A 288358-nucleotide genomic window follows, 5' to 3' on the forward strand; every position below is an offset into this window, starting at 1 on the left:
GGATGTCATTACAGCAACACAGCCCTGGATGTCATTACAGCAACACAGCGCTGGATGTCATTACAGCAACACAGCCCTGGATGTCCATTACAGTAACACAGCCCTGGATGTTCATTACTGTAACACAGCCCTGGATGTCCATTACATTAAAACAGCCCTTACCTCATGATAAGCTGTAGACCACACTATCTACCAAGAGAGTTTACATTTACATTTTTTATAGCAGTATATTTACCACTAGAAACCGATGTTGGCACTGAGACCGCACTCACCGAGCTGTATAAGTCCATAGGCAGACAAGAAAATGCTCATCTAGAAGCGGCACTCCTTGTGGCCGGGGACTTTAACGGAGGCAAAATTAAATACGTTTTACCTCATTTCTACCAGCATGTCTTTTGTGCAACCAGAGGGGAAAAAAACTCTAGACAACCTTTACTCCAAACACCGAGACGCATACAAAGCTCTCCCCCGCCCTCCATTTGCCAAATCTGACTAAAATTCTATCCTCCTGATTCCTGCTTACAAGCAAAAACTAAAGCAGGAAGCACTAGTGACTCACTATATACGGAAGTGGTCAGATGACACGGATGCTATTTTGGACTACAGACTGGAATATGTTTCGGGATTCATATTGGCATTGAGGAGTATATCGCCACAGTCACCGGCTTCAATAAGTGCATCGGCGATGTCCCCACAGTGACCAGTACCAGTCAAAAGTTTGGACACACCTAGTTTTTCAAGGTTTTTTCTTAATTTTTTACTATTTTCGAAATTGTAGAACAATAGCGAAGACATCAAAACAATTACATAACACTTATGGGATCATGTAGTAACCAAAAAAGTGTTAAACAAATCAAAATATATTTTATATTTAACATTCTTCAAAGTGGCTACCATTTGCTTTGATGACAGCATTGCACACTCTTGGCATTCTCTCAACCAGCTTCATGAGGCAGTCACCTGGAATGGAGGCATGTCTTGTTAAAAGTTCATTTGTGGCATTTTTTTCCTTCTTAATTCATTTCAGCCAATCAGTTGTGTTGTGACAAGGCATGGGTGGAATACAGAAGATAACCCTATTCGGTAAAAGTCCATATTATGGCAAAAAAGCTCAAATAAACAAAGAGAAACTATAGTCCATCATTACTTTAAGACATGAAGGTTAGGCAAACAGGAACATTTCAAGAACTTTGTGCAGTCGCAAAAACCATCAAGCGCTATTATGAAACTGGCTCTCATAAGGACCGCCACAGGAAAGGACGACCCAGAGTTACCTCTGCTGCAGAGGAAAAGTTCATTAGAGGTACCAGCCTCAGAAATTGCAGCTCAAATAAATGACCGGTGGAAATCTGTCCTTTGGTCTGATGAGTGTTAATGTGAGATTTTTGGTCCCGTAACCGCTGTGTCTTTGTGACGCAGAGTCGGTGAACGGATGATCTCTGCATGTGTTGTTCTCACTGTGAAGCATGGAGGAGAAGGTGTGATGTGTGGGGGTATCTTTGCTGGTGACACTATCAGAGATTTATTTAGAATTCAGGTCACACTTAACCAGCATGGCTCCACAGCATTGTGCAGTGATACGCCATCCCATCTGGTTTGCGCTTAGTGGGACTATCATTTGTTTTTCCACAGGACAATGACCCGAAACACACCTCCAGGCTGTGTAAGGGCTATTTGACCAAGGAGAGTGATGGAGTGCTGCATCAGATGACCTGGCCTCCACAATCACCCAACCTCAACCCAACTGAGACGGTTTGGGATAAGTTGGACCGCAGAGTGAAGGAAAATCAGCCAACAAATGCTCAGCATTTGCGGGAACTCTTTCTCAATTGTTGGAAAAGCATTCCAGGTGAAGCTGGTTAGAGAATGCCAAGTGTGCCAAGCTGTCATCAAGGCAAAGGTTACTTTAATGAATCTAAAATATATTTGGACTTGTTAAACAATTTATTTGGTTACTACATTATTCTATATGTGTTATTTCATAGTTTTGATGACTTCACAATTATTCTACAATGTAGAAAATAGTAAAGATAAAGAAAAACCCTTGAATGAGTCGATGCGTCTGGTATTGTACATATCCCAACCAGAAGCCATGGATTACAGGCAACATCCACACCGAGCTAAAGGATAGAGCTGCCGCTTTAAAGGAGCGGGACACTAATCCAGACGCTTATAAGAAATCCTGCTATGCCCTCAGACTAACCATCAAACAGGCAAACCATCAATACAGGACTGACATTGAATCCTACTACACCGGCTCTGATGCACATTGGATGTAGCAGGGTTTGCAAACTATTACGGATTACAAAGGGAAACCCAGCCGCGAGCTGCCCAGTGAAGTGAGCCTACCAGTCGAGCTAAATGCCTTTTATGCTCGCTTTGAGGCAAGCAACACTGAAGCATGCATGAGAGCACCAGCTGTTCTAGAGGAGTGTATGATCACGCACTCTGATGTGAGCAAGACTTTTAAACAGGTCAACATTACCAGGACGTGTACTCAGAGCATGCGCGGAAACAACCGGCAAGTGTCTTCACTGACATCTTCAACCACTCCCTGACGGAGTCTGTAATACCTACATGTTTCAAGCAGACTACCAGTCCCTGTTCACTTTCTTTGGAAGGTAACTTGCCTAAATGATTACCGCCCTGTTGCACTCACATCGGTAGTCATGAAGTGCTTTGAATGTTGGTCATGGTTCACATCAACATCATCATCCCGGAAACCCTAGACCCACTCCAATTCACATACTGCCCCAACAGATCACGCAATCTCAATCGCACTCCACTCTGCCCTTTCCCACCTGGACAAAAGGAACACCTATATGAGAATGCTGTTCATTGACTACAGCTCAGTGTTCAACACCATAGTGCCCACAAAGCTCATCAATAAGCTAAGGACCCTGGGACTAAACAACACCCTCTGCAACTGGATCCTGGACTTCCTGACAGGCCACACCCAGGTGGTAAGGTTAGGCAACAACACATATGCCACACTGATCCTCAACACAGGGCCTCTCAGGGGTGTGTGCTTAGTCTCCTCCTTGTTCACCCACGACTGCGTGGCCAAACATGACTCCAATACCATCATTAAGTTTGCTGACGACGCAACAGTGGTAGGCTTGATCACCGACAACGATGAGACAGCCTATAGGGAGGAAGTCAGAGACCTGGCAGTGTGGTGCTAAGACAACAACCTTTCCCTCAATGTGAGCAAGACAAATGAGCTGATCATGTACTATAGGAATAGGAGGGCCGAACATGGCCCCATTCACATCGACAGGAGCTGTAGTGGAGCGGGTCGAGGGTTTCAAGTTCCTTGGTGTTGTCACCACCATCATGGTCCAAATACACCAAGTCAGTCATGAAGAGGGCACGACAACACCTTTTCCCCATCAGGAGACTGAAAAGATTTGGCTTGCGTCCCCATACTCTCAAAAGGTTATACAGATGCACCATCGAGAGCACTGGTTGGATCACTGCCTGGTATGGCAACTGCTCAGTATCTGACCGTTAGATGCTACAAAGGGTAGTGCGTATGGCCCAGTACATCACTGGGGCCCAGCTTCCTGCCATCTACTAATACTAGGCGGTTTCAGAGGAAGGCACAAAAAATTCAAAGACCCCTGTCACTCCTGCTACTCAATGTTTATTATCTATGCATAGTCACTTTACCTCTACCTTCATGTACAAATTACCTCGACTAACCTGTCCCCCTCACACTGACTCGGTGGCGGTACCCCTGTATATAGCCTAGTTATTATTTTATTGTGTTACTTTTTATGTTATTTTTTTACTTTAGTTTATTTAGTTTTAAAAATTCTTAACTCTATTTGTTGAACTGCATTGTTGGTTAAGGGCTTGTAAGTAAGCATTTCACAGTAAGCTCTATATCTGTTGTTTTCAGAACATGTGACAAAAACAATTTGATTTGAGTTGGCCAAGAATAGGCGGGCCTTATTTGCATTAGGCTCCACTCAGAATCACTGATGAGGAACATGGGTGGTGCTAGATAAGGAAAGAGAAGGATTGAGTGAAGGAGCAAGGGAGGGAGAAGATACAGAGACAGATAGAGAGAAAGAGACATTGGGGAAGAGTGGTGACGAGCCATGAACAGAAGGAGAAAAGTTGTCAGGGAAACATATGTGGAAGGAAGCTAACTTGCATTAACTAGTTGGAAGGAGAAGACTTAAATGAGGTTTCAGAGAGTGTGAGTGACAGATATTATAAATGGGAAGATAGATGGGAAGATTCAAAAACAGAGAGAGAAGGAACAAACGAGATGGTTAAGAAGATGTATCTTCCATCTGAATTTTATGGCATGGGAAAACATCACATCTATCTCGTGTAGGCTAATGAAGTTTCGGAGAACGTATGATAAAAATGTCAAAATAAATGTTCAGACTGTGTCCTTTTCCCCACTTGCTCCCTGAGGGTTTGAGATGGAAATGCAAGTTCCACGTCACGTCCCCACAGTGAGGTCACGGGGCGGCAGGAAGAGACCAAAACAAAACAAACATCCTCATCTGTAAGGTGAAAGGCTTATTGAGAGCTCCATGAACATGGTTAGATCTTACATTTTTTGAGGTGCAAAACTCATCAAGGCAAAGGGTGGCAACTTTGAAGTGTCTGAAATATAAAATATATTTTGATTTGTTTAACACTTTTTTGGTTACTACATGATTCCATATATGTTATTTCATAGTTTTGATGTATTCACTATTATTCTACAATGTAGAAAATGGAAAAAAATTAAGAAAAACCCTGGATGAGTAGGTGTGTCCAAACTTTTGACTGATACTGTATGTACTCTTAAAATCGAGAGCTTGGGACTATAAGGATTAGGCAGCATTTTTGTCAAAAATGAGTTATTGACACATCCTTGTTCTGTTCAATGTTATCTAGCTATATATTATTTGATATCAGGGTTTCAAAAACTCCTGCACGTTTAGATTTTTGCCATAGCACTACACAGCTGATTCAAATAACCAACTCATCATTTTTATTTCACCTTTATTTAACCAGGTTGGCCAGTTGAGAACAAGTTCTCTCTTACAACTGCGACCTGGCCAAGATAAAGCAAAGTAGTGCGACATAAACAACAACACAGAGTTACACATGGAATTAACAAACGTACAGTCAATAACACAATAGAAAAGTCTATATACAGGTGCAATGAGCTGATGCTTAAAGTTAGTGAGGGAGATATGACTCTCCAGCTTCAGTGATTTTTGAAATTCATTCCAGTCATTGGCAGCAGAGAACTGGAAGGAAATGCGGCCAAAGGAGGAATTGGCTGAAATATACCTGCTGGAGCGCGTGATATGGGTGGGTGCTGCTATGGTGACCGGTGAGCCGAGATAAGGTGGGGCTTTACTTAGCAAAGACTTATGGATGACCTGGAGTCAGTGGGTTTGGCGACGAATATGAACTGAGGGCCAGCCAACGAGAGCATGCAGGTCGCAGTGGTGGGTAGTATATGGGGTTTTGGTGACAAAATGGATGGCACTGTGATAGACTGCTTCCAGTTTGCTGAGTAGAGTGTTGGAGGCTATTTTGTAAAATCATCAAGCTTTGATTATTGAATCAACTGTGTAGTGCTTGGACAAAACCCAAAAGGTACACAGAGTTCCAGAAACAACGCTCTAAATATCCCAACCCATTATTACATTCCAATGGATACAATATAAAAAAACATGACACCATTCAAACCAATGAGGGTTCGGAACGTTAAAGCCAATTATCTCAAAATCCTCTTCTTGCAGAGAACCTTACAGGCCCAAGCTCACCAAATGTATTTTCTAATAACTTTTTCTGGAGGTAAACATCTCATTAACAATGCTCTCCATGTTGTGGTAGTGGGGGCTCTGCCCTGAGGCTGCTCTTTAATACCAGACCAGAGAGAGAGACAAGTCCACACCATGCAAGCAAGGGTGACTTTAAGGTCCTTATGACAACTGGGATTTGCCAATTCTGAACACAAAACTTTCCCACTTCACACATTCCCTTGTATGCTCTTAGTCTGAACCCACAGTTGGTAAAGATGTGTACCCATAGGCCTACAGAGAGTACTGCTAGCTGCCTCGAAGGTCCAGTCTCCATCTGTGCTCTCCTGTCCTGTGCTACTTGCTGGCCCAGACACTGTCCCTCTGAGGCCCTGAGCAGCAAATGCCACTTTTCTCCCAATGTATGTGTCTATCAACATGCCTTTGTACCTCACTTTATTCAAAACACAAAGGATGAATAGGGGGACAAAGATGGAATCCATCTCTCTCTCTCTCTGCCCTCTCTAGCCCCAACCTAGTCAATTAAATGCAGGCTTGTCAGATCAAACAGACTTCGTCTCCCTGCCACACATGCATAACAACCCCCTCTAGAATGAAGGGGAAGGGCTATGGCTTAAATTCATGGTGAGGAGCGGATCCAGAGAAGAAAGCTGACATTTGAGGACAGGCGAGTGTTCTGCCCATAGATCCAATGACACACACACACACACACACACACACACACACACACACACACACACACACACACACACACACACACACACACACACACACACACACACACACACACACACACACACACACACACAGACACACACAACCCAGTGCGTCCCACACTGCTGCCCAGCAGTCAATTAGGAGCGTACTCTGTGAAAGCGTTTGATCTGCTTTTAGAAGCCCTGGACAGGGCACTCACACTATGCAAGTGTACACATACACACTCCTGCACGTGTAAACATGTCAACATGAGCACATGAACACACTATATTGTCCCCAGGGAGCTGAAGGTTTTTCTGCCTGTTTTATGATAGACAGCACAGCGCGTTTCAATAAGTGCACAGTATCTCTTGGAATGAGTCCATGTGCTTCACACATTTTACTGTAGACCTAGAGCTATCCCTTAAAAGCTATAAAGAATCATAAAAACTAGAGGAATTTGACAGCAATATACACAATGCCAAATGCATACACATTTCATCCTGGGTTACTAAAAGGCTACATTTTTTAAAGTGAATACCCACTGTAACCATCTATTGCAACAAACAGAGTCAAGTATAGGTTGTGTGGAATGCATTATTAAACTAACTGCATATTAAAGCCAATAGAAATGGGTGTGACCTTAGAGTCCAATCTATTCTTGGACCATCTGAAGAACAAGAGGGCACACTGATTTCACATAGCAACTGTCCAAAAATGATTTTATGTGAACCATGCAATTAGAAGATTCCAGATGCAGTGGAGTGATTAGTGTCATGATATCCAAGGTTCGTTCTATGGTTTCCTGGGGATTACGGATGCTCAATGCAGCTCTATCTGTGGAAACCCAGACCTTTTCTCCCAGTTAATCAAGTTAAATCTGTGCAATCCAATGATGTTTATAATGTCCTTACCAAAAGTAGGCTGAAACAAAAAGAAGAATGGGGGCTGTGATGCTTTCTCCTACATCTGAAGTACAAGGCAAACTGCTGACAAAGCCTTTTCCTATGTGTTGCCGATGTCTCTTAAGTCATAGCTTAACGGAATAATTAGAGTTTGAATGTAGTCGTCTCTTTACATGCCTGATTAGAAAGTAGTTGGAAGTGAACAGGCATATTAGATATCACCCCATAGAGATCCTATAATAGATCATTTTTCTGTTACTGCCTCAAAGTGTTGAACCTAGAAAAGGTTGCACTCGGTGTAAGCCTATTCTCTATGACAAGGTTGACTGATTTTCATGACTATTTTCAAAAAAACATTCAACAGTTTTTTTGAGTGTCCGAAGGTATACCTCAAAACTGGACAAAGCCACAGATTATCCAATTTATTGACCAGATACTCATGTGGCTGCTCTAACAATGAAAGAAATGTCTTCAAAGATGGAAGGCCGGGAAGCAAGATCAGGTGGGACCATTCTAGCCATTGAGATGGCTGATATGCATGTGAACAGGCACAACTCCGATATAAAGTGTTTTTTTCTCAAAGTTGTCAAGATGTCACGCATCCTAATTATATCAGTACACTAGTAACAACCAAATCATTATGAAACTTCTATTCAATCAAATAAGTCACACCTAGAAATTAAGCCATTACAAGTTATAACCACATAATTGGCAGCCAAAACAACGGTTGCTCATCTGAATGGAAAGCTTCTCCTAAAAGTTTATCCTCATACACCCATTTATGATAGCAGGGTGGTTGCTTGCACAATGAGTAGCACCTGTGTCGCTTTTTAGCTCAGCCAATCAGAACCTTGGAAATATTCCCAGGAACTCCACAGTGGCTGCAGAGCTGTCAGATTGGAGTTAAGTGCCACAGATTGTAGTAGGTGGTGAAATATGAAGAAATGAAACCATGTACTTTAAAAACAATTAACTGAAATGTCCTTGTTGAATATGTTGAAGAGGATAGCCTAACTCATGATATTTTTATTTTGATGAAAAGCAAAAGAATAGGCTATACCTGTGATTAATTGATAGCAGGTAATTGCATAAACCCAATGAGTATAGCTGGGCAATATGGACAAAAATCCATATTGCGATAAATTGCCTGAGGCATTAACGATAAATAGAACGATAAGTTTAACATTAATGTGCACCAATTTGTTTTTAAATTATCCTTTAAACTACTACTACTAGTTTGATGGTTGTAGCCATCAATTGTCCCATTAACAATCACCCATATTAGCAAACTTATTTCATTTCAAACTTCACATTTCTCTAGTATAGGCTCCTTATCATAATAAACAATATCAGCAAAATGCCTGCGATAAGTGATTGGTATGGTCCGTGTTGATACTATTCGGTTTATCGTCCCAGCTCTACCCATGAGTCATACATGTTGTTTACAAGGAGGATACATTTTTCAATGAGACATTTCCACAGCATTCAAGAACATGTTAAGTGCAAATCTTTAACCCTCTTTTACAAGAGTCCATACTCCCTGTTTGTTGTAGGTGAGGCGTATGTGTATACAAACCATTGCAATGGAAAATCTCTTCTCTCTATGGGTCTTTAACTGTTAAGATCAACACAAAACACCACAAGCTGAATGCATATATGCATCATTGCTACATCAACCAGGGTAGCAAGGCTAACACACATGGGCTAAAATGAGTAGAGTCCCTGTGTGTCTGGGTTTATCTCTATTCCTCATCTCCCTCATCCCGCTCCACCCTCCCCAACACAGGACATGGGGTCCTTGACATAATGACGCATGGGGAGGACATAGGGAGATACCCGGCTTTAAAGACATAATCACCCCACTGCTGTCATAGATCAGGTCACACACACCCCCCACCTCTACTTTTCCCTCCACACGCCTGCCGGTCCACTTAGCATTTTGTCGGTGTGTCAGCCACACACACATTCTACATGACAGAGGGTCGACACTTACACTGCACCCCAGTGACTGCGCTCATCCGCTACCTTCGCCCCAGAGGTGGGAGGTCCTCGTTCTGCCATTCACCACAACCCAAAATATGCTGTGACTGTCTTTCTGCCCCTCCAGCAGATAAGAGCTCCAGGGGTCGAGAGGAAGATGGTGGTGCTTCGACACAGGAGGCCAGGCCTAATCAGAGATAGCTACGAGTGACTGAACCTAAATCAAATCAAAGCAAATGTTATTTGTCACATACACATGGTTAGCAGATGTTAATGCGAGTGTAGCTAAATGCTTGTGCTTCTAGTTCCGACAATGCAGTAATAACCAACAAGTAATCTAACCTAACAATTCCAAAACTACTGTCTTATACACACAAGTGTAAAGGGATAAAGAATATGTACATAAAGAAATATGAATGAGTGATGGTACAGAACGGCATAGGCAAGATGCAGTAGATGGTATCGAGTACAGTATATACATATGAGATGAGTATGTAAACAAAGTGGCATAGTTTAAAGTGGCTAGTGATACATTACATAAAGATGCAGTAGATGATATAGAGTACAGTATATACATATACATATGAGATGAGTAATGTAGGGTATGTAAACATTATATTAAGTAGCATTGTTGAAAATGGCTAGTGATATATTTTCCATCAATTTCCATCAATTCCCATTATTAAAGTGGCTGGAGTTGAGTCAGTGTGTTGGCAGCAGCCACTCAATGTTAGTGGTGGCTGTTTAACAGTCTGATGGCCTTGAGATAGAAGCTGTTTTTCAGTCTCTCTGTCCCTGCTTTGATGCACCTGTACTGACCTCGCCTTCTGGATAATAGCGGGGTGAACAGGTAGTGGCTCGGGTGGTTGTTGTCCTTGATGATCTTTATGGCCTTCCTGTGACATCGGGGGGTGTAGGTGTCCTGGAGGGCAGGTAGTTTGCCCCCGGTGATGAATTGTGCAGACCTCACTACCCTCTGGAGAGCCTTACGGTTGTGGGCGGAGCAGTTGCCGTACCAGGCGGTGATACAGCCCGACAGGATGCTCTCGATTGTGCATCTGTAGAAGTTTGTGAGTGCTTTGGTGACAAGCCGAATTTCTTCAGCCTCCTGAGATTGAAGAGGCGCTGCTGCGCCTTCTTCACGATGCTGTCTGTGTGAGTGGACCAATTCAGTCGGCGTACACATCTGTGATGTGTATGCCGAGGAACTTAAAACTTACTACCCTCTCCACTACTGTCCCATCGATGTGGATAGGGGGGTGCTCCCTCTGCTGTTTCCTGAAGTCCACAATCATCTCCTTAGTTTTGTTGACGTTGAGTGTGAGGTTATTTTCCTGACACCACACTCCGAGGTCCCTCACCTCCTCCCTTGAACTGACAGAGCACAGCTCGAAACAAAATGGAGGAGCACAAAGAAGGGGTTACATGAGCCCATATCATTATTCATCACTTTGACTGTAAAGATGGCAGACTCCAGCCTCAGAACAGACAGATATGAGTGGGTCAAGGGGATTGTTCAGTCATTTCTATATTACCATATGTCTGTCAGTAGGGGTTCTGCAGATAGCCAGTGAAGCATTCTCCAAAGTTCCTACAGAGTATCAGAGAGACAACTCTCTCTGGACCTCCTGGGCTTTTCAAAGAGGGAGATCAACACAATGAGCGCGTTCCACTGACTCCAGTACACTCCTCCTTCTCTACCCTTTATTTCATGGACCCCTGACTCCACCAGCACTAGGATTAACATCCTCTGCCCTGCGTTCAGCTTGGGGGAAATGACTTACTCAAAACCCCTCCATGTTTCTGCTTTCTTCAAGTCGACAGTGGAAAATGAGTAAAAAATCTTTTGTCGTTTACAAAAGGCTGAAGTAATGTAAGGTTGCAGTGATTCATCTTCAATCTTTAAAGAAAATGATGAGAACTCATATTACTATTTAACTATTTAAACAACAGTAGACTTGATCAGAGGCAGAAAAAGGGAGCTGAATAGAGCCAGTGGGCCTTCAGCAGTAGTTCTGCATGGCTAGGCTCTGCTTCAGGCTATTGACTTCCATGAGAGGAATGTAGTGGGGAGGACATAGGGCATTAGACTAATGAGCAAAGTGGCCAATGTCCCAGAGCACTTCTCCATTCCCCAGGGGGAGACAGTCAACATACAGTTCATACCCACTGACCCTCAGCTTCTCTCCCCCTCTCATCTCTAAAAAACAGATGCTTATTCAACACAGATAAACATACACAGTACACATAGGCACTCACACACATAGAAAATAGCAGAGCCACTTAAAAGCAAATCAGCCAATCAATATTAACGATAAAAAGCTATGTGCTATGACAGGCCTTTTCTAATCCAGCCAGTAAAGGCCTGGTTAATGAGAGGGCATTTAGAGCACAGACACACATACACACGGCTGGGCATATCCAAACAACCGGCGACTGCCAATAAACAATGCCAGGACCAAAGCAGAATTTTGATCAGCCTGGCATGGTCACACAGTCTCCATACAACAACCCTCTAATCAAAGGACCAAAGCCCAGGGGTGAGAAAAGGTCCGGGGGCCCTGACGCTGGCACTGGAGCTCCATTCCCATTTAAGAGGACATCAGTGGGTCAGTAAGGTTCAAAACATCCAATCAGGAAGGCAATTACAGTGTTATTACAATGTATTAGTTCCGTTGACACTGTTAGTGGTATGGGCTGTCCTGAATGAAAGCAAACAGGTTCAGAATGATAGGATGGTACTGTGTGTTTCATAGACTTGATGCAGACTCCCTGACAGCGTTGTTGGCTTTGTGTCAACACAGTGTTCGAAAAGGCTTTTCTATCTCTGTCTTGTTCTTATCTGCAGTGAGCCATCACTGTCTATTTGTTTACCCTGCCCTCGTCTTTCAACCTTTCACATCTCTCCGACTCTCCGACTCGGTTCATCCAAAATTGACTCCACCCACCCACTCTCTCTCTCCTTCTCCTCCCCCACTTATAACCTAACAACCCATACTTCATCCTCATCACTCTATTTCTCCTTAGCCCATAATCCATTGAAAAGCCATCTTAAGACATAATCAATTACAGCCAGATCAATAATTGTTGTCAGAGGAGAGGATCTGGTGACAGGGGTCTCATTGAATTGTCAGTTAGACTGGCTGTTCGGTCCTCTCAGGCCACGCACTCAGACAGGGAAAGATCTCTGTAGTACAGCCATCAACAATAACAAGCAAACACTACACACACGTATTTATTTACAGTGTTTTTCTGCAATGAATGTATTTCAGCAGATGACACATTTCAACTCAATTATCATAATTCATCTTCTAAATGTTGACTTGTAGGCTTACCACCACTAAAGCTGTTTTGAATAATTCTCACTTTACAGCTCCACTACACATAAAGAAGGTTTATTTCTAAAGGTTCATTTCTTACAACAGCCACAACAATTATTTAGGATTGTAATTAAATCATATTTACACTTGTTGTCAGAGAGAAGTGTTACCATGGTGAATAGGAATATATATATTTTTTAAAGAACATAGCGCTCGTTAGACAGCATGGCCTTTTGGTGTTTTGAGCAATCATATTCCATTGTAGTTCATTTTTCAGCAGTGTGTTTGTTGCAATGTCCCACGCCTGCCTGGCAGACAAAGGGGAAGTAAACATAGTTGAAATTCTACTTTTATTTTCTATACCTACAGGTAATCGTTTATCATACAGTGGAAGTTTGCATACACTTAGATTGGAATAATTAAAATGTGCTTTTCAACCACTCCACAAATGTCTCGTTAACAAACTATAGTTTTGGCAAGTCGGTTAGGACATCTACTTTGTGCATGAGTAAGTCATTTTTCCAACAATTGTTTACAGACAGATTATTTCACTTATAATTCACTGTATCACAATTCCAACGGGTCAGAAGTTTACATACACTAAGTTGACTGTGCCTTTAAACAGCTTGGACAATTCCAGAAAATGATATCATGGCTTTAGAAGCTTCTGATAGGCTAATCAACATAATTTGAGTCAATTGGAGGTGTACCTGTGGATGTATTTCAAGGCCTACCTTCAAACTCAGTGCCTCTTTGCTTGACATCACGGGAAAATCTAAAGAAATCAGCCAAGACCACAGAAATAAAATTGTAGACCTCCACAAGTCTGGTTCATCCTTGGGAGCAATTTCCAAACGCCTGAAGGTACCATGTTCATCTGTAAAAACAATAGTACGCAAGTATAACACCATGGGGCCATGCAGCCGTCATACCGCTCAGGAAGGAAACGCGTTCTGTCTCCTAGAGATGAACCTACTTTGGTGCGAAACGTGCAAATCAATCCCAGAATAAAAGCAAAGGACCTTGTGAAGATGCTGGAGGAAACAGGTACAAAAGTATCTATATCCGCAGTAAAACAAGTCCTATATCGACATAACCTGAAAGGCCGCTCAGCAAGGATGAAGCCACTGCTCCAAAACCGCCATAAAAAAGCCAGACTACGGTTTGCAACTGCACATGGGGACAAAGATCATACTTTTTGGAGAAATGTCCTCTGGTCTGATGAAACAAAAATGTAACTGTTTGGACTGGTGCACTTCACAAAATAGATGGCATCATGAGGTAGGAAAATTATATGGATATATTGAAGCAACATCTCAAGACATCAGTCAGGAAGTTAAAGCTTGGTCGCAAATGGGTCTTCCAAATGGTCAATGACCCCAAGCATACTTCCAAAGTTGTGGCAAAATGGCTTAAGGACAACAAAGTCAAGGTATTGGAGTGGCCATCACAAACTTCTGACCCACTGGGAATGTGATGAAAGAAATAAAAGCTTAAATAAATCATTCTCTCTACTATTATTCTGAAATTTCACATTCTTAAAATAAAGTGGTGATCCTAACTGACCTAAGACAAGTAATTTTTACGAGGATTAAATATCAGGAATTGTGAAAAACTGAGTTTAAATGTATTTATCACCGCAGCATTCCATGAAATGACAAATGATGTGGTTTTGGGGAAGCGTGGTTTAAGTAGGAACTTTGGCTAGAGGCTGGGAGCTAGCGAGGTGTCTGCTCCAGATAATTGCCTGATGTCTTTCAGGAGAACCAGGATGGCATCTAACGTCCTGCAGCTTGACAACCTGTCAACTCCCATTCACAGGGAACCAACATATCTCCAGGTTGTCGTTCCTAATAGAAAAGGAGAAGTACAACAAAAAGCTCTGTTCTCCTACAGACCTGCAGCCCACCTGGTTAAGTGGCATTACTCAGTGGCTAGTTGTCCCAGACTCCTTCAGAGGAATGCACAATGTGGATTGTTTGGAGATGGAATGGAATCCCAGCAGAGCTGAGGGACAGTATTAAAGATTCAACATGCTGTCAACTGTGCCAATGTTTGTGTAAGGCTCAGTCTCTAAGAAGTCATGGGGGCTTTTATCCAAATAGACATTGACAACCCCTATTGACTATTCTGAGTATATCTGTCCAGCTCTGAAAAGGGCTGATTATTGATTTATACAGAATCCAGAGACTGTAGCTTCACATGACGGTCATGCTACATTATACCTCTCATCCTGATTCTAGGAAGATATCAAAGGAGGGGAGTTGAAAGCCCCTGAATAGAGTTAGAAGTTTGATATAATGTATGGCATGCCATCAAAAGACACTCGATGATGATTGGCACCTTTGAAGGCCTGCACGTGTTACAGGCTACAAACCCTACATCTCTATCTGAAGGCTTAATGAGGTTCAACATAATCGCTATGTATTTTTAAATCTCCAGTGGCAAAGTGCTCAGTTTACCTCAGGCCTTTAAAATTGTACCGGAAGCTCAGAAATATATATATTTGTATTCCTCTCAGAAACACACGGTCTCTCTCTTCCACTGTTCTATTTCTTCACTGCAGTAGAAAAACAGGCATATCTAATCCTGGGAGGTTGAAGTATTGCCCTCAGTGTCACACATCCTTGGCTGCTCTTCTGTCTTGTCTCTATCTGTCAGGGTACGGTGCTCGGCTGGGGACACAGTCACCCCTCCACATCCATCGGAGCGTCCGGTGGGAGGGGGGCTGTCCAAGGCACCAGCGCTGAGAGGCATGAAAGGGGGATTTAGATGTCGCCCCACCCGCCGTTTCAGTGGGCTTTAAAAGCCCCTGAGTCAGACCTGGCGTTACATTGCCCTTCCGGCCAGCTCACCAAGGTAAAGTCCCCAGCACGCCTCCGCTTAAAAGACATCCTCACGATCAAAGGTGACATATCTGCCTCTCGCTCGTGTTGCATTCCAGGGTCTCAGAGTCTTAGTGATGTGGGGCTTGTGGCTATACACCACGCTTCAGTAATCTACAGACATCCCCCACGCAAGCATGAATGCATGCGGGCACACATACACGTACCCTCACACACACACCCACACACTTACCCCCCCGCATGCAGGCAAAAACCCACACACTCCCCCCACACAAACACACACCCTACAGGCGCTTCATTAGCACACATCAAAGACCTGCCTGGAAACACTGGGGTCACTAATGGCCCAAACAGGGACTTCTATTAAGCAATTCCAATGGGGGGCTAGCTAGCCTGGCGTAGACCAGTGGAGGCTTCAGGGGACAGAGTCCTCCCATGCTGCTTTGCAGTGTTATCTGTGTCTCTACAGACCTGCATGCAGCGCCTAAAGCCCCTCTGAAGGATAGTTCTGACATCGCATAGCATCCTCTCTTTGTAATTATAGCACTTCAGAGTTTATGATACTACATATTAGCTACATTTTTCCTCCTTAATGTTTGTCACAAAAGCATTCCTCCCTTTGCTTCTCTCCCTTCCTTATTATATGCCCTGAGTTTGTTGTTTTTACTAGGGAAATGTGAGGCACAATGGTTGGTAATTAATGATCTAGAATCATGGCTGTAGGGTAAATATCATCTGCCTTGCGAGAGCAATTGACTTGGCTGAGTTAAAGAGGCATCTGGGTGGTGGGTTTGCTCTACTGCACCAGTTACTGTAGTCTCTGTAGGTTTTCTTCTCTCTCCTCTCTTTGAGTAGCAATAAAATGGTAGTCATTTAGAACGCTGGGGAGGAATAATTATTTCATGACTCCATATAAGCCTATGGCATCTCGGTAATAACTTGAGATGAGGTTATATCAGTGTGGGGAAGTACCGTTTCAAAATGGCAGAACATTAATAGAGGGAGTGGAACCTCCTAGCTTCTGTGTAAATACTTTTAGGAGGATTTGTTTAATTGAAAATCTCCATCCTTCAGTCTCCACCTGCCTGCCTGTCTTGCCTCCCCCCTCACACACACATGAAGGACTACAGGACTTCCTCACATTCAGCCCTGTCTTCAAGGGTCTGTAGAAAGATGACAACATAAAATCTGCAGCAGGGCTTGTGTAAAGCTAGATGTGCAGGCACTCTGTCAGCCAGCAAGACAGTACAGCCCTGAACACCCAGACTCCCATTTTCTTCATTTCATTGCAGAAAAGGTTGCACTGACAGTGAGTAAATAAGCTAAATTTGTGTGTGTATTGTAGAAGGCAGCAGGATAAATTACCCACAGGAGCACCAGGAAGCCAAGATCACTAAAGACAGGGCAGGAGCACCAGGAAGCCCAGATCACTAAAGACAGGGCAAGGAGCACCAGGAAGCCCAGATCACTAAAGACAGGGCAAGGAGCACCAGGAAGCCCAGATCACTAAAGACAGGGCAAGGAGCACCAGGAAGCCCAGATCACTAAAGACAGGGCAGGAGCACCAGGAAGCCCAGATCACTAAAGACAGGGAAAGGAGCACCAGGAAGCCCAGATCACTAAAGACAGGGCAAGGAGCACCAGGAAGCCAAGATCACTAAAGCCAGGGCAAGGAGCAGCAGGAAGCCAAGATCACTATGGACAGGGCAAGGAGCACCAGGAAGCCAAGATCACTAAAGCCAGGGCAAGGAGCACCAGGAAGCCCAGATCACTAAAGACAGGGCAAGGAGCACCAGGAAGCCAAGATCACTAAAGCCAGGGCAAGGAGCAGCAGGAAGCCAAGATCACTATGGACAGGGCAAGGAGCACCAGGAAGCCAAGATCACTAAAGCCAGGGCAAGGAGCACCAGGAAGCCAATATCACTATGGACAGGGCAAGGAGCACCAGGAAGCCAAGATCACTAAAGCCAGGGCAAGGAGCACCAGGAAGCCCAGATCACTAAAGACAAGGCAAGGAGCACCAGGAAGCCCAGATCACTAAAGACAGGGCAAGGAGCACCAGGAAGCCCAGATCACTAAAGACAAGGCAAGGAGCACCAGGAAGCCCAGATCACTAAAGACAGGGCAAGGAGCACCAGGGAGTCCAGATCACTAAAGACAGGGCAAGGAGCACCAGGGAGTCCAGATCACTAAAGACAGGGCAAGGAGCACCAGGAAGTCCAGATCACTAAAGACAGTGAAAGGGGCACCAGGGAGTCCAGATCACTAAAGACAGGGCAAGGAGCACCAGGGAGTCCAGATCACTAAAGACAGGGCAAGGAGCACCAGGGAGTCCAGATCACTAAAGACAGGGCAAGGAGCACCAGGGAGTCCAGATCACTAAAGACAGGGCCAGGACTGTGGCGCCCAGATTACTGCATCTCTAATGGAACCCTATTTCATATATAATGGCCTTGCCCTATGGGCCTTGGTCAAAATAAGTGCAATATATAGGGAATTCGGTGCAATTTCGGATGCACCCAGAGACAGGGTAAGGCCTCTAGCTCTCCCCAGGGCCGGCAGAGTTTCAGGGATTGAACCTAGCCTGCTTGACATGGAAATAAGAACAGACCAGCATCCTGGAGACATACAGACAAATGCGCTCCTTTTCTGAGTCTCAGTCCCAAATGGCACCCTATTCCCTTCTACACTGTGCAGTACTTTTGACCAGAGCACTATGGGTCCTGGTAAAAGTAGTGCACTAGGAATAGGGTGCCATTTGGGATGCACATCAAGACTTTATTGGTACATATTCAAACAAATCGGTATGACTAGATGAGCTTCGGATCAGTTCCCATAATACTGTGTAGACTAGAGAGACTGTGTAGGGACAGACTCAAGCCATTGAATCTGTGCAAATAGAAAAAGGTTGGCGAAGCTAGCAAATGTTCTGCAAATGTACTATTCTGTCTCTGAAGCCTACATGAATAAACCCAGCCATAGTCTCTCCCTGTCTCCCAGGACCAGCAGGCTAACCCTCATAACTAGAATAACATTGCAGGGAAAAACCCTTCGAAAAAACAAAACTACAATGTGTGAGAGAGACAGAGGGCAGGGGTGGAGAGGGTTGTGAGAGAAAGGGGGATCTGTATTGATGTGGAACAGCTTTCTCTCCAGTTGTGGTGTCCTCCCTACGCGCCCACACCCATGTCCCAAAGGCTCACACACTCTTTGGGCGGGAGGGGAACCCACTAGCACCACCAAACAATTAAAGGCCCTTAAACAATGAGAGGGAAAGAGAGGAAGAAGAGGAGAGAAAGAAGGGCAGCCAGCTAGCCAGCCACAGAGGCAGCATGAGAGCAGGGCCTTGTTATATAACCAAACAGCCTGTCCTAACCTCCACCAGAGGGACCTAAAAATACCTGTTTTTAGACAGAGGGAGGGGTGTGTCATGTCTTTACTGTCATTAACAGTAAGACTGTTTTTATCAAAGATTCTCTGTAATTAGTTATTACGCGATTAGACTGATTAATCATGTAACCGTAATTACTAGGAAGTTGGGGCACCAAGGAAAAATATTCAGATTAAAGTTAGAATTTCCTAAAATAACTTTTCAAATATTTTATCTGATCAATTAGTCTTCGAATTAATTAATTATTTACTTTACCTCACGTTACTCTCATTCCAAACGTCGTAAATTGTTGGTTATCTGCACGAACCCAGTCTTCAATATGAGTCATCCATACATCAATTGTCTTAAATCATTTATTTATTACTAACTAAGTAATTCACAGAAATGCATAAACAAACAAACAAACAAGGTAAATGTGGTTACATGAAATTAGAATGTGCCCGAGTGGGCTAAACCGGCATGGCCGCTTGTTAGACAAAAGGGGAAGTGGGGGTCGACTAAGAAGTCACTACAAAGTGATAATTATAACAATTGAAATACTAATCCTTTGCACATGAACGCTCACTCATTCGGGAACAATTGCAATCAATATATATATTTACACTCAGTGTCGTCTTGATCGCTGGTGAAAAGTTAATTTATTTTGTAGAATTGTCCGTCTCTCTCCCTCTCTGTCGTGGTTATAGTGGATAGTTCCGAGTGATCTTCATTTGTTTCGTTATAGAATGGATGTTTCGGCGGTTGTCGTTCTTCGCATTCAATGATACCGTATTCCTAGGTGCAGATTAGTAATTAAGATCAAAGACTTGTTCTTATTCTGTCGGTATCGATAGTCTAAGAGTTCAACCGCGTGGTATGGTTAAAAGATTCAGCAATGGTCTGCAACCTTTGTCTCCCCTAATGGAGAAAAACATGGTCTGCAACCTTCAGCCATCTCGTAATTGAGGTAAGCTCGGTCTGCTGATCGAAAACCCGAGTGGGGGTTTTATTCGGAAGGGCCGAAGAGGGCTGTCCCAGGACGCCTGACCCTAACTGGGCTCACCGGCAGTCCTCCGATTTAGTTCAAATCAAAAGGGAATTGTATTTTTCTTAATTAAACAGTCCAAAATCATATTACACAATTATACAAACAGTATCATACTCACTTATTCATCTTATACAACAATTAGATGTAAACCTCATATCTGAGGCTATTATATAAACAGCGTTATGGTAATGTAGTCACACCGTCTCCTATGAGCTTCCCCAAGTTGTAACAAATGGACCAGTTCGTAGCTGGATTCTTCACCGATCTTTTATACTTTCTCCGGAACATGAAATTTGTTCATACCTCAAGTTCAGTGAGGTGGAAGGAATTCCTTTGTTCTCTCTGAAAATTTACGCTCTCTATAGTATGTGTCCATGAGGAGATTCTCAGGAATTTACGACGTCTCTCTGACCACAGAAACCTAGTTGAAGGAGGCAAGGGGGAGGCAGTGAGAGGGGGATGGGCTTGCTATACCCAAAGAGGCCAACGTCATGACAGGTGTGAAGAGGAGAATGGTGCAAACTCTGAAGCAGACAGGCAGGTTGGGAGGGATGGAGAGAGACAAGCAGGGAGGTAGACAAGCAGAAAGTAAGACAAGCAGGGAGGGAGAGAGGGATGGAGGGAGAGAAGGTGGTGTAGTTGGTGTGAGTGTCTAATAATAGTAGTCATCGGTGGGGTACTGGTGCACTTCCAAGTCATTTAACGTTAACGGCAGTAAGATGATTCTTCCGGCGCCGACAGAGATGGCCGCCTCGCTTCCCGTTCCTAGGAAACTATGCAGTTTTTTGTTTTTTACGTGTTATTTCTTACATTAGTACCCCAGGTCATCTTAGGTTTCATTACATACAGTCGAGAAGAACTACTGAATATAAGATCAGCGTCAACTCACCATCAGTACGACCAAGAATATGTTTTCCGCGACGCGGATCCTGTGTTCTGCCTTACAAACAGGACAACGGAATGGATCGCATGCAGCGACCCAAGAAAACGACTCCGAAAAAGAGGGAAACGTAGCAGTCTTCTGGTCAGGCTCCGAACAAGGGCACAACGCGCACCACTCCCCAGCATTCTTCTTGCCAATGTCCAGTCTCTTGACAACAAGGTTGACGAAATCCGAGCAAGGGTAGCATTCCAGAGGGACATCAGAGACTGCAACGTTCTCTGCTTCACGGAAACATGGCTTACTGGGAAGACGCTATCCGATGCGGTGCAGCCAACAGGTTTCTCCACGCATCGCGCAGACAGAAACAAACATCTTTCTGGTAAGAAGAGTGGCGGGGGCGTATGCCTCATGACTAACAAGACATGGTGTGATGAAGGAAACATACAGGAACTCAAATCCTTCTGTTCACCTGATTTAGAATTCCTCACAATGAAATGTAGACCGCATTATCTTCCAAGAGAATTCTCTTCGATTATAATCACAGCCGTATATATCCCCCCCACACATCGATGGCTCTGAACGAACTTTATTTAACTCTTTGCAAACTGGAAACCATTTATCCGGAGGCTGCATTCATTGTAGCTAGGGATTTTAACAAAGCTAATCTGAAAACAAGACTCCCTAAATTTTATCAGCATATCGATTGCGCAACCAGGGGTGGTAAAACCTTGGATCATTGTTACTCTAATTTCCGCGACGCATATAAGGCCCTGCCCCGCCCCCCTTTCGGAAAAGCTGACCACGACTCCATTTTGTTGATCCCTGCCTACAGGCAGAAACTTAAACAAGAGGCTCCCACGCTGAGGTCTGTCCAACGCTGGTCAGACCAAGCTGACTCCACACTCCAAGACTGCTTCCATCACGTGGACTGGGACATGTTTCGTATTGCGTCAGATAAAAATATTGACGAATACGCTGATTCGGTGTGCGAGTTCATTAGAACGTGCGTCGAAGATGTCGTTCCCATAGCAACGATAAAAACATTCCCTAACCAGAAACCGTGGATTGATGGCAACATTCGCGTGAAACTGAAAGCGCGAACCACTGCTTTTAATCAGGGCAAGGTGTCTGGCAACATGACCGAATACAAATAGTGCAGCTATTCCCTCCGCAAGGCTATTAAACAAGCTAAGCGTCAGTACAGAGACAAAGTGGAATCTCAATTCAACGGCTCAGACACAAGCCGCGCCCTCAGAGCATGCGCAGACCAGCTGGCCGATGTGTTTATGGACATATTCAATCAATCCCTATACCAGTCTGCTGTTCCCACATGCTTCAAGAGGGCCACCATTGTTCCTGTTCGCAAGAAAGCTAAGGTAAATGAGCTAAACGACTACCGCCCCGTAGCACTCACTTCCGTCATCATGAAGTGCTTTGAGAGACTAGTCAAGGACCATATCACCTCCACCCTACCTGACACCCTAGACCCACTCCAATTTGCTTACCGCCCAAATAGGTCCACAGACGATGCAATCTCAACCACACTGCCCTAACCCACCTGGATAAGAGGAATACCTATGAGAGAATGCTGTTCATCGACTACAGCTCGGCATTCAACACCATAGTACCCTCCAAGCTCGTCATCAAGCTCGAGACCCTGGGTCTCGACCCCCCCCTGTGCAACTGGGTACTGGATTTCCTGACGGGCCGCCCCCAGGTGGTGAGGGTAGGCAACAACATCTCCTCCCCGCTGATCCTCAACACGGGGCCCCACAAGGGTGCGTTCTGAGCCCTCTCCTGTACTCCCTGTTCACCCACGACTGCGTGGCTACGCACGCCTCCAACTCAATCATCAAGTTTGCGGACGACACAACAGTGGTAGGCTTGATTACCAACAACGACGAGACGGCCTACAGGGAGGAGGTGAGGGCCCTCGGAGTGTGGTGTCAGGAAAATAACCTCACACTCAACGTCAACAAAACTAAGGAGATGATTGTGGACTTCAGGAAACAGCAGAGGGAACACCCCCTATCCACATCGATGGAACAGTAGTGGAGAGGGTAGCAAGTTTTAAGTTCCTCGGCATACACATCACAGACAAACTGAATTGGTCCACTCACACTGACAGCGTCGTGAAGAAGCGCAGCAGCGCCTCTTCAACCTCAGGAGGCTGAAGAAATTTGGCTTGTCACCAAAAGCACTCACAAACTTCTACAGATGCACAATCGAGAGCATCCTGGCGGGCTGTATCACCGCCTGGTACGGCAACTGCTCCGCCCTCAACCGTAAGGCTCTCCAGAGGGTAGTGAGGTCTGCACAACGCATCACCGGGGCAAACTACCTGCCCTCCAGGACACCTACACCACCCGATGTTACAGGAAGGCCATAAAGATCATCAAGGACATCAACCACCCGAACCACTGCCTGTTCACCCCGCTATCATCCAGAAGGCGAGGTCAGTACAGGTGCATCAAAGCTGGGACTGAGAGACTGAAAAACAGCTTCTATCTCAAGGCCATCAGACTGTTAAACAGCCACCACTAACATTGAGTGGCTGCTGCCAACACACTGTCATTGACACTGACCCAACTCCAGCCACTTTAATAATGGGAATTGATGGGAAATGATGCAAAATATATCACTAGCCACTTTAAACAATGCTACCTTATATAATGTTACTTACCCTACATTATTCATCTCATATGCATACGTATATACTGTACTCTACATCATCGACTGCATCCTTATGTAATACATGTATCACTAGCTACTGTAACTATGCCACTTTGTTTACTTTGTCTACATACTCATCTCATATGTATATACTGTACTCGATACCATCTACTGTATGCTGCTCTGTACCTGTCACTCATTCATATATCCTTATGTACATATGCTTTATCCCCTTACACTGTGTATAAGACAGTAGTTTTGGAATTGTTAGTTAGATTACTTGTTGGTTATCACTGCATTGTCGGAACTAGAAGCACAAGCATTTCGCTACACTCGCATTAACATCTGCTAACCATGTGTATGTGACAAATAAAATTTGATTTGATTTGAGGGAAGGTGATAATAGATACACATCAGGTGGTACGACTCGCTGTTCTTCATCCTCCCTGTTACATCAGGGAAAAGATAGACATTTCAGAGGAAAGCAGGAGAGTGGGTGTATGTCTAATACTCCTCTACTTGTCAATGAACTCTGACAGACCAAAGCAGTATTCACACCATGACCTTTCTGCTGTCTAATCACCTGTTATCTTGACACTTCAATGAGCTCCGACAGACCAAAGCAGTATTCACACCCTGACCTTTCTGCTGTCTGATCAACTGTCATCTTGACACTTCAATGAGCTCCGACAGACCAAAGCAGTATTCACACCCTGACCTTTCTGCTGTCTAATCACCTGTCATCTTGACACTTCAATGAGCTCCGACAGACCAAAGCAGTATTCACACCATGACCTTTCTGCTGTCTAATCACCTGTTATCTTGACACTTCAATGAGCTCCGACAGACCAAAGCAGTATTCACACCCTGACCTTTCTGCTGTCTGATCAACTGTCATCTTGACACTTCAATGAGCTCCGACAGACCAAAGCAGTATTCACACCCTGACCTTTCTGCTGTCTAATCACCTGTTATCTTGACACTTCAATGAGCTCCGACAGACCAAAGCAGTATTCACACCCTGACCTTTCTGCTGTCTAATCACCTGTTATCTTGACACTTCAATGAGCTCCGACAGACCAAAGCAGTATTCACACCCTGACCTTTCTGCTGTCTAATCACCTGTTATCTTGACACTTCAATGAGCTCCGACAGACCAAAGCAGTATTCACACCATGACCTTCCTGCTGTCTAATCACCTGTTATCTTGACACTTCAATGAACTCTGACAGACCAAAGCAGTATTCACACCATGACCTTTCTGCTGTCTAATCACCTGTTATCTTGACACTTCAATGAACTCTGACAGACCAAAGCAGTATTCACACCATGACCTTTCTGCTGTCTAATCACCTGTTATCTTGACACTTCAATGAACTCTGACAGACCAAAGCAGTATTATGACCTTTCTGCTGTCTAATCACCTGTTATCTTGACACTTCAATGAGCTGACAGACCAAAGCAGTATTCACACCATGACCTTTCTGCTGTCTAATCAACTGTTATCTTGACACTTCAATGAGCTCCGACAGACCAAAGCAGTATTCACACCATGACCTTTCTGCTGTCTAATCACCTGTTATCTTGACACTTCAATGAGCTCCGACAGACCAAAGCATATTTTCATGACCTTTCTGCTGTCTAATCACCTGTTATCTTGACACTTCAATGAACTCTGACAGACCAAAGCAGTATTCACACCATGACCTTTCTGCTGTCTAATCACCTGTTATCTTGTCTTCAATGAGCTCCGACAGACCAAAGCAGTATTCACACCATGACCTTTCTGCTGTCTAATCACCTGTTATCTTGACACTTCAATGAGTGACAGACCAAAGCAGTATTCACACCATGACCTTTCTGCTGTCTTAATCACCTGTTATCTTGACACTTCAATGAGCTCCGACAGACCAAAGCAGTATTCACACCATGACCTTTCTGCTGTCTAATCACCTGTTATCTTGACACTTCAAATGAGCTAAACAGACCAAAGCAGTATTCACACCATGACCTTTCTGCTGTCTAATCACCTGTTATCTTGACACTTCAATGAGCTCCGACAGACCAAAGCAGTATTCACACCATGACCTTTCTGCTGTCTAATCACCTGTTATCTTGACACTTCAATGAGCTGACAGACCAAAGCAGTATTCACACCATGACCTTTCTGCTGTCTAATCACCTGTTATCTTGACACTTCAATGAGCTGACAGACCAAAGCAGTATTCACACCATGACCTTTCTGCTGTCTAATCACCTGTTATCTTGACACTTCAATGAGCTCCGACAGACCAAAGCAGTATTCACACCATGACCTTTCTGCTGTCTAATCACCTGTTATCTTGACACTTCAATGAGCTCTGACAGACCAAAGCAGACATGACCAAAGCAGTATTCACACCATGACCTTTCTGCTGTCTAATCACCTGTTATCTTGACACTTCAATGAGCTCTGACAGACCAAAGCAGTATTCACACCATGACCTTTCTGCTGTCTAATCACCTGTTATCTTGACACTTCAATGAACTCTGACAGACCAAAGCAGTATTCACACCATGACCTTTCTGCTGTCTAATCACCTGTTATCTTGACACTTCAATGAACTCTGACAGACCAAAGCAGTATTCACACCATGACCTTTCTGCTGTCTAATCACCTGTTATCTTGACATATGAGCTCTAATCACCTGTTATCTTGACACTTCAATGAGCTGACAGACCAAAGCAGTATTCAACCATGACCTTTCTGCTGTAATAATGGCCTGTTATCTTGACACTTCAATGAGCTGACAGACCAAAGCAGTATTCACACCATGACCTTTCTGCTGTCTAATCACCTGTTATCTTGACACTTCAATGAGCTCCGACAGACCAAAGCAGTATTCACACCATGACCTTTCTGCTGTCTAATCACCTGTTATCTTGACACTTCAATGAGCACAGACCAAAGCAGTATTCACACCATGACCTTTCTGCTGTCTAATCACCTGTTATCTTGACACTTCAATGAGCTCTGACAGACCAAACAGTATTCACACCTGACCTTTCTCTGTCTAATCAACTGTCATCTTGACACTTCAATGAGCTCCGACAGACCAAAGCAGTATTCAAGTTCTGTGAGATGGACAGAAATTCCTTTATTCTATATGAAAATTCCTCTGTCTAATCACTGTTAGCTTCAATGAACTTAAATGACAGACTAAACAAAGCAGTAATCTCCTCACCATTGAATGCTGTAAACCTCAAGTGGGGGTTTTATCTGTTACAGCAGCCTCAAAAGGGAATTGGAGTTTCCTTCATTAAACAGTCCAAAATCACATTACCAATTTTGGTAATCTTATACCTTATCTGAGGTTGCTAAACAGCGTTATGGTAATGTGGCCTTATTGCCTCCCAGTACCAAAGACCAGTGCAAATCTTTTATACCTTCTCATAAATGTTGTTCGGACCTCAAGTTCACCTGTTATCTTGACACTTCAATGAACTCTGAGATGATATCACAGCAGCCTCCTCATAATCACCTGTTATCTTGACACTTCAATGAACTCTGAGATGATATCACTCCTCAGTATTCATTGATGAGCAGCTCCTTATTCAATGCAATGAGTCATCCAATTAAAAGAAGCCCAGACAAGGTCAGCTACACCTGTACACCCAGAAATACACCACATTGGTTTTCAAAGGGCCTTGTGTCAGATTCAACAAAAGAGCAACATGAAACTTCAGTTATTTTGAAATGTGAAGCCTTATCAGGCATAGCAGTTTCACTGATGTGCCAGACCTTTGATGTCCTCCCATTTGTTCTACAATTTTTTCTTTGTGATGTATGATTTATTGTGCACCTCAAAAATCTGCCTGCGCCATCCAAAAGCACTCTCTGACCATGTTCCTGTAACAGCCAACAGGTGTTGACAGGATCAGGATCCAAACACTGCATCTGTTAAACACAAGCATGCACACACACACAACAGCTTGTGATGTTTTAATCTATAAAACAGGGATGACCAAATATGATGATCTCGACCAGACTGGAGCTGAACGATAGACAGCCATGTGTTCTCCCTCTTAACTCTGGGTAAACATTTACCTCCAGTACCTCGCAACCCGGTAAGTGCATTCTGTTCAGCACAGCACACACACACACCCATTAACACACACCACCCATTTAGAAAAAGGAGACTCATGCTTTTGACTTCTTTTCCAGACGTTTGTTTATTATTCTAACCCACTTTAAAACATGTTAAGACAAATATTTTTGATGACTAATAGAATCAAACATGCCACCTACTCAACCTGATATGTGGATAGTATACTTAGCCTGTCTGTGTCTGTTCATCGCCTGGAAATTGCTATGAGTCATATCAGTGGCTGCTACTGTGTGGAGACAAGCCAGCCAATTGTATTTTAGGTGATGTTGATGAATATCTCATCTTAAGTCTTTGTGACTTTACCTTCAGTATATATAGACCCTCTACTGGAAGCAAAGGAGACAATCAAGAGAGGGAGTGAGGAAGAGTCATTGTGATTGAATCCAAAGAAAAGTTATTTTTTAAGAATACTAGCACTGGGGAAAAATGACAGGCAGGGAAACAGGCAGCAGAGAAAAATTACAACAGCAACTCTCTCCATCGCTATCAGCATGTTTTATTCATTGGCATGGCCTTATAATCTAGTGCTTAAGAAAAGCAGACAAAAAGACCCTATCTATAACCAAATCCAATTAAAGTGGAAACAGGATAGGAGCCAGAGACACATTTCTATTTACAGATTCAATCTACAGCGCTTTTGACAAGCTACAATGGATTATTACTTTATTTGACCACAACAATAATTGCGAATATCGGCTTTCCACCTGCCAGACATTTGATTGTCAGAGAAATGTTCTGCACTCACTTGAGGAAGCAGGCAGGCAAGTAGGTAGAGATTCTGCCAACTATCTTTCCTCTCTCTAAACACAGGCCTTGGCTGGGCAGCTGTTCTAGTGTTGAGCTGAAGCCAGTGCAGCAGGAATAGATCCCAGTGCAGAAACATAAAACACTGCTCTTTGACTGTAACACCAGTGTTAAACTGGTGTATACACCCTTATGTAATAGTAGAGAAATTTACATACTTGGTATTCATATCCCTAAAGATATAAATTCACTTCCAAGACTAATTTCAATAGTAAGTTATCCAAAATAGACAAGATCTTGCAACCATGGAGAGGTAAATACCTGTCTATTTATGGAATAATCACACTGATTAACTCTTTAATCATATCACAGTTTGCCTATTTACTCATGGCGCTGCCTACTCCAGAGAACTTGTCTTTCAAATTAGATGACAAAATATACTTACATTTATTTGGAATGGTAAACCAGACAAAATTAAATGTGCATGTTTATATAATGAACATGAGTTTGGGAGGCTGAAATTATTAAATATAAAAGCATTGAACGTCTCACTAAAATCTTCACTCGTACAAAAGTTATACTTAAACCCAAAATGGTTCTCCAGTAGATTATTAAGAATAGTTTATCCTCTGTTTAAAAATAGCCTTTTCGGTTATAATTTCAAGTTCAACTCAAATATACACTACCGTTCAAAAGATTTGGGGCACTTAGAAATGTCCTCGTCCTTTAAAGAAAAGCAAACATTTCTGTCCATTAAAAGAACATCAAATTGATCAGAAATACAGTGTAGACATTGTTAATATTGTAAATAACTATTGCAGCTGGAAACGGCAGATTTTTAATGGAATATCTACATAGGCGAACAGAGGCCCATTATCAGCAACAATGTGTTCCAATGGCACGTTGTGTTAGTTAATCCAAGTTTATAACTTTAAAAGGCTAATTGATCATTAGAAAACCCTTTTGCAATTATGTTAGCACAGATGAAAACTGTTGTTCTAATTAAAGAAGCATTAAAACTGGCCTTCTTTAGACTAGTTGAGTATCTGGAGCATCAGCATTTGTGGGTTCGATTACAGGCTCAAAATGGCCAGAAACAAAGATCTTTCTTCTGAAACTCGTCAGTCTATTCTTGTTCTGAGAAATGAAGACTATTCCATGCGAGAAATTACCAGGAAACTGAAGATCTCACACAAAGCTGTGTACTACTCCCTTCACAGAACAGCACAAACTGGCGCTAACCAGAATAGAAAGAGGAGTGGGAGGCCACGGTGCACAACTCAGCAAGAGGACAAGTACAATAAATAGTGTGTCTAGTTTGAGAAACAGACGCCTCACAAGTCCTCAACTGGCAGCTTCATTAAATAGTACCCGCAAAACACCAGTCTCAACGTCAACAGTGAAGAGGCGACTCCGGGATGCTGGCCTTCTAGGCAGAGTTCCTCTGTCCAGTGTCTGTGTTCTTTTGTCCATCTTAATCTTTTCTTTTTATTAGCCAGTCTGAGATATGGTTTTTTCTTTGCAACTCTGCCTAGAAGGCCAGCATCCCAGAGTCGCCTCTTCACTGTTGACGTTGAGACTGGTGTTTTGCGGGTACTGTGTGTAATTTCATAGTTTTAATGTCTTCACTACTTTCCCAAAATGTAGAAAATAGTCAAATAAAGAAATGCGCCATCGGTAGGAACCACAGGGATGTGTGCACACACACACCCAGGTACTAGTGACTGGGCACCAGTCAGGGTCATGAATCTTGAGAGATAAACACAGCGTTCCATCCATTACAATTACAGCAGCACCCCAAAGGGCCTCCAGCCCAACGGTCTCCATGGTGTCAGGGCCATACTGGGGCCTGTGGGCCTTAACGCTTGGTTTCCTCAGCTCAGCACAGCTCAGCACAGCATGCATTACCAACCCACAGGGGCTCACCATGCACACGTTTAGCCAGAGGAGAGGACACATGGAGCATCACAACAAACAAGGACTGGGGCTGTGTCCCCCAAATGGTAAACAGAGAGCTTCACAATGTGCAATTACTGCCAAAACAATGGTAGCCATCAGCTGACTCATACTCACTCATACATACACTGCACTAAAAGTTACATTGTTCGTCTATTATCATTAGATTACTTTATTTCGCCATTTCAGGGTCTCAATTAGAGACCCATTTTAAGATGAGACCGATAGATGATCAGATTAGATTTATTGGGGTCTTGGACTCAGTGATCAGATTTCCCATCCAGTTCAGTGCAGAGTGGACAGTCAGTCATGGAGCAGATTGTATTTCTCTAATAGCCCCCATTACAACAGTTTCTATGAATATATTTAATTGACTCCACGGAGAGTTAACAGTTTCTTACCCAGCATGAATGCCGAAGTGCTTGTCCTAGAAACAGACCATTCTTTCCCCTGAGTCAAATACAAACGTCTACACTTGAATGCACACACACATCAGCACACACATCAACACACACACATCAGCACACAATTTTCTTCTTCTTCACGTTCTCCACACACTTGGTCCAGTGTGACACTCTGCATGTGTAAAACTGTTTCAGCAGTCAACCTTTAGCTACGTGAACACATGGACCCCCCTCAGTGACTGGTACGGTTTACATAAATGGCAATACTGTTCCCCTCATCCAACATGTTGGTAAAATGTCACCATTACTTAACACCAGCTTAAAGAAGGCAAAAAACAACCGTAAACCTACAAGCAATATATTTGTAAATGCTCCAGGGGTAACCAGGTTCATACGGTTCACAGTGCTCCATCTATTGCATGGAAAATCAGCAGATCAACTGATTTCTCCAGTTTAAGTGTCCTCTACAGGTGCAGAACACAAATCTGAATATTTACAATTCATCTCACAAATCAAAATCCTCAATAAGAACCGAGACTCATCAAATTCCATCGGAGTGAAACAGATGAGCAGCACCAGCGTTGGCAGTCAAAGGTTCTCACCAAGCAGCTGTTGATAACAGTGTGCAGCACTGCTCTACAACTCTATCGTATCCACCCATCACAGTATGCTTAGCCAGGCTGGGAGCACTGCACACACTATCTATAAAAGTCAGCCTTGTCACAGTTAGGAGGGCAGAACGGTACATGCCTTCAAGATAATCGGAGCAGTTTGCCATAGCAAAGGCTGTTTGAGGTCTTAACCAGGTTAAGATAGATGTCCTCTCTAATCTGAACCCTGTGAATGGAGGGTAGGGGAGGCCATGTCCCAGGCAGCCAGACAGACAGACAGAATCAGCCATTTTGGTGCTATACAGGTCCCACTCCACCATTCTGTCTATTCTGTTCCACGGAGACTTGACGTCTTAGCAGAGATATACAGTGCCTTCAGAAAGCTTTCAGACCGCTTGACTTTTTCCACATTTTGTTACGTTACAGCCTTTTTCTAAAATGGATTAAATAAAAACATTTCCTCAGCAATCTACACTAAATACCCCATAATGAAAAAGTGAAAACAGTTTTTTTTTTACATAGGTAAGTATTCAGACACTTTGCTACGAGACATGAAATTGAGCTCAGGTGCATCCTGTTTCCATCGATCATCCTTGAGATGTTTCTACAACTTGTTTGGGGTCCACCTGTGGTAAATTCAATTGATTGGACAGGATTTGGAGCCAGAGCAAAACCAAGCCATGAGGTCGAAGGAATTGTCCATAGAGCTCCGAGACAGGATTGTGTCGAGGTACAGATGTGGGGAACGGTACCAAAACATTTCTGAAGCATTGAAGTCTTGGTGGTTCCATACTTCTTCCATTTAAGAATGATGAAGGCCACTGTGTTCTTGGGTCCCCAAGAACACAGCAGCCTTCATCATTCTTAAAAGGAAGAAGTTTGGAACCACCAAGACTCTTCCTGTCTGATGAAACCAAGATTGAACTCTTTGGCCTAAATGCCAAGCGTCACGTCTGCAGGAAACCTGGAACCATCCCTACGGTGAAGCATGGTGGGGCAGTATCATGCTGTGGGGATTTTATTCAGCGGGGGGTGAATACTTAGCTATTGAAAGGTATATTAGTATTATATTTTTCATGAATCGTATAAAAGTTTTTACTTCTTCCGCTTTGAGAGTATTTTGTGTAGATCACTGACCAAATGTTGAATTAAATCCCACTTTGTAACACAACATGTGAAGAAATCCAAGGAGGGGGGGTGAATACTTATTATAATATCCACTGCAGCTCACCTGCCAACCCCCAGGTCCCCATCTGTAACGCCCATCTGTTGTCAAGGTAATTGTTCAGTGGGAACTACTTCTGAATATTACACACAAATGTCATTCAGTTTAATTGAATGGCAGTCGGCCAATGTGTGTCATGCTAACAAGTGTAAAATCTATTCTAAAAGTGCATTAATATCTAATTTTCTATCTAATTGGAAGTCTGCATGGCATAATGGAAATTGGAATGAAATAATCTAGCTAGGTGTAAACGGTTGGCATCTTGTGACGACTCCTCAGGGTAAGCTTGAATGAAGTGAATTATTCGTTCACCATGTTTTAAATGAGTAGTCTACATGCAGGATGTAAGAGCTATTTATAATGTGATAGATTTGACTCCCCAAAGTCATCAAAATGTGCTTTGGTTTAATAGTCGGAGTGCCTCCCTCTCAGCTGAGTGTGAGTGCGTCACGAAATGAAGTGTTTGCGCTCAACGACAATCACGGGCTCACCACTCACAGAGCCCAGAGGCTGTATCCATGGTTACATGTGTGACTGACAGGCCGGGAGTCGGGGGGGATTCACAAAGAGATCCGCTCTGCTTTAACACTAGTTCACTTCGGAACCAAAAGACAACAGCCATCCCAGCCAACCAATGACAACGGTGTTACATGGTGGAAACCTCTAGGAATTCCTCCTAGGGGAAAACCACCACATAAAGAAGTAGAGGGTGTCACTTGAGGTGGGGGGAGGAAGGGGGGAACGAAGACAAGATCGAGCGATATGAGGCACAGCTAAAAATAAACATTTTAACAGTGGGAAGACTGCTTTAATCCATCTACACACAAGGGGCCGAAGACTCTGCGTTCAGCGGAAACGCGATGGTTATCAGAAGAAAAACGGGGAAGAAGAGCTTTATTGATGTTCTGCTTTAATACAACATGGAAGTCAAGACTGCAGGAGGGAATCTGAGGCACATCTGAGCTCCACCTCTGGAGATCGATGTAAGTCCCAAATGGCACCCTATTCCCTACATAGTACATTACTTTGGACCAGAGCCTTATGGGCCCAGGTCAAAAGTAGCACAGGGTAAAGGGAATAGGGTGCCATTTGGGATATACCCAGAGAGCCAGATACTGAATAAATCTTTTAAAATGCAGCAACAAAGAAGCAGGCTCCAGACACGCCCCACGGCCTCCACCCCACGCCCTTCTCTTTAAATGGGCTGAGACCTGGTTAACCCGCCTGCTGTACATGGTTACATTCAGACATAGTGCATTCTAACACATCACATTAACCTGGACCCTTTATTCATATCTGTCAAAAGAAAAAGCTGAAAATATTCATTTAAAAACACACCTGACGATTGCATCGCATTTGATCACAAACAGGTTTATTTTTATGCAATCAACTGACCCAATAGATGTAAAGAAAAATGTCCAAAATATTTTAACTTAAGAGATAATGAAGTTAATGTCAAAAGGTCAACCATGCATCTACATAAATACAGTGAAGAGCATCTCCAGAAGTCTGCCTGCTCTGTGACTGAGAGTGAATGGGCAGGTCCAGGCCAGGCATAGTGATGGTGGGAGCTAGCTACAGCACAGACCCCCTCTACTTATACAATACACACGTCCGACTTACGACAGACCACACAACAATGATTTCTGTGGTTAAGACCGTCCCATCTGCGTCTCCAGCCCCCCTCCTCCAAAATCCCTCTGTGGTTCCATTTTATCCACCACCCAAAACGTCAGCCGTTTCAGAAGACACCCCCCACTCAACACCATAACACAGAAGGACATAATACTGCCCCAGCAGCACTCACTCTAGATTATTGGTTGGTCCAAGAAAACAAACTACCAGTACACTAAGCATAAAAAAACATATTCAAAGTTCGGTACATGGACACAGCTCAACAAAAAAAATTAAAAGTATAGAAGAGTGACATTTTAGGTTGCGTCTGAAATGGCACGCAATTCCCCGTGTAGTGCACTACTACATACGGGATAGGGTGCCATTTGGGATGGAACGTAAGACTGGTTCACAGTCAGCCTGGCAGGTTGGGAAGAGCTGCAGCTGCAGATCAGAGGAAAGAGCGTGTATGTAGCCGAAGGGGCAAAGCGATCGTTCTTATTGGGTGGCAGCCATCTTCCTGATGTTCATGATGAGTCTCTTGCTGTACTCCTTGTGGTCCACAGGTTTCACTTCCATCGCCGTGGCCTTGATCCGGGACTCATCCTAAAGAGACAGGGGAACACATAGAATAGATGTAACATAGTGTCACCCTCCGTGGCCTTTCTTACACTAGCTACCTCTCAATTATCTCTCCTTCCTCCCAAAGTGTTAAATCAGTGAAGGGAAGTGAGTAAGTTAAAACTAAATGACTGGTCCAAGAAATGTGGTGGAAATTCCCTATAGCCCATATGCCTACACCAATCCAATGCTTTTAGATACGTTGGAAGTAGTATATTATTGGGAAGCACCCACTGTGTTCGAGATAAGACGGACCAACACAAACCATGGCCATGTGGAATAGATAACCTGCTGGGTATAGGCGAACAGTGGCCATTCAACTATTAGAATCATTGGGAAATTAACAGAAAAACATGGCTGATGTTCTGTGGTGAGAGGAGATAGCAGCCTGGTACCAGAGAGATTAGCCTACTTCTTTAACACATTAGAAGAGTTGATATTTTAATAGCCTGTATTTAAAATCATCAACTAAAATCTGCTGTCTGGCATTTAGATGGATGATGCAACCTCCCTGCACTGCGACGGATTCTAAATGTTTTCACCCCCTCCGCATCTGTCTAGACTAGAGAAGGTCATCCACCTGGTCCATCACTCTTTAAACAGGCGGCTACAGGCGGCTACAGTCACCTGCTCGTCGCAAATGGCACCCTCTTCCCCTACATAGTGCACCACTTTTGATCAGAGCCATATCGCTCCTGGTCTAAAGTAGTGCACTATGTAGGGAAAAGGGTGCCATTTGGGACGCAGTCAGTCACTTTGTCTCCATTAATCGCTCTGGAACCACTAGAGGTGATCTGGAAGACATGTTCCTGTCAATTGACTCTCACTCCTATTAGAGCCTAACAAGAAATCCCATCCTTCTAGCAGCCCTTACATAACACAGGGTCATATTCATAAGCGCACACTGTAGTAAAACGTTTTCCAACGGAAAGCTAATATGTGCGTAATGACTGCGACCCAGTAGATGAAAGTTTGATTCGACAGTCATCACCATTCTACAGTCTCTCTCTCTCTCTGCAGAACTCCACAGAACAATCCTCAGACATGGGTATTTCTATTTAACTAGGCAAGTCAGTTAAGAACAAATTCTTATTTACAATGACGGCCTACCCTGCCCAAACCCGGATAACGCAGGGCCAATTGTGCACTGTGCTATGGAACTCCCAATCACGGCCGGTTGTGATACAGCCTGGAATCATAGCTATGCTGCTGCTAAAATGCTAATTGTACACAGCGGACACAAAAGATCAAAATGCTGCAATCAATTGCCAATATAGAATTCTCAGAGAAGAAATGCCCATTTCCTATGCGGAGTGAGCATTGTTCTAGACTGCTAATGTATGTGCAGGTGGCAGGGCGCAAAGCGGGGCGAGGGAGTGTCATGGGGTGCGTGACAGAAGGAAATGAGGGATGTTGAGACTGCGGGCAGTGAGTCAGGCCCACACAGCCATCCAGACACGAACGAATAAGACAAAAACACACCACAGGCTTAGTAGCCTGGACTGCCTGGCCCTAAATCACTAACAGTTCTGCTAGAGTACAGCAGCTACAACAGTCAGCCTCAACAGACCCACAGCACTGTGATTAACATCTGGCTAAAACTTTAGAGGGCTTCTGCTGCTTGGGGCTTGGCAGTATGAGGAAGAAGAGAGGTGTTGTAGCACCTCTCTCTCACATGGGCTTGGAAAAACGTATGAAAAAAAGGACTCTCTGTGCTGTTATCTGCCCTGTGGTTACGTCTCACTCCATTGGGTTCATCTAAAAAGCTAGTGATGCAGTCTGGATGTCAGTGTATTCATACTGGCCTGTCTGCCTTCTCTAACCAGGGCCAGATAGAACGCTTGAGAAAGTATACAGTAACCTTATGGTTTAGTGGATGACCTCGGGCATGTGGGGGTTGACTTCTGCAGACATATGCAGCCTGTGGTCCACTGAACACCTCACATTTACAATAGCAGATATTACTGTAATATTATTTTTTACAGCAAAACATTTTATGAACAATGGTTTGAATTGTCCACTGTTCATTAAATAATTTGAGTACTAGCTGCAGTGGATATCTTCTCATTTCTACAGCAAGAATGACGTAACCATGGTTGCACTGTGTCTGTTAACTTCTTGGTGACAGAGGGCAGTATTTTCACGTCCGGAGAAATGCATTAGTACACACACACACACACACACACACACACACACACACACACAGTTGAAGTCGCTTAGGTTGGAGTCATTAAAACTCGTTTTTCAACCACACCACAAATGTCGTTAGCAAACTACAGTTTTGGCAAGTCAGTTAGGACATCTACTTTGTGCATGACAAGACATTTTTCAAACAATTGTTTACTGACAGATTATTTCACTGTATCACAATTCCAGTGGGTCAGAAGTTTACATACACCAAGTTGACTGTGCCTTTAAACAGGTTTAAAAATGCCCCAAAATGACATCATGGCTTTAAAAACCTCTGATAGGCTAATTGACATAATTTGAGTCAATTGGAATTGTACCTGTGGATGTATTTCAAGGCCTACCTCTAAACTCAGTGTCTCTTTGCTTGACATCATGGGAAAATCAAAAGAAATCAGCCAAGACCTCAGAAAAAAAAATAGTAGACCGTCACAAGTCTGGAAATTGCTCCCACGGATTAACCAAACGGCTGAAGGCATCATGTTCATCTGTACAAACAATAGTACACAAGTATAAACACCATGGGACCACACAGCCGTCATACCGCTCAGGAAGGAGATGCCTTCTGTCTCCTTGAGAAAAACGTACTTTGGTGAAAAGACCTATATCGACATAACCTGAAAGGCCGCTCAGCAAGGAAGAAGCCACTGCTCCAAAACCGCCATAAAAGAAGCCAGACTACAGTTTGCAACTGCACATGGGGACAAAGATTGTACTTTTTGGAGAAATGTCCTCTGGTCTGATGAAACAAAAAATAGAACTGTTTGGCCATAATGACCATTGTTATGTTTGGAGGAAAAAGGGGGAGGCTTGCAAGCTGAAGAACATCGTCCCAACCGTGAAGCACAGGGGTGGCAGCATCATGTTGTGGGGGTGCTATGCTGCAGGAGGGACTGGTGCACTTCACAGAATAGATGGCATCATGAGGGAGGAAAATTACGTGGATATATTGAAGCAACATCTCAAGACATCAGTCAGGAAGTTAAAGCTTGGTCACAAATGGGTCTTTTAAATGGACAATGACCCCAAGCATACTTCCAAAGTTGTGGCAAAATGGCTTAAGGACAACAAAGTCAAGGTATTAGAGTGGCCATCACAAAGCCCTGACCTCAGTCCCACAGAACATTTGTGGGCAGAACTGAAAAAGTGTGTGCGAGCAAGGAGGCCTACAAACCTGACTCAATTACACCAGCTGTCAGAAGGAATGGGCCAAAATTCACAAACTTATTGTGGGAAGCTTGTGGAAGGCTACCCAAAACATATGACCCAAGTTAAACAATTTAAAGGCAATTCTACCAAATACTAATTGAGTGTATGTAAATGTCTGACACACTGGGAATGTGATGAAAGAAATAAAAAGCTTAAATAAATCCCTCTACTACTATTCTGACATTTCACATTCTTAAATTAAAAGTGGTGATCCTAACTGACCTAAGACAGGGAATTTTTACTAGGATTAAATGTCAGAAATTGTGAAAAACTGAGTTTAAATCTATTTGGCTAAGTATGTAATATATATATAGCTATTTTTGTGTTGCCCTTTTTCTCCCCAATTTCGTGATATCCAATTGGTAGTTACAGTCTTGTCTCATTGTTGCAACTCCCGTACGGACACGGGAGAGGAGAAGATCAGAGAGCCGTGCATCCTCGAAAACACGACCCCGCCAGGCCGCATTGCTTCTTGACACAATGCCCGCTTAACGCGGAAGCCAGCCGCATCAATGTGTCGGAGGACACACCGTACACCTGGGGGCCGTGTCCGCATGCATTGCACACGGCTCGCCACATGTGTCGCTAGAGCGTAATGGGACAAGGACAACCCGGCTGGCCAAACCATCCCCTAACGACGCTGGGCCAATTATGCGCCGCCTCATGGGTATCCCAGTTACGGCCGTCTGCGACACAGCCTGAGATCGAACCAGGATCTGTAGTGACACAGTGCCTTAGACCGCTGTGCCCCTCGGGAGGCCCCCTTTCTGTAATAGTCCTAAATGTGCCAGTGTTGCTATCTATGGTAGATAGTTGGAGCAGAAACCTGACTAACCAAATCACAGGCAGGGTAGCCTAGTGGTTAGAGCGTTGGACTAGTAACCGAAAGGTTGGAAGTTCGAATCCCCGAGCTGACAAGGTACAAATCTGTTGTTCTGCCCCTGAACAGGCAGTTAACCCACTAGGCCGTCATTGAAAATAAGAATTTGTTCTTATTAGTAAAATAAAGGTTAAAAAAAACATGAAAAGGGCATCAGTCTCTCAGACGCAGCAGAGATGGTGGGGGTGGTCTAGAAATGGTCTCTCCTCATTCTCTACAGTCTAATGAGTGACTCCCTCAGGACTCTGCTCTAGATCCCCAACTAACTCAGCCTCACCTCTTCCTCCCCCTAGCACACACGCACGGCTCTCTCAGGCTCACACACACACCGCAAGGGAGTGTGACAGTGTTTGTCAAGCGATTAGTGTTGGTCACATCTTGCCAGAAAGGCAGAATTTGTGGGCAAAGCGAGGCGAATCAGGCTGCCGCTTGCTATGCAAATCCACAGCACTTCTCTGCTTCTCCTTGCGTAGTAGTACTGCACCATGGGTGGGATTTGGATGGAAGGCAGACTTCTATGAGAGCTTGACATGGTTTTATGTCCGATGTGCCCTCTTTACTAGTCACCCAGACAGACAACCAGCGGACACCCAGACAGACAACCAGTTACAAGGACTAGGCTGTCTGGGCCAAGAGAGGAAGGTGAGAGGTAGGGGAGGAATAAGAGCACTGTACGACGTTATAGCTGGGTTACGATCACATATAGGCCAATCGTACTTACTTATTAACTATTATAACTTGAAACAAAATTCTGACTATGTTTCTCTCGCCTGATTCCTCAAACAATGATCAAATATATTGTCAGCAGACATGGCTGAGCTGTATCTCTTCTATCAACACAAAATCACGTCTCTACTAGTCTGTCTGTGGTCAGTACAGCAGGTAGGTAGCCTCTGGAAGCGCTGAAAGGGACTTCGTATAATGAATCCAGTACCTTCGGAAAGTAAGTATTCAGACCCCTTGACCTTTTCCATATTTTGTTACGTTCCAGCCTTATTCTAAAACGGCAATCTACACACAATGTAATGTTTGCAAAAAAATACCTTATTTTCAGAAGTATTCAGACCCTTTGCTATGAGACACGCAATTGAGCACAGGTGCATCCTGTGTCCATTGATCATCCTTGAGATGTTTTTACAGCTTGATCAGAGTCCACCTGTGAAATTCAATTGATTGGACATGATTTGAAAAAGCACACACCAGTCTACATAAGGTCCCACCATTGACAGTGCATGTAAGACCAAAAACCAAGCCATGAGGTCGAAGGAATTGTCCATAGTGCACAGAGACATGATTGTGTCGACGCACAGATCTAGGGAAGGGTACCAAAACATTTCTGCAGCATTCTTAAATTGAAGAAGTTTGGAACCACCAAGACTCTTCCTAGAGCTGGCCCGCCGGGATAACTGAGCAATCGGGGGAAAAGGGCCTTGGTCATGGAGGTGACCAAGAATCCGATGGCCCCTGTGACAGAGCTCTAGAGTTCCTCTGTGGAGATGGGAGAACCTTCCAGAAGGACAACCATCTCTGCAGCACTCCACCAATCAGGCCTTTATGGTAGACTGGCCAGACAGAAGCCAGTCCTCAGTAAAAGTCACGAGAGCCCGCTTGAAGTTTGCCAAAAGGCACCTAAAGACTCAGACTATGAGAAACAAGAGACTCTCTGGTCTGATGAAACCAAGAACGAATTCCTTGGCCTGAATGCCATGCGTCACGTCTGGAGGAAACCTGGTACCATCCCTACGGGGGAAGCATGGTGGTGGCAGCAGCAGCATGCTGTGTGGATCTTTTCAGACTGGGAGACTAGTCAGGATCGAGGGAAAAATGAACGGAGCAAAGTACAGAGAGATCCGTGATGAAAACCTGCTCCCGAGCGCTCAGGACCTCAGACTGGGGCAAAGGTTCACTTTCCAACAGGACAACGACCCCAAGCACACAGCCAAGACAACGCAGGAGTGGCTTCAAGACAAGTCTCTGCATGTCCTTGAGTGGCCCAGCCAGAGCCCGGACTTGAACCCCATCAAACGTCTCTGGACCTGAAAATAGCTGGGCAGCAACACTCCCCATCCAACCTGACAGAGCTTGAGAGGATCTGCAGAGAAGAATGGGAGAAATTCCCCAAATCCATGTGTGCCAAGCTTGTGGCATCATAACCAAGAAGACCCAAGGCTGTAATTGTTGCCAAAGGTGCTTCAACAAAGTACTGAGTAAAGGGTCTGTATACTTATGCAAATGTGAACTTTTTTTATTTTTTTATAAATCTGCAAATATATTGAAAAACCTGTTTTTGCTTTGTCATTATGGGTATTATGTGTAAATTGATGGGGGAAAAACAATTAAATACATCTTAGAAAAAGGCCGTAACCTAACAAAATGTGGAAAAAGTCAAGTGGTCTGAATACTTTCCGGAGGCACTGTCATTAGATGAGAAAACTATCTCAAATGACTGATGCAAACTGCTGCTTGAGAAAAAAGAAAAAGAAAAAAAAGCTGCCGGTAATTTCCCCTATCCAACACCGCTGCTCTCATGATGCTAAAGTACTGACGCTGTAGTAGTGCTGGTAGGAGTCATTAACCATGGCAACCAAGAAACAAAAACATGGGCTTTTTGTCAATTAGTGATGGGGGGTGGGTGTAATCGATAGTTACCTATTTGAAGATATATATTATAGTTTTGACAATATTGCAATATAATTTTTGCACCGGCTGTACTTGTTCCAAAACTCCTTCATAGCTTGTTCTCCATCTTTTTAAATAGGGGAACAATTTGTTTTCAGCACTTTTATTCCCATGACTGAGTCTGGGTCTCTTGTCCCTCTACAGCAGACCTATGGTGAGCAATATGTTTGGAACATTGAGTTGCAATAAAATCACAGAACCGAAATGCATTTAGAATCGTGAGTACAACAATACATATGGTTTCGGCACCAAAGTATCATGATGCTATCGTATTGTGAGGGCCCTGGCAATTCCCAGCCCTAATGTCAATACGAGACCCTTACATTGATCATCCTACATTTATTTTTTATTTAACCTTTATTTAACTAGGAAAGTCAGTTAAGAACAAATTCTTATTTACTATGACGGCCTACCAAAAGGCAAAAGGCCTGCAGGGACGGGGGGCTGGGATACATAATATATATATATTTTTTAAAAGGACAACACACACATCACGACAAGAAAGACAACACAACATAAAGAGACCTAAGACGACAACATAGCAAGGCAGGAACACATGACAACAGTGTCATGACGCTGGCCTGGGGGTTGGTTTATGACAGTCATAAATACCCCCCCCCCCCCTTTTCCTCTCTCTACCCTACTGATGTGACTATTGAAAATCCCTTGGTTAACATAGAGATTCTGGGAAAATCAGAAGGTGGGGGAGGGGAAATTAACCATGTTTTGATTAATCCGACCAGTTGAACACATGCGTTGGTACTTAATGAATATGTCAGTTCGGTTGTCATCTGAGACATTCTCATCAATGAAAGGATGACATAAACGGTACAGTGGAAAGTCTACACATTATAGTTATCAGATTCACATGGAATTGTTGTGCAATTTAAATGTTCGAATATGAAAATATTTATGAGGAGATTAAATGTGATTTTAGCTTCCAAAATGTGAGAATTGGGTTTTCATGAGTGAATTAGGCTTGTCTCAGTGGCCCTCCCACGTGAAGAGACATGGGTTATAAAACTATGAAAACACACCATTCTCCCTCAACTTTATAAGCCCTTGATGAAAATATAACTTCCTGTTCCGAGGACAACGGCCCATGCGTTAAAAAGGACTAACATGTGCAACTACAGAACTAAGCCAACCTCAGCGTGAGCTTTGGTTGTGAATGGTATGAACTGTGAACTCTTATTCACTAAAGTTGTGAGACATCCTAGCCGTTGAGTTAGCAACAGCAGCTGTCAACATGGGCTAGGAAAGGACAGACAGACTATCCCTTCTACCACACAACGACGACACTGCATCGTATCCCGTTCACAACCAGAGACACTCTTCAAAGGACAAAGGACTCTGTTGGGCAACACAGCCTTCCATCTACCACCAACCTATTGAAGCGCAGCTCACAGCAAATATTTATTGCATTTTCCTTTTCCAAATGGGTGGTAATTTAGAATGCATAGGATATTGTATTTACGATAGCACAGCTTCTCCCTTTGTTCCTCAGTCTTCCCGCTCTTTCACTCAAACCCAATCCACTTTCCTTTGTGTTGTCATATCTGCTCCGTCCGCTAGGGACGTTTTCCTTCATGACATAATTTCTAATCAAGGTATGATTCATTCTGTGTGATTAGTTAGGTATTTAGTAAATACATAATTAAACCCAATTTTGTATTGCTGATTGAACTTGTTAGCCAGGGTTCGTGAAGATAACCAATCATTTACAACTTTCAGATGAGATTGAAATAAGGTGACGATTAATATTGACTGCTATTGATGTAAAATATTACTAGGTCTTTAAGAGTTTATTCGAAAGTTAACAGCTCTATAAATATTATTTTGTGGTGCCGACTTTCTAGTTAATTACATTTACATGATTAGCTCAATCAGGTAATATTAATTACAGAGAAAGGATTTTATAGAATAGCATGTCGTATTACTTAATCCGGCATAGCCAAAGACACGACAACAGCATGGTAGCAACACAACATGACAACAACATGGTAGCAACACAACATGGAAGCAGCACAAAACAAAGTACACACATTATTGGGCACAGACAACAGCAGAAAGGGCAAGAAGGTAGAGTCAACAATATATCACGCAAAGCAGCCACAAGTGTCCATGATTGAGTCTTTAAGTGGAGAGATTGAGATAAAACTGTCCAATTTGAGTGTTAGTTGTGGCTCGTTCCAGTCGCTAGCTGCAGCGAACTGAAAAGACGAGCGACCCAGGGATTGTGTGTGCTTTTGGGTACTTAAACAGAATGTGACTGGCAAAACAGGTGTTGTATGTGGAGGATGAGGGCTGCAGTAGGTATCTCAGATAGGGGGACATGAGGCCTAAGAGGGTTTTATAAATAAGCATCAACCAGTGGGTCTTGCGAAGGGTATCCAGAGATTACCAGTTTACAGAGGAGCATAGAGTGCAGTGATGTGTCCTATAAGGAGCATTGGTGGCAAATCTGATGGCCGAATGGTAAAGAACATCTAGCCGCTCGAGAGCACCCTTACCTGCTGATCTATAAATTACATCTTCGTAATCTAGCACGGGTAGGACGGTCATCTGAATCAGGGTTAGTTTGGCAGTTGGGGTGTAAGAGGAGCGATTACGATAGAGGAAACCAAGCCTAGATTTAACATTAGCCTGCGGCTTTGATCTGTTCTGAGAGAAGGACAGTGTATTGTCGAGCTATACCAAGTACTTGTATGAGGTGACAACCTCAAGCTCTAAATCCTCAGAGGTAGTAATCACACAGGTGGGGAGAGGGGTATTCTTCTTACCAAACCCCATTACCTTTGTTTTGGAGGTGTTCATAACAAGGTTAAGGGTAGAGAAAGCTTGTTGGACACTACGAAAGCTTTGTTGTAGAGCATTTAACACAAAATCTGGGCAGGGGCCAGCTAAGTATAAGACTGTATCATCTGCATATAAATGGATGAGAGCTTCCTACTGCCTGAGCTATGTTGTTGATGTAAATTGAGAAGAGTGTGGGGCCTAGGATTGAGCCTTGGGGTACTCCCTTGGTGACAGGCAGTAGCTGAGATTTTCTGACTTTATACACTGCACTCTTTGAGGTAGTTAGCAAACCAGGCCAAAGACCACTCAGAGATGCCAATATTCCTTAGCCGACCCACAAGAATGGAATGGTCTACCGTATCAAAAGCTTTGGCCAAGTCAATAAAAATAGCAGCACAACATTGCTTAGAATCACGGGCAATGGTGATATCATTGAGGACCTCTTGAAACTAGGGGGCACTATTTTTATGTTTGGAAAAATAACGTTCCCAAAGTAAATGGCCTATTTCTCAGGACCAGATGCTAGAATATGCATATAATTGACAGCTTAGGATAGAAAACACTAAAGTTTCCAAAACTGTAAAAATATTGTCTGTTGAGTATAACAGAACTGATATTGCAGGCGAAAGCCTGAGACAAATCCAATCAGGAAGTGACTCTTATTTTGAAACCTATGTGTTCCTATGCATCCCTATTGACCATTGAAATGGATATCAACCAGATTCCCTTTTCTATGGCTTCCCTAAGGTGTCTACAGCCTTTAGACATAGTTTCAGGCCTTTATTTTGAAGAATGAGCGTGAACGGCCACATTACGTATGTGGTCAGGTGGGGGCTCTCAGAGTGATTTTTGCGCAAAAGAGAGGCGGCCATTGTGAAAAAGCGGCCGTAGTGAAAAGCCAACTGTCCCGGTTGATATATTATCAAATAGATATTTGAAAAACACCTTGAGGATTGATTATAAAAAACGTTTGCCATGTTTCTGTTCGATATTATGGATATAATTTGGAATTTTTGTCTGCGTTGTCGTGACCACTATTTCCGGTGGATTCCTGGGCATAACGCACCAAACTAACAGAGGTATTTGGATATAAAAAATATCTTTATGGAACAAAAGGAACATTTGCTGTCTAACTGGGAGTCTCGTGAGTGAAAACATCTGAAGATCAAAGGTAAACGGTTAATTTGATTGCTTTTCTGATTTTCGTGACCAAGCTTCCTGATGCTAAGTGTACATAATGCTATGCTAGGCTATCGATAAACTTACACAAAAGCTTGTATTGCTTTCGCTGTAAAGCATCATTTCAAAATCTGAGACGACAGGGTGATTAACAAAAGGCTAAGCTGTGTTTCGCTATATTTCCCTTGTGATTTCATGAATATGAATATTTTCTAGTAATATTTTTTGACTGTTGCGCTATGCTATTCAGCGGTTGCTGATGACAAATATACCGGATCCGGGATGGGTAGTTCTAAGAGGTAAAAGGTTGCAGTGACACATCCATAACCTGAGCGGAAACCAGATTGCATACCATAGAAAATACTATAGACATCAAGAAAGCCAGTCAGTTGCTTATTGACAAGATTTTCCAACACTTTTGATCAACAGGGCAAAATAGATCAGCTTGGTCTCCCACTTTAAATAAAGGACGATCCGTGGCTGCCTTCCAAGCAATGGGAACCTCCCCAGAAAGGAGAGTCAGGTTAAAAAGGTTGGAGATAGACTTGGCGATGATCGGGGCAGCAACCTTAAAGAAGAAAGGGTCTAAACCATCTGACCCAGGGGGGTTCAAGTTTCAGGAGCTCCTCTAGCACCTCGGACTCAGTGACTGCCTGCAGGGAGAAACTTTGTAGCGGGGCAGGGGGAAAAGAGGGAGAAGCATCGGGGTTAGTTGCATTAGAAGGGGTGGGAGATTAGGAAATGTTGGACGGCAAGGAGGCATGTCTGAGTCAAATAGGAATCCTGACTTAATGAAGTGGTGATTAAAGAGCTCAGCCATGTGCTTCTTGTCAGTAACAACCACATCATCAACTTTAAGGGACATGGGCAGCTGTGAGGAGGAGGGTTTATTCTCCAGGTCTTTTAACCGTTTCCAGAACTTCTTGGGGTTAGACCCACAGAGAGAGAACTGCTCCTTAAAGTAACTAACTTTGGCCTGATTATTTGTGAGGATAACATCAAGAAGAGTAGCCTTTTCTGGGTGTTTGGGAGTCATACCTTGTGGGATTGGTAATAACCTGAGAAAGATTTAGGGAGTCCCATTGTTTTAGGACTTGGTCAGGTGGTTTAAGCATGTCCCAGTTTAGGTCACCTAGCAGGACAAATTCAAACTTGGTGTAAGGGGCCAGGAGAGAGCTTAGGGCAGGTATGGTACAGGCCGGTGCTGGTGGAGGACAATTAGCACCCAGCAACAGTCAACAAAGAGACATCGGAAAGTTTAATTCTTAAGACCAGAAAATCTAATTGACTGGGGACAGACTTGGAGACAACCGAGCTACATCAGAAAACATTCTCTACAACCTAGCTACACAACTCAACGTAAAAACAAACCTTGGGGAGGGAAAATAAAAAAAATAAAAATAAAAAAAACACTTCCTTTTCTTTTTCTTAGGAAGAAAAATCCGCAGATGTGTTTTAAAACTTCTTGTCGCACTCATCCCATTAGCGGGATCATTTTCGTCAACATCCGCTGAATCACAAAAAATATTTAATTTCCATGAAATCACAAGTGCAATATAGCAAAACACAGTTTAGCTTGTTGTTAATCAGATTTCAAAAAAGCTTTACAACTAAAGCAAACTAAGAGTTTATGTAAGGACATCTCTCTCAGCAGACAAAACATTACAAACAGCAAAGTAGATTGGTCACGAAAGTCAGCAAAGCAATAAAATGAATCTCTTACCTGTGATGATCTTCGGATGTTTGCACTCACGAGACTCCCAGTTACACAATAAATGTTCCTTTTGTTCGTTATTTTTTTACGTCCAAAAAACCTCCATTTGGTTGGCACGTTTTGTTCAGAAATCCACAGGCTCGAGCGGTCACGATGGGGCAGACGGAAATTCCAAATAGTATCCGTAAAGTTCGTAGAAACATGTCAAAAGTTTTTATAAATTTTTTAGAATCAATCCTCAGGTTGTTTTTACAATAGATTGTCGATAATATTTCAACCGGACCGTAGCTTTTTCTATAGGAGAGAGAGAGAAAATGTCTGCTCTAAGCTGTTGCACATGCAAAACTCTGCTGGCACCCAGCCATTCACTGACCCGATGTGATCGTTCTCGCTCATTTTCAAAATAAAAGGCTGAAACTATGTCTAAAGACTGTTCACACCATGTGGAAGCCGTAGGAAAAGGAATCTGGTTGATATCCCTTTAAATGGAGGGAAGGCATGCAATGGAACAGGGAGCTTTCAAAATAAGAGGCACTTCCTATTTGGATTTTCCTCAGGTTTTCGCCTGCAATATCAGTTCTGTTATACTCACAGACAACATTGACAGTTTTGTAAACTTTAGAGTGTTTTCTATACTAATCTGACAAATATATGCATATTATAGCTTCCATGCCTGAGAAATAGGCAGTTTCATTTGGGTACGTTTTTCATCCAAACATCAAAATACTGCCCCCTATAGTCAACAGGTTAAGGAGACATTGGGTTGAGGCAATGGTCAGGACATCCTTGAAACAGCAGAATCCTGTAAGCTGCCGAGGCTGAGCTGGCTGTGTCGTGTTCGCTCTCTCTCCCCAGCACAGCAATGGTGTGACAGATTGTGGTCTCGACTCTTCTGTTGTTAATGGGCCTCCCTGGCAAAGCTCCAACTCTCCCTGCTCACAGTCCCAACCCAATCAATTATTTTATGCTGTGCCCTCAAAACAAGGCTCCATCTGTGTAGTTTCCAGAAGAGGGTGACCACAAGTAATCTGTGTGCACCTTTCACATAGCCCCTGAAAACGAGCCGTCTAAAGAAAACACACGGTCTGTTCTGTGGGCTCTTTCTACAGACGAACGGATGGAAGGAGAGGGCAATAAGAGGTAAAGGGGAAGAGGCGGTAAAACAAACAATGTAAGGAGAAATGTCACAGCCAACTGCTAATATTTGTCAGGCCAACTGGAATATCAATGTCAAACAGGTGAACATACTGTACAATACCAGTTAAAAGTTTGGATACACCTACTCATGCAAGGGTTTTTCTTTATTTTTGATTATTTTCTTACATTGTAGAATAATGGTGAAGACATCAACACTATGAAATAACAAATATGGAATCATGTAGTTACAAAACAAAGTGTAAAACAACAAAATATATTTTATATTTGAGATTCTTCAAAGTAGCCACCCTTTGCCTTGACAGCTTTACACTCTCTTGGCATTCTCTCAACCAGATCCATAAAGTAGTCACCTGGAACACATTCAATTAACAGGTGTGCCTTGTTAAAAGTTAATTTGTGGAATTTATTTCCTTCTTAATGCGCTTGAGCCAATCAGTTGTGTTGTGACAAGGTAGGAGTGGTATACAGAATGCAGGCCTATCTGGTAAAAGACCAAGTCCATATTATGGCAAGAACAGCTCAAATAAGCAACGAAAAACGACAGTCCATGATTATTTTAAGACATTAAGGTCAGTCAATAAATGTTCACTTTTTTTCCCAGTGCAGTTGCAAAAACCATCAAGCGCTATGATGAAACTGTCTCACGAGGACCACCACAGGAAGAGTGTTGGGGCATTTACCGAAAGGTTGCAAGATCGACTCCCCGAGCTGACAAGGTAAAAAGCAGTTCTGCCCCTGAAAAAGGCAGTTAACCTACTCTTCCTAGGCCGTCATTGTAAATAAGAAATTGTTTTTAACTGATTTGCCTAGTTAAATAAAATAAAAATACAGTTACCAGCCTCAGAAATTACAGCCCAAATAAATGCTTCATGGAGTTCAAGTAAGAGGCACATCTCAACTAGAGGTCGACCGATTATGATTTTTCAACGCCGATACCGATTATTGGAGGACCAAAAAAGCCGATAACGAATAATCGGGCATTTTAAAAAAAGAAGGTATTTCTAATAATGACAATTACAACCATACTGAATGAACAGTTATTTTAACTTCATATAATACATCAATAAAATCAATTTAGCCTCAAATAAATAATGAAACATGTTCAATTTGGTTTAAATAATTCAAAAACAAAGTGTTGGAGAAGAAAGTAAAAGTGCAATATGTGCCATGTAAGAAAGCTAACGTTTAAGTTCCTTACTCAGAACATATGAAAGCTGGTGGTTCCTTTCAACAACAGTCTTCAATATTCCCAGGTCAGAAGTTTTAGGTTGTAGTTATTATAGGAATTATAGAACTATTTCCCTCTATACCATTTGTATTTCATTAACCTTTGACTATTGGATGTTCTTATAGGCACTTCAGTATTGCCAGTGTAACAGTATAGCTTCCGTCCCTCTCCTCCCTCCTCCCTGGGCTCGAACCAGAAACACAACAACAGCCACCCTCGAAGCAGCGTTACCCATGCAGAGCAAGGGAAACAACCACAGGCTCAGAGCGAGTGACGTTTGAAATGCTATTAGCGCGCGCTAACTAGCCAGCCATTTCACTTCGGTTACACCAGCCTCATCTCGGGAGTTGACAGGCTTGAAGTCATAAACAGCGCAATGCTTGACGCACAACGAAGAGCTGCTGGCAAAACGCACAAAAGTGCTGTTTGAATGAATGTTTACGCGTGTGCTTCTGCCAAACACAGCTCAGTCAGATACTTATATACTTGTATGCTCAGTCAGATTATACGCAACGTAGGACACGCTAGATAATATCTAGTAATATCATTGTTAGGTTCTGTTAATTACTGATGTCCCCTTTAAGGATGAAGCGCCCTTGGTCATGCGCAGCATTGTTCTATGTTATTCTGGTACTAACCTGTTTGAGTAAATGTGAAGCTCCAGTTCAATTGCTTGTATTCAGAGTCTTTCTTATTACATAAATAAGTACTAAGTGTTAAGACACTACAATGGCGACGAGGATGATTACCTGCAGTGTGCATCACGAATACAGATGGAGTTCGTAGGAAGAGAGGAAGATTTTGACCCTTTAGCACAACAGCTAGCAAGCAGTGAGGACGAGGGGAGAGCTGAAGAGAACGAGTCGGCAGATCAAAGACCCGTGGAGCCGGAGGTAAAGAGAATGGCTAGCATCGGGAAAATAGATGTGTTTGATGACACGCAAGAAAACTGGGCAACTTACATTGAACGACTGGAACAGTACTTCATTGCAAACGACATTGCTGATAACAAGAGAGTGCCAGCGTTGTTGAGTTTAATTGGCCCAAAAACATACAGTTTGCTAAGAGATCTGACTGCCCCTCTGAAGCCCTCAAATAAAACATTCACAGAGATTGTGGAGATATTGCAAAATCACCTATCACCTAAGCCACTCATCGCGGAACGTTTTCATTTCCACAAGAGAGATCAGAATGAGGGGGAGGGTGTTAGTACATATGTAGCAGTGTTGAAGAAACTGTCTGAACATTGCCAGTTGGGAGAGAACCTAAATGACACATTAAGGGATAGATTTGTTTGTGGACTGAAACATGAACACATTCAAAAAATGTTTGCTCACAGAATCAGAGCTCACGTTTGCAAAGGCTGTTGAAATTGCTGTGGCTATGGAAATCGCGACTAAAGATACTTTTGAGTTGCAAAGTAAAAGAAGTACCGACCTGTCACAAATTTCCCTGCACAAGTTCACGCAGTCGACAACGCCCCCGTGTGGCCGAAAAATGCAACAGGTGTGACAGAGATGGTCACAGAGCAGAGGACTGCCGTTTCAAAGACGAAATTTGTCACAAATGCAGTAGAAGGGGGCACATTCAAAGAGCATGCAAAGCCAAAGGGTCTGTGAATGCACTAGCAGAGAACAGTGGCAGTGATTCAGATGAATGATTTAATTGGTACAATGGAGTTAAACACAGTGACTTCTCCCAGCAGTAGCATAATATGGGTGACACCAGATATCGAAGGCAAACCCCTCAAAATGGAGCTGGACACAGGATCTGCAGTGTCTATAATTTCCACTACCGTCTACAATGAGCACTTTAAGGCTATCAAGCTGAAGAACACAAATGTGTTGCTGAAGACATACTCAGGAGAGAGATTGAGCCCAATGGGGGCGTTGCAGGTCAGAGTGCATTATGGGGGGCAAACACAGCAGTTACAGGTGTATGTGGTGCCTGGAACTGGCCCCCTATTATTTGGCAGGGAATGGCTTTCAAAAATAAAGCTTAATTGGTGTGACTTGAAAATGCTCCACACGTTCCAGTCCAAAGAGAAAGGCACAGACCAAACACTGGAACACTTGCGGAATAAATACAACACAGTTTTCAGTGATCAGATGGGAACAGTAAAAGGCTTCACAGCAAAACTTGTACTAAGAGATGATGCAACCCCAAAATTCTGCAAAACCAGATCTGTTCCATACTCCCCGAGACCAAAGGTGGAAGCGGAAATCGATCGCTCGCAGGATACAGGGATCCTGACGAAAGTGGACAGAAGCGAATGGGCCACACCCATAGTTCCTATTGTGAAGAAAGACGGGTCTGTTAGAATGTGTGGGGACTTCAAGGTAACTGTGAATCCAATGTTGCATGTGGACCAATACCCCCTACCACGCCTGGATGACATCTTTGCTGCACTAGCTGGTGGGAAACACTTCAGTAAAATCGATCTGAAACAGGCTTACCTGCAGCTACCGGTTGAAGAGAGTTCCAAACAGTACCTGACAATAAACACACACAAAGGTCTATACAGGTATAACCGCCTGGTGTTTGGCATTGCATCAGCCCCAGCCATTTGGCAACGAACTATTGACCAGATTTTGCAAGGAATCCCAGGAACCCAGTGTATCCTGGATGACATGATCATAACAGGACGCACCGACAAAGAGCACCTGCCTGGCTAACCTGGAAGAGGTCCTGAAAAGACTGAAAGAGTATGGTCTACAGGCAAACTTAAAGAAGTGTGAGTTCTTCAAAGACAAGATTGTCTTCTGTGGACATGAGATTGACTGCAATGGATTGCACAAAACACAGGACAAAATTGAGGCAGTGGTACAGGCACCACGACCACAAAATATCACAGAAGTGAGATCTTTCACGGGACTGATCAATTACTACAGAAGATTCCTCCCAAACCTTTCAGCAGTACTCCAGCCTCTAAATAAGCTCCTGGAAAAGAATAGGACATGGCGGTGGACAGAGCAGTGTGAAAATGCATTTCTGGAGGCAAAACGACCCTGAAATGCCAGTGAAGTTGGCTTGTGATGCGTCCCCTTATGGATTAGGGGCAGTCCTTTCACACACACTGAAAGATGGGTCAGAGAGGCCAGTTGCATTTGCGTCACGAACATTGAATGATGCAGAGAAAAACTACTCACAAATCGACAAAGAAGCACTGGCACTAGTGTGGGGCGTCAAGAAATTCCACGCATACCTATATGGCAAGCGTTTCACACTGGTTACAGATCACCAGCCGTTGCTTTCCATTTTCAGTCCAAAGAAAGGCATTCCGGCAATGACAGCAGCCAGGTTACAGCAATATGCCATGTTCCTTGCCAGTCATATGTATGACATTGAGTTTAAGCCGTCATCCCTCCACACAAATGCAGATGGATTATCCAGACTGCAGTGTACAAGAGAAAGACAAAGGAGTGTGGATGCAGTGGACATGTTCCATACCGCTCAGCTTGAGGCACTACCGGTCACAGGCACAGTTATCAAACATGAGACAAGGAAAGATGTGACCTTGTCAAAAGTGTACACCTACACCATGTCAGGATGGCCAGCTACTGGCAGAAAGGAGCTGACTCCGTATTTCCAGCGGAGAAACAAAATTACAACGTACCAAGGATGTTTGATGTGGGGAATGAGAGTCATGATACCCCAGAAATTCCAACATCTAGTCTTGCAGCAACTACATGAAGGTCATGTTGGAATTGTCAAAATGAAGCTGCTCGCAAGGAGCCACTTCTGGTGGCCAGGTCTGGACCAACAGATAGAAAATATGGCAAAGAACTGTAGTGGATGTTTGGAAACCCTTCACATGCCTACTCCTGTCCCAGTCCACCCATGGGAATGGCCCGCAGAGCCATGGCAGAGAATTCATGTGGACTACGCTGGTCCCTTTGAAAAGCACATGTTTCTGGTTATAGTTGATGCCCATTCCAAATGGCCAGAGGTGTTTTGCACTGACTCCTCCACCACAGCTCATACGATAGAGTGTCTCAGAACAACGTTTGCCCGCTTCGGTTTGCCACTGCAGCTGGTAAGTGACAACGCGCAAGCTTTTGTAAGTGACGAGTTTACAAGATTCATGTCAGTAAATGGAATCAAACACTCAACTTCAGCTCCGTACCACCCTGCCACCAATGGGCTGGCAGAACGCTTTGTGCAAACCCTAAAGCAAGGACTCCGTGCAGCAAAACGAGACGAAGGGACTTTGCAAACAAAACTGGCCAAGTTCCTGGCCTCCTACCGAAACACCCCACATGCCACAACAAATGAAAGCCCAGCTGCACTGATGTTCGGGAGGCCTCTCCGCGCACAGCTGGACATCATGAAGCCAAACAGGCATAATGAAGTGCTGAACAAACAAGCCAAGATGCTCTCCGGTGGCCGGGAGCGCCATCTCCAAACAGGACAGGAAGTGATGGTGTGAGACTACAGAAGAGGAGGGAAATGGACAAGAGGGACCGTACACACACAAACGGGACCCAGAACTTACCAGGTTCAAGTGAGCCCAGACATAATGTGGCGGCGTCACATTAACCAAATGCATTCCACGGAAAACAGCACAACAATCGAGAGATAACAATCACAGAGAGCTCCCGAGAGTGACACACAAGGAACTGTAGAGGACGGTGGTGCAGTAGAGAGACCCCAGGCTGAAAGAAGGGAACGTGTCGATGAAGGTGCTGCTATAGCAGACGCTATAATGGAACAAGCACACACTGAGGATGTTCAGGAGCCTCCAGACAATCTGAGGCGCTACCCAGAACGAAGGCACCGTCCACCAGACAGACTAGACTTATAAACAAACAAACAAAAACTAACTGTTCAAGTTCAAATTAAAATATGCAAAATAACTACAACAAGTTCTGGGAAATGTTTCAGTTGTGGTTTGGTAAAAGTAACTCTGATTGTATAAGAGAAGGAATGTTATGTTCTGTTAATTACTGATGTCCCCTTTAAGGATGGAGCACCCTTGGTCATGCGCAGCATTGTTCTATGTTATTCTGGTACTAACCTGTTTGAGTAAATGTGAAGCTCCAGTTCAATTGCTTGTATTCAGAGTCTTTCTTATTACATAAATAAGTACTAAGTGTTAAGACACTACAATCATCAACCAGGTGTAGTTAACTAGTGATTATGATTGATTGTTTTTCATAAGATAAGTTTAATGCTAGCTAGCAACTTACCTTGGCTTACTGCATTCGCGTAACAGGCTCCTTGTGGAGTGCAACAAGAGGCAGGATGTTATTGCGTTGGACTAGTTAACTGTAAGGTTGCAAGATTGGATCCCCCGAGCTGACAAGGTGAAAATCTATCGTTTTGCCCCTGAAAGAAGCAGTTAACCCACCATTCCTAGGCCGCCATTGAAAATAAGAATGTGTTCTTAACGGACTTGCCTAGTTAAATAAAGATTAAATAAAGGTGTCCAAAAATACCGATTTCCGATTGTTAAGAAAACTTGAAATCGGCCCTAATTAAAATCGGCCATTCCGATTAATGGGTCAACCTCTAATCTCAACATCAATTGTTCAGAGGAGACTGCGTGAATCAGGTCTTCATCGTTAAATTGCTGCAAAGAAACCACTACTCAAGGACACCAATAAGAAGAGACTTGCTTGGGCCAAGAAACACCAGCAATGGACATTAGACCAAGATTGTTGGTTCCAACCACCGTGTCTTTGAGAGACGCAGAGTAGGTGAACAGATGATTTCCGCATGTGTGGTTCCCACCGTGAAGAATGGAGGTGTGATGGTCCTTTGCTGGTGACACTGTCAGTGATTTATTTAGAATTCAAGGCACACTTAACCAGCATGGCTACCATGCTTGCGCTTAGTGGGACTAATAATTTGTTTTTCAACAGGACAATGACCCAACAACTCCAGGCTGTGTAAGGGCTATTTGACCAAGGAGAGTGACGGAGTGCTGCATCAGATGGCCTGGCCTCCACAATCACCCGACCCCAACCCAGATGGTTTGGGATGAGTTGGACCGCAGATTGATGGGAAAGCAGCCAATAAGTGCTCAGCGTATGTGGGAACTCCTTCAAAACGGTTGGAAAAGCATTCCAAGTGAAGCTGGTGGAGAGAATGCCAAGAGTGTGCAAAGCTGTCATCAAGGCAAAGGGTGCCTAGTTCAAAGGGTGCCTAGTTTTAACACTATTTTTGGTTACTACATGATTCCATGTGTGTTATTTCATAGTTTTGATGTCTTCACGATTATTCTACAATGTAGAAAATTGTAAAAAGAAACTCTTGAATGAGTAGGTGTGTCCAAACTTGACTGGTACTGTATAAAGAAGCGGCTTGCATGCAAATTTCAATAAATTGGCATTTTGTAAAACCTCTGAACAAGATGTGTGTGTCTGTTATTTTTCCTCCCATCTAGACGACTGGAATCGAACCAGACAACCTGGTATGAAGTAAAAAATGTCTGTTGGGCTTGGGAGGTATACTGGGGCCGTTGGAAAAAGCCACAGGCTGGTATTTCAATACCGTCAATAGCGTTGAGACTTTTCTTTTACGTTTTTTAATACTAGTTGACTGAAGTAAATACCTTCAGTCAATTTGTGCAATACGTTAGGAGATATAGAACATTGCGTTCTTCATTTCACCTGTCACATTATGAAGCATACGGTAGTCCCTAGTCACATGGTGTTTATATACAGCATGTTACAGGTGATCTAATTACAGTATGGAATTCACAACAGTTGTGCATTTGGTTTGCTAATTTAGTATCTGGTTAGCTATCTAGCTAAGTGGTTAGCTTCTTCTAAAATCAAGCATTCGCTTGGTAACAGCAGAGAAACCCTTCCTGAATCAACAGCCTTGCTGGCTAATATTTGTTTTGTGCATACAGCAAACAGTGTAGCATTTTTTTGTTACTTGAATAGTTTAGGTCAGAAAATGTACAAAATGTTCGCAATGTGCTCATTAGCATTTGGTTAGCATTCTCTATGGAATTGGATTACAGAGTATTAGTTGGGTTTGAAAACAGCACCTTGTGTGTTCAGTGTCGGTATTACTGAATATTCCGGTATGGGTATGACAATCTGGATACTGCCAAAGTCTAATGTCTATTGGTTGACAAATATAAAAAAATATATAAAAAAAATTGGGTGATACTGATCATAGCGATCTTTACAGCACCGTTATCGATAAATAAAAAATATTTATTTAACCTGTTGTGACTAGGGGGCTGTATTTTCACTTTTGGAAAAATAACGTTCCCAATGTAAACAGAATGCTAGAATATGAATATAATTGACAGCTTAGGATAAAGTTTCCAAAACTGTACAAATATTGTCTGTGAGTATAACAGAACTGATATTGCAGGCGAAAGCCTGAGAAAAATCCAATCTGGAAGTGACTCATGTTTTGAATGCTCTGCGTTCCGATGCATCCCTATTGAGCGGTGAATGGGCTATCAACCAGATTCCTTTTTCTACGTAATCCCCAAGGTGTCTACAGCATTGTGACGTAGTTTCACGCCTTTATGTTGAAGAATACACGTAAGCGGCTACATTGCGCAAGTGGTCACCTGATGGCTCTCAGAGTGATTCTTGCGTAAAATACAGAGGTAGCCATTTGTCCTCTCGATCCTACTGAAAAACCAATTGTCCCGGTGGATATATTATCAAATAGATATTTGAAAAACACCTTGAGGATTGATTATAAACAACGTTTGCCATGTTTCTGTCGATATTATGGAGCTAATTTTGAATATTTTTCGGTGTTGTCGTGACCGCAATTTCCGGGTCGATTTCTCAGCCAAACGGGAAGAACAAACGGAGCTATTTCGTCTACAAAAATGATATTTTTTGAAAAATTGAACATTTGCTATGTAACTGGGAGTCTCGTGAGTGAAAACATCCGAAGCTCATCAAAGATTTTTTATTTTTTTATTTCACCTTTATTTAACCAGGTAGGCTAGTTGAGAACAAGTTCTCATTTGCAACTGCGACCTGGCCAAGATAAAGCATAGCAGTGTGAACAGACAACACAGAGTTACACATGGAGTAAACAATTAGCAAGTCAATAACACAGTAGACAAAAATGGACAGTCTATATACAATGTGTGCAAAAGGCATGAGGAGGTAGGCGAATAATACAATTTTGCAGATTAACACTGGAGTGATAAATGATCAGATGGGCATGTACAGGTAGAGATATTGGTGTGCAAAAGAGCAGAAAAGTAAATAAATAAAAACAGTATAAAAACAGTATGGGAATGAGGTAGGTGAAAAAGGGTGAGCTATTTACCTATAGACTATGTACAGCTGCAGCGATCGGTTAGCTGCTCTGATAGCTGATGTTTGAAGTTGGTGAGGAGATAAAAGTCTCCAACTTCAGCGATTTTGCAATTCGTTCCAGTCACAGGCAGCAGAGTACTGGAACGAAAGGCGGCCAAATGAGGTGTTGGCTTTAGGGATGATCAGTGAGATACACCTGCTGGAGCGCGTGCTACGGATGGGTGTTGCCATCGTGACCAGTGAACTGAGATAAGGCGGAGCTTTACCTAGCATGGACTTGTAGATGACCTGGAGCCAGTGGGTCTGGCGACGAATATGTAGTGAGGGCCAGCCGACTAGAGCATACAAGTCGCAGTGGTGGGTGGTATAAGGTGCTTTAGTGACAAAACGGATGGCACTGTGATAGACTGCATCCAGTTTGCTGAGTAGAGTGTTGGAAGCCATTTTGTAGATGACATCGCCGAAGTCGAGGATCGGTAGGATAGTCAGTTTTACTAGGGTAAGCTTGGCAGCGTGAGTGAAGGAGGCTTTGTTGCGGAATAGAAAGCCGACTCTGGATTTGATTTTTGATTGGAGATGTTTGATGTGAGTCTGGAAGGAGAGTTCTAGCCAGACACCTAGGTACTTATAGATGTCCACATATTCAAGGTCGGAACCATCCAGGGTGGTGATGCTAGTCGGGCATGCGGGTGCAGGCAGCGATCGGTTGAAAAGCATGCATTTGGTTTTACTCGCGTTTAAGAGCAGCTCGTTTGGAGGTTTGATAGCACAGTGTCCAATGACGGGCCGAAAGTATATAGAATGGTGTCGTCTGCGTAGAGGTGGATCAGGGAATCGCCCGCAGCAAGAGCAACATCATTGATATATACAGAGAAAAGAGTCGGCCCGAGAATTGAACCCTGTGGCACCCCCATAGAGACTGCCAGAGGACCGGACAGCATGCCCTCTGATTTGACACACTGAACTCTGTCTGCAAAGTAATTGGTGAACCAGGCAAGGCAGTCATCCGAAAAACCGAGGCTGTTGAGTCTGCCGATAAGAATTTGGTGATTGACAGAGTCGAAAGCCTTGGCGAGGTCGATGAAGACGGCTGCACAGTACTAGTAGTCAGTAGTAGTCTTTTATCGATGGCGGTTATGATATCATTTAGTACCTTGAGTGTGGCTGAGGTGCACCCGTGACCGGCTCGGAAACCAGATTGCACAGCGGAGAAGGTACGGTGGGATTCGAGATGGTCAGTGACCTGTTTGTTGACTTGGCTTTCGAAGACCTTAGATAGGCAGGGCAGGATGGATATAGGTCTATAGCAGTTTGGGTCCAGGGTGTCTCCCCCTTTGAAGAGGGGGATGACTGCGGCAGCTTTCCAATCCTTGGGGATCTCAGACGATATGAAAGAGAGGTTGAACAGGCTGGTAATAGGGGTTGCGACAATGGCGGCAGATAGTTTCAGAAATAGCGGGTCCAGATTGTCAAGCCCAGCTGATTTGTACGGGTCCAGGTTTTGCAGCTCTTTCAGAACATCTGCTATCTGGATTTGGGTAAAGGAGAACCTGGAGAGGCTTGGGTGAGGAACTACGGGGCGGAGCTGTTGGCCGAGGTTGGAGTAGCCAGGCGGAAGGCATGGCCAGCCGTTGAGAAGTGCTTATTGAAGTTTTCGATAATCATGGATTTATCGGTGGAGACCATGTTTCCTAGCCTCAGTGCAGTGGGCAGCTGGGAGGAGGTGCTCTTGTTCTCCATGGACTTCACAGTGTCCCAGAACTTTTTGGAGTTGGAGCTACAGGATGCAAACTTCTGCCTGAAGAAGCTGGCCTTAGCTTTCCTGACTGACTGCGTGTATTGGTTCCTGACTTCCCTGAACAGTTGCATATCACGGGGGCTATTCGATGCTATTGCAGTCCGCCACAGGATGTTTTTGTGCTGGTCGAGGGCAGTCAGGTCTGGAGTGAACCAAGGGCTGTATCTGTTCTTGGTTCTGCATTTTTTGAACGGAGCATGCTTATCTAAAATGGTGAGGAAGTTACTTTTAAAGAATGACCAGGCATCCTCAACTGACGGGATGAGGTCAATGTCCTTCCAGGATACACAGGCCAGGTCGATTAGAAAGGCCTGCTCACAGAAGTGTTTTAGGGAGCGTTTGACAGTGATGAGGGGTGGTCGTTTGACTGCGGCTCCGTGGCGGATACAGGCGATGAGGCAGTGATCGCTGAGATCCTGGTTGAAGACAGCGGAGGTATATTTGGAGGGCCAGTTGGTCAGGATGACGTCTATGAGGGTGCCCTTGTTTACAGAGTTAGGGTTGTACCTGGTGGGTTCCTTGATGATTTGAGTGAGATTGAGGGCATCTAGCGTAGATTGTAGGACTGCCGGGGTGTTAAGCATATCCCAGTTTAGGTCACCTAACAGAACAAACTCTGAAGCTAGATGGGGGGCGATCAATTCACAAATGGTGTCCAGGGCACAGCTGGGAGCTGACGGGGGTCGGTAGCAGGCGGCAACAGTGAGAGACTTGTTTCTGGAGAGAGTAATTTTCAAAATTAGTAGTTCAAACTGTTTGGGTATGGACCTGGAAAGTATGACATTACTTTGCAGGCTATCTCTGCAGTAGACTGCGACTCCGCCCCCTTTGGCAGTTCTATCTTGACGGAAGATGTTATAGTTGGGTATGGAAATCTCTGAATTTTTGGTGGCCTTCCTGAGCCAGGATTCAGACACGGCAAGGACATCAGGGTTAGCAGAGTGTGCTAAAGCAGTGAGTAAAACAAACTTAGGGAGGAGGCTTCTGATGTTGACATGCATAAAACCAAGAATTTTTCGATCACAGAAGTCAACAAATGAGGGTACCTGGGGACATGCAGGGCCTGGGTTTACCTCCACATCACCCGCGGAACAGAGCAGGAGTAGTATGAGGGTGCGGCTAAAGGCTATCAAAACTGGTCGCCTAGAGCGTTGGGGGCAGAGGATAAGAGGAGCAGGTTTCTGGGCATGGTAGAATATATTCAGGGCATAATGCGCAGACAGGGGTATGGTGGGGTGCGGGTACAGCGGAGGTAAGCACAGGCACTGGGTGATGATGAGAGAGGTTGTATCTCTGGACATGCTGGTTGTAATGGGTGAGGTCACCGCATGTGTGGGGGTAAACTATTTAATTTGATTGCTTTTCTGATTTTCGTGACCAAGTTACCTGCTGCTAGCTGGACATAATGCTATGCTAGGCTATCGATAAACTTACCCAAATGCTTGTCTTTCTTTGGCTGTAAAGCATATTTTGAAAATCTGAGATGACAGGGTGATTAACAAAAGGCTATGTGTTTCAATATATTTCACTTGTGATTTTCATGAATAGGAATATTTATATCTGTTGCGTTATGCTAATTAGTGTCAGATGATGACAATGATCCCGTTCACGGGATGGGAGTTACAACAAGTTAAATTATTTTCATTTTTCAAATGTATGCAATTACATTTTAACCTGTTACTCCTACCCCCTACCTTTTCGAACATTCTGTTAAAAACCGCGCAACATTTCAGCGCCCTGCTGCTCATGCCAGGAATATAGTATATGCATATGATTAGTATGTGTGGATAGAAAACACTCAGACGTTTATAAAACTGGTTAAAAATCACGGCTGTGACTATAACAGAACGTGCGTTTCATCGAAAAGTGCAGGAAAATCTGATCACTGAAAATGGAAAAATATATCCATGCGCGACTTGAACCCATTGATAAAGGTGAACCACATTTAATGGGGCTGAGGTTGCAATACCTACAGCTTCCAAACGCTGTCTAGAGTCTTGTCATTTGCCTACTATTTGTTTCTTGGTCAAACAGACGCAAGGCAGCGCATTTCTTCCGGTCTCCGACCGGATATTTTGGTTGAGATTTACCCGGACATTATTTCCAGACGGACAGCTAAAGAATATACTTCGCCTCGTGATCAATTTGATCGCTTATTAACGTTTACTAATACCTAAAGTTGCATTACAAAAGTATTTCGAAGTGTTTTGTGAAAGTTTATCGTCGACTTTTTTAATTTAAAAAAATTACGTTACAAGACGCTATTTTTTTCCGTTTATCACACAGTCTTCATAGATCGATATCTAGGCTATATATGGACCGATTTAATAAAAAAAAAGACCCAATAGTGATTATGGGACATCTAGGAGTGCCAACAAAGAAGATGGTCAAAGGTAATGAATGTTTTATACTTTATTTGTGCGGTTTGTGTAGCGACGACTATGCTAATTATTTTGTTTACGTCCCCTGCGGGTCTTTTGGGGTGTTACATGCTATCAGATAATAGCTTCTCATGCTTTCGCCGAAAAGCATTTTAAAAATCTGACTTGTTGACTGGATTCACAACGAGTGTAGCTTTAATTCAATACCCTGCATGTGTATTTTAATGAACGTTTGAGTTTTAACTAGTACTATTAGCATTTAGCGTAGCACATTTCCAGATGGGACGCCTGCGTGTCAGGTAGGAGCAAGAGGTTAAAGTGTCTTTGAAGAGACGTTTTCACTTGGAGCAAAATTTGTGATATTTTATTGTGTGAAAAAAATAATACTTTTTAATTTTTACATCTCATATCTGAAAAACAATGCGTCGGCCAATAAATTGCAACCAGTGTAGCCTCCCAAATAGAAGTATTGTATCAGACCCAAAAATCCCATATATGTCAAGCGATACTTACATTGTAGGTCTCCAGCTTGACTCTGTTGCGGAAGATGAACGTGTGGAAGTTGGCCTGCTGAAAGATCTCCTCGAAGGCAGCTTCATTCTGCAAGAAAGTTAACAAAATGTGATCAATTTAACATTAATGACATTTAAAAAACTTGGCTTGTTTCCATTAAAAAGACATTGTTTTAATCAAGATGGCAGGTTCTAAATCAAAGCCTCTTCCCATCTTTTTTTAAATGTATTTTTTCATGTAGGCTATATGAGAGCCTACAGAGACCACAGGGCACAGCAGCCTGCTCATGCAGAGCAGAGGTAGCTGGAGCTGGTCGCTCGACAGTGCCTGGGGTTCAGCACCTCCCCAGGCCCTTTCCTCAGACCAGGCAGACAGGGAGGCAGACGGGTGGGAGAGTAAGGCTCACCGAGTCTTTGAGTTGCCCTAGGTAAGCAACGTTCTGTCCCAGGATGGCTTCAGCACTCTCCTGGAAGCAGGTCACCCACTGGTTGTCCCCGTAGTCTGCTATGTTGGCCTGCAGGACGAGAGGAGGAACATAGAGACAGACACATGGTAGGAGTGAGTACTGGGGAAAGTCAAAGGGAGAGGGAAAGGTCATCTGGGCTTTATTGATCACAGGTTGCAACACACATGGCACCTATTTCCCTTTATAGTGCACCTACTTTTGACCAGAGTGCAATGGGCCCTGGTCAAAAGAAGTGCGCCGCATAGGGTGCCATTTGGACGCAGGCAGAGTCTATTTAAAAGGTAGGCTTCTCAGGGATTTGGTACTTTGGTTTATTGTTGTGTATGATGTCACGTTGCTACTGAATAATCAATGTATTGTCAATTGCACAAGTTTATATTGCTGGGAAAATCATTATTATAGAACTCTTCTGTTCTATACATTTGACAGGCAGGGACTTCAAACACCAGAAGATCCAAGGTGTACGTGTGATGCGAGCTGCGCGCATTGGTAGCATATTCACAGCTTATGATCCAGCTCTGTGGAGAAAAGCAATATGCTGACTGGCGAGAGGTGCAAAACAAAAGGTACTTATTTTAGATGTCTGGCTGCAAGAGCTTGTTTGCTGACTAAATTAGGTAGTATTTGAATGCTGCTATTTTAAACAAGCAGAGACAAAATGCCTCAGCATCGAGCAACAGCATTGAGGGGAAAATAGAGCAATTAACGCAACATAATCCTGACTTACACCGAACAAAACAAATCAAAATGAATCCTAAATAGCCAGCCACTATTTGACGGAATGGATTAAATAATAATCTTCTTCAAACATGACTGTAAAGAGATCTGATGGAGAGTTAGTTAAGCATCGTGAGAGAAGAAGTACCATAAGGGAGACTGGCTGGAGGCCTATGAAAAAGAGAAGAGCAAAAGAAAGGAGAAAGAGCGAAAGGGAAAGAGCACACGAAAGAGAGCAAGAAAGAACGAGCGAAAGAAAGGAGGGGTGAAAGAGAAAGAGAGTGAAAGGAAGAACAAAGACAGAAAGCAAACGTGTGCGTGCCAGAGAGAAAGAGAGAAAGAGCGAAAGGGAAAGAGCACACGAAAGAGAGCAAGAAAGAACGAGCGAAAGAAAGGAGGGGTGAAAGAGAAAGAGTCATGAGACGCAGTAGATGAGTCCCCCAGAGAAAACCCTCAGCCACAGCCAAACCCATAACCACAGCAGCCACAGCCCCCACCCTCAGGGACCTGTGAGGATAGGAGAGAATGAAAAGAGGCCTAGGGGACGGGGTCAGGAGAGGGCAGGTACCCTGTAACAGTGAGGGTGAATGGGGTGGCAGAGTGGGACTCTGCGTGTGTGTGCATGCGCACGTGTGTGTCCTCTTTGTGACTGTGAGGCCTAAGAGTTTAGACAGAGGTAAGTCACTCACAGAGAGGATGAGTCGGTACTTGAAGTTGGGGAACTCTTTGTCACACTTCTCACAGCGGAACATGCCGTTCTGCTGGTCCACCACCTTCTTATTGCAGTCCTGACTAGGGCACGCCTGGTACAGACAGTTCTCCTTACGGATGTACACTATGGTGGCGATGCAGCTGAAGTAGTCTGCCTGGAGGGACAAACACACAACATTCCTGAACATACTTCTTAGTTGTTTTAAAAATGTGTACACCAGATGTTTTGTGGAAGACCATATTGCAATACATGAAGCTGAAGTAGTCTTCCTGGACACAAACACAAAACATAACAGAATTCTTCTGTCAATCGTTCTGAAGCGTAGATATTTTGTGGAAGGCAATATTGTAATGGACAATATGTGCAGGCTTGCTCCATGATTTCTATGTAAAGGTTGATGCCATTACATTACACGGTGCAGAACTAACAACTGAGAAGCATAAAGAGCAGATCTGAGAGAACATCAACAAAAATATTCAAACTGTATTAAAGAGAAACATTACTGCAGTGGGATGAAAAAATTACAAATCAACTGCAATCTGCATAGCATAGCTCCAAACACAAATGCAAAACAGCAAAGGCAGGCTGCCTACTTTCAACCAGGGCCTATAGGCAATACCACATGGTAATACCTCATTATGTAAACACACGAGAACCTCTGAAGCCAAGCGCCTTCATCAGTCAGTCATTATAATTCATCCAGAGGACAAAACAGGGTGTGCTCTTTAAAAAAAAATCATAACACTTCCTTACACCCCAGGAAGAGTTGCTGCTGTCTTGGCAGCTAATGGGGATCCATAATAATACAAAATAAAGACCTACAGTAGGATTACAATGAAGAATTTTAATAACCTGGACATCCTGACTCATATTCATGGAGGGGAACATTGCCTGGCGTACCGAAAGGAAAGTAGGGGACAGGAAACAGGACATTTCTGCATTGTTCACAATCTAGATGGAGGCCCCAGGCAAAATCTTAACCTCCAGTTTTTGAAGGAAATAAATAGAAAAACAAAAGGGAATGTTTCTGACGTAATTGATCCCCCCCCTCTCTCTCTAGCTAACTGCTGGCCTCTTTAAAACTAGCACATTTTCCCCCAACATCAGACAACCCCTAACTTCAGACACTAGTGGTTGGAGAATTAAATCACTTCGAACTCAACATTTAAATGTCCTGGAAAATAGCGGTACATTTTGCGACTAAAGACAACCTTCTAGCTAGCTGACCACCAATTTTAATTTATGTAAGTTAGGTTCAGAGTTTTCCAAAAAGAGATATATATGATAACTATACACACACGTCTTTTCAGTTCACTGCAGCTAGCAACTGGAACGAGCTGCAACAAACACTCAAACTGGACAGTTTTGTCTCAATCTCTTCAAAGACTCAATCATGGACACTCTTACTGACAGTTACGCTACTTTGCATGATGTATTGTTGTGTATTGTTATTGTGTCTCTACCTTCTTTCCCTTTGTATGTATATATATATATATATATATATATATATATATATATATATATATATATATATATATATATATATGTATATGTATATATATATATATATATATATATATATATATATATATATATATATATATATATATATATATATATATATATATATATATATATATATATATATATATATATATATATATATATATATATATATATATATATCTAGATAGATAGATAGATAGATAGATAGATAGATAGATAGATAGATATATTATCCCAGCCCCCGTCCCCGCAGGAGGTTTTTTGCCTTTTGGTAGGCAATCATTGTAAATAAGAATTTGTTCTTAACTGACTTGCCTAGTAGAATAAAGGTTAAATGAATAAAAATATATACAAATTTTGTGGGACAAGCTGTATATTATAATAGACCACACATCATTTAATATCCAACTTTTACCTAAATTATTCATACTCATGTCAATGTTAGTATTACATTTATCTACTTTCTCAAAACACAAGATTAATCTGTAAAACAAATTAATCAAGTGAATACCTCTGAAATTAAAGAGTCACTCACCACAGAGAGAGAGAGGGAGAGATGAGACCGATGAAAGAGAAACCCACCTCCAGTCTTTGTCACAAGGCTTTACATACGCAGGCAGTGTCAAGGAATCGGGAGGGAGCGGGCTGTGGACGGGGTTAGCCATTTGCTGTCGAGAGGGCAAGCCGGTGTTGTGGAAATTTGAGATTGTGACAGAGACTTTGTGACAGGGACAATTAATTGCTGCTGACTTGCGGAGGGCCTTCAGAGGGTCGACCTTGTGACCCTGTGTCTCCACGGGCTGAGCAGGAGCGGTACCAGGAGAGGACAGACTGTGCTTGAGTCAGCTCCTCATTTCAGACACTACAGGCGGAACTAGAGCCGTGGGTCACACCTCTACCTTCCTCTCTCCTAGTGCCAAGAGAAATTGCCTTAACCCAACAGGATAGTCTGGAGGACTCTAATGAAGGTCAAGGGAACTAGTGAATCAGCAATGCTAATACTGGTTAGCATATAGTGCCAACAGCCTACTCTACAATGAGATGGTGAGTACGTTTCCAAGCACACTAATAATTCTACATTAAACCGATCATGGCAGTAGGCAGAGTATTAAAACAGTACTGTAAACACCTTACTCTGCTTATCTTAAATCGACAGAAGGCCAAAATCGAAGTAAGCATACGGCGATTAAAACACTTGGATTTCTGAACAATTTTGCAAATGATTAAGACATGTAAATTGCTTAATTAGCGTTCCAGTGGTGTATTTGATCTGTGCCTGTGCCAGCACCGGTAGCACAAGCCACCCTCTTATGTGCGAGTGAAGTGAGTTCAGAAAAAAAACTGAAAGCAGTCTTAGAAATAGTTCTCACATACAAACGTTACATGTTTGAACTCCAAAAAGAACACCAAAAAGATGTTGCAAAAATAACATTGTCTCTGTGGTAGAATATTTATTTCATTGGCGATTTCCTGAATTTATCAAAAGTCCCATCAGGAAGCCTGATGTCAGAAGGGTCCATGTAAACAGGATTATTAGGGAAATTGTTATTCTTGCAAGTAAACGTTTTAAACTATTATATTAACCTGACTAACCACAATAATGGCATTACTGCAGTGCATGTAACCTACAGAATCTACATTACAATGTGAGGGGAGTGTCAAGTAACTGGTTAGCCTATATAGGTGTCCATACACTCTACAATGTGAGGGGAGTGTCAAGTAACTGGTTAGCCTATATAGGTGTCCATACACTCTACAATGTGAGGGGAGTGTCAAGTAACTGGTTAGCCTATATAGGTGTCCATACACTCTACAATGTGAGGGGAGTGTCAAGTAACTGGTTAGCCTATATAGGTGTCCATACACTCTACAATGTGAGGGGAGTGTCAAGTAACTGGTTAGCCTATATAGGTGTCCATACACTTTACAATGTGAGCGGAGTGTCAAGTAACTGGTTAGCCTATATAGGTGTCCATACACTCTACAATGTGAGGGGAGTGTCAAGTAACTGGTTAGCCTATATAGGTGTCCATACACTCTACAATGTGAGGGGAGTGTCAAGTAACTGGTTAGCCTATATAGGTGTCCATACACTCTACAATGTGAGGGGAGTGTCAAGTAACTCGTTAGCCTATATAGGTGTCCATACACTCTACAATGTGAGGGGAGTGTCAAGTAACTGGTTAGCCTATATAGGTGTCCATACACTCTACAATGTGTGAGGGGAGTGTCAATGTGAGGGGACGGGTTAGCCTATATAGGTGTCCATACACTCTACAATGTGAGGGGAGTGTCAAGTAACTGGTTAGCCTATATAGGTGTCCATACACACTACAATGTGAGGGGAGTGTCAAGTAACTGGTTAGCCTATATAGGTGTCCATACACTCTACAATGTGAGGGAGTGTCCATACAATGTGAGGGGAGTGTCCACACTCTCAAGTAACGGGTTAGCCTATATAGGTGTCCATACACTCTACAATGTGAGGGGAGTGTCAAGTAACTGGTTAGCCTATATAGGTGTCCATACACTCTACAATGTGAGGGGAGTGTCAAGTAACTGGTTAGCCTATATAGGTGTCCATACACTCTACAATGTGAGGGGAGTGTCAAGTAACTATATAGGGGTTAGCCTATATAGGTGTCCATACACTCTACAATGTGAGGGGAGTGTCAAGTAACTGGTTAGCCTATATAGGTGTCCATACACTCTACAATGTGAGGGGAGTGTCAAGTAACTGGTTAGCCTATATAGGTGTCCATACACTCTACAATGTGAGGGGAGTGTCAAGGTGTCCATACACTTTACAATGTAACTAAGGGGTTAGCCTATATAGGTGTCCATACACTCTACAATGTGAGGGGAGTGTCAAGTAACGGGTTAGCCTATATAGGTGTCCATACACTCTACAATGTGAGGGGAGTGTCAAGTAACTGGTTAGCCTATATAGGTGTCCATACACTCTACAATGTGAGGGAGTGTCAAGTAACTGGTTAGCCTATATAGGTGTCCATACACTCTACAATGTGAGGGGAGTGTCAAGTAACTGGTTAGCCTATATAGGTGTCCATACACTCTACAATGTGAGGGGAGTGTCAAGTAACTGGTTAGCCTATATAGGTGTCCATACACTCTACAATGTGAGGGGAGTGTCAAGTAACGGGTTAGCCTATATAGGTGTCCATACACTCTACAATGTGAGGGGAGTGTCAAGTAACTGGTTAGCCTATATAGGTGTCCATACACTCTACAATGTGAGGGGAGTGTCAAGTAACTGGTTAGCCTATATAGGTGTCCATACACTCTACAATGTGAGGGGAGTGTCAAGTAACTGGTTAGCCTATATAGGTGTCCATACACTCTACAATGTGAGGGGAGTGTCAAGTAACTGGTTAGCCTATATAGGTGTCCATACACTCTACAATGTGAGGGGAGTGTCAAGTAACTGGTTAGCCTATATAGGTGTCCATACACTTTACAATGTGAGGGGAGTGTCAAGTAACGGGTTAGCCTATATAGGTGTCCATACACTCTACAATGTGAGGGGAGTGTCAAGTAACGGGTTAGCCTATATAGGTGTCCATACACTCTACAATGTGAGGGGAGTGTCAAGTAACTGGTTAGCCTATATAGGTGTCCATACACTCTACAATGTGAGGGGAGTGTCAAGTAACTGGTTAGCCTATATAGGTGTCCATACACTTTACAATGTGAGGGGAGGAGTGTCAAGTAATGGGTTAGCCTATATAGGTGTCCATACACTCTACAATGTGAGGGGAGTGTCAAGTAACTCGTTAGCCTATATAGGTGTCCATACACTTTACAATGTGAGGGGAGTGTCAAGTAACGGGTTAGCCTATATAGGTGTCCATAATGTGAGGGGAGTGTCAAGTAACTGGTTAGCCTATATAGGTGTCCATAATGTGAGGGGAGTGTCAAGTAACGGGTTAGCCTATATAGGTGTCCATAATGTGAGGGGAGTGTCAAGTAACTGGTTAGCCTATATAGGTGTCCATACACTCTACAATGTGAGGGGAGTGTCAAGTAAGGGGTTAGCCTATATAGGTGTCCATACACTCTACAATGTGAGGGGAGTGTCAAGTAACGGGTTAGCCTATATAGGTGTCCATACACTCTAAAATGTGAGGGGAGTGTCAAGTAACTGGTTAGCTTATATAGGTGTCCATACACTCTACAATGTGAGGGGAGTGTCAAGTAACGGGTTAGTCTATGGACACATACACTTCACAATGTGAGGGGAGTGTCAAGTAACTGGTTAGCCTATATAGGTGTCCATAGACTTTACAATGTGAGGGGAGTGTCAAGTAACTGGTTAGCCTATATAGGTGTCCATACACTCTACAATGTGAGGGGAGTGTCAAGTAACTGGTTAGCTTATATAGGTGTCCATACACTCTACAATGTGAGGGGAGTGTCAAGTAACGGGTTAGTCTATATAGGTGTCCATACACTCTACAATGTGAGGGGAGTGTCAAGTAACGGGTTAGTCTATGGACACATACACTTCACAATGTGAGGGGAGTGTCAAGTAACGGGTTAGCCTATATAGGTGTCCATACACTTTACAATGTGAGGGGAGTGTCAAGTAACGGGTTAGCCTATATAGGTGTCCATACACTCTACAATGTGAGGGGAGTGTCAAGTAACTGGTTAGCCTATATAGGTGTCCATACACTCTACAATGTGAGGGGAGTGTCAAGTAACGGGTTAGTCTATGGACACATACACTTCACAATGTGAGGGGAGTGTCAAGTAACTGGTTAGCCTATAAAGGTGTCCATAGACTTTACAATGTGAGGGGAGTGTCAAGTAACTGGTTAGCCTAAATTAAATCAAATCAAATTTGACTTAACCAATAATGCAGTTCAAGAAATAGAGTTGAGAAAATATTGACTAAAACTAAAGTAAAAAAGAATATAAAAAGTAACAGAAAATACCAATAACGAGGCTAGATACAGGGGCTACCGGGACACCGAGTCAGTGTGCGGGGGTAGAATCATAAAACACGGGACGAGATGTTAAAAACTGTCCATTGTGCCAATAGATGGAATGCACTCACATGAGATTTGCCGTGATGTTGACAGAGTGGCATGGGAGGTTTATTTGTTAGACTGGGGTAAGATGTCAATTTTGGGACACATCCTCAGTAGTGTGCCTTCGAATCAGTGGGTGTTTCGGCCTTTAATCACTAAACACCCTCATCAAAGGTGGCCAGCTAAAGGGTAATCAAGCCTTAGCTTGTGTCCCATGCCCAATTAAGATGTCCCACGGGACTATGCAAGGCAGGGGCGTCCTCTTCCCTGAGCCAGCCATACAGCTGACCGCATACCTCATATGCCCTCCTCAAGTTGGAGGGATCTGAATTGGGTTCTCAGGTGGGGGTGGGGGTCATGAAGTTATAGCCCAGCAAGGGTCCTTCCGTTTGATCCAGATCCACTGGCTGCCTCTTTCAGCTGCTTGAGAAACTGCTCTGACGGTCTGCCGCAGAGCCTGTCCATAGATTCCAAGTTCTTTCAGCAACCTGATGATGGAAGAAGCCACGAAACCTCTGCATCCCACTTCAACTGGCCAGACCTTTGCATTCCAGCCACGCTGAGTTGCATCTGCTGCCAACTCTGTGTAACGCAGTTTCTTACGCTCGTAGGCCTCTTCAACAGAGTTTTCCCACCGGACTGTGAGCTCTATGATGTACACAGCCTTTCGTGAAGGGGACCAGAGTACCATGTCTGGCCTAAGGTTGGTAGAAGCAATCTCAGGTGGAAAAATGAGTTGCTGGCCAATATCGACAAGCATCTTCCAGTCCCGGGCCATGGCTAGGTGTCCAGTTTCTTGCTTTGTAGGAGGATACTTGGGCCTTTTCTGTCCCTCCCGGATGAATGTTGTTGTTTTGACGGGATTGCTTGTTTTTGGAGGTAATGAATTGGTTGCACTCCTCTTGGTCTCAAGTGCTGCAGCCAGGCTCTTGAGGACCTGATTGTGCCTCCAGGTGTAGCGGCCTTGTGAGAGGCTGGTCTTGCAACCTGTCATTATATGCCTGAGAGTCGCTGGAGCTGGGCAGAGGGGGCAGGTCGAGTCCTCGCCATACCATTGATGTAGATTTTTGGTGATGGAAGCACATCATAAACAGCTCTTATGATGAAGCTGATGTTGCTTGCCTCCATTTGCCAAAGCTCACTCCAGTTGATCTTTCTCCTCTCCAGGCCTTCCCACCGCGTCCATTGCCCTTGTTTAGAAAGAGAGACAGCCTTTGCACTTCTTGCAGTCTCCTCCTGTCTGCACACCTCCTCGACCACCAGCTTCCTGCGTTCAGATGTTGTTGCCTTATGGAACGTTGGTTTGCTTGCTGCCAGGCCAAAGCCTCCTCTTCCATGCTGGATATTCCCCACAATGTCTTGGTGTCTCAGGGCTGATGTTGCTTGCTGCACAGCCTTGGATGATGTCCATTTCCGTCCAGTTTAGGTTATTTGTACAGGTTATTTGAGGTCATTTGTATATGCATAGATAATAAACAGTGACTATCAGCAGCATAAAAACAAAGGAGGGGGGTCAACCAAATGCGTGCTCTTCAACTGTTTGTTGCCCGCACCTGCCCGCCCGACTAGCATCACTATTCTGGACGGTTCTGACTTAGAATATGTGGACAACTACAAATACCTAGATGTCTGGATAGACCGTAAACTCTCCTTCCAAACTCATATTAAACATCTCCAATCCAAAATTAAATCTAGAACCGGCTTCCTATTTCACAACAAAGCATCCTTCACTCACGCCGCCAAACATACCCTCGTAAAACAGACTATTCTACCGATCCTCGACGATGTAATTTACAAAATGCCTTCCAATACTCTACTCAGCAAACTGGATGCAGTCGCTCACTGCCATCCGTTTTGTCAACAAAGCCCCTTACACCACCCACCACCGCGACCTGTATGCTCGAGTCGGCTGGCCCTTGCTACATATTTGTCGCCAGACCCACTGGCTCCAGGTCATCTATAAGTCTATGCTAGGTAAAGCTCTGCCTTACCTCAACTCACTGGTCACGATAACAACACCCACCCGTAGCACGTGCTCCAGCAGGTATATCGCACTGGTCGTCCCCAAAGCCAACACTCCTTTGGCCGCCAATTCCTTCCAGTTATCTGCTGCCAATGACTGGAACGAATTGCAAAAATCGCTGAAGCTGGAGACTTATATTTCCCTCACTAACTTTAAACATCAGCTATCTGAGCAGCTAACCGATCACTGCAGTTGTACATAGTCCATCTGTACACAGCCCACCCAATCTACCTACCTCATACCCATATTGTTTTTATTTACTTTTCTGCTCCTTTGCACACCAGTATTTCTACTTGCACATCATCATCTGCTCATCTATCAGTCCAGTCTTAATTTGCTAAACTGTAATTACTTTGCTACTATGGCCTATTTATTGCCTTACCTCCTCACGTCACTTGCACACATGTATATTTTCATTTTTTTCTTCTATTGTGTTATTGACTGTACGCTTGTTTATTCCATGTGTAACTCTGTGTTGTTGTTTGTGTCGCACTGCTTTGCTTTATCTTGGCCAGGCAGCAGTTGTAAATGAGAACTTGTTCTCAACTAGCTTACCTGGTTAAATGAAGGTGAAATAAAAATTATTTCGACAGGGTAGGAACCAAAGTGATGTTCCGTGTTTCCTAGGTGGACCCTATATTCTTTGGCTACATTAAATCTTTATTCATATAGAAAACATATTCATGCTTCGCCTATTTCTCTTTGATTTAGAAGACTGTTAGCTAGCCAGCGATTAGCATTAGTGGCTAACACGATTTAGGTTAACTTGCTAAGAAAATACAAACTAGCTGTTTGCAGATCTAAGAAACACAAACTAACATTGTAATTATAGAACGCTTGTGGATTTATATTAAAATCAAAGTGGAAACAACATCGTTGTCATCAACATTGTTGCATGTGCTGCATTGACCATGCAGACTGAATGAAAGTGTCTCGTGGTCAAGCAAAAGCGCTCCTTGAATGACAGGGGGTGGGACTAGCTCTGTGTGAAAGCGGCGTGGAGAGAGAGCGGAGAGGGATGACTCAAGTAGCTGAGTCAACTATACAAATGTACATCACACACAGCGTATCACATTTAACAAACCAAACATTCAAATATCGTTATAGAAGGTAAAGTAAAAACCCAAACCGGTCCGTGCATCAACACCGGGATATAGTAAAATACGGTATAGCTTCCTATCCCCATCCTACCTCTGTCCTGGGCTTGCGCACTATCCTCTCTCCATCCTCACCTCCCTCCCAGTGCTGTTCTAACCCAAGGACTCTCCTCAGACAACGTCAGACAAATAAACCTAATTCAAATCCTCTCGTCCCTCTTACTTACTCCAATACGGAGGTTAAAAATCAAGGCCCAGGATAAATTACTATAGCTTTATATTCCAAATATCAAAGGAAAAATCAGTTTCCATAACCATAGATTAATTATCCACCTTTTCACCCTTCCTCCATTTCCATAAAATGTAAATAAGAAGCTGAAATTACAAGCACATTTATTACTTGACTTATTTGAGTGCAACCACTTCATTACCAAGCTGAATGAATGGAGCCCTTCTTCTCTTCACAATCAATATGGGAGACAAATGTGACTTCACATGAAGCATATACCTAGGTAGGGAGAGGGATGCCGAGGACACCTAATGTTGGTGATTAATGATGGAGAACATCAGAACACCATAGGGTTGCATCCCAAATGGCACCCTACTCCTTATTCAGCACTCTACTTTTGACCACGTCCCATATGGCAGAGTGCCATTGGGCCCTGGACTAAAGTAGAGCACTATATAGGGAACATGGTCACATTTTGGACACAAACAAGCCAGCATTCTGCTTTAAAAACAAGCTCGGGAACCAGCAACGCAGTCATTTAATGAGTCGCTCTGATTACAAATATTTAACATAATGACTGTCAGCCAAGACAAGAGAATCCTGCTCCATAGTGACTGAGATGCTGTATGGTATGCTGCCTGCTGTCTGTTGGATCCACAATGCAGGTTGGTCAATATTGTCTTTCAGGTTGTCTTAGAATATTCTTGCTTCGAATCAAGTCAACAAAGAAAAGCATGTAGGACCTTATTATATTTGACAATATTTGGATGTACATGTGTTTAACTACATAAAAGTACGTGTGCGTGCGTGCTGTATGTGTGCGTGCGTATCAAACCTTGTCTCCATGTCCGAGGTGCTCCGTCTTGATGTCAGTCAGGGTCTTCCAGTTGGTGTTCCCTCCTCCTCCACCTGTCCTCGCCTCCGTCAGAGACTGGCCATCCATAGAGTGGCCCTCCTTGTCATACCTGGACGAACACACACACACACACACCCCCCACCTTGGTCAACATCAAGTCTAATTTATTTATAAAGCCACCCCCCCCTTTTTTTTTTTTTTACATCAGCAGATGTCAAAGTGCTATACAGAAACCCAGCCTAAAACCACAAACATGTCACTGCAGAAAACAACCCCATCAATCACAATAGAAGAGACAAAGTGTAATACATAGAGGTGCCCCGCAGACCACTGCCTTGTAGCCGCGGGCCCTGCGGACCACTGCCTTGTAGCCGCGGGCCCTGCGGACCACTGCCTTGTAGCCGCGGGCCCTGCGGACCACTGCCTTGTAGCCGCGGGCCCTGCGGACCACTGCCTTGTAGCCGCGGGCCCTGCGGACCACTGCCTTGTAGCCGCGGGCCCTGCGGACCACTGCCTTGTAGCCTCGGGCCCTGCGGACCACTGCCTTGTAGCCTCGGGCCCTGCGGACCACTGCCTTGTAGCCTCGGGCCCTGCGGACCACTGCCTTGTAGCCGCGGGCCCTGCGGACCACTGCCTTGTAGCCGCGGGCCCTGCGGACCACTGCCTTGTAGCCGCGGGCCCTGCGGACCACTGCCTTGTAGCCGCGGGCCCTGCGGACCACTGCCTGGTAGCCGCGGGCCCTGCGGACCACTGCCTGGTAGCCGCGGGCCCTGCGGACCACTGCCTGGTAGCCGCGGGCCCTGCGGACCACTGCCTGGTAGCCGCGGGCCCTGCGGACCACTGCCTTGTAGCCGCGGGCCACTGCCTTGTAGCCTCGTGCCCTGCGGGCCACTGCCTTGTAGCCGCGGGCCCTGCGGGCCACTGCCTTGTAGCCTCGTGCCCTGCGGACCACTGCCTTGTAGCCTCGTGCCCTGCGGACCACTGCCTTGTAGCCTCGTGCCCTGCAGACCACTGACCACTGCCTTGTCAGTTGTCTAGTAGGGGTTTAATAAAATCCATCCTGGCCAACATAGCCTTCCCTGTTTGACAAAGCTGAGATGGATGCAACCTAAAAGGGAACTCTATTCCCTATATAGTGCAATAAATAAGGAATATGGTGCCATTTGGGATACAGATATAGTCTGTGCAGAGAGCAAAGCAGGCTGAGTGGCAGTGAAATGAATCTACAGCAGTGATGGCGGAATCAGAAACCAATTTTCACTCAGCGTTACCTCCAGGTGATTCACACAAGACAAGTGGGAAGGAGAGAGGGATGGTGAGTAGGGGGAGGGGACAGGGGTAAAAAGGGAAAAACTATAGAACACTCAGGTTGGAATGGTGCAAGAGATCAATAGCGCTTATTAATCTATTGCTAGCAGGTATTGTGTAGTGCTTGGGGGGGGGCAGTAAATACAGGGAGCCGGGCCTTGCTCTTAGAAGCATGACTAATTGAAAATATCCCCATTAATGGCCTGTGAGCATGTGGCCCGGCCACTATGGCCTCTGCCAATTTCCCCTCCACTGAAAAATGTGATTAATTCTTTCCTGTGGCACCTATTCCCTCATCTCTGCACTAGCATCCCTGCTTTGTTATAATTGTACCGGTGTTCGTGCAGATAGGGGGTAACAACAAAAACACCTGGCTGATGATGCATTAAAAACAACATCAACCTCGTTCTGAAATCCACCTGAAAATACTTATTTGTTTCTGATGAACAATAACTCCTTTCATGAAGCTGCTGGTGTTTCGCCAAGAGAAATAGGCTGGAATAGAATGAAAGGAATTAAACATTTGTGGCGTTTTCAGATCCAGACAGGGCCGACTCCTGGTAGGTAGGCAGATTATCATTAATGTACAGTATACCTTATTTCTCAAGACGTTCTTTTTGAGTTACAAAATGCTAAACAAGATACCCTGGAGACTATGTAACGCAGACTATAAAGGCAGACAAACATAAGATTTTTCTGTAGGAAACCGCTACAACAGGCAGAGTACAGTAAGTCAGTGGGCTTGATGGAGGAGACAAAAGGAGGACAAATTGGAGCTGGCAGAAGATGTGCAACAGTGGTCTGACAGACAGGCAGGGAGATGCTCCGAGCGTGGATGAAGTGAGACTAACCGACTGGAAGAGAGACGACAACGACAAGAAGAAGGGAAGGGAAAAGAACAGATTCATGTGATGGTGCCATGCTATGCACAACGAGCCATACAGCCAAGTAGAGGACAGGACTGGCAGGACAGCAGGGCGACATGACAGTGAGCATGTGACAGAGCAGCTGAGCATGACAGAAACCCTTCTGTAAGCACTGTTTTGTTCCTTCCCTGCCTCCAGCTATGGCTCTCATGGTGCGTCTCTGACTGGTGGACAACATACAACAGATATGACTAGTCATCCCATGAGGTCTGCTCAAGAAACCAGTCCCTGTAGTTGTGGAGTTGAACAACACAGTACATGAGGTCATTTTCAATAGGAACGTGGTTGTAAATATGACTACGTATTCTATTCCAACATAACGTTTCCAAATTGTCAATCTCAAAACAGTTTTTGATTTCACAAAAGGACATGCGCCAGGCGGGAATTAAGGTGGGACAAACTACTGACAACAACAAGAGGGAATAAGAGGAGAGAGATCAAGTAGAATAACCACATAGTTAAGCTACTTGTTTAACTAAAAAATATTAAGTGTTATTTTGGAACACTGAGACTCAGTCGGAATGAATGAGAGAAATAAAGTAGTGGACAGCAGCACAATCAAGGCACAACTACTGGACTGGAGAGCAGTGCAGCAACTACTGGACTGGAGAACATCAGCACAACTAGTGGAGAGCAGCGCAGCAACTACTGGACTGGAGAACATCAGCACAACTAGTGGAGAGCAGCGCAGCAACTACTGGACTGGAGAACATCAGCACAACTAGTGGAGAGCAGCGCAGCAACTACTGGACTGGAGAACATCAGCACAACTAGTGGAGAGCAGCGCAGCAACTACTGGACTGGAGAACATCAGCACAACTAGTGGAGAGCAGCGCAGCAACTACTGGACTGGAGAGCAGCGCAGCAACTACTGGACTGGAGAACAGCAGCACAACTAGTGGAGAGCAGCAGCACAACTACTGGACTGGAGAGCAGCAGCACAACTAGTGGAGAGCAGCAGCACAACTAGTGGAGAGCAGCGCAGCAACTACTGGACTGGAGAACATCAGCACAACTAGTGGAGAGCAGCGCAGCAACTACTGGACTGGAGAACATCAGCACAACTAGTGGAGAGCAGCGCAGCAACTACTGGACTGGAGAGCAGCACAGCAACTACTGGACTGGAGAGCAGCACAGCAACTAGTGGAGAGCAGCGCAGCAACTACTGGACTGGAGAGCAGCGCAGCAACTACTGGACTGGAGAACAGCAGCACAACTAGTGGAGAGCAGCAGCACAACTACTGGACTGGAGAGCAGCAGCACAACTAGTGGAGAGCAGCAGCACAACTAGTGGAGAGCAGCGCAGCAACTACTGGACAGGAGAACATCAGCACAACTAGTGGAGAGCAGCAGCACAACTACTGGACTGGAGAGCAGCAGCACAACTAGTGGAGAGCAGCAGCACAACTAGTGGAGAGCAGCGCAGCAACTACTGGACTGGAGAGCAGCGCAGCAACTACTGGACTGGAGAACAGCAGCACAACTAGTGGAGAGCAGCAGCACAACTAGTGGAGAGCAGCAGCACAACTAGTGGACTGGAGAACAGCAGCACAACTAGTGGAGAGCAGCGCAGCAACTACTGGACTGGAGAGCAGCACAACTACTGGACTGGAGAGCAGCGCAGCAACTATTGGACTGAGAGCAGCACAGCAACTACTGGACTGAAGAACAGTAGCACAACTAGTGGAGAGCAGCGCAGCAACTACTGGACTGGAGAACAGCAGCACAACTAGTGGAGAGCAGCGCAGCAACTACTGGACTGAAGAACAGCTGCACAACTAGTGGAGAGCAGCAGCACAACTACTGGATTGGAGAGCAGCGCAGCATCTACTGGACTGAAGAACAGCAGCACAACTAGTGGAGAGCAGTGCAGCAACTACTGGACTGGAGAACAGCAGCACAACTAGTGGAGAGCAGCAGCACAACTAGTGGAGAGCAGCAGCACAACTAGTGGACTGGAGAACAGCAGCACAACTAGTGGAGAACAGCAGCACAACTAGTGGAGAGCAGCAGCACAACTACTGGACTGGAGAGCAGCAGCACAACTAGTGGAGAGCAGCGCAGCAACTACTGGACTGGAGAGCAGCGCAGCAACTACTGGACTGGAGAGCAGCAGCACAACTAGTGGAGAGCAGCAGCACAACTAGTGGAGAGCAGCAGCACAACTAGTGGACTGGAGAACAGCAGCACAACTAGTGGAGAGCAGCGCAGCAACTACTGGACTGGAGAGCAGCACAACTACTGGACTGGAGAGCAGCGCAGCAACTATTGGACTGGAGAGCAGCACAGCAACTACTGGACTGAAGAACAGTAGCACAACTAGTGGAGAGCAGCGCAGCAACTACTGGACTGGAGAACAGCAGCACAACTAGTGGAGAGCAGCGCAGCAACTACTGGACTGAAGAACAGCTGCACAACTAGTGGAGAGCAGCAGCACAACTACTGGATTGGAGAGCAGCGCAGCATCTACTGGACTGAAGAACAGCAGCACAACTAGTGGAGAGCAGTGCAGCAACTACTGGACTGGAGAACAGCAGCACAACTAGTGGAGAGCAGCAGCACAACTAGTGGAGAGCAGCAGCACAACTAGTGGACTGGAGAACAGCAGCACAACTAGTGGAGAGCAGCGCAGCAACTACTGGACTGGAGAGCAGCACAACTACTGGACTGGAGAGCAGCGCAGCAACTATTGGACTGGAGAGCAGCACAGCAACTACTGGACTGAAGAACAGCAGCACAACTAGTGGAGAGCAGCGCAGCAACTACTGGACTGGAGAACAGCAGCACAACTAGTGGAGAGCAGCGCAGCAACTACTGGACTGAAGAACAGCTGCACAAATAGTGGAGAGCAGCAGCACAACTACTGGATTGGAGAGCAGCGCAGCATCTACTGGACTGAAGAACAGCAGCACAACTAGTGGAGAGCAGTGCAGCAACTACTGGACTGGAGAGCAGCGCAGCAACTACTGGACTGGAGAACATCAGCACAACTAGTGGAGAGCAGCGCAGCAACTACTGGACTGGAGAACAGCAGCACAACTAGTGGAGAGCAGCAGCACAACTACTGGACTGGAGAGCAGCAGCACAACTAGTGGAGAGCAGCGCAGCAACTACTGGACTGGAGAGCAGCGCAGCAACTACTGGACTGGAGAACAGCAGCACAACTAGTGGAGAGCAGCAGCACAACTAGTGGAGTGGAGAGCAGCAGCACAACTAGTGGAGAGCAGCAGCACAACTAGAGGAGAGCAGCGCAGCAACTACTGGACTGGAGAACATCAGCACAACTAGTGGAGAGCAGCGCAGCAACTACTGGACTGGAGAGCAGCGCAGCAACTACTGGACTGGAGAGCAGCGCACAACTACTGGACTGGAGAGCAGCAGCACAACTAGTGGACTGGAGAGCAGCAGCACAACTAGTGGACTGGAGAGCAGCAGCAGCAACTACTGGACTGGAGAACAGCAGCACAACTAGTGGAGAACAGCAGCACAACTAGTGGAGAGCAGCAGCACAACTAGTGGAGAGCAGCAGCACGACTAGTGGACTGGAGAACAGCAGCACAACTAGTGGAGAGCAACGCAGCAACTACTGGACTGGAGAGCAGCACAACTACTGGACTGGAGAGCAGCGCAGCAACTACTGGACTGGAGAACAGCAGCACAACTAGTGGAGAGCAGCGCAGCAACTACTGGACTGGAGAACAGCAGCACAACTAGTGGAGAGCAGCGCAGCAACTACTGGACTGGAGAGCAGCACAACTACTGGACTGGAGAACAGCAGCACAACTAGTGGAGAGCAGTGCAGCAACTACTGGACTGGAGAGCAGCGCAGCAACTACTGGACTGGAGAACAGCAGCACAACTAGTGGAGAGCAGCGCAGCAACTACTGGACTGGAGAACAGCAGCACAACTAGTGGAGAGCAGCGCAGCAACTACTGGACTGGAGAACAGCTGCACAACTAGTGGAGAGCAGCGCAGCAACTACTGGACTGGAGAACAGCTGCACAACTAGTGGAGAGCAGCGCAGCAACTACTGGACTGGAGAGCAGCGCAGCAACTACTGGACAGGAGAACATCAGCACAACTAGTGGAGAGCAGCAGCACAACTAGTGGAGAGCAGCAGCACAACTACTGGACTGGAGAGCAGCAGCACAACTAATGGAGAGCAGCAGCACAACTAGTGGAGAGCAGCGCAGCATCTACTGGACAGGAGAACATCAGCACAACTAGTGGAGAGCAGCGCAGCAACTACTGGACTGGAGAACAGCAGCACAACTAGTGGAGAGCAGCAGCACAACTACTGGACTGGAGAGCAGCAGCACAACTAGTGGAGAGCAGCGCAGCAACTACTGGACTGGAGAGCAGCACAACTACTGGACTGGAGAGCAGCGCAGCAACTATTGGACTGGAGAGCAGCACAGCAACTACTGGACTGAAGAACAGCAGCACAACTAGTGGAGAGCAGCGCAGCAACTACTGGACTGGAGAGCAGCAGCACAACTAGTGGAGAGCAGCGCAGCATCTACTGGACAGGAGAACATCAGCACAACTAGTGGAGAGCAGCGCAGCAACTACTGGATTGGAGAGCAGCGCAGCATCTACTGGACTGAAGAACAGCAGCACAACTAGTGGAGAGCAGTGCAGCAACTACTGGACTGGAGAGCAGCGCAGCAACTACTGGACTGGAGAACATCAGCACAACTAGTGGAGAGCAGCGCAGCAACTACTGGACTGAGAACAGCAGCACAACTAGTGGAGAGCAGCAGCACAACTACTGGACTGGAGAGCAGCAGCACAACTAGTGGAGAGCAGCGCAGCAACTACTGGACTGGAGAGCAGCGCAGCAACTACTGGACTGGAGAACAGCAGCACAACTAGTGGAGAGCAGCAGCACAACTAGTGGAGTGGAGAGCAGCAGCACAACTAGTGGAGAGCAGCAGCACAACTAGAGGAGAGCAGCGCAGCAACTACTGGACTGGAGAACATCAGCACAACTAATGGAGAGCAGCGCAGCAACTACTGGACTGGAGAGCAGCGCAGCAACTACTGGACTGAGAACAGCAGCACAACTAGTGGAGAGCAGCAGCACAACTAGTGGACTGGAGAGCAGCGCAGCAACTACTGGACTGGAGAACAGCAGCACAACTAGTGGAGAACAGCAGCACAACTAGTGGAGAGCAGCAGCACAACAAGTGGAGAGCAGCAGCACAACTAGTGGAGAGCAGCAGCACGACTAGTGGACTGGAGAACAGCAGCACAACTAGTGGAGAGCAACGCAGCAACTACTGGACTGGAGAGCAGCACAACTACTGGACTGGAGAGCAGCGCAGCAACTACTGGACTGGAGAACAGCAGCACAACTAGTGGAGAGCAGCGCAGCAACTACTGGACTGGAGAACAGCAGCACAACTAGTGGAGAGCAGCGCAGCAACTACTGGACTGGAGAGCAGCACAACTACTGGACTGGAGAACAGCAGCACAACTAGTGGAGAGCAGTGCAGCAACTACTGGACTGGAGAGCAGCAGCAACTATTGGACTGGAGAGCAACACAGCAACTACTGGACTGAAGAACAGCAGCACAACTAGTGGAGAGCAGCGCAGCAACTACTGGACTGGAGAACAGCAGCACAACTAGTGGAGAGCAGCGCAGCAACTACTGGACTGGAGAACAGCTGCACAACTAGTGGAGAGCAGCGCAGCAACTACTGGACTGGAGAACAGCTGCACAACTAGTGGAGAGCAGCGCAGCAACTACTGGACAGGAGAACATCAGCACAACTAGTGGAGAGCAGCAGCACAACTAGTGGAGAGCAGCGCAGCAACTACTGGACAGGAGAACATCAGCACAACTAGTGGAGAGCAGCAGCACAACTACTGGACTGGAGAGCAGCAGCACAACTAGTGGAGAGCAGCAGCACAACTAGTGGAGAGCAGCGCAGCATCTACTGGACTGGAGAACATCAGCACAACTAGTGGAGAGCAGCGCAGCAACTACTGGACTGGAGAACAGCAGCACAACTAGTGGAGAGCAGCAGCACAACTAGTGGAGAGCAGCAGCACAACTAGTGGAGAGCAGCGCAGCAACTACTGGACTGAGAGCAGCACAACTACTGGACTGGAGAGCAGCGCAGCAACTATTGGACTGGAGAGCAGCACAGCAACTACTGGACTGAAGAACAGCAGCACAACTAGTGGAGAGCAGCGCAGCAACTACTGGACTGGAGAACAGCAGCACAACTAGTGGAGAGCAGCGCAGCAACTACTGGACTGAAGAACAGCTGCACAACTAGTGGAGAGCAGCAGCACAACTACTGGATTGGAGAGCAGCGCAGCATCTACTGGACTGAAGAACAGCAGCACAACTAGTGGAGAGCAGTGCAGCAACTACTGGACTGAGAGAACAGCAGCACAACTAGTGGAGAGCAGCAGCACAACTAGTGGAGAGCAGCGCAGCATATACTGGACAGGAGAACATCAGCACAACTAGTGGAGAGCAGCGCAGCAACTACTGGACTGGAGAACAGCAGCACAACTAGTGAGAGCAGCAGCACAACTAGTGGAGAGCAGCAGCACAACTAGTGGAGAGCAGCGCAGCAACTACTGGACTGGAGAGCAGCACAACTACTGGACTGGAGAGCAGCGCAGCAACTATTGGACTGGAGAGCAGCACAGCAACTACTGGACTGAAGAACAGCAGCACAACTAGTGGAGAGCAGCAGCACAACTACTGGACTGGAGAGCAGCAGCACAACTAGTGGAGAGCAGCGCAGCAACTACTGGACTGGAGAGCAGCGCAGCAACTACTGGACTGGAGAGCAGCAGCACAACTAGTGGAGAGCAGTAGCACAACTAGTGGAGTGGAGAGCAGCAGCACAACTAGTGGAGAGCAGCAGCACAACTAGTGGAGAGCAGCAGCACAACTACTGGACTGGAGAACAGCAGCACAACTAGTGGAGAACAGCAGCACAACTAGTGGAGAGCAGCAGCACAACTACTGGACTGGAGAGCAGCAGCACAACTAGTGGAGAGCAGCAGCACAACTAGTGGAGAGCAGCAGCACAACTAGTGGACTGGAGAACAGCAGCACAACTAGTGGAGAGCAGCGCAGCAACTACTGGACTGGAGAGCAGCACAACTACTGGACTGGAGAGCAGCGCAGCAACTATTGGACTGAAGAACAGCAGCACAACTAGTGGAGAGCAGCGCAGCAACTACTGGACTGGAGAACAGCAGCACAACTAGTGGAGAGCAGCGGAGCAACTACTGGACTGAAGAACAGCTGCACAAATAGTGGAGAGCAGCAGCACAACTACTGGATTGGAGAGCAGCGCAGCATCTACTGGACTGAAGAACAGCAGCACAACTAGTGGAGAGCAGCGCAGCAACTACTGGACTGGAGAGCAGCGCAGCAACTACTGGACTGGAGAACAGCAGCACAACTAGTGGAGAGCAGCAGCAGCAACTAGTGGACTGGAGAGCAGCAGAACAGTGGCAGCAGCAGCACAACTAGTGGAGAGCAGCGCAGCAACTACTGGACTGGAGAACATCAGCACAACTAGTGGAGAGCAGCGCAGCAACTACTGGACTGGAGAGCAGCGCAGCAACTACTGGACTGGAGAGCAGCGCAGCACTACTGGACTGGAGAACAGCAGCACAACTAGTGGAGAGCAGCAGCACAACTAGTGGACTGGAGAGCAGCGCAGCAACTACTGGACTGGAGAACAGCAGCACAACTAGTGGAGAACAGCAGCACAACTAGTGGAGAGCAGCAGCACAACTAGTGGAGAGCAGCAGCAGACTAGTGGACTGGAGAACAGCACAACTACTGGACTGGAGAGCAGCGCAGCAACTACTGGACTGGAGAACAGCAGCACAACTAGTGGAGAGCAGCGCAGCAACTACTGGACTGGAGAACAGCAGCACAACTAGTGGAGAGCAGCGCAGCAACTACTGGACTGGAGAGCAGCACAACTACTGGACTGGAGAACAGCAGCACAACTAGTGGAGAGCAGTGCAGCAACTACTGGACTGGAGAGCAGCGCAGCAACTATTGGACTGGAGAGCAACACAGCAACTACTGGACTGAAGAACAGCAGCACAACTAGTGGAGAGCAGCGCAGCAACTACTGGACTGGAGAACAGCAGCACAACTAGTGGAGAGCAGCGCAGCAACTACTGGACTGGAGAACAGCTGCACAACTAGTGGAGAGCAGCGCAGCAAACTGGACTGGAGAACAGCTGCACAACTAGTGGAGAGCAGCGCAGCAACTACTGGACTGGAGAGCAGCGCAGCAACTAGTGGAGGAGAACATCAGGACAACTAGTGGCACAACTAGTGGAGAGCAGCGCAGCAACTACTGGACAGGAGAACATCAGCACAACTAGTGGAGAGCAGCAGCACACAACTACTGGACTGGAGAGCAGCAGCACAACTAATGGAGAGCAGCAGCACAACTAGTGGAGAGCAGCGCAGCATCTACTGGACAGGAGAACATCAGCACAACTAGTGGAGAGCAGCGCAGCAACTACTGGACTGGAGAACAGCAGCACAACTAGCAGCAGACTGGAGAACAGCAGCACAACTAGTGGAGAGCAGCGCAGCAACTACTGGACTGGAGAGCAGCACAACTACTGGACTGGAGAGCAGCGCAGCAACTATTGGACTGGAGAGCAGCACAGCAACTACTGGACTGAAGAACAGCAGCACAACTAGTGGAGAGCAGCGCAGCAACTACTGGACTGGAGAACAGCAGCACAACTAGTGGAGAGCAGCGCAGCAACTACTGGACTGAAGAACAGCTGCACAACTAGTGGAGAGCAGCAGCACAACTACTGGATTGGAGAGCAGCGCAGCATCTACTGGACTGAAGAACAGCAGCACAACTAGTGGAGAGCAGTGCAGCAACTACTGGACTGGAGAGCAGCGCAGCAACTACTGGACTGGAGAACATCAGCACAACTAGTGGAGAGCAGCGCAGCAACTACTGGACTGGAGAACAGCAGCACAACTAGTGGAGAGCAGCAGCACAACTACTGGACTGGAGAGCAGCAGCACAACTAGTGGAGAGCAGCGCAGCAACTACTGGACTGGAGAGCAGCGCAGCAACTACTGGACTGGAGAACAGCAGCACAACTAGTGGAGAGCAGCAGCACAACTAGTGGAGTGGAGAGCAGCAGCACAACTAGTGGAGAGCAGCAGCACAACTAGAGGAGAGCAGCGCAGCAACTACTGGACTGGAGAACATCAGCACAACTAATGGAGAGCAGCGCAGCAACTACTGGACTGGAGAGCAGCGCAGCAACTACTGGACTGGAGAACAGCAGCACAACTAGTGGAGAGCAGCAGCACAACTAGTGGACTGGAGAGCAGCGCAGCAACTACTGGACTGGAGAACAGCAGCACAACTAGTGGAGAACAGCAGCACAACTAGTGGAGAGCAGCAGCACAACAAGTGGAGAGCAGCAGCACAACTAGTGGAGAGCAGCAGCACGACTAGTGGACTGGAGAACAGCAGCACAACTAGTGGAGAGCAACGCAGCAACTACTGGACTGGAGAGCAGCACAACTACTGGACTGGAGAGCAGCGCAGCAACTACTGGACTGGAGAACAGCAGCACAACTAGTGGAGAGCAGCGCAGCAACTACTGGACTGGAGAACAGCAGCACAACTAGTGGAGAGCAGCGCAGCAACTACTGGACTGGAGAGCAGCACAACTACTGGACTGGAGAACAGCAGCACAACTAGTGGAGAGCAGTGCAGCAACTACTGGACTGGAGAGCAGCGCAGCAACTATTGGACTGGAGAGCAGCACAGCAACTACTGGACTGAAGAACAGCAGCACAACTAGTGGAGAGCAGCGCAGCAACTACTGGACTGGAGAACAGCAGCACAACTAGTGGAGAGCAGCGCAGCAACTACTGGACTGAAGAACAGCAGCACAACTAGTGGAGAGCAGCGCAGCAACTACTGGACTGGAGAACAGCAGCACAACTAGTGGAGAGCAGCGCAGCAACTACTGGACAGGAGAACATCAGCACAACTAGTGGAGAGCAGCAGCACAACTAGTGGAGAGCAGCGCAGCAACTACTGGACAGGAGAACATCAGCACAACTAGTGGAGAGCAGCAGCACAACTACTGGACTGGAGAGCAGCAGCACAACTAATGGAGAGCAGCAGCACAACTAGTGGAGAGCAGCGCAGCATCTACTGGACAGGAGAACATCAGCACAACTAGTGGAGAGCAGCGCAGCAACTACTGGACTGGAGAACAGCAGCACAACTAGTGGAGAGCAGCAGCACAACTAGTGGAGAGCAGCAGCACAACTAGTGGAGAGCAGCGCAGCAACTACTGGACTGGAGAGCAGCACAACTACTGGACTGGAGAGCAGCGCAGCAACTATTGGACTGGAGAGCAGCACAGCAACTACTGGACTGAAGAACAGCAGCACAACTAGTGGAGAGCAGCGCAGCAACTACTGGACTGGAGAACAGCAGCACAACTAGTGGAGAGCAGCGCAGCAACTACTGGACTGAAGAACAGCTGCACAACTAGTGGAGAGCAGCGCACAACTATTGGACTGGAGAGCAGCACAGCAACTACTGGACTGAAGAACAGCAGCACAACTAGTGGAGAGCAGCGCAGCAACTACTGGACTGGAGAGCAGCAGCACAACTAGTGGAGAGCAGCGCAGCATCTACTGGACAGGAGAACATCAGCACAACTAGTGGAGAGCAGCGCAGCAACTACTGGACTGGAGAACAGCAGCACAACTAGTGGAGAGCAGCAGCACAACTAGTGGAGAGCAGCAGCACAACTAGTGGAGAGCAGCGCAGCAACTACTGGACTGGAGAGCAGCACAACTACTGGACTGGAGAGCAGCGCAGCAACTATTGGACTGGAGAGCAGCACAGCAACTACTGGACTGAAGAACAGCAGCACAACTAGTGGAGAGCAGCAGCACAACTACTGGACTGGAGAGCAGCAGCACAACTAGTGGAGAGCAGCGCAGCAACTACTGGACTGGAGAGCAGCGCAGCAACTACTGGACTGGAGAGCAGCAGCACAACTAGTGGAGAGCAGTAGCACAACTAGTGGAGTGGAGAGCAGCAGCACAACTAGTGGAGAGCAGCAGCACAACTAGTGGAGAGCAGCAGCACAACTACTGGACTGGAGAACAGCAGCACAACTAGTGGAGAACAGCAGCACAACTAGTGGAGAGCAGCAGCACAACTACTGGACTGGAGAGCAGCAGCACAACTAGTGGAGAGCAGCAGCACAACTAGTGGAGAGCAGCAGCACAACTAGTGGACTGGAGAACAGCAGCACAACTAGTGGAGAGCAGCGCAGCAACTACTGGACTGGAGAGCAGCACAACTACTGGACTGGAGAGCAGCGCAGCAACTATTGGACTGAAGAACAGCAGCACAACTAGTGGAGAGCAGCGCAGCAACTACTGGACTGGAGAACAGCAGCACAACTAGTGGAGAGCAGCGCAGCAACTACTGGACTGAAGAACAGCTGCACAAATAGTGGAGAGCAGCAGCACAACTACTGGATTGGAGAGCAGCGCAGCATCTACTGGACTGAAGAACAGCAGCACAACTAGTGGAGAGCAGTGCAGCAACTACTGGACTGGAGAGCAGCGCAGCAACTACTGGACTGGAGAACATCAGCACAACTAGTGGAGAGCAGCGCAGCAACTACTGGACTGGAGAACAGCAGCACAACTAGTGGAGAGCAGCAGCACAACTACTGGACTGGAGAGCAGCAGCACAACTAGTGGAGAGCAGCGCAGCAACTACTGGACTGGAGAGCAGCGCAGCAACTACTGGACTGGAGAGCAGCAGCACAACTAGTGGAGAGCAGTAGCACAACTAGTGGAGTGGAGAGCAGCAGCACAACTAGTGGAGAGCAGCAGCACAACTAGTGGAGAGCAGCAGCACAACTACTGGACTGGAGAACAGCAGCACAACTAGTGGAGAACAGCAGCACAACTAGTGGAGAGCAGCAGCACAACTACTGGACTGGAGAGCAGCAGCACAACTAGTGGAGAGCAGCAGCACAACTAGTGGAGAGCAGCAGCACAACTAGTGGACTGGAGAACAGCAGCACAACTAGTGGAGAGCAACGCAGCAACTACTGGACTGGAGAGCAGCACAACTACTGGACTGGAGAGCAGCGCAGCAACTACTGGACTGGAGAACAGCAGCACAACTAGTGGAGAGCAGCACAGCAACTACTGGACTGGAGAACAGCAGCACAACTATTGGAGAGCAGCGCAGCAACTACTGGACTGGAGAACAGCTGCACAACTAGTGGAGAGCAGCAGCACAACTACTGGATTGGAGAGCAGCGCAGCATCTACTGGACTGAAGAACAGCAGCACAACTAGTGGAGAGCAGTGCAGCAACTACTGGACTGGAGAGCAGCGCAGCAACTACTGGACTGGAGAACATCAGCACAACTAGTGGAGAGCAGCGCAGCAACTACTGGACTGGAGAGCAGCAGCACAACTAGTGGAGAGCAGCGCAGCAACTACTGGACTGGAGAGCAGCGCAGCAACTACTGGACTGGAGAACAGCAGCACAACTAGTGGAGAGCAGCAGCACAACTAGTGGAGTGGAGAGCAGCAGCACAACTAGTGGAGAGCAGCAGCACAACTAGTGGAGAGCAGCAGCACAACTAGTGGAGAACAGCAGCACAACTAGTGGAGAGCAGCAGCACAACTACTGGACTGGAGAGCAGCAGCACAACTAGTGGAGAGCAGCAGCACAACTAGTGGACTGGAGAACAGCAGCACAACTAGTGGAGAGCAGCACAGCAACTACTGGACTGGAGAGCAGCACAACTACTGGACTGGAGAACAGCAGCACAACTAGTGGAGAGCAGCGCAGCAACTACTGGACTGGAGAACATCAGCACAACTAGTGGAGAGCAGCGCAGCAACTACTGGACTGGAGAACAGCAGCACAACTAGTGGAGAGCAGCAGCACAACTACTGGACTGGAGAGCAGCAGCACAACTAGTGGAGAGCAGCGCAGCAACTACTGGACTGGAGAGCAGCGCAGCAACTACTGGACTGGAGAACAGCAGCACAACTAGTGGAGAGCAGCAGCACAACTAGTGGAGTGGAGAGCAGCAGCACAACTAGTGGAGAGCAGCAGCACAACTAGTGGAGAGCAGCAGCACAACTACTGGACTGGAGAACAGCAGCACAACTAGTGGAGAACAGCAGCACAACTAGTGGAGAGCAGCAGCACAACTACTGGACTGGAGAGCAGCAGCACAACTAGTGGAGAGCAGCAGCACAACTAGTGGACTGGAGAACAGCAGCACAACTAGTGGAGAGCAACGCAGCAACTACTGGACTGGAGAACAGCAGCACAACTATTGGAGAGGAGCGCAGCAACTACTGGACTGGAGAACAGCTGCACAACTAGTGGAGAGCAGCAGCACAACTACTGGATTGGAGAGCAGCGCAGCATCTACTGGACTGAAGAACAGCAGCACAACTAGTGGAGAGCAGTGCAGCAACTACTGGACTGGAGAGCAGCGCAGCAACTACTGGACTGGAGAACAGCAGCACAACTAGTGGAGAGCAGCAGCACAACTACTGGACTGGAGAGCAGCAGCACAACTAGTGGAGAGCAGCAGCAGCAACTACTGGACTGGAGAGCAGCGCAGCAACTACTGGAATGGAGAACAGCAGCACAACTAGTGGAGAGCAGCAGCACAACTAGTGGAGTGGAGAGCAGCAGCACAACTAGTGGAGAACAGCAGCACAACTAGTGGAGAGCAGCAGCACAACTACTGGACTGGAGAACAGCAGCACAACTAGTGGAGAACAGCAGCACAACTAGTGGAGAGCAGCAGCACAACTACTGGACTGGAGAGCAGCAGCACAACTAGTGGAGAGCAGCAGCACAACTAGTGGACTGGAGAACAGCAGCACAACTAGTGGAGAGCAACGCAGCAACTACTGGACTGGAGAGCAGCGCAGCAACTACTGGACTGGAGAACAGCAGCACAACTAGTGGAGAGCAGCGCAGCAACTACTGGACTGGAGAACATCAGCACAACTAGTGGAGAGCAGCGCAGCAACTACTGGACTGGAGAACAGCAGCACAACTAGTGGAGAGCAGCAGCACAACTACTGGACTGGAGAGCAGCAGCACAACTAGTGGAGAGCAGCGCAGCAACTACTGGACTGGAGAGCAGCGCAGCAACTACTGGACTGGAGAACAGCAGCACAACTAGTGGAGAGCAGCAGCACAACTAGTGGAGTGGAGAGCAGCAGCACAACTAGTGGAGAGCAGCAGCACAACTAGTGGAGAGCAGCAGCACAACTACTGGACTGGAGAACAGCAGCACAACTAGTGGAGAACAGCAGCACAACTAGTGGAGAGCAGCAGCACAACTACTGGACTGGAGAGCAGCAGCACAACTAGTGGAGAGCAGCAGCACAACTAGTGGACTGGAGAACAGCAGCACAACTAGTGGAGAGCAACGCAGCAACTACTGGACTGGAGAGCAGCACAACTACTGGACTGGAGAGCAGCGCAGCAACTACTGGACTGGAGAACAGCAGCACAACTAGTGGAGAGCAGCGCAGCAACTACTGGACTGGAGAACATCAGCACAACTAGTGGAGAGCAGCGCAGCAACTACTGGACTGGAGAGCAGCACAACTACTGGACTGGAGAACAGCAGCACAACTAGTGGAGAGCAGTGCAGCAACTACTGGACTGGAGAGCAGCGCAGCAACTATTGGACTGGAGAGCAACACAGCAACTACTGGACTGAAGAACAGCAGCACAACTAGTGGAGAGCAGCGCAGCAACTACTGGACTGGAGAACAGCAGCACAACTAGTGGAGAGCAGTGCAGCAACTACTGGACTGGAGAGCAGCAGCAACTGGACTGAAGAACAGCTAGTGGAGAGCAGTGCAGCAACTACTGGACTGGAGAGCAGCGCAGCAACTACTGGACTGAAGAACAGCAGCACAACTAGTGGAGAGCAGTGCAGCAACTACTGGACTGGAGAGCAGCGCAGCAACTACTGGACTGAAGAACAGCAGCACAACTAGTGGAGAGCAGCGCAGCAAATACTGGACTGGAGAACAGCAGCACAACTAGTGGAGAGCAGCGCAGCAACTACTGGACTGGAGAACAGCAGCACAACTAGTGGAGAACAGCAGCACAACTAGTGGAGAGCAGCAGCACAACTAGTGGAGTGGAGAGCAGCAGCACAACTAGTGGAGAGCAGCAGCACAACTAGTGGAGAGCAGCAGCACAACTACTGGACTGGAGAACAGCAGCACAACTAGTGGAGAACAGCAGCACAACTAGTGGAGAGCAGCAGCACAACTACTGGACTGGAGAACAGCAGCACAACTAGTGGAGAGCAGCGCAGCAACTACTGGACTGGAGAACAGCAGCACAACTAGTGGAGAGCAGCAGCACAACTACTGGACTGCAGCAGAACTAGTGGAGAGCAGCGCAGCAACTACTGGACTGGAGAGCAGCGCAGCAACTACTGGACTGGAGAACAGCAGCACAACTAGTGGAGAGCAGCAGCACAACTAGTGGAGTGGAGAGCAGCAGCACAACTAGTGGAGAGCAGCAGCACAACTAGTGGAGAGCAGCAGCACAACTACTGGACTGGAGAACAGCAGCACAACTAGTGGAGAACAGCAGCACAACTAGTGGAGAGCAGCAGCACAACTACTGGACTGGAGAGCAGCAGCACAACTAGTGGAGAGCAGCAGCACAACTAGTGGACTGGAGAACAGCAGCACAACTAGTGGAGAGCAACGCAGCAACTACTGGACTGGAGAGCAGCACAACTACTGGACTGGAGAGCAGCGCAGCAACTACTGGACTGGAGAACAGCAGCACAACTAGTGGAGAGCAGCGCAGCAACTACTGGACTGGAGAACAGCAGCACAACTAGTGGAGAGCAGCACAGCAACTACTGGACTGGAGAGCAGCACAACTACTGGACTGGAGAACAGCAGCACAACTAGTGGAGAGCAGTGCAGCAACTACTGGACTGAGAGCAGCGCAGCAACTATTGGACTGGAGAGCAACACAGCAACTACTGGACTGAAGAACAGCAGCACAACTAGTGGAGAGCAGCGCAGCAACTACTGGACTGGAGAACAGCAGCACAACTAGTGGAGAGCAGCGCAGCAACTACTGGACTGGAGAACAGCTGCACAACTAGTGGAGAGCAGCAGCACAACTACTGGACTGGAGAGCAGCGCAGCATCTACTGGACTGAAGAACAGCAGCACAACTAGTGGAGAGCAGTGCAGCAACTACTGGACTGGAGAGCAGCGCAGCAACTACTGGACTGAAGAACAGCAGCACAACTAGTGGAGAGCAGTGCAGCAACTACTGGACTGGAGAGCAGCGCAGCAACTACTGGACTGAAGAACAGCAGCACAACTAGTGGAGAGCAGCGCAGCAAATACTGGACTGGAGAACAGCAGCACAACTAGTGGAGAGCAGCGCAGCAACTACTGGACTGGAGAACAGCAGCACAACTAGTGGAGAACAGCAGCACAACTAGTGGAGAGCAGCAGCACAACTAGTGGAGTGGAGAGCAGCAGCACAACTAGTGGAGAGCAGCAGCACAACTAGTGGAGAGCAGCAGCACAACTACTGGACTGGAGAACAGCAGCACAACTAGTGGAGAACAGCAGCACAACTAGTGGAGAGCAGCAGCACAACTACTGGACTGGAGAGCAGCAGCACAACTAGTGGAGAGCAGCAGCACAACTAGTGGACTGGAGAACAGCAGCACAACTAGTGGAGAGCAACGCAGCAACTACTGGACTGGAGAGCAGCACAACTACTGGACTGGAGAGCAGCGCAGCAACTACTGGACTGGAGAGCAGCAGCACAACTAGTGGAGAGCAGCAGCACAACTAGTGGACTGGAGAACAGCAGCACAACTAGTGGAGAGCAGCACAGCAACTACTGGACTGGAGAGCAGCACAACTACTGGACTGGAGAACAGCAGCACAACTAGTGGAGAGCAGTGCAGCAACTACTGGACTGGAGAGCAGCGCAGCAACTATTGGACTGGAGAGCAACACAGCAACTACTGGACTGAAGAACAGCAGCACAACTAGTGGAGAGCAGCGCAGCAACTACTGGACTGGAGAACAGCAGCACAACTAGTGGAGAGCAGCGCAGCAACTACTGGACTGGAGAACAGCTGCACAACTAGTGGAGAGCAGCAGCACAACTACTGGACTGGAGAGCAGCGCAGCATCTACTGGACTGAAGAACAGCAGCACAACTAGTGGAGAGCAGTGCAGCAACTACTGGACTGGAGAGCAGCGCAGCAACTACTGGACTGAAGAACAGCAGCACAACTAGTGGAGAGCAGTGCAGCAACTACTGGACTGGAGAGCAGCGCAGCAACTACTGGACTGAAGAACAGCAGCACAACTAGTGGAGAGCAGCGCAGCAAATACTGGACTGGAGAACAGCAGCACAACTAGTGGAGAGCAGCGCAGCAACTACTGGACTGGAGAACAGCAGCACAACTAGTGGAGAGCAGCGCAGCAACTACTGGACTGGAGAGCAGCGCAGCAACTACTGGACTGGAGAGCAGCAGCACAACTAGTGGAGAGCAGCGCAGCAACTACTGGACTGGAGAGCAGCAGCACAACTACTGGACTGGAGCAGCAGCACAACTAGTGAAGAGCAGCAGCACAACTACTGGACTGGAGAGCAGCAGCACAACTAGTGGAGAGCAGCAGCACAACTAGTGGACTGGAGAACAGCAGCACAACTAGTGGAGAGCAACGCAGCAACTACTGGACTGGAGAGCAGCACAACTACTGGACTGGAGAGCAGCGCAGCAACTACTGGACTGGAGAACAGCAGCACAACTAGTGGAGAGCAGCGCAGCAACTACTGGACTGGAGAACAGCAGCACAACTAGTGGAGAGCAGCGCAGCAACTACTGGACTGGAGAGCAGCACAACTACTGGACTGGAGAACAGCAGCACAACTAGTGGAGAGCAGTGCAGCAACTACTGGACTGGAGAGCAGCGCAGCAACTATTGGACTGGAGAGCAACACAGCAACTACTGGACTGAAGAACAGCAGCACAACTAGTGGAGAGCAGCGCAGCAACTACTGGACTGGAGAACAGCAGCACAACTAGTGGAGAGCAGCGCAGCAACTACTGGACTGGAGAACAGCTGCACAACTAGTGGAGAGCAGTGCAGCAACTACTGGACTGGAGAGCAGCGCAGCAACTACTGGACTGAAGAACAGCAGCACAACTAGTGGAGAGCAGTGCAGCAACTACTGGACTGGAGAGCAGCGCAGCAACTACTGGACTGAAGAACAGCAGCACAACTAGTGGAGAGCAGTGCAGCAACTACTGGACTGGAGAGCAGCGCAGCAACTACTGGACTGAAGAACAGCAGCACAACTAGTGGAGAGCAGCGCAGCAACTACTGGACTGGAGAACAGCAGCACAACTAGTGGAGAGCAGCGCAGCAACTACTGGACTGGAGAGCAGCAGCACAACTACTAGACTGGAGAGCAGCAGCACAACTAGTGAAGAGCAGCAGCACATCTACTGGACTGGAGAGCAGCAGCACAACTAGTGGAGAGCAGCAGCACAACTAGTGGAGAGCAGCAGCACAACTACTGGACTGGAGAGCAGCAGCACAACTACTGGACTGGAGAGCAGCAGCACAACTAGTGGAGAGCAGCAGCACAACTAGTGAAGAGCAGCAGCACAACTACTGGACTGGAGAGCAGCAGCACAACTAGTGGAGAGCAGCAGCACAACTACTGGACTGGAGAGCAGCGCAGCAACTACTGGACTGGAGAACAGCAGCACAACTAGTGGAGAGCAGCGCAGCAACTACTGGACTGGAGAACATCAGCACAACTAGTGGAGAGCAGCGCAGCAACTACTGGACTGGAGAACAGCAGCACAACTAGTGGAGAGCAGCAGCACAACTACTGGACTGGAGAGCAGCAGCACAACTAGTGGAGAGCAGCGCAGCAACTACTGGACTGGAGAGCAGCGCAGCAACTACTGGACTGGAGAACAGCAGCACAACTAGTGGAGAGCAGCAGCACAACTAGTGGAGTGGAGAGCAGCAGCACAACTAGTGGAGAGCAGCAGCACAACTAGTGGAGAGCAGCAGCACAACTACTGGACTGGAGAACAGCAGCACAACTAGTGGAGAACAGCAGCACAACTAGTGGAGAGCAGCAGCACAACTACTGGACTGGAGAGCAGCAGCACAACTAGTGGAGAGCAGCAGCACAACTAGTGGACTGGAGAACAGCAGCACAACTAGTGGAGAGCAACGCAGCAACTACTGGACTGGAGAGCAGCACAACTACTGGACTGGAGAGCAGCGCAGCAACTACTGGACTGGAGAACAGCAGCACAACTAGTGGAGAGCAGCGCAGCAACTACTGGACTGGAGAACAGCAGCACAACTAGTGGAGAGCAGCGCAGCAACTACTGGACTGGAGAGCAGCACAACTACTGGACTGGAGAACAGCAGCACAACTAGTGGAGAGCAGTGCAGCAACTACTGGACTGGAGAGCAGCGCAGCAACTATTGGACTGGAGAGCAACACAGCAACTACTGGACTGAAGAACAGCAGCACAACTAGTGGAGAGCAGCGCAGCAACTACTGGACTGGAGAGCAGCGCAGCATCTACTGGACTGAAGAACAGCAGCACAACTAGTGGAGAGCAGTGCAGCAACTACTGGACTGGAGAGCAGCGCAGCAACTACTGGACTGAAGAACAGCAGCACAACTAGTGGAGAGCAGTGCAGCAACTACTGGACTGGAGAGCAGCGCAGCAACTACTGGACTGAAGAACAGCAGCACAACTAGTGGAGAGCAGCGCAGCAAATACTGGACTGGAGAACAGCAGCACAACTAGTGGAGAGCAGCGCAGCAACTACTGGACTGGAGAACAGCAGCACAACTAGTGGAGAGCAGCGCAGCAACTACTGGACTGGAGAGCAGCAGCACAACTAGTGGAGAGCAGCGCAGCAACTACTGGACTGGAGAGCAGCAGCACAACTACTGGACTGGAGAGCAGCAGCACAACTAGTGAAGAGCAGCAGCACAACTACTGGACTGGAGAGCAGCAGCACAACTAGTGGAGAGCAGCAGCACAACTAGTGGAGAGCAGCAGCACAACTACTGGACTGGAGAACAGCAGCACAACTAGTGGACTGGAGAACAGCAGCACAACTAGTGGACTGGAGAGCAGCAGCACAACTAGTGGAGAACATCAGCACAACTAGTGGAGAGCAGCGCAGCAACTACTGGACTGGAGAGCAGCGCAGCAACTACTGGACTGGAGAACAGCAGCACAACTAGTGGACTGGAGAGCAGCGCAGCAACTACTGGACTGGAGAACAGCAGCACAACTAGTGGAGAACAGCAGCACAACTAGTGGAGAGCAGCAGCACAACTACTGGACTGGAGAGCAGCAGCACAACTACTGGACTGGAGAGCAGCAGCACAACTAGTGGAGAGCAGCAGCACAACTAGTGGACTGGAGAACAGCAGCACAACTAGTGGAGAGCAACGCAGCAACTACTGGACTGGAGAGCAGCACAACTACTGGACTGGAGAGCAGCGCAGCAACTACTGGACTGGAGAACAGCAGCACAACTAGTGGAGAGCAGCGCAGCAACTACTGGACTGGAGAACAGCAGCACAACTAGTGGAGAGCAGCGCAGCAACTACTGGACTGGAGAGCAGCACAACTACTGGACTGGAGAACAGCAGCACAACTAGTGGAGAGCAGTGCAGCAACTACTGGACTGGACAGCAGCGCAGCAACTATTGGACTGGAGAGCAACACAGCAACTACTGGACTGAAGAACAGCAGCACAACTAGTGGAGAGCAGCGCAGCAACTACTGGACTGGAGAACAGCAGCACAACTAGTGGAGAGCAGCGCAGCAACTACTGGACTGGAGAACAGCTGCACAACTAGTGGAGAGCAGTGCAGCAACTACTGGACTGGAGAGCAGCGCAGCAACTACTGGACTGAAGAACAGCAGCACAACTAGTGGAGAGCAGTGCAGCAACTACTGGACTGGAGAGCAGCGCAGCAACTACTGGACTGAAGAACAGCAGCACAACTAGTGGAGAGCAGTGCAGCAACTACTGGACTGGAGAGCAGCGCAGCAACTACTGGACTGAAGAACAGCAGCACAACTAGTGGAGAGCAGCGCAGCAACTACTGGACTGGAGAACAGCAGCACAACTAGTGGAGAGCAGCGCAGCAACTACTGGACTGGAGAACAGCAGCACAACTAGTGGAGAGCAGCGCAGCAACTACTGGACTGGAGAGCAGCAGCACAACTAGTGGAGAGCAGCGCAGCAACTACTGGACTGGAGAGCAGCAGCACAACTACTGGACTGGAGAGCAGCAGCACAACTAGTGAAGAGCAGCAGCACAACTACTGGACTGGAGAGCAGCAGCACAACTAGTGGAGAGCAGCAGCACAACTAGTGGAGAGCAGCAGCACAACTACTGGACTGGAGAGCAGCAGCACAACTAGTGGAGAGCAGCAGCACAACTAGTGAAGAGCAGCAGCACAACTACTGGACTGGAGAGCAGCAGCACAACTAGTGGAGAGCAGCAGCACAACTAGTGGAATGCAGCAGCACAACTACTGGACTGGAGAGCAGCAGCACAACTACTGGACTGGAGAGCAGCAGCACAACTAGTGGAGAGCAGCAGCACAACTAGTGAAGAGCAGCAGCACAACTACTGGACTGGAGAGCAGCAGCACAACTAGTGGAGAGCAGCAGCACAACTACTGGAATGGAGAGCAGCAGCACAACTAGTGGAGAGCAGCAGCACAACTACTGGACTGGAGAACAGCAGCACAACTAGTGGACTGGAGAACAGCAGCACAACTAGTGGAGAGCAGCAGCACAACTAGTGGAGAGCAGCAGCACAACTACTGGACTGGAGAGCAGCAGCACAACTACTGGACAGCAACAGCACAACTACTGGACTGGAGAACAGCAGCACAACTACTGGACTGGAGAACAGCAGCACAACTAGTGGAGAGCAGCAGCACAACTACTGGACAGCAACAGCACAATTCCAGCATGTGAGCGGAGGAGGGCAATAAAAAGGTTATTGAAATCACTAACTGGCGTGCTGATTCATTAGTAGAGGGTCCGCACGCAAAAGGTTTATGCTATTTTATTCATTGGGGTAAAAAGTGAAAAGGACAAATATATTTTTGCTGTGAGCAGAGCAGCCCCACTAGTGGGTAACAGTGTGTCCACTTACCAAATGGCACCCTATTCCCTATATAGTGCACTACTTTTGACAAGGGACCATACCACTCTGGTCAAAAGTAGTGTACTATAAAGGGAATAGGGTGCCATTTGGGACACATTCCAGTTTGTATGTAGTGTGTAAGGGAGATCAGATGACTCAGTGAGGAGGACTGCAGAGGAAAACAGAAAGAGTGAGAGTGGCCAAGTGTCACTAAGTGAGAGACGGCAATAGGACTGAGGACAACAAGAGGAAAGGAACAAGAGGTTGTGTCAGGAAGGGGAGGAATGACAAGAAGATGGAGAGACAGACACAGTTGTCCAGTCAGCTAGGAGAGCGAGGACAAGAGCCACTCCAGATGTGTCTGATGATGCCATCTAATGGACAAAGGCTGCTACTGTATGGCCCAGGTGGATCAAAATGAAACATTTTACGTTCAGGTTTGCTTATGAAACAAATTAGCACAAAATGAGATCAACATATTAGATTTTATTTTATGTGGATTTGATCTAAATCGTCCCGAATAGCAACTGAGCAGGCAGGCATTTTCAGGGTACATTACTAAACTCAGCAAAAAAGAAACAACCCTTTATCAGGACCCTGTCTTTCAAAAATAATTCGTAAAAATCAAAATAACTTCACAGATCTTCATTATAAACGGTTTAAACACCGTTTGCCATGCTTGTTCAATTAACCATAAACAATTCATGAACATGCACCTGTGGAACGGTCGTTAAGATACTACCAGCTTACAGACGGAAGGCAATTAAGGTCACAGTTATGAAAACTTAGGACACTAAAGAGGCCTTTCTACTGACTCTGAAAAACACCAAAAGAAAATAGCCCAGGGTCCCTGCTCATCTGCGTTAACGTGCCTTAGGCATGCTGCAAGGAGGCATGAGGACTGCAGATGTGGCCAGGGCAATACATTGCAATGTCCGTTTCTGTGAGACGACTAAGACAGAGCTACAGGGAGACAGGATGGACAGCTGATCATCCTCGCAGTGGTAGACCACGTGTAACAACACCTGCACAGGATCGGTACATCCGAACATCACACCTGCGGGACAGGTACATGATGGCAACAACTGCCTGGGTTACACCAGGAATGCACAATCCCTCCATCAGTGCTCAGACTGTCCGCAATAGGGAGAGAGAGGCTGGACTGAGGGCTTGTTGACTTGTTGCCAGGCAGGTCCTCACCAGACAACACCAGCGACAACGTCGCCTATGGGCACAAACCCACCGTCGCTGGACCAGACAGGACTGGCAAGAAGTGCTCTTCACTGACAAGTCACGGTTTTGTCTCACCACGGGTGATGTTCGTATTTACGTTCATTGTCAAAGGATTGAGCGTTACAATGAGGCCTGTACTCTGGAGCCGGATCGATTTGGAGGTGGAGGGTCCGTCATGGTCTGGGGCAGTGTGTCACAGCATCATCGGACTGAGCTTGGTGGTCCTTCTGTAGCTCAGTTGGTAGAGCATGGCGCTTGTAACGCCAGGGTAGTGGGTTCGATCCCCGGGACCACCCATACGTAGAATGTATGCACACATGACTGTAAGTCGCTTTGGATAAAAGCGTCTGCTAAATGGCATATATATTATATATTATTATATTTAGTCATTGCAGGCAATCTCAACGCTGTGCGTTACAGGGAAGACATCCTCCTGCCTCATGTGGTACTCTTCCTGCAGGCTCATCCTGACATAACCCTCCAGCATGACAATGCCACCAGCCATACTGCTCATTCTGTGCGTGATTTCCTGCAAGACAGAAATGTCAGTGTTCTGCCATGGCCAGCAAAGAGCCCGGATCGCAATCCCATTGAGCACGTGTGGGACCTGTTGGATCGGAGGGTGAGGGCTAGGGTCATTCTGCTCAGAAATGTCTGGGAACATGCAGGTGCCTTGGTGGAAAAGTGGGGTAAAATCTCACAGCAAGAACAGGCAAATCTGGTACAGTCCATGAGGAAGAGATGCACTGCAGTACTTAATGCAGCTCGTGGCCACACCAGATAGTGACTGTTACTTTTGACCCCCCTTTGTTCAGGGACACATTATTACATTTCTGTAGGCACATGTCTGTGGAACTTGTTCAGTTTATGTCTCGGTTGTTGAATCTTGTTATGTTCATACAAATATTTACACATGTTAAGTTTGTTGAAAATAAACGCAGTTGACAGTGAGAGGACGTTTATTTTTTTGCTGAGTTTACATACTGGGGAAAAGCAGGGTAATTTACTAGATTAAGCTATAATTAAGTAGATGTGCTTTATGATAAGGTAAATAAATTATGGTTAAGCATCTTTTAAATGCCTAAATAATCAGGGCACCAAACGAGCATGTACCAAAGTTGCAGAAAGCAAAGGTAAAAGCAGCGCCAGTTGAGTAAGGAACCCTTAATTAAATCGAGCTAAATTAATCTTTAAGCATTTAAATTATGCAAGGGGCTAAGACAGTGCTCTAAATTACTGCAGCACCACAGAAATCGCATTTGATGCTCTCCATAAAGACAAATCCATGTTTCTTTCATGCACAGTAGTTCATATTCCCAATTCTCCCCAAAAAAGAACACAGATTTCATGGCAATCTGTAGAAGTCTATTTCAAAGACAAAAAGGGAATCATATAATATATATTATGGAGCTCAGAACCAAATCAGGGCTCAAGATAATTGCTGCGTAGTGAGGAAATTAAACACTTTCTCTCCAGAAGATTAATTAGATTGACATTAAAGGGATAGAAATGTTTTTTTCAGTCCAACACACACAGGGATAGGCTGAGCGGAACCCCTGATCCACTGCATGGCTTTCAGTCAACAGCTTACCCAGGGTAGGATAGATACTTACGGAAATCCAAAGAGTCTGCAGCAAAAATCATCAAATTAAGATACCTGCACTTTGCAAAATGATGCTTTTCAAGAGCTTCGCTCTGACAGAAGGCTCTCAGAGCTCGACTTCATTTTCAGTTGTAAATAAGCTCTGGGTTTTCTATGCTTACAAGATGAAACGATCACATAAAAGACCTCATTTGTGGACAGATCGGTTACATCCCAAATGGAATCCTATTCCCTTTAGAGTGCACTTCTCTTGAGCAGAGCCCCATGGACCACTATATTTGGAATAGGGTGAAATATGCAATGCAGACTCAGACTGCTAAAAGCATGGCTCACTGATGATCAACATCCTTCTCTCCCAGAGAACTGAATGTACTCAACAAGCACTGATGTGCTAGGCCTAAAATCACTAAATCATTCACTACTAACCTAGTTTTAAATCAACATACTGCTCCGTACTACTTGAAAAGAAAATATACATTTGTTCTCCGAACAACCTTTTACTTCCTTACAATACGTGAGAGTCTTCCATATTTAGACAGTAGACCGTCATGTACAGTAGGGCTGGGAATTACCAGGGACCTCACGATACGATATTATCACGATACTTAGGTGCCGATACGGTATGTATTGTGATTCTCTATGTATTGCGATTCAATACAGGGTGGCAGGTAGCCTAGCTTTTAGAGCTTTGGGCTAGTAACCAAAAGTTTGCTGGATCGAATCACCGAGCTGACATTGCAAAAATCTGCTGTGCTGCCCCTGAACAAGGCCGTTAACCCACTGTTCCCCGGTAGGCCGTCATTGTAAATAAGAATTTGTTCTTGACTGATCAACCTAGCTATATAAAAGTTAAATAAAAAATAAACTGCAATTTGAAGTCTCAAACATATTGCTCACTATATGTCTGCTGCAGAGACAAGAGAGCATGACAAAATTAGTTTTGATCTGTCAGGAAAATAAAAGTGCTGAAAACATGTTGGCTCATTATATAAAAAGAAGACTGATTACAAGCTATGAAGGAAAAATACTGAAGTTTTGGTGTAGGTACAGCAGACTAGTGGTAGCTAACACTACCTATATTAGCAAAAAAAAGCTATACTTTGAGTCAATCAATACATACACTGAACAAAAATATACACATTAAAGATTTGACTGAGTTACAGTTTATACAAGGAAATCAGTCACTTGAAATATATTAATTAGGCACTAATCTATGGATTTCACATGACTGGGCAGGGATGAGCAGCCATGAGAAGTACCCGGCACAAGGTGCACCTGTGTAATGATCATGCTGTTTAACCAGCATCTTGATATTCCACACCTGTCAGGTGGATGGATTATCTTGGTAAAGGAGAAATGCTCACCAACAGGGATGTAAACAACGTTGTGCACAAAATCTTGAAAGAAATACGCTTTTTGTGCGTATGGAAAAGTTTCCAGGTCTTTTATTTCAGCTCATGAAAAAGGGGACTAATAATTTCCATGTTGCGTTTATATTTTTGTTCAGTATAATATTATAATGTGCTGTTTGGGTCACTGCCACACGCAAAACAGAAGTGGTATATAGGACTTAGTGCACCACCGTCTGAGACGAATGGCTGAGGTCAGGACTCATATCAGCAACCTCTGAACTGTTTGCTTAATTGATGGATGCCTGCGAACCTGCAGGAGCCCACTGGTCCTTGAGGACCTGCATAATCCCATGGCAGCCAGCCTCTGCACTGGAAAACATATCAACACTTAGCCTCATTATCTCTGGTTGTCCATGTGAGAAGTGACTGAGTGTCTGCATCCCAAATGGCACCCTATTCCCTATGTAGTAGACTACTTTCGACCAGGGGCCATAAGGTTCTGGTCAAAAGTAGTGCACTATATAGGGAATAGGGAGTCATTGAGACACATGCGAGAAAGTGAAGGAAGCTCCCACAGCTCAGAGGGTGTGGGAGTGGAACACCTGCGTTGTTGAAGTGAGCAGGTGGAAGATTCACGTAAAGTCTCTCCACTACATCCACATCATTATCCAAAGCCATATTGGTAAACAAGCTATACGATTTAATGCAAAATGCTTGAGACAGGCTACCACTCAGACAATGGTCGAGAAGCATTTAACACTCCTACCACATTATGTTTGGAGAATGACCTCTTTGTAATGGCCAAATATCATTAAAAATACCCAACTGGTCCTAATTCTGTAAAGAAATCACCCCAGCCAAGACACCCAGTGAAGTGGCAGAAATTAGGATATTGTGTGGACTTGCCACCCCTCTCTCCCTCCTGCTATGTAGTCACATTTCACTTCTCTCATTATGCAGACCAAGGCTTCTGATCAGCTCAAAAATAATTACAGCGGCCCAACTTTTTTTCAAGGCACAGGAAAGTGGAATTTGAGCACATGTCAAGACACACAGGACGTGCCAGAATATAAATTGGAATTGTTACTGGGTCCTTTTCCCTTTCATTCCTCAGCCTCCTTTCATCGTATTTCCTTGTGGAGTGTGGGGCCGGTGTTGCTGTTGGAAGGTAAATAAAATAAAGCACCTTGGGTGAGAATCGATTGGATCTCCACTTTTGAGACATTTTGCCTTAAATTTCTGACTGGGAGGCCTGGTCTGTTGTCAGAGTGGAGCAGAAGAGGAGAGGATGTAGAAGATGGAGGGACAGATCAACCAAGGTGCCAGAAATCTGAGGTAAAGGTTAAATAGGAGCAATGACTGTCCCTTCAGTCCCTATGATCACCCCACCTCCTCCATCAATCCCTTTGAATTACAAGATTCAATTTTATGCTTCTACCCAGCCATTAACAAGACATGGCTTTGATATAAACTTAAACAAAACTGCTGCCTAGTTTCCAAACTAGATATGGGATTGGAAAAGCAGAGTATTTATTTTGGGATATGGTACAGAGTGAATAACATTATTTAGGTAATGAATAACGGGAATTGGCAAGACAACGCAAAGAAAAGATGAAAGCATGAGTCATAGTAACTGTTTTCCCATTGCTTTGCTGGAGCAGCCAATAGGGTATCTTCAAGGGATAACAGCCTGTTCCTCTGTGTATGCCATCTTAAACCACTGCATGTGGATGTGCTACTAACTACCTCTTTACCCAAACAACTACTCTCACATACTAAATCTGGGCCTACATTCACTATATTTGTTCCAATAAAATATAGGCTTTAGGTTTACTTACAAATATTTTCTCAATGTAGTTGTTATTGTCATTAATATAAAAAAAAAGGTATGTTCTGCCCATCAACGTGCTAAAAACACAAATGCTCCCAACACCACAATCAAACTCTGTGGTCTGGAGAGCTGCACCCGTTATTTGTTGCTTCTTTGAAGGGCAGATTAGAAGGAGAAAAAGGGCATTTTCTGCAGGTAAAGAATGATTAGCATTCATATGTAATGCTTAATTGAAGTAACCTCCTCCCACATCTTCACTAATGGGAGATAGGCTAATCTTGACGAACCAAGCTGGAGCACGCACCCTCACAGAGTTTGGGGATCTGATATTTAACATTCAAATTCCTTTAAGTCCTTTAGAATTCTATCAACAGTGGAGCAGAGGATGTGAGAGATTCACTCCAGGTCTTGGAACCCAAAATATGACCTAATAGCAGCACCATACATATACAAGAACGGCCTGGGTAACACAGTTACGGAGGCCTTTAGCACCTAAAGCTATGTGGCTCCAGACAAGAGAGAGACACTTACCAGCCCCGCAGCTTGTATGCCTCAGGGATGTCTGGGTTGACCATGACGGTGCTGCTGAACGAAGCAGACAGAGATCTTCCCCCATAGTCCGACAGCTTGGCCCCTTTGATGGCCAAGATGGGCTGCCCAGATCCATCAAAGTTCTCTGCCTGCAAATAGAACAGATAGGTTGACTGAGGATACCAACAAGATACACTTTATATGCAAAACTACATGGCCAAATGTATGTGGACACCCATTCAAATTTGTGGATTTTTCAGCCACACCTGTATTTCAGTCACACCCGTTGCTGACAGGTGTATAAAATCATGCACACAGCCATGCAATCTCCATAGACAAACATTGTCAGTAGAATGGCCTTACTGAAGAGCTCAGTGACTTTCAGTGTGGCACCGTCATTAGATGCTACCTTTACAACAAGTCAGTTCCTCAAATTTCAGCCCTGCTAGAGCTGCCCCGGTCAACTTTAAGTGCAGTTACTGTGAAGTGGAAATGTCTAGGAGCAACAATGGCTGAGCGACAAAGTGGTAGGCCACACAAGCTCACAAAACGGACCGCCGAGTGCTGAAGCGCGTAAAAAATGCACACACAAAAAAGCGCCTGTCCTTGCAACACTCACAAGCCAGTTCAAAACTGCCTCGAGGCAACGTCAGCACAAAAAACGGTCCGTCGGGAGACTCATGAAATGGGTTACCATGGCCGAGCAGCAGCACACAAGCTTAAGATCGCCATGGCAAGCGTTGGCTGAAGTGGTGACGCGTTCTCTGGCATGTTGAATCACGCTTCACCATCTGGCAGCCCAACTGACAAATCTTGATTTGGCGGATTCCAGAACAACCTGCACCAATACATAGTGCCAACTGTAAAGTTTGGTGGAGGATGAATAATGTTTTGGGGCTATTTTTCATGGTTTGAACTAGCCCCCTTATCCCTTCAGTGGAACCGCCCCCTTACCCCTTCAGTGGAACCGCCCCTTACCCCTTCAGTGGAACCGCCCCCTTACCCCTTCAGTGGAACCGCCCCCTTACCCCTTCACTGGAACCGCCCCCTTACCCCTTCACTGGAACCGCCCCCTTATCCCTTCACTGGAACCGCCCCCTTATCCCTTCACTGGAACCGCCCCCTTATCCCTTCACTGGAACCGCCCCCTTATCCCTTCACTGGAACCGCCCCCTTATCCCTTCACTGGAACCGCCCCCTTATCCCTTCACTGGAACCGCCCCCTTATCCCTTCACTGGAACCGCCCCCTTATCCCTTCACTGGAACTGCCCCCTTATCCCTTCACTGGAACTGCCCCCTTATCCCTTCACTGGAACTATCTTAATGCTACAGCAAAAAATGACATTCTAGACTATTCTGTGCGTCTAACTTTGTGGCAACAGTTTGGGGAAGGCCTTTTCCTGTTTCTGCACGACAATGCCCCCGTGCACAAAGCGAGGTCCATAGAGAAATGGTTTGTCAAGACCGGTGTAGAATAACTTGTCCTCACTAATGCTCGTGGCTGAACGGAGTCCCTGCAGCAATTTTCCAACATCTAGTAGAAAGCCTTCCCAGAAGATTGGAGGCTGTTATAACAGCAAACCAACTGCATATTAATGACCATGATTTTGGAATGAGATGTTCGATGAGCAGCTGTCCACATACACTACATGGCCAAAAGTATGAGCAGTGGGGAAGAAAAACTAAGTGAAAAATATTAAATGCAATTCTGCATTTACTAAAGCTTATTGTTCTTTATGAACTATACATGTTGTGTACCTCTGCAAGTCCCCCTGGATAGGGGATATCTGCAGAACAAATAAAGAGGGAACATTGTGTTGTAGTTGTCAGAATGAAAGAAATGGTGGCAAACTAAGCATAGCCACGGCCACGTATAAAACCAAATGCTGGAGCTAGGTTCTTTCATCACAATGTGACATGGTATTTACTCAGTGACTTCAACCACATCAGCTTCTATTAAACCCACAGAGAGAGCCCACTGCGCAAATCTCCTCTGCCTATTCAAATTGCTTAACAGACATTTCCAAACACAGGGAGGCATACGGCTCATAACACCTTTTCAATTAGGAGAGGTGTACTGTACCCCTTCCTGGGACGCTGGCTGACAGGACAAAGGGACACAAATCATGAAGGTGCTACAGCATGTCACCCAGCATGAGAGAAAGTGACTTTCATCCTCTCTTTATCAAGCAGGACTGTCCCCTTGTGTCCAGACGCATATAGAGCATCTATATGGCTGTGCTGGTCTTTCCCCCAGTCCTCACCTCCTCTCCCCACAGGGTGACCTCCACCAGTTTACCAGACTGGTCCATCAGGTTGAGCGTCCTCTTGGAGACCTCACGGTTGTTCTTGGTGGTGAGGCGGGTCACGTCAGCCACGCTCTTACACACTCCAATCACATCTGGAAAACACACACGGTCAACTTATTAGCGCAGTAGACTATGAGCAGCATTACTATGGAGAACCTTGAATGACCCAGGAGAAAAAACAGACTTATATTATAAGTATTGATCACGTATGTGGAATGTCCATAGATAGGTGAATACATTTTCAACACAGGTGACATCATGAGTACAGTACACATTTTTCACTCCATTGAAGTCAGACACACTGACTGATCTAAGTCACTATACATCCTAAATAATTATCCTCACGGGGCAGCAGGGAGCCTAGAGGTTAAGAGCGTTGGGCGTTTAATTCCCCGAGCCGACTATGTGAAAAATCTGCCGATGTGCCCTTGAGCAAGGCACTTCACCCTAATTGCGCCTGTAAGTAACTCTGGATGGAAGCTCAAATATAAATAATTTATAGATCAGTCAGTGTGATGCTCCCTAACACAGCCTCTCATCACTCTCCCAGCCTGACGGATGTAGCCTATTCATTGTTAATATTATCACTGTCTCAAGATTTTTTACATAAACTAAAAGCAGTCAATTCTCCTTTATGTACTCGAAACAGAACTCGGTGTATTTTTGTAGAACCCTTATAAGGGAAGTGTAAAGACAAAATGACAAAGTGCTAAATAATATCACATTGAAGTAACGGAACAACTTGCGTTACGGGTGTGAAGGAAAAGGACAGTATTTTGGGAGAACAGACATATAGGAAAAAGTCAGAATATCAAAGTCTTACAGTAAAATATAAACAGACACTTTGAAAGGAAGGCTTGGCTACACACAAAAACAACGATGAAAATATTAACATTATCATATATACAGTACCAGTCAAACATTTGGACACCTACATCCAGAGTTTCTTTATTTTTACTATTTTCTACATTGTAGAATAATAGTGAAGACAACAAAACTATGAAACACATATGGAATCATGTAGGAATGAACAATAGTGTCAAATCAAAATATTTGAGATTCTTCAAAGCAGCCACACTTTATCTTGACAGCTTTGCACACTCTTGGCATTCCCTCAACCAGAAACACCTGGAATACTTATCCAACAGTCTTGAAGGAGTTCCCATATGCTGAGCACTTGTTGGCTGCTTTTCCTTCACTCCAACACATCCCAAACCATCTCAATTGGGTTGAGGTTATCTGATGCAGCACTACATCACTCTCCTTCTTGGTCAAATAGCCCTTACACAGCATGGAGGAGTTTGGGTCATTGTCCTGTTGAAAAACAAATGATAGTCCCACTAAGTGCAAACCAGATGGTATGGCGTATTGCTGCAGAGTACTGTGGACACCTTGCTGATTAAGTGTGCCTTGAATTCTAAATAAATCACTGACAGTGTCACCAGCAAAGCACGCCCACACCATCACACCTCCTCCTCCATGCTTCACGGTGGGAACCACATACGCGGAGATCATCCGTTCACTTACTCCACGTCTCACAAAGACATGGTGGTTGGAACCAAAAATCTCTAATTTGGACTCTTCACACCAAATGACCAAATGGTTTCTTTGTAGCACGTCAACCATGAAGGCCTGATTTCAAGCAGTCTCCTCTAAACAGTTGATGTTGACGTCTCTGTTACTTGGACTCCGTGAAACATTTATTTGGGCTGCAATTTCTGAGGCTGCTAATTCAAATGAACTTATCCTCTGCAGCAGACGTTGGGTCTTCCTTGCCTGTGTCGGTCCTCATGAGAACCAGTTTCATCATAGTACTCGATAGTTTTTGCGACTTTTTTTATTTAACCCCCCCACCCCACCACCTTTATTTAACCAGGTAGGCCAATTGAGAACAAGTTCTTATTTACAACTGCGACCTGGCCAAGATAAAGCAGAGCAGTGCGACAAAAACAACAACATACAGTCAATAACACAATAGACAAATCTATATACAGTATGCAAATGTAGTATGATTAGCGAAGTAAGGCAATAAAAATTGGCCATAACGGTGATAGATGTGATAGATGTGCTGCAGGTAAAGAATGATTAGTGATAGATGTGATAGATGTGCAAGTAGAGATAATGGGGTACAAAATAGCATAACAATAACATGGGGATGGGGTAGTTGGGTGGGCTATTTACAGATGGGCTGTGTACAGGTGCAGTGAGGTGATCTAAGTCTCCAGCTTCAGTGACTTGCGCAATTCGTTCATCGTTGGCAGCAGAGAACTGGAAGCAAAGGCGGCTAAAGGTGATGTTGGCTTTGACCAGTGAAATATACCTGCTGGAGCGTTCTATGGGTGGGTGTTGCTATGGTGACCAGTGAGCTGAGATAAGGCAGGGCTTTACCTAGCAAAGACTTAGATGACTTGGAGCCAGTGGGTTTGGCGACAGATATGTAGCGAGTGCCAGCCAATGAGAGCACACAGGTCGCAGTGGTGGGTAGTTTATGGGGCTTTGGTGACAAAACAGATGGCACTGTGATAGACTACATCCAATTTGTTGAGAAGAGTGTTGGAGTCTATTTTGTAAATGTCATTGCTGAAATCAAGAATCGGTAGTATAGTCGGTTTTACGAGGGTATGTTTGGCAGCACGAGTGAAGGAGGCTTTGTTGCGAAATATGAAGTCAATACTAGATTTCATTTTGGATTGTAAATGCTTAATGTGAGTCTGGAAGGAGAGTTTACAGTCTAACCAGACAGCTCGGTATTTGTAGTTGTCCACATATTCTAAGTCAGAACCATCCAGAGCAGTGATGCTAGTCGGGCGGGCGTGGGCAGCGGCCGTTTGAAGAGCATGCATTTAGTTATACTTTCATTTAAAAGCAGTTGGAGGCGACGTAAGGAGTGTTGTATGGCATTGAAGCTCTTTGGAGGTTTGTTAACTTCTTAAGGTATAGGGGGCAGCATTTTCACTTTTGGATAAATAGCGTGCCCAATTTCAACTTCCTGCTAATCATGCCAAGAATATAAGATATGCATATTATTATTAGTGGATTTGGATAGAAAACACTCTGAAGTTTCTAAAACTGTTTGAATCATGTCTGTGAGTATAACATAACTTATGTAGCAGGCAAAACCCTGAGGACTAACCGTTCAGAATTTCTTTTTTTGAGGTCTCTGTCTGTTCAGTGAAATTCTAATTGGGAAACGATATTTCTTAGGCACTTGTTTTCAGTTCCTACCACTTCCACTGGATGTCACCAGTCTTTGGAATTTGGTTGAGGTTATTCATTTGTGCAATGAAGAAGTAGGGCCATCCTGGAAAAGGGTAAAGCTGTTGAGAGTTGCGTAAGACTTGAAAAGTAGCGTTAGTTTCCTCTCGTCCTCTATTGAAAACAGATAGACCAGTCTTCAATTTGATCGATTTATTAACATTTAAAAATACCTAAAGTTGTATTACAAAAGTAGTTTGAAATATTTTGGCAAAGTTTATAGGCAACTTTTGAAATATTTTGGAAGCTCTTTTTTTCTGGATCAAATGCAACAAATAAATTCCCCATTTCGGATATATATGGACGGAATTAATGGAACAAAAGGACCAATTGTGATGTTTATGGGATATATTGGAGTGCCAACAAAAGAAGTTCGTCAAAAGTAAGGCATGTTTTATATTTTATTTCTGCATGTTTTATATTTTATTTCTGCGTTTTGTGTAGCGCCTGCAGGGTTGAAATATGCTACCCTCTTTGTTTACTGTTGTGCTATCATCAGATAATAGCTTCTTATGCTTTTGCCGAAAAGCCTTTTTTTAAATCTGACATGTTGGCTGGATTCACAACGAATGTAGCTTTAATTGAGTATCGTACATATGTGTAATTTAATGAAAGATTTTTATATCGATTTATTTGAATTTGCCGCGCTGCATTTTCCCTGGTTTTTGGCCAAGTGGGACGCAAGCGTCCCCTATACCATAAGAAGTTAAGAGTGTCCAAAAGAAGGGCCTGCTGTATACAGAATGCTGTCGTCTGCGTAGAGGTGGATCAGAGAATCACCAACAGCAAGAGCGACATCATTGATGTATACAGAGAAAAGAGTCGGCCCGAGATTTGAACCCTGTGGCACCCCCATAGAGACTGCCAGAGGTCCGGACAACAGGCCATCAAACTTGACACACTGAACTCTGAGTAGTTGGTGAACCAGGCGAGGCAGTCATTTGAGAAACCAAGGCGATTGAGTCTGCCGATATGAATACGGTGATTGACAGAGTCGAAAGCCTTGGCCAGGTCGATAAAGACTGCTGCACAGTACTGTCTTTTGTCGATGGCGGTTATGATATCGTTTAGGACCTTGAGCGTGGCTGAGGTGCACCCATGACCAGCTCTGAAACCAGATTGCATAGTGGAGAAGGTACAGTTGGATTCAAAATGGTCAGTGATCTGTTAACTTGGCTTTTGAAGACTTTAGAAAGGCAGGGCAGGATGGATACAGGTCTGTAAGAGTTTGGTTCTAGCCCAGCTGATGTGTAGGGGTCCAGATTTTGCAGCACTTTCAGAACATCAGCTATCTGGACTTGGTGGGTGAAGGAGAAGCAGGGGAGGCTTGGGAAAGTTGCTGCGGGGGGGTGCAGAGCTGTTGGCCAGGGTAGGGTTAGCCAGGTGGAAAGCATGGCCGGCCGTAGAAAAATGCTTATTGAAATTCTCGACCACCGTAGATTTATCGACTGCACTTGAACAAACTTTCTAAGTTCTTGTAATTTTCCAGAATGACTGACCCTCATATCTTAAAGTAATTTCTCTTTGCTTATTTGAGTTGTTCTTGACATAATATGGACACACTCTTCTACCTAATAGGGCCATCTTCTGTATACCACCCCTACCTTGTCACAACACAACTGATTGGCTCAAATACATGAAGGAAAGAAATTCCACAAATTAACTTTAAACAAGGCACACCTGTTAATTGAATTGCATTCCAGGGCACTACCTCGAAGCTGGTTGGGAGAATAATAAGAGAGTGTAAAGCTGTCATCAAGGCAAAAGGGTGGCTATTTGAAGACTCAAATATAAAATATATTTTGATTTGTTTAACTCTTTTTTTGGTTACTACATGTGTGTAATTTCATAGTTTTGATGTCTTACATACAATCATACTCGAAACCATCTACAATAACTTTTCTTCAAAAACATTACGATGTGACACTTCCTGTCCAAAACAGCGTTCTATCTTAGCACTCAATGGACTAAAAATGTGTTTGATATTGAAACACAGCCATTGCCAAGAGATATGAAATCTGATTGACTAAAAACCTTTTTATTTTTACTTTGTATCCTACATTATAGTAACAATAACACTACATTAGGAAAACAAAGGCCAACTGTAGTCTGTACTTCAAAAATACACACATTCAAGGTAAATACAAAAGTAGTTGAATTAGGAAATAAGCTATTAAGTGTTTTCATGCTCAGGTTGACCTTACTTTGTAATTGCCCACCACTAGTCCTTGAAAAGACCCTGACCAACTATCTATGGAATAAGTCAGAAAGACAAACACCCATTCCCATTCTAAATAAATCACATTTCCACATATAAATATTGATCGTGTGTGAGTCTCCTGGGTCACTCAAGGTCCTACAGCTCTCCACAACACATTCATTCAGGGAAATGGGGCAATTTATCCTGTTCAGATTAAGTGTGAGGTCACTGCCTATCCAGCATCTCCTGGTCACTTGGCACATGCATTACTAATGTTTATCATGATGCATATATTGGAATGGGAAACAAAAATAAAACAAAATCGACATTGCTGCTAATTTATCCTGAGTATAGATTCATGTTAACCTGCTATCAGGGTGAGCTGATGCATAGCCATGGATCCCTGCCAGGGGACCAAAGCCAATGAGATGTTATCGGTGACATTACTATTTTATGGCTGCGTCCCAAATGGTTCCTGGATTCTTCCGATGGCATTGAGTACACATTAGTCATTAGCTTCATCAATAAGTGCACGTTTACAGGCAACATCCGCACTGAGCTAAAACGTAGAGCTGCCGCTCTCAAGGAGCAGGAATCTAACCCGGACGCTTATAACCCTCCGACCAACCATCAAACAGGGAAAGCGTCAATACAAGACGAGGGATGAAACAGTTACACGATAAAATTCCCTACGATTAGTATTACCGTTTCAAATTTGAATTCTCATTAAAACCGTGTTTGATTACCACGGTTTGAAAAACCCCCAGTAACTGTCCAGCATCAACCAAAATTAGCAACAGTCTGACGCAGGCGCAGCATGGAACTTAGGTTTTGTTGTGTGTGAAAACATGGTGGAAGGCAGTGACAACACTCGGGAGATTTTTCAGCCTTCTAAGAGGACCAAATTAGAAGGGTGGTCGTATTTTGGGTTTTACAAGAGTGCGGAGGGAAACTTAATCGAAGATGGTCACCCCGTCTGCAGAACACACAAAAACATAAATAATAATCGCTGCGAAAGGGGGCAACACTTCCCACTATTTTATAGCGAATGCAAGGCAAGTTAACTTTCAGCTCAATGCATGATGTGGGGACTTCGGAATGGGGGAAAATGTCATGGTTTGTCTGTCTAACTTGCTAATAGCTTGTCAATAACATAAACTGAAGATTTCAGTGTTAATGACTCTTGTAAAAACTACAAGTTGTTATGCTGCTGTATGCAGACTATTCGCCCATTGCACACGATAACACGTTATGTAGTTTAGTCACCCAAACAACATATTTTGTTCATTTAAAATCCGACAGACTTGGTTATAAGTGCTCCAACGAGAGAAACACTATAGACTCCTACACAAGTCAAATTGTTGTGCTCATTGCAATTACTATCACGGTCTTCTTGAGACTAATTTGCATTTATGTAAATTGTGCATGGGGTCATTGCATATACTCAAATGCAACACAGAAGATAGACTGTGTGAATAATAATAAAACATTTGCTATTCCCTTGTTTACAGTGTGGGCATGCAGCAGGCAAACCCAGTGATGCTACCGGTCCCTCCTCGTTTACAGTTGTGACAGACACTGAGCAAGCATTTAAAAAGGCAGGCTGCTTATGCACCCACATCAAAAAATGTCAAGACCTCACTGCAGCCCTTTCATATATCATTGGACAAAGGACATGATGTCATTTCAAATTGTTGAGAGGCCTGGCTTTCTGAGGCGGATGGATGGTTGCCGTGCCTCACTACAAAGTGAGTGCTGCTAATTGTATTTGTTGTTTGTTTATTTGATTTGCTTACTCAAGGTTATGTTAACTTAAACCTGCAAGAGGGAAACGATTACCTCTCATGGCCACATGGTGCCATCTTTAATGTTAATGCTATTATTTTAATGATTAGGCACACAAAAAGTGCATAGTGCTGCTAATTGTATTTGTTGGTTTTCAATATAAAACTTGGTGACATGATTTCAGTGTGTGTATTAGTACATTTTAAACACCTCCAGCACGTTTTAACAACAGGGCGATAATACTGATAACCGTGATCATGTCACTATAATCCTGATATGAAATGTTCATACTGTTTCATCTCCATACAGGACAAAGATTGAATCCTACTACACTGGCTCCGTTGCTCGTCGGATGTGGCAGGGCTTGCAAACTATTATGGACTACAAAAGGGAAGCACAGCCGCGAGCTGCACAGTGACACGAGCCTACCAGTCGAGCTAAATGACTTCTTGGCACACTTTGAGGCAAGCAACACTGAAGCATGCGTGAGGTTACAAGCTGTTCCATACGACTGTGATCACACTCTCCGTAGCCAATGTGAGTAATACCTTCAAAAACATGTTAACATTCACAAGGCCAGAGGATTACCAGGACGTGTACTCCGATAATGCACTAATCAACTAGCAAGTGTCTTCCCTGACATTTTCAACCTCTCCCTGAACTAGTCTGTAATACCAACATGTTTCAAGCAGACCACCATAGTCCCTGTGCCCAAGAACACCAAGGTAACCTGCCTAAATGACTACTGGCCCATACCACTCATGTCTGTAGTCATGAAGTGCTTTGAAAGGCTGGTCATGGCTCACATCAACACCATTATAGCAGAAACCCTAGACCCACTACTATTTGCATACCGCCCCAACCGCTACTGCCCTCCAGACTGCCCTATCCCACCTGGACAAAAGGAACATCTATGTGCTCATTGACTACAGCTCAGCATTCAACACCATAGTGCCGTCAAAGCTCATCACTAAGCTTAGGACCCTGGGATTAAACACCTCCCTCTGCAACTGGATCCTGGACTTCCAAATGGGTCACCCCTCCCAGGTGCTAAGGGTAAGTAACAACACATCTGCCACACTGACCCTCAATATGGAGGCCCCTCAGGGGTACGTGCTCAGTCCCCTCCTGTACTCCCTGTTCACACATGACTGCATGGCCAAGCACGACTCCAACACCATCATTACGTTTGCTGACAACACAACAGTGCCTGATCACTGACAACGATGTGACAGCCTACAGGAAGAAGATCAGAGAACTGGCAGTGTGGTGCCAGGATAACAACCTCTCCCTCAACGTGATCAAGGGGGGGATGATCGTCAACCACAGGAAAAGGTAGGGCGAACATGCCCCCATTCTCATCGACGGGGCTGTAGTGTAGCTGGTTGAGAGCTTCAAGTTCCTTGGTGCCCACATCACCAACGAACTGTCATGCTCCAAACACAACAAGACAGTTGTGAAGAGGGCACGACAACAACTATTCCCTCAGGAGACTGAAAAGATTTGGCATGGGTCCTCAGTTCCTCAAAAAGTTCTACAGCTACACCATCCTGACTGGTTGCATCACTGTCTGGTATGGCAACTGCTCAGCCTCCGACCGCAAGGCACACCAGAGGGTAGTGCGTACGGCCCAGTACATCACCGGGGCCAAGCTTCCTGCCATCTAGGACCTCTATACCAGATAGTGTCAGGGGAAGGTCCTAAAAATTGCCAAAGACTCCAGTCACAGACTGTTCTCTCTGCTACTGCATGGCAAGCGGTACCGGAGTGCCAAGTCTAGGTCCAAGAGGGTTCCCCTAAGCCATAAGACTCCTGAACAGCAAACCAAATGACTACCCGGACTATTTGCATTGACCCCCCCCATTGTACGCTGCTGCTACTCTGTTTATTATCACTTTACCTCTACCTACATGTACATATTACATCGACTAACCTGTGCCCCTGCACCCTATATAGTAGTGCACTATATAGGGAATAGGGTGTCATTTGGGAGCTGCCTATTCTTTCTGCCATCTTAATTCATTCAGTCTTTGTTAGGTTACAACTCATTTAAGCATGATTAAGAAGATATCTTCAACATCACAGGGTTGGCTGGGCTGACGCCTGATATTACCATCATTACAACTAGGGATGAGTCCAAATGGCATCCCATTCTCTACATAGTGCACTACTTTTGACCGGAGCCATATAGTTCACAGGTAGTGCATTGCCATTTGGGATGCTGTCTATGGTTTCTTATTCTCCCTCCTCTCCTCACCGGGCTCCGCCATAGGGCCCAAAGTCAATCTGCGCCACAGGACACTACTGTCATCAGCATTATTAATGACTTTTATCCCTGCTCTTACCTAAACCACCCGAGCACAACCCCCTGCTACCGTAGCATCCATTCCTATGATAGGATAATAATAAGCCAAGTGTGTTGACGGTTATCACGCCCCGCCAGCCCTGCCTGGACCACCCTTCCTCTTTGCTCCTCCCTTGCTACACCTGCACCTTACCCAAAATGGCGTCCTTTTCTCGGGCCTCCAGGTCAGCGATGGAGATGAAGTTGCACTGCACCATGGGTACGTCCTGGGTGTCCTCACAGGGGATGATGGTGGATTCTCCATTTAGGGTCATCTCATAGTCATTCTTCAGGGACGAGTACTGCTTGTTGGCGATCTTCAGTGATCCTTTGGAGATGTAGAACACCTGGGCATGAATAAAAGTAGGTGTAAATCTAAAGTGGATTTGGGCACAGGATTCATTTCTGTTGAATATTGATGTAGGAACTAAATCAAGCCTGGCAGAGGATCTGTAGCATAGGATCATTTTGCTACTGTCCTTTGACTCAATTTGGAGAGAATCATTCATCATCTCATTACACCAAATCATATCCAATTCAGCACATTGTACAAATCAAGAAGTATTGGCAATAGCACATTGAGATGAATTACTCAGTTGCCCCAAATCTGTGAAAGTGACAAGCATATGGTAGATAAGCATCCTTAATAGGAGGCAGTTCCTCTCACCTTGCCAGTCTCGATGATGCTGTAGAACTTGTCCACCTCCTGGGTAAAGGCAGTCACTCTGATCTCTCCCTGCATTAACACACAACACAGTCAGCAATGGACTAGCTCCACACAATCCAATACGGCAACATGAGAAAATGCAAACAGAAAGGGTTACTCACACTTTCATCCACAATCTCCATATAGAACAGCTTGCCATCCCCACGAGAGTTGCTCCAGGTGCGGATGCCGCTCTTGTTGGTGACACGTGCTCGGATGGTCCACCTGAGAGAAAATAACCAGTTTATGTTGCTGTTGGATGGACCTCTATTCCTTGAAAATACCATGACCAACTATCTATGAAATAAATCACAAAAACATCCCCAAATACAAATCAAACAAACAGTCATTATTCCATTCTATGACTAAAGAGTATGGAATAACAGGATTATCATGACTTAAGAATAAACATTCGGGCAAGAGATCATGTTGTTTGAGATGTTCGCCAAAGTGATAGGTTGCATCCCAAAAGGCACCCATTCCCTATATAGTAGACTACTTTAAAGTAGTACACTATATTGGGAATATGGGGCTATTTGGGACGCAACCATAGACGGGTATAAGAAGACTACTCACTTTGACTGGTAGGGGTTGAGGCTGGCAATGGGCACGACTTTGGAGGATCCCCCAGGAGTGCTGGGCATTGCAGACAGAGGCATGGCCTTCTTCCCCCCAAACTCTCTGCTGGGACCTTTGTTCATGGTGCCTAAATGATAGATAGGAAAATGAGAGAACAGAGAGCTATTAGTGCATATAGAGAGCAGTGAGAGTGGCAAACTCAACAAAATAGACATCCATAACTTATCAGGGCTGAAACTCCCTGATCACTGTAATTCTCACTTCATGAGAGTAGTCTCACGTAACAGAAAAACTTATATCATGAAGAGTAGCCGATTTATTGCGGTAGATTTGGGATAGTAGGAGAGCGGAAACAACACCCCAGACCAACTAAGTTCTGAGTTTGTGAGATGGTGTTTTAGTGAGAGATGATTCATGTATCAGACTCAAAGCAGACAGAAGTGTGAAACAAAACCCCAGACCAACTAAGTTCTGAGTTTGTGAGATGGTGTTTTAGTGAGAGATGATTCATGTATCAGACTCAAAGCAGACAGAAGTGTGAAACAAAACCCCAGACCAACTAAGTTCTGAGTTTGTGAGATGGTGTTTTAGTGAGAGATGATTCATGTATCAGACTCAAAGCAGACAGAAGTGTGAAACAACAAACCAAAGCTGCTCTTCCCACAGGAGATTGGTGCATACGGCCTGACTGAGGGTTCTCTGTTCGGACAAGCACTAACTGCACATTTGATTTGTGTGCGTCTCACACTGTGGATTACAGTTCAAAGTGTCAACTTTGCCAACAACTGCATTTCTAGTAATTAAGCCCCCAGATCCAGCAGCACAGCACAGCCACACAACTGAACAATAACAACTGTGCTGATGAGGAGGATGAAGCTCACCATCACTACTTCAATTCCCTAACTCCAGATTAGTGGGATGAATACCTACGACCCAGACCATAAAAATAAGCTCCTGAAGTCATAGATTGGGCTAAGAGTTTATCGGACGTGGTTCACAAAATGCCCTATGATACTGTAGGTTAGCACTAAGAAACCATTCCTTGAGCCATGCACATTTTCATGAAATCCCTGCTTAAACACTTGTACTGTGTAATGATTAGAAATGTTTGTCACGAGAGATTATTAACATTTATTTAGTTACCTGCACCCTTCTTCTTTTAGCTATTTAGTGAGAATATGTATTATTAAAAAATTCCATTTAAAAAAAATGTAAAAGCAAAATTCAAGTAGAATAACTAAATACACAGTACCAGTCTGATGTTTGGATGTTTAGACACACCTACTCATTCAAGGGTTTTTCTTTATTTGTAGTATTTTCTACATTGTAGAATAATAGTGAAGACATCAAAACTATTAATTAACACATATGGAATCATGTAATAACCACAAAAAAGTTTCACAAATATAAAACATAATTTTGTTTTTCGTATTATGGCAAGAAAAGCTCAAATAAGCAAAGAGAAATGGCAGTCCATCATTACTTGAAGACATGAAGGTCAGTCAATCCAGAACATTTCAAGACCTTTGAAAGTTTCTTCAAGTGCAGTCGCAAAAACCATCATGCACTCCGACACTGGCTCTAATGAGGACCACCACAGGAAAGGAAGACCCAGAGTTACCCCTGCTGCAGAGGATAAGTTCATTACTTGGGGCGGCAGGTAGCCGAGTAGTTAGAGTGTTGGGGCATTAACCGAAAGGTTGCTAGATCGAATCCCCGAGCTGACAAGGTAAAAATCTGCCGGTCTGCCTCTTCCTAGGCAGTCATTGTAAATAAGAATTTGTTCTTAACTGACTTGCCTAGTGAAAAAAAAAATACAGTTACCAGCCTCAGAAATTACAGCCCAAATAAATGCTTCACAGAGTTCAAGTAACAGACATCTCCAAAATAAACTGTTCCGAGGCGACTGTGTGAAAATCAGGCCTACGTGGCCGAATTGCTGCAAAGAAACCACTACTAAAAGGACATCAATAAGAAGAGACATTGGACCGGTGGAAATCTGTCCTTTGGTCTGATGAGATTTTTGATCTTTGTGAGACACAGAGTAGGTTTACAGATGATCTCCGCATGTGTGGTTCCCAACGTGTGGTGTGGGGGTGCTTTGCTGGTGACACTGTTAGTGATATAATTAGAATTCAAAGCAAATGTTATCAGCACGGCTACCACAGCATTCTGCAGTGATATGTGATCCCATCTGGTTTGCACTTAGTGGTAATCTCATTTGTTTTTCAACAGGACAATGACCCTAAACACACCTCCAGGCTGTGTAAGGGCTTTTTGACCAAGAAGGAGAGTGATGGGGTGCTGCATCAGATGACCTGGCCTCCACAATCACCGACCACAACCCAATTGAGATGGTTTGGAATGAGTTGGATTGCAGAGTGAAGGAAAAGCAGCCAACAAGTGCTCAGCATATATGTGGGAACTCCTTCAAGACTGTTGGAAAAGTATTCCAAGTGAAGCTGGTTGAGAGAATGCCAAGAGTGTGCAAAGTTGTCAACAAGGCAAAGGGTGGCTACTTTGAAGAACCTAAAATATATTTTTGATTTGTTTAACACTTTTTTGGTTACTTCATTATTCCATGTGTGTTATTTACAAGGTAGAAAATAGTAAAAAATAAAGAAAAACCCTTGAATGATACTATATGTATATTTTGGAATCAATGTCAGTAGCATATTATCTCTCATGGCATGATTACCATTTTAATCTGGTACTAATTATAACTAGGTGCTTAACTAATTACTTGATGAAAAGGGAACTGTCGGAGTTAAGATTAAGTTAGTGTAGCTCAGTTGATAAGAGCATGGCGCATGCACCAGGGTTGTGGGTTCGATTCCCATGGGGGACCCGTATGAAAATGCATGCACCCACTACTGTAAGTTGCTCTGGATAAGAGTGTCTGCAAAATGAAACATGTAAGGAGCTGAAACTTATCAGTCAATAGTACTGTATATTCAGTAGATCTGAGGATTTTAACCAAGATTTGTCCATTTTGCATAAATGTTGCCATCTACTGGAAACAAACTAAATTACCTATTCAATAACCTATATTGAAGTGTTTTGCAACCTTCAAACCCACTAAGAATTAATATAGCTGCAAAACATTAGGAATTTATCTTGAGAATACAGTCCATTAATGACCCAATCTCTCAATTCAAATCCTGCTACAGGATGTGAAAAGGCATTAGATTTAAAAGCACAGTGGGTGATCTAGAATTGTTTACCATAATTTCCATTCTGGGGCTGCAGGGGGTGGACTGAGGGATTGGGGGCTGACTGTGGGGCTTTACTCTGACCTGCAAGGGAGGTGAGGGAGTGAAAGGTAAAAACTCAAGTAAGCTGCACATTCAACATTGTAGGTTATATGCATGTCTGGATTCAAACATTTGTTCATCTTCACTCCCCCTAAGCCTTATGATATGGTGATTGAGTATGGGATGAAGACTCGCCTTCCACGTAAGGCGTGGGCTCTCCGATCTTTCCAGCCACCTCATCAGCAGACTTCACCACCTCCATGTCTAATATGACCACCACATGCCTGAACAGAAGAACAGCAATAAACAGATTAACAATTGCATTGTAAATTATATTCCAAAGACTAAACACATGGTTGATAAACAACAAAAAGTGTGTCTGTGCATATCCATTGTGTGTCCATACTGACAGCTCTTAAAGTATAAAAATGGAGAGAAAAGGGTTTGTCATTCTGTAGGAAAACATCAAAAGATAGAAGCACCATACCGTCCATCCTTTAGGACATTGGTCACATTCCTCTTCAGCTGACAGATACAGTTTGGGGCCAGTCGGTTGTCCTCAGCCATTGAGTTGAGTTGGGTGGAGAGCATGAACGCTACAGGAGGGATTGGGAGAGGATACGAGATGTTAGGGACAAGCTAGACCAACAAGCACATGGGCAGTGCAGTAGAGGACAGCCAAGTGCTGCACATCCACTGCGTGTGCTAGTCTGTCTTGTCTATGAGATGATGATATGCATCTCCCAACTAATCCCCCCCACACACAGTTCCAAACAACATGCCATCGTTGTTAATAAACATGGAAGAGCCAAAAGCAGCCCAGTTTAGTCTGGGATGAGGATCAATTTAGATCCCAAAAATATGTTTCTAAATATGTCTTAAAATATATTATTTTTTATGACTTTGTATGGTATCACAACACTTCTTCAACTTCGTCAAATTGAAAGGAAGAAATTGATTATTTTTCTTTGATGATTTCCAGCTCTCTATTCATTTTACTGAATCCTGACTACCTCCTGCTGGTCAGCCCCAGGCAATCCACAGCATAAAAACACATCCACAGCATAAAACACTCCAAAGTGCCCCGTTGCTACGGTCAGCTATTTACCTTGATATTTTCTGGGTGAGACTATGGAGAAGGACTAAAACAACTTTTAATTAGCCCTGTTGTCTTTTTAGTCTACCTCCTGGTGTAATTCAGATTACGACTATTGCACGCAATATGGATTTAAAACAATGGGGTGCAGTTTCTCAAAAGCTTAATTTGGCAGGTCTAACATCTCTATTATGAATATCCTTGACTTTTAATTTAAACTGATACCTTGAGCATCCTGACTGGTTGCATCACCGCTTGGTATGGCAACTGCTCAGCAACTGACCGCAAGGTGCTACAGATGGTAGTGCGTATGGCCCAGTACATCACTGAGGCCCAGCGTACAGCCATCCAGGACCTCTATACCAGGCAGTGTCAGAGGAAGGCCCTAAAAATTGTCAAAGACTCCAGACACCCTGTTCTCTCAGCAAGCGGTACCGGAACGACAAGTCTAGGTCCAAGAGGCTTCTAAACAGCTTCTACCCCTAAGCCATAAGACTGCTAAACAGTTCATCAAATGACTACGCTGACTATTTGCATTCACCCAACCCCACTTCATTTAAAAATATATATTTTTAACACTGCTGCTTCTCTGTTTATTAACTATGCATAGTCACTTTACCCCTAACTATATTACCTCAATTTGATATTTGCTGTGTGTGTGTGCAAAAATAATACAGTTGTAGCCTTGCATTCATTTTAAATACTGCCATATATTATCCAAATATTACACATTTGTTTTCTTTACATGCCACTTCTACAAAGCAATGCTATGCATTTGCTACCTGTCATGGTCGCCTGCCTCATGCCATACAACAATTTCTGTGTGTACTTTGAACAGGTGGTGGAGTGGATTTTGAATAGTTATACTCACAGGACATTGAGTGCTGTCCATCACTCATCATCAGACGAAAGCGGGCTGGTCCACTGCCTCCATCAATTTTACGGATGTTCTGAAAGAATATGAATACAGGAGTGAGGTAGACATCATATTGGTCAATTTCGAAAAATGTAGCAGTGGTCTAAATCCGTATTACCATCTTGGTTAATATCCTTGTCTTAAATGTTAGTCTCTAAAACATGGGTCGATACTGTCCAAGTTAGCTAGCTAACTGTTGACCAGGCCAGTAGCCATTCTTCTACAGTTGGCCTACAGTAACTTGGCCAACTAATTCGCTACTTCCACAAGAACATACACTCATACGCACCACTAATTGAAGAATGGGGTTCGGTAAATTATTAGAGCCTTTGGTTAGATCCTGTTGAAAAAGCAGAAAACAGCTTGAGACAGATGGCAAATATATCTAGTTAGCTAGCATTGTGGCTGGCTAACTAACACAACAAAGCATTCAGCAGCAGCAGCACTCCGTGCAGTCCCTGTCCGAAACCATCTTTCTCGATGCTAAGTAAACTTTGTTTACATGCTTTCTGTGATGTCATAAAATGCCCCACCTACCTCTATAGCTCCCTCTGTCAGCATGTTATTCATGTTGAAGCTGAGTTTATAGCTATGTAGAGTGAAAATGTACGTTTTAAAGCGAACTCGGAGAGGACAATCTCACTTCTACAGTGACAGCGCTTCCTCCGTGTTGTGTCTGTGGCGCCAAATGTATCCCTGAACGCGCGAACTGTTCATAACGTCATCGCGTAATTTACTGCTAAGCCTTCCGGTTTCTCTTATAGATCTAGGATCATTTTACACTCGCAAAAACCCACAGTCAGCAACAGGGGGTAAAACGTGAAACTGACCGTAGACCAGGTTGCCGAGCCAACGTGCCTCTATGGAACTTGCCATTGGTTAAACGTGTAAATAAAAAAAGTGTTTATATAGTCGGCGTTACAATGTCTAAAATTGCTTTATAATAAGACACAAAATAACTGTTGTATGAATAGCTGCTCCTTTTATTAGATGTCCTGCAAATTCTGCAACATTTATGAACAACATTTATTATCCTTTTTTTTTTTTTTACATTTATGAACAACATATTTGTTGAAGAAAAACGAGCGGATTTAAAGGCGCTTCATGGTCAGTCTGACCTCTGCATTGGCTATGCAGTATTTACGATGATACGGTTCTGCATAAGTCAGGGCATTCCTACTTCTTACGCAATGCGGACAACGCAGAGCGCGTCTTTTCTTTTTCCCAACGCAGGTAAGCCAAAACCACGCCCCGTTATTCAGAGAGGCGGTCTACAAGTCCGGAAGTGAATATCACGTAGAGCGAAATTTCAGTCACTGATTAATAATGTTTGCCGTTATAAATAAATATTTCACAAATTATAAATAATAAGCATGTGCTTTTACCTGATAATAGACAACTAATGATAATATAACAACTTTTACATACCGAGCTAGTAACATTAACTAGCCTAGGTTAACTTAGCTGACCTTCAATTGAGGGAATTCAGCAGAGTTCTCTGAGACATTTTTACAACTCAACTTTTTAAACAACTCAACTTTTTAAAACTCTTAAATGGACAAATGTGGTGTTGTGTGTTCGTCCATGTCTCTCAACAGGCTGTGAGGCAAAAGTTGCCGTGAGCAAAAAAAACGCTAGCCAATGGAAAGCGTAGTAGAACCCCCCTCTGAATAACGGGGCGTTCTACTATGCTTTCCATTGGCTAGCGTTCGTTTGCTGGTTTTGGCTTAACTACGTTGGGAAAAAGAAAAACCTGCCGGCACCAAAGCTGTTGAGCAGAGCTGTTGTGAAGGAAGTTGTCAAGGAAGTGAGTTTGTGTTTATACAGGACCTCCCGCCCGCACCTACCTTCAACCAATCATGTCAATGCAGAGCTATATGAAGCCCTCCGCATTGTTACAACATGTGGAATGTGCGCATCATGTGGTATAGTGCTCAATTTGGCCTCTGCATGCCTCTGGAGGCTCCGTATTTGCGTCACACCCTCCATACAGAGTCTCTGACCACACATTTCAGATCATGCAATTGTCTTTTAGTGATTTGGAGGCCCCTGCCCATGTATTTTTACTTAGTTACTTTACACCACTGTGGTTTTGTCACAGTCCATTCTAAAGTGTCCTGCATTGCTTATGAGCGTTGTAGGAAAATAGAAGACATGTTTGTGTCCCTAAGAGTATTAGCTTTCAGGCATGGGGTCATAATAGTCCCAACCGTTCAAAAGCTAGGCAATTGCCTTAGTTGCCTAATGGTAACTCAGCCACCGTTCACAAGCTGCTGCTACAGTATGCTTGCACTCCTTATTAAAACATGAAGACCATATTTTCTTTACGTTGATTGGAGTCAATGCAATGCAAAGCAGGAATTTGCTCTGAACTTATTGTTGAGTTTTAAAGGTATCCTACTTTTCTCCCCATCCAACAAATAGCGTCATATATGATAGAAATGTATAGAGATCTCACACCAAAGGGACTGTTGAGTGCTACATCCCGAGGGGTTCGAGCTGATTGTACGGAGATCGTGACCGGCAGTTAAATGGAGTCCCTTGAGAAGGCAATAACAAGATGTATGTCAGGAGAAGTGCTATATTATCATAAGGAGACGTATACCTGGAATACGGAGGAGGAATGGAGGGAAAAGGAGAGGCAGAGGAGGTCTAAGAGAGAGAGGGAGGAAGAGGGTGAGCTTGAGTCGGTTAAAAATGATGGGAAAAAGGGAGATGGTTTGTTAAAGAAGAATGGTACAAAGTGTAAGCAGAATGAGTTGGAGACAGGAGGAGAAATGGAAGTGAATGAGGGCGAAGTATCTGATGGTTGTGTTTCTTCTGATCAGAAGGAGCAGGTGCTCTGCGTTAAACGAATAAGGGGCAAGATATGTGAATTATTTTGATTCAAGAAAAGGGTGCCATTGAAAGGAGTGATTACTGGGGTAGATGTAAATGTGAAAGCTGACCAACTGTAGGGGAAGATTCCCGGTGTTTGTGATGCTCGTCGTTTGGTGCGACGCAGACAGGGTGGTGTGAGTGGTGAAACAGAAGAGTCTTTGTCTGTTCTTTTGAATGTTGATGTTGAGTCTTTGCCCAACATAGATGTTAGGATATATAAATTAGAGGTTGACCAATTCTGATTTTTCAACGCCGATACTGATACTGTTTATTGGAGGACCAAAAAAAGTAGATACCGATTAATTGTCCGATTTTATATATATGTATATATTGTATATATATATATGTGTGTGTAATACTGACAATTACAACAACACTGAATGCACACTTTTATTTTAACTTAATATAATACATAAATAAAATATATTTAGTCTCAAATAAATAATGAAACATGCTCAATTTGGTTTAAATAATGCAAAAACAGTGTTGGAGAAGAAAGTAAAAGTGCAATATGTGCCATGTAAAAAAGCTAACGTTTAAGTTCCTTGCTCAGAACATATGAAAGCTGGTGGTTCAATATTCCAAGTTAAGAAGTTTTAGGTTGTAGTTATTATAGGAATTATGACGCGTCAACTATTTCTCTCTAAACCATTTGTATTTCATAGACTTTTGACTATTGGATGTTCTAATAGACACTTTAGTATTGCCAGCCTAATCTCAGGAGTTGATAGGCTTGAAGTCATAAACAGCGCTGTGCTTCAAGCATTGCAAAGAGCTGCTGGGAAATGCAGTAAAGTTTGAATGAATGCTTAAGAGCCTGTTGCTGCCTACCACCGCTCAGTCAGACTGCTCTTTCAAGTCATAGTCTTAATTATAATAATAATATAATAACACACACATAAATACAAGCCTTTGGTCATTAATATGGTCGAAGCTGGAAACTGTCATTTTGAAAAAGAGTATAGTATAGAACCATTCTGTATTTTATCGAACAGGTGGCATCCCTAAGTCTAAATATTTATGTTACATTGCACATCCTTCAATGTTATGTCATAATTATGTAACATTCTGGCAAATTAGTTCGCAATGAGCCAGGTGGCCCAAACTGTTGCATATACCCTGACTCTGCGTGCAATGAACGCAAGAGAAGTGACACAATTTCCCAAGTTAATATTGCCTGCTAACATTAATTTCTTTGAACTAAATATGCATGTTTAAAATATATACTTCTGTGTATTGATTTAAAAAAAGGCATTGATGTTTTTGGTTAGGTACATTCATGCAACTATTGTGCTTTAGTTAAATCATCACCTGTTTGGCGAAGTAGGCTGTGATTCGATGATAAATTAACAGGCACCAAAAATGCTGAATACCGATTGTTATAAAAACTTGAAATCGACCTTAATTAATCAGCCATGCCGATAAATCAGTCGACCTCTAATTAAAGTTATCCTGTCCAAGCTTTTGTGCCAAATACATTATGTTGTTACAGGTGTCAAGCTTATGGGCATGTGGCAGCAGTGTGTAGGAGGGATGTTCCTAGGTGTGAGAAGTGTACGGAAGGGCATGAGACAAAGAAATGTGTAGCATTGTGGAAATTAGTGGTATGTGTTAATTTTAGGGGTGCCGATGGTGCTGGGGTTCAGAAATGTCCAGTGCGAAAGAGGCAGGTTAAGGTTTCCAGGGTTAGAGTAGTGTAGAAGTTGTCATATTCTGAGGCAGTGAAGAAAGTAGGAAGAGGAAGATGGGGGAAGGATCCTGAAAGGAGTGATGTGAGTAGTAGATCTGTACCAGTACAGAGGGATAAACCAACAAGTGGTATATGTTTCAGTAATATTGGATTTTTTGCATTCATAGCAATGGCTATTAACTGTACTGTAAGGATGGAACAGTAAGTCACAGAAAATGTAGGCTGTGGTGGCAGCTGCAGAGTTATTTGGGTGTGCGAGACTTGACGTCAGAAGAGCTACAGGGTGTGTTAAGTGGTGGTGTCCCATCCTTTCAGACTATTTAAATAGTGGAGTATGTTTTTTTGTGAGTGTAGTGTTAGATGGTAGGGTATTTATTTATTTTCAAGTAAAGTATAGGGGAGTTATACTCCAGTGTAGTAGGTGGTGGTAATGCAACGTTTTATTGGATGCCAACTGCCGTTAAACCGTATCGAAGAAGAAGAAGGAATCACATGAGCGCGCACGGAATAGGGAAGGGGGTCATGTGAGTTATCGGATTCAAAACATCCTCGGCTGGCTACTTCTTTCCTGTTACCCAATTAACCGAAGTTGCTTCTGAAAGAGTGAGTACACTTGTGCATCCACTCAAATAGAACATACGAATTTATTTCGGAACCAGACGTTGTATAAGTTACTGTCACTGGTACGTGAGGAGCTCATACAAGCTAAGTTAGCTAGCAAAATAAATAGGGAGCTAAGTTAGGGAGACAGCTTGCAGCTAGCTAACGTTAGCTAATGAAATTGCTGGCAATCTTTTATGTCTTGTATTTTAAGTTAGCTAGCGAGTGTCTCGCTGAATGCATTTCAGTTTCTGTGTATGCATTATTATAAAGTTTCGTAGGACTCGGAGACTGAAATGGAATAGTTATAGTAGCTAGTTACAACACTGACATTGCTAGTACTATACCAAAGATGGTGGATACATGAAGGTAGTTCATTAAGGCCATTTACCATGGAAAAAAAACTATATGTATCACATACACACTAAAGCAATGGCACCTGAGTCTTGTCTACTTAGCTATTTTATTGACTTTCATTGAACCAGAAAAAAACAGCGAGTGGTGTCTCGCTTCCTCTTCTGTCTCTGGTACCAGTCACGTTTAGTAATGTCTATGCAATACTGGTTAAAACTACATGCAGCGCCAACTGCCGTTGAGGCTGCTAGCGCTGTCTCTGGCCCACACTCCAGTACATTAGTTGGCGGTAACGTAATGCACCAACGTTGAATGCCAACCGCTGAAAAACCCCACCAAAGAAGGATTTTAACTTTAAAATAACAAATTTTTCCCTAATACTAGACAGCTGATTGAAACAATCCAAGCTTGATCATGAGTTAGTTATTGAAATCTGTTGTGTAGTGCTTGGGCAAAAACCGAAAGGTGCGCCCAGGGAGGGGCTCCAGGACCTAGTTTGGGAGACCCTGTCCTAGCTAGCTAGCAGTCTCAATGGGAGACCCTGTCCTAGCTAGCTAGCAGTCTCAACGGGAGACCCTGTCCTAGCTAGCTAGCAGTCTCAATGGGAGACCCTGTCCTAGCTAGCTAGCAGTCTCAATGGGAGACCCTGTCCTAGCTAGCTAGCAGTCTCAATGGGAGACCCTGTCCTAGCTAGCTAGCAGTCTCAATGGGAGACCCTGTCCTAGCTAGCTAGCAGTCTCAATGGGAGACCCTGTCCTAGCTAGCTAGCAGTCTCAATGGGAGACCCTGTCCTAGCTAGCTAGCAGTCTCAATGGGAGACCCTGTCCTAGCTAGCGAGCAGTCTCAATGGGAGACCCTGTCCTAGCTAGCGAGCAGTCTCAATTAGAGGTCGACCGATTACGATTTTTCAACGCCGATACCGATTATTGGAGGACCAAAAAAAGCAGATACAGATTAATCGGCCCGATTTTATTATTTATTTGTAATAATGACAATTACAACAATACTGAATTAACACTTATTTTAACTTAATATAATACACCAATAGCCTCAAATAAATATTGAAACATGTTCAATTTGGTTTAAATAATGCAAAAACAAAGTGTTGGAGAAGAAAGTAGAAGTTCAATATGTGCCATGTAGGAAAGCTAACATTTTAAGTTCCTTGCTCAGAACATATGAAAGCTGGTGGTTCCTTTTAACATGAGTCTTCAATATTCCCAGGTAAGAAGTTTTAGGTTGTAGTTATTATAGGACTATTTCTCTCTATAAAATTTGTATTTCATATACCGTTGACTATTGGATGTTCTTATAGGCACTTTAGTATTGCCAGTGTAACAGTATAGCTTCCATCCCTCTCCTTGCCGCTACCTGGGCTCGAACCAGGAACGCATCGACAACAGCCATCCTCAAAGCAGCGTTACCCATGCAGAGCAAGGGGAACAACTACTCCAAATCTCAGAGCGAGTGACATTTGAAACCCTATTAGCACGCACCCCGCCAACTAGCTAGCCATTTCCCATCGGTTACACCAGCCTAATCTCGGGAGTTGATAGGCTTGAATTCATAAACAGCTCAATGTTAGAAGCATTGCGATGAGCTGCTGGCAAAACTCACGAAAGTGCTGTTTGAATGAATGCTTACGAGCCTGCCGGTGCCTACCACCGCTCAGACTGCTCTATCAAATCATAGACTTAATTATAACACACAGAAATACGAGCCTTTCGTCATTAATATGGTCGAATCCGGAAACTATCATTTCCAAAACGAAACGTTTATTCTTTCAGTGAAATACGGAACCGTTCCGTATTTCATCTAACGGGTGGCATCCATCAGTCTAAATATTGCTGTTACATTGCACAACCTTCAATGTTATGTCATAATTACGTAAATTTCTGGCAAATTAGTTCGCAATGAGCCAGGCGGCCCAAACTGTTGCATATACCCTGACTCTGCGTGCAATGAACGCAAGAGAAGTGACACAATTTCACCTGGTTAATATTGCCTGCTAACCTTTCTTTTAGCTAAATAGGCAGGTTTAAAAATATATACTTCTGTGTATTGATTTTAAGAAAGGCATTGAGGTTTATGATTAGGTACACATTCGAGCAACGCATCGATTATATGCAACGCAAGACACGCTAGATAAACTAGTAATATCATCAACCATGTGTAGTTATAACTAGTGGTTATGATTGATTGTTTTTTTTATAAGTTTAATGCTAGCTAGCAACTTACCTTGGCTTCTTACTGCATTCGCGTAACAGGCAGGCTCCTCGTGAGGCAGGTGGTTAGAGCATTGGACAAGTTAACCGTAAGGTTGCAAGATTGAATCCCTGAGCTGACAAGGTAAAAATCTGTCGTTCTGCCCCTGAACAAGGCAGTTAACCCACAGTTCCTAGGCCGTCATTGAAAATAAGAATGTGCTCTTAACTGACTTGCCTCGTTAAATAACATTTTTAATTAAAAAAAAAACGCATCCAAAAATACAGATTTCCGATAGTTATGAAAACTTGAAATCGGCCCTAATAAATTGTCCATTCCGATTAATCGGTCGACCTCTAGTCTCAATGGCAGACCCTGTTCTAGCTAGCTGGGAGTCTCAATGGCCGTAGTAAGTGATGCGTGGCATGTAGACAGTTCTCGTCTTATTTGGCTAAGCTCTGCTCACATGACTCTACTACTGCTTATCCAATGGCTCAGTGGGAGATGAAGTATAATAAAAGCTAGCAGCTGTCACTTCATATTCCTTCATTTTCCACCGAGCTTTCACTTGCTGCACTTGGGTTGATTAGCTTGCTGGATCAATTTATTTCCTTGAAAAGCCATTAGATAGGCAGTAAGAGAGTCACTTGAGTAGAGCTTAGCCTAACGAGTGAAGTTGACAACCTCACAGCTCAAATTTTATTTGTCACATGCTTTGTAAACAACTGGTGTAGACTAACATTGAAATGCTTACGGCCCCTTTCCAACAACGCAGAGAGAAAGATAACAGAAGGAATAAATACACAATGAGTAACGCTAACTTTATACAGTACCGAGTCGATGTGCAGGGGTACGAGGTCATTGAGGTAGATATGTACATATGGGTAGGGGCCAAGTGACTAGGCAACAGGATAGATAATAAGCAGTAGCAGCTTAGCTATCATTCATGTCAGCAGCACCACCCCTGGACAAGCTCACTCGTTAGTTTTACTGTATAATTAAGTCTTTTTTTTATATGCAGATTTTTATTTAAACCATTAAAACCAGGTCCATCTTACCAAAATTCTGTTTATATTCTGTTTCAAATGTCTTCACAGGAAACCTTGTCAGTCACAACCCTGCTGCTACAGGTCAGCACTTAACGCCTTCCATGGAAGGGTGAGAGAGGCATCCTCTGTGCTGATAGTGAGGGGGGAGTGGGACGACAGCAGGACAGTGTGACTCTCTTGTCTGTCACTCCTGTCTGTCAGGTCTGAAGAGTAGGTCACCATGGAGTGGCTAGTGTCGGCTATAGAGAAGGACCTAGGGGTGGACCGTCGGCAGCTAGGTCCAGGGCCCCGGCCTCAAGAGCTGGTGGCCCTGGTCCCCACCCGCTGGGTGATGGGCCTAAGGGAGAGGAGGGTCATCCGTTGTGCCCGTTCAGAGAGCGTTAGTGAAGCAGAGATTCGCACTTACCTCCAGTGCTCCCTTGTGAAGCTGCCTCCTGGCTGGACCCGAGTGTGCATCCAGGGCCTAAGGAAGATCAAGCTGAGCTACAGGCTGACAAGGGACCCAGGCTGCCAACTAGTCTCCCAGGATTCTTTCATGAAGACCATGCAAGGTGTATCACAACGTAATTTCAGGTATTTTTCCAATTTTAATGCCATAAATACTTTTAATTGTGAAATAATGTTATACAGTATTTTAAGAATTTCTATATAAGTTCTAATGTTAAACTCCTAATAAATTAATTGTAAAATGTGACCCTCAAAATGTATTACATTTATGGATATGTCTAATAAAACATGATTGAGTCTCTACCGTACTCATATCTGTTTTGGTCCTTTCACAGAAATCTGTGGTGCGATGCTCATCACAGCCACGTGCAGCCCTATTCAGGGGCTACAGAGCAGATGCATGTAGCAGCCATAGATGCGGTGCGCCAAGCGCTGCAGAAGCTCTTCTGCTCAACATTTGTCTCCATCCCCGTGTCGCCATCCCTCTCCCCTGCCAGAGATAAGGACAAAGACAACCCATTATCCCCAAGCAGCTCCTCCTCTAAGCACCCCTCAGATCAACTATGTCCTAACGTCCTCCCTGCTGAGTGCCTACTAGAGTCAGCAGAGATGCTCTACGTGGTTCTCCCATACACCCAGTACTCACTCCATGACATCGTCACCTACAGCCCAGCCAAGCTGGCCAACAGCCATGCCAAAGTGCTGTTCATCCTCTACCAATTACTGATCGCGTTGCGGGCCTGTCAGGCATCAGGGCTGTCCTGTGGAGAGCTCTCCCTGCAGGACATAGCGGTGGACGAACAGCTCTGCAGCCGCCTCAAGGTCACCCTGGCCCATTATGAAGTGTTGGGGGATGACAGAGATGCTGAATGCTATGTTACTGAGGGACAAGCGCCAAGAAGCATCAAGGCGAGGGACCAGGGCCAAGGTGTGTACAGTGACCGTGATAAGAGGCTGTGCAGAGATTGTTTTGATGAGCTAAAGTCCTTGGTCCTGGACTGGGTCCATGGTAGAGTCAGCAACTTCCGCTACCTGATGGAGCTGAACCGGTTAGCTGGACGGAGGGAGGGAGACCCTAACTACCACCCGGTCCTGCCCTGGGTGGTGGACTTCACTGTGCCATATGGGAGGTTCCGTGACCTCAGGCGGTCCAAGTTCAGGCTGAATAAAGGAGACAAACAACTGGACTTTACCTATGAGATGACCAAAGAAGCCCTTGCAGCAGCGGTGGCTAATGGAGGTGGGGCAGTCAGTATTATAGGAGACCTGGGTCTGGGTGGATCTGTAGGTGCCGGTGGTTCAGGGCAGTCTGAACACCTACACGTGCCCCATCACATCTCAGATGTGTTGTCAGACATCACCTACTATGTCTACAGGGCCCGGCAGACACCCAAGTCAGTGCTGTGCAGCCACGTCAGGTCTCAGTGGGAACCGAATGAATACCCAGCCAGTATGGAACGCATCCAGAGCTGGACCCCGGATGAGTGTATCCCAGAGTTCTACACAGATCCCTCCATATTCCGCTCCATCCACCCTGACATGCCAGATCTGGAAGTTCCCCCGTGGTGTAACTCCTGTGAGGAGTTCATTGAGGTTCACAGATGCCTCCTGGAGAGCCGAGAGGTGTCTCAGCAGCTGCACTACTGGATAGACCTGACGTTCGGCTACAAGCTGTCCGGTAAAGAAGCCGTCAAGGCCAAGAATGTGTGCCTGCATCTGGTGGACAACCACACCCATCTGACTAGCTACGGGGTGGTCCAGCTGTTTGACCAGCCCCACCCGCCCCGCCTTGCACCTTACCAGTACTCGCCACCTGAACCCCCTCTCCTGGGCCCCGCAACTCTCAACGTGCCACCTCTACAGACCCCAACGCTAGATGCCATGGTGGACGGAATGGTCCCAGAGGCCATGGGGTGTGAGTCCAGTGGCTGGACCATGGTGGACCGAGATGAAGAGCTAGAACAAGGTATGGAGGCTCTGGACTCACTCAGTGGAGGGATCTCTACTGGCACCTCCAGTACCTCCTCTGTTCCTCTACCTCTAATCAGCACCGCAAGGTCTGGGGGGAAGACTGGAGGAGAGCACCCAGCCATGGTGGTGTCCCAGTCTCCCAGCTCTTTCCCTGGGGAGGGGACAGCAGGTAATGCCACCAATGCCCTGGGCTCTGGCATACGGAGTGCCATGCTACAGAGAGGGGGCATCATAAACAAGAAGCATGGAGAGGGGAGTTTGAGTGGTGCCACCAACACAGAGGACTTGAAGATCACCCTGCCTGAGGGCTTCAGCCCCCTTCAACCTCTGGAAGAGCTGGAGAAACTCGACAACTTCCTGGTGAAGAGCCTGCATGCACAAGTCTGGCACCAGTCTGACTCCAGGAAGGAGAGGACAGGAGCTCCACAATGTCTCCCCTCGCTAGCAGAACTCTACCAGAGGGACATGCAGGCTCTTGGTGTCCTCATAGCCGAGATCTTCTACTCGTCTAAACTGCGGGGTGTGAAATCAGGCACTCCCCTGAGCGAGCGCTTCCAGGCTGTGATAAAGCTATGTTCGGCCAGCCTGCGTGACGTGCCCCTGCCACTGCATCATGCTCTGGAGACACTGCTACATCTACGCCAGCACTCCTCCAAATCCAAAGTAGAGAAACCATGTGGTCCTCGACCTCTTCTTTTTAAATACGACCCCATTTATGAGGGTCTCCCGCCCCCAAACCCCTGTCAGTTACTGAGCCCCATCCTCTCCCCGTTGCCTTTCCCCACATATTTCCCTGCCCTGCACCATTTCATCTACTCCTACCATTCCAAGATGGAGACCACCTGCAGCCTTCAAGGTCGCGATGTGGTCTTCCACCTATGGCAGCAGCTGGAGACACTGTTACAGGGAGTCATCACAGCTGAGGGGTTGGAGATCCTCCTGCCCTTTGTACTGGCGCTCATGCTAGAGGAGTCGACTGCTGTGTATGCTGCCTGGTACCTGTTTGAGCCCATCTCTAGGGTACTCGGGCCTCGAAATGCAGCCAAGTATCTCCTGAAGCCCTTGGTCAGTGTGTATGAGAACCCACGGTGTCTCAGAGGTCGCTTCTACCTCTACACAGACTGCTTTGTTCTGCAGTTGATCGTCAGACTGGGTCTGCAGGCCTTCCTGTCCAGCCTCCTGCCACATGTGCTCCAGATCATATCTGGCTTCGAGAGCTGCAGCTCGGGCTCTGAGCCCCAATGGGAGGCTAGCAAAGGCCTGAGGGGAGGGGCATGTGACCTAGGAGAGGAGGAGGAGGACTACCAGGAAGGCAGGCTGTCCTCAGGCTCTGTGAGTGGGAAGGTGGGAGGGGGCAGTGGAGGGGCTGGGGGTGTAGGAGTGGGGGGAGACCCAGGGCTGGTGGACTACTCCTCAGGTATCAGCCTCAACGACCAGGTGTTCCTCTCAGAGGGGGAGGACTTCCAGAATGGCTTTTATGTCAACAATGGAGCAGGGGGAGCCACTGGGGGGAAATTGCAGAGCCAGAACTCAGCAGCAGGAGGCAATGAGCAGGACCAGGAGTCTTTGAGCGTGGGGAGACTGAGCGACAAGAGCAGCACTAGCGAGGTCTCTATCGGAGACGCCGACTCCACTCGGGACCGAGCCAGTCTGAAGTCAGCTGACAGCAGCCAGGACCTGAAGCAGGCCAGTGAGGGAGAGGAGGGAGGGGAGCTGGAGGAGGAGACTGAGGAGGGGAAGGAGAGGAGGACAGGGGAGGGCAGTGGTCCCAGCCTAGAACTGACTCTATCTGGATGCACAGAGGAGACAGTGGCCACCCTGGAGGGAGAGTTTGTCAATGGCATGGAGCTGGAGGATGCACAGAAAGACATGGTGGAGGATGAGCATGACTCTTCAGAGGATTCGGAGGAGAAAGAGCACAAGATCCTTCTAGGTGAGATTCTACTGACATACCATAACCACACTGTGTGGTGTCTCTTAGACACTGGAGCTGCCTGCCAGGGATGTTGGACTCATTGTCTTACTGGCCACTGTGGACCACAGGATGTTGGTGGCACCTTAATTGGGGAGGATGGAATTGTGGTAATGGCTTGAGTGGAATGGTATGAAACACATGGTTTCCATGTATTTGATTCCATTCGCTCCTTTCCAGCCATTATTATGAGCTACCCTCCCCTCAGCAGCTTCCACTGCTGTGAACATGTAGGTTGGTGTGTAAGCACTGAAGACACTACCTGTGGTTTGGTTGTAGCCCTTGCCAATGTTTGATGACTGTTTTGTAGACCAATATGGTTTCACTGTTGATGGGTCCGACATGCATTGCTCCCGAGTTAGACAAAGAGGTATAGAATGCCACCATGGGTCTGCCTGCTCAGCAGACACAGGCGAGAACACAACATGAACAATTGTAACTATTGTCCAATTCATCCTGTTTGTTCAATAAATCATGTTGAATGGGATTTATTGAACAATAGTTAATTGTTTGTGTAAAATTGGTGTTAAATTCACATCTGTTTTACCTGCATTCTGTCTTCAGATCCCATACCTGGCTCTCACTGGTTGTCATTCTGGCATCCAAGGCTAAAATGACAAAGAAAGGCATTCAACATTGAGAAGCAATTAGGCCTATTTGCTCCAAAGTGCACTTGAAAGACATTCCACTGTTGCAGTCTGAAATATACCCTACCCATCAATGTTTGTAGCAAATATCTGATGTATGAACGCCTAGACTGTTACTACAGATCTTTTTACTACCATCACCCAATAGTAGTCTTGCTATAGTAACACCCCAAAAGTAGTCTTGCTATAGTGACACCCCAAAAGTAGTCTTGCTATAGTGACACCCCAAAAGTAGTCTTGCTAGAGTATCACCCCAAAAGTAGTCTTGGTAGAGTATCACCCCAAAAGTAGTCTTGCTAGAGTATCACCCCAAAAGTAGTCTTGCTAGAGTATCACCCCAAAAGTAGTCTTGCTAGAGTATCACCCCAAAAGTAGTCTTGCTAGAGTATCACCCCAAAAGTAGTCTTGCTAGAGTATCACCCCAAAAGTAGTCTTGCTAGAGTATCACCCCAAAAGTAGTCTTGCTAGAGTATCACCCCAAAAGTAGTCTTGCTAGAGTATCACCCCAAAAGTAGTCTTGCTAGAGTATCACCCCAAAAGTAGTCTTGCTAGAGTATCACCCCAAAAGTAGTCTTGCTAGAGTATCACCCCAAAAGTAGTCTTGCTAGAGTATCACCCCAAAAGTAGTCTTGCTAGAGTATCACCCCAAAAGTAGTCTTGCTAGAGTATCACCCCAAAAGTAGTCTTGCTAGAGTATCACCCCAAAAGTAGTCTTGCTAGAGTATCACCCCAAAAGTAGTCTTGCTAGAGGATCACCCCAAAAGTAGTTTTTTTTTTTATTATATTAAATAGAACTAATGTTCACATTTTCAACTTCTAACGAGAGTTCCAGTAAAATAATCTTTGCCGTTTGTGTGGGAGAAAAAAAGTTTTGGACTGACAGTAAACAGTCATATGATATCAACCCAATCTGTGGGTGAAAATGCTCTTTGGCCATGAAGTTTCACTTGTTTATGTTTATAAAATACATGTTGCCTAGAAAAATAGGATTCTTCATGTTCTGTATCATTCAGTGCGGTGTTGCTCTAACACATCATTAACATATCAGTTGAGACAGCTGTTGAGGATTTTGCATTTTGTGGTCATCTTCAAAGTTGTTTTCTGCGGGTCGCAAGAAGATAAGTTATGACACAATCTGAATAAAATATAACGCTTGTTATGCACTCAGTTGACAGTTCAGAGATACGCTTGTTTTTGTGAAGTCTTCTAAAAAGAACAGGAATTTCAAATGAACAAAGCATAAACTAAAATATGAAAATACTACATGTAATGCCTAAAAATAAATATCAATCTTACCTCTTTTTTTAAATTTTTTGCCCTGCTGATTGGAGAAGAGTGAGTTCAACGGGAAAATGAGTCTGTCCGGTAGCCACTAGCCGAAATTCTTGCACAGAATCCAACCTAGCTAATGCGACGCAATTTTCCTGAATTATTTTTTTATTTTTATTTCAGTCACGAATTCTGGCCATCCTACTATAAATCATCTCAACATCTGCCACTGGTTGATGTTCTCTCACGTCACTCCTTGACTACAGTAGATGTATCATACACTGCCGATGATAAGCACCTTTGGTTTGCAGTAGGGCTCCCTTCAGTGTACGTCCTATGGTGACAGATTACCTGTGTTCTCTCTTCAGCTCATCCACCTGTTTCTCACTGTCCCTCAATTTGGCCTCCATGTTTCTCAGCTCCGTCCGTATGTCAGGGCTGGTACTTTCAGTCCCTTTGACCCTCCCTCCACGTTCCCCCTGAGCCCATGCCCCAGACAGACAGACCAGCAACACCAACAGAGTTACAGCAGCACCCTTCATTCTTAACCAATGCCTTGTCATGACATCTCTACAGTAGTTTACTGGGTGTAATGCTTTATACACATTCAGAAAAGAGCAAGTTGAATGCTACAGTGCTGGACTTTGCCCTGGACCAATGTAGCCTGAATTCCAGACTTATTGTTTTGCTAACAATATGCTCCTTCTATTCTTTTAAGCCAAACAATGTTTGGAGTGGAATGTTTTCAAACACTTAAACCCAGGCTATGAAAAATGAGTGCTGAACTGAACTTTACCCCACATGAACAGGCATGGCAGCAGAGTTCAAGTTTTAGTTGCTCAGTGTGTTTTGATATCTCATCCCCCACTGGGAATGGGCTTTTGCAGAGGAGATGGGGATTTTGTTAGGAGAGATTGGAAATCTTTTTCCTCCAGAATCCAAATCGATTAGCAAGAGATTTGGTTCTGGGTGATGAGAATATCAATTGTCAATATTGTGTTGACTGTATTTAACTGATTTCTCTCTACAGATACGGTCTGCAAGACAGTTAGATGGCTGTCTGCAAAGCTTGGACCAACAGTGACGTCTCGATATGTGGCCAGGAATCTGCTCCGGCTGCTCACCACCTGTTACATTGGTGAGTAACTGATCAAGAGTTGGCACTGAAACTACAGGATTTTAAAATACTGAGGAGTTTGCTGTAACGGGTCATACATACTATATTACAGAAAACACCAAGTCACAGCACTCTCTATTGTCCTGGTTGAGTTATGACACAATCAGCCAGTTCACACTTCAAAATAAATGTGATTGTGTATACTACAGAGATCCTTATCAATTAAGATATCCATATTAAATCAGAGGTTGTCATTCTGTAGTACCTACTGATGGAAATGGCTGTTTTTTTTCCCTCAAGTGTATGCACTCTCTCTCGTTTCCCTCTAACCAATCAGGCCCGGAGAAGCACCAGTTTGTGGCTCCGGTGGTGTCGGAGGAGAGCAGCCTGGAGAGTGTTGGGATGGGCAGTGTGTATGAGAAGAAGCCTGTGGTTGGAGACCAGACAGCAGGACCAGTTCTGGACTGTCTCATCTACATCGCACACCTCTATGGAGAGCCTGTACTCACCTACCAGTACCTGCCCTACATTGGATACCTAGTAATACTGTCTTTTATTTCATTGCCCTCGCTATGTGTGCATCCTAAATGGCTCCCTATTTCCTATTTGGCTGACTATTTCTGACCAGTGGCTGGTGCCATTTGAGACGCAATCTATATATACTTAGTTTTTTATGGTAATGGACTTCAGTATTTCCTGAAAGCTCTACACAGTCTCACTACTCTGGAGGTCATTCCTCTATTTTGGCTCACAGTTGTAACCCTGTATGGCATGTTTTCCCCCCAGGTGTCTCCCCCTGTGTCCTGTCGTCTGAACACCCGTAAGGAGGCAGGTCTGCTGGGTGCCGTGGTTCTGACCCAGAAGATCATTGTGTTTCTGTCGGACTCCACCCTCATGGACATGCTGATGAAGATCAACCAGGATGTTCTGCTGCCCCTGCTGGACCTGCTCACCTCACCCAGGATGGGGTGGGTAAACCGCACGCACACTAACAACTCAACAAGATCTTATAGCTTCCTTTGGGAATTCAATGTATTCTGGATGAACGTCTCTATTTTTTGATGCATTATTTCCACATGGTCACAGGGTTAAGTTTAGGTATTCATTCTGAGTGGTTATGACTATGGCTTGGGGAAGCCTTAAAACCAAATCATTAAAACAACGCGCTATTCTCACGGCTTGCTAGAGCATTTTATTATTCATTTTTTTTAACCTTTATTTTACTAGGCAAGATTCTTATTTTCAATGACGGCCTAGTAGGTTAACTGCCTGTTCAGGGGCAGAACGACAGATTTGTACCTTGTCAGCTCGGGGTTTTGAACTTGCAACCTTCCAGTTACTAGTCCAACGCTCTAACCACTAGGCTACCCTGAACTGCATTGGTCTAAGCAGTGTGCTCTGGCTTGGAGCACAATGAGTTTGCTGCTGGTGCCTGGCAATTGTTTTTTAGAAGGCACACATTCTAGGGATCGAGGTCTTTCTAGTGGCCAGGCTGGTTAACCTCATGCACCTCACAACACTCTAAAGGCACTTTTTACTGTAGTTTCCATTTATATACCAGAAGTTTAATGTACACTTAACAAAAATATAAATGCAAAAATGTCAAAGATTTTACTGAGTTACAGTTCATATAATGAAATCATTCAATTTTAATGAATTCATTAGTCCCTAATATATGGATTTCACATGACTGGGAATACAGAGACCTTAAAAGAAAGGTAGGGCTGTGGATAAAAAAAAGTCTGTATCTAGTGTTTGCCTTATGCAGTGTAACACATCACCTTCACATAGCTTTGATCCGGCTGCTGATAGTGGCCTGTGGAATGTTGTCCCACTCCTCTTCAATGGCTGTGCGACGTTGCTGGATATTGGCAGGAACTGGAACACACTATCGTACATGTCAATCCAGAGCATCCCAAACATGCTCAATGGGTAACATTCCTGAGTATGCAAGCCATGGTATAACTCTAACATTTTAGAGGCCGTTGGAGGTGGCTTATGGTAGAGAAATGAACTTTTAATTATCTGGCAAAAGCTCTAGTGGACATTCCTACAATCAGCATGCCAATTGCACGCTCCCTCAACTTAGAGACATCTGTGGCATTGTTGTGTGACAACTTCTTGATATGCCACACCAGGTAGATGGATTATCTTGACAAAAGAGACATTCTCACTAACAGGGATGTAAAGAAAAAACATTTTAGAGAAATAAGCTTATTGTGAGTGGAGAATTCTGTTTTATTTCAGCTCATGAAACATGGGACCAACACTTCATATGTTGTTTATATTGTTTATATTTTTGTGTTACATTGGACCTTGGAGACGGAAAATTATTCCCCCACATAAATTCACATAGTGTTACATTGAGTTGAAATAGACCATATGAAACAGTTCTATTGAATCTGCCACTCTGTTCTGTCCTCAGGTTCCCCAGTGGAGTGCAGACACGTTCGGCTGTGTGTCTGAAGACCCTCAGCCTGATGGCACTCATCTGTCTGCGCATCGGCAGGGAGATGGTGCAGCAACACATGGTAGAAACCCTGAAACGCTTCTTCACAGTCTTCTCCCTGCTGCAGTGCCTACAGGGACAGGTATACACTTCCCTTACTGGAAAACAGGCAAAAATGTTTAAGTGAAGTTAGGCTGGTTAAAAGCCAGAAAATTCAAATGTATTAGTTTTGATATGTGAGCTCGATCTTTTAGCATATGTTAAATGGTGAGACTTTTATTTAATTCCATTGTTCTGTCCTCTCCTCTGTGTGGTGTAGATGGAGAGCGCCCCCCGCAGGGAGGTGGGAGAATACATCTTGTTGGATGTGCGTACGCCGGACGGGTCAGAGGTGACGTGTGAGCTGGGGGTTCTGGAGGAACTGCAGGCCGTGTTTAACCCTGAGATGGCATACGCCTCCTACATCCCCTTCTACTGCCTCATAGGTGACACACACACACACATACACAGACAGGTAGACACACACACACAAACCAGTTTATAAATACATACAATCCATCTTAAAATCTGAATTCTACATGTTCCTTATGTCCTTAATGGTACTCAAAGCATTGTGTCCTTTGGCCCTTCAAGGCGATGTAGCGATCCGTAAGCTGGTTTCCAACCACGAGCTGGTCTGGAGTTTGGCCCAGTCCTACCACTCCAGGGTGAGCCCTGGCAGTCCTAATGCCAACCCCCCAGCAGGGTCCAAGGACAGGGTAGAAATGCCCCCCACCACCTGCTCCATTGGCCCCTCCCCAGGTCTGGGACGCCATGTGGGCCGCAGCCCCTTCCCTGCCCCCTACAGCTCCTCCACACCCCTGGGCTCAGACACCCTCCCAGAGTCAGGCACCTTCGGCAGCCATCTGGTAGGCAACCGCATCCAGGTGGCCCGAGACTCTGAGCCAGCGTGTGGGAGCCCCAACCTGGGCTCGTTAGACAACTGGGGCCACCCCCGGCCTAGTCATACTCAGCCTGTCATCACATCTGCCTCCACTTTCACCACTCCATCCCTGGGCCCCTCCTTCTCCTCTTACTCCTGGATGGTGGGTCCTACCCCTGAGGACAGCGCTCTGAAGCAAGAGCTCCCTCGCAGTGGCCGTTCCCTGCAGGGCAACTGGCTGGCCTACTGGCAGTATGAGATCGGTCTCAATCAGCAGGATCCCCACTTCCACTTCCACCAGATCCGCCTGCAAAGCTTCCTGGGCCATTCGGGCGCGGCTAAGTGTTTGGCACCACTGGCTGGAGAGGACTACTTTCTGTCTGGCAGCAAGGACAAGACTGTGAAGCTGTGGCCCCTCTATAACCACGGCGACGGGACACGGGAGGTGGAGCCAAGGCTGACCTACACGGATCATAAGAAGTCTGTGTTCTATGTTGGCCAACTGGAAGCGCTCCAGGAGGTGGTCAGCTGTGACGGCACCGTGCACCTCTGGGACCAGTTCACAGGTCAGTGGGGAGGAGACCTGTTGAGTTGAATCTCTGATTCTGTTCTGTTGGAGTACACAATATTTTCCATTTAACAGAGTGATTTTTATTTTAATACCACTACATATTTAATAAGAAATTAGGTAAATAAAATGTGAAAGCTTCTGAACATACAGTATTGGGAAATAAAGCCCTCTCTGTGTGTGTCCAGGTAAACAGATCCGCTCCTATGAGGCCCTGGATGGAAAGAACCCCATCACAGCAGTGACCACCATGCCTGCTCCTCACTGTAGTGTGGTGTTTGGCAGTGCAGACTCTGTCCTCCGCTTCATCGACCCACGCAAACCAGGCCTGCAGGTACCTACCAAACCCAGCTGGAGAATAACTACCCTGCTCACTTCTTCCCTGTTTAGTCTCCATCCTTTTTATGTTAATCTCCTGGTCTGGTCAAAGTAGTGCACGATCTAGGAGATAGAGTGCCATTTGGGATGGATTCATGATTTTCTTTCTATCCCATGTTATTGATCAGTGTAATGGAATATAATAGCTTTTGCCTATTGCTGCTTCTTTGCCTATTCTTGGCCTGCCAAAGACGATGCTCTTCCCATAAATATAGAGCACTCTTATTTATACACTTATTCTTATATTGTCTATGGCTTTCCCTGTGTGCTCCCTTTGGACAGCATGAGTTCCGGCTGGCGTACAACAACGTGAGTGCCGGTCTGATCCGCTACCTGGCCGTAAGCCCTGGAGGGCGCACCGTGGCTGCAGGCTTCTCCTCTGGCTTCATCGTGCTGCTAGACGCACGCACAGGCCTGGTGCTGAGAGGCTGGCCCGCTCACGAGGGAGACATCCTGCAGATTAAGGTGTGTGTTTGTTCAGTCTGTGTGTATTGGTAATTTCACAGTGACTATGGATAGAGCAATGGTTTCAAATAAATACACATTCATGTTCCCGTTGAATAGTGCTTATTTTTTACTGCGGTTAGCTATTGGATTTCACCAGCGGCATAAATGAAGAATATTGAGAGATATAAAGTGGACCTTGTCTCCTACCACTGACTGCTCCCACTCTGTCAGTTATTTGGCCTGCGGGGCTTTGGTACGTAATGGGCCTTTTCCCATCAACATGTTTCTGCTGCTAGACATGCTGGGTGCGTCCCAAATGGCACTATATTCTCTCCCTTTGGGCCCTGGTCAGAAGTAGTGCACTACAGGGAATAGGATGCCATTTCAGACGCAGGCACTATCTCTGGCCAGTCAGTCCTTCACATGCTCCTCAGGGAGTATGTAGGGCTATGAAATGTTCAGTGGTCAGTCAGCTGATATAAACAAGAGGCAGAGTTGCAGCTTACTCTTTTGTTCTGCTGTTGCATATTGGCGGGGGTGGTGAAATTTTAACATCAGTCAAGTGACAGTTGTACCCAGAGGGTTTGTTCAGAAGCAGTCAACAAAGCACTAGAGCTGAGCAAACTTGATTTAGCCCTGATTGGTGGGGTCAAGGATTCTCTGGCTTTAGAGGCTCAAGTTCAGGTAAATATGGACAGGAGTTACTCATTAAAAATTATACTGAGTCTCACTGGTCCATCCAGAGCTGACCCTTACTACTCATTGCTGTAATATTTATGTATTACTCTCAGTACTCCCATATTTGAGGTGCGCCTTTGGCGGGGAAACTCTTCAATCTAACACACCTCAATAGCACTGATGATAGAAATGTCCTGGCAAAGAATATTAGGACACAAGTGCTCTTTGTCTTCTAGTTATGTAAGTGTGGGTGTGAGTGTGGCTTGGTGTTTGTGTAAACACACACGATGCCCTGTTGCTGTTGTCTCTGGCTGTGGTATCTGACTATGGACCTGTGTATTTTGCAGGCTGCTGGGGGAAATCTGATCATCAGTTCGTCCACTGACCACACTCTGACCGTGTGGAAGGATCTGGAGCACAAGCCCCTCCACCAGTACAAGTGTCCCTCTGACCCGGTCCATGCCTTCGACCTGTACGGGGCAGAGATCGTGGCAGGTACCTTGGCCAACAAGATAGGGGTGTACTCCATGATGAACATCTCTGCCAGCCCGGCCAGCAGCACCAAGCTTAGCTCAGAGAACTTCCGTGGGACTCTCACCAGCCTGGCTGTGCTGCCCACCAAGAGGCTCCTGCTGCTGGGTTCAGAGAACGGGGCCATCAGGCTGCTAGCTTAGGGGCTAACACATAACGCACTGGCTCAGCTAGCTATAGATTCTGCTGTTGACTTTTGCTGAAGGTGTCCTATTCCTAAAGCCTTTTGCCTGTATCCTGAGCCTCTCAGCTCCTCCCTGTGTGGGATCGAGGCTAGACCCACTGAGGCAAGTGGCGGGGGCCTCAAAACGTCCTTTTACAAGGGTGAGGAAGAGAGGAGCACCAAGACAGTAGTTATGAGCCTCTAACTGAGAGCACTTTGCTTGTCTTCTCTGCTGTAGTCAACGACCAAAATAAAGATGAAGTGTTATGTCACTGTCGAGAATAGATCTACCATACGGGGCAACGAAACACTTGATTATGACCATCTATAGATCTTATATTATGAAGAAGATTCTTATCTGTGACTAGGTCAATATTCTGTTCAAAAGAATGGATCTGAGGAACTGCTCAGGAAGGTGGAGCCTAAAATGACTCTGATGTAGTGTTTGCCCTTTCCAAATAGATGCATACCTACCAACCAAAAAGACTGACATTTCACACACCCAAACATACCACCATTCTCTCCCTGACATTAGATCGCACTGAATAACTATGCAGTATTCGTAGATAAAATAAATAAAAATGTTAGTCTGTTTGCCATGTCTTTCTAAAGAAGTAATACTTTCTCACCTTTTATTTAATTTAGAAAAAAATGTAAACCTACACAAGACCTTTTCATTTGACAGTGTGCATCATCTCCAGCTTAAAGCTTGACGAGCGGGACGGCGGTCACAATGTGATTCTTCAACCTGTTATTGCTGTGTGCCAAGGTCACATGGTCAAATCCTACTGCACAATAAGGAGCTCCATTATCAAGCTATTCTCATAGATCACATTTTAAGATTATTATTTCACAATGAATCAGTGGTTTAATATTAGTGTTATTTCTTTTGAAAAACCCTAAACCATGTTTGCCGAAAGATTAAACTGTTGATAGAAATAATCAGTTTGTGATATAGGCCTAATTAAAGAATGTTGATTTGATGTAGTGTATCATGATGAAACCAACTCAGACATTAAGCAAGCAATGTGTTTGGACTCTTGTCCATAGCATAGACGAATGAGCATAGCCAAGACACAATTTACTTTTATAATGTAATAAGTATGCCTTGTATGTAATCACAAATTGGCAGTGGAAGAAAAGAATGGCAAGAAAAAGCCATTAAAAAAAAAAACAATTGTGTATATTAATTTGTGATCGAAACTAACTCCTGATGTATTTTCAGTACTTAGGTGGAGGCATTTGTTATCTGACTGAATTTTCTATGTACCTTGTTATCCTGTTGCCAATGTTTTCACTCTTGTTCTTGGTCAACCTTCAAGACAGTCTACTCCTGCTCACAAGGGTGTCTATGCTCTTCTTCACTTTTATGACGTGCATTACCATCCTTGACCTCAACACAGTCCTATGGTTGGTTTTAGGAGAGAAAGGTCAACCTTGACTCATCCATTTGTTTAACAGGCCACAAGTGTCACCATGTTCCCACGAGGCTCGCTCACTCAGATTTTTATTTTATGTTTCCTGTGACTTTTCTATTCTAATAATAAAACATGTACTTTTGTTTTCAAAAGGAATCAAGTACCACCTTGACATTCAGAAAAAGGTCAAACTGATGTCCATTACAACATTTTGATGAGAAGTACACAAAGTTCTTATTTTATTTAACAGGTTTAATAAAATATTACCTACACAATGTGCTTGTTTCAGGTTAAATCAAAAATGTCTGTTCAATGTCAGTCTTCACCAAATCTTACTCTCTCATTCTTCTCTCTGTTTCAAGTGACTCCGAGTGAGCAATATTCTTGGTTTTTATTGGACAAATCCCCTCTTGATTTTTGTAGAAAAATGCCTGTCAGCTTAGCTGCAGTCATGTGATCTGATAACACCTACTGTTTATGTTGAGTGGTAAAAAGATTTGTCTTATGCAGTGTAGCAACATTCAGATTTGATCAGGTTTGGAGTTGCTCCGTACCCAGATGGCTACTTCTTGTACGTACAATTGTAAATTGGGAATCGGCGATTCCATCCACATTACTTTTTATCTGCTTTTATTTATTGTCCCACACAAACACTGTTACAACTCACTCATGTAATCAAGCCATATGACGTGTTGCTTCACACCTAGTCCTAGTGTTTCAGTCTGCAGATTTGCCAGTATGCTCTGATTCTCAAAGTGTCCGGCTCTGTCAGGCTCACTGTTTGACCCCTGAATCGCTCTCAATATTTACATTTACAAACAAGTAGTGACATATATGAAGCACAGATCAATGAAAGTTGAAATTTAACAGCCTGCTGAGCAACTGGCAGTATTTTGCAAATGAGAATTCTGCCATTGCACGTTTAGTGTGTATGTCGCTCTCTCTTTTTAGACAGGATAGCAGGTGTCCCATCTTCATTTTGTTAAGGTAAGATCAAACATTTGGGAATTTATGTTATGGCTTATGATTTAACTGATTTACACTTTCATTTATTCAAGTAATGTTTCAGCTAAACCTTTGCCTCAGTGTAATAGTAGTAGGCCTAATAGTAAGAGATAGTTATAGTAATAGAGTAACATTTGAGTTTGCCCCTTGATTATGTGTTCATCTAAACCAAATATCACTAATTGTCCATTCAATTGCCAACAGTTAACATTTTGTTTTCCTGTTTTTGGTATGTGATGAAGAAATAGCAAGTAGTTCACGTACTTGGTCATAAAGTATTAAAGTAAATCCCCTCAATGTGTATTTGTGGCAAGTCTTGCCATTATGTAGATACGCAGCTAGCTAGTGTTCTCAACTAACCAGATTAACCAGCTGCTGGTCTTGCTAACCAGCTTTACCAGAGCAAGAGAGCCCAAAATGTTACTGTGTGTACTAAGTCACCATCTTTCAGGTGGTCTCTTTAAATCAAGAATCCATATAGAGAGGGAGAGATGGGATTATGTACTTCTAAATTAAATGTGCATCACAATTTAAAAAAATGTTTTATGTTTAACTACAGGTGTGAATGTTTTGTATGATATACTTTAGTAAATACATGTTTTCTTCAAGGGAATAGTCTGTTTTGTAATGTTTTCTATTTTAAAAGGAGATACACTGCTGTACCATACTAAAGAAGTTGATACAACAGTTTTTTGTTTGTCATTGCGAAAGACTATTATCTATCCTAAATGTCAGGTTGCTGTCGTCCTTCAACTGATTCATTCCATTGACAGGAATTGAATAGGCCAGCCTTATTGGGTAATAGCTTGTTACCCTCTGTTGTTTCAGGCTGGCTGTTCATGGACATGGACCTTCATCTACTATCACTCCTGTTGTTCTGTGTCTGCAGACAAGGACTAACTGTAAAGCACTGAAACTAATCATCAACATCAATCGTGCTTTTTCTGAAAGATGTGCAACATTCTCATATCACTGTTTTTCCCTTCAAGCAGAATGGAGAAGTGTCAAATGATGCTCCAATCCCTCTGGTCCCTCTCATCCCATTGATGCCCAGCCACCCTAAAGAGGTCTGTTGCCAAAGCAGAATACACAGCTTGCATACCCTCCATGTGCCTTTTCACTCTACATTCTTTTAACCCAACACAATCCACTCTTCCAGGAATCAGGGACTTCTGCCCCCAGGACACAGGAGCCTCCAAACACAAGTCCCACCTCATATACGTGCACCCCACCTCCCCTCGTGACGACCAGTGCCCCAGGTGGGAGCTCGTCTGAGGAGGATAATCAGCAGCAGGATGGGGGTTGTAGGGCCCAGGCCCGCAGGCCAAAATCCAGGCAGGCCTTAGCTGGTGCCATCCAGAGGCTGGGCATGAAGCTCTTGGGCCAGATGAAGACAGGACCTGAGCAGCCCAATGTCATCATATCCCCCCTCAGCATATCCCTGGCACTCTCCCAGCTGGCTCTGGGTATAACATGTTCTGTTTTTGGTGTTTTTGTATGAGTGATTAAAACGTTTTAGAAATGTAGGTGTTGTGCATCTATGCTCTTTCAGTATCAACTGTACTTGGCATGGTTTACAGTACCAGCATCACAACCTCTTTTGCTCTGTCCCAAATGGTACTCTATTCCCTATATAGTATGCTACTTTAGACCAGAGGACAATTAGACTCAACATAACCTGTTAGGTACTTGTTTGCTGTAAATGTTGAGAGCTCAAATCAAATTGGATTCGTCACGTGTACAGTTTAGAGCAGGAGTAAAAGGTGCAGCTAAATGCTTGTGTGCTAGCTCACTCAACGTTGCAGTTCAATAATCAATAACACAATCAATAAGCTGCAGCATGTTGCATCATCATCATGTCTATCTATGTATGCCTCTCAGGTGCCATAAATGAGACAGAGGAACTGTTGATGCACCATCTCCATGGTGACACTCTGCCCTGCTACCACATGTCTCTACACAACTTCCTTGAACGCCTCCGCAAGAGCGACCTGCAAGTGGCTACACGCCTCTACCTGCAACCAGGTCAGTGTTCACTGCTTCAGGGTTGGGGTCAATTCCATTTAAATTTCAGTCATTCAGCAAGTACACTGAAATTGCAATTCTCTTAAATGCTTTTCATAGAGGAACATTTGGAATTAGAATGTTGTTTATTTCTTAATAACTGCAGTGGGCTGTATCAGGATCTTAAACAAATGTACTTTGAAACAAAAGTATACACCTCACACATGATTAGGAGCTTAATAAAGAAGACGACACCTGTACCATGTCAGATATGAAATTTTGAGTTTGCGTCCCAATATTACACTTCATATACATCACAGGAGAGTGAAGTATAACAAAATCACATGGAAACACTGGATTGTCAACGTTTTCGACAAAATAATGTGCATTGATTATGAAATTATAAAAAATCTGAGTAACATTCCACCCATGAAGCCACCAGAGTGTGATTTGGTCATTTGACTGCCGATAAGGGGTTGAAATGGAATTGACCCCAACACTTCACTGCTTACTTGAGTAAGAGGGTTAGGAAGTTAATGGAACATAAAGGAAACAGACCTGGAAATGGAAGGAAGATAAAGACAATAGACACATTTTAGGCTTGAGTGTACAGAAGCTCAAACAAGTGACATTGAATGAAACAGTACTTCAAATGGCCAGATATAAGAAAGTACTGATGTATTACTGACTTTATGACTTCACAATAACATTATTGAAAGAGTCTTTTGATGTCTATTTCAGGGTTTGAGCCCAAACCAGAGTTTGTTCATCAGTCTCAGGATGTATATGACTCAGAGCCAGTGACCTTGGAAGGGCTGGCTGAGGTCAACGAGTGGGTAGAGAGGGCCACTAATGGAAAAGTGACCGACTTTCTGACCAGTCTGCCACCCAATCTGCTTCTCATGCTCATCAATGCTGTTCACTTCAAAGGTTTGTCATAGTATCTATATACTCAATTCACAATTATATTTCATGTCTGGCCTTATCAGTCTGTCTTTCCTTAAATGCTTTTTTCTAATATGATCTCCATAATCACCCATTTGTCCTAAACAGGAGAATGGAAGGCTCGCTTCGACCCACGATTTACCTCCAAAGATGTCTTCTACGTTGACGACAAGCACATGGTCAATGTTGACATGATGATGGGGCCCAAATACCCCTTGAGTCTGCTCATTGATAATGATCTGGAGGCTCAGGTAAGACTCTCACTCCCTCTTGTCCCCTCCTGCTTGACCATTTATGTTTTTCATACTTTTTTATGACATATTGTCTTCCTTTTGTCCTTTCTCTCCTGGAATTTCTCTATTCACCCTCCTATTTTCCTGAGTCACAAAATTGTTGCACACTATATTATCTCACTTCACAATTGTCCTCGTCTTCCTGAGCAGGTGGCTCGCTTCCCCTTCAAGAATCAGATGAGCCTGCTGATAGTGATGCCCATGAATGGCCAGGTGAATGTGTCAGCCCTCACAGCAAAGCTCAACATCTCTGACCTGTACAACCGCCTGCCCAGAGAGAGACCCATGCAGGTCAAGCTGCCCAAATTTAAACTGGACTATAGCCAGGACCTGCAGGAGGCTCTGACCAACATTGGTAAGTAGTAGAGGATCCATAAGCAGACGAGATGAATATGTGAGGTTGGTATACTAGTGGAAACATTCATACCGTGGATAATAAGGCTTGAAGCACAAGGAAAGGTGAGATAAAGATTTTTTTAAACAATTGTCCATCTTATACTTCAACAAAACTGTTGAAAACTTTAGAACTGCCACTCTTTCTCATATACTTAAGTGTGTGATTTGTTCTATTCTCAGGTATGGGGGAATTGTTTGCTAGTCCCAACCTGGCTGCCATAGCTGAGGGCCCTCTGCTGGTGTCCAGTGTGCAGCACAAGTCCAGTATGGAGATCACTGAGGAGGGAGCAGAGGCTGCTGCAGCTACCAGCCTGGTCATCTCACGGTCCAACCCCTCTTTTACCCTCAACCAGCCATTCTTCTTTGCCCTCATGGACGATAAGACACAAGCACCAGTCTTCCTGGGCGTCATCACCAACCCTAACCCTGGAGCTCCTGCTATGCAGAGTAGTGGAGGGTCTGCCAACCTAGATAAAGTACACTACCCCATTGATGACAAGAATGACAAGAATGACAAGCATTATAGTCACTCTTTTGGTGGGCCACCCAAGTAAACCGAAACCTCTTTCAATGAGGGGAGAGGTAATGGTCTTATCTATTGACCTTGAACTGTACTGCTGTCTGTCAGAGAGGAAGCACATCCAGATGAGCAACTCAGATGTATGACAACAGCCCAAGTTATCCAAATGGTCAGCTGGATTGAAATGTAACCATTTTTCTAAATGTGAAACTTTTTTTTTTTTTAATACAAATACTTTTTTTATTTTTTCTTTATTTTTATTTTAACTACACAACACACTGAGGTGCCCCACATTCTCTAATGAAGTTTACTGCTGATTAAAAATACTAGTATTTCTATCTGATGTTTTGGATTAAATGTAACATGAAAATGCAATATTGTGTATTCGGCTACATGATAAGACATTAAACATGTCAAAATCCTATGTGAGTTTTGGACATTTTTGCCCTGATTCATACATTTTTCATAATTTATGAGTGATAAACATGTCCTATCAATGATTTAGGTCAACTCTGTAGTGATTTTGTACGTCTAAATTAGAAGAAACCAACAAATGATCATTTCATGTCCAGCTTATTCTGTCCAAACTTAGGTCAAGCACTCAGCCAGTGGTTGTAGACGAGAGACATACACAATAATCCTCACAAACATTACAAAGTGCTTATTCCCTTATATTTACTGTTAAATTCTGGTATTTTCAGAATTCAAATCATGCCACACAAATCCAGGTACGCAAACAAATGACCTAGTGATCACTGAACTGCAGGTAATCAGAAAACCCACAAGGTGGCGATATAAGATCCTTTGAGATCAGCTCAGGGTTCGTCAGTGATCCTGGATCCTATGGGTCTTATGTGGTGGGAAAAAATATGTATAATTTGTAACTAATAAAACACTGACTGGAATAAAGTATTGCACTGGACAGATACAATTACCTCATATATCTAATATAGTTTGTCTATAGAGCTAGTTCGCTCTAAAACAGTAGGCTATCTTCTGCATGTTCTGCCTCGCAATCTCAATGAGCTACTACTAAGATAAAGTTTAATCTTGAGAATGACACGTATGGTACACTCCATATGTTTTAATGTTATAAGGGCAATGACTAAGCACAAAAAAATTGAATCTTGTCCAAATAGTTATGGCATTTGCTGTAATGACATGGAAGAATTGGCTTCAAAAGAAGCAGAAATGTGACTGGGCATGATAGTGGAAAGGCCATATACTGGGTCATAACCCACAGAGCTTAGGAGACCAAAGGGAACATCATTACTGCTGTCTGTGTAGACCCAGAGGACTGTACAGGGAAAGGTCACTGAACAGCATGACACTTCATGGCTCATCAGACATAATTGCAAACACTATCAATTTTAGGGAAGTAAAGAAAGTTAAGTTTATAATTATTGTTATTTTTTGTGCTCATACTTTTAAAAAAAACATATTTTAGGTGTCCTGCTAGTACAGGGTTTCATTTCTCTCTCAGAATCTTATTTTTAATGGATGTTTATTGAAAACGTTGTAAAGGTAAAGGTATTCAGGATCCCACCACCGTTAAATCTACGTTTAGCCTTCTCTCTCCATCTTTCTCCCATCATTATATGTTCGTGAGCTCTCTTCCCTCTCCTATTATCAGCTGCGGGACTCCCCCTTTCACTTCCTCCCCTCCCCCGACCTGCTCAAAGTAAAACGACCGTCCCTAGTGCTCCAACTTTCTTTGCCTCTGCATCTCCTAAACTCATAGGATGGCAGCATTTCTGAAATCCCTTCGGAATCTGAAGAATGAGATCGTTCTATTCTCTACCCCGTTACTTCTTCTCCCGCTGCCTTTAGTCATTGGAACAAAGGTATGTCAATTGTCACATTTGTTTGGCACAGATTCATACAAACGTTTTTATGTTTCAAATATATTTTATGTATCTTGAAAGCGGTTTTATATTGTTGTTTAATTATATTGTTTGATTTGTAAAATGCGAAAGTGGTTGGTAATTTATGAATACTTTACTTTATTACAAAGATGTTTGTATAATTAAATTGATCCTAAACCTTCAATTAGACACTTTTTGGAAAATGTATTGAAGCAGGTCTAATCTGTGGTTGAGAGACATTTAGTCATTGCATAGGTTTTGTTCAGCCTTTCACCTGTTGATGCAGCCTGAACAGTGAGTTGCAGCATGGCAGAAGCTATGTAGAACCATTTTTATATTTGTTTAGCAGACACTCTTATCCAGAGTGACTTACAGGAGCAATTAGTGTTAAGTGCCTTGCTCAAGGGCACATTGACAGATTTTTCACCTAGTCAGCTCAGGGATTTGAACAAGTGACCTTTCGGTTACTGGTCCAACGCTCCTAAACACTAGGTTACTTGCCGCCCATCATCCCTGTGCTCTGAAACGGTGTCAAAGACAGTTGTTTTAACAATATATGGCAGGTCATTTCCAGCGTGGGAACACTGGTTACACTGAATCCTCCTGTCATAGGTTCTTCAAATGCCACCCTATTCACTATAGTGCACTACATAGCGAATAGGATGCCATTTGGAACATAGACTTTACATGCCACCGAAGTGGAGACTCGGTCCTAGTGTTGCCACCACTGCATCATGTGTTCTCACCCATGGGGCTATAAGCATGTTATCTTTGTCTAATTCTTGGTGTGTAGTTTCAGTGTATCAGAATCAATACTAACTACGTCATCATACCTAATCTGTCATGCGCACACACACACACACACACACACACACACATGCATCATAGAGGACTGCTGAGTAATACGTGTGGACTGATCAGTGTACAGTAGAGACTAGCAGGTGCTGCCATAGACTACAACACAAGAGATCTTTAACCCCAATCAACATACCTCGGTACCAATCAACTATAATCTCTCCAATTTAGGATTATATAATGTAACTTTTGTGTCATATAATTTTCCTGTCACGAACAGCAGTACAGATCTGCTATCTAAATTTGATCACACTGTTGTCGCAGAGAATATTCCTGCACAGAAGGAAATGCAAATTGTAGTATATTCAAGGCTTGAAAAAGCTTCTAAGGTTTGTAATTTCCATTTTGAAATGTCAGACTTATCCACCCCTAAAAATAATTATATGAATTATAATTCAGATAATAATTAACATTTCCTGTCTGCAGGATTATTTTCCTGCTGTGAGAAGCAGGGTCAAATTAAGATATTGCATCTGTATGAGCCAGCAGTATTCATTCCCAGGTGTTGTGGTGTGTTGGATGTTTTGACCTGCTGGTGACCTGTTAGATCTTATGTATGTGTTGTGCAGGAGGCAGCATGTGCCTATGTGATCATCTTGATGGCAGTGTACTGGTGTACAGAGGCCTTACCTCTGGCTGTCACTGCCCTGCTCCCTGCTGTCCTCTTCCCCATGTTTGGCATCATGCAGTCCAAAGATGTAAGACAGACTCTATTTCAAGCCATCTTTCAATAACATGATGAATGAAACTACTATAAAACTGTACTATAATAGCCTACTAATATTAAATATATACTGAACAAAAATATGAACGCAACATGTAAAGTATTGGTCTCATGTTTCATGAGCTGAAATAAAAGGTCCCAGAAATGTTCCATAAGCACAAAAAGGGTATTTTTCTCCCTGTTAGTGAGCATTTCTCCTTTGCCAAGATAATCCATACACCTGACATGTGTGGCATATCAAGAAACTGAATAAACCGCATGAATTACATAGGTGCACCTTCTGCCGGGGACAATAAAAGGCCACTTTAAAATGTGTAGTTTTGTCATACAACACAATCTCACAGATGTCTCAAGTTTTGAAGGAGCATGCAATTGGCATGCTGACTGCAGGAATGTCCACCAGAGCTGTACCCAGAGAATTTTATGTTAATTTCTCTACCATAAGCCGCCTCCAACGTTGTTTTAGAGAATTTGGCAATACGTCCAACCTGCCACAGAACCTCAGACCACGTTTAACCATGCCAGCCCAGGACCTCCACATCCGGCTTTTTCACCTGCGGGATCGTCTGAGACCAGCCACCTGGACAGCTGATGAAACTGAGGAGTATTTCTGTCTGTAATAAAGCCCTTTTGTGGGGAAAAACTCATTCTGATTGGCTGGGCCTGGCTCCCATAGCTGCACCCCTGCCCAGTCATGTGAAATCCATAAATTAGGGCCTAATGAATTTATTTCAATTTACTGATTTCCTTATATGAATTGTAGCTCAGTGGAATCGTTGAAATTGTTGTGTTTATATTTGTGTTCAGTATACTTCACAATGGTGTCTGCACATTGTTTACAGTATTGGTAGATGTTTGCATATGCTTACACAAATACACTGTGGACCCATGAGTCACTTGTCTGTGTGTGTCTTCCAGGTGTGTATGCAGTATCTGAAGGACACCAACATGTTGTTTGTGGGAGGACTGATGGTGGCGGTGGCAGTGGAGCACTGGAACCTGCACAAACGCATTGCCCTTCGAGTGCTGCTCTTTGTAGGGGTGCGCCCCGCTCTGTGAGTGACCCTCAACTAACTACCTGACCGACCGACCGAACGAAAAAACGAGCTAACTAACTAACGAACCCATCAATACAAATCCCTTGCTATTGTTGGGACTATATCTATCTCTAGAGAAGGGAAATCAGTTCATCTGTATGACTATCTACAGATATAGATATAATATTGTATTGACCTTGCCGTTATACATGATGAGGACATATCACCTAACATTTCACTCTCTCCGTGTCAGAGTGTATTTAGCCTTTTAACTGATCGTTTTTTTTTGTCTTATGACCTTCTAAAAGCTCATACATGCTTATAACAAGTTATAAAGCATTTAACCTGTATGCTATGCCTGAAGTAAAGTGTTACAGAATATTCTTATTCCACATTCTTTGGTTTCCTGTCTCTCCAGTCTGATGCTGGGCTTCATGGGGGTGACAGCCTTCCTGTCCATGTGGATCAGTAACACAGCCACCACAGCCATGATGGTGCCCATCGTCCAGGCTGTTCTGGAGCAGCTCAACAACTACACAGAGACTGAGATGCCTGTGATCCTCAGCACTGAGGAGGACATCCAGCCTCAGGAACCCACTGACAGCAAACAGACGGAGAAACAGGCAGAGGGACATGGTGAGCACTGAGCAGAGAAGGACTAATTAATGAACAGTTCATTTGTGTTTTTAATGAAAGAGTTTATTATCCGTTGAATGAGCTCGGGGACCATGTAAGCTTATTATGGGGCATATATATGAGAAGTGTGCATTGCAAATGTTTGCTTTGAGACTATTTATGCTGTTAACGTTCCTATTTGGACTGTGTTTGTCCAGTTGTGGTGACCTGTTTAGACCCGTTTGTGGAGGCTATCCGGCGTAAGGAGGCTGCAGACAAGAAGAAGATGTGTAAGGGCATGACGCTGTGTGTGTGCTACGCTGCCAGCATCGGGGGCACTGCCACCCTCACAGGGACTGGCCCCAACCTGGTGCTCAAGGGACAGATGAACCAGTGGGTACCTTCAGCTATGGATAGTGTCCTCAGTGTATTTCAGTACTTTCAAGTCATGTATCTTTCAAAGAATATTTTTCTATATGTGTTAATGTTACTCATTTTTTATGTTTCCCTCAGGCTGTTTCCTAACAATGGCGATGTCATCAATTTTGCGTCCTGGTTCGGCTTTGCTTTCCCCAATATGATCCTGATGCTGACCCTGGCTTGGCTCTGGCTGCAGTTTGTCTTCATGGGATTCAAGTGAGTTTCAGATTAAAAGGACATGTTTTATCTTTCAGTCAGAGATCATCCTCATTTGAATCACTCTACTGAATTCAATTTACTACTGAAGTCACCCTTTAAGCCTCAACCCCTTTCTCTCCCTCCATTCCCAGTTTTAAGAAGACGTGGGGCTGTGGGGCAGTAAAGACAGAGAAAGAGATAGCTGTGTACAATGTGATCAAGGAGCAGCATCGTCAGCTGGGCTCCATGTCTTTTGGAGAGCTGAGTGTGTTGGGTCTCTTCAGTTGTCTGGTGGTTCTGTGGTTCACCAGAGATCCTGGCTTCGTGGCAGGCTGGGCCACATACATCTTCAATGCTGACGCAGAGTACGGCCCTTTACTGTTCATGCATACTACACTGTACATACACAGCATATTTCACAGGCCTAGTATGCTTTTCAAATGGCATTCTATTCCCTTTATAGTTCACTACTTTTGACCAGGGGCCATATTGCTCTGGTCAAATGAGCCATTAAGGGAATATGGTGCCATATGAGATGCAGCCTTATTCAAAACAAAGAAGACTTGAGACCATTACAAAAACATTACATTGACCAATTATACACTATATATACAAAATGATGTGGACACCCGTTCAATTTGTGGATTCGGCTATTTCAGCCACACCCGTTGCTGACAGGTATATACAATTGAGCACACATCCCTGCAATCTCCATAGACAAACATTGGCAGTAGAATGGCCTTACTGAAGAGCTCAGTGACTATCAACGTGATACTGTCATATGCCACCTTTCCAGCAAGTCAGTTCGTCAAATTTCTGCCCTGCTTGAGCTGCCTTGGTCAACTGTAAGTGCTGCTATATGTAAGTGCTGTTATTTTGAAGTGGAAATGTCAAGGAGCAACAACGGCTCAGCTGCGAAGGGGTAGGCCACAAAAGCTCACAGAACAGGTCACTTCACTACCGAGTTTCAAACTGCCTCTGGAAGCAACGTCAGCACAAGAACTGTCGATCTGGAGGGTCATGAGATTGGTTTCCATGGCCAAGCAGCCGCACACAAGCCTAAGATCGCCGTGTGCAATGCCAAGCGTCGACTGGAGTGGTGTAAAGCTCACTGCCTTTGGACTCTGGAGCAGTGGAAATGTTATCTGGAGTGATGAATCACACTTCACCATCTGGCAGTCCGGTGGATGAATCTGGGTTTAGCAGATGCCAGGAAAACGCTACCTGCCCCAATGCATAGCGCCTACTGTAAAGTTTGGTGGAGGAGGAATAATGGTCTGGAGCTGTTTTTCATGGTTCAGGCTAGGCCCCTTAGTTCCAGTGAAGGGAAATCTTAATGCAACAGCATATAATCACATTCTTCCAACTTGGTGGCAACAGTTTGGGGAAGGCCCTTCCCTGTTTCAGCATAACAAAGTCCCTGTGCACAAAGCGAGGTCCATACAGAAATGGTTTGTCGAGATTGGTGTGGAAGAACTTGACTGGCCTGCACAGAGCCCTGACCTCAACCCTATCGAACACCTTTGGGATGAATTGGAATGCCGACTGTGAGCCAGGTGTAATCGCACAACATCATTGCCCAACCTCACTAATGCTCTTGTGGCTGGATGGAAGCAAGTCCCTGTAGCAATGTTCCAACATCTAGTGGAAATCCTTCCCAGAAGAGTGGAGGCTGTTATAGCAGCAAAGTGGGGACCAACTTCATATTAATGCCCATGATTGTAGAATGAGATGTTTGACAAGCAGGTGTCCACATACAACACATTACCAAAAGTATCTCGCTTCCCATATGCTTCAATAATTCACAAGAAAAAATAAGCAAGAAAACATTCATTGTATGTCTGAATGCTGACAGATAACCACCCTATCTTTATCCATTCTTCCCTCCAGGTATGTAACTGATGCCACAGTGGCAGTGTTCATCGCTGTCCTTCTCTTCGTCCTACCTTCCAAGCCCCCACGCTTCTGTTGCAGGAGGTCCCAAAGCTTTGACACTGGTAAACCATGTTTTAAAACAACACATAAAATGTAACAAGCACGGTACCTGATCTTGAGTATGCTACTTTAGTATCTAAGGATATGAAGACTTGAAGACCATTACAATAGCATATCTGTAACAGTGATTCGTTAACCCCTCTACAGAGCATCAACACCCAGCTGGCCCCACACCAGCTCTGCTGACCTGGAAGGTGGCCCAGAAGAAGTTACCCTGGAGCATCGTTCTCCTCTTGGGGGGAGGGTTCGCCCTGGCCAAAGGCAGCGAGGTGAGAGACAAGGACCAGTATGTACATACAGATGTAGGATCACCCTGTTGCAGGGGAACTTTCCTGACATCCTGGCAATGCAAAACTTGTAGTGTATTTGAGGTTTATTCATTATTTATAATAAAATTAAATGTATTTATTATATAGCCCTTCGTACATCCACTGATATCTCAAAGTGCTGTACAGAACCCCAGCCTAAAACCCCAAAACAGCAGGTGTTGAAGCACGTTGGCTAGGAAAAACTCCCTAGAAAGGCCAAAACCTAGGAAGAAACCTAGAGAGGAACCAGGCTATGAGGGGTGGCCAGTCCTCTTCTGGCTGTGTCAAGTGGAGATTATAATAGAACATGGCCAAGATGTTCAAAAATGACCAGCATAGTCAAATAATAGGTCTGGGACAGGTAGCACGTCCGGTGAACAGGTCACGATTCCATAGCCGCAGGCAGAACAGTCGAAACTGGAGCAGCAGCACGGCCAGGTGGACTGGGCATAGCAAGGAGTCATCATGCCAGGTAGTCCTGAGGCATGGTCCTAGGGCTCAGGTCCTCCTCCGAGAGAGAAAGAGAGAATTAGAGAGAGCATACTTAAATTCACACAGGACACCGGATAAGACAGGAGAAGTACTCCAGATATAACAAACTGATCCTAGCCCCCCGACACATAAACTACTGCAGCATAAATACTGGAGGCTGAGACAGGAGGGGTCAGGAGACACTGTGGCCCCATCCGATGATACCCCCGGACAGGGACAAACAGGAAGGATATTACCCCACCCACTTTGCCAAAGCACAGCCCCCACACCACTAGAGGGATATCTTCAACCACCAACTTACCATCCTGAGACAAGGCCGAGTATAGCCCACAAAGATCTCCGCCACGGCACAACCCAAGGGGGCGCCAACCCAGACAGGAAGATCACATCAGTGACTCAACCCACTCAAGTGACGCACCCCTCCTAGGGACGGCATGAAAGAGCACCAGTAAGCCAGTGACTCAGCCCCTGTAATAGGGTTAGAGGCAGAGAATCCCAGTGGAAAGAGGGGAACCGGCCAGGCAGAGAAAGCAAGGGTGGTTCGCTGCTCCAGAGCCTTTCCGTTCACCTTCACACTCCTGGGCCAGACTACACTCAATGATATGACCCACTGAAGAGATGTGTAAGGGTTTTCCTCCTCTTCGTCTGAAGAGTGTAGCAAGGATCGGACCAAGATGCGGCGTGGTAAGTGTCCATGGTTGTTTATTTAAAAACATAAACTGAACACTCAATGAATACAAAACAATAAACGTGAACAAAACCGAAACAGTACCGTGTGGCGAACAGACACAGAAACAATCACCCACAAAACAACAGTGAAACCCAGGCTACCTAAGTATGATTCTCAATCAGAGACAACTAACGACACTTGCCTCTGATTGAGAACCATACTAGGCCTAACACAGAAAAACAACCTAGAAACACAAGACATAGAATGCCCACCCAACTCACGTCCTGACCAACTAAAACAAACAAATAACACAAGAACCAGGGTCAGAACGTGACAAGATGAGTCTTCAGTAAAGACTTAAAGGTTGAGACCAAGTTTGCGTCTCTCACATGGGTAGGCAGACCAATTTCATAAAAATGGAGCTCTATAGGAGAAAGCCCTGCCTCCAGCTGTTTGCTTAGAAATTCTAGGGACAATTAGGAGGCCTGCTTCTTGTGACCGTAGCGTACGTGTAGGTATGTACGGAAGGACCAAATCAGAGAGATAGGTAGGAGCAAGCCCATGTAATGCTTTGTAGGTTAGCAGTAAAACCTTGAAAACAGCCCTTGCCTTGACAGGAAGCCAGTGTAGGGAGGCTAGCACTGGAGTAATATGATCAAATCTTTGGGTTCTAGTAAGGATTCTAGCAGCCGTATTTAGCACTAACTGAAGTTTATTTAGTGCTTTATCCGGGTAGCTGGAAAGTAGAGCATTGCAGTAGTCTAACCTAGAAGTAACAAAGGCATTGATTCATTTTCTGATTTTTGGAAAAAAGCTGTCCTTGAAACAGTCTTGATATGTTCGTCAAAAGAGAGATCAGCGTAGAGAGTAACGCTGAGGTCCTTCACAGTTTTATTTGAGACGACCATTAAGATTAATTGTCAGATTCAACAGAAGATCTCTTTGTTTCTTGGGACCTAGAACAAGCATCTCTGTTTGGTCCGAGTTTAAAAGTAGAAAGTTTGCAGCCATCCACTTCCCTATGTCTTAAACACAGGCTTCTAGCGAGGGCAATTTTGGGGCTTCACCATGTTTCATTTAAATGTACAGCTGTGTGTCATCCGCATAGCAGTGAAAGTTAACATTATGTTTTCAAATGACATCCCCAAGAGGTAAAATATATGGTGGAAACAATAGTGGTCCTAAAACGGAACCTTGAGGAACACCGAAATGTACAGTTGATTTGTCAGAGGACAAGCCATTCACAGAGACAAACTGATATCTTTCCGACAGATAAGATCTAAACCAGGCCAGAACTTGTCAGTGTAGACCAATTTGGGTTTCCAATCTCTCCAAAAGAATGTGGTGATCGATGGTATCAAAAGCAGCACTAAGGTCTAGGAGCATGAGGACAGATGCAGAGCCTCGGTCTGATGCCATTAAAAGGTAAATTACCACCTTCACCTTCATAATCCACATAATAATTAATTTCCTGTTGCTGCAGGATTATTTTCCTGCTGTAGCAAACTGGCTCACATTAAAATTCTAGATCTCTACAATATAATCTTTTTTCGCTTTCCACAGAAACGTTTTAACCAAAAAAGTCAGATCCTCACTGAGAACTGAATCATCCCATATTTCATCAGGATCATTGTGACAAAGGGACATTTTTGATTAGTCAACACAGCAACACCCTGTTCACTTCCCAAGTACGATGAAACGTAGGGCATATAATGTGGGATGATACAGGTAACATATTAGCTGCTTACTTAGCTACTAAAGTAGACTAAAATCAACCTTTCTGTTTTTGAAAAACTGTACACAGTATGTACAGGTAACTGCCAAAATAAAGGAAACAAAACACCATCATAAAGTGTCTTAATAGGGCATTAGGTCACCAAGAGCACAATGTGCCTTGGCATAGTTTCTACTATTGTCTGGAACTCTATTGGAGGGATGCGACACCATTCTTCCACAAGAAATGTCATAATTTGGTGTTTTGTTGATGGTGGTGGGAAACACTGTCTCTGGCGCCACTCAAGAATCTCCCATAAGTGTTCAATTGGGTTGAGTTCCGGCGACTGAGACACATACAAACACAAATATACACACACAAACACCTTAAACCCCTTATGCCACTTTGAAACCTCTCTTTCAAAGTCACTGAGATCTCTTCTTCTAGCCATGGTAGCCAAAATAATGGACAACTGGACATTTTTAAACATGACCATAAGCATGATGGGATGTTAATTGCTTATTTAATTCAGGAACCAAATCTGTGTTGAAGCACCTGCTTCATTTACTCAAGTGTTTCCTTTATTTTGGTAGTTACAGTGCCTGAACATGTGTAGATGTATGTGAATCTGGTTATGTATCCGACACTAAAAGAAGAGTGCCATGGTTGTTTGAGACTGATTGCATGGTTTTGTACATGCCCCTGCAGGAGTCAGGTCTGTCTATGTGGATGGGGGACCAGATGACTCCCCTCCACACCATCCCACCCTGGGCCATCGCTGTCATCCTGTGTCTGCTGATCGCTATCTTCACAGAGTGCACCAGTAATGTGGCCACTGCTACTCTCTTCCTACCTGTCCTCGCCTCAATGGTAAGACTCAACACACAGCTCTGTATTAATAACACAATACTAGGCCCTTGTTACATGGAGTGGAACAGGGGAACCCAAGAGCAGACTCAGATGAGGAGACTGAGATGATGTAACCAAGGTATTAATTGAAACACAGGGGAAAGATAGAGTGCAGGTCAGGGGTAGCTTGGGCAGGTTGCTGGAAACAAGGTGCGGAGGCTGAGGCTGGAGCGAGAGGAGTTGGGACAGGGTAAGCAGGTCCGTTGGGGAATCCAAGGGAGTAGTAGAGTGGGGAATACAGGACAGAGTAGCAGGATGAAGAGACGTGGGACTGGAGACAGGGACCAGAGTCTGAGCTGGCTGAACTGTAGCGGAGAGGAAAACAGCATCAGGCAAGGAAAACAGGCACAACAAGATAACAGGATGTAAATAGTAACAAACGGCTAGAAGCGTAGACTGACTGAGCAGAGATTACGATCTGGCAGTGTGGAAGTGGCAGGACTGAGTATTTGTAGAGGTCTTGATTATGGAACAGGTTGCAGCTGGTGGCGATCGGCTCTGACTCCAGCACACCTGTCTCCGCCCACACAATCTCACAGAGAGCGAGAGAGAGAGGGAGAGAGCACTGGGGGAGTGGCGGCAGGTCAAGGAGACACAGGATGAGCATTAGAGGGCGTGGCAGAAGCAGATGTAACAGCCCTACTACACAATACCACACCACTACACAATATTACTCAATACTTCACAATACTACACTACTGCACAATACTACACCCTACTACAATTCTACACAATAGTACATTACAATACTACAAAATACTATACTACTATACAATAGTACACAATACTACACTACTACACAATACTGTTCAATACTACACAATATTACAATACTCCACAATACTACACTACTACACAATGCTACACTACTACACAATATTACAGTATTACACAACTGGAAGCAGGAATACAATAACTATCCAGTCTGGTAAACTGCTCTGTCACACGGATACGTGTACATGCAGTACATGCAGCAGCAATACTTTCAATAGCCTGAACACTGTAGCTCCTTGATGTGAAGTACAGTGCTTACCAGTGTAAACCCATTCAGAAATCTCCCCTATAGGAGTGCAGCATTGAAACTACTCCCCGTGGAAGCCGGCCTACATGTCCTTGTTTGGCTGCCCTGGCCTGTGTTGTTAGTCATTTGAGATGAATATATTTGGTCCCCTTCCTTGGGCCCCTCCTTCTATAGCCACCCTGCCAAACACACCAATTGAGCTCTGTGACTTGTCCTGGTGCCCACTCCCATCTACACTGATGAATGGTATCACTGTGCCCAGTGCCCAAGCACTCAGAGAGGACCCAAGCTGGGCCATGCCGGAATGTGCCAAGCTTGGGTATAGAGAGAAGGATTTATTGAGGTCAAAGCCAACAGGAGTGCATGAAGATGACATAAGTATAGAAAAGGGTGAGTGAAAGAGGGGAAGGAGAGGAAGAAAAATGGGGTTAGTGAACCAACTACTAGTTACAGTGAAGTCTGGGAAAGAGAGGATGCTGGGATGTGTGATTTTGTGTCTAGCTGCTTGTTTTATGTCTGTATTGTCTTTCCAGACTGCTACAAAAATAAATCCAACTAAATTATATAACATCCATTATATCTGTTGAGGAAGGTCCTGACAGAGGAACTAATTACTGTCGTGTGAATTTTGGGGGGATAATATTAAACTCTACCGAGGCTTACATTCTAATCTATGTTTTGCTATTACAATGTGGTTCTACACCGTTCTGGATGCGTTTCTGTGGTGCGTTTCCATTTTGCCTGCCATGACTCAGACCCCAAACAACATAGCATGTATAAGAATTACATCTTAATTACACACGCCTAATGGACGATTTTGAACCCTAGAATTACAAACACTAAAATCAGAGATAGTGTTATGAGCCAGTGATTACGGTGCAGAAAAGCACCAAAGCAGACATGAGTGTTGTCATTAGGGATGCGTCCCAAATGGTGCCCTATTCCCTATATAGTGCACTACTTTTGACTAGGGTGCATGGCCTCTGGTCAAAAGTAGTTCACTATGTAGGGAAAACGTGTGCCATTTGGGACTCATAGTAAGAGTGTCCTCCTCAGCCCAGGCTCAGACAGCTAAAGATGTGTGTCTGTCTGTGTGTTTATTTCAGTCCCAGTCCATTGGAATGAATCCTCTGTACGTCATGGTGCCTTGTACTCTCAGTGCTTCCTTTGCCTTCATGCTACCTGTGGCCACACCGCCCAATGCTATCGTCTTCTCATACGGCTACCTCAAGGTTTCTGACATGGTGAGTTACAGTACATCATTTTATAAAGATAATATAATCTAGTGAATTGTCTATCTTATTATTCATTAACAAAAATAAATAATAGCAAACAAATCCTAAATCAATTTAGGAAATGTCTTAACGTGCCATTTACAAATCATTTGAGGACAATTGTCCTGGGCCACAGATCACTTGATTGCCTTCTCTTGTTTGAATGATTGCTAACAGAACTTGAAATTAATTGCACCTCATTTTACTTCCCTGCTCTCTCCCAGGCTAGGACAGGTATAGTGATGAACATTATCGGCATCCTGTGCATCACTCTGGCCATCAACAGCTGGGGCAGGGCCATGTTCCACCTAGACACCTTCCCTACTTGGGCCAACACTACTGGGGTTTGAGGGCACCGAGGGGCCACGGTCCACACCATGAGGAATGCACATAGAGGGCCCTTAATGTGCCATGGACCTCTGGCGAGAAAGGCACCAACGTGACTGGTCGTGATAGGTTGTTGGGAGAAAAGCCACATTGCTTCCATTACAAAGGACACTTGAATAACCCTGTGGAAAGAGAGGATGGATGGATGGATGGATGAGTGGGTGGGTGGGGGGATTGGAGGATGAGTTTAACTGGAGAGATGAGGTTAAAAGTAGCACTACTGTACTTTTAATGCTGTAATGTGTTATACAGAGTATGTCCAGTTCCATTTAAAATGCCCAAGTATTATCTCCATCAAATTATCATGTTCTCAACTTCTCACTCTCAGAAGAAGGTTCTGCCTCATATTTGTTGGTCTGTTTATATCTAAAGACCCATAGTTCAAATCCATTTGGGGTTTAAGATTTTTGATAAACTGTTAATTTGCACAAAATAGCTTCTGAACTATGTTTCCATGACCAAATAATGTATGCCATCTTCTCTTTTTGCTAATCTCTAGTCTTATATTAACTTGTTTTCATTTTGCTCGTAGTAAATGGTGAAATATGGTGCATTGTACTTCCGACCCCATTTGAACTTTGAATACTGTATGACTGTATAACTTGAGATCCCTCTGTACACACTTTTCTAAACTTGAATCATTGGGGCTGGAAAATGCAAACATATTGAAAACTCAGATATGTGAATACACTGTACAATGGTTACTGTGTGCGGACACTTTGACGTTTCTCCTTTACTATAACAGTAATATATGTAATTCAATACTTTTGATTTAATTATTGGTATGTTATCTTGATCAAAAGTTGTTTATTGATGAGATGTAATATAGTTTATATATAGTTTATTGTATATGGTGCTTGCTATTGCACCCTCTGAAATTGACAAAATGTCAAAGGTAATGTCTAGGCTGCTTGCATGTACAGTCAGAGATGGGCAAAGATTACAAGATACAATTACAGAATACAATTACAGAATACCATAAAGATCAATGTATCAAAATAAACTACAAAATACTTAATTAAATGACATGTATTTTAAAATACAGAAATAGATTTGGAAGTTGCTGGCCCGAACTGCAACAACATTCTCAGTAACGGTTACAGAAATGTTTTACTTGCTATGACTGTGATATGTTGTTGTTTATCTACCTTAGGTGAATGCACTGACTGCATATGTGAAAATGAACATACCAAACTGAACTGCAAAGTACACTGTGTATTATTATTGGCCTTGTTTCAGGGTCATGTCTAGAATGGATACAGCTTAACCTAATTTTCAAACCTGCTAAGTTAATTATCCTAACCTACTGCGTAAGTCCTCCTAAACCTGCTATGAAAAGTCAATTTTGACAAAGCTGTGTCACTTTTACACAAAACCTTGTTTCGGGGCAGAGCTCATTACAATAATACTCTGCTTGCTTTTCAACTGTCCATTTTTACATACACATTTATGTTTAGTTCATTTAGCAGACCACACCATAGTGCTGTTAGACTTCTGATACCAATGCAAGGTGAAAGGGAGCCACAAAATGGTGAACCGCTATACAAAATGAAAATACGAATTACTGTACAGGTCTTGAAAGTATCTTGTTACAAAATACATTGGAGTGTAGTTCAGCCCAGTGTAATACAAATGACAAAATACATCTCTGTACAGTTTCATATAGGAAAATAAAATATGTAATCATCATAACAGACCAAATGTCTTTTTTTCCCATAATTGTTGTGTATATAAAAATCAATCACTTTCACACAAAAAAAACAGTACATTTTGTTAGTGTTGCCTGGGAAGCATAATGTTACCTAACCTAAATTGCTCCTAATAACTTCATTCATCCATGTGCCATTAGTTACATAATGAAATGGGAAATTGTTGATTATCTGGTAAAAAGGACCACTAACCCAGGGCAAATTGTGTCAAGGAGAATCGAAAATGAAATGCTGTCCTCCCAGGAACATTGTGAAAACCTAGTGTAACGTGTCCACCTTTCAGTCTGGGCAGAAGCATTGTTAAATGCAGCCAAGATCACTGTGTACCTTTCTTTATATATAAAGAAATGACCTATCCTTAAATAGATTAAAGACATTGCTTAGCTCTACAGAGCGTGACTTAGAGTGCAGTTTTAAATATATAGACAGAGGGGAGCTGTGCCAGCAGGAATGCCAAGAGTTTTTTGAATGTATTATTTTGTATGCTTGAGTTAGGTTCTTCCCAGCAGGTCGCTCTGGATAAGAGCGTCTGCTAAATGACTTAAATGTAAATGTAAATGTCCTGGAATGTAAAGAAACCCATTGTAACCTTACATTCATTATAACCCCTATAGAATAAAGAGTTATAAACTCAGCAAAAAAAGAAACGTCCCTTTTTCAGGACCCTGTCTTTCAAAGATAATTCATAAAAATCCAAATAACTTCACAGCTCTTCATCGTAAAGGGTTTAAACACCGTTTCCCATGCTTGTTCAATGAACCATAAACAATTAATGAACATGCACCTGTGGAGCGGTCATTAAGACACTAACAGCTTACAGACGGTAGGCAATTAAGGTCACAGTTATGAAAACTTAGGACACTAAAAGAGACCTTTCTACTGACTCAGAAAAACACTAAAAGAAAGATGCCCAGGGTCCCTGCGTGTGCAGATGTGGCCAGGGCAATACATTGCAATGCCCGTACTGTGAGACACCTAAGACAGCGCTACAGGGAGACAGGACGGACAGTTGATCGTCCTCACAGTGGCAGACCACGTGTAACACCTGCACAGGAGTGGTACATCCGAACATCACACCTGGGGGACAGGTACAGGATGGCAACAACAACTGCCCAAGTTACACCAGGAACGCACAATACCTCCATCAGTGCTCAGACTGCCTGCAATAGGCTGAAAGAGGCTGGACTGAGGGCTTGTAGACCTGTTGTAAGGCAGGTCCTCACCAGACGTCACCGGCAACAGCGTTGCCTATGTTGTCACGAACCGGCTCAAAGCCCGTAACAAAGGGAGACAACGTGGAGATAAGGAGTAACAAAATATATATTTATTAACTAAAGCAACTAAGAAAAATATACAATGGTGTGTGTTATCAGTAATCAGTAGTGTAAGTGAGTGTTTTGCATGAATTTGATAATGCAGGGTGTCGAAAGGTGCCAAAGCAAACAAACAAAAGGCCACCAAGAACCACACCAAAATCTACAAAGGTGTCTACATGGAGAGAGTCTCTTCCATAAATGTGGAAGAGGTCTATTTATCCTGGGAGACACCGGGCCCAGGTGTTTCCCATGAAGCTGACGACCCTCTCAACTCCGCCCACCGGCATCCTAATAAGGAAACAAGAACAAAGACATAATACGGCAGACAGAGTGGGAGGGTCGTCACATTCCCCCCATAAAACCGGGGACCAACAAGGACCCCGGAACAACATACCAGCCCCTGCGTCCCAAATTGACACAGCCCCTGCGTCCCAAATTGACACAGCCCCTGCGTCCCAAATTGACACAGCCCCTGCGTCCCAAATTGACACAGCCTCTGCGTCCCAAATTGGTGAGGGGTTATGTGTTCACACCTCCACCTGCACCAACCAACCTCCTCCTCCTCAGACCTCAGCAACCTTTGCGTATAAGAAGCAATATTTAAGAGAAAAGAAGAACTCAAGACCAGGAGGGAACAGACAGGAAAGATAGAACATGACAACCCTAACCAACCCAACCCAGCCAGACGTTTGAACAAGGCTTGAATACGGGACAGATGTTCTCCCAAATATCTGCATATATCACCACATCGTCCAAATAAACAGCGCACCCGGTCAGACCGGCGACAACCCTGTTCATAAGTCGCTGAAAAGTGGCAGGTGCATTGCGCAGACCGAAACTCATAACCGAATACGAGTACAGACCAAAGGGTGTAATAAAGGCAGAGATTTCACGTACCCTAGTCGTCAGTGGCACCTGCCAATAGCCTGTTAACAGGTTAAATTTGTTCAAACTTAGCTGCACCGACTTGATCAACACAGTCCTCCATCCGAGGAAGAGGAAAATAATCTGGCTTTGTGACACTGTTTAACTTACGGTAGTCCGTACAAAATCGGTTTGTTCCATCCGATTTACTGACCAAGATACAGGGAGCAGCCCAACTGGAGAAAGAAGGCTCTGCTATCTTACTCTCCAACATGTACTTGACCTCAGCATCCAGACAACGTAGTTTCTCTGAAGAAACTATAGAACCGCTGACGAATGGGGTCAGCATCTCCAATGTCAACATCATGTTCTATTAAGGTTGTATGTGTAGGTGTATCAGAAAACAAACCTGTAAATCTCTGAATCAGATCAACCATCTCTTTCCGCCCATCAACAGGTAGGTGAGTGAGAAGACTAAGTCTAAAATATCCAGTGTTTCTGAATTCTTCAATCTACCCTGCAAATTACAATCGTCAGGACGAGGAACATCTTCCTCCTCATGCACAGATCTAGCACGTCAAGAACCCAAGGAAACAACGGTATAAGCCAAAAGAACAGGTTTTACCATCCTCTGTGGACTTCCACTGTTCAGTCTCAGAGGAACGTGCATAATAGGGTTTTAACAGATTTACATGGCACAGCTGATGTGCTTTCCTCCGTTCTGGAATGGCAACTAGATAATTTTGTTCAGTGTACTGGCGCACCACTGTATATGGACCTTGAAACTTGGCTTGAAAAGGAGTACCAACAATTGGCAGCAGAGCAAGAACCTGGTCACCCGGACTAAAGTGACGAGGCTCAGTTCGGCGATCAAATATGCCCATCATCCTCTCCTGTGAAGATGATAACTTCTCCTTAGCCATTTCACCGGCGGCGTACAGGTGTCGCCGGAAATCACACATACGATAACAGGGACTGAGGAGGCTCGGGAGACTTCCAGTCATTCCTGGAAAACAGATAAAAGTCCACGCACCCCATGTCCAAACACAAGGTCATTTGGACTGAAACCCGTGCTCTCTTGTGAAACCTCCCTAGCGGCTAACAGTAACCAAGGCAACCCCTCCTCCCAATCCCTATCCATCTCAGTACAATAAGCGCTCAACAAAGACTTTAGTGTTTGATGGAAACGTTCCAGTGCTCCTTGACTTTGCGCGTGATAGGCGCTAGATAAATTGTGTTTAATATTGAGTTGTTGCAGAACCTGACTAAACAGATTAGAGGTGAAATGTGATCCTTGATCACTCTGAATGACCTTAGGGATTCCAACCAATGAGAGAAACTGAGTCAAAGCTTTTAACACAGACTTAGTCGTGATAGATCGGAGAGGATAGGCAGCAGGAAACCTAGTGGTCTGACACATCACAGTGAACAGGTAACTGCTACCCTTTTTAGAACGAGGCAGAGGACCCACACAGTCAATAATCAGATACTCAAAAGGTTGGCTGAGTACAGGAATAGGAAACAAAGGTACCGGCTTAATAGCTTGATTAGGCTTACCAGTTCATTGACAGGTGTGACAAGTTCTGAAAAAAATCAGAAACATCCCTCTTTAATCTAGGCCAAAAGAAATGTCTTAATATGCGATTGTAGGTTTTCCTCACCCCCATATGTCCAGCAACGTCGCTGTGAGAAGTTTCCGACACCAACTCACAAAACTTAACTGGTACAACAACCTGACTAATTGCCTCCCCCAAAAAACAACTATCATGAGACACCCACTTTCTCATCAGAACATCCTCTTGGAGAAAATAGCCATGGGCGACATCTCCCAACTGTTCTACAGGCACAATTTGGTCACGCAACTCTTCCAACGTGGGGTCATCCAGTTGCGCATTGATTAGATCTGAGCGGGTTACAGATAACGGGATAACAGGGAAAACGGTGACATACTTTGTATTATTATCATCATTAGTCACTGCACACGCAGAGAACACCTCTAGGAAACTGTACACTCATCAGGAATCCCAACAAATGACGGCTTGGTGGAAACCACTAGAGATGGACACACGACAGGCCATACACGCTCACCAGCCAAGTTATTCCCAAGGATAACGTCGATACCCTCAATAGGCAACGAAGGACGCACCCCCACAACAACTTCACCAATCCACAATCCAACCTCAGTTTATGCAATGGAACTGACAGAGTGTTCAAACCTATTCCCCTAATTAGAACACTATTCCCCAAATCAGTCTCAGCAGAAAAGGGTAACAGACTCAAACACAAATGATTCAGAGGCACCTGTGTCTCTCAGGATCTTCACTGGCACTAGGTCTTTACTTCCTAACATGGACACAAAACCTTCCGTAATGAAAGATAAATAGTCTGGATCAATATGGACTTTCACATTCTCCTGGGCCTGAGGAAATGAGTCATGAGTGAACTGATGTAGAACAGGTGCAGCTAACGCAGTAGGCTTAGATTTAGCGTAAGCACCCTTTGACCTGAGAAGTGGACATTCGTTTTTCCAATGACCTGAACCTTGACAGTAGTGACACTCCTGCCCAAAGTCAGCTTTTCCATGGGAGTCAGGCTCAACCCTAGTTGAATAGAACTCCCCCCGTGAACCAAAGTATCTCAGTGAGCGAAGCCCAAATCTATCCGAATGCCCCCACTCTTTCCGAATACGGGGCTCTGCAAAGACACTTGTGAGTCAACACATACTCGTCCGCCAAGACCGCAGCTTCAGCGACATTCTTTACTTTCTGTTCGTTAATATACGTGGCAATATGATCAGGAATTGTGTCCTTAAATTGCTCTAACATAAATCAGATCACACAGCCCTTGGAAAGTCACAACTGCAGAGGCGGAACACCAGCGATTAAACTGTAAAGACAATTGTCGCGCAAACTCAACATGAGTCTGCTTATCATCCTTTTTTAAAGTTCTAAATCGTTGGCGGTAAGCCTCAGGGACCAATTCATAAATCTGTAACACAGCTGTTTTGACTTTATCATAACTGGCACTGTCGGCTACACTAAGAGCTGAATATGCTTCCTGCGCTTTACCAGTCAGTACACACTGCAACATTAAAGTACGGTCAGAATCAGGCCAACTCCTAGCGTCAGCAACATGCTCAAACAATGAAAAGAATGTCTCTTGTTCCCTTTCATTAAACTGAGGCAATAACCGTAAGTTCCCAACAATATCAAATGTCTCTGGGGCACGACCAAAAGAGGAACTACCTCTAGGTAAATCTGGGTCACCTTCCCAAAACAAACTCTCCCCTGAGATCCTTCCTTCCCTAACCAACTCTATACGTTCTTGTTGCAACTTGATTTTAGCATGCTCCATATCTTGTTTAAATGCCAATTCCTTTTCAAACTTTACACGATCATGCTCTAGTTTCTCACAATCATGCTCTAGCTTCTCACGATCATGCTCTAGCTGTAACAGAAGCAGTTCTTTCTGCTGTTCAAAAAGAAGGCTACTAGGACTAACTGATGGAATGGCCATTGTAAAGTTATGGGGAGACAACAAGTCCTCAGCAGAGGCTGGCCCAGTGGTAACTTCAAGAATACCCCTCTCCATCAAATTGGCCTTCAATATCAACCTAATAGAATTCTTTAAATGTTTAACACTAATTTCAACCTTGTAGTGTTCAGCGATCTTCAACAGCTGTTCTTTAGTACCTAAATCTAACAATTCCTCTGATGGAAAGCAAATGACCTCATCTACATAAGACGCCATAGTCACCCTCCCCCCAAAAAAATATTCTCACTCTTCCCCTCTGCTGGCAAATTCCACCAAGCAACAGATGTGCCCCCGAGACAACTGCTCAGTCCACAGACACCACACAAAAATAACAAACATTAACCATGCCCAACATATTCCAAAAAATGAAACATGTCGCTAAACCTATCAGGGGAAAAAGGCTATAGCTCTAGGTAGCAAATTCCACTGCCCTACCCAAATCTCCCACCGAGGTACACAGCCGATTACTCACCTCAGACTGACGTCCCAACAGAAAGTAGAACAAACGTTTCCAGGCTAGGCAGGGCCTGGAAACTAACCATTATCTCTCTTGCCAACGCAGCACACAACCCAAACAACAAAGGCAACCAACACTGGGCCTATCAAACTCAAACAAAATATATAAACCAAAAACGTACCTCCACGGTCTCCCAAACCAATAGTTCAAAAAATCCCGGATGAGCCCCCACTTGTCACGAACCGGCTCAAAGCCCGTAACAAAGGGAGACAACGTGGAGATAAGGAGTAACAACGTATATATTTATTAACTAAAGCAACAAAGAAAAATATACAATGGTGTGTGTAATCAGTAGTGTAAGTGAGTGTTTTGCATGCATGAATGTGTTAATGCAGGGTGTTGAAAGGTGCAACAAACAAACAAACAAAACAAAACAAAACAAAACAAAACAAAACAAAATGCCACCAAGAACCACACCAGAATCTACAACAGTGTCTGCATGGAGAGAGTCTCTTCCATAAATGTGGAAGAGGTCTATTTATCCTGGGAGACACCGTGCCCAGGTGTTTCCCATGAAGCTGACGACCCTCTCAACTCCGCCCACCGGCATCCTAATAAGGAAACAAGAACAAAGACATAATACGGCAGACAGAGTGGGAGGGTCGTCACAATGTGTACAAACCCACCGTCGCTGGACCAGACAGGACTGGCAAAAAGTGTTCTTTACTGACAAGTCATGGTTTTGTCTGGTCGTATTCATGTTTATTGTCAAAGGAATGAGCGTTACAATGAGGCCTATACTCTGGAGCAGGATCGATTTGGAATTGGAGGGTCCGTCATGGTCTGGGGCGGTATGTCACAGCATCATCGGACTGAGCTTGTTGTTATTGCAGGCAATCTCAACACTGTGCGTTACAGGGAAGATATCCTCCTCCCTCATGTGGTGCCCTTCCTGCAGGCTCATCCTGACATGACCCTCCAGCATGAAAATGCCACCAGCCATACTGCTCATTTTGTGCGTGATTTCCTGCAAGACAGGAATGTCAGTGTTCTGCCATGGCTAGCGAGGAGCCCGGATCTCAATCCCATTGAGCATGTCTGGGATCTGTTGGATCGGAGGGCGAGAGCTCGGGTCATTTCCCCCAGAAATGTCTGGGAACTTGCAGGTACCTTGGTGGAAGAGTGGGGTAACATCTAACAGCAAGAACTGGCAAATCTGGTGCAGTCCATGAGGAGATGCACTGCAGTACTTAATGCAGCTGGTGGCCACACCAGATACTAACTGTTACTTTTGATGTTGACCCCCCTTGTTCAGGGACACATTATTCAATTTCTGTTAGTCACATGTCTTGTCACGTTCGTCGTAAGGATCGGACCAAGGCGCAGCGTGAGTAAAGTTCCACATCATTTTAATAAATCGAAATTCACTGAACAAAACAACAAGTGACGCGACAGATGTGCACTAATGCAACTATACATAAACAAGATCCCACGCCAGAAAGTGGGCAAAAGGGCTTCCTAAATATGATCCCCAATCAGAGACAATGATAAACAGCTGTCTCTGATTGGGAACCATATCAGGCCAACATAGAAATACAAAACATAGAATGTACAAAAACTAGAGTACCCACCCTAGTCACACCCTGACCTAACCAAAATATATAGAAAAGCAGGGGTATCAAAGGTCAGGGCGTGACATGACAGTGAGAGGATGTTTCTTTTTTTGCTGAGTTTATTTGAGACCTATAAACAACTATCAGGCTTGTTTTCAAATTGCTGTGCGTTTTGTTGCCAACCTATTTTGCTACCTGACAACTTTACGGGTTTCACTTTTTAATTACCGTTCATATATTTATTTATTTTTTCCTCAACTTTTTCACTCCGGACGCTTTATCTGGACACGATTCGTCAGGACCTCCAACAGCCGAAGCTAAGTAGTAACATTAACATGATGCCTTCTAATTGCAGCCGCTGTGCTCGCCTTACGGCGAGGATAGCTGTGCTGCAAGCCCAGCTTCAGACGCAATCGTTAGGCAAGGGTAATTTCAGTGTAGGAAAGGATGAAACAGCGTCTGTGCCACCAGTAAGTACAGATAGTAGTATAAATCCCCTGGCACAGTCCCCGCAGCCGGACAACTTTCTCACGGTTTCTGGAAGGAAATGCTGTAGGAACGCTCAACCGGTGTCGCTCATTCAGCAGACAGAAACTTTCAACCGGTTTTCCCCATTAAGCAGCGGGTCGGTGTCAGAGGCCGAGTCTTCTCTGGTCTCTACTCCTCCCGTTACGGGGTCTGAGACGCCGAAGCTTCCCACCATTAGCTCTGACAAATTGAAAACTCTAGTCATTGGCAACTCCATTACCCGCAGTATTAGACTTAAAGCGAATCATCCAGCGATCATACATTGTTTACCCGGGGCAGGGCTACCGACGTTAAGGCTAATCTGAAGATGGTGCTGGCTAAAGCTAAAACTGGCGAGTGTAGAGAGTATAGAGATATTGTTATCCACGTCGGCACCAACGATGTTAGGATGAAACAGTCAGAGATCACCAAGCGCAACATATCTTCTGCGTGCATATCAGCTAGAAAGATGTGTCGGCATCGAGTAATTGTCTCTGGCCCCCTCCCAGTTAGGGGAGTGATGAGCTCTACAGCAGAGTCTCACAACTCAATCGCTGGTTGAAAACTGTTTTCTGCCCCTCCCAAAAGATAGAATTTGTAGATAATTGGCCCTCTTTCTGGGACTCACCCACAAACAGGACCAAGCCTGACCTGCTGAGGAGTGACGGACTCCATCCTAGCTGGAGGGGTGCTCTCATCTTATCTGCCAACATAGACAGGGCTCTAACTCCTCTAGCTCCACAATGAAATAGGGTGCAGGCCAGGCAGCAGGCTATTAGCCAGCCTGCCAGCATAGTGGAGTCTGCCACTAGCATAGTCAGTGTAGTCAGCTCAGCTATCACCATTGAGACCGTGTCTGTGCCTCGACCTAGGTTGGGCAAAACTAAACATGGCGGTGTTCGCCTTAGCAATCTCACTAGGATAAAGACCACCTCCATTCCTGTCATTACTGAAAGAGATCATGATACCTCACATCTCAAAATAGGGCTACTTAATGTTAGATCCCTTACTTCAAAGGCAATTATAGTCAATGAACTAATCACTGATCATAATCTTGATGTGATTGGCCTGACTGAAACATGGCTTAAGCCTGATGAATTTACTGTGTTAAATGAGGCCTCACCTCCTGGCTACACTAGTGACCATATCCCCGTGCATCCCGCAAAGGCGGAGGTGTTGCTAACATTTCCGATAGCAAATTTCAATTTACAAAAAAAAAATGACGTTTTCGTCTTTTGAGCTTCTAGTCATGAAATCTATGCAGCCTACTCAATCACTTTTTATAGCTACTGTTTACAGGCCTCCTGGGCCATATACAGCGTTTCTCACTGAGTTCCCTGAATTCCTATCAGACCTTGTAGTCATTGCAGATAATATTCTAATCTTTGGTGACTTTAATATTCACATGGGAAAGTCCACAGACCCACTCCAAAAGGCTTTTGGAGCCATCATCGACTCAGTGGGTTTTGTCCAACATGTCTCTGGACCCACTCACTGTCACAGTCATACGCTGGACCTAGTTTTGTCCCATGGAATAAATGTTGTGGATCTTAATGTTTTTCCTCATAATCCTGGACTATCGGACCACCATTTTATTACGTTTGCAATTGCAACAAATAATCTGCTCAGACCCCAACCAAGGAACATCAAAAGTCGTGCTATAAATTCACAGACAACACAAAGATTCCTTGATGCCCTTCCAGACTCCCTCTGCCTACCCAAGGACGCCAGAGGACAAAAATCCGTTAACCACCTAACTGAGGATCTCAATTTAACCTTGCGCAATACCCTAGATGCAGTTGCACCCCTAAAAACTAAAAAAATGTCTCATAAGAAACTAGCTCCCTGGTACACAGAAAATACCCGAGCTCTGAAGCAAGCTTCCAGAAAATTGGAACGGAAATGGCGCCACACCAAACTGGAAGTCTTCCGACTAGCTTGGAAGGACGGTACCGTGCAGTACCGAAGAGCCCTTACTGCTGCTCGATCGTCCTATTTTTCTAACTTAATTGAGGAAAATAAGAACAATCCGAAATTCCTTTTTGATACTGTGGCAAAGCTAACTAAAAAGCAGCATTCCCCAAGAGAGGATGACTTTCACTTTAGCAGTGATAAATTCATGAACTTCTTTGAGGAAAAGATTATGATTATTAGAAAGCAAATTACGGACTCCTCTTTAAACCTGCGTATTCCTCCAAACCTCAGTTGTCCTGAGTCTGCACAACTCTGCCAGGACCTAGGATCAAGAGAGACGCTCAAGTGTTTTAGTACTATATCTCTTGACACAATGATGAAAATAATCATGGCCTCTAAACCTTCAAGCTGTATACTGGACCCTATTCCAACTAAACTACTGAAAGAGCTGCTTCCTGTGCTTGGCCCTCCTATGTTGAACATAATAAACGGCTCTCTATCCACTGGATGTGTACCAAACTCACTAAAAGTGGCAGTAATAAAGCCTCTCTTGAAAAAGCCAAACCTTGACCCAGAAAATATAAAAAACTATCGGCCTATATCGAATCTTCCATTCCTCTCAAAGATTTTAGAGAAGGCTGTTGCGCAGCAACTAACTGCCTTCCTGAAGACAAACAATGTATACGAAATGCTTCAGTCTGGTTTTAAACCCCATCATAGCACTGAGACGGCACTTGTGAAGGTGGTAAATGTCATTTTAATGGCATCGGACCGAGGCTCTGCATCTGTCCTCGTGCTCCTAGACCTTAGTGCTGCTTTTGATACCATCGATCACCACATTCTTTTGGAGAGATTGGAAACCCAAATTGGTCTACACGGACATGTTCTGGCCTGGTTTAGGTCTTATCTGTCGGAAAGATATCAGTTTGTCTCTGTGAATGGTTTGTCCTCTGACAAATCAACTGTACATTTCGGTGTTCCTCAAGGTTCTGTTTTAGGACCACTATTGTTTTCACTATATATTTTACCTCTTGGGGATGTTATTCGAAAACATAATGTAAACTTTCACTGCTATGCGGATGACACACAGCTGTACATTTCAATGAAACATGGTGAAGCCCCAAAATTGCCCTCGCTAGAAGCATGTGTTTCAGACATAAGGAAGTGGATGGCTGCAAACTTTCTACTATTAAACTCAGACAAAACAGAGATGCTTGTTCTAGGTCCCAAGAAACAAAGAGATCTTCTGTTGAATCTGACAATTAATCTTAATGGTTGTACAGTCGTCTCAAATAAAACTGTGAAGGACCTCGGCGTTACCTGATCTCTCTTTTGAAGAACATATCAAGACCATTTCGAGGACAGCTTTTTTCCATCTACGTAACATTGCAAAAATCAGAAACTTTCTGTCCAAAAATGATGCAGAAAAATTAATCCATGCTTTTGTCACTTCTAGGTTAGACTACTGCAATGCTCTATTTTCCGGCTACCCGGATAAAGCACTAAATAAACTTCAGTTAGTGCTAAATACGGCTGCTAGAATCCTGACTAGAACCAAAAAATTTGATCATATTACTCCAGTGCTAGCCTCTCTACACTGGCTTCCTGTCAAAGCAAGGGCTGATTTCAAGGTTTTACTGCTAACCTACAAAGCATTACATGGGCTTGCTCCTACCTACCTCTCTGATTTGGTCCTGCCGTACATACCTACACGTACGCTACGGTCACAAGACGCAGGCCTCCTAATTGTCCCTAGAATTTCTAAGCAAACAGCTGGAGGCAGGGCTTTCTCCTATAGAGCTCCATTTTTATGGAACGGTCTGCCTACCCATGTCAGAGACGCAAACTCGGTCTCAACCTTTAAGTCTTTACTGAAGACTCATCTCTTCAGTGGGTCATATGATTGAGTGTAGTCTGGCCCAGGAGTGGGAAGGTGAACGGAAAGGCTCTGGAGCAACGAACCGCCCTTGCTGTCTCTGCCTGGCCGGTTCCCCTCTTTCCACTGGGATTCTCTGCCTCTAACCCTGTTACGGGGGCTGAGTCACTGGCTTGCTGGGGCTCTCTCGTGCCGTCCCTGGGGGGTGCGTCACCTGGGTGGGGTTGATTCACTGTTGTGGTCGGCCTGTCTGGGTTGCCCCCCTTGGGTTGTACCGTGGCGGAGATCTTTGTGGGCTATACTCGGCCTTGTCTCAGGATGGTAAGTTGGTGGTTGAAGATATCCCTCTAGTGGTGTGGGGGATGTGCTTTGGCAAAGTGGGTGGGGTTATATCCTTCCTGTTTGGCCCTGTCCGGGGTGTCCTCGGATGGGGCCACAGTGTCTCCTGACCCCTCCTGTCTCAGCCTCCAGTATTTATGCTGCAGTAGTTTATGTGTCGGGGGCTAGGGTCAGTTTGTTATATCTGGAGTACTTCTCCTGTCCTATTCGGTGTCCTGTGTGAATCTAAGTGTGCGTTCTCTAATTCTCTCCTTCTCTCTTTCTTTCTCTCTCTCGGAGGACCTGAGCCCTAGGACCATGTCCCAGGACTACCTGACATGAGGACTCCTTGCTGTCCCCAGTCCACCTGGCCATGCTCCTGCTCCAGTTTCAACTGACCTGAGCCCTAGGACCGTGCCCCAGGACTACCTGACATGAAGGCTCCTTGCTGTCCCCAGTCCACCTGACTGTGCTGCTGCTCCAGTTTCAACTGTTCTGCCTTATTATTATTCGACCATGCTGGTCATTTATGAACATTTGAACATCTTGGTCATGTTCTGTTATAATCTCTACCCGGCACAGCCAGAAGAGGACTGGCCACCCCACATAGCCCGGTTCCTCTCTAGGTTTCTTCCTAGGTTTTGGCCTTTCTAGGGAGTTTTTCCTAGCCACCGTGCTTTTACACCTGCATTGTTTGCTGTTTGGGGTTTTAGGCTGGGTTTCTGTACAGCACTTTGAGATATCAGCTGATGTACGAAGGGCTATATAAATGAATTTGATTTGATTTGATATCATAGGAATACATGTTGTAAGTTATGATCAAAGTAAGCCCTTTGTAAGAAATACTGTACATTTATTCATATTCCTGACTAAATGTGGGGGAGATTCCAGATTTCCTGATTACCTGCTGCCTCCCTGTATGCAGATTATTTGACAGATATTTACATTTCAAAATAACATGCATGTTTTTATTTTAAGACAATTATTGATGCCATAAGTCAATGGTGCTACCTGTCAATGATTTTAGAGACTGGTATAATGATGATTTAAATGGTCTGACCATCCATATCTGTTTACACATGATTGATCCAGATACAATGAGTCCCTAACTACCTGCGGAGGTGGTCAAAAAGATCTGATTACAGTCAGATCACAATGAGTCTTTTAATCGCCTACACCTGTCTAAAAATGTGGATACAATCAGAATGTGGACAAGATCAAGAGAAAGGACACATGTTAGAACCAGCTATAAACGTGGCTCTAGAGAACGTGTTTGAACAGCAAGCAGGAGATGACAACGTTTCAGTAGCAGTCCTCCTCGGCTACTCCTTAGCTATTTCTCAACTTCATGACTAAAACATGCAGAGTTTCACAGCTGACTCTGACAGTACTATTGTTTTCGTCTGCTCCTTTTCTCAGTGATTGGTGGTTTGGTACATAGGCCCAGATGATCCAATAAACTTAGCGCACAGTACACCAACACAGCACAGGCTTTGGCTGAATGGCTCTACCTGTGGAGAAAGAAAAGAATGTGTCATTGTCCCACCACTGAGAGATTGCATGAACCTGGCGAGGTCAGGAGATTCACTAGAAACCCAGTATTGTTGTACAGACAAAATAGTCCATTTCACAACCTCCTATTGATAGTATCCAGGGCTATAGCTCCACTTCAATACAACACACAGTGGAGACCTGGTGAAACATCTCACTAAGATGAAAGAATTGTATAGAGAGGGCATGTTTCACAGTCTAGACAAGACAGCAGACATTTCACAGACACTCTACAGGTTTTTAATGGTTGAATCCTACAAGACTATATGGCCATTGACAGCTAAAACATCCCAAAACTGCACTTTATTGTGGGCTATGGAGGAGTATTGGAACCTCAAGGGGCAGAGAGGAGACTGAGAAAGGGAAGGAAGGAAGAAAATATAATATCTTAGCTAAGCTCTGACCCTGACCACAGTCTTGGGAATTTAAAATGTTAGATACTTAAGGAGTAGCTGGGTGTATAGTACAGCTCACATCACTGTGATCTAACTATGATCTAACGTCCTAAGGGGGTAGAAGCTTATGTAATTACAGTGCCTTTCTCTCTCTTTGCTGCCTCTGCAACACCCACTCATTATCCAATTGAAACAAGTCCTCGTGTATCATAGCCTCTATTATTACCTATATATACATTTAAGTGTTCAGTAAGAAAGGAAGAATGGTAGCTATATTCTTTGCTGAGGTTGCATAAAAAAATATTCTATAGACAAGTAAAGGCCTTTGGTAAATTTACACAGCACAGCAGAACTCTTGTTGTTATTAACCATATGTGTGCTATTGAACACAATTTCATACTGGACAATAAGACACATAGTTGTTCAATGGTGCATGTTAGGGTCTCTTGGGACCTCCAAAGTAATATCTTTTACCTCAGCTCAAACACAGCAAAAGTCAATGACACCACTAAGGTCTGTGAGGACAGGGAAAATGGGAGCTTTGTGTGGTATCTGTGTACCTGATACACCTAAGTTGTATCCACTGAGTCATGCCGATTCAGACATGGAGAGAGTTTCATAGATCAGCCTTACAGGATGTCTAAGCTTCTGTTGCCCCCCTACTTAGCCACTGTATCAGTTACTAAAGCAGACAATATGTGGCCTGTCTGATATAATCAACCTCTCCTCATACTCAGAAGATAGTGTTTGATGCTTTCCCACAGGCCAAATCACTCTCTAATTAAATGAACCAGACATTCTTAACTCATTGAATTTTCTCTCATCCAAGTTAAAAAAGGACAGAGCCAAGACAGTGGGACAAAAAGCCTTTCTTTGTGTCCTTGGTACCCAAATTGAGTTTGACGCTGACCCGAGAGAAGTACCCTGACAATCAATTCTCTGACAATCAATTGGTTTTCAACACAACTAGATTGGAATAACCAAATGTTATGTTACCATGAATATAAGTCTCCATCCCATTATAAGAGCTATTGTAAGCATTAATATGAAACAAAACAAAGCAAAACACTGTACATACAATGTCAAACAGTGTCAAATGTAGGCCTACACAGTACACACTATTAGAGGAATATTTCCAAAAGGGTTCTGAGGCTGTCTGCATTTTTTACTTTATTTAACTAAGTCAGTTAAGAACAAATTCTTATTTTCAATGACAGCCTAGGAACAGCGGGTTAACTGCCTGTTCAGGGGCAGAACAACAGATTTGTACCTTGTCAGCTCGGGGATTTGAACTTGCAACCTTCCGGTTACTTGTCCAACACTTTAACCACTAGGCTACCCTGCCATAGGAGTATCCTATTTGTGGGGCAGAACTCTGTGGTTCCATGTAGAACCCTCTACATAGAACTCAAAAGGTTCTACCTGGAACCTAAGGACAGCCATGGAACTATTTTTGGTTCTAGATAGCACAAGATTGTATGATACCTAATACTCATGGTTTAAGTGTGTTTTAAACATACTTGAAATTGTCTTAAACACCCATTAGGCTGCATGGTCTCTGTTACTTTTAGACAGGCACTATTATCTACACTAATGTGTTCACTGGGTCATACACTGAGTCTACAGTAAGGTAGCCACAGGTGTCTAGAGCCTCATATGTTTGATCTTTCAACTGATGGGACTGGCACCTACCATCGACTTTCTTTCAGAGACTTTTGCAGCTTTAGACCTTTGTAAATGTCATTGTTAAAATTGGCTGGTTGTTTTTGAAATCGACTATATTGCAGTCGCCCATAACAGACTGACTGATCTCCAAATCATCTCAAATGACTACTCATTATTTGTCTGCTCAGTCGGTGATCAGCTACTGAGCAAAATTTATGCTCCAGAACATTTATTCCCAAACTGGATAATGCCGTCAGGGGTACGCCAAATAAACATGTGATTCACATTTTCATAGTCCATTTATATTTTCCAACGGTGTTATACATTTGGGTGATGTTTTTTTTCTCGCCTGAGTAGCCTCATTTCACTGCCAAAAATAAAATGAAACCATCTAGTGTTCAGCGATATAACAACACAATGTCAAATACAGGTAGTCGACTCAAATAATTAACATCCAATCACATTAACCGTTACTCTCTCGCGGGAATTCCACTAACGGTCCGTATGTAGACAAACGTAGCTGCTGCTCTTTCGGTTTGCTCCAAAATTGCTAAATGGTTCAACAAGTAAGACACATAACAGCTGTACTGGTAGTACTGCTACAACCAGCAGTCCGGCACCAGCACCTGTTGATGACAAGTTGTTCTGCTTCCACGAGCACATCCAATGCTAGCATTAGTAATTCTACATTTGTTGTTAACCCAGCTAGCATGGACACTGACAGTTGTGAATCTGATGCAGCCGAAGAGCTACTGCCCCCTTACCCGGGAATGCACCTTACAGACAGGGACGTTGGACCATCGAAGAGGTGCAAATACGATAACTACATCGATTTGGGGTTCACTTATATTGGGAGCAGTGCCTTTCCTCAGACAGTGTGTTATAGGTGCAAAGGTACTCTCACAACTCGATGAAACCTTCACTCTTGCGCAGACATTTAGAAACGAAACATGCCAATTTGAAAAATAAGCCACCGTTTTTTTGTTGTTGCAAGAATTAAGACAATTTCGAATAGTAAGACATGTATTAAAGCAAAATATACCATTAATAAGAAGGGGCTAGAAACATCTTATATGGTGAGCTACCAAGTGGCTAGGACAGGCAAGCCCCATACTATTCTGGAGGACTTAATTCTTCCTGCTACCGCGGATATGGCTGGGACCATGCTGGGGGAAAAGGCCCAAAAAACTATACAGACAATGTCTTCATCAAACAACAATGTTTCATGATGCATCAGTGACATGGCAGGAGATGTTTTGAAACAATTACTGCTTCGCATACAAGCCAGTGAATTCTATGCATTACAGCTGGATGAGTCAACAGACATGGTGAGCCAGGCACAGCTCCTGGTATATGTCCGTTACATTCATGTAGGGTCAATTAAGGAAGACATCCTCTTCTGGAAACCAGGGAAACAGGAGAGGATATTTTGAAAGTACTGGACAGCTTTGTGACATCAAATGGACTTTGGTGGTCAAGATGTGTTGGTATCTGTACTGATGGCGCAAAAGCAATGACGGAAACATAGTGGAGTGGTAACGTGCGTGTAAGCAGTTGCTCCCGACGCCACTTGGGTAAACTGCAGCATCTAACGAGAGGCTCTTGCTGCCAAGGGAATGCCTGACAGCTATAAATACGATTTGGACACTACAGTGAAAATGGTTAACTTTGTGGAAGCAAGGCCCCTGAACAATCGTGTATTTTCTGCATTATGCAATGATATGGGCAGCGACCATGTAACGCTTTTACAACATACAGTTCTGGTTATAAAGAGGCAAAGAATTGACACTTTTTTTTAAATTGGGAGATGAGCTTAAAGTTTTCTTTACTCTGACCATGATTTTCACTTGTCTGACCACTTGCATTATGACGAGTTTCTCACACGACTGGCCTATCTGGATGATGTTTTTTCTCACCTGAATGATCTCAATCTAGGATTACAGGGACTCTCCGCAATTATATTCAATGTGTGGGACAAAAGTGAGGCTATGATTAAGAAGTTGAAGCTCTTTTCTGTCTGCATTAACAAGGACAACACACAGGTCTTTCCATCATCGTATGATTTTTTATGTGCAAATGAACTCAAGCTTACAGACAATGTCAAATGTGATATAGCGAAGCACCTGAATGAGCTGGGTGCGCAATTACGCAGGTACTTTCCCAAAACGGACGACACAAACACCTGGATTCGTTATCCCTTTCATGCCCTGCCTCCAGTCCACTTACCAATATCTGAACAAGAGAGCCTCATTGAAATTGCAACAACAGGTTCTGTGAAAATTTGATTTAATCAGAAGCCACTGCCAGATTTATGGATAGGTCTGTGCTCAGAGTATACTGCCTTGGCAAATCGCGCTGTTATGACACTGATGACCTTTGCAACAATGCACCTACAGTGGGGAGAACAAGTATTTGATACACTGCCGATTTTGCAGGTTTTCCTACTTACAAAGCATGTAGAGGTCTGTAATTTTTTATCATAGGTACACTTCAACTGTGAGAGACGGAATCTAAAACAAAAATCCAGAAAATCACATTGTATGATTTTTAAGTAATTAATTTGCATTTTCTTGCATGACAAAAGTATTTGATACATCAGAAAAGCTGAACTTAATATTTGGTACAGAAACCTTTGTTTGCATTACAGAGATCATACATTTCCTGTAGTTCTTGACCAGGTTTGCACACACTGCAGCAGGGATTTTGGCCCATTCCTCCATACAGACTTTCTCCAGATCCTTCAGGTTTCGGGGCTGTCGCTGGGCAATACAGACTTTCATGAAAACGAATTACAGGCAGACTGTGTGTGGAAAATGATTTAAGACTTGAGACACTCTCCAATTCACCCCAACACTGCAGAGTTATGTGCATCCTTTCAAGCACACCTTTCTCATTAACCTGTGGGGAGTTATTCACAATTGTTGATGAACAAATAAGGTTTTATATGTAAGATGACTAAATAATGAGCTAAATTATTGCTTGTTATTATTATATTATTATTTGTGCCCTCGTCCTATAAGAGCTCTTTGTCACTTCCCACGAGCTGGGTTGTGACAAAAACTCACACTCATTCTTATGTTTAATAAATGTATCTTATAGTGTGTGAGGCAGGCTTACAATGATGGCAAAAAAACAACATTTGAGAGTGTGCTGACCCTGGTGCTAGAGGGGGTACAGCTGACCCTGGTGCTAGAGGGGGTACAGCTGACCCTGGTGCTAGAGGGGGTACAGCTGACCCTGGTGCTAGAGGGGGTACGCAGCTGGAGGTTGAATGTTTGAAGGGGTTCGGGACTATAAAAAGTTTGGGAACAACTGCTCTAGAACACGGCTTTAGAGAAAAAGTACTTTATTTTCAAACAATGTTGATGTTTGCAGAGGAAGGAAAGAGCTCCATCATGTGGTGCAGTTGCAGAATTGACAAAAGACTGAACTTTGTCCAGCAGTTGATTGGAAATCATGTTTAACAATGCTAGTTGAGATTGCCAGTGTACAGCTAAGTCAGAGCTAGGGAGTGACAAAGGATGTCATCAGATAGGAAGTCTCGCTCTGGCAGCTGGCAGCTAGAATACCACCTTGTTCTCACTTGACCATGCAGACTTTTCTGAGCGACAGTCTTTAGAAATGGATTCTAATGGAATTGTGGAGAGCAGGATGAATGGGAATGAATTGACAATATGTGGGAGCTGTTTTAGATGTATTCGCAGGTTGATTCCTGTTGAATTCAAAAAATAAATTCTTGAATTATCAACAATGGCTGGGCCTGTGGTAAGAAACATCTTTATTACATTTTGCCCACAATTAGGTCAAAGTTATATAAAACTTTGCATTTTTATATTACATTATTATTGTTATTTGGCAGTGATGCTTGCATATTATTGAATTCACTTAAATGCCACTGGCACACTGGATAATTATAGGTTACTGGTATCTGGCATACTATATAGGTCTGTTTAACCTGAATCCTCGATTCATCTATCACCTGGTTTGTTTAACCTGAATCCTCGATTCATCTGTCACCTAGTCTGTTTAACCTGAATCATCGATTCATCTATCACCTAGTCTGTTTAACCTGAATCATCGATTCATCTATCACCTAGTCTGTTTAACCTGAATCATCGATTCATCTGTCACCTAGTCTGTTTAACCTGAATCATCGATTCATCTATCACCTAGTCTGTTTAATCTGAATCCTCGATTCATCTATCACCTAGTCTGTTTAACCTGAATCATTGATTCATCTATCACCTGGTCTGTTTAACCTGAATCATCGATTAATCTATCACCTAGTCTGTTTAATCTGAATCCTCGATTCATCTATCACCTAGTCTGTTTAACCTGAATCATTGATTCATCTATCACCTAGTCTGTTTAACCTGAATCATTGATTCATCTATCACCTAGTCTGTTTAACCTGAATCATCGATTCATCTATCACCTGGTCTGTTTAACCTGAATCCTCGATTCATCTATCACCTAGTCTGTTTAACCTGAATCATTGATTCATCTATCACCTAGTCTGTTTAACCTGAATCATTGATTCATCTATCACCTAGTCTGTTTAACCTGAATCATTGAATCATCTATCACCTGGTCTGTGAATCCTCGATTCATCTGTCACCTAGTCTGTTTAACCTGAATCATCGATTCATCTATCACCTGGTCTGTTTAACCTGAATCCTCGATTCATCTATCACCTAGTCTGTTTAACCTGAATCATTGATTCATCTATCACCTAGTCTGTTTAACCTGAATCATCGATTCATCTATCACCTGGTCTGTTTAACCTGAATCATCGATTCATCTGTCACCTAGTCTGTTTAACCTGAATCATTGATTCATCTATCACCTAGTCTGTTTAACCTGAATCATCGATTCATCTATCACCTGGTCTGTTTAACCTGAATCATTGATTCATCTATCACCTGGTCTGTTTAACCTGAATCATCGATTCATCTATCACCTAGTCTGTTTAACCTGAATCATCGATTCATCTATCACCTGGTCTGTTTAACCTGAATCATCGATTCATCTATCACCTAGTCTGTTTAACCTGAATCATTGATTCATCTATCACCTGGTCTGTTTAACCTGAATCATCGATTCATCTATCACCTGGTCTGTTTAACCTGAATCATTGATTCATCTATCACCTGGTCTGTTTAACCTGAATCATTGATTCATCTATCACCTGGTCTGTTTAACCTGAATCATCGATTCATCTATCACCTGGTCTGTTTAACCTGAATCCTCGATTCATCTGTCACCTAGTCTGTTTAACCTGAATCATCGATTCATCTGTCACCTAGTCTGTTTAATCTGAATCATCGATTCATCTATCACCTAGTCTGTTTAACCTGAATTATCGATTCATCTATCACCTGGTCTGTTTAACCTGAATCATCGATTCATCTATCACCTGGTCTGTTTAACCTGAATCATTGATTCATCTATCACCTGGTCTGTTTAACCTGAATCATCGATTCATCTATCACCTAGTCTGTTTAACCTGAATCATCGATTCATCTATCACCTGGTCTGTTTAACCTGAATCATTGATTCATCTATCACCTAGTCTGTTTAACCTGAATCATCGATTCATCTATCACCTAGTCTGTTTAACCTGAATCATCGATTCATCTATCACCTAGTCTGTTTAATCTGAATCATCGATTCATCTATCACCTGGTCTGTGAATCATCTAATCATCTATCACCTGGTCTGTTTAACCTGAATCATTGATTAATCTATCACCTGGTCTGTGAATCATCGAATCATCTATCACCTGGTCTGTTTAACCCGAATCATCTATCACCTGGTCTGTTTAACCTGAATCATTGAATCATCTATCACCTGGTCTGTTTAACCTGAATCATTCATTCATCTATCACCTGGTCTGTTTAACCTGAATCATTGATTCATCTATCACCTGGTCTGTTTAACCTGAATCATTGATTCATCTGTCACCTAGTCTGTTTAATCTGAATCATTGATTCATCTATCACCTGGTCTGTTTAACCTGAATCATTGATTCATCTATCACCTGGTCTGTTTAACCTGAATCATCGATTCATCTATCACCTAGTCTGTTTAACCTGAATCATCGATTCATCTATCACCTAGTCTGTTTAACCTGAATCACTTGGAGTTACCTCAAACCGTAGATTGTTTAACACTTCATAGTGTTAGGCCTATTCACTCCGCATATGCCTGATAGTATGTACAACGACATCAACTGATTTATCAAATGTTGTGGATGTATTCTATTCTTACCAGGTTATGGCTCAGCTCATGGTATTTTCAGTGAGTTTCGTCAGTACAATTTTCTGTGTCCATTTGGGGAAGACAGAACTGGCAGGGGTCACTCTCGCCATAGCTGTAAGTATTGATTGATTTATGAGTTTATATCACTTTTTTATTACAACCATTCTGGATAATATCCCGGGTACTTGTCTGTTTGTGCCATCATGTGACTTTTGCCACTCCTTGTCATGCCTAACATGATGGCACAAACAGACTGGTACCTGGCTGTGGTAATATTGAAATTACAGTACACCATGATATTGACATTTTCAACAAATTCTCAAAATCTCTATTCTGGTCTTCCAGGTGATTAATGTTACAGGTGTCTCCATTGGGTATGGTTTATCATCAGCGTGTGACACACTCATATCTCAGGTAGGAATGAAACCTGGTCTGTTTCCTCCTCCTAACACAGCACTGTCTCCAAAATGTTATCAAAGGTGCCTTTACCCTAGCTCTGGTCCAGGGGGTCACAAGCGGCTTGCTGGCGCTCAGCTTCAAGGAGCATTTAACGCCCTGGACCAGAGCTACATTATCCTGCCGTGCCACTCAAAGGTGAACTTGATTATTGTTCCTTGCAGACTTTTGGGAGCTGTAACCTCCTGAAAGTTGGGGTCATTGTACAGAGAGCCATCCTCATTCAACTTCTGGCCTGTTTCCCATGCTGGGCTATTCTCATCAACACAGAACCCATCCTCCTGGCTGTCAAACAGAGCCCAGAGGTCGCCAGGTAGATCAGACCCCTCCAGTCACTGCAAACAGTTACCCCAGATCTAATAGATGTCTAAAATTGCACCCTATTCCCTATATAGTGCACTACTTTTGACCAGGACCCATAGGGAATAGGATTCCATTTGGGATGCAGACTATATCTCTGAATTTGGCTGTTTTCTCTCATTCACAAAGTGACATGTAGAGATTGGTTTGTAGAATGTGATTATTGTTTTGGATCATTCTGACAGAGCTCTCGTATTTCACTTTAGGCTGTCTCAGGTGTATGTGAAGATTTTTATGCCAGCACTCCCAGTGAGTACATCTATCTACCCAGACACACGTGCACACAATCAATTAAGAAAATAATTAATTTCCCATGTCAATAACTTACTAAAACTTGTTTATCATTTATTTTTTTAACAGGCCACATTTATTTATCAGCTGGAGGCCAGATATCTACAGAATCAGGTTAGAGCTAACCTAGACCTCAGGTCAGTCACCCTGCAAAGAGAATTATAACCTGACCATTTGATATGAATGAGACTTTATTGTCCTTCAGGGAATCATATGGCCGCAGGTCATCACTGGTGTGGTGGCCAACGTACTGAATGCCCTCATCAACTACATCTTCCTCTATGTTCTGGACCTGGGTGTAGCGTGAGTGTCATCCCCAGAGAGGGAATCCTCTGTCACCATCATTACCATTGAGGGCTATAGGATGGGATGGTAATTGTTAGCACTGAGGGCTATAGGATGTAATGTATGTTGTGGATTGTTTTAGGTTGACAGTGGGTCTGCGTGGGCCAACACCATCTCTCAGTTCTCTCTGGCTGCTATACTTTATGCCTACATCCTGTGGAAGGAACTACACAAGGCCACCTGGGCAGGTGAGACATGAATACACTAAAGTAGAGCTTATACCGCCAAATCCACAAACTCTTTGAACTCTCTGAACTCCCAGTCTGTGACTTGAATGGATCACATACAAAGGGATGCATAATACACATTTATTAGTATGCATTTATTGAGGGGAACAGCAGTGCCATGTCAAACCAAGTGCTCTGTTTGTGGCTTCCTAATGTATTAACACAGCATGGTTTTGGTTTAGACCCAAACACCTTCTGTGAGAACATTAGCATGAACCTTTCAGGGACGGTCCCAGTGTCCGAGCCTTGTGTTCCCCTGTAGGTTGGTCTTGGGAGTGCTTGGAAGACTGGGGCACCTACATCCACCTGGCTATTCCTAGCATGATCATGCTGTGTGTGGAGTGGTGGACTTATGAGATTGGAGGCTTTCTAGCAGGTATGACAACAGATAGATATTTGGGTTGTGTTGATGTCTGTGAATGCCATTGATCTATTTTTTTAAAGTGAAATGTTGCTCTATATTTGACTATTTTCTTGTGGATACTTCTACACATTACAAACTGTTTAGATACTACAGTGTTTCTACTTTGGTTTGATATCCTGTCTCACTACCTCTCAATGGCAGGTCTGATAAGTGAGGTGGAGCTTGGAGCACAATCAGTCGTCTTCGAACTGGCAAGCATTTGCTACATGGTAAATATATAGTTGAGATTTACTTGAACTTTTCGGCAAATGTTCATCCATCATACTATATATTCACACCAGGCACATAGGAAGTGAATCATCTGGTTGCAGTCCCAGAGATTGATCATGGTGTGTGTGTGTGTGTGTTGTCAGTTCCCTCTAGGGCACATATGTCAGAGTCAAGGCCCGCGGGCCACATCCGGCCCGCGAGAAGGTTTTACGGCCCCTGGGATGATCTTGATTTATTATTAGAACCGGCCCGCAGACCGCAGCAAGCCGGCAGCCCGCAGATCTTTTACACGCACCAATACTACATTTCCCACAATGCAACGGTGACGCACCGTAGGCAGTAGGCTGCTTCATTTCAATATTTATTGGCACAGCAGTTGTCAGCATCACAGTAAAATTAACTTTCAGATACCCATCAAAAATGGCAAAACGGAAGGTGGACACTGAGAACCGGGGGTTTCAAACAAGGTGGGAGTCGGAGTATTTGTTCACGGAGGTAGCTGGAAAACCTGTGTGTCTTCTGTGTGGAGAAAGTGTGGCGGTACTGAAAGAGTATAATCTGAGACGACATTATGAAACGAAACACGCGGACAAAAACAAGAATATGGACATGGAACAAAGGCTACAAAAGGCAGAGGAATTAAAACGAGGCCTCAAATCTCGACAGGCTCTGTTCAAAAAAGCCAAATCACAAGGCCAGGCTGCTGTCAAGGCCAGTTTTATTTTGGCAGAAGAGATCGCTAAATCAGCCCGGCCATTTACGGAGGGGGATTTCATCAAAAACTGCATGATTAAAGTTTGTGACGAAGTTTGCCCAGAAAAAAGGCAACTCTTTTTAAATGTGAGTCTGAGCAGAAACACCATTGCCGAGAGAGTAGACCAGTTGTCCATCAATCTAAAAGAGCAGCTTGTGAAAAGGGAAAAGATTTCATTGCATATTCCTTGGCTGTGGATGAGAGCACCGACATTTCTGACATTGCCCAGTTGTCAATTTTCATCCGCGGAGTGGACTCCAGCCTAAGCGTGACAGAGGAGTTTTTGGCTTTACGTCCTATGCATGGCACAACTACGGGGCATGATTTGTATGAAGAGGTGTCAAGATGTGTAAATGAGATGGAGCTGCCTTGGGAAAAACTCGTGGGTTTGACAACCGACGGAGCACCTGCGATGTGTGGACACAGGAGCGGACTGGTGGCGAAGATACGGGAAAAGATGCAAGAGGAAAACGCGACAGGTGAGCTGACAGCTTATCATTGTATCATACACCAGGAAGCGTTGTGCGGTAAAGCCTTGAAAATGGAGCATGTAATGAGCATCATCACGCGCACAGTTAACTTTATCAGAGCCAAAGGTTTGAATCACCGCCAGTTCAAGGCATTTCTGACGGAGTTAGAAACGGAGCATGGTGATTTGCCTTATCACACAGAGGTGCGATGGCTAAGCCAGGGAAAGGTGCTTCAAAGATGTTTCGAGCTTCGTGAGGAGATTTGTCTGTTCTTGGACAGCAAAGGGAAAGACACAACACAACTCCGAGACGAAATGTTTCTGTGTGAAATGGCTTTTCTGTGTGACATTACGAGTCATCTGAATGCAATGAACTTGCAGCTGCAGGGTCGGGATCGTGTCATCTCTGATATGTACAGTACAGTGAAGGCATTTAAAACCAAACTGACTCTGTGGGAGACGCAGATGCGGAAAGAAAATTTGAGCCACTTTCCCAGCTGCCAGACCATGAAAGAGAAGCTCTCTACCAGTGCGTTCCCGAGCGCACAGTTGGCTGATAAAATAGGTATGCTTGCCGCTGACTTTCGACGCCGATTTGCTGACTTTGAAGCACAAAAAAGCAGGTTGGAACTGCTCGGTAACCCATTTGCTGTTGACGTGGAAAGCTCACCACCAAACCTCCAAATGGAGTTGATTGACCTCCAATGCAATGATGCACTGAGGGCAAAATATGCGGCAGTGGGTGCTGCGGAGTTCGCCCGTTTCCTCCCCGACACAATGCCCCAGCTGCGCATCCAGGCTGCTCAAACGTTGTCTATGTTTGGCAGCACATACCTGTGTGAACAACTGTTTTCTTTGATGAACTTGAACAAAACATCACACAGAAGTCGACTTACTGCTGAACACCTCCACTCAATTCTGAGGATTTCCTCAGCTCAGAGCCTTACCCCGAACATTGATGAACTTGTGGAAAAGATGGGACACCACCAAGTATCACCCTCAACCTCAAACAAGTGAACATTACTGTGCAATCACATATTTAGAGTTTTTACTCAGTTCAAGTTTAAAAGTTAAAGTTTAATATTTGTTTTCACTGCATGTTACTTCTCCTTAAACAAAGTGTTGTTTTTGATTAATAGATTTTTGCACTTTATTTTATTGTATTTCAATCCAATTATATTTTAAAAATATTTCAGTTGAGTGGATGATAGAAAATTGCTATTATTGTTTTTTTCTTTGAAGTAAATTTAGCCCACTTTTGCTAAAATAGAAAATATAGGCTACTGATGGTGCCTTGAATACCGGTTTCTTTCATTTAATGTTCATGTTATGGGGATTTTTATATAAAGGAAATTTGTCTTTTGTGTCTGTTGAAAATTAAAGATTACTGACAGAGCCATAAGAAAATATTGCTTTATTTATCTGATCATATTGGAATATATTTGTTAGGTTTTCAGTAGGTTCAATTAGGTTCACTAGACTATATGCGTCATTTAAAAATTTTTCAATGAACATTCGAACAGTCCGGCCCTCGGCTTGTAGCTACATTTTTTATTTGGCCCTCCGTCCATTTGACTTTGACACCCCTGCTCTAGGGTTTAGTGTGGCAGGCAGTGTGAGGGTGGGCAGTGCTCTGGGGGCTGGAGATACAGAGCAGGCCAAGCTGTCTGCCAAGCTGGCCATGTTCTGTGCTATGTGTTCCGTCTGTGCATGACCTGTTGTCTCTGTCCAGGGTCCGTTTCTGTGTGCTTGTCGGTTCTTGTTGGGATACTGAAGGACAAAATCTCCTACGTCTTTACATATGATGAGTGAGTAATGTAGTCTATGGTAATTTACCACTCCAGATTTGTTCCTGTGGCTTTGGGATCTGTTGATCATCACCATGGCTAAGCAGTTTGTTGTGTTTTACTACATCACTGGTGTGTTTTATTGTATCGTTATCACCAGACCTGTGTATGAGAGTGAACATTAATAACCTTTCTCTATGACATAACTAAGTCACTCACTGTAATACAGACGTACACTTTCATGAACTTTGCTTACATATTCCTTTACACTTTAACTACGGTGAGGTGTCTCTGTCATTGATTCTACATAACTGAATGTATTTATTCACCCTGAATTTCTACCAACAGGCAGATCAGAGAGAGGGTTGCTCAAGTTATGGCGTTCTACGCCCCTTTTCTTCTGTTATATGCAATATCGGTAAGGAGTCAATGCTTCTACTGTATCTTCTACTGTTTTTATAATATCAAAGGTATTTATGTATCTAAATGTAACTGCCAAAATAAAGGAAACACCAACATAAAGTGTCTTAATAGGATGTTGGGCTACCACGAGCCAGAACAGTTTCAATGCACCTTGGCATAATTTCTAGAAGTGGAGGGAGTCACTGAGATCTCTTCTTCTAGCCATGGTAGCGAAAATAATGGGCAGTTTTATACATGACTCTAAGAATGATGGGATGTTAATTGCTTCATTAACTCAGGAACCACACCTGTGTGGAAGCACCTGCTTTCAATTTTTTTTAAACCTTTACCTTAATCTCCCAATATACTTTGCATCCCTCATTTACTCAAGTGTTTCCTTTATTTTGGAAGTTACCTGTATATACAGTGCCTTCAGAAAGTATTCATACCCTTTGACTTATTCCACATTTTGTTGTGTTACAGCCTGAATTAAAAATGGATGAAATATATGTTTTTTTCTTACCTATCTACACACAATACTCCATAATGACAAAGTGAAAACTTGTTTTTAGCAATATTTCCAAATGTATTGAAAATGAAATGCAGAAACGCCTTATTTACATAAGTATTCACACCCCTGAATTTTAATATTTTGTAGAAGCACCTTTGGCAGCGATTATAGCTGTGAGTCTTTCTGGGTCTCTAAGAGCTTTCCACACCTGGATTGTGCAACATTTGTCCATTATAATTTTCTAAATTCTTCAAGCCCTGTCAAATTGGTTGTTGATCATTGCTGGACAAACATTTTCAGGTCTTAGATTTTCAAGTACATTTAAGCCGAAACTGTCACGCCTGTGCCCTGCATTGCGCACTCCTGCCACCATCATTATGCACTCCTGCTCCCCTCGTCACTCGCATCAGCGATTCATTACACTCACCTGGACTCACTCACCTGTGATTGTTTCCTCCCCTATATCTGTCTGTTCTCTAGATTGTCCCCCGCATCAGCATTAATTGTCGTATATCTTGGTCTTACCTGGTTCTGACGCTGTTCCTGTCCTGTTCCTGTCCTGTTCCATGTTTGTGCTGAATTAAATGTTAACTCTCTGTACCTGCTTTTCATATCCAGCATTTGTACTTACCACATGAACATTCACTGTCTTGATAAGCAACTCCAGTGTATATTTGTCCTTGTGTTTTAGGTTATTGTCCTGCTGAAAGGTGAATTAATATCCCAGTGTCTGGTGGAAAGCAGACTGAATCAGGTTTTTCTCTAGGATTTTGCCTGTGCTATGCTCCATTCCATTTATTTTTTATCCTGAAAACTCCCAGTCCTTTAACAATTCCAAGCATACCCATTGCATGATGCAACCACCATTATCCTTGAAAATATGGACAGGGTTAGTCAGTAATGTGTTGTATTGGATTTGCCCTAAACATAATAGTTTGTATTCGGGACAAAAAGTTAATTGCTTTGCCACATTTGTTTGTAGTATTACTTTAGTGCCTCGTTGCAAACAGGATGCATGACTATTTGTATTCTGTACAGGCTTCCAGCTTTTTACTCTGTCAATGAGGTTTTCTCCTATCATAGCCATTAAACTCTGTAACTGTTTAAAAGTCACCATTGGCGTCATGGTGAAATCCCTGAGCATTTTTTCCCCCTCTACGGCAACTTAGATAGGGATGACGCCTGTATTCTTGTAGCGACTGGGTGTATTGATACACCATCCAAAGTGTAATTGATAACTTCACCATTCTTTTTTATTTTTACCCATCTATCAATCAGTGCCCTTTGCGAGGCATTGGAAAAACTCCCTGGTGTTTGTTGTTGAATCTGTGTTTGCAATTTACTGCTCGACTGAGGGACCTTACAGATAATTGTATGTGTGGGGTAGAGAGATGAGGTAGTCATTCAAAAATCATCTTAACAACTATTATTGCACACAGAGGGAGTCCATGAAACTTATGTGAGTTGTTAAGCACATTTTTACTCCTGAACTTATTTAAGCTTTCCATAACAAAGAGGTTGAATACTTCTCTACTCAAGACATTTCAGCTTTTCATTTTTTATTTATTAATAAAAAATAAATGAAAATAAAACATAATTCCACTTTGACATTATGGCGTATTGCGTGCAGGCCAGTGACAAAACAAATCAATTTAATACATTTTAAATTCAGCCTGTAACACAACAAACATTTGGAAAAGTAAAGGGCTGTGAATCCTTTCTGAAGGCAGTGCACACATGTTTGTAGTGCAACAGTAAACGTGTCTGCTTCTCCTGTTTCCCCAGGCTGCCTCGGGTAGTATTATAAGGGGGGCAGGGAAGCAGAAGGTTGGGGCGATATGCAACATCCTGGGTTACTATGGGTTTGGCTTTCCTCTTGGAGTGTCCCTGATGTTTGCTGCCAAGCTAGGAATCATGGGTAAGAACATCTATAACATATTCTGAATTTTGTTCTATGAATTTATGGGGTAATACAGTATCACATTTGTTTTTCAGTCTTTTGATTGCTCCAATATTGCACCTGGGCACCTGACTGTTTCGTATTTTAAGAACATCACATTGTTGGTTTGTGTAGCAAGGTGACAAGTTGGCTTAAGCGAAGACAAACTGCCGCCAATCTCCCTACTGCCTCTTTCAGTTGTCTCCTCTTCTTTGACTGTTACTGTTATGTGTCCTCTCCTCTCCCAGGCCTGTGGACCGGTCTGTTTACCTGTGTGTTCCTACAGTCCTCCTTCCGCATCGTCTATCTATCCAGAATGAACTGGAAGAAAGCCACTGTAGAGGTGAACACAGGCATAACCCTAAAGTCTTTATTTCATTTAATGTAAATGCTTTGAAGGGGATCTTAATGATGTGTTGGGTTGTTTGCAGGCCCAGATCAGAGCTGGGGTACAGGGGAACTCTACAGACATGGGTAAGAAAGTCTACATCAATCATTGACCCTTCACTTTACTGTTCAGCATAACCCTCTCTATGGCTTTATAAAGGTATTTTATTATTGGTTATGTAAGAAAGAATGCTCTGTCTAATAGGTGTGTTTATGTGTGACAGACATGGCCCCAGAGGCCCATTCAAATGATTCAGCTCCATGTGAGGGCCACAAAGATAGAAATGCCCTGGCTGAAGATGGGTCTGAGGCTGATGGTGAGGCTGGGGACAGGGTGGCCCTCAACAAGGTGGGGGCACTGCTGGCCCACAGGGCCCTGATAATGCGGAGGGCCCTGGCTCTGTGTGTCATGCTCTTCATCCTAGCCCTGGGAATCATCATCAACCTACTGCTCACCAACCTCACTTGATGAACACAGAGTGAGTTCCAGAGAAAATGTTCCAGTTTCAAAATGAATGGGTTCCACTCAGTGAGAGTGGTCAGAGGACTACCTAAGCAACGAAGCAGAGACGATAGGAGTGAAGAGGAGCTGGCCAAACTACAGTATGGTGCCAAAATTCCAGTACTGTTGGTCTGTGAGGAGCCATGGGGTTACTTATTCTGGACCTTTTCATTAATCATCTGAATGAAACTGTATCACACTGTGAGCTGATTACACAAAGCAATCAAACCTAATGTTTTCTCATGGTAATATGATATATTGTAAACTAAAAAGTAAAGACAGACTCACACTGTACCATCCTAAATGTTTGTATTGCATTCTATTAATTAATTCCAAAACCAGTGGCGTCATGCCCATAGGGGGCACGTGCCCCCTCAGATTTGTCCGATTTTTACAGTATTTTTACAGCACACTGACTGGACCAGGCAAAGAGAACACCCCAAACCCCCCTTTAGTCTTTCTAGTAAGTGGTTCCCTCCAAGGTGCACAGAGCAAAGAAATGCCTAGGCAGGAAGCTCGATACTCTACTGCATGCAGTGGAGGAGGAGAGAGAGAGTGACACACACAGGGTTTGATTTGATTTTAGCTGCCGGTGATGTGCAGAAGGGTATAATTGTAAATGAATTTGATCAATCTATGTAGCCTATTGATTCCTTCTTGATGAATATATCAAATCAAAATGCGTTGTTGTTTCTCTGTAATACTAGCCACCTAGCAAGTTTTTGAAATTGGCTTTAGCTAACCAGCTAGATAGATTCCCAACTTCATACCTACACTTTAAGAAAAAAGGATCACAAAAGAGTTCTGAGGTTGCCCCCATAGGATAAACCTTTTTGGTTCCAAGTTGAACCCTTTTTGTAGGACATAACTATTTTTGGTTCTATGTAGAACCCTCTACATGGAACCCAAAAGGCTTCTATCTGGAACCAAAAAGGATTCTATCTGGAACCAAAAGGGGCTCTTCAAAGGGTTCTCCTAGGGGGACAGCCGACGAGTCTAGCTAACAAAACATGTCAGGCTATCAATCAAGTTAGAGTAGCTTGTCTAATTACTGTATCTTAGCTGGGCATGCCTGCTGCCAAGGTTGCTACACTTTAGAAATGCAAGCCCTTACTAAATGTACTGAAGGCATAACATTTCTTAAAAAGAATCAATTTACATCATTCATTAAAATGACAATTGAACAAGGTAAGAGGTATGCATAGATAACCTACAGAAAAATATACATAATGATTATAGCTCTAGATTGCAGGAAAAATCTGATTTGCGTTTAATAATTGGTGTAATAACAGATTCAGTGACACAGCACACTATGACTGTCTTGCTACAGGGTCTGTTCTGGATCGCCCAGGTATTACTCCTAGATGAGAACTGTTGACGGGGTGAGTTCAGGGGGGTAGGTAGTCGTAAATGTAGTGTTGCTCCAGTCTACACTCAGATTGCGCCATGAGCTGATTGGTAGAGGCAGTAGAAGATGGACACTTGTCCCCACAGCTAGGATGACAATGGCAGCCAGTACGGTGAAACCTCTCCTCAGGACCAGCTGGGTGGTGGAGAGCAGGGCTCTGGGGCTCCCATCCTCCTTCTGCACCTCTGGGGTCAAATTGCTTCCCCTGAGGTCCCCCTGGCCCTCAGCACTCACTGACATGTATCCATTCACTGTCTGGGTGTGGAAGAAGGCACAATCTGGGTTAGAACAATGTTATTTGCAAGTATAGTATAAATAACATAAAAAATAGGACTGAGCAACATTTTCTACTCACCCTGCCATTGTTCTCTGTGTGGTCAGGTGCAACTATACTCCTCATTGACACCATATGTCCAGCCTTTCCAGCTCGTTTCACAGCCTGTCACAAACAGTTCAACTCCATGATGCTGACAGCAAACATTTTCCTTCACCCACCCCAGACCACTACTATGCTTCACAGAAACCATAAAGATAGAGGCCGCCCCAGGCCACTACTATGCTTCACAGTAACCATAAAGATAGAGGCCGCCCCAGGCCACTACTATGCTTCACAGTAACCATAAAGATAGAGGCCGCCCCAGGCCACTACTATGCTTCACAGTAACCATAAAGATAGAGGCCGCCCCAGACCACTACTATGCTTCACAGAAATCATAAAGATAGAGGCCGCCCCAGACCACTACTATGCTTCACAGAAACCATAAAGATAGAGGCCGCCCCAAGCCACTACTATGCTTCACAGTAACCATAAAGATAGAGGCCGCCCCATGCCACTACTATGCTTCACAGTAACCATAAAGCTAGAGGCCGCCCCGGGCCACTACTATGCTTCACAGTAACCATAAAGATAGAGGCCGCCCGGGCCACTACTATGCTTCACAGTAACCATGAAGATAGAGAACGCCCCAGGCCACTACTATGCTTCACAGTAACCATAAAGATAGAGGCCACCCCAGGCCACTACTATGCTTCACAGTAACCATAAAGATAGAGGCCGCCCCAAGCCACTACTATGCTTCACAGTAACCATAAAGATAGAGGCCGCCCCATGCCACTACTATGCTTCACAGTAACCATAAAGCTAGAGGCCGCCCCAGGCCACTACTATGCTTCACAGTAACCATAAAGCTAGGGGCCGCCCCATGCCACTACTATGCTTCACAGTAACCATAAAGCTAGAGGCCGCCCAATGCCACTACTATGCGTCACAGTAACCATAAAGCTAGAGGCCGCCCCAGGCCACTACTATGCTTCACAGTAACCATAAAGATAGAGGCCGCCCCAGGCCACTACTATGCTTCACAGTAACCATAAAGATAGAGGCCGCCCCAGGCCACTACTATGCTTCACAGTAACCATAAAGATAGAGGCCGCCCCAGGCCACTACTATGCTTCACAGTAACCATGAAGATAGAGAACGCCCCAGGCCACTACTATGCTTCACAGTAACCATAAAGATAGAGGCCGCCCAATGCCACTACTATGCGTCACAGTAACCATAAAGCTAGAGGCCGCCCCAGGCCACTACTATGCTTCACAGTAACCATAAAGATAGAGGCCGCCCCAGGCCACTACTATGCTTCACAGTAACCATAAAGATAGAGGCCGCCCCAGGCCACTACTATGCTTCACAGTAACCATAAAGCTAGGGGCCGCCCCATGCCACTACTATGCTTCACAGTAACCATAAAGCTAGAGGCCGCCCAATGCCACTACTATGCGTCACAGTAACCATAAAGCTAGAGGCCGCCCCAGGCCACTACTATGCTTCACAGTAACCATAAAGATAGAGGCCGCCCCAGGCCACTACTATGCTTCACAGTAACCATAAAGATAGAGGCCGCCCCAGGCCACTACTATGCTTCACAGTAACCATAAAGATAGAGGCCGCCCCAGGCCACTACTATGCTTCACAGTAACCATGAAGATAGAGAACGCCCCAGGCCATTACTATGCTTCACAGTAACCATAAAGATAGAGGCCGCCCCGGGCCACTACTATGCTTCACAGTAACCATAAAGATAGAGGCCGCCCGGGCCACTACTATGCTTCACAGTAACCATAAAGATAGAGGCCGCCCCGGGCCACTACTATGCTTCACAGTAACCATAAAGATAGAGGCCGCCCCGGGCCACTACTATGCTTCACAGTAACCATAAAGATAGAGGCCGCCCGGGCCACTACTATGCTTCACAGTAACCATAAAGATAGAGGCCGCCCCATGCTACTACTATGCTTCACAGTAACCATAAAAATAGAGGCCGCCACAGGCCACTACTATGCTTCACAGTAACCATAAAGATAGAGGCCGCCCCAGGCCACTACTATGCTTCACAGTAACCATAAAGATAGAGGCCGCCCCAGGCCACTACTATGCTTCACAGTAACCATAAAGATAGAGGCCGCCCCAGGCCACTACTATGCTTCACAGTAACCATAAAGATAGAGAACGCCCCAGGCCACTACTATGCTTCACAGTAACCATAAAGATAGAGGCCGCCCCAGGCCACTACTATGCTTCACAGTAACCATAAAGATAGAGGCCGCCCCAGGCCACTACTATGCTTCACAGTAACCATAAAGATAGAGAACGCCCCAGACCACTACTATGCTTCACAGAAACCATAAAGATAGAGCCGCCCCAGGCCACTACTATGCTTCACAGTAACCATAAAGATAGAGGCCGCCCCAGGCCACTACTATGCTTCACAGTAACCATAAAGATAGAGAACGCCCCAGGCCACTACTATGCTTCACAGTAACCAGAAAGATAGAGCCGCCCCAGGCCACTACTATGCTTCACAGTAACCATAAAGATAGAGGCCGCCCCAGGCCACTACTATGCTTCACAGTAACCATAAAGATAGAGAACGCCCCAGGCCACTACTATGCTTCACAGTAACCAGAAAGATAGAGCCGCCCCAGGCCACTACTATGCTTCACAGTAACCATAAAGATAGAGGCCGCCCCAGGCCACTACTATGCTTCACAGTAACCAGAAAGATAGAGAACGCCCCAGGCCACTACTATGCTTCACAGTAACCATAAAGATAGAGGCCGCCCCAGGCCACTACTATGCTTCACAGTAACCATAAAGATAGAGGCCGCCCCAGGCCACTACTATGCTTCACAGTAACCATAAAGATAGAGAACGCCCCAGACCACTACTATGCTTCACAGAAACCATAAAGATAGAGCCGCCCCAGGCCACTACTATGCTTCACAGTAACCATAAAGATAGAGGCCGCCCCAGGCCACTACTATGCTTCACAGTAACCATAAAGATAGAGAACGCCCCAGGCCACTACTATGCTTCACAGTAACCAGAAAGATAGAGCCGCCCCAGGCCACTACTATGCTTCACAGTAACCATAAAGATAGAGGCCGCCCCAGGCCACTACTATGCTTCACAGTAACCATAAAGATAGAGAACGCCCCAGGCAACTACTATGCTTCACAGTAACCAGAAAGATAGAGCCGCCCCAGGCCACTACTATGCTTCACAGTAACCATAAAGATAGAGGCCGCCCCAGGCCACTACTATGCTTCACAGTAACCAGAAAGATAGAGCCGCCCCAGGCCACTACTATGCTTCACAGTAACCATAAAGATAGAGGCCGCCCCAGGCCACTACTATGCTTCACAGTAACCATAAAGATAGAGGCCGCCCCAGGCCACTACTATGCTTCACAGTAACCATAAAGATAGAGGCCGCCCCAGGCCACTACTATGCTTCACAGTAACCATAAAGATAGAGGCCGCCCCAGGCCACTACTATGCTTCACAGTAACCATAAAGATAGAGGCCGCCCCAGGCCACTACTATGCTTCACAGTAACCATAAAGATAGAGGCCGCCCCAGGCCACTACTATGCTTCACAGTAACCATAAAGATGGAGGCCGCCCCAGGCCACTACTATGCTTCACAGTAACAATAAAGATAGAGGCCGCCCCAGGCCACTACTATGCTTCACAGTAACCATAAAGATGGAGGTATGGGCTGTCCGTCTCTGAGTCCCTGTATGTCCCAGATAGGGAAGTGAAAAGCCACTGGTGACGTACCTTCTCTGTCATTTTCTTCCAGTCGAGCCTGAAGATGACAGTGATGAAGAAGCTGGACTGTAGAATTACACAGATTAACAGGCCTAACCAGAACCCTGTGGAGAGGAGAGGAGAGGAGAGGAGAGGAGAGGAGAGGAGAGGAGAGGAGAGGAGAGGAGAGGAGAGGAGAGGAGAGGAGAGGAGAGGAGAGGAGAGGAGAGGAGAGGAGAGGAGAGGAGCTTTGACCAAGGACAGAGAACATTGTGTCATCTTCAATACAGAATAGCTCTGCTATTCATGATTCTTAATGGCTAGTGAGAGCAACTATTTTTCTGAATGTATTTGTACCACATTTCTGAATTTGATCATAACCATACTTCTGTTGCAAGTATATGGCAAGGCAGTAAGAATGACCAAAGACCTTGGTTTTCATAAAATTCAGAACTGAGTACATACCTACAACCCTGAGGCCAGCTGCAAACATCAAAGAGATGCCCAGTGGAAGGCCCACGCAGTAGTAGGTGATGAGATTAGCCATCGCTGCTATCTTCTGTTTGCCCGTGCCCAGGATGATTCCCATACACACACACTGGGACAGACAAATCTCAGATTAGTGGGTGTTAACAGAGAGAGACAAACACTGTTACCAGGTTTCATGGCTTATCACTCATTCAACCAATGTTCACTCATTCAACCAATGTGACTTCTTATTGTTGCAGTGTTATTGTATGAAATGTTATTCATTTTTCAATGGTTACAAACCACTTGAGTGCACTTACCACTAGCCCATCAAAGAACTGAAGAACACAATACACATTGAGAAGTTGAGAGACCAGATCTATGATCTGCCTGAAAAGGAAAGAGAGCATGGTTATTGAGATGGTCAGGTTCCAAGGTTTGGGACTGTCTTGACTTGAATCATTATGTTGAATATATGTGTATATGTATATATGTATGTATATGTATATGTACTTACGCATCAGAAGTAAACATGAAGCCAATTACTGTTTTAGTAGAGATCAGCATGATTCCCTGAATTACTGCCATTGAACCTAGAGCATGGGACAGAGGAAAAAGACCAAGCATTACTGCAAAATAACTACTAGTTTGTCAAAGTAATTATTGTCATTTTAGTTCACCATAGATCACCATAGATGGTTTAAACCAGGGCCATATGAGCTGACCTGACAGGGCAAGGGACACCTTGCTGGTGAGGATGGCCCCGGCTGTGTCTCCGGCCCCCAGGGCGTTCCCCACACGAACACATGCTGCAGCCTGGATCCCCAGGGGGAACTTTACCCACACAACACATTAACTAGACACCTCATACACAGCTTGCTGTCTTATTCTAACCATGCCTCAAACAAAGTTAATGTGTGTTTTCGCCTCAAATTTACTTTGACCTGTAGCCTACAATTTTGGGTTATTCTTCAACTTATTTGGACTGGATAGCCAGGGCATTGGGTTTTGTTTGGTTTCCATGATAGGACTGTTAGGGTGGGTGTGTAAGGAGTTTTGTACACAGTACCATGTAGTTGATGAAAGCCAGCATTATGACCACATGTTGAGCAGCCAGGTCCACTTCACTCAGCATGCCTGAGAAAGAGAGAAGGGAAGAGAGAAGGGAAGAGAGAGGGGGAAGAGAGAGGGGGAAGAGAGAGGGGGAAGAGAGAAGGGAAGAGAGGAATGCAGGGGGAAGAGAAGAATGTGAGAGAGGGGGAAGAGAGAAGGGAAGAGAGAGGGGAAGAGAGAAGGGAAGAGAGAGGGGGAAGAGAGAGGGGGAAGAGAGAGGGGGAAGAGAGAGAAGGGAGAGAGAGGGGAAGAGAGAGGGGGAAGAGAGAGGGGGAAGAGAGAGGGGGAAGAGAGAGGGGGAAGAGAGAGGGGGAAGAGAGAGGGGGAAGAGAGAGGGGGAAGAGAGAGGGGGAAGAGAGAAGGGAAGAGAGAGGGGGAAGAATGCAGAGGTGGATGTTACATAAATATGGTTGTTTTGGCCTTTGGAATGTGACTGTTCATTGGTTCATTGGTGTTAACCTCACGAGCTGAAATGTACCTGCAAGGAACCCCCCAAGCTCATAGATCCACCATTCGAAACACAGCATCAGAGTACTGGGGATGGCTAGTTTCATATAAGAGCCCCACTCCTGCAGCGCTTCTGTAGTCCAGCCTGTAGGGAGAGACAATGGCCTGCTCATCCCAACACAAACCAGTTGATTTCAGTGGGTCACATTCATCAGGCACAATCACAGAGATGTGGACGTTCTATTACCTCCCCATGTTTTCACATGTAGCTTCTTCCAACAAATGTAAGCAAATAAGAAGGAACATATGTAGAGTTGGGAAAGCGTATTAGCTGCTGCCGACCCTCTAGAAAACAAACACACACAAACAAACCAACAGAAACACACTCCATGAAATGATAATGATCATTGCATACTAACACTGGCAGGTACATACTTGATACTCTGACTATGTTACTGACTGTTAAGAATGTGGCACTGTTATCAATGTTATTGTGTGAGCACACCTACATCACTCCCAGGTCCATCCAGTAGAGCAGGATATAGTTTGTCACCACATTGGCGATGTTGGCCGCTGCTGCTGTGTACATCTGAGGCAGTATTATCCCCTGAGCACAGAAACACACTCGTTGATATGATTATAAACATCAGAATCACACCTATGATTGTCTTACTCCTTAACCCAGATGATATACAAGAGACTGGGATGAGGATGCCATCATAGAAATAAGAATGAATAGAAAGGGCATCTCCATATAAGTCATTGATGGCATAATGGGTGGACTGGCAGCCATTTTGAGTGTACCCATGCCAGGAAGTAAAATCAGGAAGTGTACCCTTCAATCTGTGCTGTGATTTGTTGAGTCAACTCAACTGACATTACAAAAAAACCATGAGCCACCTCAGTTAGCATCATTTGAATGAACATGCTACATTACCATGGTAATCCAGCATCACTTGATAGAACATTCCAAAATAACATGACAATGATTGCATTACAATACTTGGCAGCCATTGTGAGTGTACCTATGAGTTTACCAGTCAATTGCCAGAGTAAGAGCTTCCAAGGCCATTCTATTCATTCTTATTTCTATGGATGCGATGAGGTGTGAGAAACAAAACAAGTCAGTTGTAGCCCAGCAGCACGGTCAGTGTACCTGGTTTTGGAGATAAGAAGCCTGAAGTTGATGCAGGAAAATAGCCTAAAATATAGAGATACAGAGTAAATTACAAAGACAGGGAGGAGAGGATGTTCTATTCATCTAATAAGAATAGGTTAATGGAGCCAGCGAGTTGAAAACAGACTAAATTGAAGCCAGTCTAAACAAGTGGGTGTTTGATAAAACAGACAACTCACTGGCACTGCAGGTAGGTAGGCGATGACATACAGCTGTGCTATCCTAAAATACAGAGCATATATTCACTGTTAAATCACACTAAATTACTACACGTGTTTCCATGTATTAACCCTATACACACCACATACTGCTACACTCTATCCATTTACCATTATGTTGTCCATAAAAGTCCCCTATTCAGGCAGCAGTGTCAAAATGTTTATTGCATCTAGAAACTAACAGCAATCTGTACATCTCATTGAGTAGGTCAATTGGCTGTGAAAACATTGCTGGCGTTTCCAGTGAATGGAGTGTTTGTGGAATTGCCAGGGGCCACATTTGATGTTGAGAGCAGCCAGAGATGGTGTTATTACAGCTAAGAGAATGAAGAGTTCTGTTCTCCCCAACTAGCATACAAACAAGCACATATCTTTACCCAGCATCAGAGGCACGGCACCGTGCATCAGCTGTATCTGTGCTTGGAGTAGGGCCTCATATATTTCCTGACCATGTGACCTGATCAGGAACAACAAGTGTTAAACATATCAAAATATATTTTATATTTGAGATTCTTCAAAGTAGCCACCCTTTTGCCTTCATATATGGGGCTCCTGAGTGGCGCAGTGGTCTAAGGCACTGCATCTCAGTGCGAGAGGTGTCACTATCCAGGTCCTGGTTCAATTCCAGGCTGTATCACAACTGGCTGTGATTGAGAGTGCCATAGGGTGGCGCCCAGCGTCATTAGGGTTTGGCCGGGGTAAGCTGTCATTGTAAATAACAATTTGTTCTTAACTGACTTGCCTAGTTCAAAAAAGACAGCTTTGCATTCTCTCAACCAGCTTCATGAGGAATGCTTTTCCAACAGTCTTGAAGGAGTTCCCACATATGCTGAGCACTGATTTTCCTTCACTCCTCGGTCCAATTCATCCCAAACCATCTCAATTGGGTTTGAGGTTGGGTGATTGTGGAGGCCAGGTCATCTGATGCAGCACTCCATCACTCTCCTTCTTGGTCAAATAGCCCTTACACAGCCTGGAGGTGTGTTTTGGGGACATTTTCCTATTGAAAAACAAATGTTAGTCCCAATAAGCACAAACAAGATGGGATGGTATATTGCTGCAGAATGCTGTGGTAGCCATGCTGGTTACGTGTGCCTTGAATTCTAAATAAATCACTGACAGTGGCATCAGCGAAGCAACCCTACACCATCACACCTCCTCCATGCTTCACCGTGGGAACAACGCATACAGAGATCATCCATTCACCTACTCTGCGTCTCCCAAATATACAGTGGTTGGAACCAAAAATCTCAAATTTGGACTCAGTCCAAAACAGATTTCCACTGGTCTAATCTCCATTGTTTGTGTTTTTTGGCCCAAGCAAGTCTCTTATTATTATTGGTGTCCCTTAGAAATGGTTTATTTGCAGTAAATCGACCATGAAGGCCTGATTCATGCAGTCTTCTCTGAACAGTTGATGTTGAGATGTGTCTGTAACTTGAATTCTGTGAAGAATTCGTTTGGGCTGCAATTTCTGAGGCTGGTAACTTTAATGAACTTGTTTTCTGTAGCAGAGGAAACTCTGGGTCTTCCTTTCCTGTGGCGGTCCTCATGAGAGACAGTTTCATCATAGCATTTGATGGGTTTTGTGACTGCAATTGAAGAAACTTTCAAAGTTCTTGAAATTTTCCACATTGACTGACCTTCATGACTGATCATTACTGACCTTCAAATGTATAAACTTTTGACTGGTACTGTACATAATTGCTTTACCCACTTCATATGTATATAGTGTATTCTAGTCAATGCTCATCTTATATAAATACTGCTGTGGACACCTTTTCTATTCATATACTATCAATACCGTCTATACACACCATCATATACATATATATTTCTATTCTGGACTCTGACATTGCTTGTTCTGATATTTCTTAATTCCTTTCTTTTAATTTTGTGGAATTTGTGTGTATTGCTTTATATTGTTAGGTATTACTGCACTGTTGGAGCTAGAACCATAAGCATTTTGCTGCACCTGCAATAACATCTGCAAAATATGTGTACGTGACCGAGATGTACGCGATCAATTCTCGGGAAGACTCTTTTCTCTGTATACATCAATGATGTTGCTCTTGCTGCTGGTGATTCTCTGATCCACCTCTATGCAGACGACACCCTTCTGTATACTTCTGGCCCTTCTTTGGACACTGTGTTAACTAACCTCCAGACGAGCTTCAATGCCATACAACACTCCTTCCGTGGCCAACAACGGCTCTTATGAAAGTAAAACCAAATGCATGTTCTTCAACCGATCGCTGCCTGCACCTGCCCGCCCGTCCAACATCACTACTCTGGACGGGTCTGACTTAGAATATGTGGACAACTACAAATACCTAGGTGTCTGGTTAGACTGTAATCTCTCCTTCCAGACTCACATTTAGCATCTCCAATCCAAAATTAAATCTAGAATCGGCTTCCTATTTCGCAACAAAGTCTCCTTCACTCATGCTGTCAAACATAACCTCGTAAAACTGACTATCCTACCAATCCTTGACTTCGGCGATGTAATTTACAAAACAGCCTCCAACACTTTACTCAGAAAATTGGATGTAGTCTATCACAGTGCCATCCGTTTTGTCACCAAAGCCCCATATACCAGCCACCACTGCGACCTGTATGCTCTCGTTGGCTGGCCCTTGCTACATATTCATCGCCAAACCCACTGGCTCCGGGTCATTTATTCTCCTTTGCACCCCAGTATCTCTACTTGCACATTCATCTTCTGCACATCTATCACTCCAGTGTTTAATTGCTAAATTGTAATTATTTCGCCACTATGGCCTATTTATTGCCTTACCTCCCTAATCTTACTACATTTGCACTCACTGTATATAGATTGTTTTATTGTGTTAATGACTGTACGTTTGTTCATCCCATATGTAACTCTGTGTTGTAGTTTGTGTCGCACTGCTTTGCTTTATCTTGGCCAGGCTGCAGTTGTACATGAAAACTTGTTCTCAAATGGCCTACCTGGTTAAATAAAGGTGAAATAAAAAATAAAAAATAGCATTGACTTGATTTGATTTTTACACCGTACCTGGCAACTTCAGGCTCCTGGCCCAGAGCCAGCAGGATAGACTGGGTGTTGAGGAGCATGGCCCAGCAGGGGAGACAGAAGAGCAGTAGGATCAACACACTCCTCTGGAGAATCACCCCCACACGCTGCAGGTTCTTACCACCAAATGTCTGCTCAGACACACACACACACACACACACACACACACACACACACACACACACACACACACACACACACACACACACACACACACACACACACACACACACACACACACACACACACACACACACACACACACACACACACACACACACACACACAACAGCATGAATGACATTATCGTTAGGGTCACAGACTCTGACAGTTGCATATATTTCAACAGAAACGTATACTTCAACTACTGCATGTTTTATTTACACGTACATACCTGAGATACCAAAGTGTCACATGCTAAGGCAAGTCCACCTCCTGTTGCTGCAGTCGTAACATTAATAGTCTGAAGAAGATGACCATCAAACACATTTACAGCACACGATTACATAAAGATTTACATTCTTACAGTATGTTAATGTTTTTTTATGATAATTGATTATTGATTATTACTATCCCCTTCCTTGTGGTTCTTCAAAGGAATACCAGAATCTGTAGGGACCTGAGGTGATGTTGTAATATTTATTTCCATTCTCCCTCCTTTCCTCTCCAACCACATACTGAGGGACATTTTCTTATCTAAGCTGATAGATCCCAGCAGAGTACCCAACATAGCCAGAGGATTGACTCACCGCACAGGCCAGGCCATAGCCAGCTAACATCTCATTCCCCAGGCGACCACAGAACATAGTGATGACAAACGGAAGCAGGTAGTTTAGGATTCGAGATAGCAGCTAGGGGAAGACAACACTCATAAACAATAACAAACACCCTACTGGGCAAAAACCCAAGAATCTATGTGATGATGTTGAATCAATGTGGAAACTCATTGGGTTGCTAAAAGTCATCAACGTAAAGACATTTCACCTCACTTTGATCCTAAATCCAATGACATGGTGAAATGTTTTGTTGATTTCACGTTGAATTCACAATAGTTGACAACTCAACCAAATGTAAATCAAAACTAGACACTGAACTGATGTCTCTGCCCTGTGGGACAGACATTACTTCTAAGTCAATCAAGAGAAATATACTTGAAACACTAGTTCTGATGGGCTTTAGTGGCCCTCGGAGTGTACTTTGAATAAATCATAGTGCCATTAGTATGCACTGCACAGTGCATCCTGTAGCCTAGTATTTCACTCTCACAGAGTAATCTACCTATAACCCTGACAACAGAGCTATCCACTCCAAACAGTGCCACACAATAGTTGTGTCCCAAATGGCACCCTATATTCCCTCTATAATGCACTACCTGGTCAAAAGTAGTGTTCTATATAGGGAGTATATGGTGCCATTTGGGAAACACAATAACACACAACAGGCTCGGTGGGCAGTGCCAGTCCTTACCAAGGGTCCAGTCATCCGGAGAATGTGGTAGAGTTCCTCTCTATGTGCAAGGGGGATTCTGTGCCTTACCCAGTGGCAGCAGAACAGTTTGGCACTAGACTCCTCCATTATAGGTGGACTAGAATTAGAAGTGGGCCCAGATGCCAGTGTAGGCCCAGAGTCTTCCATCCCTGCCTCTGTGTCTGTGTGTGTCCCCTCTCAGTCCTCAATAGTGTTACTGCTGGGACTGTGCTGTAACTCCCCTGTCACTGTCAGACAGACAGCTCCTCTGCAGCTGTGTAAGCACTGCTCTGGTCAGCAGGTCACCAATGCAAAGTTTCAACATCCCAAAAGGCTTACATATTAAACACAAGTGTGAAGCATCTCAAGTGCCTTGTCATTGCATAATAGAAGGACTCAGATAAACAGAACAACACAGTACCAGTCAAAAGTTTGGACACATCTACTCATTCAAGGGTTTTTCTTTATTTTTTACTATTTTCTACATTGTAGAATAATAGTGAAGACATAAAAACTATGAAATAACACATATGGAATCATGTAGTAACCAAAAAAGTTGTTACTATATTTTAGATTCTTTAAAGTAGCCACCCTTTGCCTTGATGACAGCTTTGCACACTCTTGGCATTCAACAAGGACCAAGCTGGAAGAGACCAATAAATACCAGTATTTCTATTGCAGGTCTTTTAACTGAATGACTAATACTTGTTGGGTATTTATGCTTTGTTTGTATCGAATGGATGGGGAGTGCCAACAGAGAGAAACATAATGATTTACATACATGCAATTAACCTTATCGTCATCCTCTTTCCTCAACGCGAAAATAAATGAGATAGGTGATTAAGAGCATACAGTGATTGTTGATAATATTATGACAACAATCTTATGACAACAATCTTAGCTTCTGACCAAGCAATCCACCGCAACTGCAAAGTCAAATTCAAACTATTCAACTCGATGTGTGTTTATCATTGTGAAGGATGTAGCATCAAATGTTAAAGTGTCTGACAATCTACCTTGTCAGAGCAGCAAAGATCACCCGGTCAGTACACTGGCATAAAGCAATAGAAGATCCAGCCTGCTTCATTTCCCTGGCCATCTGTAACACTGCGACAGCAGACGGTAATGCAAATGGGAAAAATATATCTTATGAATGGAATATATCCTTATATTCTCATAAACACTTTACGGAAACGTGACTGTTGTCTGAAGTTCGTTTATGGAGGAGAATTACAAACCAAAACCAGTAGACACACCCACAAACTATGAAGACACCTATCAGGTAGAGAGAACTGATGACAGTGACAGGGAGATGTAGTATCTAACTGCACTCCCTCTATCTCAGCACTGGAGGGGGCAACAGGGCTGTAAATACCTGAAAGCTGTCTAAAATCTCAACAGTTATCAAAAGGTTCCAAAAGGGTTCTTCAGCTGTCCCCGATAGGAGAACACTTTTTGGTTCCAGGTAGAACCATTTTGGGCACCATGTAGAACTCTTCTACATGGAAGCCAAAATGGTTCTACCTTCACTGTTTTGAGGGTACTATTTAATGACGCTGCCAGTTGAGGACTTGTGAGGCGTCTGTTTCTCAAACTAGACACTAATGTACTTGTCCTCTTGCTCAGTTGTGCACCGGGGCCATCCACTCCTCTTTCTATTCTGGTTAGAGACAGTTAGCGTTGTTCTGTGAAGGGAGTAGTAGATAGCGTTTTACGAGATCTTCAGTTTATTGGCAATTTCTCGCATGAAATAGCCTTCATTTCTCAGAACAAGAATAGACTGACGAGTTTCAGAAGATTTTGAGCCTGTAATTAAACCCACACATGCTAATGCTCCAGATACTCAACTAGTCTAAAAAGGCCAGTTTTATTGCTTCTTTAATCACAACAACAGTTTCAGCTGTGCTAACAATTGCAAAAGGGTTTTCTAATGATCAATTAGCCTTTTAAAATTATACACTTGGATTAGCTAACACAACGTGTCAATGGAACACAGGAGTGATGTTTGCTGATAATGGGCCTCTGTACCTATGTAGATATTCCATTAAAAATCCATTTAAAAAAATCTAATTTCCAGCCACAATAGCCATTTACAACATTAACAATGTCTACACTGTATTTCTGATCAATTTTATGTTATTTTAAAGGACAAAAATGTGTTTTTCTTTCAAAAACAAGGACATTTCTAAGTGACCCCAAACTTTTGAACGGTAGTGTACATTCACAATAGAATTCATAGCATGATAAATATGTTTATGCCTTAGCACACACTCAATTAAGTTGGAGAGCCCTATTGATCCCTATCATAATATAATATTCCTCTCCTCCTGCTGTCCTCACAGATCTGTCAGGTACAGACAATGTGACAGTGGAGGAGTTCAGTGACATGGTGCTGTCCTGTCCCATCTACGCCAAACCCCCTGTGACGGTGTCGTAGCTGCTGGACGGGAGGCCCTTGAGCTGGTCGGCAATGGGGCAGAGGCCAAGGTCACCATCACCAAGGCCCTAAGGGACCTCCACCCAGGACTCTTCAACTGCATGGAAACAACCACAGAGTATGGAGACACCACCAAGTTCTTCCAGCTCATTATGGAAGGTTAGAGCTGTCATGGAGAGATCAGAGAGAACTGAATGGTGATATTATACTGTGGTAAACATACAGTTCAAGTCTGGGTTAAACTCAGATTATTGTCATTTCTATCACCTGAACGATAGGTCATTTTCTGAGAGAGGTAGCTTGTGAAATTATAGTCTGTCTGGATGTTGTAGATTCAAGAAATTATAGTCTGTCTGGTTGTTGTAGATTCAAGAAATTATAGTCTATAAGTTTTACAGTTCGAAAGATCATGTTAATACATTCATAAACAAGCCTGGGATACTATGACATTAGTAGCATAATTTCTATCAGAACAAACAGACAGGACAACATGTGCTTTTCTGAGAGAGCTAGTTAAATGACTATGTCTGCTTGTTTTATTGTAAGGTGTCAACTGATGGAACTAAGGAATTAACGCCAGCGTTCTATACATTACCTTGGAAATAATGGACGACACAATGGGAAGCGCCGGACCCAAAGTCAAACGTGAATCTAGTGTTTTCATGTGCAGAACGCATTCAAATACCATACCTTTTCAGCCTGCAGCATACCGCCCTGTAACCCACTGCTGGTTTGTTTCTGATGGAAAGCAGGGTTGGTCCTGGATGGGAGACCAGATGCTGCTGGAAGTGCTGTAGAAGGGCCAATAGGAGGCACTATTTTCTCTGGTCTAAAACATTTTTCCCAATGCCCCTGAGCAGTGATTGGGGACATTGCCCTGTGTAGGGTGCTGCCATTTGGATGGGACATTAAACAGGTGTTTTGACTCTCTGTGATCACTAAACATCCCATGGCGCTTATCATAAAAGTAAGGGTGTTAATCCTGGTGTCCTGGCTAAATTGCTAATTTGGCCACCTAGTCATCCCCAGCTTCCAATTGGCTCATTCATCCCCCCTCCTCTCCCCTGTAACTATTCTCCAGGTTGTTGATGTAAATGAGAATGGGTTCTCAGTCAACTTAACAGGTAAAAAAAATAAAAGTTTATGTCTTTCACAGTGCTGGAAGTAAGATATTTGTTCTTCAACGGTACCTACACAGTTACGGAAATGTTGTAACTAATCTAATTGTTTTCTTTTGTCTAACATCCTGCCGATAAGAAACATCATATATTTGACCTAAGTAATAAAGAACCGAAGTCTAACAATTATTTGATTTCTGGTCAATTATAAAATGAATAAGTAACTTATTTTCTATTATATTTTCTATTTCTATTATATTCTTTGCTTATTGAAAGCTTGTCACCTTGCCAGGTCTTACCATGCCTGGATCCTGGCAGACAAAGATAATGATTCAGCTACCTTCTCATGAACGTGATTCCATAAAGTTACAAATTGATGGCCAGCATGCGAAGTGCAGAAACAAGGGCTAGTCCCGCAGCTCTTCTTTTGAGATCCAATAAAACCACTACAGCCAGTTAAATATTGATGAAATCAGATCAGATGAGGCCATGCAAGCTGGCAGTCAAATCCAAAGACGTAGCCAGTGTGGGAATCGTCTGATAAATGATAGGCTCAGGTACGTGACCTTTCGTGGCTCGGGTGCATAACTTTAAAAAAAAATTGTCCTCTGAGTTTAAATAGAAAACAGAGACAGAATGAATCATATTTTCAAAATATGTTTTAAGTATTCTGATGGAAACCACTATATAATGAATACATGAAGTAATGTAAATCATTTATTTTCAAAGTAATTCACTTCTACATTTTTGGAAACTAATAGTAGTGTCTGTCTGTCTGTCTGTCTGTCTGTCTGTCTGTCTGTCTGTCTGTCTGTCTGTCTGTCTGTCTGTCTGCATGGGAAATGTGTTAACATTGCCAAAACAGGTGAGGTAAATAATATACAAAAGTGAAATAAACAATAAAAATGTAAACATTACACATACAGAAGTTTCAAAACAATACAGACATTACAACTGTCATATTATGTATATATACAGTGTTGTAACAATGTACAAATGGTTAAAGTACACAAGGGAAAATAAATTAGCATAAATATGGGTTGTATTTACAATGGTGTTTGTTCTTCACTGGTTGCCCTTTTCTTGTGGTAACAGGTCACAAATCTTGCTGCTCTGATGGCACACTGTGGTATTTCACCCAGTAGATATGGGAGTTAATCAAAATTGGGTTTGTTTTCAAATTCTTTGTGTATCTGTGTAATCTGAGGGAAATATGTGTCTCTAATATAGTCATACATTGGGCAGAAGGTTAGGAAGTGCAGCTCAGTTTCCACCTCATTTTGTGGGCAGTGAGCACATAGCCTGTCTTCTCTTGAGAGCCGTGTCTGCCTACGGCGGCCTTTCTCAATAGCAAGGCTATACTCACTGAGTCTGTACATAGTCAAAGCTTTCCTTAATTTTGGGTCAGTCACAGTGGTCAGGTATTCTGGCACTATGTACTCTCTGTTTAGGGCCAAATAGCATTTCCTTTTTGTTTTCTCATGATTTGCTTTGGTCTAATTGTGCTGCTGTCCTGGGGCTCTGTGGGGTGTGTTTGTGAACAGAGCCCCAGGACCAGCTTGCTTAGGGGACTCTTCTCCAGGTTCATCTCTCTGTAGGTGATGGCTTTGTTATGGAAGGTTTGGGAATCACTTCCTTTTAGGTGGTTGTATAATTTAACAGCTCTTTTCTGGATTTTGATAATTAGCGGGTATCGGCCAAATTCTGCTCTGCATGCATTATTTGGTGTTCTATGTTGTACACTGAGGTTATTTTTGCAGAATTCTGCATGCAGAGTCTCAATTTGGTGTTTGTCCCATTTTGTGAAATCTTGGTTGGTGAGTAGACCCCAGACCTCACAACCATAAAGGGCAATGGGCTCTATGACTGATTCAAGTATTTTTAGCCAGATCCTAATTGGTATGTTGAATTTTATGTTCCTTTTGCCTTGTCTCTCAGATCGTTCACAGCTTTGTGAAAGTTACCTGTGGCGTTATAATTACTATGTGGGGTTCTAGGTTTATTTTCCTATGTTGGTGTTTGTGTATGATTCCCAATTAGAGGCAGCTGGTAATCGTTGTCTCTAATTGGGGATCATACTTAAGTTGCATTTTATCACCTATGGGTTATGGGATATTGTATATGTTTAGTTGCCTGTTCGCACTACATTGTCATCACGGTTCGTTTATTCTTTATTTTGTTTTGTATTAGCTTAAGTTTCACTTTCATTAAAATATGTGGAACTCGAAGTACGCTGCGCCTTGGTCCGACCATCATTATTACAAACACCGTGACACCTGTAGCCCATTCAAGGTAAGATTTGTATTTGATCCTGTATATGTTTTTGCTCTTTATTCTTTGTTATAGAGCCATAAAGATTGGAATGTGGTTTACCCATACATCTCCATTTTGGATAGATAATACTTTGTGTTGTTGTTTGTTTAGTGTTTTCCAATTTTACCAGAAGTGGTTAGTCTATGGATTCTTCAATTACATTGAGCTGATTTCTCTCTCTCTCTCTCTCTCTCTCTCTCTCTCTCTCTCTCTCTCTCTCTCTCTCTCTCTCTCTCTCTCTCTCTCTCTCTCTCTCATTTATATATATATATATATATATATATATATATATATATATATATATATATATATATATATATGCACTGGGCTGTTTATCTAGGCAGAGTTTAAAGCATTTCCTCCCTGCTGTGGCATCCAGAAGTCACCGGCAAGATCACAGGACAAATTAAGCTTTTGATTTCTGTCCAGGAATAACAATCCCTGTGATTCAGCACTGGCACGTGGTTCCACGCTCTGTAACTACCTGCCATAGAGAAGTTTAGTAGAGAGTTCTTTTGGAGCTAGATAATTCTGGAAAAGTATGAGCTGGAACGTTACTGCTGTGCAAGTAGACATACAGTATGTGTCCTGTGAATAAGAATTTTGATGTACTAGTCAATTATATTTGAACAAAACATGATCTGTTGCTGCACGCCTTCTGAGTTCTCTACTCCCCTGTTTGGCGGCTTTATACTTCTGTTTCACAACCAAGACGTGCAGACGCATATTTCCTCAGTCTTTATGAGCACTGAAGTGCTGCGCTGCTAGGGGCTATTTCAGGCCACATTCTACAAATCATAACAACCACTTTCAGTGGGACTCCATAGTGGTCTTGAGACCACTTTCTATCAAGTACATGGATTACCTAACATGTTACATTTCCTTCAGAAGGTATTCAGATGCCTTGACTTCTTCCAAATTTTGTTAGATTACAGCATTATTCTGAAATTGATTCAATAGTTTTTTTCCTCATCAATCTACACACAATTCCCCATAATGACAAAGCAACAACAGGTTTGATTTGTTTAAAACAAATTTATAATAAAAAAACGACTAAAATATCACATTTACATATATATTCAGACCCTTCACTACTCAGTACTTTGTTGAAGCACCTTGAGCAGTGATTACAGCCTCGAGTGTTATTGGGTATGACGCTACAAGCTTGGCACACCTGTATTTGGGGACTATCTCCAATTCTTCTTTGCAGATCCTCTCAAGCTTTGTCAGGTTGGATGGGGAGCAGTTGTTTTCAGGCCTCTCCAGAGATGTTCGACCAGTTTCAAGTTTGGGCTCTGGCTGGGCCACTCAGGGATATTCAGAGATTGTCTTGGCTGTGTGTTTTGGGTTGTTGTCCTGTTAGAAGGTGAACCTTTGACCCAGTCTGTGGTCCTGAGCGCTCTGGAGCAGGTTTTCATCACGGATCTCTCTCGATCCTGACTAGTCTCCCAGTCCCTGCCGCTGAAAAATGGTGGATGGTGCCAGGTTTCCTCCTGAAGTGATGCTTGACATTCAGGCCAAAGAGTTTAATCTTGGTTTCATCAGACCAGAGCATCTTGTTTCTCATGGTTTGAGAGTCTTTTAAGTTCCTTTTGGCAAACTCCAAGTGCACTGTCATGTGCCTTTTACTGAGCAGTGGCTTCCGTCTGGCCACTCTAGCATAAAGACCTGATTTGTGGAGTTCTGCAGAGATGGTTGTCCTTCTGGAAGGTTCTCCCATCTCCACAGAGGAACTCTAGAGCTCTGACAGAGTGACCATCGACCATCCTTCGACCTCATGGCTTGGTTTTTGCTCTGACATGCACTTTCCAAATCATGTCCAATCAATTGAATTTACCACAGGTGGACACCAATCAAGTTGTAGAAACATCTCAAGGATGATCAATGGAACATGTTGCACCTGAGCTTAATTTCGAGTCTGAATACCAATGTAAATAAGCTATTTCTGTTTTTGGGTGGAGGCTAGTTTAAAGAATCTCAAATATAAAATATATTTTGATTGGTTTAACACTTTCTTGGTTACCACATGATTCCAAATGTGTTATTTCATAGTTTTGATATCTTCACTATTATTCTACAATGTAGAAAATAATAAAAATAAAGAAAAACCCTGGAATGAGTAGGTGGTTCTACTGGTGCTGTATGTGCTGAGACGAGTGTGTGTGTCGAGTATGTTGTTTCCTTTCCAGTCCTCTCTCTCCCGCTGTGTGAGCCATATTTCAAAGTGATTGCATGGCATGATGGCCCTCTGCTGTGTTGTCGACCATTTAAGGGAATAGCTTTGCAGCCAAAGAAATCAAGTGCAATTAATGAAACTGAATGAGATGGAAGACTCCTATCATACCCCAAAGGAACAACCATGCCAGGCTTCAAAAAGCCTTTACAATTAAGGGAATTCTTTATGTGGAAGGAGAGAGGTAATGGTGGAACTCTAATAAACTGTTCAGAAGAACAATAGTTACTACATACTGTAGGCCTGGTAACTGTGAATGAGGATAACCAGAGTTGCAGTGATCATAATCCCTATACTATCAAGTCTAGAAAGCTTTTGTTTTGCCTCACATTGTATTTGATGGAGAAGTAAATGTTTGTTTGACTTTGAAATTACCAGTGACAATGACTACATAAGTCTTATAGGGAAAGCCTTCCTTCCAGATATTGATTGGGTCAGAGAGGCTTGGCAGTATGACAAATGATGTCAAAAAGTAGGCAATACTTTCTACAGACTTCCTGTGAACTAACTTTTCTCCCCATTAATATATCCATTAATATACCAAAGACAAATGAGATTCATAATAACAAGGATAAGGACACAGGAAGTCAAAATAAGACTGTGAGGGGTTCAATTTCAGGGTTAAGTTTGACAATGTGGGCTATCTGGTAAAGCTTTCCAAATAGCTGTGGATTAGCATAAATATCAAGAAGAGGTCTGCACAAAGCTGTGTGATTATGGGCTTGATGGAGTCATTAGAATGATGGGAGGAAGTTCTCAGGACTGATTCTTAGAGCTGGAGGAGACAGTTAATCAAGGAGCATTGAACCAAATGGAGTGTTTGTCTGTGCTCACGTTTTATTACTGACAGGATACTGAGAGATGGTTGAAGTCCAATAACACAATTACAGGAAACTATATCATATAAACAAATGTTTCCACTACATTAAAACTGTACAAAATGTTCAATTTGATTTCTGCAGCAGTGTAACTCTGACCATACAGTTCTCCTCCAGATAGAACAGCATGACAATAAATAAAGAAATATCACTTAATTCACAGAAATGATGTAAAATATTGAATGGCAATTGTTTTGCCCTTCCCACCACATTTTATAGGAAACAGGCCAGCTGAAATCAGAATGACTGTAAATAGTGTACTGTACAACACCCAATGGTAGTGTCGTTGAAAATACAGTGAGTACCATACAGTGTACAACACATTATATTGATGGGTTAAGTTAAGACATCGTCACGATCAGATGACATTGTCATGATCAAGATACAAATCACAAGTCAAAGTGTATATCATCCTATCAAACAGTATTCACCCAGACCAGGACATTGTTGCTGGTATGTTATTGACATTATTATAGGGATGGGGATACAGAAACGTTTTTACATTCACATGTTTTAAATATAGCTACTGTTCTGTCATTAGTTTAGTAAGCTTAGGTACTGGCTCGAAGGTGTGTTACTCTATGTGGTTCAATAAAAGAGGAAAGCAAATAACTAACTCTCACTCTCTCTATGCTTCTGGTTTCCTGCCAACGGGGAGGATTCTTCTCCAGTCAATGGGGTTTGAAGCTTAACCCTGAGACAACTCTAAAAGCTCTTGCTCTTTCTCAACAGTTATAAAAACCTTGCCAGTGCAATTCTTGGTGAGACACTCGTGTTAAATCTGACCCATATGAGAACACACTACTACTCCTGCCTTGAAGAACACAATACTACTCCTGCCTTGAAGAACACAGTACTACTCCTGCCTTGAAGAACACAGTACTACTCCTGCCTTGAAGAACACAATACTACTCCTGCCTTGAAGAACACACTACTACTCCCGCCTTGAAGAACACAATACTACTCCTGCCTTGAAGAACACACTACTACTCCTGCCTTGAAGAACACAATAATACTCCTGCCTTGAAGAACATAATACTACTCCTGCCTTGAAGAACACAGTACTACTCCTGCCTTGAAGAACACAATACTACTCCTGCCTTGAAGAACACACTACTACTCCTGCCTTGAAGAACACACTACTACTCCTGCCTTGAAGAACACAATAATACTCATGCCTTGAAGAACACACTACTACTCCTGCCTTGAAGAACACAATACTACTCCTGCCTTGAAGAACACAATACTACTCCTGCCTTGAAGAACAGGCAACACTGACCAACCTTTGACTTCTCCCTCCAGAATACATGGTCTTTACTTGTCGTGCTCAGGAGCATATTGGAGCTACAGGTATTTACACCATAAATACTTAATACTTGAATATACAGAAACGTACACACACACAATAACACACACTCACAGTGCATGCATGACACATGACTCCCTTTCAGAATATACTTTAAATATATACAAGACAAAATATCAAGTCGATACAACACACTTTCTCATGAATGTCAAACTCCTACTTTGGTCAAGCAATTAGGATAATAATGTAATTTTCATAATTCTACACAACAACAAAATACAATTTAAGGCAAAAGTAACTATCAGTCACGTTAAACAACCATGTTAAAAAAACACACTTTTAAAATATTTCTGTACACAGTTTTCATTATAGAAAAATATGTGAGTTGCACAGAGTGGTCAGATCTTTTCCTAACCCACCATAGTACAGTAAATATGATGACATGGTATCTCATATCAATAGACACACCCCTTCATTAGTCCCAACGACAACCCTTACAGTTCAAGATGTAGCTTTCCTAAAATGGATGGAAGCTAGAACATTCTGAATGATGTTATTTCACCCGACAGGAAGTTAGGATCTATTGAAAGATGTACCGTTCATAGAACATATTCACTTCTCAGTGTCAGTTCCACATTTTACACTTCTGACAATAACAATATTCAATCAGTTGTTTCATCATTCCTCATGTGAGGTCGCCATGACTACTCTGATGTCTGAGTCTATCTCATCACAACCCTGTAAAGAATTTTGGTCAAATCAGTACAACCATTCCCTCAAACAGCTTTACAAAGCACATCATACTCAGTCCATCCATACATGCCCAGGATCCTGACAGAGGAGTAAAACATGTAGTTCCACATCTGCAGTCAGATATAAGATCACAACAACAGCAAGCAAATCCCGCTATTGTATCTGAGCCACCAGGAGTAACAGCATTCCACAGGCATTGTCACAGCCTGCAGCAAGTGTGCTGAGATACAACACATCCTTTACGATTCAGACCTACAGAAGACCAAGCACCGCGGTATACTGTAGTACTTGGATAGTGCAAGACAGAGCAGCTTTCAGCTGTCCACTCTGTCGTCGGTTCAGTGGACATGGACCCCCTACCAGGCTGCTGTCTGAAGCCGTGTTCTGCCTCACTGACTAACTGAATGAGAGAGGGAGAGATGGATGGATGGCTATAGGGCTGAGGCTGGAGTGGGGTTAGGTCAGGTCAGCCGGGCTGAGGAACATAAGGTTAATGTCCACAGTGTGAAGCAGCCAGAGGCCCACAGCACTCCTAGGGACACAGACCATAGAGAGGGACAAGATGTCTGTCCTATGTATATAAAGGATAATTGCAGGAGTCTGTCAGTGTAGCTCTGCCACCTGTCAACACAACAGGTCAATGAACACACTGTCTGGAACATCTCCTGATGGTATATTGCTTGGGCTAGAACATTGCTCCATAGGTTTCAACAGGATCTCATCTGTTGCTATTCCCAGTGGGGGACGAGAGGGACTCTTCTAGCATTTAACTGTGGTGGCATCTGTGTGTTGATCTCCTGTTCTGCAGCAAGTGTTTCTGCACCATGATACAAATGACCAAAGTGTCTCTCTCTTTGCTTGACAAAAAACAACATACTGTTTCAATAGCACTACCACTGAAAACACGTGGACATAATTTGAGCTTGAGAGGCTGCATTAGGATGAATGCATGGCTGTTTCAAGCATTAGGTGAAAGCTTGAGGAATATTAGACATGAGTCCTGGGAATGGAGAAGCTGTTGAAGATGTGTAGAGGGCCAAGCAGCCAAGCAGTAGGTTAACACAACTGATACCAGCAGAAGATCCAATATAGGTGACAACACTGAAAAGAAAGAAAGATTTGTTTAGTTTAGTAGTTCCTATTCCAATCAAAGCCCAAAGCCATATACAGTTGAAGTCGGAGGTTTACATACACCTTAGCCAAATACATTTCAACTCAGTTTTTCAATTCCCTGTCTTAGGTCAGTCAGGATCACCACTTTATTTTAAGAATGTGAAAGGTCAGAATAATAGTAGAGAGAACGATTTATTTCATCATTTATTTCTTTCAACACATTCCCACTGGGTCAGAAGTTTACATACACTCAATTAGTGTTTGGTAGCATTGCCTTTCAATTGTTTAACTTGGTTCAAACGTTTCAGGTAGCCTTCCACAAGTTTCCAAACATGACAATGGTCATTATGGTCAAACAGTTATATTTTTGTTTCATCAGACCAGAGGACATTTCTTCAACGATCGCTGTCCCCATGTGCAGTTGCAAAACGTAGTCTGTCTTTTTTATGGCAGTTTTGGAGCAGTGGCTTCTTGCTGAGCTGCCTTTCAGGTTATGTCGATATAGGACTCATTTTTACTGTGGATATAGATACTTTTGTACCTGTTTCCTCCAGCATCTTCACAAGGTCCTCTGTTGTTCTGGGATTGATTTGCACTTTTCGCACCAAAGTACGTTCATCTCTAGGAGACAGAAGGCGTCTCCTTCCTGAGCGGTATGATGGCTGCGTGGTCCCATAGTGTTTATACTTGCGTACTGTCGTTTGTATATATGAACGAGGTACCTTCAGGCATTTGGAAATTGCTCCCAAGGATGAATCAGACTTGTGGAGGTCTACAATTTTATTTATGTGCTCTTGGCTGATTTCTTTTGATTTTCCCATGATGTCAAGCGAAGAGGCACTGAGTTTGAAGGTAGGCCTTGAAATACATCTACAAGTACACCTCCAAATCATTCAAATGATGTCGATTAGCCTATCAGAAGCTTCTAAAGCCATGACATACTTTTCTGGAATTTTCCAAGCTGTTTAAATGCACAGTCAACTTAGTGTATGTAATCTTCTGATCCACTGGAATTGTGATACAGTGAATTATAAGTGAAATAATCTGTTTGTAAACAATTGTTGGTAAAATTACTTGTGTCATGCACAAAGTAGATGTCCTCACCGACTTGCCAAAACTATAGTTTGTTACCAAGAAATTTGTGGAGTGTTTGAAAAATGAGTTTTAATGACTCCAACCTAAGTATTAAAACTTCCGACTTCAGCTGTATAAGTGAACAGTGAATTATCCTATACACCTGTGTATTATCATTACCAACAAAAGCCAACTAGATTAGTTCCTACAGGCCCACTGAAGTGACAGCACCCACACTCCAATCTCCGTAATTGCAGAAACACTATTCCCAAATCTAGAAATGAGTGGATTTCGTGCTTGATTGGACACTCCAGTTGTAGCTCATCAGGCTCATCTATGCAGCTCTGTAAATGGGAGAATAGGAGGCAGTGAGCGTTGAAAATAAAGGAGCTGTTCCTAATAATAGCACAGCTACCGCAGGTTCCTTCATGAATATTTATGAGAGAGAATACAGGCTGATCTCTGCTCTCTCTGTCTGGTCTCCCCATTCGATTTCTTCCTTTTCGCTTTCTTTCTCCATCCCTCTCTCTCTTTCATCTCTCTCCATCTTTCTGACTGCAGCCTCTCTCTCCATGTTTCAATTTATCAGTCTCTCTCTCCCTCTCTCTTCTCTTCCTCTCCCTCTCTGCCCCCTCTCTCCTCCTCTCAGACAGTAAAGCTGTTATTATTCTGTTTAGCTGTATAAATCATAATGCCTGCACCACCTACTTCAGCTGTGATGACCCTCGCGCCACAAAACATAACAAAATCAAGGTGAACATTTATTGACTTCACCAGAGTACAATATGAGCAAAACAAATCTATCTGTGTTGGAGTGAAAACATTACAAAGCCTTGTGTTCTCAAAGGCTTAGGACACAATGCTGAAGAACCAAAGGTGAATGTCTAAATTATTCAGAATTAATCATTTATTCACATGACATAATTGCTACTATGCTGCAGTAAAGTTAATTAGACAATATATTTTCACAGCCTCAAGTACAACAACTCAGAAACACGTTCTGGGGGGATATTTTTAAGTTTTTTGCTATTATAGAGAGACAGTATGATCATATAGTTGTAGGAGTATAATATAGGGCAATTTAAACCTTTTAAGTGTGAGTTCTCACCTTGGCCCTGGACAATGAGACCCTTGTCCTCCTCCTTGTCCATCTTCCCCCCATCTCTCTCTGTCTGTCAGGGTGTGGCGTCTCCACGGTGTATGGAGGCCCGCCCCCAGACACCATGGCCGCCGCCCCCTCCTCCTCCCCCGGGATCCTGATCAGACTCTGGTTGGCTCTGGGCCCGCTCAGGCTTAGGGTTGGGGGTGCAGGGAGGGTCAGGGTGCTGGACAGACATGGTTCTCCTCAGGTGGGTGCGTTTACACAGGAAGTCAGGTTTGGCAGAGAGGCCGAAGGAGCCTTTCCTCAGGACCATGCGGACCGAGGAGGTCTTCTTGGATCTGGTCCGGTGGCCAAACTGCAGTGAGGAGAGATGCACTGCATAGCCATCACTTAGGAACTATGGGAAAGAGAGAGAGAGAGAGAGAGAGAGAGAGAGAGAGAGAACGAGAGTTAGTGAGATTGGCCATGTTAGATAAAGAATGGAACACTTAACAGGTAGAGAGAGATGGAGAGTGACAGGAAAGAACAAAAGCCACAGACAGACCGGAATAGATACATCAAAACACAATCGATAGCTATTAGTGAGTCAATGCCATTAGCTTGATCGTTAAAGAAAAGTAGAAGAGGAGTGTACAGTCCCCTGATGTCTACCTGGCATTGATTCTGGTACTTCTTGGAAGGCCTGCCCACAATGTAAATCTGTGAAGGACTCAGACCCAGCATGTTGTACACGGAGATGTCCTTCATGGAGCCATAGGCTGAGTTGATCTTAATGTGACACTGGCAGAGAGAGAGAGAGAGAAAGAAAGAGAGAAAGAAAGGGAGGGAGGGAGATAGACAGAGAGGGATGGAGGTCCACAGTCAATGTTAATGTGAGAACCAAGGAAGTGTGCGTGAGAAATAGAGGAAGAGAGAGAAAGAGAGAGAAAGAAAGGGATAGAAAAAAGAGAATGAGATATATATAGACAGGGTGAGAAAAAGAGAGAGAAAGAAAAAGAGGAAGATATACACAAAGACAAGGAGTTGAGATAGAGAGCAAGACAAATATATCCACTGTATCATGTATGTAATGTACCTCCTGCACTAGATTCCTGAGGAAGATGGTTTTCTGTCTCAGTGGGTCGTGGACCAGGCCCTCAGAGAAGAAGATCATGCCCTGGGGGAAGTTGTGTTGGGACAGCCATGACACCACACGCTGCTTCTGCATGTCTGGCCTCCCTGTGATGTAGATGATAAGATAGCCCAGGTCCTGCCAGTGTCTGGACACAAAGATAATTAGATAAATTCCTCTGAGAATTATCGTTTTCACTGAACATAAAGACAGACTGACATCAATAATATTCCTCTGAGATTTATGGTTTATTTTCTTTTTTTTTCTTATTATTTGTTATGTCCAGTATGAAGGAAGTTAAAGGTACAGTGCATTCGGAAAGTATTCAGACCCCTTTACTTTTTACAGCCTTATTCTAGAATTGATTAAATTATTTTTTCCGTTATCAAGCAACACACCCCATAATGACAAGGCTAATAATTGTTTTTTAAATTTTCCCCCTTTTTCTCCCCAATTTCGTGGTATCCAATTGTTTTAGTAGCTACTATCTTGTCTCATCGCTACAACTCCCGTACGGGCTCGGGAGAGACGAAGGTTAAAAGTCATGCGTCCTCCGATACACAACCCAACCAAGCTGCACTGCTTCTTAACACAGCGCGTATCCAACCCGGAAGTCAGCCGCACCAATGTGTCGGAGGAAACACCGTGCACCTGGCAACCTTGGTTAGCGCGCACTGCGCCCGGCCCGCCACGAGAGTCGCTGGTGCACGATGAGACAAGGACATCCCTACCGGCCATGCCCTCCCTAACCCGGAAGACGCTAGGCCAATTGTGTGTCGCTCCACGGACCTCTCGGTCGCGGCCGGTTACGACAGAGCCTGGGCGCAAACCCAGAGTCTCTGATGGCACAGCTGGTGTTGCAGTACAACGCCCTTAACCACTGCGCCGCCCGGGAGGCCCAAAGCTAATTATTTAAAGCATTTTTGCAAATGTAGATAAAAAACACACACATTTTTTTATTACTTTGTTGAAGCACCTTTGGCAGCAATTACAGCCTCAAGTATTCTTTGGTTTGATGTTACAAGCTTGGCACATCTGTATTTGGGGAGTATCTCCCATTCTTCTCTGCAGATCCTCTCAAGCTCTGTCAGGTTGGATGGGGAGTGTCACTGCACAGATATTTTCAGGTCTCTCCAGAGATGTTCGATCGGGTTCAAGTCCGGGCTCTGGCTGGGCCACTCAAGGACATTCAGAGACTTGTCCAGAAGCCACTCATGTGTTGTCTTTGCTGTGTGCCTAGGGTCGTTCTCCTGTTGGAAGGTGAACCTTCTCCCCAGTCTGAGATCCTGAGCGCTCTGGAGCAGATTTTCATCAAGGATCTCTGTGTGCTTTGCTCCGTTCATCTTTGCCTCGATCCTGACTAGTCTCCCAGTCCCTGCCGCTATAACATCCCCACGGCATGATGCTGCCACCACTATGCTTCACCGTAGGGATGGTGCCAGGTTTCCTCCAGAAGTGATGCTTGACATTCAGGTCAAAGAGTTCAATCTTGGTTTCATCAGACCAGAGAATCTTGTTTCTCATGGTCACGAGTTTCACGTCCTGACCTTCCTTTTTTATGTCTCTATTTTAGTTTCGTCAGGGCGTGAGTTGGGGTGGGCATTCTATGTTTTGTTCTGTGTGTTTTCTTTCTAGGTGTTTGGCCTGGTATGGTTCCCAATCAGAGGCAGCTGTCAATCATTGTCTCTGATTGAGAACCATACTTAGGCAGCCTGTTTTCCCACTATGGGTTGTGGGTAGTTGTTTTCTGTTTTGTGTATTGCACCTTGCAGAACTTTTCGTTTGTAATTTTGTTGTTTTTTTGTTCAAGTATTTGTATTGATTAAAAGGTATTATGAATACTTCCACGCTGCACCTTGGTCTTCTCCCGACAACAGACGTTACACTGAGAGTCTTTAGGTGCCTTTGACAAACTCCAAGCGGGCTGTCATGTGCCTTTTACTGAGGAGTGGCTTCCCTCTGGCCACTCTACCATAAAGGCCTGTCGTGACGTTGTATTAGTTAATATGACGTCTGTTGTTCATCGAATGATTAAAAGTTTATAATTGCGTGATTAACTGAATCAAGTGATTATTAACTCATTAACCTGGGGCACCATGGGTAAACTAGTTTATATTGAGTTTCTATTTCCCAAATTACCTCAAAGAATATCAGAATATCAATTTTAAAACAGCCGCTAATTAACCCGTTACCTCTACAATCTCGTTCTGAACGTTGTATAGTCCGTGAATCTGCACGGACCCGGGTCTCACCAATGAGTTCGTACCACACCAATCTTAGTTTAATATTAATTTACGAGAAAGCTAAAATGATGATAAAAGATACACGTAGACAAAACACATTATAGGCTATTGATTAGAACTTAGTATAACGGGCCAACACACCATGGCGTGTGTTACCCAAAATGGGGATTTCATAGAGAGAGAGGAAAAAGAAAGTACACAAGAGAAATATACATTTGGGTGAATTTGTCAGCTATGCTATTCTAACCCTAGCCTTGCCCCAAACTGCCGCTCTTATGGGTCAGAATATAATGATGTAATTACGTGGGGAAGATCTCAGAGGATTCTCTGCATGGACCGTTCAGGCTGCTCGATGATGCACTTCTCCGGCGCACTTTTCTGGTCATCCTCACGATGTCAGTGTCCTTTTGGCTTAGGAGTCTGTTCCCTCACCCTTGCTCTGGAAGGGGTCTTCTGAGGACAGACAGCTCTGTAGCTCAGAGCTCACAGCATAGGAATGAAACCAGTTCGATACCACGATTCGCTGGGATTGGATGCTAGGGGGTCCGGCTTGAATTCACCCGCTTAGACACAGCTACTCATCTGTAGCTTGGGTAGAAAAATATTTCTTTGTCTTCAAACTTGTTTTGCGTTCTAGGTTTGTTGACTTTTTAGACCTTGGCTGCAGCTTGGGTCACGTAGCCTTGTCTGTAAATTCTTTACTCACAAGTTTTATACCCTTGTGTCAGAAGTGGGCATAACCCCCTTTAGGGCAATTCTCTGGGCGTAACTAGTTACAAGGCAAGGTCTAGATTTGACTCAGATCCAATTTTTGACAATTAACTTCACATTTCATATTTACCAAAACATTCTCTTTGATTTGGATATTTTCAATACAATGTACAATGTATAAACATCAAACATATACTAGGTAAACTGTTGATGTTACAATGTTTTCGTAATAACGTCATCTATTAACCTTTAATAACAAAACAAAATTACATACATTTTCTTATTCCATCTATTGTCATGACCACCATTGTGGCTGATGGAAACCATTGTTCCAAAGTCCCTTTATTTCATGTTTAATGTTCAGAGGCTGGTTCTCCATAGTAACAGGACAAAGGAATTTGTCTGTGGCCTGAGATTTGCCAGCGTGAGGGGCATGAGGGGCATGAGGGGTCATAAAACCCCCACATCTTCAGACCCCTAGATCTCTCCTTCTCTGTTGGGGTTGAGAGATAATCTGTAGGGTTGTGGTCTCCTGTAACCTGACCTGATCAGGACAGTCATGACAGGCCTTACAGTCACCTCCTTGACCAAGGCCTTTCTCCCCTGTTTGCTCAGTTTGGTTGGGCGGTCAGCTCTGGGAAGAGTCTTGGTGGTTCCAAACTTCTTCCATTTAAGAGGCCATTTTGTTCTTGGGGAACTTCAATACTGCAGATTATTTTTTGCTACCCTGCCAAAGGGCTGTCTCGGAGCTCTACGGACAATTCCTTCGACCTCATGGCTTGGTTTTTGTTCTGATATGCACTGTCAACTGTGGGACCTTATATAGACAGGTGTGTGCCTTTTCAAATCATGTTGAATCAATTAAATTTACCACAGGAGGACTCCAATCAAGTTGAAGAAACATCTCAAGGATGATCAATGGAAACAGGATGCACCTGAGCTCAATTTAAAAAAAAAAGTCTAATAGAACAGATTCTGAATACATATGTAAATAAGGTATTTCAGTTTTTTTAGATTTTATACATTTGCAAAATAATCTAAAGACCTGTTTTCGCTTTGTCAGTATGGGGATATTGTGTGTAGATTGATGAGGATCTTTTTGGTTTCTCATCCATTTTAGAATAAAGCTCTCAAGTAACAAAATTCTAGTTAGCATTTGCACTAACACTAGTTAGCAACTTCCTTCAAACTCCCTTTAATGTGACAAAATACAACGATCATATTCTGAGCTGAACAGATGACTTGTAGGCGTTGAAATTGAGTTATCATTTACATTCCATTAATCATTTATCTCTGCTTGAACTGCTCCTTAATCAAACAAAAGCTGGAAGGCACATTCACAAACACAAACACACAAACACTCGCACGCATGAGTTACCTGACGACGTCCACTGCTCCGGGGCGGACTTTAGGGTCGCTGCCCATGATGGAGACGCTAGCAGCGAAGGAGCCATCGATGCTGAACACCACACACTCCATCCCCCTGGGCAACACCGTCAGGTAGGCCTCTGCACTCGTCTGATCTCCCCTGGGCAGGAGGTAAAGAGAGGGGGAGAGGGGGAGGATGATTGCTACTGTAGGCACCTCTGGGGCTCCTTGTTATTCAACAACCTGTGAGTACACTGTTAGAGCTTCACAGTACTTTACCTCCATCACTGATATGGGCCGTAATTCAATTCAGTATTCCTCCACTTTCATGGGACTCGTCCCAACCCGCATCCATTTCATTACTGATACAACCTCTAACATACTATAACAAACATGCTGTGGTTGCATATCAATAAGAAATAAAAAGGAGTTGTGTGCTTACTTGACCATCATTTTGATAGGGTAGACCCCGGTGGCCAGCTTCTTGCTCTTGGGGATGGTGTAGACCACTCTGCCACTACTGGTGGTCACCTCTGTGTCAAAGTGGACCCAACGGCCGGACTGGGGCTGGGTCATTAGGAGAATGTCCACCTGGGAGAGGACAAGATAGATTCATGATAAGATGATATGATGATATGATACGTACGGTTCAGGGCCGCAATTTAATTCCCTTCAATAAACTTTAGTGTTGATGTCTGTCAAAGCAAATTCCTTTGTCAGACCACCATAAGAGAAGTATAAATTTCACTTTATTGAAATGCAGACACTTTTAAAAGTGTTGCAACTCTAGTGTTGTAAATAGGGCAAATAGTGTTTGCACATTTCTTAATTCTATTTAACCTTTATTTAAACTAGGCAAGTCAGTTAAGAACAAATTCTTATTTACAATGACGGCCTACCCCGGCCAAACCCAGGCGACGCTGGGCCAATTGTGCGCCGCCCTATGGGACTCCCAATCATGGCCGGATGTGATGCAGCCTGGATTTGAACCAGGTACTGCAGTGAGGCCTCTTGCACTGAGATGGAGTGTCTTGTGTTGTGTCGTCACCTTCTCTCCAGTCAGAGTCACCATGTCCAGTGGGCCGTACATGAACCGACCAACCAGCGTCTGTGGTCCCTCCTCTGTGGCGATGATATCATTCACCCTGTGGTTGCCAGTCACATTCTGCATGAGGAGAAGAGATTTACTGTCACTTCTCTTTAGTTTTTTGTGCATCCCAAATGGCACCCTACACTCTTAGAAAAAAAGGTGCTATCTAGAACCTACAAGTAGAACCCTTTGAAGAATATTGTTTGGTTCCATGTAAAACCTTTTCCACAGACGGTTCTACATTAAACCGAAAAGGTTTCTACCTGGAACCAAAAAGGGTCGTACCTGGAACCAAAAAGGTTTTGGAACGCTCTTTTCTAAGAGTGTATTACGTATATAGTGCACTACTTTTGACCAGAGACCTATGATCCCTGGTCATATGTAGTGCACTATAAAGGGAATAAAGTGCCATTTGGGACTTCGTATTTGTCTTTCATTACTTTCTGCATCACTCCTCCTCAGACGTAGTGTTTACATCGGCAGGAGGAAATGGGATGTCAAAAGAAGGATGAAAAATAGCCCTTTATTTTTCAATTTATCCCTGTTTTGATGCATCACATTTGAAACGTGTGGTGAAGGAGTCTCAGAAGTGTGCACTACAGGACCTTACCAAAAGAGGGTGTCAAATCTCCATGAAGCCTGGCTACAGTAGCAGTGTGGTTCTGGTTCCCCTTCACTACATCTAATTTCAAAGAGCAGGGTGAATAACCCTAAATGAGCTGAGCTAAGGAGAAGTCCTCTAACTCCACACGGCACCCTACTCAATATGTAGTGCACACTACTTTTGACAAGGGCCCATATGGCTCTAGTCAAAAGTAATGCACTACATAGGGAATAGCGTTCCATTTGGGACACAAACCAACTTCATTGCTGAGCTGGTGGGATATTAATGACAAATTAAAGCAGAGGAGTTTACAGATGTAGTTCCCTGGCTCTGTTACAGTAACGCCATGCTGCATTACCTCAGTCCTAACAACCACAGGTGGTTGGAGATAGAATAATTGGGGACAGGTTTGACTGAAGGAAACTTTCAGGAGCACTTAGAGGGTCATTTCTAAGGGTTGTAGCGCTATAGGTGCGGGAGTGTTTCAGAAATATTTTTGCTATTTTCACACCTGGAATTATGGGAGCTATTTATAAAATACAGTAACCCTACAATACAAACTTGTTATAACAAATATGTAGCCTATCTAGTTGGTTTTTATTGGCTTCATCATGGAAATATTCGACTACACATGTTGCATTCACATTTCGAAAATGCACCGCATGTTCGAGCCATGGACAATTGGACATTGCCCAAATGTTATAATAAGATAAGCCTACCATCGCCAATTATATGGCCTGTTACTGACTTTACCACGTGAATGGTAAACAAACAGCCTAGAGCCTGGCGACAGCACCAAGAACAGTGATTGGAATTCCTGCAATTATTTTATTTAGTTTTTTAAATATTTATTTAACTAGGCAAGTCAGTTAAGAACAAATTCTTATTTTCAATGACAGCCTCGAACAGTGTGTTAACTGCCTGTTCAGGGGCAGAACGACAGTTTTGTACCTTGTCAGCTCGGGGATTTGAACTTGCAACCTTCCGGTTACTAGTCCAACACTCTAACCACTAGGCTACCCTGCCGCCCCAAATTGACTGTTTGGTTACAAAATCTAAAGGAAAAACAGTAGTCCCTGTATCGTGAATAGTGGGACCCCAGCTAATGTCATCTAATGAAGCAATTAAACATTTCCAGACACAACACAATTTGCATTTTGATTAAGTTTGTCAATAATTAATCTTTGCCAGTACTGAGCCATGCTGAAGCTGTGGCATCTCAGCATGACACACACACACACACACACACACACACACACACACACACACACACACACACACACACACACACACACACACACACACACTTCTACACACTGGCATGCCTGCAGCACTGTCTGTGAATAGGCTGAAATGCCAGATTGATTCTAATATCTGGACAGTGGCCACATGTCTCTACTACAGGTCACTGCTGAATCTCTCTGCATGAATGCCTGTCTCATGAGAAAATAGAAGAACATATCGCTATCACACCGGGTGAGCGGTGAGTTCACCTTGCCCTCAGACACACATTGAGAGGAGGAAATGGAGAGGAGAGGCAGACCCCTGTCTTACAGCGGTGGCCCCACTCCATCAGTGACAAAGAGCCCCTTACTAGGATAGTGAACTGAAGTCACAGCGTCACTGATGCCAGGTAGGGCCCTCTGAATGGTATCACTAATCCCTGGATGAGCTGGCAGTGTCCAGATGAAGTCTATACAGGACACCAGGAGACTGTATAACAATATGGCTATAACAAATATCATATTCAAATCCCAAATCAAATCAAATCAAAATTATTTGTCACATACACATGGTTAGCAGATGTTAATGCAAGTGTAGCGAAATGCTTCTGCTTATAGTTCCGACAATGCAGTAATAACCAACGAATAACCTAACCTAACAATTTCAAAACAACTACCTTATACACACAGTGTAAAGGAATGAAAGAATATGTACATACAAATATATGATGGTACAGAATGGCATAGGCAAGATGCAGTAGATGGTATCGAGTACAGTATATACATATGAGATGAGTAATGTAGGGTATGTAAACGTTATTTGAAGTGGCATTGTTTAAAGTGGCTAGTGATACATTTTTACATACATTTTTACATTATTAAAGTGGCTAGAGTTGAGTCAGTATGTTGGCAGCAGCCACTCAATGTTAGTGTTGGCTGTTTAACAGTCTGATGGCCTTGAGATAGAAGCTATTTTTCGGTTTCTCGGTCCCTGCTTTGATGCACCTGTACTGACCTCGCCTTCTGGATGATAACGGGGTGAACAGGTGGTTGTTGTCCCCAATGATCGTTATGGCCTTCCTGTGACATCGGGTGGTGTAGGCGTCCTGGAGGGCAGGTAGTTTGCCCCCGGGGATGCGTTGTGCAGACCTCACTACCCTCTGGAAAGCCTTACGGTTGTGGGCGGAGCAGTTGCCATACCAGGCGGTGATACAGCCCGACAGGATGCTCTCGATTGTGCATCTGTAAAAGTTTGTGAGTGCTTTTGGTGACAAGCCAAATTTCTTCAGCCTCCTGAGGTTGAAGAGGTGCTGCTGCGCCTTCTTCACCACGCTGTCTGTGTGGGTGGACCAATTCAGTTTGTCCGCGATGTGTATGCCGGGGAACTTAAAAGTTACTACCCTCTCCACTACTGTCCCGTCGATGTGGATAGGGGGGTGCTCCCTCTGCTGTTTCCTGAAGTCCACGATCATCTCCTCTGTTTTGTTGAGGTTGAGTGTGAGGTTGTTTTCCTGACACCACACTCCGAGGGCCCTCACCTCCTCCCTGTACGCCGTCCCGTCGTTGTTGGTAATCAAGCCTACCACTTTAGTGTCTTCTGCAAACTTGATGATTGAGTTGCAGTCGTGAGTGAACAGGGAGCTCAGAACACACCCTTGTGGGGCCCCAGTGTTGAAGATCAACTGGGTGGAGATGCTGCTACCTACCCTCACCACCTGGGGGCGGCCCGTCAGGAAGTCCAGTACCCAGTTGCACAGGGCCCAGGGTCTCGAGCTTGATGACAAGTTTGGAGGGTACTATGGTGTTAGATGCTGAGCTGTAGTCGATGAACAGCATTCTCACATAGGTATTCTTCTTGTCCAGATGGGTTAGGGCAGTGTGCAGTGTGGTTGTGATTGCGTCGTCTGTGGACCTATTGGGGCGGTAAGCAAATTGGAGTGGGTCTAGGGTGTCAGGTAGGGTGGAGGTTATATGGTCCTTGACTAGTCTCTCAAAGCACATCATGATGACGGAAGTGAGTGCTACGGGGCGGTAGTTGTTTAGCTCAGTTACCTTAGCTTTCTTAGGAACAGGAACAATGGTGGCCCTCTTGAAGCATGTGGGAACAGCAGACTGGGATAAGGATTGATTGAATATGTCCGTAAACACACCAGTAAACATACGGTCTGCGCATGCTCTGAGGACGCGGCTGGGGATGCAGTCTGGGCCTGCAGCCTTGCGAGGGTTAACACATTTAAATGTTTTACTCACGTCGGCTGCAGTGAAGGAGAGTCCGCAGGTTTTGGTAGCGGGCCATGTCAGTGGCACTGTATTGTCCTCAAAGTGAACAAAGAAGTTGTTTAGTCTGTCTGGGAGCAAGACATCCTGGTCCGCGACGAGGCTGGTTTTCTTTTTGTAATCCGTGATTGACTGTAGACTCTGCCACATACCTCCCATGTCTGAGCTGTTGTATTTCAACTCTACTTTGTCTCTATACTGACACTTAGCTTGTTTGATTGCCTTGTGGAGGGAATACCTACACTGTTTGTATTCGGTCATGTTTCCGGGTCACCTTGCCCTGTTTAAAAGCAGTGGTTTTCAGTTTTGCGCGAATGCTGCCATCAATCCACGGTTTCTGGTTGGGGAATGTTTTAATAAACGCTGTGGGTATAACATCACCGATGCACTTGCTAATAAACTCGCTCACCGAACCAGCGTATTCGTCAATGTTGTTGTTTGACGTAATGCGGAACATATCCTAGTCCACGTGAACGAAGCAATCTTGAAGCGTGGAATCAGATTGATCCAACCAGCGTTGAACAGACCTGAGCGTGGGAGCTTCCTGTTTTAGTTTCTGTCTGTAGGCTGGAAGCAACTAAATGGAGTCGTGATCAGCTTTTCCAAAAGGAGGGCGGGGGAGGGCCTTATATGTGTCGCAGAAGTTAGAAAAACAATGATCCAGGGTTTTACCAGCCTTGGTTGCACAATCGATATGCTGATAGAATTTAGGGAGTCTTGTTATCAGATTAGCCTTGTTAAAATCCCCAGCTACAATGAATGCTGCCTCGGGATATGTGGTTTCCAGTTTACATAGAGTCAAATGAAGTTCATTCAGGGCCATTGATGTGTCTGCTTGGGGGGGAATATATGCAGCTGTGATTATAATTGAAGAGAATTCTCTTGGTAGATAATGCGGTCGGCATTTGATTGTGAGGAATTCTAAGTCAGGTGAACAGAAGGACTTGAGTTCCTGTATGTTGTTATGATCACACCACGTCTCGTTAATCATAAGGCATACCCACCCACCCTTCTTCCTACCAGAAAGATGCTTGTTTCTGTCGGCGCGATGCGTGAAGAAACCAGCTGGCTGCTCCGACTCCGATAGCATATCTCGATTGAGCCATGTTTCCGTGAAGAAAAGAACGTTACAGTCTCTTATGTCTCTCTGGAATGCTACCCTTGATCGGATTTCATCTATCTTGTTGTCAAGAGACTGCACATTGGCGAGTAGTATGCTCGGGAGCGGTGTGCGATGTGCCTGTCTCCGGAGCCTGACCAGAAGACCGCTTCGTCTGCCCCTTTTACGGCGTAGTTGTTTTGGTTCGCCGGCTGGGATCCGATCCATTGTCCTGGGTGGTGGGCAAAACAGAGGATCCACTTCGGGAAAGTGGTATCCCTGGTCGTAATGTTGGTGAGTTGACGTTGCTCTTATATCCAGTAGTTCCTCCCGACTGTATGTAATAAAACCTAAGATGACCTGGGGTAACAATGTAAGAAATAACACGTAAAAAAACGAAATACTGCATAGTTTCCTAGGAACGCGAATTGAGGCGGCCATCTCTGTCGGCGCCGGAAGTTTAAGTGGTCAAGTTCTCCAAGCTGCTCCTCCTCCAGCTGTTGCTCCTCTACCACTTACACAAGAGACAGATCACAGGCTTGGAGGCTGGAGCAGAGCGTGTAAGACACAGTCCAATGAATCCTATGTCTAGTTTCCTTAAATATACTGTAGATAGGTTCCAGTGGGCCACGCAGTACATAATATAACAGGACAAAAGCCCATTGTTTTTGAATTATTTGCTTTGAATATACTGATGTCCCAGAAATAGACTGGGCTGACCTTTCAGCCTGGCAGTAGTCATGTTGTCTTTTATGCTGGAGCATCAGGTAATTGTTTTGTTGTGCTAGCATCAATGATTGAAGATGAAACACGCAACATTCAAGTCTCAGCCCACACACAGACACAGAAGCAACAATGGCAAATAAATTGCCCATTTAGTGTCTGTGTACTTTAATGCCGGGCGAAAGTAACCATCCAGCCAGGACGGGTTGTACCAGCTCTACGCTTGAGACCTCCAGTGCGCCTCCACGTCCCAGTGTATCCGGTGCCTGCTCCATGCACCAGGATTCCAGGGCATCTCCCCAGTCCGGTGAGACCTGTTCCGGTTCCACGTACCAGGCCTCCAGTATGTCTCCCCAGCCTGGTAAGCCCTGTGGCAGTTCCACACACCAGGCTTCCAGTACGTCTCCTCAGTCCGGTGAGACCTGTTCCGGCTCCACGTTCGAAGCCTCCAGTGATGATCCATGGCATGAAGCCTCCAGTGATAATCCATGGCACGAAGCCTCCAGTGATGATCCACGGCACGAAGCCTCCAGTGATGAGCCACGGCACGGAGCCTCCAGTGATGATCCATGGCCCGGAGCCTGCAGTGAGGATCCATGGCCCGGAGCCTCCAGTGATGATCCACGGCACGGAGCCTCCAGTGATGATCCACGGCACGGAGCCTCCAGTGATGATCCATGGCCCGGAGCCTGCAGTGAGGATCCATGGCACGAAGCCTCCAGCGTTGATCCGCGGTCCGTAGCCTCCAGCGACGGTCCCCTGTCCGGAGCCTGCAGCGACAGTCCCCTGTCCAGAGCCTGCAGCGAAGGTCCCCTGTCCGGAGCCTGCAGTGACAGTCCCCTGTCCGGAGCCTGCAGCGACGGTTACCAGTTCGGAGCCTCCAGCGACAGTCTCCAGTCCTGAGCCTCCAGCGACGGTCCCCAGTATGGGGCCTCCAGCGATGGTCCCCAGTCCGAGGCCTGCAGCGAGGGTCCCCAGTCCGGGGCCTACAACGAGGGTCCCCAGTCCAGGGCCTACAACGAGGGTCCCCAGTCCGGGGCCTGCAACGAGGGTCCCCAGTCCGGGGTCGGCAACTAGGGTCCCCAGTCCGGGGCCTACAACAAGGGTCCCCAGTCCGGGGCCTACAACAAGGGTCCCCAGTCCAGTCATTTCCTTGACGACGATCGTGACAAGATGTGTGAAGCTGATGTTAAAAGTGTGTGCATAAGTGTGTGTGTGTGCATGCGTGCCTGTGTGTGCGCACACGTCCTTATCGCTTTGTCTCTGACCGAGATACAATTATAAAATGTTTGAACTAAAGATGATTCAATATTTATTGGAATTTCCTCATAAAGCGTTTGAACGTACTACAAATTGCTTCTTTCTACAATACACACAGTAATCCCAAATCTGCCCCAAATGGGACCCTATTCTCTATATAGCGCACTTCTTTTATCCAGAGCCCTGGTCAAAAGTAGTGCACTATATAGGGAATAGGGTGACATTTTGGACATAGCCATAGAATCAACAGTGTGGGGCTATTATTGACACTTCCTACTGTCCTTTATCTTCCATTAATAAGTCATGCTGGTTTCCTCACCCTCAGTTTGACAGGCGTCCTCCTGCGAAGCCACTTCTCCCGTGGGCTGGATGGAGAGAAGGGGGCTGAGTCCTTGCTGTCAGCTTCCTGGGCCTTCACACTGTCGCATCGTATGAGCTACATGAACACACACACAAGCACACACACAGTCCATTAATCCACCGCGGGCTTAGTCCACTCAGTATGACGGCACTTCTCAAACAGAATCCCTAGTCTACATTTAGGCACCGGATGCACATTTATCAGTGGAGTGTCACACGACCTACAGACAAAACAATTATATGGAATACTCATCCTCTGGTGCTCAAACACACTTTAGAGAGCATAAAACTAGGACTGTCATTATCTTGAGGTGTACACAGTCACAGATGCTAACTGGAGCTCATTTGTCAAGAGGAAGATTGAGGTGTATTAACAGGATAGCTAGAGGATGATCCGCTATGGAGTGGACTCTATGTACATTTCATCTCAGAAGTTGAGAAGAAAAACCTGTCTATCTTTAGCCTGATCAATGTGTAGCCAGGCTAATGAAACAGCAGGGCTAATGATGTGTTTCCAAAGAGGAGAGGAGAGGAAAGGACAGGTCGCAGTGAGAGAAGGAGCTCTACTCCATGACTGTATTAACGAGATCCCAGTTTAAGATTCAACATCTTATTATAACGGCAATTATGTAAGAAAAGGTCATTGATTTCACTAAAGCAGCAGTTAAGTACAGTAAATAAATTAAAAGGGCAGTAAGCTTGTGCGAATCATAACGTCCGTATCCATTTCCATGATAGGATATCGATTAGAGCTGAAACCCACTGATCCAAGATAACAATCAGTCAGTTTATTATCTTCACGGCAGAGATAGATAATACTTCTTATTTCCTGTGTACTCTCTGATTCTCTGACTCTCTGACTCTCTGCAGCCAACACCATGGGTGCACTTTCCAAATAGCACCTTATTCCCTATATCGAGCACTACTTTTAGCCAGAGCCCTATGGATCCTGGTCAAAGGTAGTGCACTATATAGGGAATAGGGTGCAATTTGAAAAACAACCCCTTACTGTATTGGATGCTGCTCTGGTCTCTTCTCCTTAAAGTAGGTGGACACCTCTTCAAATTAGTGGAGTCAGCTATTTCAGCCACACCGGTTGCTGACAGGTGTATAAAATTGAGCACACAACCATGCAATCACCATAAAATAATTATCTGACATTTCCCACCTGGACAAAAGGAATAGCTATGTGAGAATGCTGTTCATTGACTACAACTCAGCGTTCAACACCATAGTGCCCACAATTCCCCATCAGGAGACTGAAAAGATTTGACATGGGTCCCAAAATCCTCAAAATGTTCTACAGCTGCACCATTGAGAGCATCCTGACTGGTTGCATCACCGCCAAGTATGGCAACTTTTTAAAATGTATTTATTTCACCTTTATTTAACCAGGTAGGCAAGTTGAGAACAAGTTCTCATTTACAATTGCGACCTGGCCAAGATAAAGCAAAGCAGTTCGACAGATACAACGACACAGAGTTACACATGGAGTAAAACAAACATACAGTCAATAATACAGTATAAACAAGTCTATATACAATGTGAGCAAATTAGGTGAGAAGGGAGGTAAGGGCAAAAAAGGCCATGGTGGCAAAGTAAATACAATATAGCAAGTAAAACACTGGAATGGTAGTTTTGCAATGGAAGAATGTACAAAGTAGAAATAAAAATAATGGGGTGCAAAGGAGCAAAATAAATTAATTAATTAAATAAAGTTGGGAAAGAGGTAGTTGTTTGGGCTAAATTATATGTGGGCTATGTACAGGTGCAGTAATCTGTAAGATGCTCTGACGGTGCTTAAAGCTAGTGAGGGAGATAAGTGTTTCCAGTTTCAGAGATTTTTGTAGTTCGTTCCAGTCATTGGCAGCAGAGAACTGGAAGAAGAGGCGGCCAAAGAAAGAATTGGTTTTGGGGGAGACTAGAGAGATATACCTGCTGGAGCGTGTGCTACAGGTGGGAGATGCTATGGTGACCAGCGAGCTGAGATAAGGGGGTACTTTACCTAACAGGGTCTTGTAGATGACATGGAGCCAGTGGGTTTGGCGACGAGTATGATGCAAGGGCCAGCCAACGAGAGCGTACAGGTCGCAATGGTGGGTAGTATATGGGGCTTTGGTGACAAAACGGATTGCACTGTGATAGACTGCATCCAATTTGTTGAGTAGGGTATTGGAGGCTATTTTGTAAATGACATCGCCAAAGTCGAGGATTGGTAGGATGGTCAGTTTTACAAGGGTATGTTTGGCAGCATGAGTGAAGGATGCTTTGTTGCGAAATAGGAAGCCAATTCTAGATTTAACTTTGGATTGGAGATGTTTGATATGGGTCTGGAAGTTGTCCACGTATTCTAAGTCAGAGCCGTCCAGAGTAGTGATGTTGGACAGGCGGGTAGGTGCAGGTAGCGATCGGTTGAAGAGCATGCATTTAGTTTTACTTGTATTTAAGAGCAATTGGAGGCCACGGAAGGAGAGTTGTATGGCATTGAAGCTTGCCTGGAGGGTTGTTAACACAGTGTCCAAAGAAGGGCCGGAAGTATACAGAATGGTGTCGTCTGCGTAGAGGTGGATCAGGGACTCACCAGCAGCAAGAGCGACCTCATTGATGTATACAGAGAAGAGAGTCGGTCCAAGAATTGAACCCTGTGGCACCCCCATAGAGACTGCCAGAGGTTCGGACAGCAGACCCTCCGATTTGACACACTGAACTCTATCAGAGAAGTAGTTGGTGAACCAGGCGAGGCAATCATTTGAGAAACCAAGGCTGTCGAGTCTGCCGATGAGGATGTGGTGGTTGACAGAGTCGAAAGCCTTGGCCAGATCAATGAATACGGCTGCACAGTAATGTTTCTTATCGATGGCGGTTAAGATATCGTTTAGGACCTTGAGCGTGGCTGAGGTGAACCCATGACCAGCTCTGAAACCTGCATAGCATAGCAGAGAAGGTATGCATAACTTGCATAGCAGAGAAGGTATGGTGAGATTCGAAATGGTCGGTAATCTGTTTGTTGACTTGGCTTTCGAAGACCTTAGAAAGGCATGGTAGGATAGATATAGGTCTGTAGCAGTTTGGGTCAAGAGTGTCCCCCCCTTTGAAGAGGGGGATGACCGCAGCTGCTTTCCAATCTTTGGGAATCTCAGACGACACAAAAGAGAGGTTGAACAGGCTAGTAATAGGGGTGGCAACAATTTCGGCAGATAATTTTAGAAAGAAAGGGTCCAGATTGTCTAGCCCGGCTGATTTGTAGGGGTCCAGATTTTTCAGTTCTTTCAGAACATCAGCTGAATGGATTTGGGAGAAGGAGAAATGGGGAAGGCTTGGGCGAGTTGCTGTTGGGGGTGCAGTGCTGTTGACCGGGGTAGGAGTAGCCAGGTGGAAAGCATGGCCAGCCGTAGAAAAATGCTTATTGAAATTCTCAATTATGGTGACAGGATTTAGTCAGTGGACAGCTGGGAGGAGGTGTTCTTATTCTCCATGGACTTTAAAGTGTCCCAGAACTTTTTTGAGTTAGTGTTGCAGGAAGCAAATTTCTGCTTGAAAAAGCTTGCCTTGGCTTTTCTAACTGCCTGTGTATAACGGTTTCTAGCTTCCCTGAACAGCTGCATATCACGGGGGCTGTTCGATGCTAATGCAGAACGCCATAGGATGTTTTTGTGTTGGTTAAGGGCAGTCAGGTCTGGGGAGAACCAAGGGCTATATCTGTTCCTGGTTCTAAATTTCTTGAATGGGGCATGTTTATTTATGATGGTTAGGAAGGCATTTTTTAAAAATATCCAGGTATCCTCTACTGACGGGATGAGATCAATATCCTTCCAGGATACCCCGGCCAGGTCGATTAGAAAGGCCTGCTCGCTGAAGTGTTTCAGGGAGCGTTTTACAGTGATGAGTGGAGGTCGTTTGACCGCTGACCCATTACGGATGCAGGTAATGAGGCAGTGATCGCTGAGATCTTGGTTGAAGACAGCAGAGGTGTATTTAGAGGGGAAGTTGGTTAGGATGATATCTATGAGGGTGCCCGTGTTTAAGGCTTATCTGGCCGTAAGCGCTACAGAGAGTAGTGCGTACGGCCCAATATATCACTGGGGCCAAGCTTCCTGCCATCCAGGACCTATATACTAGGAGGTGTCAGAGGAAGGCCCAAAAAATCATCAAAGACTCCAGTCACCCAAGTCATAGACTGTTCTCTCTGCTACTGCACGGCAAGCAATACTGGAGCGCAAAGACCAAAAAGCTCCTTAACAGCTTCTACCCCCAAGCCATAAGACTGAACAATTAATCAAATGGCCAAACCCCCCCCCCATGTTTTTACACTGTTGTTACTCACTGTTTATGCATAGTCACTTTACCCCTACCTACATGTTACTGTTTAGGCATAGTCACTTTACCCCTACCTACATGTCACTGTTTATACATAGTCACTTTACCCCTACCTACATGTTACTGTTTATCCATAGTCACTTTACCCCTACCTACATGTTACTGTTTATCCATAGTCACTTTACCCCTACCTACATGTTACTGTTTATCCATAGTCACTTTACCCTACCTACATGATACTGTTTTTACATAGTCCTTTACCCCTACCTACATGTTACTGTTTATCCATAGTCACTTTACCCCTACCTACATGTTACTGTTTATACATAGTCACTTTACCCCTACCTACATGTTACTGTTTATACATAGTCACTTTACCCCTACCTACATGTTACTGTTTAGGCATAGTCACTTTACCCCTACCTACATGTCACTGTTTATACATAGTCACTTTAACCCTACCTACATGTCACTGTTTATACATAGTCACTTTACCCCTACCTACATGTTACTGTTTATACATAGTCACTTTACCCCTACCTACATGTCACTGTTTATACATAGTCACTTTACCCTACCTACATGTCACTGTTTATACATAGTCACTTTAACCCTACCTACATGTCACTGTTTATACATAGTCACTTTACCCCTACCTACATGTTACTGTTTATCCATAGTCACTTTACCCCTACCTACATGTTACTGTTTATCCATAGTCACTTTACCCCTACCTACATGTTACTGTTTATCCATAGTCACTTTACCCCTACCTACATGTTACTGTTTATACATAGTCACTTTACCCCTACCTACATGTTACTGTTTAGGCATAGTCACTTTACCCCTACCTACATGTTACTGTTTATGCATAGTCACTTTACCCCTACCTACATGTCACTGTTTATCCATAGTCACTTTACCCCTACCTACATGTTACTGTTTAGGCATAGTCACTTTACCCCTACCTACATGTTACTGTTTATCCATAGTCACTTTACCCCTACCTACATGTTACTGTTTATGCATAGTCACTTTACCCCTACCTACATGTTACTGTTTATACATAGTCACTTTACCCCTACCTACATGTTACTGTTTATACATAGTCACTTTACCCCTACCTACATGTTACTGTTTATACATAGTCACTTTACCCCTACCTACATGTTACTGTTTATACATAGTCACTTTACCCCTACCTACATGTTACTGTTTATACATAGTCACTTTACCCCTACCTACATGTTACTGTTTATACATAGTCACTTTACCCCTACCTACATGTTACTGTTTATACATAGTCACTTTACCCCTACCTACATGTTACTGTTTATACATAGTCACTTTACCCCTACCTACATGTTACTGTTTATACATAGTCACTTTACCCCTACCTACATGTTACTGTTTATACATAGTCACTTTACCCCTACCTACATGTTACTGTTTATACATAGTCACTTTACCCCTACCTACATGTTACTGTTTATACATAGTCACTTTACCCCTACCTACATGTTACTGTTTATACATAGTCACTTTACCCCTACCTACATGTTACTGTTTATACATAGTCACTTTACCCCTACCTACATGTTACTGTTTATACATAGTCACTTTACCCCTACCTACATGTTACTGTTTATACATAGTCACTTTACCCCTACCTACATGTCACTGTTTATACATAGTCACTTTACCCCTACCTACATGTTACTGTTTATACATAGTCACTTTACCCCTACCTACATGTTACTGTTTATACATAGTCACTTTACCCCTACCTACATGTTACTGTTTATACATAGTCACTTTACCCCTACCTACATGTTACTGTTTATACATAGTCACTTTACCCCTACCTACATGTTACTGTTTATACATAGTCACTTTACCCCTACCTACATGTTACTGTTTATACATAGTCACTTTACCCCTACCTACATGTTACTGTTTATACATAGTCACTTTACCCCTACCTACATGTCACTGTTTATACATAGTCCTTTACCCCTACCTACATGTTACTGTTTATACATAGTCACTTTACCCCTACCTACATGTTACTGTTTATACATAGTCACTTTACCCCTACCTACATGTCACTGTTTATACATAGTCACTTTAACCCTACCTACATGTCACTGTTTATACATAGTCACTTTACCCCTACCTACATGTCACTGTTTATACATAGTCACTTTACCCCTACCTACATGTTACTGTTTATACATAGTCACTTTACCCCTACCTACATGTTACTGTTTATACATAGTCACTTTACCCCTACCTACATGTTACTGTTTATACATAGTCACTTTACCCTTCCTACATGTTACTGTTTATACATAGTCACTTTACCCCTACCTACATGTTACTGTTTATACATAGTCACTTTACCCCTACCTACATGTTACTGTTTATACATAGTCACTTTACCCCTACCTACATGTTACTGTTTATACATAGTCACTTTACCCTTCCTACATGTTACTGTTTATACATAGTCACTTTACCCCTACCTACATGTTACTGTTTATACATAGTCACTTTACCCCTACCTACATGTTACTGTTTATACATAGTCACTTTACCCCTACCTACATGTTACTGTTTATACATAGTCACTTTACCCCTACCTACATGTTACTGTTTATACATAGTCACTTTACCCCTACCTACATGTTACTGTTTATACATAGTCACTTTACCCCTACCTACATGTCACTGTTTATACATAGTCCTTTACCCCTACCTACATGTTACTGTTTATACATAGTCACTTTACCCCTACCTACATGTTACTGTTTATACATAGTCACTTTACCCCTACCTACATGTTACTGTTTATACATAGTCACTTTACCCCTACCTACATGTCACTGTTTATACATAGTCACTTTACCCCTACCTACATGTTACTGTTTATACATAGTCACTTTACCCCTACCTACATGTTACTGTTTATACATAGTCACTTTACCCCTACCTACATGTTACTGTTTATACATAGTCACTTTACCCCTACCTACATGTTACTGTTTATACATAGTCACTTTACCCCTACCTACATGTTACTGTTTATACATAGTCACTTTACCCCTACCTACATGTCACTGTTTATACATAGTCACTTTACCCCTACCTACATGTTACTGTTTATACATAGTCACTTTACCCCTACCTACATGTTACTGTTTATACATAGTCACTTTACCCCTACCTACATGTCACTGTTTATACATAGTCACTTTACCCCTACCTACATGTTACTGTTTATACATAGTCACTTTACCCCTACCTACATGTTACTGTTTATACATAGTCACTTTACCCCTACCTACATGTTACTGTTTATACATAGTCACTTTACCCCTACCTACATGTCACTGTTTATACATAGTCACTTTACCCCTACCTACATGTTACTGTTTATACATAGTCACTTTACCCCTACCTACATGTTACTGTTTATACATAGTCACTTTACCCCTACCTACATGTTACTGTTTATACATAGTCACTTTACCCCTACCTACATGTTACTGTTTATACATAGTCACTTTACCCCTACCTACATGTTACTGTTTATACATAGTCACTTTACCCCTACCTACATGTTACTGTTTATACATAGTCACTTTACCCCTACCTACATGTTACTGTTTATACATAGTCACTTTACCCCTACCTACATGTTACTGTTTATACATAGTCACTTTACCCCTACCTACATGTCACTGTTTATACATAGTCACTTTAACCCTACCTACATGTCACTGTTTATACATAGTCACTTTACCCCTACCTACATGTCACTGTTTATACATAGTCACTTTACCCCTACCTACATGTTACTGTTTATACATAGTCACTTTACCCCTACCTACATGTTACTGTTTATACATAGTCACTTTACCCCTACCTACATGTTACTGTTTATACATAGTCACTTTACCCTTCCTACATGTTACTGTTTATACATAGTCACTTTACCCCTACCTACATGTTACTGTTTATACATAGTCACTTTACCCCTACCTACATGTTACTGTTTATACATAGTCACTTTACCCCTACCTACATGTTACTGTTTATACATAGTCACTTTACCCTTCCTACATGTTACTGTTTATACATAGTCACTTTACCCCTACCTACATGTTACTGTTTATACATAGTCACTTTACCCCTACCTACATGTTACTGTTTATACATAGTCACTTTACCCCTACCTACATGTTACTGTTTATACATAGTCACTTTACCCCTACCTACATGTTACTGTTTATACATAGTCACTTTACCCCTACCTACATGTTACTGTTTATACATAGTCACTTTACCCCTACCTACATGTCACTGTTTATACATAGTCACTTTACCCCTACCTACATGTCACTGTTTATACATAGTCACTTTACCCCTACCTACATGTTACTGTTTATACATAGTCACTTTACCCCTACCTACATGTTACTGTTTATACATAGTCACTTTACCCCTACCTACATGTCACTGTTTATACATAGTCACTTTACCCCTACCTACATGTTACTGTTTATACATAGTCACTTTACCCCTACCTACATGTTACTGTTTATACATAGTCACTTTACCCCTACCTACATGTTACTGTTTATACATAGTCACTTTACCCCTACCTACATGTTACTGTTTATACATAGTCACTTTACCCCTACCTACATGTTACTGTTTATACATAGTCACTTTACCCCTACCTACATGTTACTGTTTATACATAGTCACTTTACCCCTACCTACATGTTACTGTTTATACATAGTCACTTTACCCCTACCTACATGTTACTGTTTATACATAGTCACTTTACCCCTACCTACATGTCACTGTTTATACATAGTCACTTTACCCCTACCTACATGTTACTGTTTATACATAGTCACTTTACCCCTACCTACATGTTACTGTTTAGGCATAGTCACTTTACCCCTACCTACATGTTACTGTTTAGGCATAGTCACTTTACCCCTACCTACATGTTACTGTTTATACATAGTCACTTTACCCCTACCTACATGTTACTGTTTAGGCATAGTCACTTTACCCCTACCTACATGTTACTGTTTATACATAGTCACTTTACCCCTACCTACATGTCACTGTTTATCCATAGTCACTTTACCCCTACCTACATGTTACTGTTTATACATAGTCACTTTACCCCTACCTACATGTCACTGTTTATACATAGTCACTTTACCCCTACCTACATGTCACTGTTTATACATAGTCACTTTACCCCTACCTACATGTTACTGTTTATACATAGTCACTTTACCCCTACCTACATGTTACTGTTTATACATAGTCACTTTACCCCTACCTACATGTTACTGTTTATACATAGTCACTTTACCCCTACCTACATGTTACTGTTTATACATAGTCACTTTACCCCTACCTACATGTTACTGTTTATACATAGTCACTTTACCCCTACCTACATGTTACTGTTTATACATAGTCACTTTACCCCTACCTACATGTTACTGTTTATACATAGTCACTTTACCCTTCCTACATGTTACTGTTCATACATAGTCACTTTACCCCTACCTACATGTTACTGTTTATACATAGTCACTTTACCCCTACCTACATGTTACTGTTTATACATAGTCACTTTACCCCTACCTACATGTTACTGTTTATACATAGTCACTTTACCCCTACCTACATGTCACTGTTTATACATAGTCACTTTACCTCTACCTACATGTTACTGTTTATACATAGTCACTTTACCCCTACCTACATGTTACTGTTTATACATAGTCACTTTACCCCTACCTACATGTTACTGTTTATACATAGTCACTTTACCCCTACCTACATGTTACTGTTTATACATAGTCACTTTACCCCTACCTACATGTTACTGTTTATACATAGTCACTTTACCCCTACCTACATGTTACTGTTTATACATAGTCACTTTACCCTTCCTACATGTTACTGTTTATACATAGTCACTTTACCCCCTACCTACATGTTACTGTTTATACATAGTCACTTTACCCCTACCTACATGTTACTGTTTATACATAGTCACTTTACCCCTACCTACATGTTACTGTTTATACATAGTCACTTTACCCCTACCTACATGTTACTGTTTATACATAGTCACTTTACCCCTACCTACATGTCACTGTTTATACATAGTCACTTTACCCCTACCTACATGTTACTGTTTATACATAGTCACTTTACCCCTACCTACATGTTACTGTTTATACATAGTCACTTTACCCCTACCTACATGTTACTGTTTATACATAGTCACTTTACCCCTACCTACATGTTACTGTTTATACATAGTCACTTTACCCCTACCTACATGTTACTGTTTATACATAGTCACTTTACCCCTACCTACATGTCACTGTTTATACATAGTCACTTTACCCCTACCTACATGTTACTGTTTATACATAGACACTTTACCCCTACCTACATGTCACTGTTTATACATAGTCACTTTACCCCTACCTACATGTCACTGTTTATACATAGTCACTTTACCCCTACCTACATGTTACTGTTTATACATAGTCACTTTACCCCTACCTACATGTTACTGTTTATACATAGTCACTTTACCCCTACCTACATGTTACTGTTTATACATAGTCACTTTACCCCTACCTACATGTTACTGTTTATACATAGTCACTTTACCCCTACCTACATGTTACTGTTTATACATAGTCACTTTACCCCTACCTACATGTTACTGTTTATACATAGTCACTTTACCCCTACCTACATGTTACTGTTTATACATAGTCACTTTACCCCTACCTACATGTTACTGTTTATACATAGTCACTTTACCCTACCTACATGTTACTGTTTATACATAGTCACTTTACCCCTACCTACATGTTACTGTTTATACATAGTCACTTTACCCCTACCTACATGTCACTGTTTATACATAGTCACTTTACCCCTACCTACATGTTACTGTTTATACATAGTCACTTTACCCCTACCTACATGTTACTGTTTATACATAGTCACTTTACCCCTACCTACATGTCACTGTTTATACATAGTCACTTTAACCCTACCTACATGTCACTGTTTATACATAGTCACTTTACCCCTACCTACATGTCACTGTTTATACATAGTCACTTTACCCCTACCTACATGTTACTGTTTATACATAGTCACTTTACCCCTACCTACATGTTACTGTTTATACATAGTCACTTTACCCCTACCTACATGTTACTGTTTATACATAGTCACACCCTTCCTACATGTTACTGTTTATACATAGTCACTTTACCCCTACCTACATGTTACTGTTTATACATAGTCACTTTACCCCTACCTACATGTTACTGTTTATACATAGTCACTTTACCCCTATACATGTTACTGTTTATACATAGTCACTTTACCCTTCCTACATGTTACTGTTTATACATAGTCACTTTACCCTACCTACATGTTACTGTTTATACATAGTCACTTTACCCTACCTACATGTTACTGTTTATACATACATGTTACTGTTTATACATAGTCACTTTACCCCCTACCTACATGTTACTGTTTATACATAGTCACTTTACCCTTCCTACATGTTACTGTTTATACATAGTCACTTTACCCCTACCTACATGTTACTGTTTATACATAGTCACTTTACCCCTACCTACATGTTACTGTTTATACATAGTCACTTTACCCCCTACCTTTACTGTTTATACCCTACCTACATGTTACTGTTTATACATAGTCACTTTACCCCTACCTACATGTCACTGTTTATACATAGTCACTTTACCCCTACCTACATGTTACTGTTTATACATAGTCACTTTACCCCTACCTACATGTTACTGTTTATACATAGTCACTTTACCCCTACCTACATGTTACTGTTTATACATAGTCACTTTACCCCTACCTACATGTTACTGTTTATACATAGTCACTTTACCCCTACCTACATGTTACTGTTTATACATAGTCACTTTACCCCTACCTACATGTTACTGTTTATACATAGTCACTTTACCCCTACCTACATGTTACTGTTTATACATAGTCACTTTACCCCTACCTACATGTTACTGTTTATACATAGTCACTTTACCCCTACCTACATGTTACTGTTTATACATAGTCACTTTACCCCTACCTACATGTTACTGTTTATACATAGTCACTTTACCCCTACCTACATGTTACTGTTTATACATAGTCACTTTACCCCTACCTACATGTTACTGTTTATACATAGTCACTTTACCCCTACCTACATGTTACTGTTTATACATAGTCACTTTACCCCTTCCTACATGTTACTGTTTATACATAGTCACTTTACCCCTACCTACATGTTACTGTTTATACATAGTCACTTTACCCCTACCTACATGTTACTGTTTATACATAGTCACTTTACCCCTACCTACATGTTACTGTTTATACATAGTCACTTTACCCCTACCTACATGTTACTGTTTATACATAGTCACTTTACCCCTACCTACATGTTACTGTTTATACATAGTCACTTTACCCCTACCTACATGTTACTGTTTATACATAGTCACTTTACCCCTACCTACATGTTACTGTTTATACATAGTCACTTTACCCCTACCTACATGTTACTGTTTATACATAGTCACTTTACCCCTACCTACATGTTACTGTTTATACATAGTCACTTTACCCCTACCTACATGTTACTGTTTATACATAGTCACTTTACCCCTACCTACATGTCACTGTTTATACATAGTCACTTTACCCCTACCTACATGTTACTGTTTATACATAGTCACTTTACCCCTACCTACATGTTACTGTTTATACATAGTCACTTTACCCCTACCTACATGTTACTGTTTATACATAGTCACTTTACCCCTACCTACATGTTACTGTTTATACATAGTCACTTTACCCCTACCTACATGTTACTGTTTATACATAGTCACTTTACCCCTACCTACATGTTACTGTTTATACATAGTCACTTTACCCCTACCTACATGTTACTGTTTATACATAGTCACTTTACCCCTACCTACATGTTACTGTTTATACATAGTCACTTTACCCCTACCTACATGTTACTGTTTATACATAGTCACTTTACCCCTACCTACATGTTACTGTTTATACATAGTCACTTTACCCCTACCTACATGTTACTGTTTATACATAGTCACTTTACCCCTACCTACATGTTACTGTTTATACATAGTCACTTTACCCCTACCTACATGTTACTGTTTATACATAGTCACTTTACCCCTACCTACATGTTACTGTTTATACATAGTCACTTTACCCCCTACCTACATGTTACTGTTTATACATAGTCACTTTACCCCTACCTACATGTTACTGTTTATACATAGTCACTTTACCCCTACCTACATGTTACTGTTTATACATAGTCACTTTACCCCTACCTACATGTTACTGTTTATACATAGTCACTTTACCCCTACCTACATGTTACTGTTTATACATAGTCACTTTACCCCCTACCTACATGTTACTGTTTATACATAGTCACTTTACCCCTACCTACATGTCACTGTTTATCCATAGTCACTTTACCCCTACCTACATGTCACTGTTTATACATAGTCACTTTACCCCTACCTACATGTCACTGTTTATACATAGTCACTTTACCCCTACCTACATGTTACTGTTTATACATAGTCACTTTACCCCTACCTACATGTTACTGTTTATACATAGTCACTTTACCCCTACCTACATGTTACTGTTTATACATAGTCACTTTACCCCTACCTACATGTTACTGTTTATACATAGTCACTTTACCCCTACCTACATGTTACTGTTTATACATAGTCACTTTACCCCTACCTACATGTTACTGTTTATACATAGTCACTTTACCCCTACCTACATGTTACTGTTTATACATAGTCACTTTACCCCTACCTACATGTTACTGTTTATACATAGTCACTTTACCCCTACCTACATGTTACTGTTTATACATAGTCACTTTACCCCTACCTACATGTTACTGTTTATACATAGTCACTTTACCCCTACCTACATGTTACTGTTTATACATAGTCACTTTACCCCTACCTACATGTTACTGTTTATACATAGTCACTTTACCCCTACCTACATGTTACTGTTTATACATAGTCACTTTACCCCTACCTACATGTTACTGTTTATACATAGTCACTTTACCCCTACCTACATGTTACTGTTTATACATAGTCACTTTACCCCTACCTACATGTTACTGTTTATACATAGTCACTTTACCCCTACCTACATGTCACTGTTTATACATAGTCACTTTACCCCTACCTACATGTTACTGTTTATACATAGTCACTTTACCCTACCTACATGTTACTGTTTATACATAGTCACTTTACCCCTACCTACATGTTACTGTTTATACATAGTCACTTTACCCCTACCTACATGTCACTGTTTATACATAGTCACTTTACCCCTACCTACATGTTACTGTTTATACATAGTCACTTTACCCCTACCTACATGTTACTGTTTATACATAGTCACTTTACCCCTACCTACATGTTACTGTTTATACATAGTCACTTTACCCCTACCTACATGTCACTGTTTATACATAGTCACTTTACCCCTACCTACATGTTACTGTTTATACATAGTCACTTTACCCCTACCTACATGTTACTGTTTATACATAGTCACTTTACCCCTACCTACATGTTACTGTTTATACATAGTCACTTTACCCCCTACCTACATGTTACTGTTTATACATAGTCACTTTACCCCTACCTACATGTTACTGTTTATACATAGTCACTTTACCCCTACCTACATGTTACTGTTTATACATAGTCACTTTACCCCTACCTACATGTTACTGTTTATACATAGTCACTTTACCCCTACCTACATGTTACTGTTTATACATAGTCACTTTACCCCTACCTACATGTTACTGTTTATACATAGTCACTTTACCCCTACCTACATGTTACTGTTTATACATAGTTTACCCTACCTACATGTCACTGTTTATACATAGTCACTTTACCCCTACCTACATGTTACTGTTTATACATAGTCACTTTACCCCTACCTACATGTTACTGTTTATACATAGTCACTTTACCCCTACCTACATGTCACTGTTTATACATAGTCACTTTACCCCTACCTACATGTCACTGTCTATACATAGTCACTTTACCCCTACCTACATGTTACTGTTTATACATAGTCACTTTACCCCTACCTACATGTTACTGTTTATACATAGTCACTTTACCCCTACCTACATGTCACTGTTTATACATAGTCACTTTACCCCTACCTACATGTCACTGTTTATACATAGTCACTTTACCCCTACCTACATGTTACTGTTTACATAGTCACTTTACCCCTACCTACATGTTACTGTTTATACATAGTCACTTTACCCCTACCTACATGTTACTGTTTATACATAGTCACTTTACCCCTACCTACATGTTACTGTTTATACATAGTCACTTTACCCCTACCTACATGTTACTGTTTATACATAGTCACTTTACCCCTACCTACATGTTACTGTTTATACATAGTCACTACATGTTACTGTTTATACATAGTCCTACCCCTACCTACATGTTACTGTTTATACATAGTCACTTTACCCCTACCTACATGTTACTGTTTATACATAGTCACTTTACCCCTACCTACATGTCACTGTTTATACATAGTCACTTTACCCCTACCTACATGTTACTGTTTATACATAGTCACTTTTACCTACATGTTACTGTTTATACATAGTCCTTTACCTACATGTTACTGTTTATACATAGTCACTTTACCCCTACCTACATGTTACTGTTTATACATAGTCACTTTACCCCTACCTACATGTTACTGTTTATACATAGTCACTTTACCCCTACCTACATGTTACTGTTTATACATAGTCACTTTACCCCTACCTACATGTCACTGTTTATACATAGTCACTTTACCCCTACCTACATGTTACTGTTTATACATAGTCACTTTACCCCTACCTACATGTCACTGTTTATACATAGTCACTTTACCCCTACCTACATGTCACTGTTTATACATAGTCACTTTACCCCTACCTACATGTTACTGTTTATACATAGTCACTTTACCCCTACCTACATGTTACTGTTTATACATAGTCACTTTACCCCTACCTACATGTTACTGTTTATACATAGTCACTTTACCCCTACCTACATGTCACTGTTTATACATAGTCACTTTACCCCTACCTACATGTTACTGTTTATACATAGTCACTTTACCCCTACCTACATGTTACTGTTTATACATAGTCACTTTACCCCTACCTACATGTTACTGTTTATACATAGTCACTTTACCCCTACCTACATGTTACTGTTTATACATAGTCACTTTACCCCTACCTACATGTTACTGTTTATACATAGTCACTTTACCCCTACCTACATGTTACTGTTTATACATAGTCACTTTACCCCTACCTACATGTCACTGTTTATACATAGTCACTTTACCCTACCTACATGTTACTGTTTATACATAGTCACTTTACCCCTACCTACATGTTACTGTTTATACATAGTCACTTTACCCCTACCTACATGTCACTGTTTATACATAGTCACTTTACCCCTACCTACATGTCACTGTTTATACATAGTCACTTTACCCCTACCTACATGTCACTGTTTATACATAGTCACTTTACCCCTACCTACATGTTACTGTTTATACATAGTCACTTTACCCCTACCTACATGTTACTGTTTATACATAGTCACTTTACCCCTACCTACATGTTACTGTTTATACATAGTCACTTTACCCTACCTACATGTTACTGTTTATACATAGTCACTTTACCCCTACCTACATGTTACTGTTTATACATAGTCACTTTACCCCTACCTACATGTTACTGTTTATACATAGTCACTTTACCCCTACCTACATGTTACTGTTTATACATAGTCACTTTACCCCTACCTACATGTTACTGTTTATACATAGTCACTTTACCCCTACCTACATGTTACTGTTTATACATAGTCACTTTACCCCCTACCTACATGTTACTGTTTATACATAGTCACTTTACCCCTACCTACATGTTACTGTTTATACATAGTCACTTTACCCCTACCTACATGTTACTGTTTATACATAGTCACTTTACCCCTACCTACATGTTACTGTTTATACATAGTCACATGTTACTGTTTATACATAGTCACTTTACCCCTACCTACATGTTACTGTTTATACATAGTCACTTTACCCCTACCTACATGTTACTGTTTATACATAGTCACTTTACCCCTACCTACATGTCACTGTTTATACATAGTCACTTTACCCCTACCTACATGTTACTGTTTATACATAGTCACTTTACCCCTACCTACATGTTACTGTTTATACATAGTCACTTTACCCCTACCTACATGTTACTGTTTATACATAGTCACTTTACCCCTACCTACATGTCACTGTTTATACATAGTCACTTTACCCCTACCTACATGTCACTGTTTATACATAGTCACTTTACCCCTACCTACATGTTACTGTTTATACATAGTCACTTTACCCCTACCTACATGTTACTGTTTATACATAGTCACTTTACCCCTACCTACATGTCACTGTTTATACATAGTCACTTTACCCCTACCTACATGTTACTGTTTATACATAGTCACTTTACCCCTACCTACATGTTACTGTTTATACATAGTCACTTTACCCCTACCTACATGTTACTGTTTATACATAGTCACTTTACCCCTACCTACATGTTACTGTTTATACATAGTCACTTTACCCTACCTACATGTTACTGTTTATACATAGTCACTTTACCCCTACCTACATGTTACTGTTTATACATAGTCACTTTACCCCTACCTACATGTTACTGTTTATACATAGTCACTTTACCCCTACCTACATGTTACTGTTTATACATAGTCACTTTACCCCTACCTACATGTTACTGTTTATACATAGTCACTTTACCCCTACCTACATGTTACTGTTTATACATAGTCACTTTACCCCTACCTACATGTCACTGTTTATACATAGTCACTTTACCCCTACCTACATGTCACTGTTTATACATAGTCACTTTACCCCTACCTACATGTTACTGTTTATACATAGTCACTTTACCCCTACCTACATGTCACTGTTTATACATAGTCACTTTACCCCTACCTACATGTCACTGTTTATACATAGTCACTTTACCCCTACCTACATGTTACTGTTTATACATAGTCACTTTACCCCTACCTACATGTTACTGTTTATACATAGTCACTTTACCCCTACCTACATGTCACTGTTTATACATAGTCACTTTACCCCTACCTACATGTCACTGTTTATACATAGTCACTTTTACATGTTACCATACCTACTACCTACATGTTACTGTTTATACATAGTCACTTTACCCCTACCTACATGTTACTGTTTATACATAGTCACTTTACCCCTACCTACATGTTACTGTTTATACATAGTCACTTTACCCCTACCTACATGTTACTGTTTATACATAGTCACTTTACCCCTACCTACATGTTACTGTTTATACATAGTCACTTTACCCCTACCTACATGTTACTGTTTATACATAGTCACTTTACCCCTACCTACATGTTACTGTTTATACATAGTCCTTTACCCTACCTACATGTCACTGTTTATACATAGTCACTTTACCCCTACCTACATGTTACTGTTTATACATAGTCACTTTACCCCTACCTACATGTTACTGTTTATACATAGTCACTTTACCCCTACCTACATGTTACTGTTTATACATAGTCACTTTACCCCTACCTACATGTTACTGTTTATACATAGTCACTTTACCCCTACCTACATGTTACTGTTTATACATAGTCACTTTACCCCTACCTACATGTTACTGTTTATACATAGTCACTTTACCCCCTACCTACATGTTACTGTTTATACATAGTCACTTTACCCCTACCTACATGTACTGTTTATACATAGTCACTTTACCCCTACCTACATGTTACTGTTTATACATAGTCACTTTACCCCTACCTACATGTTACTGTTTATACATAGTCACTTTACCCCTACCTACATGTTACTGTTTATACATAGTCACTTTACCCCTACCTACATGTTACTGTTTATACATAGTCACTTTACCCCTACCTACATGTTACTGTTTATACATAGTCACTTTACCCCTACCTACATGTTACTGTTTATACATAGTCACTTTACCCCTACCTACATGTCACTGTTTATACATAGTCACTTTACCCCTACCTACATGTTACTGTTTATACATAGTCACTTTACCCCTACCTACACTGTTTATACATAGTCACTTTACCCCTACCTACATGTCACTGTTTATACATAGTCACTTTACCCCTACCTACATGTTCACTGTTTATACATAGTCACTTTACCCTACCTACATGTCACTGTTTATACATAGTCACTTTACCCCTACCTACATGTTACTGTTTATACATAGTCACTTTACCCCTACCTACATGTTACTGTTTATACATAGTCACTTTACCCCTACCTACATGTCACTGTTTATACATAGTCACTTTACCCCTACCTACATGTTACTGTTTATACATAGTCACTTTACCCTACCTACATGTTACTGTTTATACATAGTCACTTTACCCTACCTACATGTTACTGTTTATACATAGTCACTTTACCCCTACCTACATGTTACTGTTTATACATAGTCACTTTACCCCTACCTACATGTTACTGTTTATACATAGTCACTTTACCCCTACCTACATGTTACTGTTTATACATAGTCACTTTACCCCTACCTACATGTCACTGTTTATACATAGTCACTTTACCCCTACCTACATGTCACTGTTTATACATAGTCACTTTACCCCTACCTACATGTTACTGTTTATACATAGTCACTTTACCCCTACCTACATGTTACTGTTTATACATAGTCACTTTACCCCTACCTACATGTTACTGTTTATACATACATGTCACTGTTTATACATAGTCCTTTACCCCTACCTACATGTCACTGTTTATACATAGTCACTTTACCCCTACCTACATGTTACTGTTTATACATAGTCACTTTACCCCTACCTACATGTCACTGTTTATACATAGTCACTTTACCCCTACCTACATGTCACTGTTTATACATAGTCACTTTACCCCTACCTACATGTTACTGTTTATACATAGTCACTTTACCCCTACCTACATGTTACTGTTTATACATAGTCACTTTACCCCTACCTACATGTTACTGTTTATACATAGTCACTTTACCCCTACCTACATGTGTTTATACATAGTCACTTTACCCCTACCTACATGTTACTGTTTATACATAGTCACTTTACCCCTACCTACATGTTACTGTTTATACATAGTCACTTTACCCCTACCTACATGTCACTGTTTATACATAGTCACTTTACCCCTACCTACATGTTACTGTTTATACATAGTCACTTTACCCCTACCTACATGTTACTGTTTATACATAGTCACTTTACCCCTACCTACATGTTACTGTTTATACATAGTCACTTTACCCCTACCTACATGTTACTGTTTATACATAGTCACTTTACCCCTACCTACATGTTACTGTTTATACATAGTCACTTTACCCCTACCTACATGTTACTGTTTATACATAGTCACTTTACCCCTACCTACATGTCACTGTTTATACATAGTCACTTTACCCCTACCTACATGTTACTGTTTATACATAGTCACTTTACCCCTACCTACATGTTACTGTTTATACATAGTCACTTTACCCCTACCTACATGTTACTGTTTATACATAGTCACTTTGCCCCTACCTACATGTTACTGTTTATACATAGTCACTTTACCCCTACCTACATGTTACTGTTTATACATAGTCACTTTACCCCTACCTACATGTTACTGTTTATACATAGTCACTTTACCCCTACCTACATGTTACTGTTTATACATAGTCACTTTACCCCTACCTACATGTCACTGTTTATACATAGTCACTTTACCCCTACCTACATGTTACTGTTTATACATAGTCACTTTACCCCTACCTACATGTCACTGTTTATACATAGTCACTTTACCCCTACCTACATGTCACTGTTTATACATAGTCACTTTACCCCTACCTACATGTCACTGTTTTAGGCATAGTCACTTTACCCCTACCTACATGTCACTGTTTATACATAGTCACTTTACCCCTACCTACATGTCACTGTTTATACATAGTCACTTTACCCCTACCTACATGTCACTGTTTATACATAGTCACTTTACCCCTACCTACATGTCACTGTTTATACATAGTCACTTTACCCCTACCTACATGTCACTGTTTATACATAGTCACTTTACCCCTACCTACATGTCACTGTTTATACATAGTCACTTTACCCCTACCTACTACTGTTTATACTCACATGTACATGTTACTGTTTATACATAGTCACTTTACCCCTACCTACATGTCACTGTTTATACATAGTCACTTTACCCCTACCTACATGTTACTGTTTATACATAGTCACTTTACCCCTACCTACATGTTACTGTTTATACATAGTCACTTTACCCCTACCTACATGTTACTGTTTATACATAGTCACTTTACCCCTACCTACATGTCACTGTTTATACATAGTCACTTTACCCCTACCTACATGTTACTGTTTATACATAGTCACTTTACCCCTACCTACATGTTACTGTTTATACATAGTCACTTTACCCCTACCTACATGTTACTGTTTATACATAGTCACTTTACCCCTACCTACATGTTACTGTTTATACATAGTCACTTTTTACATGTCACTGTTTATACATAGTCCTTTACCCCTACCTACATGTTACTGTTTATACATAGTCACTTTACCCCTACCTACATGTTACTGTTTATACATAGTCACTTTACCCCTACCTACATGTTACTGTTTATACATGTCACTTTACCCCCTACCTACATGTCACTGTTTATACATAGTCACTTTACCCCTACCTACATGTTACTGTTTATACATAGTCACTTTACCCCATACATGTCACTGTTTATACATAGTCACTTTACCCCTACCTACATGTTACTGTTTATACATAGTCACTTTACCCCTACCTACATGTTACTGTTTATACATAGTCACTTTACCCCTACCTACATGTTACTGTTTATACATATCACACATGTCACTGTTTATACATAGTCACCTACATGTCACTGTTTATACATAGTCACTTTTACCTACATGTTACTGTTTATACATAGTCACTTTACCCCTACCTACATGTTACTGTTTATACATAGTCACTTTACCCCTACCTACATGTTACTGTTTATACATAGTCACTTTACCCCTACCTACATGTTTATACTGTTTATACTGTTTATAGTCACTTTACCCCTACCTACATGTTACTGTTTATACATAGTCACTTTACCCCTACCTACATGTTACTGTTTATACATAGTCACTTTACCCCTACCTACATGTTACTGTTTATACATAGTCACTTTACCCCTACCTACATGTCACTGTTTATACATAGTCACTTTACCCCTACCTACATGATACTGTTTATACATAGTCACTTTACCCCTACCTACATGTTACTGTTTATACATAGTCACTTTACCCCTACCTACATGATACTGTTTATACATAGTCACTTTACCCCTACCTACATGTTACTGTTTATACATAGTCACTTTACCCCTACCTACATGTCACTGTTTATACATAGTCACTTTACCCCTATACATGTTACTGTTTATACATAGTCACTTTACCCCTACCTACATGTTACTGTTTATACATAGTCACTTTACCCCTACCTACATGTTACTGTTTATACATAGTCACTTTACCCCTACCTACATGTCACTGTTTATACATAGTCACTTTACCCCTACCTACATGTTACTGTTTATACATAGTCACTTTACCCCTACCTACATGTCACTGTTTATACATAGTCACTTTACCCCTACCTACATGTTACTGTTTATACATAGTCACTTTACCCCTACCTACATGTTACTGTTTATGCATAGTCACTTTACCCCTACCTACATGTCACTGTTTATACATAGTCACTTTACCCCTACCTACATGTTACTGTTTATACATAGTCACTTTACCCCTACCTACATGTTACTGTTTATACATAGTCACTTTACCCCTACCTACATGTTACTGTTTATACATAGTCACTTTACCCCTACCTACATGTCACTGTTTATACATAGTCACTTTAACCCTACCTACATGTCACTGTTTATACATAGTCACTTTACCCCTACCTACATGTTACTGTTTATACATAGTCACTTTACCCCTACCTACATGTTACTGTTTATACATAGTCACTTTACCCCTACCTACATGTTACTGTTTATACATAGTCACTTTACCCCTACCTACATGTTACTGTTTATACATAGTCACTTTACCCCTACCTACATGTTACTGTTTATACATAGTCACTTTACCCCTACCTACATGTTACTGTTTATACATAGTCACTTTACCCCTACCTACATGTTACTGTTTATACATAGTCACTTTACCCCTACCTACATGTTACTGTTTATACATAGTCACTTTACCCCTACCTACATGTCACTGTTTATACATAGTCACTTTACCCCTACCTACATGTCACTGTTTATACATAGTCACTTTACCCCTACCTACATGTCACTGTTTATACATAGTCACTTTACCCCTACCTACATGTCACTGTTTATACATAGTCACTTTACCCCTACCTACATGTTACTGTTTATACATAGTCACTTTACCCCTACCTACATGTCACTGTTTATACATAGTCACTTTACCCCTACCTACATGTTACTGTTTATACATAGTCACTTTACCCCTACCTACATGTTACTGTTTATACATAGTCACTTTACCCCTACCTACATGTTACTGTTTATACATAGTCACTTTACCCCTACCTACATGTCACTGTTTATACATAGTCACTTTACCCCTACCTACATGTCACTGTTTATACATAGTCCTTTACCCCTACATGTTACTGTTTATACATAGTCACTTTACCCCTACCTACATGTTACTGTTTATACATAGTCACTTTACCCCTACCTACATGTTACTGTTTATACATAGTCACTTTACCCCTACCTACATGTCACTGTTTATACATGTCACTGTACATGTTATAGTCACTTTACCCCTACCTACATGTCACTGTTTATACATAGTCACTTTACCCCTACCTACATGTTACTGTTTATACATAGTCACTTTACCCCTACCTACATGTTACTGTTTATACATAGTCACTTTACCCCTACCTACATGTCACTGTTTATACATAGTCACTTTACCCCTACCTACATGTTACTGTTTATACATAGTCACTTTACCCCTACCTACATGTTACTGTTTATACATAGTCACTTTACCCCTACCTACATGTTACTGTTTATACATAGTCACTTTACCCCTACCTACATGTCACTGTTTATACATAGTCACTTTTACCCCTACCTACATGTCACTGTTTATACATAGTCACTTTACCCCTACCTACATGTTACTGTTTATACATAGTCACTTTACCCCTACCTACATGTTACTGTTTATACATAGTCACTTTACCCCTACCTACATGTTACTGTTTATACATAGTCACTTTACCCCTACCTACATGTTACTGTTTATACATAGTCACTTTACCCCTACCTACATGTCACTGTTTATACATAGTCACTTTACCCCTACCTACATGTTACTGTTTATACATAGTCACTTTACCCCTACCTACATGTTACTGTTTATACATAGTCACTTTACCCCTACCTACATGTTACTGTTTATACATAGTCACTTTACCCCTACCTACATGTTACTGTTTATACATAGTCACTTTACCCCTACCTACATGTTACTGTTTATACATAGTCACTTTACCCCTACCTACATGTTACTGTTTATACATAGTCACTTTACCCCTACCTACATGTTACTGTTTATACATAGTCACTTTACCCCTACCTACATGTTACTGTTTATACATAGTCACTTTACCCCTACCTACATGTCACTGTTTATACATGTCACTTTACCCCTACCTACATACTGTTTATACATAGTCACTTTACCCCTACCTACATGTTACTGTTTATACATAGTCCTTTACCCCTACCACATGTTACTGTTTATACATAGTCACTTTACCCCTACCTACATGTCACTGTTTATACATAGTCACTTTACCCCTACCTACATGTTACTGTTTATACATAGTCACTTTACCCCTACCTACATGTTACTGTTTATACATAGTCACTTTACCCCTACCTACATGTTACTGTTTATACATAGTCACTTTACCCCTACCTACATGTCACTGTTTATACATAGTCACTTTACCCCTACCTACATGTTACTGTTTATACATAGTCACTTTACCCCTACCTACATGTTACTGTTTATACATAGTCACTTTACCCCTACCTACATGTTACTGTTTATACATAGTCACTTTACCCCTACCTACATGTTACTGTTTATACATAGTCACTTTACCCCTACCTACATGTTACTGTTTATACATAGTCACTTTACCCCTACCTACATGTTACTGTTTATACATAGTCCTTTACCCCTACCTACATGTTACTGTTTATACATAGTCACTTTACCCCTACCTACATGTTACTGTTTATACATAGTCACTTTACCCCTACCTACATGTTACTGTTTATACATAGTCACTTTACCCCTACCTACATGTTACTGTTTATACATAGTCACTTTACCCCTACCTACATGTTACTGTTTATACATAGTCACTTTACCCCTACCTACATGTTACTGTTTATACATAGTCACTTTACCCCTACCTACATGTTACTGTTTATACATAGTCACTTTACCCCTACCTACATGTTACTGTTTATACATAGTCACTTTACCCCTACCTACATGTCACTGTTTATACATAGTCACTTTACCCCTACCTACATGTTACTGTTTATACATAGTCACTTTACCCCTACCTACATGTCACTGTTTATACATAGTCACTTTACCCCTACCTACATGTCACTGTTTATACATAGTCACTTTACCCCTACCTACATGTCACTGTTTAGGCATAGTCACTTTACCCCTACCTACATGTCACTGTTTATACATAGTCACTTTACCCCTACCTACATGTCACTGTTTATACATAGTCACTTTACCCCTACCTACATGTCACTGTTTATACATAGTCACTTTACCCCTACCTACATGTCACTGTTTATACATAGTCACTTTACCCCTACCTACATGTCACTGTTTATACATAGTCACTTTACCCCTACCTACATGTCACTGTTTATACATAGTCACTTTACCCCTACCTACATGTCACTGTTTATACATAGTCACTTTACCCCTACCTACATGTTACTGTTTATACATAGTCACTTTACCCCTACCTACATGTCACTGTTTATACATAGTCACTTTACCCCTACCTACATGTTACTGTTTATACATAGTCACTTTACCCCTACCTACATGTTACTGTTTATACATAGTCACTTTACCCCTACCTACATGTTACTGTTTATACATAGTCACTTTACCCCTACCTACATGTCACTGTTTATACATAGTCACTTTACCCCTACCTACATGTTACTGTTTATACATAGTCACTTTACCCCTACCTACATGTTACTGTTTATACATAGTCACTTTACCCCTACCTACATGTTACTGTTTATACATAGTCACTTTACCCCTACCTACATGTTACTGTTTATACATAGTCACTTTACCCCTACCTACATGTCACTGTTTATACATAGTCACTTTACCCCTACCTACATGTTACTGTTTATACATAGTCACTTTACCCCTACCTACATGTTACTGTTTATACATAGTCACTTTACCCCTACCTACATGTTACTGTTTATACATAGTCACTTTACCCCTACCTACATGTCACTGTTTATACATAGTCCTTTACCCCTACCTACATGTTACTGTTTATACATAGTCACTTTACCCCTACCTACATGTTACTGTTTATACATAGTCACTTTACCCCTACCTACATGTTACTGTTTATACATAGTCACTTTACCCCCTACCTACATGTTACTGTTTATACATAGTCACTTTACCCCTACCTACATGTTACTGTTTATACATAGTCACTTTACCCCTACCTACATGTTACTGTTTATACATAGTCCTTTACCCCTACCTACATGTCACTGTTTATACATAGTCCTTTACCCCTACCTACATGTTACTGTTTATACATAGTCCTTTACCCCCTACCTACATGATACTGTTTATACATAGTCACTTTACCCCTACCTACATGTTACTGTTTATACATAGTCACTTTACCCCTACCTACATGTTACTGTTTATACATAGTCACTTTACCCCTACCTACATGTCACTGTTTATACATAGTCACTTTACCCCTACCTACATGTCACTGTTTATACATAGTCACTTTACCCCTACCTACATGTTACTGTTTATACATAGTCACTTTACCCCTACCTACATGTTACTGTTTATACATAGTCACTTTACCCCTACCTACATGTCACTGTTTATACATAGTCCTTTACCCCTACCTACATGTTACTGTTTATACATAGTCACTTTACCCCTACCTACATGTTACTGTTTATACATAGTCACTTTACCCCTACCTACATGTTACTGTTTATACATAGTCACTTTACCCCTACCTACATGTTACTGTTTATACATAGTCACTTTACCCCTACCTACATGTCACTGTTTATACATAGTCACTTTACCCCTACCTACATGTTACTGTTTATACATAGTCACTTTACCCCTACCTACATGTTACTGTTTATACATAGTCACTTTACCCCTACCTACATGTCACTGTTTATACATAGTCCTTTACCCCTACCTACATGTCACTGTTTATACATAGTCACTTTGCCCCTACCTACATGTCACTGTTTAGGCATAGTCACTTTACCCCTACCTACATGTCACTGTTTATACATAGTCACTTTACCCCTACCTACATGTCACTGTTTATACATAGTCACTTTACCCCTACCTACATGTTACTGTTTATACATAGTCACTTTACCCCTACCTACATGTCACTGTTTATACATAGTCACTTTACCCCTACCTACATGTCACTGTTTATACATAGTCACTTTACCCCTACCTACATGTCACTGTTTATACATAGTCACTTTACCCCTACCTACATGTTACTGTTTATACATAGTCACTTTACCCCCCTACATGTTACTGTTTATACATAGTCACTTTACCCCTACCTACATGTTACTGTTTATACATAGTCACTTTACCCCTACCTACATGTTACTGTTTATACATAGTCACTTTACCCCTACCTACATGTCACTGTTTATACATAGTCACTTTACCCCTACCTACATGTCACTGTTTATACATAGTCACTTTACCCCTACCTACATGTCACTGTTTAGGCATAGTCACTTTACCCCTACCTACATGTCACTGTTTATACATAGTCACTTTACCCCTACCTACATGTCACTGTTTATACATAGTCACTTTACCCCTACCTACATGTCACTGTTTATACATAGTCACTTTACCCCTACCTACATGTCACTGTTTATACATAGTCACTTTACCCCTACCTACATGTCACTGTTTATACATAGTCCTTTACCCCTACCTACATGTCACTGTTTATACATAGTCACTTTACCCCTACCTACATGTTACTGTTTATACATAGTCACTTTACCCCTACCTACATGTTACTGTTTATACATAGTCACTTTACCCCTACCTACATGTCACTGTTTATACATAGTCACTTTACCCCTACCTACATGTTACTGTTTATACATAGTCACTTTACCCCTACCTACATGTTACTGTTTATACATAGTCACTTTACCCCTACCTACATGTTACTGTTTATACATAGTCACTTTACCCCTACCTACATGTCACTGTTTATACATAGTCACTTTACCCCTACCTACATGTTACTGTTTATACATAGTCACTTTACCCCTACCTACATGTTACTGTTTATACATAGTCACTTTACCCCTACCTACATGTTACTGTTTATACATAGTCACTTTACCCCTACCTACATGTTACTGTTTATACATAGTCACTTTACCCCTACCTACATGTCACTGTTTATACATAGTCACTTTACCCCTACCTACATGTTACTGTTTATACATAGTCACTTTACCCCTACCTACATGTTACTGTTTATACATAGTCACTTTACCCCTACCTACATGTTACTGTTTATACATAGTCACTTTACCCCTACCTACATGTCACTGTTTATACATAGTCACTTTACCCCTACCTACATGTTACTGTTTATACATAGTCACTTTACCCCTACCTACATGTTACTGTTTATACATAGTCACTTTACCCCTACCTACATGTTACTGTTTATACATAGTCACTTTACCCCTACCTACATGTTACTGTTTATACATAGTCACTTTACCCCTACCTACATGTTACTGTTTATACATAGTCACTTTACCCCTACCTACATGTTACTGTTTTATGCATAGTCCTTTGCCCTACCTACATGTCACTGTTTATACATAGTCACTTTACCCCTACCTACATGTTACTGTTTATACATAGTCACTTTACCCCTATATGTTACTGTTTATACATAGTCACTTTACCCCTACCTACATGTTACTGTTTATACATAGTCACTTTACCCCTACCTACATGTTACTGTTTATACATAGTCACTTTACCCCTACCTACATGTTACTGTTTATACATAGTCACTTTTTACCCCTACCTACATGTTACTGTTTATACATAGTCACTTTACCCCTACCTACATGTTACTGTTTATACATAGTCACTTTACCCCTACCTACATGTCACTGTTTATACATAGTCACTTTACCCCTACCTACATGTCACTGTTTATACATAGTCACTTTACCCCTACCTACATGTTACTGTTTATACATAGTCACTTTACCCCTACCTACATGTTACTGTTTATACATAGTCACTTTACCCCTACCTACATGTTACTGTTTATACATAGTCACTTTACCCCTACCTACATGTTACTGTTTATACATAGTCACTTTACCCCTACCTACATGTTACTGTTTATACATAGTCACTTTACCCCTACCTACATGTTACTGTTTATACATAGTCACTTTACCCCTACCTACATGTCACTGTTTATACATAGTCACTTTACCCCTACCTACATGTCACTGTTTATACATAGTCACTTTACCCCTACCTACATGTCACTGTTTAGGCATAGTCACTTTACCCCTACCTACATGTCACTGTTTATACATAGTCACTTTACCCCTACCTACATGTCACTGTTTATACATAGTCACTTTACCCCTACCTACATGTCACTGTTTATACATAGTCACTTTACCCCTACCTACATGTCACTGTTTATACATAGTCACTTTACCCCTACCTACATGTCACTGTTTATACATAGTCACTTTACCCCTACCTACATGTCACTGTTTATACATAGTCACTTTACCCCTACCTACATGTTACTGTTTATACATAGTCACTTTACCCCTACCTACATGTTACTGTTTATACATAGTCACTTTACCCCTACCTACATGTTACTGTTTATACATAGTCACTTTACCCCTACCTACATGTTACTGTTTATACATAGTCACTTTACCCCTACCTACATGTTACTGTTTATACATAGTCACTTTACCCCTACCTACATGTTACCTACATGTCCTTTACCCCTACCTACATGTCACTGTTTATACATAGTCACTTTACCCCTACCTACATGTCACTGTTTATACATAGTCACTTTACCCCTACCTACATGTTACTGTTTATACATAGTCACTTTACCCCTACCTACATGTTACTGTTTATACATAGTCACTTTACCCCTACCTACATGTTACTGTTTATACATAGTCACTTTACCCCTACCTACATGTTACTGTTTATACATAGTCACTTTACCCCTACCTACATGTTACTGTTTATACATAGTCACTTTACCCCTACCTACATGTTACTGTTTATACATAGTCACTTTACCCCTACCTACATGTTACTGTTTATACATAGTCACTTTACCCCTACCTACATGTCACTGTTTATACATAGTCACTTTACCCCTACCTACATGTTACTGTTTATACATAGTCACTTTACCCCTACCTACATGTCACTGTTTATACATAGTCACTTTACCCCTACCTACATGTCACTGTTTATACATAGTCACTTTACCCCTACCTACATGTCACTGTTTATACATAGTCACTTTACCCCTACCTACATGTCACTGTTTATACATAGTCACTTTACCCCTACCTACATGTCACTGTTTATACATAGTCACTTTACCCCTACCTACATGTCACTGTTTATACATAGTCACTTTACCCCTACCTACATGTTACTGTTTATACATAGTCACTTTACCCCTACCTACATGTTACTGTTTATACATAGTCACTTTACCCCTACCTACATGTTACTGTTTATACATAGTCACTTTACCCCTACCTACATGTCACTGTTTATACATAGTCACTTTACCCCTACCTACATGTCACTGTTTATACATAGTCACTTTACCCCTACCTACATGTCACTGTTTATACATAGTCACTTTACCCCTACCTACATGTTACTGTTTATACATAGTCACTTTACCCCTACCTACATGTTACTGTTTATACATAGTCCTTTACCCCTACCTACATGTCACTGTTTATACATAGTCCTTTACCCCTACCTACATGTTACTGTTTATACATAGTCACTTTACCCCTACCTACATGTTACTGTTTATACATAGTCACTTTACCCCTACCTACATGTTACTGTTTATACATAGTCACTTTACCCCTACCTACATGTTACTGTTTATACATAGTCACTTTACCCCTACCTACATGTTACTGTTTATACATAGTCACTTTACCCCTACCTACATGTTACTGTTTATACATAGTCACTTTACCCCTACCTACATGTTACTGTTTATACATAGTCACTTTACCCCTACCTACATGTTACTGTTTATACATAGTCACTTTACCCCTACCTACATGTTACTGTTTATACATAGTCACTTTACCCCTACCTACATGTTACTGTTTATACATAGTCACTTTACCCCTACCTACATGTTACTGTTTATACATAGTCACTTTACCCCTACCTACATGTTACTGTTTATACATAGTCACTTTACCCCTACCTACATGTCACTGTTTATACATAGTCACTTTACCCCTACCTACATGTTACTGTTTATACATAGTCACTTTACCCCTACCTACATGTTACTGTTTATACATAGTCACTTTACCCCTACCTACATGTCACTGTTTATACATATCACTTTACCCCTACCTACATGTCACTGTTTAGGCATAGTCACTTTACCCCTACCTACATGTCACTGTTTATACATAGTCACTTTACCCCTACCTACATGTTACTGTTTATACATAGTCACTTTACCCCTACCTACATGTCACTGTTTATACATAGTCCTTTACCCCTACCTACATGTCACTGTTTATACATAGTCACTTTACCCCTACCTACATGTTCACTGTTTATACATAGTCACTTTACCCCTACCTACATGTCACTGTTTATACATAGTCACTTTACCCCTACCTACATGTTACTGTTTATACATAGTCACTTTACCCCTACCTACATGTTACTGTTTATACATAGTCACTTTACCCCTACCTACATGTCACTGTTTATACATAGTCACTTTACCCCTACCTACATGTCACTGTTTATACATAGTCACTTTACCCCTACCTACATGTTACTGTTTATACATAGTCACTTTACCCCTACCTACATGTTACTGTTTATACATAGTCACTTTACCCCTACCTACATGTCACTGTTTATACATAGTCCTTTACCCCTACCTACATGTTACTGTTTATACATAGTCACTTTACCCTACCTACATGTTACTGTTTATACATAGTCACTTTACCCCTACCTACATGTTACTGTTTATACATAGTCACTTTACCCTACCTACATGTTACTGTTTATACATAGTCACTTTACCCCTACCTACATGTCACTGTTTATACATAGTCACTTTACCCCTACCTACATGTTACTGTTTATACATAGTCACTTTACCCCTACCTACATGATACTGTTTATACATAGTCACTTTACCCCTACCTACATGTTACTGTTTATACATAGTCACTTTACCCCTACCTACATGTTACTGTTTATACATAGTCACTTTACCCCTACCTACATGTTACTGTTTATACATAGTCCTTTACCCCTACCTACATGTTACTGTTTATACATAGTCACTTTACCCCTACCTACATGTTCACTGTTTATACATAGTCACTTTACCCCTACCTACATGTTACTGTTTATACATAGTCACTTTACCCCTACCTACATGTCACTGTTTATACATAGTCACTTTACCCCTACCTACATGTTACTGTTTATACATAGTCACTTTACCCCTACCTACATGTTACTGTTTATACATAGTCACTTTACCCCTACCTACATGTTACTGTTTATACATAGTCACTTTACCCCTACCTACATGTCACTGTTTATACATAGTCACTTTACCCCTACCTACATGTTACTGTTTATACATAGTCACTTTACCCCTACCTACATGTCACTGTTTATACATAGTCACTTTACCCCTACCTACATGTCACTGTTTATACATAGTCACTTTACCCCTACCTACATGTTACTGTTTATACATAGTCACTTTACCCCTACCTACATGTTACTGTTTATACATAGTCACTTTACCCCTACCTACATGTTACTGTTTATACATAGTCACTTTACCCCTACCTACATGTTACTGTTTATACATAGTCACTTTACCCCTACCTACATGTTACTGTTTATACATAGTCACTTTACCCCTACCTACATGTTACTGTTTATACATAGTCACTTTACCCCTACCTACATGTTACTGTTTATACATAGTCACTTTACCCCTACCTACATGTCACTGTTTATACATAGTCACTTTACCCCTACCTACATGTTACTGTTTATACATAGTCACTTTACCCCTACCTACATGTTACTGTTTATACATAGTCACTTTACCCCTACCTACATGTTACTGTTTATACATAGTCACTTTACCCTACCTACATGTCACTGTTTATACATAGTCACTTTACCCCTACCTACATGTTACTGTTTATACATAGTCACTTTACCCCTACCTACATGTTACTGTTTATACATAGTCACTTTACCCCTACCTACATGTCACTGTTTATACATAGTCACTTTACCCCTACCTACATGTCACTGTTTATACATAGTCACTTTACCCCTACCTACATGTCACTGTTTATACATAGTCACTTTACCCCTACCTACATGTCACTGTTTATACATAGTCACTTTACCCCTACCTACATGTCACTGTTTATACATAGTCACTTTACCCCTACCTACATGTCACTGTTTATACATAGTCTTTACCCCTACCTACATGTTACTGTTTATACATAGTCCTTTACCCCTACCTACATGTTACTGTTTATACATAGTCACTTTACCCCTACCTACATGTTACTGTTTATACATAGTCACTTTACCCCTACCTACATGTTACTGTTTATACATAGTCACTTTACCCCTACCTACATGTTACTGTTTATACATAGTCACTTTACCCCTACCTACATGTTACTGTTTATACATAGTCACTTTACCCCTACCTACATGTCACTGTTTATACATAGTCACTTTACCCCTACCTACATGTCACTGTTTATACATAGTCACTTTACCCCTACCTACATGTCACTGTTTATGCATAGTCACTTTACCCCTACCTACATGTTACTGTTTATACATAGTCACTTTACCCCTACCTACATGTTACTGTTTATACATAGTCACTTTACCCCTACCTACATGTTACTGTTTATACATAGTCACTTTACCCCTACCTACATGTTACTGTTTATACATAGTCACTTTACCCCTACCTACATGTCACTGTTTATACATAGTCACTTTACCCCTACCTACATGTTACTGTTTATACATAGTCACTTTACCCCTACCTACATGTTACTGTTTATACATGTCACTTTACCCCTTACATGTTACTGTTTATACATAGTCACTTTACCCCTACCTACATGTTACTGTTTATACATAGTCACTTTACCCCTACCTACATGTTACTGTTTATGCATAGTCACTTTACCCCTACCTACATGTTACTGTTTATACATGTCACTTTACCCCTACCTACATGTTACTGTTTATACATAGTCCTTTACCCCTACCTACATGTCACTGTTTATACATAGTCACTTTACCCCTACCTACATGTTACTGTTTATACATAGTCACTTTACCCCTACCTACATGTTACTGTTTATACATAGTCACTTTACCCCTACCTACATGTTACTGTTTATACATAGTCACTTTACCCCTACCTACATGATACTGTTTATACATAGTCACTTTACCCCTACCTACATGTTACTGTTTATACATAGTCACTTTACCCCTACCTACATGTCACTGTTTATACATAGTCACTTTACCCCTACCTACATGTTACTGTTTATACATAGTCACTTTACCCCTACCTACATGATACTGTTTATACATAGTCCTTTACCCCTACCTACATGTTACTGTTTATACATAGTCACTTTACCCCTACCTACATGTCACTGTTTATACATAGTCACTTTACCCCTACCTACATGTACTGTTTATCCCCTTTACCCCTACCTACATGTTACTGTTTATACATAGTCACTTTACCCCTACCTACATGTTACTGTTTATACATAGTCACTTTACCCCTACCTACATGTTACTGTTTATACATAGTCACTTTACCCCTACCTACATGTCACTGTTTATACATAGTCACTTTACCCCTACCTACATGTTACTGTTTATACATAGTCACTTTACCCCTACCTACATGTTACTGTTTATACATAGTCACTTTACCCCTACCTACATGTTACTGTTTATACATAGTCACTTTACCCCTACCTACATGTCACTGTTTATACATAGTCACTTTACCCCTACCTACATGTTACTGTTTATACATAGTCACTTTACCCCTACCTACATGATACTGTTTATACATAGTCACTTTACCCCTACCTACATGTTACTGTTTATACATAGTCACTTTACCCCTACCTACATGTTACTGTTTATACATAGTCACTTTACCCCTACCTACATGTCACTGTTTATACATAGTCACTTTACCCCTACCTACATGTTACTGTTTATACATAGTCACTTTACCCCTACCTACATGTTACTGTTTATACATAGTCACTTTACCCCTACCTACATGTTACTGTTTATACATAGTCACTTTACCCCTACCTACATGTCACTGTTTATACATAGTCACTTTACCCCTACCTACATGTTACTGTTTATACATAGTCACTTTACCCCTACCTACATGTCACTGTTTATACATAGTCACTTTACCCCTACCTACATGTCACTGTTTATACATATCACTTTACCCCTACCTACATGTTACTGTTTATACATAGTCACTTTACCCTACCTACATGTTACTGTTTATACATAGTCACTTTACCCCTACCTACATGTCACTGTTTATACATAGTCACTTTACCCCTACCTACATGATACTGTTTATACATAGTCACTTTACCCCTACCTACATGTTACTGTTTATACATAGTCACTTTACCCCTACCTACATGTTACTGTTTATACATAGTCACTTTACCCCTACCTACATGTTACTGTTTATACATAGTCACTTTACCCCTACCTACATGTTACTGTTTATACATAGTCACTTTACCCCTACCTACATGTTACTGTTTATACATAGTCACTTTACCCCTACCTACATGATACTGTTTATACATAGTCACTTTACCCCTACCTACATGTTACTGTTTATACATAGTCACTTTACCCCTACCTACATGTCACTGTTTATACATAGTCACTTTACCCCTACCTACATGTTACTGTTTATACATAGTACATGATACTGTTTATACATAGTCACTTTACCCCTACCTACATGTTACTGTTTATACATAGTCACTTTACCCCTACCTACATGTTACTGTTTATACATAGTCACTTTACCCCTACCTACATGTCACTGTTTATACATAGTCACTTTACCCCTACCTACATGATACTGTTTATACATAGTCACTTTACCCCTACCTACATGTTACTGTTTATACATAGTCACTTTACCCCTACCTACATGTTACTGTTTATACATAGTCACTTTACCCCTACCTACATGATACTGTTTATACATAGTCACTTTAACCCCTACCTACATGTTACTGTTTATACATAGTCACTTTACCCCTACCTACATGTACTGTTTATACATAGTCACTTTACCCCTACCTACATGTCACTGTTTATACATAGTCACTTTACCCCTACCTACATGTCACTGTTTATACATAGTCACTTTACCCCTACCTACATGTCACTGTTTATACATAGTCACTTTACCCCTACCTACATGTCACTGTTTAGGCATAGTCACTTTACCCCTACCTACATGTTACTGTTTATACATAGTCACTTTACCCCTACCTACATGTTACTGTTTATACATAGTCACTTTACCCCTACCTACATGTCACTGTTTATACATAGTCACTTTACCCCTACCTACATGATACTGTTTTTATACATAGTCACTTTTACCCCTACCTACATGTCACTGTTTATACATAGTCACTTTACCCCTACCTACATGTCACTGTTTATACATAGTCACTGTTTTAGGCAGTCACTTTACCCCTACCTACATGATACTGTTTATACATAGTCACTTTACCCCTACCTACATGTCACTGTTTATACATAGTCACTTTACCCCTACCTACATGTCACTGTTTACATGTCACTTTACCCCTACCTACATGTTACTGTTTATACATACCTACATGTCACTGTTTATACATAGTCCCTTTACCTACATGTTACTGTTTATACATAGTCACTTTACCCCTACCTACATGTTACTGTTTATACATAGTCACTTTACCCCTACCTACATGTTACTGTTTGCACAAATGCACAAATGACCTCAGCTAACCTGTACCCCTGCACATTGACTTGGTATCAATGTTTCTTTTTATTAAATGTTTTACTTAAGTTTATTTAGTAAACATTTTCTTAACTCTATTTCTTGAACTGCATTGTTGGTTAAGTGCGTAAGTAAGTAAGCATGTTGCAAATAACATTTGATTTGATAGTAGAATGGCCTTCCTGAAGAGCTCAGTGGCTTTCAAAGTGGCACCATCATAGGATGCCACTTTTCCAACAAGTCACTTTGTCAATTTTCTGCCCTGCTAGAGCTGCCCCGGTCAACTGTAAGTACAGCTCAGCCGTGAATTGGTAGGCCACACAAGCTCACAGAATGGGACCACCAATTGCTGAAGCTCGTAGCGCGTTAAAATTGTCTGTCCTTGTTCGCAACACTCACTACCGAGTTCCAAACTGCCTCTGGAAGCAACGTCAGCACAAGAACTGAGCTTCATGAAATGAGTTTCCATGACAAGCATTGGCTAGAGTGGTTTAAAGCTCGCTGCCATTGTCTCTGGAGCAGTGGAAATGTGTTCTCTGGAGTGATGAATCACGCTTCTCCACCTGGCAGTCCGACGGACGAAACTAGGTTTAGCAGATGCTAGGAGAACGCTACCAGCCCCAATGCATAGTGGCAACTGTAAAGTTTGGTGGATTAATAATGGTCTGGGGCTGTTTTTCAAGCCCCTTAGTTCCAGTGAAGGGAAATCTTAATGCTACAGCATACAATGACATTTTATATGATTCTGTGCTTCCAAATTTGTGGCAACAGTTTGGGGAAGGCCCTTTCCTGTTTCATTATGATGTCGGCCCCGTGCACAAAGCGAGGCCCTAACAGAAACGATTTGTCGAGATCGGTGTGGGAGAACTTGGCTGGCTTGCACAGAGCTCTGACCTCAACCCCATCCAAAGCCTTTGGGATGAATTGGAACGCCAACTACGAGTCAGGCCTAATCGCCCAACATTATTGGGCGAATGGACGACCTCACTAATGCTCTTGTGGCTGAATGGGGAGCAAGTCTCCGCAGCAATGTTCCAACATCTAGTGGAAAGGCTGTTATATTATCAAACAGAGGACCACAACTCCATATTAATGCCCATGATTTTGGAGTGAGCAGGTGTCCACATACTTTTAGCCATGTAGTGTATCTCATTGCTCTCTAATGACAATGTTAAAAGGCTGTCACTGGTCAGAATGGGTTTCAACTGGACTGTGTCTGAAGATATCACGAGCAGATCCACACACACCTCCGACATACACATAATACACACACACACCCTCACACACACGTATGCACGCAGGCACGCACAGCCACAATCCACAGCACAAATAATTACTGTTGGTATACAGCACATATGTCAGAGTCAAGGCCCGCGGGCCACATCCGGCCCGCGAGAAGGTTTTTTACGGCCCCTGGGATGATCTTGATTTATTATTAGAACCGGCCCGCAGACCGCAGCAAGCCGGCAGCCCGCAGATCTTTTACACGCACCAATACTACATTTCCCACAATGCAACGGTGACGCACCGAGCAGTAGGCTGCTTCATTTCAATATTTATTGGCACAGCAGTTGTCAGCATCACAGTAAAATTAACTTTCAGATACCCATCAAAAATGGCAAAACGGAAGGTGGACACTGAGAACCAGGGGTTTCAAACAAGGTGGGAGTCGGAGTATTTGTTCACGGAGGTAGCTGGAAAACCTGTGTGTCTTCTGTGTGGAGAAAGTGTGGCGGTACTGAAAGAGTATAATCTGAGACGACATTATGAAACGAAACACGCGGACAAAAACAAGAATATGGACATGGAACAAAGGCTACAAAAGGCAGAGGAATTAAAACGAGGCCTCAAATCTCGACAGGCTCTGTTCAAAAAAGCCAAATCACAAGGCCAGGCTGCTGTCAAGGCCAGTTTTATTTGGCAGAAGAGATCGCTAAATCAGCCCGGCCATTTACGGAGGGGGATTTCATCAAAAACTGCATGATTAAAGTTTGTGACGAAGTTTGCCCAGAAAAAGGCAACTCTTTTTAAATGTGAGTCTGAGCAGAAACACCATTGCCGAGAGAGTAGACCAGTTGTCCATCAATCTAAAAGAGCAGCTTGTGAAAAAGGGAAAAGATTTCATTGCATATTCCTTGGCTGTGGATGAGAGCACCGACATTTCTGACATTGCCCAGTTGTCAATTTTCATCCGCGGAGTGGACTCCAGCCTAAGCGTGACAGAGGAGTTTTTGGCTTTACGTCCTATGCATGGCACAACTACGGGGCATGATTTGTATGAAGAGGTGTCAAGATGTGTAAATGAGATGGAGCTGCCTTGGGAAAAACTCGTGGGTTTGACAACCGACGGAGCACCTGCGATGTGTGGACACAGGAGCGGACTGGTGGCGAAGATACGGGAAAAGATGCAAGAGGAAAACGCGACAGGTGAGCTGACAGCTTATCATTGTATCATACACCAGGAAGCGTTGTGCGGTAAAGCCTTGAAAATGGAGCATGTAATGAGCATCATCACGCGCACAGTTAACTTTATCAGAGCCAAAGGTTTGAATCACCGCCAGTTCAAGGCATTTCTGACGGAGTTAGAAACGGAGCATGGTGATTTGCCTTATCACACAGAGGTGCGATGGCTAAGCCAGGGAAAGGTGCTTCAAAGATGTTTCGAGCCTCGTGAGGAGATTTGTCTGTTCTTGGACAGCAAAGGGAAAGACACAACACAACTCCGAGGGGAAATGTTTCTGTGTGAAATGGCTTTTCTGTGTGACATTACGAGTCATCTGAATGCAATGAACTTGCAGCTGCAGGGTCGGGATCGTGTCATCTCTGATATGTACAGTACAGTGAAGGCATTTAAAACCAAACTGACTCTGTGGGAGACGCAGATGCGGAAAGAAAATTTGAGCCACTTTCCCAGCTGCCAGACCATGAAAGAGAAGCTCTCTACCAGTGCGTTCCCGAGCGCACAGTTGGCTGATAAAATAGGTATGCTTGCCGCTGACTTTCGACGCCGATTTGCTGACTTTGAAGCACAAAAGCAGGTTGGAACTGCTGGTTAACCCATTTGCTGTTGACGTGGAAAGCTCACCACCAAACCTCCAAATGGAGTTGATTGACCTCCAATGCAATGATGCACTGAGGGCAAAATATGCGGCAGTGGGTGCTGCGGAGTTCGCCCGTTTCCTCCCCGACACAATGCCCCAGCTGCGCATCCAGGCTGCTCAAACGTTGTCTATGTTTGGCAGCACATACCTGTGTGAACAACTGTTTTCTTTGATGAACTTGAACAAAACATCACACAGAAGTCGACTTACTGCTGAACACCTCCACTCAATTCTGAGGATTTCCTCAGCTCAGAGCCTTACTCCCGAACATTGATGAACTTGTGGAAAAGATGGGACACCACCAAGTATCACCCTCAACCTCAAACAAGTGAACATTACTGTGCAATCACATATTTAGAGTTTTTACTCAGTTCAAGTTTAAAAGTTAAAGTTTAATATTTGTTTTCACTGCATGTTACTTCTCCTTAAACAAAGTGTTGTTTTTGATTAATAGATTTTTGCACTTTATTTTATTGTATTTCAATCCAATTATATTTTAAAAATATTTCAGTTGAGTGGATGATAGAAAATTGCTATTATTGTTTTTTTCTTTGAAGTAAATTTAGCCCACTTTTGCTAAAATAGAAAATATAGGCTACTGATGGTGCCTTGAATACCGGTTTCTTTCATTTAATGTTCATGTTATGGGGATTTTTATATAAAGGAAATTTGTCTTTTGTGTCTGTTGAAAATTAAAGATTACTGACAGAGCCATAAGAAAATATTGCTTTATTTATCTGATCATATTGGAATATATTTGTTAGGTTTTCAGTAGGTTCAATTAGGTTCACTAGACTATATGCGTCATTTAAAAAATTTTCAATGAACATTCGAACAGTCCGGCCCTCGGCTTGTAGCTAAATTTTTTATTTGGCCCTCCGTCCATTTGACTTTGACACCCCTTGTATACAGTATCTGAATTCTAGGCTCAATAGTCACGAGAACCACAAACACACACACATATACATATGGAGGGGTGGGTGTTACCTGACGGAGCAGAAACGCAGCTACATCAGTGGACTCCCAGTAGGAGGCATGGAAGAGATGAGGCAGTGCCACGGTGGGGAAGGAGGTCAACACGTCTGGACAGTACAGAGCATAGTCCAACCTCTTAGAGCCCCACCAGCTACTGGAAACTGAGGCACATACGCATGCGCACAAACACACACACACACACGAACGCACACACATACACAGAGAGAGAGAAACACACAGAAGGGAGAGAATGAACACAGGAATATCAAGATAATAAGGGTTTCTTGGAGTTATTTGAAATGATTTGTGGATACTAATGGTATTATTCATCTGGTCTTTTAGGCACCACAGTATTAGCAATAGAAGTAGGTTAATCAATCTGGAGAGGCACAGTTGGATCTCCTGAGTCTGGCTATATGTGCCCACCATAGATAATTGATAATGTATAGAGCATAGCCCCAATGTGCCCTTTAACTCTGATCGCTAATGAGCAGTCTCCACCTCTCTCTCTCTCTCTCTCTCTCTCTCTCTCTCTCTATGCTTCTTTCTCTCTATGCTTCTTTCTCTCTCTATGCTTCTTTCTCTCTCTCTCTGCTTCTTTCTCTCTATGCTTCTTTCTCTCTCTCTCTGCTTCTTTCTCTCTCTCTGCTTCTTTCTTTCTCTCTCTCTGTGCTTCTTTCTATCGCTCTGATTCTTTCTCTCTCTCTCTGTGCTTCTTTCTCTCTGTGCTTCTTTTTCTCTATCTCTATGCTTATACAAATCAGCCGGGCTAGACAATCTGGACCCTTTCTTTCTAAAATTATCTGCCGAAATTGTTGCCACCCCTATTACTAGCCTGTTCAAACTCTCTTTCGTGTCGTCTGAGATTCCCAAAGATTGGAAAGCAGCTGCGGTCATCCCCCTCTTCAAAGGGGGGGACACTCTTGACCCAAACTGCTACAGACCTATATCTATCCTACCATGCCTTTCTAAGGTCTTCGAAAGCCAAGTCAACAAACAGATTACCGACCATTTCGAATCTCACCATACCTTCTCTGCTATGCAATCTGGTTTCAGAGCTGGTCATGGGTGCACCTCAGCCACGCTCAAGGTCCTAAATGATATCTTAACCACCATCGATAAGAAACATTACTGTGCAGCCGTATTCATTGATCTGGCCAAGGCTTTCGACTCTGTCAATCACCACATCCTCATCGGCAGACTCGACAGCCTTGGCTTCTCAAATGATTGCCTCGCCTGGTTCACCAACTACTTCTCTGATAGAGTTCAGTGTGTCAAATCGGAGGGTCTGCTGTCCGAACCTCTGGCAGTCTCTATGGGGGTGCCACAGGGTTCAATTATTGGACCGACTCTATTCTCTGTGTACATCAATGATGTCGCTCTTGCTGCTGGTGAGTCTCTGATCCACCTCTACGCAGACGACACCATTCTGTATACTTCTGGCCCTTCTTTGGACACTGTGTTAACAGCCCTCCAGGCAAGCTTCAATGCCATACAACTCTCCTTCCGTGGCCTCCAATTGCTCTTAAATACAAGTAAAACTAAATGCATGCTCTTCAACCGATCGCTACCTGCACCTGCCCGACTGTCCAACATCACTACTCTAGACAGCTCTGACTTAGAATACGTGGACAACTACAAATAGTTAGGTGTCTGGTTAGACTGTAAACTCTCCTTCCAGACCCATATTAAACATCTCCAATCCAAAGTTAAATCTAGAATTGGCTTCCTATTTCGCAAAACAAAGCATCCTTCTCTCATGCTGCCAAACATACCCTTGTTAAACTGACCATCCTACCAATCCTCGACTTTGGCAATGTCATTTACAAAATAGCCTCCAATACCCTACTCAACAAATTGGATGCAGTCTATCACAGTGCAATCCGTTTTGTCACCAAAGCCCCATATACTACCCACCATTGCGACCTGTCCGCTCTCGTTGGCTGGCCCTCGCTTCATACTTGTCGCCAAACCCACTGGCTCCATGTCATCTACAAGACCCTGCTAGGTAAAGTCCCCCCTTATCTCAGCTCGCTGGTCACCATAGCATCTCCCACCTGTAGCACACGCTCCAGCAGGTATATCTCTCTAGTCACCCCCAAAACCAATTCTTTCTTTGGCCGCCTCTCCTTCCAGTTCTCTGCTGCCAATGACTGGAACGAACTACAAAAATCTCTGAAACTGGAAACACGTATCTCCCTCACTAGTTTAAGCACCAACTGTCAGAGCAGCTCACAGATTACTGCACCTGTACATAGCCCACCTATAATTT

General features: G+C 43.5%; 6 protein-coding genes, 1 long non-coding RNA gene and 1 pseudogene across 11 annotated transcripts in view; 5 read left to right on the forward strand and 3 right to left on the reverse strand.

Moving 5' to 3' along the window:
- Nucleotides 1–33942: 33942 nt before the first annotated feature.
- Nucleotides 33943–125722, reverse strand: rpa1 (replication protein A1). 2 transcript variants are annotated; one of them, XM_035743486.2, is made up of 17 exons: nt 125555–125722; nt 125307–125357; nt 124973–125051; nt 123493–123601; nt 123201–123289; nt 122976–123047; nt 119749–119878; nt 119295–119397; nt 119134–119202; nt 118621–118813; nt 108838–108974; nt 106573–106721; nt 75444–75573; nt 64677–64853; nt 63211–63318; nt 62805–62891; nt 33943–34812 (listed from the first exon to the last, which is right to left on the reverse strand). In XM_035743486.2, exons 1-17 carry the CDS (start codon nt 125585–125587, stop codon nt 34705–34707), a joined length of 1824 nt encoding a protein of 607 aa, XP_035599379.1. In that variant the 5' UTR covers nt 125588–125722; the 3' UTR covers nt 33943–34704. The 2 variants fall into 2 exon arrangements, with proteins under 2 accessions (XP_035599379.1, XP_035599468.1); XM_035743575.2 differs by lacking the exon at nt 122976–123047.
- LOC127930573 (uncharacterized) lies at nt 69066–70336 on the forward strand. 2 transcript variants are annotated; one of them, XR_008138129.1, is made up of 4 exons: nt 69066–69155; nt 69212–69610; nt 69725–69895; nt 70271–70336. It is a non-coding gene; the product is annotated as an uncharacterized LOC127930573 (long non-coding RNA). The 2 variants fall into 2 exon arrangements; XR_008138140.1 differs by having other exon boundaries at nt 69212–69553.
- A 4320-nt stretch (nt 125723–130042) lies between the features above and the next one.
- On the forward strand, nt 130043–149049 carry wdr81 (WD repeat domain 81). The gene is made up of 12 exons (XM_035743693.2): nt 130043–130190; nt 133844–134368; nt 134578–138146; nt 141132–141239; nt 141556–141758; nt 142005–142186; nt 143644–143809; nt 143987–144152; nt 144301–145155; nt 145346–145491; nt 145818–146000; nt 147008–149049. Exons 2-12 carry the CDS (start codon nt 134016–134018, stop codon nt 147332–147334), a joined length of 6258 nt encoding a protein of 2085 aa, XP_035599586.1. The 5' UTR covers nt 130043–130190; nt 133844–134015; the 3' UTR covers nt 147335–149049.
- A 487-nt stretch (nt 149050–149536) lies between these two features.
- Nucleotides 149537–154357, forward strand: serpinf2b (serpin peptidase inhibitor, clade F (alpha-2 antiplasmin, pigment epithelium derived factor), member 2b). The gene is made up of 9 exons (XM_035743793.2): nt 149537–149759; nt 150606–150679; nt 150770–150844; nt 150937–151243; nt 151659–151802; nt 152523–152711; nt 152835–152977; nt 153170–153374; nt 153596–154357. Exons 2-9 carry the CDS (start codon nt 150617–150619, stop codon nt 153967–153969), a joined length of 1500 nt encoding a protein of 499 aa, XP_035599686.1. The 5' UTR covers nt 149537–149759; nt 150606–150616; the 3' UTR covers nt 153970–154357.
- Nucleotides 154358–155618: 1261 nt separating this feature from the next.
- On the forward strand, nt 155619–169618 carry slc13a5b (solute carrier family 13 member 5b). The gene is made up of 12 exons (XM_035743847.2): nt 155619–155779; nt 157225–157353; nt 158298–158434; nt 158835–159052; nt 159250–159424; nt 159545–159667; nt 159802–160014; nt 161540–161646; nt 161792–161913; nt 165537–165698; nt 167865–168002; nt 168257–169618. The coding sequence occupies exons 1-12, from the start codon at nt 155678–155680 to the stop codon at nt 168380–168382; spliced, it is 1752 nt and encodes a 583-aa protein (XP_035599740.1). The 5' UTR covers nt 155619–155677; the 3' UTR covers nt 168383–169618.
- Nucleotides 169619–189759: 20141 nt separating this feature from the next.
- Nucleotides 189760–201439, forward strand: LOC118394677 (multidrug and toxin extrusion protein 1-like; annotated as a pseudogene).
- A 47-nt stretch (nt 201440–201486) lies between these two features.
- LOC118363227 (multidrug and toxin extrusion protein 1-like) lies at nt 201487–215205 on the reverse strand. Its single transcript, XM_035743932.2, has 17 exons — nt 214908–215205; nt 214190–214291; nt 213835–213903; nt 213423–213571; nt 210347–210389; nt 210147–210191; nt 209500–209597; nt 209238–209335; nt 209022–209135; nt 208500–208567; nt 208156–208264; nt 207948–208023; nt 207751–207820; nt 207428–207560; nt 206993–207087; nt 203227–203310; nt 201487–203126 (listed from the first exon to the last, which is right to left on the reverse strand). The coding sequence occupies exons 1-17, from the start codon at nt 215073–215075 to the stop codon at nt 202824–202826; spliced, it is 1824 nt and encodes a 607-aa protein (XP_035599825.2). The 5' UTR covers nt 215076–215205; the 3' UTR covers nt 201487–202823.
- Nucleotides 215206–223822: 8617 nt separating this feature from the next.
- Nucleotides 223823–288358, reverse strand: part of LOC118394682 (membrane-associated phosphatidylinositol transfer protein 3-like) — a 236456-nt gene continuing 171920 nt past the window's right edge. For all 3 annotated transcript variants that reach the window (XM_052520107.1, XM_052520116.1, XM_052520103.1), the window contains exons 12-20: nt 286099–286247; nt 243263–243379; nt 235716–235832; nt 235110–235258; nt 234678–234827; nt 230310–230493; nt 229886–230014; nt 229241–229631; nt 223823–227046 (exon numbers count right to left, since the gene is read on the reverse strand). In XM_052520107.1, the coding sequence (XP_052376067.1) occupies nt 229308–229631; nt 229886–230014; nt 230310–230493; nt 234678–234827; nt 235110–235258; nt 235716–235832; nt 243263–243379; nt 286099–286247 (1319 nt within the window). In that variant the 3' untranslated portion in view covers nt 223823–227046; nt 229241–229307. The remainder of the gene's footprint in view (nt 227047–229240; nt 229632–229885; nt 230015–230309; nt 230494–234677; nt 234828–235109; nt 235259–235715; nt 235833–243262; nt 243380–286098; nt 286248–288358) is intronic.

This window comes from Oncorhynchus keta, chromosome 1 (assembly GCF_023373465.1).
Source record: "Oncorhynchus keta strain PuntledgeMale-10-30-2019 chromosome 1, Oket_V2, whole genome shotgun sequence".
NCBI lineage: Eukaryota > Metazoa > Chordata > Actinopteri > Salmoniformes > Salmonidae > Oncorhynchus > Oncorhynchus keta.

Coding starts and splice junctions, on each gene's coding strand:
- wdr81 (XM_035743693.2), top strand. CDS start 134,016: ATGGAGTGGCTAGTGTCGGCTATAGAGAAGGACCTAGGGGTGGACCGT. Junction 141,759..142,004: donor TGCCCTACATTGGATACCTA/GTAATACTGTCT, acceptor TTTTCCCCCCAG/GTGTCTCCCCCTGTGTCCTG. Junction 145,492..145,817: donor CACGCAAACCAGGCCTGCAG/GTACCTACCAAA, acceptor CCCTTTGGACAG/CATGAGTTCCGGCTGGCGTA.
- rpa1 (XM_035743486.2), bottom strand. CDS start 125,587: ATGAATAACATGCTGACAGAGGGAGCTATAGAG. Junction 123,048..123,200: donor GCCCACGCCTTACGTGGAAG/GCGAGTCTTCAT, acceptor CCTCCCTTGCAG/GTCAGAGTAAAGCCCCACAG. Junction 106,722..108,837: donor TCACCCTGTGGGGAGAGGAG/GTGAGGACTGGG, acceptor TTCTATTTGCAG/GCAGAGAACTTTGATGGATC.
- serpinf2b (XM_035743793.2), top strand. CDS start 150,617: ATGGACATGGACCTTCATCTACTATCACTCCTGTTGTTCTGTGTCTGC. Junction 151,244..151,658: donor ACTCTCCCAGCTGGCTCTGG/GTATAACATGTT, acceptor TATGCCTCTCAG/GTGCCATAAATGAGACAGAG. Junction 152,978..153,169: donor ATAATGATCTGGAGGCTCAG/GTAAGACTCTCA, acceptor CTTCCTGAGCAG/GTGGCTCGCTTCCCCTTCAA.
- LOC118363227 (XM_035743932.2), bottom strand. CDS start 215,075: ATGGAAGACTCTGGGCCTACACTGGCATCTGGGCCCACTTCTAATTCT. Junction 209,136..209,237: donor ACATGTGAAAACATGGGGAG/GTAATAGAACGT, acceptor CTCTCCCTACAG/GCTGGACTACAGAAGCGCTG. Junction 207,821..207,947: donor TTCATGTTTACTTCTGATGC/GTAAGTACATAT, acceptor TTTCCTTTTCAG/GCAGATCATAGATCTGGTCT.
- slc13a5b (XM_035743847.2), top strand. CDS start 155,678: ATGGCAGCATTTCTGAAATCCCTTCGGAATCTGAAGAATGAGATCGTT. Junction 159,668..159,801: donor TTTGTCTTCATGGGATTCAA/GTGAGTTTCAGA, acceptor CTCCATTCCCAG/TTTTAAGAAGACGTGGGGCT. Junction 165,699..167,864: donor TACCTGTCCTCGCCTCAATG/GTAAGACTCAAC, acceptor TGTTTATTTCAG/TCCCAGTCCATTGGAATGAA.